We start from the raw sequence: 226,801 nt of genomic DNA, 5'->3' as shown, positions 1-226,801 counted from the left end.
GTTTTTTCTCCCCTAAACCCACTCTCCCTCCTCCCCCAAATGCGACCCCCCCACTCGTCCCTCACCTGTCCCTGCCCCGCTGCTCCGTTCCATTCCCTCTCTCTTCCCTCCTCTGTCCCGTCCCTCTTTCCCCCTGCCGGTCTTTCCCTTCCCCGCCCGCTTTCCTCGCAGCCCGACCTCCCTCCCCACCTTCCCGCATGCTCCGCTCTGCTCCCCTGTTCTCGTTCCCCATTCCCCTTTTCCTTCTTTCCTCGCAGCCGCGGGGCTCGGGGCGCCGCAGAATAAAGCCCAGAGGGCCGGAGCCGGCGCCCCCCGCCCTCGCTGGGGTCCCCACACGGGGCCGGAGCCGCTCTGCGGGTCCCCCCATTGCAGTCTAATACACGGCCCGACACTGCCGGGGTGCGGCTTTCCCGACATCACACTGGGGGTCGGGCTGGGGGTCGGGAGGGGGTCCTGGGGGGAGGAGGGTGGGGGGGTTAGGAAGGGCCCCCTCCGGAGGAGGGGGTCCCGGGGGGGGGGGGGGGGGGCCAGGGTGGGCCCCCTCCGGAGGAGGGGGTCCGGGGGAGGGGGGCGGGGTGGAGGGGGGGCCTTCCCCCCTCCAGCCCCGCCCCCTCTCCGGGACCCCCTTCTCCGGACCGGGACCCGGGGGGAGGAGTGGGGGGGGGGGTGGGGGGGTAGGGGGGGGGGTGGGGGGGTAGGGGGGGGGGGGGGGGGGCGGGCGGGGGGGGGGGGTTGGGGGGGGGGTGGGTGGGGGGGGGGCGCTGGAGGGGACCGCTGGTCGTGTGTTTTTTTATTTCTGTTCACGGCGCAGAGTGACGTGACCCCCTCTGCTACCCCCCCCCCCACCCCCCCCCCCCGCCCACCCCCCCCCCCCGCCCCCCCCAACCCCCCCCCCACCCTCCCACCCCCCCCCCACCCCACCCCCCCCCCACCCCCCCCACCCCACCCCCCCCCACCCCCCCCCCCGGGTCCCGGTCCGGAGAAGGGGGTCCCGGAGAGGGGGCGGGGCTGGAGGGGGGAAGGCCCCCCCTCCACCCCGCCCCCCTCCCCCGGACCCCCTCCTCCGGAGGGGGCCCACCCTGGCCCCCCCCCCCCCCCCCGGGACCCCCTCCTCCGGAGGGGGCCCTTCCTAACCCCCCCACCCTCCTCCCCCCAGGACCCCCTCCCGACCCCCAGCCCGACCCCCAGTGTGATGTCGGGAAAGCCGCACCCCGGCAGTGTCGGGCCGTGTATTAGACTGCAATGGGGGGACCCGCAGAGCGGCTCCGGCCCCGTGTGGGGACCCCAGCGAGGGCGGGGGGCGCCGGCTCCGGCCCTCTGGGCTTTATTCTGCGGCGCCCCGAGCCCCGCGGCTGCGAGGAAAGAAGGAAAAGGGGAATGGGGAACGAGAACAGGGGAGCAGAGCGGCAGTCGAGGGGAAGGGGACGAGGACAGGGGGCCGGTGGGGAGAGGTCGGGGTGTGCAGGGCAGCTGGGGAGGGGCCTGGGGGGAGAGCCGGGTGAAGGAAAAGAAAGATTGAAGGCAGCTTTGGGGAAGGAGGAGGAATGTGTGGAGGGGGAAAGGTATCACGGAAAGGCGGCAGGAGGAACCGGGAGCGCGTGGGGGGGAGCAGGGGGAGGGGGCACGGGGGAGCCCGGCTGGGGAGGGAAGGAACAGGGACACGATGGAGGGACAGGATAGTGTAGGGGTGAGTAGGGGAATAGAGAGGGAGGACAAGGAAAGGGGTGTAGGGGGGCCCGCCCGGGAGGGAAGGAGGGGAGGGCTAGGGGGGAGAGGGAGGGGGGGGGGTTTGGGGGGGGGGAGGGTGTAGGGGGTGGGGGAGGGGAGGAAAGGAGGGTAGATAGGAGAGGTACAGAGAAAAAGAAATACAAAAGAAAAGAAACGCGCAAGAAAAGCAAAAGAAACAGAGATATGGAGCCCGACCGGTCGTAACCTCCCGCTCCGAGCGCCCAGCACCAAATGGCTCCGCCGCGCTCGCCCCGCGGTTTAAATACCCGCGGCCCCGCCCCGCGCAGGCGCGCTGGGGCCCCGCGCACCTGTGCGCGCACCTGTGCTGGCCCCGCCCCCGGCCCCGCCCCCCGCCCGTAAATGGCGGCGGCTCCGCGCCCGCCCCGTGTTCTGTGTGGATGCTCGGACGGACTGCGGCGGGACCGGCGCTCGGAGCTCCGTGCGGGGATCGGATCGGGGCAGCTCCCGGCCTGCGCGGCGTCCGAGGCGCTCAGCTGAGATCGGGATCGGGATTTGGGTCCTGGGCCCGCCGGTGTCTGCTGGGGGAGCCGGGCAGAGCCGCTCCTTCCTCGGCGGGCAGGGAGGGGGTGCCGGGGCCGGCGGATCGAGGCGGGATCGCGGCTGGGATCCGGACCGGCAGCGCCGCGGCCGGGAGGAGCCGCTCCGGGACGGGCGCCGCCGCTCCAGCTGCGGCCGGCCCGGGGCTCGGGTCCCGCCGGGGCTCGGGTCCCGTTCTCGCTGTGGCCGCGGGGAGCTGGGGCTGCGTCGGGGCCGGGACCCCATCGGCACCGCCGCTCCCGCAGCGCCGCCTCCGGCCCCGCGGGCGGACACGGAGCCGCCCCGCAGCCCCCGCGGGATGCCGAGCCCCCCCGCCCCGGTAGCCCCGTGGCCACCGCGCTCCCCTGCGAGCAGCAGCGCCCGCCTCCCCCGCCCCGTGTCCGCATCCCCGGGGGAGCCCCGCCGGACGAGCGGGGCTGCGGCGCCGCGGCCGGGAGCGGCCGCTCCGCCGGGGCCGCTGCTCCCGCTCCGGCTGTGCCCGGTGCGGGGCTGGAGGCGCCGGAGCCCCCGAAGGGCAGAGAGCACCTCCTGTCCTTGGCTCTGCGGGGCGGGAGCTGCCGTGCCCTGCCCGTGGCTCGCAGCGTGCCGAACGCACGTCCCGGCACGGGCACCGGCGCACGGGACAGCGCTGGCACGGACACGGCTGAAGGGCTGCCCGCGGCTCCTCGGCCAGGGGCTGCTCCCCACAGGCACGCAGGGATGCTTCAGCCCGGACAGCCGACAGCGACAGCCGACAGGGACCCCAGGGAACGGCTGGCATTACCTGGGAATGGAGGCACGGGCCGTTTGCAGAGGGGCTCTGACGGCAATCCCTGTTGCCGACCTCCCCGAGCTCCCACACAGCTGCCAGGTATGTTCCAGCCACCCCAAATCTCCTCCCTCTTTTCCAGCCTGAGGCCATCATTCACCAGCAGCATTTCAGCCAAGGCAATCTTCCTTCACGGGTACTAAATGCCAAGCAAGAGCCTCGGAGATGCCTTGAAATCAGAGGTTCGAGTGCGATGATGTTCGGAGATTTCCAGGGAGCCAGCTGGAGGTGCAGAAGGGATGGAAAACTCTCACAGGTGGGTCCCACTGGAGGTGTGCTGCAGGCAGGGATGTGCATCCCTTTCCTGAGGAAAACGGACATGCCGAGGCTCTGAAAGGAGCTGAGCTTCTGCAGGAGAGATGTTCTGCCTCAGCACAGGCCGGGAGCACATCCAGCCACCGCCTTGTCCTTCTTTAAAACATCAACTGGAGCCTGAGCTCCGGGTGGGGAGGGAGCTGAGAGCCGGAGGGGCAGGAGCAGGGATGGGAGATGAGGCTGCTGGAATGTCACCTGGAGCAGCTGAACATGTTCTGTCCCTGCAGGAGCCAAAGCAGATCCCTCCTGGCCGGGCTGGATGGGAGATGAGGCTGCTGGAATGTCATTGGAGCAGCCAGGAGCCAAAGCAGATCCCTCCTGGCCGGGCTGGATGGGAGATGAGGCTGCTGGAATGTCACCTGGAGCAGCCAGGAGCCAAAGCAGATCCCTCCTGGCCGGGCTGGATGGGAGATGAGGCTGCTGGAATGTCATTGGAGCAGCCAGGAGCCAAAGCAGACCCCTCCTGGCCGGGCTGGATGGGAGATGAGGCTGCTGGAATGTCACCTGGAGGAGCTAGGAGCCAAAGCAGACCCCTCCTGGCCGGGCTGGATGGGAGATGAGGCTGCTGGAATGTCACCTGGAGCAGCCAGGAGCCAAATCAGATCCCTCCTGGCCGGGCTGGATGGGAGATGAGGCTGCTGGAATGTCACCTGGAGCAGCCAGGAGCCAAAGCAGATCCCTCCTGGTCGGGCTGGATGGGAGATGAGGCTGCTGGAATGTCATTGGAGCAGCCAGGAGCCAAATCAGATCCCTCCTGGCCGGGCTGGATGGGAGATGAGGCTGCTGGAATGTCACCTGGAGCAGCCAGGAGCCAAAGCAGATCCCTCCTGGCCGGGCTGGAGGGCAGCTGCTGGATCTGCTGTGGGGGAAAACTCCCTGCCCCTGCCAGGAGCGCTGGCTCTGCTCTTCCTCCAGCTCCTGAGCAGTGTCAGGGCCACCGTGAGGGAGTTCAAACCCCAAAAATCCCCACAGCCCACGGAGTGAATGATCCCAGCAGAGAAATGCAGCATTGAAATAAAAATCTTACAGCTCTGTCAAAAAGGCTGTGACATCGCTGCAACGGGATTGCCAGGAACCTTCTGGTTTGCTCTCGGAATGCTCTTGGTTCTCTTTTGTGTATTTTTAGTCCCTCAGTGGACAGCTTGTAGAATTTATTCTGGGACTTAGAGGTTGAGCAGGGTTGGCTCAGGATTGACCTTCACCTCTGGTGCCGCTTTGCGCAAACACAACGTGGCCGGGCTGGGTGAACTCGTGACCTCAGCTTTCCCCTCCAAAATGTCCCTCGCTTATTTCCCTGGGGTGAGCTGGGATTTTGGCCCAGACTGTCACTCCTCACCTCCCCGTGCCCGCGCGGTGTCCGTTGTGTTCCCCACGGTGCCCTGGGGACACCGGCGGGTCCCTTTGCCTTTCTCCTGCCCCTTTCCAGCCCGAGGCTCCTCTGCCCTCGTCCCACACACAGCACAGGGGCACCGAAGGGGAAAGGCTCCAGAAAACATTTCTGCGATTCCTCAGCAATTCTTTCAATTCCCCGGGGAGAGGAGCGTGAACTCACAGCCACCGAGGCCTGACGGGTTCCTGCAGCGAGAGCTCGGCGCGTGTCCGCAGAGGTGAGTGCGGCACCCGAAAGGAAAAAGCGCGGGAGACAAACGTGATTTCTTTTGCTTCAAAGTTATTGCAAGTTCTTAAAGCCCGACCAACTTTTGCTCTTGCTTTTGGTCGGGTGGAGCAGGAGCAGTGGGCAGAGGTGGTGCCATTGATGCGGACGTGCCCGATGCTTTCTGGGGCAGAAAAGGGAGATTAAGCTCGCCTTACGTCAAGCAGCTATTTAAAAAGATTTATAGCTCTTTAAACGTAGCGCCCTTTAATTACCATAATGTTTCTTCCACGATTTTAACTAAGTCTCGGTGTATTTTATAAAACTTAAAATAACACCTCCTCCCCATAAAACAGACTCATCAAGCATTAGACAAAAATTCCTTGTGCCAGTCTCAGGCTTCCACATCTAACAGGAGACCCTCCCCGTAAGCAAACAAAAAAATCAAAATAACGTACCAAAACTAGTCCTTGCTAACATTAAAAATACAGCTCGACCGTATCCAAAAAACCCCCGATTTTATTTCTTCCAAATGCCAAATACTCTTCAAATTCTAAATCAAAAACTCTTAAAAAACAAAAACCATTTGTCCAAGCCCACAAAAAATATAAAACAATCCAATCGATAGCCTACATTTAACAAAACCCACTACACAAATTAGTACCATTTGAAATGTAACATAAATAAAAATCTATGACTAAGAAACATATCTCCCAATAAATAAAACCACTCTGTAAAGATATAAGTAATAATCTCAACTCAACAAGCTAAAATTTCTCCAAAACCAAAAGACTTAAAAAACCTTCAATACTTATAAATAACAACATTCAATATGTTAAGTGTTAGTAAAATCAAACAAACTTAAATGTCAATGCATTTAAATAAATACATTAAGTTTCTTTTTATCTATTAAAATTAAGTTTATTATTCCTTACTATCAAAATTCATTCAGTCTAAATTTAAATGTTATGTAATATAACTTACCCTAAATTTTATTAAAAATCACTTCTCTAAACTATACAGTATATGGTTAATTTTATTTAAAAAAAATGAAACTACTCAAATTACAACAACTAAAAGAAAACACTAACAAACACCTATTCAGAAGTTAAAAAAATATAGTGTATTATGTCATCAATTTCATCAAAAATTCTGTTCTTCATTACAATCTCTACTCTTTTTATCTTTCATAAGTAACACCAAAAAATAGCAATTACTATTCATATCATGCTATTTAAGAATTTTACTCTATTTCCTTAATATATATTTTTAAAGTTATCCTAACTTCTTCAAACACTTACTACTAATATACTAATTATATAATAATTTTTATAATAAGCAATATTTATTAAATATTATTATAATATTTACAACCAACTTTCATGTACTTTGTTATCTCTTTATATAATGATCTAAAAAACACATAAAATTTCTAATTCCTACTTTTTTTATTCTCTACTTATACAGCTCTTAAAACAAGTTAACCCTCTAACTAATCTCTACACTAACTCTATAATTTAACCTAATGTTATCTCACAGTTTTAAATATTTTTCAAGACTAAAAAAAAATATATTTTATTAAAAACCTCCTCCAGACTGTTAATCTTATCACTTTCCTCAGTTATTATTACAAAATCACTTCAATGTAAAACCCGACTACAACATTAATTTCTATTTCTAAGTTTCACACTAAGTAATCGCTCTCTCATACATTTTCTCCACCTTCACACTCTCAATATCCAAATCCAAACTCACAATCCTGTCCATAACCACTTTCAAATCTTTAAACAAAAGTTTACTATACTCAAATCTAGTCTAAAAACACTTCTAAAAAATCCAATTATTAAATAATGTAATTCATCTTTAATCCTAACATTTTTACTCTTAACTACTATTTTTAGAAACATTATATAAGAATACATTAAGTAACATTCACCAATTAAAATTTAAACTAGAACCTAACCCTAACTCTACCTAAATAAAATAATTAACAAGAAACCCAAATATTTTCTACGTCAAAAATAAAATTCAAATAATTTTAACTTAACAATTTAACTTTATCGATATAACAAATAAACTTATTTTTATTTTAAACTTAAAAAATCATTATCCACACATAATTATTTAACTTGCTACTAATTTAACATTTATCAACTGTTAAAAACTCTAAAATAACGTACCATCTTTTAATACTTACTAATGATATAATTTCACCTATGTTACTAATTATAGATGTTATCTAAGTAATTCCTAATTATTGTCAATTTCTTCTTTACTACGTACATTATTTTATTCTTATATTTCTTCATGCTTATAACTGAAAAATTATAACAACTTATACCATTATCTTGCAAGTCTCTATACAATTTTATAAAACAAAACTTAACAAGACTTATTTCTCATGTCAAAACATAAAGTTTACTTATATCTCAACAAGTACAAAAACCCAAGTCAATTTCAATAAGGACCATAAAACCAGATCACACAAAAAACACACTCGCCACTCCACAAATAAAACACCAATGTAAATACAAAGATACACTACACTATGTAAATACAAATGTAGATTACGCGAGAATTGCAACATACGCCTGACGTCTTGTACTGCACCCACCAAAATATAGAAACTTTAGGTTTTTTTATAAATATAAAAATCAATATTATAAACATCTTATTTAATAACTTACAAAGTATAAAATTCTATCAAATATTATACTTCTACTCTCTTTACTTTATTTACTTTTAATTATATCACTTTACCAATTAACCAACCTAAAACAAACATTTCAGTAACTTTAACTAAAGTTTCAAGTTTAAATACTTTGTATTTATCTAGCGCTTCTCAAAAAAAATCCATTCTTTACCTACTTACTTAATATACCAATAAAAAACATTACAAGTAATCCTTATAATTAAAAAGCCCTTACATTATTAGCTCTTAATATAAAAATAGTTACCAATTTAAAACAAAAAAGTCATTTATCCATCAATAGTAATCAAAATATAAAAGTAATTTTAAGCCTTGAAACTTAAAAATGGTAGGATCACATTTTATACCACCTATTACTTCAACAACACTAAAATAATTAAATCAATTGAAATATTATCTAAATAAACGATCTAATTCTACATCCCTTACACTAAATACCTTTCTAACAAATATAAAATATTAAATACGCAGTTTTACAAAAAATCAACAATAAATTTTCTTTTATTAACACACAAACATAAACATAAAAATTGAATAAAAGTTATAAATGCATCTAATCACATAAAATCTACTTATAAAAGTGTACAACTTTAAGAAATATCAAAAATAAGAATAACTAATATAACAATAAATAAAATTTAACACCATAATTTTAAAATCTTATAACAAAATTATACATTTAAATTATATTATTATAATAATAATAACGATAACACCTTCTTTATGTTAATATATGCAACAAATGCTTAACAAAATCCATTAATAATTTTATTTTTTTTAAATACAGAGGGAGAGGGGAGACGTGGGAACGGGAAAACCAGAAACTCCCACGGACACTGAAAGATTTGATCTGCAGCCTCGGGAGAAGCTGGGATTGATGTGCAAGTACAAGAGGCGGGCATTAAGCAGGAAAAGAATGAAATAAAAGGCAATCCCTTCTGTTTCTGTGGCTGTCAGTGAGAGCCTGCCCCGGCTGAGCGAGAGAGAAACCGCGTGGGCACGATGGGGAAGGGCTCGCAGGGCAGGGCTGGGGCTGTGTGGGCTGAACGGAGAGTTTGCACCTTCTGACAGGAGGCGCTGAGCAAAAGTCCCCTCGGTGCAGCGGAGCCGAGCGAAGGCGCTGGGCTGGAAAAGCCAAATAAAGGCCGGGGTCAGAAATTCCGGCTGCCTCGGAACAAAGAGCCGTGAGCGCTCCTGAGCCCCGGCAGCTGCTCGCTCTGTGAACCCCCACGCGCCGGGGCTGGGTTTGCCTGAGCCCCGAGTGCCCCCGGCCCAAGAGCAGCCCCGGCCCTTCCCTGCTGAGCGCGCAGCGATCGCAAAGGAAAAAAGGAAACTCTGGCCGGCAGGGCTCTCTCTGCGTGGGTTAGGGCAGGGCCCTGCGGGGAGCAGGGCGCTCCAGCACGGACAGCCCGGATCCAGAGCAGCTCCAGGGCTGAGCAGCGGGCTGGGGACAGCTGGGGACAGCCGTGAGCAGAGCCCGTCAGCCTCCCTCCGGGGCTGGGACTGCCTCGAGCACACAGCTCCTGCCAGGTGTGGCACCTTCAGACTCCTCGCCACAAACGAGTTCTGATCTCGCTCTCGGGGTGACCTGCACCTCCTCCCCAGAAACCGCAGGAATTAGAATTTCGGGCCGCTTTTACAAACTTTACGTCAGCTTTGCAAATGCAAATCCCAGCGGGTCCCTGCTTCCCAGAGCGCCGGTCCTCAGCCATCTCCACTTCCCTGGAAAACTGCTCCAGCTCCAGGCTGTACCAAGGTGAGCACAAGTCTGGAGAGGTCAGAACCCTCACCTGGACCGCTGCACTCGGAGCGAGATCCAGCTACAAATGGAATTCCAGAAACGGCCTCCAAAATGTTCCATAATCACACCTTTAAAATGGCTCCACAGGGCAACGGCTCCCGTGCCAGAGCGGCACCTGCACGAGTCCTTGTGCCAGCCCTGGCGCCCTGAAAAACACAAGAAACCAACATCACACAGGCCTTGTTTGCAGAATTCCTGATCCAAGCCCTCACCTGTCCTGCCCAGCACCGAGGGAAATCTGACACGGTATTCATAGGTAACCTTTGCTGAGAGCGGCCATCACCCCGGTCCTCCAGCCTGGGCAAGGTTTTGCAGCGAATGGACCCAACTTCTAACCCTGGACCTAAATTTCTGTCAGCTTTTGTTAGAAAGATACTGGAGAGTAAATCCTACAACAGATTTAAAACGTTGCACAAGGAATAACCGGCCCAGACAAAACCAAACCACCCCCATCTCTGCTCCACCCCATTTCTCCCAATTTTGGGAGAAATACTGATAGAGTTTGTAAAGACTCCCCTTCCCTGCTGCACCGTCCTTCACTGCACGTCCCTGTTGAGAGAGAAATGGAACTGGAAACAAGTTTTAAAGGATGAGTTTGTAAATAAGACTAGATACTTTAGAGAAATAGAACTATGAAAGATGCACTCTAATAAGATTCATGAGGGGTAATTTCAGATGATTGGTTTTAAGGCATAGTGTAGCAAAAGCTAATAGGCCAAGAAACGCTTATAATGTATTGTAATTAGGAAATAGTTGGCTTCTGATTGCGGTGGCATGAATTATAACATCTGTATTGTCTCACCCTTCACGTGAGACTGAAAATGAAATAAAAGTTTTTAAAAACACTTCTCAGTTGCCTTATTTCTGGGTCAGAAAAGGGCATAATCTGATAAACTGGTGCGTTGTGTGAGGAAGATTTATCTCTCTCAATGTCCTATTCCATGGCATTTCTAAGTCAGCGTTTCTTATCTCAAATTTTCCATTCAGATACATACTATGTAAACCTCCTGTCAAACTCTGACAATTTTCTGCAAGTCCATTTCCCACAGCAGAACTGCTCCCTGCCCAGCACAGGAGCTGCGAGTGCTGTTGCAGGGCACAATGCCTGAAGGAACACCGGAGCTGTGACATTAAAACCAGCAAAAGCAATTACTAAGTAAAAGAGATCCTCACCTGCTCCAAGAACTGAACCTCTGTGGCTCATCCTCACGGGGTGAACCTGCTCCAGGGAGGACTCTCCACGCAGCTCCCAAGACCTGGGGTCAGACGCTGCCCTACCAGCAGAAGAACAAGGGGTTAGTGAAGCTTTTTGGACACATTCTGGCCTCAGAGTGGTCTGACAAAACATCCGTCAACGTGGATCTTTAATAAAGGCAGCTGGGACCTATGCTTGCAACAGACTTTCGTGTGTTATTTCCTCGGTCTCTGTTCTAATACATTTTGATATTAAAAGTGTTTAAACAAGATTTAACCTGAGCTCTGCACCCTGCCGTGCTCCAAGCCCTGAGGAAGAGCTGGACATCCTCACACTCGCCCAAGCTGAGGCAGCTCTCACGTAGGGACAGAGCTGCTGCAGCATTTAACAACACTTAGAAATCACCCCTGCCTTGAGGGCGTCCAGAGCTGGGAGAAAGCCCTTCCCACCACCCTCTTGGATTTCCCTCCCTGCCCCTGGCTTTGCTTCCAGCTTGGGAAGGTTTGTCCTGGGGCCATTTCAGCAGCACGAAGGGCTTTTCCAACCTCAGGGGTTCCACGGGAGCCCAGTGACTGACCCAGCTGCGCACCCAGGCACACGGATCGATTATCCTGCCGTGAGCCAGAGCACTCCAGGGCATCCTTGGAACAGCTGCGGAGAGCGGGAAAAAGACACAGCTGCAGCACCGATCCCGCTCCCTGCTTTCCCAGAGGGGCAGGAACACCATTTCCTCCCGAGCCTGAGAGCTCCCAGGGAAATCCCTGTTAGGGTGGCACTGAAGGTGCCACATTTCTGGCACCCTTGCCCTAGAACCACGGCCCAGCAGGTTTCTGTGGGAGCGGGGATTGTTGCTGCAGCTCAGAAGCTGCACATCCCTAAAGCATTTCCTTAGGGACACGAAGCTCCCCGCGCGCATGTTGTAGTCCAGTTTGTAATTTCAGCGTCTTTCAAGAGAGTTTAAATCGCAATGAGGCGACTCGGTGCCAGCACAGCATTAGCTACGGGACATCGGGAGACTCACCAGACGACATTCTCGGCAGAGCCTCCATTCTCAGCGCTCCAGCTGCAGCGTTCGCATCTCTCACGGACTCCGAGCTCCGTTTCCAGGGCTCCCATCGGGAAACCGGCGGCCGCTCCCAGATGCAAATGCCCAGGGCACCGCCGATCCCAGCCCCTGCTCCCTCTCCCCCCCGGACCCCCCTTCCTCCAGCCTTTACCCCTTTTAGAGCCACGGCCCCGCCCAGGACACAAACGGAGGCTCCCAGGTGCCTCCTGAGACCCAAATCATTCCAGGGGCATCAGGAAATCAAGAGAAATAAACTTTGTAGCCATGATTTCATGTCTTTTGACTCTTCACATGGATAGTCTTAAGCCGTACTTTGTCATCATTTGGTCAGCTCATGAGGTTTTTTAGTTTTTAAAATTGTGTTTTCTCGAGGCAGAGAAACTGCAACTATCTATCTTTGAGTAGAGGAGCACATACAAAATGTCAGGGTGAAAGATTACTCATACCAGTGTGAAAAAAAACGCTAATCGCTTGGTTTTTAAAATTTTAAAAGTTTAATAATAATAAAATGGCTATAAAAATAATAATATCATTAGAGTACTAAAGCTTAGAGTTAGGACAATTACAAGACAATAAAAAAAGTAAAGAATTACGGACGTCCGGATGTTCTCGGACATTAAGCTACGAAAAGCATGACTTGTGAATAAAGGAATCACCCTTAAACTAATATACTTGTTGCATATTTATATATCCTTTATGGTTATGAATGCATTCTATTTTAAACAAGAAACTCTGTTTGTTGTATGTTAATTGTTTCCTTTAATCCCTTGGTGTCTTCGAGTAAGGCCTGAAGAAATTAGCTTCTTCTGATAAGAAGCCATAAATTCCTCTCCTTTGGAAGATTTAGGTGTTCTTTGAAGTAAGTATCTCATTCCTAAAAAAAAAACTTCCCCACCTACATAGTCTCTATTTTAACATTATGTTAGAACCTAAAACTGTATTTAACACACTACTTAAGCAAATGAACACAGCATAACTTTCTAACATTACACTTATAATATTCATTATAGCCTTTGAGAAAAGCCAATCATAAAATATGCATTTTTCACACCAGCAAGGACAAGGAGGTATTGAAGGAGACTGTTGAAGGAGAGGTAAAGTCTTAAATGCTAAAACTGAAGACAGAGCATCACTAAGTCAAATAAAAGATTTGTCTATTTGCTTTTAAACTGATACAAAGCAAGACAAAGTAAATTATTATAACTACTTCAAATCTAGTTGAAAATGTGCTGAGGTGTGCATTAAGACAAAGGTGGAAGTTTACAAGTTACAAATGCTTAAGACACTTCTTGCTAGGGATAGATAGCATTGCATCCATTCCTGAAAGATTTGCATCTCAAAAAGATATGGCATATGAATTCTTAAATTAGACCAACAATGACATGCACCCAAAAAAGAAAAACATTCTCTCTTCTCCCTTTCTTTTCTGCTTTCTTGTCATAGAGTGTGACTAAGGAGAAACGAAAAGAATCCATGAGTGACAGAGCTGATTCCAATCAATCCTCCCCGATGGAGTGATCAAAGGCCAACTGTAGTGGACCAAACAGGGCTTTCCCCTTGGAAGTGTATTCCATCCCGTCGAGATCAGCACAAACACAAGGGATGAAACCGACTTCCCACGGCTGCCATCCAAGCTATGACACTGTAACTCAGTACCACCTGCACATTTTTTTGCTTGAATCCTTAAAGTAATGATTCTCTCCATCTCCATCCCTTAAAATCCAATTCTGTCAGCTTTTCAGTGTTCAAAAATGAACTAGTTAAGATAGCACTGAGGAAAGAAAGAACACAATAAGCATATTTTATTGTGTAAGTAAGTAGATTTGAGATGGAATTACTAAAAGGTAAGCATACATGGACCCCCCCCCCCCCCCCCACACAGTTGTCTTTTTGCAGTTGCACTTAAGGATTGTACTTCAAATATGGTTACACAGATATCTTCCCCCCCTCCACATTGACTGCCTCTTAATATTAGAACCGAATCTGCCACAAAATTACATGAAATAAAACAGTGAGAAACATACTTGAGAATGACTGTTGTTTACAAAACAGGTAATTTATAGTATACAATTACTGATAAGGTAGAACAAGAGTTCAAAAACTGGACTGCTTTACAAAGCACTTCTTCAAACATCAATTTTGGATTATTGCTGGAAGGTACTAAATGGTCTGTTATAGACTAATTTACAGACATTCATAGAATAGTGAAAAACGCATGCTTTAGAAACCTGGGACATTTCATGCCTTTGTGCTAGCAGAACATGAAGTGATTGGCATTTTTCAATGTAGGTTAGCAGCATTTAGAGTTTTTATTCTGGTGTACTAACTGATTCTACGTATTTTTTCTCTTTTTTTTCAGGTGATTTTTCATCTTCAGGTTTAGTCCATGGAGGGCTGTGAAACTTCTGTAAAGGTAAAAACATGGTGTATAGAATACATATATACATAAACAGAAATAAAAAAGTCTGTTAAAATTCCATGGCAATGGAATTGTCCCTAGAAAAGGGTCCTGATCTCTAAGAAAGCATCATTAACAACCTTCACAGTGCAAAACCATACAAGTCTGATGCTACATACAGCTTCATATCACTGCATATTTTATGTATATATGTATGAAAACAACCACATAGGTATTTAATACTTAATTATTTTGGATAACTCTCCTTACTCCTGCTTCCAGGGCTATACACATCACACTGTCAAATTAAGTAATTTGACTACTAATTCATTTGACTACCAGCTTTCCAAATATTTCATAGTTTGCAAGTTGTTACCAGCCAGAAATCATTTTGAACAGGTCAATTGCAATCAGACACAGACAAAGTCTGAATTAAGTAGTCTTCTCTTTTGAGACAGAACTTGGTGAAGAATGTGTAAGTATACTTTAAGTAACTGAATCTCATGAGACTTTTTAGTAAAACCCCACAAATTACTCTGGAAGAGAATACCTGAAAGCTTGTCTCTGTTTCTGCTGCTTCCAAACGAGATGTTGAATCATTACGATTCCCCAGACATGTCTTGGCAACCTGTCAATAGAAATGTCAGAGATAACTACTTCATATTTTTTCCAAAAATATTCCGTTTAAAAAAAAAAAAACAAAACAAAAAAAAAACCACCAAAAAAAAACCAAAATACCAAAAAAACCCCAACAACAACAGCAAAAAACCAACCCAATTTGGGTCTTCTTTTAAGCCTACTTAATGAAATGGAACTAAGTTTTCATAGCTAAACTTATCCCAGACTCCCATCATCCCTGTAACAGTCTTCAACAATACAGTCTTGTGACAGCGAGTTTAACAACTTCATACTTACCCAGCTTTTTTTCTTCGTGTTTAAATCTCATCACCAATAGTGAAGTTTACTTCTACAGGTGGTCCTAGGGAACAGAAAATTAATTACAAGTGCCTTTTATGGGTGAGGAAATAGTAACAAACAGTAGAAAATCAGCATTAGTTAGAACTTCTCTATTACTATTCTCTTGGCTATACTCTGGATCTCTTAGGTATAATAATCCCTGAATAGGAATATAAAGTCACTGAATGGAGAAGTCAGGTGACTCTCAAGGCAGAAAATCTTGCTGCATTACTTCCTGTCATTTTATTCAAGAAATAATGTCATATTCTTTGCCAATATGTTTTTTAATATCTGGGAAAGCAGAGTTGCACAGCATAAATAAAATTAATTACAAAGTGGATTTTTGAACTAAGGAGATCTTCAGGTATGAAACCAGAGATTTGCTCAACACTGGAAATTCTACTGTATTTAAATCCAAGTCCCTTCAGGAGTAGGATTAAGGATGCAATAAGAAAAGGAGCTGAAAGATTAAATGCAGTCAAATATTCATAATACTTGGTCATTGCTCTAAAATGAGTTCACATTGGAATTTCTCTACTTGTTTTGCTATTAAAAGTGACACATTTAAATGGAGTGAAAACTACAAGGTTTTTTTAAAGTTTTGAGTCAGCAAGACTCTTTCCAGTGTAACAGTGGGAGGGGTTTAGTCATTTTTAAGCTACCGAAGGCAGCCTCTGAGATGATGCAGATGGATTTGATGTGGGGAACTCTTTCTCATATTTTCCCACTCTAGACAGTAGAAATAAAAATTGGATTCATGTAGGGAATAATCAAGGCAGTATTGATTAAAATAAAGTCTATTGATAAAGCACCTACTCCTTTTATGACAAAAAATCAAACATCAAACAAACACGTGGTTTATGTCTTAGATAAAGACTAAAAAGTCAGATGACAGGGTAGCAATTTTTCGTAGTCTTGAAATACTTCAAAACCTTATACGTGTGGTCCTGTCAAAACTTCCATTTAAATTATTTACTCTTAATCTAGATTTAAAAAAAAATATTCCAAGCTGAATTATCCTCAGAAAAAATGAAGATTTAGGTGACTTCTAGGTGTGTGGCTTGAGGACAAAAGATACTCTAGGTCCAACAATCAATAGTATTGCAAAATGTGTAATAAAGAGGATAGAAATAATGCTAATTAAATATGATAATTTACATAGCCAGAATTTTCTCTGACTGTACCTACTAGAACATGAAATCAGGTGACCTATTTCACCAACATCATTTATAGGAGATAGGAAGCAAAAACTATTAATTGCATTAGTAAAGCTAAAGGTCAACTTCTTAAGACATATGCAAAGGAAAAAGAAAAAAACAACCCCGGTCTGCTTTAGAGAAAATAAAAGTGAACAATAAAACAATGCTGTATGAGTGAGTAGTCTTGCAGTGTCTTCATAGGCCAGACAACAAAGGCTATCTTGATAGGAAAAGAGCAATAAAGATTAAGTCTGTACTATTTCACATTTGTTCACTCAGAGATCTTCTCCTTTTAGTAGCACACCATATGGATCACTGTTGGAGAAAGACAGGGACTTTTTCCTAAGGATGTCTTTATGATGTTAAAGCATAACATATTCATTATTGACTCCTTATCACTGTGAAACATTGTATATCATTACCAAATAAATTACAGCTTGAAAACAACAACAGTTCAATAGCCAGGACTGTAACCAGCTCCTGTGGACGAGGTGCAAACACACACACACACAGAGGGCTGGGTTTAACAGAACACAAACTGAATCCCACACACATATGACCTCAGGCATATATATATAAATACATACATATACATACACCCCCACCTGTGTGTATTTATGTGTTTTTATATGTCTATATCTACATGCATATATAAACACATAAATATGCAAACACGCATAACACATATATCTTTGTGTCCCTCAGCTAAAGATCAGTGACAGAATATAAACTCAATGAACTAGAATACCTTCCACACCCTTAGGTGACAAAGGAAGCAAAATATTAAACTTCGGCTATTGTTGTTAGTTCCCTCTATGCCAAATAGTGGATTGTTTTGTATGTTTGTCCGTCAGATTTCCTCCCATGAGAGGTACAATCATTACCAATGGACAGAATGAGAGCTCGACATGGCAGAAACTATCAAAAAGCAAAAACTATTTGCTGTGTTGCTTTCCTCAGCTTAGCATGCAGCCCAATTAACAAATTATCTGTGTGTGAAATTATGGCTATAAAATCTGCATATTGATTGGTCACATACACCAAATTTGGGAAGTTATGGTATTCAATTGTCCTAGTAAACAGCACTGCAAAGCTGGAGAGCTTCACAGCTGGATGTATAAATGACAAAGGTGGATAAACAAAGGGTGCATCTTTATTACTGTGAGAACCCCGGCCTTGCTCTGGGGTCTCATGTGGTGGTGAAATTCCTCCTCCCACCCGTGCTTCCAAAGAAAAACTCCGCAGGCTTTAGCTGTTCGGTCTCAAGGCAGTTTATCGCTAGTTATCTAACAGATTATGTTCTTGGACTGCGGCTGTTTGATCAGCGGCCTGGGTAGAGGCACACACAGCCCCTGACATCCTCTCGATCTGCTGCCTTCTTCGTCTCCCTCTCCGCCCAGGGCTGCTGCTATCTTTTATAAGATATATTACGTATAACACGTTTATAATTATTCCCCAATACCTACTACCTACGTTGCCAAGTGTTTTTCTACTCTAAACCAATCTGTGAGTGCCAACATCACCAAGAACATGGAGGTAAGGAAAAAGAAGGAGGAAGAACAGGATCAGCCCACTTTCCTCCATCTTAGAACTTCTGACCCCCATGTACATGCGTTAAAACCCCCCTGTACAATACTAAAAAAATTTCCCCTCTACTTTGTAACTACTTTTACTATACTATCTAACCTTTTGTGATTGCTTGTTCCACCTCCAAAGTTGGCAATTCATTCCATGGCTCAAACTCAAAATCACAGCTGTTTTTCAGCTATCTGCCAGGGTCTAGAATGCCTCTGACCAAGGCCTGGAACCTCTAAAAATGTCTGAGAGACATTTTGAGTTCCCACATATTAGAAAAATTTTAACACGCCAGTCAGAACTCAGCATGTCCAGTGGCTATTGAATCATGCAACTTTACCTGCGAACAGCTGAACCATGTAAATATAAGTATTTTCTACGGCATCAACTCAGCAAATCAGAACTGGCTTTATGGTCAAAAAAACCATAACAATTTAAGGTCAAATAATCAATTCACAAGTGAACAGGAAATCAAGTTTAAATAAGTGGTATTATAACAGTTTTTGCAGTTAGAAAATCATTCTGCTGCTCCTAAAGAGCATCATCCAGATTTAGTTGACCAGACATTGGAGTTTCAGTGTTCCTGTGCATCACTGCTCCTCTTGGCTTCATAGGGCACAAAAAGCAGATAGGGAGGTTGTTTGTAAAGCACGATGGGGGAGAAAGTACTGGGTTAATTCTGAAGAAAAGAAACCAGATACAGGAGAAAAGAATGGTGCGGTTAGATCAACTGACAAACTAGTTATCTTAGTTGTCAGGTTAGGTTCACAGTTTACTCAAAGACACGTCTTATCAGATTTGCTCATGAATTTGTTACAGATCTGTACTGGGAGCTGCTTTAATCACTGTTTAGAAGAAAGATACAGAACAAGAAGTATGTGAAATGTGCATATACCTTCTCAGAAGACACCTCTGCAGTTTTTCATACGCTTTTCCTGTTTTAGATCAGTGTGCTAAGGGGATGGTTAAACTCAGATGATGTAACTTCTTATGACCTTCCTCTTCCTAGTCCTCATTTACAGAATCAAATTTCCTTTAAGGATTTTATTGGCTTGAAATTTCGTTATAAAAATGGTTATTTTTTTCTCTTATTACACCCTTTGGAAAACAATTGGAGAGTGCAATTTGATCAAAGCTCTGAAACAGATTTAAGAAAATAAAGCAAAATGCTGTAGTTGCTTAGAAACGTATACAATTTTGGCTCCAATACAGAATACCCTTTGTCGTTGAATGATTAATGAACATAGAGTGTTTTTTTATTGCAGGAAATTAAGGCAGTAAATAAAAAGCACTACCACTTCTATTTATCAGAGAAGATTCTGTAAGGACAAAGCAAAAAATCTAATAAGAGAACAAAGAATAATTTTATAAGTTCTTTGATGTTGTAGCAATACCAAGCAGGTAGTTAAAAATGAGATGTTATATGCATAAGAATTCTCTGACACGAAAAGGCAATTAAGTAAATTATGGTGTAAAAGCCATAATCCCAAAAGCTTTTGGGAAGACAGAAAAGGGAAGGAATACAGGGGGAAAAGCTCTGCAGAACTCTGGTTCTGCACAGAGACTTTCAGGAGTCAGACATAAGAAAGCATCTCCGGATAAGGCTAAGAAAAAGTAGTACTGACAAGATGCCTCTAATAAAGTACAAATAATAAAAAGAATGGAAACTTTTACAATACCAAAGGTAATTTGGAGGGGGGGTTTTGATGAATTTCAGATGCTGTATCACAGGATATTCTACCTACTTCTGGCTATTGCTGGTCCTATGCCAAATTTCATTACAGATAAATATCAGCAGCGTCTAATTTCCAGATTTGCTACTCTGTATCCCATTTGCCAATAACTTTTCATTTTTTGTATTTCAGTATTTGTTCTAATGTAAATGACACTAATTACTCTGAACAGGCATAAGCCCCATAAATACAAAATTGCAGAAAGATCACAAATTTAAGATAGAGATGCTTAGCCATACAGACTTAAAAATACCAGTTGGAACCAGCAACTAACCATTTTGCTTTATTTTTTGCCTCAGTATCTATAAGGTTGCATGTTCTTCTCTAGTTAGTCTTCACTACCTTAATTCTTTCTAAATAGAAATCACATTTTATTTATCAGAGACACAATAAGAGGACCTTTGTGAAGTTCTGAGAAAGGATTACTGAAATAATAGGTTTCTAAGCAATGCAGTTTCTAGTACATCTTCACAAATATTACTTTGAAATGCTGCATTACAACCTTAACCATCCAGCCTTAATCTTCCTTCATTTGAATGCAAGAAGCTGTAAAAACTTCAGAAAAAATGACACAGTCAAGTAATGAAAAAAACAATTAAAACTCTTCCTAAGTGTTGCATTTTCTCCAAGTGATAGTGTTCACAGGTACAAATGGCAGCTTTGACTTACCAAAGAATTAGGATCCTTTGGGTATAAATTCCTTCCGGTACTTTCAGAACTTAAAGTGGTATTTCTAATGCCACTATATGTAGGCTAATTGTAGAAAGAAGATTTTTATTTCAGTTCTCAAAGCTAATAATTTGAATTCCTTGTGCCTTTCGTCTCTCTAGGTTAATGTGAGATGATGATGATGAAGAAAAGGTTGCTAACCAATGTCATCACCTGCACTATTTTTATGGCCTGTTAAGATGGACAGGGTGTCTGTCTGCTGATGGACTAAACAGTTAAAAATACAAGCTGTTAGAAGGACAAAAAACAACCACCTAAATAAGTAAACCACCATCTCAATAACTAAAACCTTGATTTTATGGAAAGGTGAATCTTTTAGGTGTCTTTGATTGCAATACTTGATGCAGAAATTAAATACTGGTTTGACTTTTGAAATATATTACCAGTTATTTTCTTTCCCTTTCTCTTTTAATGTATTCACTTCTGTATAAAAGAGCTGTTTAAAATGTTTGATACAAGTATTTAGCCTAAGAGGAAGAAAAAGAGGAGAGAGTGAGGAGGAGAGCGTAAGAGGAAGAAAAAGAGGAGAGAGTGAGGAGGAGAGCGTAAGAGGAAGAGTAAGAGGAGAGAGGGAGGAGGAGAGCGTAAGAGGAAGAAAAAGAGGAGAGAGTGAGAAGAAAGAGGAGAGAGTGAGAAGAAAGAGGAGAGAGTGAGAAGAAAGACTGAGAAGAAAAGGAAGAGGAGAGAGTGAGAAGAAGAAAGACTGAGAAGAAAAGGAAGAGGAGAGAGTGAGAAGAAGAAAGACTGAGAAGAAAAGGAAGAGGAGAGAGTAAGAAGAAAACAAAGCAAGAAAAATAAGAGTCAGAGATAAAAAGAAAAACCAAAAAAGTCAGATTAGAAAGAGAAAGGCAGAGAAAGAGGAAAGAAAGGTGGGGTAAAGAGAAAAAGAGTGAAAGACAATCAGAAAAGGAAGCACTTGAAATGAAAGAGAAAAGCAAATAGAGAGACAAGAAAAAGAAGAAATAGAGCTGAAAACCTACAGGAAAACAAATGGAGAGACTGAACACAAGGTAGGGTTCAAGAGAGAAAGAAATAGAGAGTTAGACAAAAAAGTTAAAGTTGGACAGAAAAGGAAAAAGGGTCAGAGACAAAGACAATGATAGCAAGTGTTAGAAAGACAAAGGCTGACAAAGAGAAAAAAAAGAAGAAAACATAGTGAAACCTAGATTGAAAGAGACAAAGAGACATGGGGAAATACATGTAGAGGAATGGAAGAAAATAGACAGGGTGAGAAGGAAATAGGGTTAGAGAAACATAGAGATGTCTTAGAAATGGAAACAAAGGAAAACACAGCCAGAGACAAAGAGTTACACACGGAAGGATAAAGTGAAGAATAGACTAAAGAGGAAAGTAAGAGGCAAAGGGAGAAAAAGGGTGAGAATGATACGACTCAACCACACCAAAGAAAGACAGGAGATGAATGGTGGGCAGGACAGAGGGTAAGAGGCATCATTATTAGGGCTGATTAATCTTTATTCCCTTAATTTAAACTTCAGCAATACACAGGGAAACAATGCATACAAATGCAAGTACAGAGACAAATACAACAAAGAATACATCATACCTAGGCACACAAGTACAAGTCCAATTTACATATAGCAAAATACATCAAAAGACAGGAACAACTGCAAAGACAGAACAATATAATGTATTACAAGGAAAATACATATTGACACAATATAACCGTGTCTCCATTTCAGAAAAGTCCACAACGCTTTTATTGTTATGACGCACCCGGAACAAAAACGGCGCAAAACGCTCCGCCGACGTGCACGCCCCCTTCGCGTTACGCACAAACTCACATTCACGGCAACTCGCTCCGGAGACTCCCAAAAAATCCTCCTGCCTGATGAAAACTCCCCCTGAAAGGCAAAGGCCATACACACAAGGTTGGAACTGCTCCACACACACACACACACACAGCTGCAGACACAAGCACACACAAACTCTCACAGACAGACACAGACAGTCACACTCTCACACATTCTTCTGCTGACACGCTGGCTGCCACCCTTACGTGAAACGCTGCACTGAAGAATATGCTTAAACGCTTCTTCTGACCGCAGGACCTCCATGTCAAATGGTAGATTCCAGGAAATTCTGTAGGGACCCGGGGACCTACGAGACAAGGGGAGGCGGTCAGTGACTGACTATCTGAGAGCTAGGAGCTATACCAACTCTGGGCCCATCAGTGTTGTACCCCAAAGCCCGTAGAGAACAGATGAACGGCAAAGCTTTATAACTGCTCTACCTGAGCGTGACTACGTGCCCGGGCAAGGCAGCTCCGATCACAATTGCCACAACAGAGGTGCATACAACATAAGCCATCGTAGGTACATACAGTATAAGCACAAACAACATAAGGCAACGTAGGTACATACAGTATAAGCACAAACAATATAAGACAACATAGGTAGGCGCAACATACACACATACAATAGAAGCCGACACAGGTAGGTGCAACATAACTGCATACAATGTAAGCCGACAGAGATACAAGATACAAGAAAACCCGCCCCCAGGACTGGGACTCTCTGCCACTGATTGGAGTTGTCAGCATCTGAAAGGAAGTTAGGACTAGTGTCAAACGGCTGCAAGACAACTTAGCATCACCAAACATGTTATGTCAATCTCCCCATACAATCTAGAGCCCAACTACACCCTGCAAATGACAAATTTCAAGTCCCCAGGACTTGTGCTATTACAGGCTATGCAGCAGGGCAGAGCAGTTGTGGGACAAATACGTGCAGACACCCGTGACACAGGACAGGGAGAGAGAGCTTTTGAGGAGAAGAAAGGACCGAGAGACCCAAAGAACAGAGTGCACCAGAGACAAGTGACAGGACACACACCAGAACTGCTCTGCCCTGAGCACCTCAGCACTGTGATCAAAACAGACACTTTCCCTTTAGCTGGCCTAAGGGGACACTTCTTGCACATCCCTGCCCCCAAACCTGATCCTAAAGGCCCTCCCAGCACCCCGCTTTCACCCCCACTGTGGGCCTTAGCCCTCCACTTATCTCTCTGGCATCTGGGGATGAGAATCCACGTCGCCTGGCAATGGAGGCTGCCTTGCCTGCGGGGAATGTCCTATGGTCACCGGGCTGTGGTCCCGTGCTCAGCTACAATCGAGAACACCAAACATCACTGCATGATCTTAGCTGCACAATGGACAAAACCCAGCAATCCTGCTACTCACCATTCTCCTGAGAACGCTCGGGCCGCACACTTTGGCCAGGCTCAGAGGCTGCCACCGTCATCGCAGGGTCTGCCTGGGTTAAGAAGAGACAAAGAGACTCGGCATTGCTGAAACACGAGTGGACCTTGGCTCCCCCTCCCTACCTCGGCGACTCACCGCAACTCCTCAGCCATTGCCAAAGGCAACTCTGATGCAATCTTGAAATACAAAATTTCAAGGCTTCATCACAGAGTCCTGCAATACTTCCTGAGAGCTCACAAGCACAGGAAATCCAGGCCATCAGCTGTTGGTGACAGGGGGTTGGCATACTCTGAGTGGATTCCCTAAAGCACACAAACAACAATGGATGCTTACAATTGCACCAAAACCTGAAACCTGAGCAAGAACAACTGCTTCTGTCCACTGCTCACCTGGCACACAGGGCCTTGACTGCTGCTATCTGCCTGGACCTCCTAAAAATAAAGGCAAAGAACACTGCTGTAACACAGTCACCCTTTAGGCTTCCCCTGCAAATGCAAACAATGACTGACCTGATCATGGCAACACCCTCACCCCAGGACTGGGGCTCTCTGCCACTGACCTGAACTGTATGTATCTGAAAGGAAGTTAGGACTAGTGTCAAACTGCTGCAGGACAACTTAACAGCACCAAACATGTTATGTCAATCTCCCCATACAATCTAGAGCCCAACTACACCCTGCAAATGACAAATTTCAAGTCCCCAGGACTTGTGCTATTACAGGCTATGCAGCAGGGCAGAGCAGTTGTGGGACAAATACGTGCAGACACCCGTGACACAGGACAGAGAGAGAGAGCTTTTGAGGAGAAGAAAGGACCAAGAGACCCAAAGAACACAGAGTGCACCAGAGACAAGTGACAGGACACACACCAGAACTGCTCTGCCCTGAGCACCTCAGCACTTTGATCAAAACAGACACTTTCCCTTTAGGTGGCCTTAGGAGACACTTCTTGGACATCCCCATCTCCAAAACTGACTCAAAAACCCCTCCTGGGGAGTCCCAACCTGGCACCTCTCTTCCATCCCCTCTGTGGGTTGTAGGTCTCCACTTATCTTGCACATATCTGGGGATGCAAATCCCCATCAGGGGCAGAACGAGGCCTCGTGCCTGTCTGGGAAGTTCCAGTTGTCACCAGGCTGTTATCTCTTGCTCTGCCAAGAGAAAGAAAACCAAACGTCAGTGCACTACCTTAACAGCACATGGGCCAGAACCTGACAATTCTGCTACTCACCGTCTCCCAAGAAGTCTTGGGCCACACACCTCAGGCGCGCTTGGATTCTGACACCGTCATCTCAAGGCACACCTAGGTTAAGGGCAGACAAGGTGACATGGCATTGCTGCAACTTGAGGGTACCCTCGCTCCTCTTCCCTGCCTCACCACAACTCCTTGCCCATTCCTGTGGGTTACCAGGAGGGGACCTTGAAATGCAAAATTGGAAGGCTCTGTCACAGGGTCCTGTAATGCTTCTGGCAAGACCACACGTGCATGAAACCCGGTCCATCAGCCAGTTGGAGACAGAGGTATGAGTACACTGAGTGGATTCCCTAAAGCACACAAACAACAGTGGATGCTTACAGTTCCACCAAAAACTAAAAGCTGAGCAAAAAACTCCTTTGGTCCATTGCTCACCTGGCACACTTGGCCTTGACTGCTGCTATCTGCCTGGACCACCTAAAAATAAAGGCAAAGAACACTGCTGTAACACGGTCACCATTTAGGCTGCTCCTGCAAGTGCAAACAATGACTGACCTGATCATGGGAAAGCCCTCCCCCAGAACTGGGGCTCTCTGCCACAGATTCGAACTGTCTTCATGTGAAAGGAAGTTAGGACTAGTGTCAAATGGCTGCAGGACAACTTAGCATCACCAAACATGTTATGTCAATCTCCCCATACAATCTAGAGCCCAACTACACCCTGCAAATGACAAATTTCAAGTCCCCAGGACTTGTGCTATTACAGGCTATGCAGCAGGGCAGAGCAGCTGTGGGACAAATACGTGCAGACACCTGTGACACAGGACAGGATGTGACAAACCAGGGGACAGGACAGGGAGAGAGAGCTCTTGATGAGAAGAATATCTGCAAGGACCGAGAGACCCAAACAACACAGAGTGCACCAGAGACATGTGACAGGACACTCATCGGAACTGCTCTGCCCTGCATGCCTCAGCACTAAGGTCAAAACAGACACTTTTCGCCTTTAGATGGTCTAAGGAGACACTTCTTGGACGTCCCCAATTCCAAACTGACTGAAAAATCCCTCCTGGGGAGTCCCAACCTGGCACCTCGCTTATCACGCCCCTCTGTGGGTCATAACCCACCACTTATCTTGCACATATCTGGGGATGCAAATCCCTGTTGGGTGCAGAAGAACGCCATCTCCCTGTCTGGTAAGTTCCAGCTGTCACCTCTTGGTCTGCCAAGGGAAAGAAAACTAAACATCAGTGCACAATCTGAACAGCACATCGGCCAAAACCTGGTAAATCTGCTACTCACCATCCTCCTCAGAATGCCCGGGTTCTTGGCCCTCACACTTTGGGCGTGCTTGGATTCTGACACCGTCATCGCAGGGGACACCTAGGTTAAGTGGAGACAAGGCAACATGGCATTGCTGAAACACGAGTGGAATCTCATTCCCCCCCGACTCACCGCAACACTTTGGCCATTCCCTCAGGGCTCCCAGGATGGGACCTTGACATGCAGGATTGGAAGGCTCCATCAGAGGGTCCTGTAATGCTTCCAGCGAGATCACAAGGGCATGAAACCTGGTCCATCAGCCAGTTGGTAACGGAGGTATGCGCACTCAGAGTTGATTCCCTAAAGCACAAAATCAAGAATAAATGCTTAGAATTGCACCAAAAATTGAGACCTGAGCAAAACCAACTGTACCTGTCCACTGCTCACCTTGGACACTCGGCCTTGACTGCTGCTATCTGTCTGGACCTCCTAAAAAATAAAGGCAAAGAACACTGCTGTAACACAGTCACCCTTTAGGCTGCCCCTGCAAATGCAAACAATGACTGACCTGATCATGGCAACACCCTCACCCAGGACTGGGGCTCTCTGCCACTGATTGGAGTTGTCAGCATCTTGAAAGGAAGTTAGGACTAGTGTCAAATGGCTGCAGGACAACTTAGCATCACCAAACATATTAAGGCAATCTCCTAATACAATCTAGAGCCCAACTACACCCTGCAAATGACAAATTTCAAGTCCCCAGGACTTGTGCTATTACAGGCTATGCAGCAGGGCAGAGCAGTTGTGGGACAAATACGTGCAGACACCCGTGACACAGGACAGGCAGAGAGAGCTTTTGAGGAGAAGAAAGGACCGAGAGACCCAAACAACACAGAGTGCACCAGAGACAAGTGACAGGACACACACCAGAACTGCTCTGCCCTGAGCACCTCAGCACTTTGATCAAAACAGACACTTTCCCTTTAGGTGGCCTTAGGAGACACTTCTTGGACATCCCCATCTCCAAAATTGACTCAAAAACCCCTCCTGGGGAGTCCCAACCTGGCACCTCTCTTCCATCCCCTCTGTGGGTTGTAGGTCTCCACTTATCTTGCACATATCTGGGGATGCAAATCCCCATCAGGTGCAGAACGAGGCCTCGTGCCTGTCTGGGAAGTTCCAGTTGTCACCAGGCTGTTATCTCTTGCTCTGCCAAGAGAAAGAAAACCAAACGTCAGTGCACTACCTTAACAGCACATGGGCCAGAACCTGACAATTCTGCTACTCACCGTCTCCCAAGAAGTCTTGGGCCACACACCTCAGGCGCGCTTGGATTCTGACACCGTCATCTCAAGGCACACCTAGGTTAAGGGCAGACAAGGTGACATGGCATTGCTGCAACTTGAGGGTACCCTCGCTCCTCTTCCCTGCCTCACCACAACTCCTTGCCCATTCCTGTGGGTTACCAGGAGGGGACCTTGAAATGCAAAATTGGAAGGCTCTGTCACAGGGTCCTGTAATGCTTCTGGCAAGACCACACGTGCATGAAACCCGGTCCATCAGCCAGTTGGAGACAGAGGTATGAGTACACTGAGTGGATTCCCTAAAGCACACAAACAACAGTGGATGCTTACAGTTCCACCAAAAACTAAAAGCTGAGCAAAAAACTCCTTTGGTCCATTGCTCACCTGGCACACTTGGCCTTGACTGCTGCTATCTGCCTGGACCACCTAAAAATAAAGGCAAAGAACACTGCTGTAACACGGTCACCATTTAGGCTGCTCCTGCAAGTGCAAACAATGACTGACCTGATCATGGGAAAATCCTCACGCAAGAATGGGGCCCTCTGCCACTGACCTGAACTGTCTGCATCTGAAAGGAAGTTAGGACTAGTATCAAATGGCTGCAGGACAACTTAGCATCACCAAACATGTTATGTCAATCTCCCCATACAATCTAGAGCCCAACTACACCCTGCAAATGACAAATTTCAAGTCCCCAGGACTTGTGCTATTACAGGCTATGCAGCAGGGCAGAGCAGTTGTGGGACAAATACGTGCAGACACCCGTGACACAGGACAGGGAGAGAGAGCTTTTGAGGAGAAGAAAGAGCTGAGAGACCCAAAGAACACAGAGTGCACCAGAGACAAGTGACAGGACACACACCAGAACTGCTCTGCCCTGAGCACCTCAGCACTGTGATCAAAACAGACACTTTCCCTTTAGCTGGCCTAAGGGGACACTTCTTGCACATCCCTGCCCCCAAACCTGATCCTAAAGGCCCTCCCAGCACCCCGCTTTCACCCCCTCTGCGGGCCTTAGCCCTCCACTTATCTCTCTGGCATCTGGGGATGAGAATCCAAGTCGCCTGGCAATGGAGGCTGCCTCGCCTGCGGGGAATGTCCTATGGTCACTGGGCTGTGGTCCTGTGCTCAGCTACAATCGAGAACACCAAACATCACTGCACGATCTCAGCCGCACAGCAGCCACAACTCAGCAATTCTGCTGCTCACCATTATTCTCTTGAGAACGCCGGGCTCCTCGGGCCGCACGCTTCGCCCACGCCCTCCTGGCAGGGTCTGCCTGGCTGAAGAGCAGGCGAGGTGAGGTGGCGTTCCCAAAACTCGAGTGGACCCTGGTCCCCCTCACTAGTAGTTCCCCCACTTACAGCAACTCCTCGGCCGCTCCTGAGGCTCCCTGGTGCCACCTCCAAGTGACAAAGATCAAGGCTTCGTCGCAGAGCCGTGTGCCGCTCCCCGAATTCCCAGGAGAGCGAAGGAGCGGCTCTGCGGCCGCTTGCAGGGGGGACTCGCTGGTACACGAGTGGACTGCCTAACGCACACAAACATGAATGGATACTGAGACTTGCAGCAGAGACACTACAGCTGCAGGCACACAAATTCATAAATAATTAAACTAACAAAACCCCAAAATTCTACCAAAATATTAATTTTATTTACCCAGTATCCAAATTGCCAAATAGATTAACAGAGACACCCTGTCCTATCCCCTCAATAACGCCTCTTAAATCTATGCCAAACAAATCCTGAAAACTAAGAAAACCCTGCCTGTATTGAAATAAAAACAAAAAAAAGTCTTGTAAACGTTATAAATTCATTAACCTAACACATCAGAACCATAAAAATATTAAACCTTTATGAACACCAGTACGCACGACCCTCGTTTCAACGTATAAAAGTAAAGCTATCCCTACTACTAACCTAACACAAATATCACAAAATATAGCAGTAAGAAAAGAAAAAAAAATAATCCTCACTATAACTAGAATATAAATTTTTTATTTTAAGCCAAGAAAAATTCATACATTCTAAACAGGAACTTCCTCAAAATCAAGTATTTCAGTAAACCCAAAAAACTCTAACATATTTCAAATAACTACAAAAAGGCTAAAAAACATAAAACAATCAAGCAACCCACCACAACTATCTAAAACTATCTACAATAAACCTTCTTTAAAAAAACCCAACAAATACTTCTTACCACCTCAACAATACATCACCAGCGACACCAAACAACTCAAAATACTGTAACTCCCATCCAAAAAATGCTCTATAAACTGAAACACTAAAACTCATCTAAAACACCCACTTACCCTTCAATAACCTCCTCTAACCTACACACAAATCTAAAACCAGTAAGAATTAACTATAAACTATCATACCCTAAAGAACTCCACCATTATACACTACTGTACCAGACTTACTATAAATCAAAAACCCCAAAACACACCACTGTTAACATCACCAAAACATTTTTCTCCATTCCTCTAACAACCAAATACAAGCCTCGATTTACTTTCACTTGAAAAACATACAATACACCTACAACCAACTGCCCCAAAAATAAAAACACAGTCCTACCATCCAGCATAAATACATCCAAATGAAACTTCAAAAAAATAAAGCTCCAAAACATCTGTAATAATCCAACAACATTAGATGAAAAGTATAACAAAAATATTTTTTAAATCATCCAAATTCTTCTAAAAGACTATTATACCACAAAAAAGAAAAAAAAAAAAAAAGCAAAATCAAAAAGCATCAAAGTCCCACCAATTTCATCAAAAACAGCCAGAATGGCTCCACGAGCCAACAAAAAAAACCCCAACCTATAAGAAAATGCCAAACCACCTCAGAAACAAACAATAAAACACAGCCCCTCTTACCATGGTATTATTTTAGCACTATGATTAAAATACACATTCTATACAAAAATGTCCTCTACCCTTCCATCAATGCCACATAAAGCAAATAAATTAACTGTTATCATACAGGATACTCGCGCTAATAAAAGCCTCCACAACCGAATTGAAAAACAACCCTCTACATCATGCTACGACCCATAAAAACCAGCGTAAACCTTTAGAAACGCATCCTTAAAAAACATAAGAACCGATCAAAAAGAAATCCAACAACAACACTCAATCCAAAAAAAACCTTGTCACGAGCACCCGAAGCAACAACCGTAACAACCAAGAAGCGCCCGGGGCCCTTCTCCTACAGCGACGCCGATCAAAAGCCACCGATCCCAGGAGCTCCTCAGGAGCGCCTCAAAAGCAGCGCAGCGAGGGAGGCTGGAAGATGCGGAGCCGCGCTCCCGGCCCCGGGCGCAGCGCGGCTCCGGCAGGAAAGCGGCTCCTCCGGCAGGCAGAGGCGGCGCCGCGCCGGCAGACCCCCGCCCGCTGCCCCCGGCCCGGCGGGGCCGGCACCGGGCCCGGGGGGCCCCGGCGGCGCCCGAGCCCCGCGCCCGGAGCGGACGGAGCGGCGGCACCGGCCGGCACCGGCGCGGCGCCCGCGCCGCCTCCCCCGCCCGCCGGCCCGGCCAAAGCTCCGCTCGGCTCCGCACGGCTCGCACCGGCGCGGCTCCGGCGGGCCCGCGGCAGCCCAGCCGCGCCCAGCTCCCCTTCCGCCCCGGCCAGCCCCGGCACTGCCGGCAGGGCTCCGCGCCGCACCCTTCGCTGCCGGGCCGGGGGCAGAAGAAGCGCCCCGAATGCAGCGGCACAGCCCGATCCCCGCCCTGCCAGCGCTGCCACGGCTGCAGCTCCCTTCCTCTGGAGCCCCGACACTGACGCCACGCTCCGGCGCTCACCTCACCCCAACGAGGGCACAGAAACGTAGCCTTCCCTTCAATCGCGTCCCCTAGAAGAGAAGAAAAGAAGCGGCTTGCCTCAAACGATGGCAAAAGGGGGCTTTTTACCTCAGTCCAAACCCCTTAAAAGGGGGGACAACAGGACTGCCCCCTCCAATTCAACCTCAGGAGGACGAAGTTTCAAAGGGAAAGGAGAAAAGTCCCGGCTGCAAAGGCGCACCGGCTCACCTGCTGCTTCTCGGCACAAAGGTTTGTCCCTCGGCTCCTCCTCAGAGCAAGGCTCCACGTATCCAGGTGTGTTTCCAGGTGATCCCCCAGACCCTGTCCGAAGCGCCCGCTGTCCTTCCAGGAGACAACCCCGGGAGCCCCCCATCAACTCCTCTCCTCCAGCAGCTCTGTGCAAAAGCATTGCGAGGAAAACCCCCTAAATCAGCCGCCGGAGGAGCCGCCCCCTCCTCATCATCCTCACAGCTCACACCTGGGGCTGCTCTGAGCCCTCCTCATCCTCACAGCTCACACCTGGGGCTGCTCTGAGCCCTCCTCATCCTCACAGCTCACACCTGCCGCTGTTGCCGCACTGCAACAGCGTCTCTCTGTCTCCAGCACACAGCCCACTTCGCACAGACACAGATCCAACAGAAATCTGCTACGGGTGTCGGCTTTTCTTAATCCATCTGGGTACACGACTAAAACATGTACATGCATCGATGGTCATTGAGAGAAAGCTTTCCCCATGGAGAAAACAGTCCTTTTGCCGGCACACTTTGATACACCTTCGCAAAAAGCAGAAGCAGTAGCGAGTCCTAAGACCCCTGCCGAGGAACCCAGCCCTGCTTAGGACACCCAAAGCAGCAGACCTCGAAAAAGGAGGGGGAAAGTCAAGCTTGGAGGGGAAAAAGAGGACAGAAGTACAGCAGCCTTTAAAAATGCCTGCACGGAGCAATAGTGGGAACCAGTCACATTTCTTCTTTCCTTGCTTTCTTTGATGACATAAATAGGAAGTAAGAACACGTTAAACAAAAGGCAAGAGTTAGGATTTGACAGGTATTCATTTTGGCAAGCTGCATAACAAACGCCTCTTCTGAGACTGAGACGCCTTTTGGGGAATGGCAGAGAACGGAGGGAAAAGGTGCCGGGGAGCCCTTTTTGTTCCCTTCAGCCTCTGCAGCTGCTCCGCTGGTTTCAGGGCACTTGCTTGGTTCGTTCCTAGAGAAAAAGGCTAGGGCATGATTTTCAGAACTACTGCCCGTCCCCAGCCAGCTTCCTACGTTCCTGCACACAAATGAACGGATAGAGAGATGGCTCATTTCCAAGTGCATTTAGTTTAAGAATCCTATTCTTTACCAATAGCTGTAAAAACAAAACACTTGCCAGGTTTTAGTGTTATATGCACACCCCTCCCAGGGAATTTTGGGGCAGCTTTGGGTTACTCTGCGGGACGGCACCCAGCGTGGCCCCCTCCCCTCATTCGCCACCCACCCGCTCCCCCACCGCAGTGTGCGTCCCTCTCCTGGGGACCTTGGGGTGCCCCAAATGGCATCAGAGCCCCGAGTCTTCAGCCCCTTTTCCTGACCCCCGAAGAAGGCACAGGGCGAGTCCAACTGCCCTGGAGAGCAGCTAAAAGGACTGTTTTCTCCAGGGGAAAGCTTTCTCTCAATGACCATCAATGCACGTACATGTTTTAACCGTGCACCCAGACGGATTAAGAAAAGCCGACAACCGTAGCAGATTTCTGTTGGATCTGTGTCTGTGCGAAGTGGGCTGTGTGCTGGAGACGGAGAGACGCTGTTGGAGTGCGGCAACAGCGGCAGGTGTGAGCTGTGAGGATGAGGAGGGCTCAGAGCAGCCCCAGGTGTGAGCTGTGAGGATGAAGAGGGCTCAGAGCAGTCCCAGGTGTGAGCTGTGAGGCTGCGGAGGGCTCAGAGCAGCCCCAGGTGTGAGCTGTGAGGATGAGGAGGGCTCAGAGCAGCCCCCGGTGTGAGCTGTGAGGATGAGGAGGGCTCAGAGCAGCCCCCGGTGTGAGCTGTGAGGATGATGAGGAAGGGGCGGCTCCTCCGGCGGCTGATTTAGGGGGTTTTCCTCCCATCGCTTTTGTACGGAGCTGCTGGAGGAGAGGAGTTTATGGGGGCCTCCCGGGGCTCTCTCCTGGAAGGATGGTGGGCGCTTCGGACAGGGTGTGGGGGATCACCTGGAAAGCCACCTGGATACGTGGAGCATTGTTCAAAGGAGGAGCCGAGGGACAAACCTTTGTGCCGCGAAGCAGCAGGTGAGCCAGTGTGCCTTTGCAGCCGGGACTTTTCTCCTTTCCCTTTGAAACTTCGTCCTCTTGAGGTTGAATTGGAGGGGGCAGTCCTGTTGTCCCCCCTTTTAAGGGGTTTGGACTGAGGTAAAAAGCCCCCTTTTGCCATCGTTTGAGGCAAGCCGCTTCTTTTCTTCTCTTCTAGGGGACGCGATTGAAGGGAAGGCTACGTTTCTGTGCCCTCGTTGGGGTGAGGTGAGCGCCGGAGCGTGTCGGGCCTTCAGAGGAAGGGAGCTGCAGCCGTGGCAGCGCTGGCAGGGCGGGGATCGGGCTGTGCCGCTGCATTCGGGGCGCTTCTTCTGCCCCCGGCCCGGCAGCGAAGGGTGCGGCGCGGAGCCCTGCCGGCAGTGCCGGGGCTGGCCGGGGCGGAAGGGGAGCTGGGCGCGGCTGGGCTGCCGCGGGCCCGCCGGAGCCGCGCCGGTGCGAGCCGTGCGGAGCCGAGCGGAGCTTTGGCCGGGCCGGCGGGCGGGGGAGGCGGCGCGGGCGCCGCGCCGGTGCCGGCCGGTGCCGCCGCTCCGTCCGCTCCGGGCGCGGGGCTCGGGCGCCGCCGGGGCCCCCCGGGCCCGGTGCCGGCCCCGCCGGGCCGGGGGCAGCGGGCGGGGGTCTGCCGGCGCGGCGCCGCCTCTGCCTGCCGGAGGAGCCGCTTTCCTGCCGGAGCCGCGCTGCGCCCGGGGCCGGGAGCGCGGCTCCGCATCTTCCAGCCTCCCTCGCTGCGCTGGGTCTTTAGGGTCTTATCGATGTGTTTTAAGGTTTTTGGAGCAATTCGGAGAGCTCTTAGGAATATGTAGGGTTTTTTTTTTTTTAAAAGGTTCTTTCGGGGCTTTTAGGGGTGTTTTAAAGTAGGGTATTTTTATTGTATTTTAAGGGCGTTCAGAGGCTATTTTTATGTTGTTGTGAAAGTTTTAAGGCGTTTTGAAGATGAGGGATTTTTTAGGGCATTTTTATGGGTTTTTAGGGTCTTTTCATGGCATCGCGGCTGAGGGGCAGCTTGAGGGGCACTGTGGGGCCTTGAGGGTGACAGAGGCTGTGCCTCAGGGGGGAACGGGTGGGGGACAGTGGGTGACACAGAGAGATGCTGAGGGGGGCAGGGGCAGCTGGAGGGTGACACAGAGAAGCTGGGGGCTGAGGGGCAGAGGAGAGGGATTAAGGGTGGCACACAGGAGCTGAGGGGCAGCTGAGAGGGGGCTTGAGGGGCAGGGGGGGGCTCGAGGGTGACAGCCAGAGCCTGAGGGCTGGGGGGCAGAGGGAGGGGTCAGGGGTAAAGGGTGAGGCCTTGAGGGCTGGACAGTCCAGTGGAGATCAGGGCTACAGGGTACATCTTAGGAGGCAAGTTAGGGTACAGGTGCGGCACCCCTCATGCCACCCGTACCTCACCCTAAGCAGCCTTTTCCCTTTTCAGCCCCAACAACAGCAGCACAGCACAGCAAGCCTGACAGCGAGACCACACCGGAAGCCTCCCAGTGGGACAGGGCAGCGACCCTCGCACCAGGACAACGCCGGAACCCTCAGAGGACAACAGGACCTGCTGCTAAAAGGTAGGGATGACATCTGTGGGCTAGAGAGCAACAGGAAGGGGTTTGGAGGCTGAGCAGGCTTCCTTGAGTGTTTTTTTTTTTTTTTTTTTTTTGCAGGGCTATTAGGAATATTTAGGGGAATTTTGAAGGCTTTCTCTGGTGACTTTTAGAGAATTGTTATACCTTCCTAATGGCTATTTTAGGATTCCTTGGTGCGTTTTTAGGGTAAGGATGAGGGTCTGACAGGATGCCCACTGAAAATGTGGAGTATTACTGGAGTGCTTGGGGAAGGTGCCAGTGGAGGGCCAGTGGGTAAGGTGCCATGATGCTGGTCTGAAGGTTGTGATTTCTGAGCAAAGCAAGGTGGTTGTGGTTAGGGTTATACGGTGGCAGATTTCTCGAGGAGAATTCCAGCACAGAGAAAATCAAGCCCCAAGCTTTGTATTGTCAGTTTGCAACACGTATTCGGCATGAAAAAAAAAAACAAAAACCCTGAGTACTTGGGGGTGGGAGATTTGGACTGGGAAAAGGAAACCTGGGACCAGGCAGCCCAGGGAGATTGCAGGGCCCTGGGAATAAATGAGGGATATCTACATGGTGAAAGCAAATTCAGCAGCCCGGGTTCCTGGCGTCAGTTTGTAGGGCTCCCTTGGGGCTGTCAGGGAAGCGCAAGTTTGTGGCGGGGACAACTTCGCTCTGGGGTACATGGGCAAAAACGCCTCTCTCCGTCAAGGTCCCCACGGGCCGCCATCGTGTCGCGGACCCTCTGGACAAGTGCTGCCGCCTTGTGGGCACAGGGCGGTACTGCAGCCCCCCAGCCGGAGCCCGGCCGAAGCGGCGGGAGGGGCGAGGGGCGGGAGCGAGCGGCGAGCGGGGCGGTGTCTGTGAGTGAGGGGAGGGCTGGAGGCGGCTCCGCGGGCCGAGGGCGGCCGGGGCCGGTGCCGGCGGGCGGCGGAGGCGCGGTCGCAGCGCTCCCGGGCCGCGGCCGAGCGGCATCGGAGCAGGGCTGCGCCGCCTTTCCCGGCCCCGCGCCCCTCTCCAGACGCCGGGAGCGGCCGCGTGCCGGAAAATGCCGCCGGGGCGGCGGAGCGGGGCCCTGGCTCTGCCCGCCCCTCCTGCCGCCCTCCCTGGAATGGTTCGAGGCGTTATGGGTTTAGTGAGGTAGGAATAATTATTTTGTTCGTGCTAATTTAAGGGTGGGTTTTTTTGTTGTTGTTGTTTGTTTGTTTGTTCGGTTTTATCTTCTGTTTTGTTGTGTTTTGGGTTTTTTTTTGGGGGGGAACTAGAAAGATACCTTGTGTTCCTGGAATGTTGCATTCTACCTCTGTTGTTTTCCCAGTTAGTCTGGATCCTCTGCTTACATTTTTTCCTTCACTTATTAGATGTCGTGGATATGTTGGCTGTTCTGATGGAGGGCAGTGATGGCTTAGATCAAGAAATTGAGTTCTCTTTAAATGAAGACGTGATTATCCAAAGAGTTCTCTGCAGTGCTGTTGTCCCTGCTGCATTAGCAGCCAGGAATATGCTGTTGCTTCAGTCTGAAAATGGAACAGGTACTGGGTTTTTTCTTACGTTTTGTGTCATTTCCAGCAGTGGAGTGAAAGTAGGAGAAGATTTTAACGAATTGCATTCATCCATACAGATCTCTTTTGTGGACCCATTTGGGCCAGTTGACTAAATCTGGCATAAAAGATAGCACAGAGATTTTAACTGTTGAAAAACTCTGAGCAGGAAGTGTTCCCACAGTGCAAGAATCCTTTGAGTCAGGGTGCTTAAATACTGTAATTCATAAGTTGTCTAGAGGAGGAGTAGAAGAAAGTTATACTAAGCTACCTTTTCAGGAAGATGAACTAAACCTCATTAGAAGTCTGTATGGACACTCATTCTGCAAATTAAAGGAGCAGGAAGGAAGGCAATTGATGGTGCTTCAATTCTCCATCAGAGGCCTAAGACGAATGTATCTTAACAGATTTCTCTTCTTAATTCAGTTAGTGTATTTTCATTTCCCTGAATGACTCCAGGTAGACAAAGGCACAAGGGAATAGTGGGTTTTGAATTGCCCAGGATACTACAGGTGGAGGTCCTCAGGAGGTGGCACGTGCTTTTTGGCTGTTGCCACAAACCATGGAGCTTTGAGCCATCCCAGGTGCCAGCAGCACCCTGAGCAGTGCTTACCAGCACCTGGCACTGGTAAACGTTCCTGGCACAAAAGATTTTCTCTCTGTGGCCGAGCTGTGTCCGTGCAGGTAGCAGGGACAGCCATGCCATGGTCAGGGTTGCTGCTGCAGCACGTCCCATTCTGTCCTGGTAGGATTCGCTGAGCGCTAGTCACAAGAAGAGTGTCTAAAGTGATTTCTAAGAGAAAAGCTGCAAGGGGTCAAACATGATCTTTCCTGTGGTTTTTGTAGCCAGATCACCGTCGGTTCCCAGCACTGAACCAGGGCAGGGTGTGCCGTAGCTTGGCTCGTCCCTGAACGGGTGCCACCGTGCCTCTCCCTTCTTTACTGCCCAAAGCTTTGTGTCCAGGCACAAGGGGAGTAGAGAAGCTTCCTGCCAGGAGATTGAGAGGCAGCCCGTGTGCTCATTCTTCTGCTCCATGAGCCTTTCCTGGCAGAGACGGGGCTGCATGGCGCTCCCTGCATTTGCAGCACTGGTACTTGCTGATAGCACAGCTTCTTCTCCCATCCTCTTGCTGGCTGCAAGGTCCTGTTACCTTCCCTCATGTTACTTTCTGGCTCTTTTCATCCCTAACTGAATTTAATTTTCCCTTGGGAGTGATCCCTGGGGTTCCGGTGCTTGCCCGTTTCTCTCTGCATGCTATAGAATTTTATTGTTCTGGGAAGACTTAAGTTTCCGCTTAAGCTAACAGGGTGATCAAAAAAATGTGTATAAAATGTCTTAGCTTTGGCCTTCTCTGCAGCAGGTGCACTGCGAAGGGAAAGAATTGTGAAAGGTATGGAGCTGCCTTCTCTGGCATACCACCAAGCCCCCATCCCCAGGCTTCTACTCTCCTGCTCTCTGGTTTCCAGTGCAGAATCAGCTGCCCATGGGTGCAGCATGGTGACAGTGCACTGGTGGCACAACTGCTCTGTGGTGTATTTCTTCCAGAAATAAAAAGGGCTAATTTCTTGTAATTTGCCAAAGAGAGGGGAATGATGGAATGAGTCTCTTGGAGGCATCTTTTCTCCCGTGGTGAGTAGACACTGTTACTTGCCTTCTGTCAGTAATTTCACAGTCTTACCCTTCATTTTGTTGCAGATGCAGAAGAAACAGCTATGTAACAAGGTGCTATGTGACGCGTGCTGTGAAATTCATTAACTTGCCACTACCTGATTATTGCAAGCAATGAAAAGGTAAAGAGATAATTGTGTTAGTAGAGCAGGGCTCAGATCACGTTATTTGATTTAAACCATTATCTGTTGTGAATCTTCTGTTACCAGTGAGCTACACGGCAGTGGCAGCAAAACTTGTGTAGCACACGGGTACGGTGATGTGCCAGATTGTGCCAGCTGTGTGGGCAGCTCTGCCCAGTGCGCCCAGTTATGGCTTTGGCATGATCCCCAAGTGGCTGGCCATGGCTGTGCTTTGGCTGAGAATGGGCATCCACCAAGAAGAAGGTGGAAGCTGTGGTGGGACAAGGCAGGTACCCAGAGAGGGAACGTGCTCTTGCGAGTGGATCCAGAGGCCTCTGGTTTGAAGTCATTAGGCAGAGCCTTGTGCTTTGATGTTTTTCTGATCCACAGGCAAAGCAAAAAGCAAGGGTACTTCCTCTGACAAGAGGAAGAGCCATAATTTAGCCTGGCTGAAATCTGTCAGAAAAGCGCTTTGCGAAATGCAGTTGTACTTGGAGTGGCTGTTGCATACAACAGATGAAATTTTGTTTGAGGAAGAGCTAAGAACTGTCGGCTGCTTGTGCTACTGGACACCAGATATCCCTAAGCCTCCCTCATTGCTAGACAAGAGTCCTCTTGCTGCATGAGCACTGCATAAACACAGTGAAGGCATGGTCTCTGCACTACGGATTGTGCAGCCTGATACATGAGAGTAGATGTATCTGGATGGACAAATGGGGAATGGCAAGAAACAAGGAGAGAAATATCACAAAAGTGATTTTATGACTGTTAAAATAATAATATATCGATGACCTGAGTGGTCAGAAGTCCCCTAGAGGGGCTTCCTTGTTGTCTTGTTGGTTGATTGTTGGGCTCCAAGAAAAAAATACTTCCCTCATTCCTTCTGTAGCACTCATGAGCCTTGTTCAGTTGAAGAGAAGAAAGCCTTGGAACAAGCAGTGAGATATTTCTCTCGTTTCTCCTCTGAACACATGAGAACAGATGTCCAGGCAGTATGAAGTTGATGCAGGTCTGCTAAAGCCCTTGTGTATAAAGGTGGAATTGGGTAATAGTTGCCTTAAAAGCTGTAGAACGTGGTTGTACATAGAGCCATGGAGATAATGTTTAAAAGAGAAGCAAGGAGAAGACTTGCTCCCTGGACATGGCTATGTGATAATATGTGGGTTAAATTAAAGCACTAGCCTGCACTGAGGGGAAAAAAAGAAATTTGTTTTAGTAGTTCCATTGCATGCAGCTGTCTATGGTTGTTGTAAGAATTCTGAACACTGTGAATTTTGCCGGAGTGTGGAGTTGCCATGTCCTTGTCAGGTGATGGATGAGGCAAAGTCAGCCCTTCAGAGCCACTGCTGATGGCTAATGCTAATCCACAGATTGTTTCTGTTTGGGGAGTGCACTGGCTATAAACTCACATTTTGTATGCTAGTATTTCTTTGCTTTCTCTACACGTTGGGTTGCTGATAAAAAGGGTATTGGCTCTAGATCAAAGCAGTTACTTTCGGAGTATTTTGAATTAGCAAAGACTTTTTTATTGAAATGAAAATGTTATGTAGGAATGCGTTGCTTTCAGCTGTGTAATTTGTAATTAATTTTGGGAAGTACCCAAAGTTTTCTAGGCTTTTGCAACAAGCCAAGTGGGCTGCCTCCAGCCCAGGCTTCCAGGGTCCTGGATTCCTAAACTCACGTGTTCTGGGACTCATGGCAGCTCAGCCTCCTCAAGAGTAGTGTCAAGACAGACAGGTGATCTGCTGCTCTCTGGCTCACAGGGATGGATACTGGTGATGAAAATGGTGTTGCTACCAGAAATAGTAAAACTTTAATGTCTGCTCAGTCTATTCGTGTGTATTTCAAAAAAGGAGAGAAAATTCTTGGAGTAGATTCAGTCACCTTGGAAGGGTGCGGCACCTTGGAGGATGCTCATTAGTGATTTCAAAGGGAAGTGTCCCTGGAAGCCAATGTCAGAAATCCTCACAAGTGGGTAACAGCAGTCAGGTTAATGTTTGTGGCTCTTCAAAAGCTTTACTTGGATGTCTCTTCAAAACAGTCTGGATGCACTGAAGGAGGGCTGTGCCTTCCTTTTTTCTTTTTGAGTAGCTGCCTGAAGATAAATATAAGATGGACTTTCTTAAAACATAAATGAGAAAACACCCAAGGCTGGGTGAAAGTCTTGAACGCTCAGACTTAAAAGTCATCAATTCCCCAGCAATGTTAGATGAGCCTAAAGTGTATAGGTCAGCAGCAACTTCAGCAGGCAGCCTAAAAAACACAAGACTCTTGGGTATTAAACATGGCATCTTATTCTTTGGCAGCTCATAGGTGATCTCTGCATGGGGCTGCACATGCCTTTCTCTGCGTGTGTGTATTTGCCTGCAAGTGTAATGTGACAGTCCTAAAGCATTTGTGGATGCAGATAAACTAAGTCCAGCTCAAATGTATTCCATAAACAGCTCTTGAGGTACACTCATCTTTGTGTTGTTTCATTTGTTCAGTTCTTGGAAAGCCACAGGAGCTTATTAGACTGCTCTGGCCTATGCCCAGGGGAGTCACTTAGGTGGGAATTGGACACCTCTAGCCGTAAACCTATAAAAGGAAGAAATGCATACCGTTATTTTGGTTGGGTCTTATTGAATGAACTGGCTGCTCATCTTCTGCAGAATCCTAAGCACTGTATTTAAAGCCTCCGAGTAAGTTCCTTACTTTGAATAATTTAATATCTTTCACTGGTCCTTCTGCTTTTTCTTTTGCAGTCCCATATAAAATGTTTTATGACAGTTTAAAGAAACATCAGTCATTGGATATCTGTAGGTCAGGCAAAGACTAGCCTGCTTTTAGTGTTTTAGTGTATGGTTCTGTCTGGAAAGAAAATTCCCATTGCTGCCTATCCTTGTGCAGCCAAGGCGTTTGAAAAACTCACCAGCTGAACACAAACTATGGCTGGGTGTTTTGTCTTCCTTATCTTTTGTCTGTGCCTCATTGCCACCAGTGAACGGAAGGAGAAGACAGAGCAGCTTCTCACACTGACATAATTTGGCACTTGCTGGAGATGAAAGTGAGTAGAGCAAGATCTTTCTTTCTGAGGCAGTAACAGGGATCTGAAGTGCTGACTTCTGTCAATATGGCAATGGCAAGCTCCTCTGCCTCTCCCTCCAGTGACTGCTGTTGCTATAAGAAAAGCAAGAGGTACAGGCTTTACCAATATGCCAATGCTTTAGGATAAAATGAGGAGAGGAAAAAATAATGTGAGGCAAGGCTCTCGAGGGCTCATAACAGTACAGCCATGAACGATGGGGGTGCATCTGTCCAGCATGTGCGGAAAGGATACCAATACCTAGGGATGAACATGTAATGCATCAGGCACGGCTTCCCATGGTTGTAAACCGGTATAAAAACATTAACCTAACAGGGGTTTTTCTAACTTGGTGTATATAAGAGTGTGTGATGTACCAGTCCTGCTTTTCCCACCTTGTTCTGCCATGAGGTAATGCCTGTTTGCAAACACACCTAATACAGTCTGAGAGGGTTACTGCAAGTGAGTCCAGTGTGAATTCTCAGCCCCCTCCACTGGGCTCAAAGAGCTCTCTCAGAGGGCAAACTGCATTCTTCAAGCTTGTTCCAGGCTGCAAAGGTGTGGCTTCTGTTTCTTCCCAGCCCAGGCACATTTTCTCATTTTGCCTTTGGACTGTGGTAGAGGAACCCCCATGGGAAGGGGGCATGCAGACTTGCAGCAGATCAGGTTAGCTTAGTAAACACAGGCTTCATCAAAGCAAAATGTAGTCCCTTATTGAAGCAGTTTTGGTTCTGTTTTGAATCTATTTCCTAAAGGGTAAAAAATGGCAGAGTTGTTTGCTTGGGATGAAAGTAGCATGAGTCATCAGGGAAAACCAGGAGGAAGTACCCAAAGTTTTCTAGGCAAACAAAGCCTGGCAAATATGGACAAGTGGGCTAGAAGCAGGAGCAGGTACATTAAATTCTCAGTCTTTCCCTTGTTCCCATTTACTTGGATGCAGGGCATTTCATTAGCCAGTTGTCTCTCCACAATGCATCGGTTGCTCTCGTAATCCCTCGCAGTGAGTTTATTCAGCACTTTTATGGGACTTGAATCTCTCAAGTGGAGTCCTCCAGAAATGCTGAGCCCCGTTGGAGCTACTAGAACTTGTGCAAACAGTGTGCCCTGGCTGCAGGGATGGCCAGTGGTCTCCTGGGCTGCGTTAGACAAAGTATTGTCAGCAGGGCAGGGAGGTGGTCCTGCCCCTCTGCTCTGCGCTGCTGAGGCCACGTCTGGAGTGCTGTGTGCAGCTCTGGGCTCCTCGGGACAGGAGAGACACGGACCTCCTTGAGAGAGTCTGACAGAGCACTGTGAAGGTGGTAAAGGGACAGGAGGAAAGACTGAGAGAGCTGAGGCTGTTCAGCATGGAGAAGAGATGTCTCAGGGGCGTCTAGTTACAAATACTTGAAGAGAGAATGTAAAAAAGATGGAGCCAAACTCTTCTCAGTGGTGCTGAGTGTCAGTGGTCACAAACTGAAGCAAATGGAGGTCCTCTGAACATCAGGAAGCATTGTCTTTGAGGGTGACTGAGCAGAAGGATTGAGAACTGCATTCACCCAACTGCTAAATAGGGAAGCTGCAACCACACAAGAAGAGCTCTTTGCAAAAGTACCACAGAGATCCATCCTCTCCTCTGTTCAGAGGAATCAATAGCTGAGTTGGTTCTTTATTTCTGGAAGTTAGTTATTTTATCAGTTATTGGCAACCTTCACCTCGATTGTTAAACCATTTCTAGCACAGCTTGTTTATGCTTTAGGGCTACTGCAAAGTCCCATGCAGCAAGTTTTTACATCCCTGTTTGCTAGAAGCACCAGCATATCCTCCAAGAAAGCCTGCACTCAGCATGGCCTATTTCCTTTCTTTGCCTGTGCATTTCTCCTGCTATCGCTGTTAGCAAGAAAATGTTGGATTTAGTTAACTTTTAGGTCTGAAGCTGCATGGCTGTTTCTCTGCATTGCGTTGTCCTTGGTGTCAAGTTAGCAAAAGCTGAGAAGAATCCATTGTCACATTAATACTTGGGTGAGTTTACTCATCAGTTTGTACTGTGTGCATGTGTAAATGGAGGCCAGATGTTGCTACCAAATGGAGTCTAATACTGCTGTATAAATGCGTGTAATACTGGGGCATTTGCCCTGCAGGACTGACATGCTGGAACAAGGCGGGCACTGGGGGTGAGAGAGCCCAGTGCTTCCTCCTCCTCGTGTGCGAGTTCCTGCAGTGCTGTAAGAGCCAGAGCTGTGAGCTTTTCCTTTGAGGGCTGGGCACGGCCACGGCAGATGGAGGCACGGGAGCAGGAGGCTTCAGGACAGGGCTCTGTGGTGCAGGGAGAGCAGCAGCTCCCGAGCAGCTCTGCGCTACAGGAAGGCTCCAGCTCCTGGCAGCACTTGCTGCTCCAAGGACCACTGTGGTCTCGTCCAGAGCATGTGCTGGGTGGGCTCAGACAAGCAAACGGTGCTGTAGAGAGCTGGTGACAACTCCTGAGGCCTCTTCTCCACTAAGTAAGCCATAATGTAACTTCACTGCCATAGGTTTGTCTGTGAGCGGTCTGTGATTTTTGTCTTGAAGATCGGTGCAAATTGGATGATTGGCTGTAGAGTGTGTGCATCTGTCTCTTCTAAGGCTGATGGAGGACTGCAGATCTCCATCCAGAATGTGATCCACAGTGTAACCAGGAGCATATGCTGTGCCATTGGTGATGCATGTGGCATGGACTAGTGGCCCATTTGTCTGCAGCTTGTCCCCATATGATTTCTTGCATGCCCCGAGGCAGGGTTGGTCTGTGTTACTCGAGTTCCAGAAGGCTGCGATGCAGTGAGAGTGGCATAACAAGTAGTTCTGACCTGTAAGGGCGCTGGTTCCCAAATGCCTCCCAAGCAAGGCTGCTGCTCTCTCTTTGGCTATGCCAAGCAGCACATCTTGCTGCATATGTGGTCACCACGGTGTCCAGATTGCAGTGCACCAAAAGTCTCCACCACCAGTGCTGGCTGAATAATGTATTTTCACAACAGATATTATTCTGCATCTGCCTTGTGACTTTTAATTTCAATTTTCTCTGGGAGCGTTTGGCCAATGATTGTTATCCGGTATGTGCCAGATTATCACCATTGCCCGAGTGTTTCTTTTTGTCAGATTGAGTTTTCCTTTTCTCCAAGGAATTTGCGGCTTTTAAGCAGAAAATAGTTACATTTCTTAGCTGTTTGCCTGTGTGGTTAAAACAGGGCAATGCATGAGGCCAGGACCTCGCTTTGCTTTCAGAACTGATCCCGTCAATGCTTCCTGGCAGTGTTTCCTTTCGCACAGCACCAGGTCAGGACTGTTTCAGCATTTTGCTGGTAGTCAAGCGTGAGTCCAGCCATCCAGGTTGCCCCTGCTGTCCCCATATGGAGGATGCTCCAGCAGACTGAGGTCAGAGTGTGTTATGTGGCCGTGAGCTGAGCCATACACAGTCACTTCTTGTCTCTGGGCAGAGGACTTTGCTCCTCTGTTCCATTAAGTTACCAAGAGTGATCGTTGCTGAAATTACTCTGTTAAATAATCCAGAAGTTTGCCTTTTCCTCCTTTCTTTCCTGAGTTCAGAAGTTGGTAACCTAAGCACCCAGCCGTGCTGTGCATCCCTTAGTGCTGTGTGTGTTGCTGGCAGGGCCTGGGGCTTGGGTCCGGAAGGTCTGGCTTGTTTGTTCCCCTGGGTCTGGAGGAATACAGATTTTATTTATTTTATTATTTTTGATTTTTTTAATTTAAAAGCTATCCAGCAGTTTGTCAGTTGAAGCAGAAGACAATCCTTTGCACCGATACGTACTCATGTGCACATGCTGATCAGCTGAAGTGTTAGAGCTCAAGGTGAGTGCTCCAGCCTTTAATCAGTGACCAGTCATTGATTTAGCACATCCACAAGTTTCAGGAAGTAGTTCCTCCATTGCATCCAGCTTTTAGAGTACCTTTAGACACTAGAGATACTTTTCAATGTGTAATTGATGAGGTAAATTGATGAGGTCTCTTAATAGCATGTGCTAAAGAGAGATGTGAAAAGCAGCTGAGCAATATTGCCACTTCTGGGGGTTACAGGTGGTGGGTACTATCAGTCAGAACTGGAAAACACAGAACTGTGACCTTTTATAAGTACTGAGCGAAACACTGAGTTACTGCTGGTCAATTAAAAGCAGTTTGGGTGTTTAATAGTTGTTTCTGATGATACTCATACACAGATGAGTGAGGAGCTACTTGAGGCAATGTGTGTGCAGCTGTCCAGCCAGAACTGAAGCAGCCTCTGGTGAAGGTGAATGCAGAGAGGCTTATGTGGCAGAGGAGCTCAGCAGATGACAGGGGGCTTGTCCATAGACTGAAAGAGGAGCCCGGGATGGGTGTGGGGTATTACAAAACAGCAGATGTCACAGGGATTGAGCAAAAGTTTAAAATGGAAGGAATCAGCCATGAGAGAGTGATGGCCAGATGGAAATCCAGCTAAGGCCCTGAAGTGGAATTATGTAAGGCAAACATCAATGAGAATCAGCTGGGGAGCAAGAGCAGCCAGCAGCCAGGCTTGTTTCTGGTCTCTTGCCATAGATGAGACATGCTTTAGGGTGTGCATGATGACTAGAGGCTGTGATAGCTTTAGCTGTAGCTCTTTTGTCTCCAGCCATTGTGAGTGAGTTCTGTGCTTAGTTCTCTGCTCTGGTGCATTGCAGGATTTTTAGGGTAAATATTTTTTCCATCAGTGTAACCCACCAATTGCCAACATCTCGAGGTGGCAGGATGGGGTGGTGAATATGCCATTCTTCTGCTGGTGGCTATCAGAAACTCTTAAGAGGAAAATTTCATCTTTGTTCTACATAGTGCTGTGCTAGCAAGTGCTTTCCAATAGGCTGTAATTCCCAGAGCAGTGGGGCAGGAGCTGCTCCATGATCCAGGAGCAGGCTCCCATGTAGTGGGTTGGATGCAAGGCACCCACCAAAGCCTCTCTTATCACTTGCCGCCACAGCTGGACAGAGGAGAGAAAATACAAAAAAGGGTTGAGATAAGGACCAGGAGAGATCGCTCGTCAAATACTGTCACAGGCGAAAGAGAGTCTTATTAGAGATACTAATTGAATTCATGGCTAAATAGTCAGAGCAGGATAATGAGAAACAACATAAAACCTTAAAAACATCATCTTCCCACACCCTCCTTCCCAGCTCTACCTCCTACCCCATCTGTGCAGGGACACAGGCAATGGAGGTGACAATCAGTTCATCAGGGAAAGCAGTCGCTCCCCTGCTGCTCCTTGGGGTCTCTCCCATGGGAGACAGTTCTCCATGAACTTTTGCAGCATGAGTCCGTCTCGCAGGCAGCAGATCCCTGTGAATTGCTGCAGTGTGAGTCCATCCCACAGGCAACACTCCCCATCACACTGCTGCAGTCTGTGTCCCTCCAGTGGGTGAAAGTCCCTTCAGGCTGCTGCAGCGTGGGCCACCCTACCACGGGTACAGCCTTTCAGGGACAAGCTGCTCCAGCAGGGGCTCCTCCTTCCACAGGCCTCCCACGGGGTCACAGCCTCCTCACAGGCATCCCCCTGCTCTGGCATGGGTCTCCTCCACAGGCTGCAGGTGGATCTTTGCATCCCCATGGATCTCCATGGGCTGCAGGGGCACAGCTGCCTCACCATGGTCGCAGAGCGATCCCAGCTCCTGTGCCTGGAACACCTTCTCCCCCTCCTTCTTCACTGACCTCGGTGTCTGCAGAGTTGTTCCTTTCACGTACTCTCACTCCACTCTCCTCTGGCTGCAATTACAACTGTGCAGAAACTTATTTTTTTCTTTTTTCTGAAACACATGATCACAGAGGCACCACCACCATTTCTCATGGGCTCAGCCTCGTCCTGAAGCACATCCATCTTTGGAGCTGCCAGGGACTGGCTCTGCCAGACATGGAGGAAGCTGCCAGCAGCTTCTTGCAGAAGCCGCCGCTCTGCCCCCCACCCTGCTACCAAAGCTTTGCCTTGCAAACCCAGTACAGTTGTATTTCATTGTTGGTCTGTCTGCACAGGCTATTAATGGTGGGGATCTGCCACCTCTTTGTTCCCCAGTACAAAGGTAAAAAGGATGTCTGCAGCTCCACGTCCAGTTTTTGGGGGTAAGGAGAGGAGTAAGCAGCAAAGGATGCACAAACCCAACTCCCATTCTGCCACGTGCCAGGTTTCCACAAGACAGGAACATAACGCACCCTACCTCTGCTCAGAAGAGTGTGGGGAGCCTAAAATTCTCTATCCTAATTCAGTCAGACTGCCCAATGATACGGGCCGAACTGTCAGCAGCCTAAATAGCTTTTCATGGCTGTCATTGTGGTTGGGGAATTGATTCATGTCTGGGTTTCTTGCCAGAGCCTGAGGAAAGGAAGTAGCCAAGACCAGGTGAGAAGCGGTGTAAGGTAGGCAATTAATTTTTGGATTCCTTTGCCACTCACAGAGCAGCTGCTAATGGGCTGGGCTTGGGGAGTCTGGTTTACAGGCACTTGGAAGTGCTGATACCATCTGGTGAAATGTTAGGTGTCTTTTTAAGAGAAAAAAATGAAAGTGTTTCTGTTACAACCGTGAATAAAGAGCCTGGGCGCAGCAGTGACTGCCTAGTAGCAGAGGGACAGAGGCTGCAGGCAGGTTTGTATCCTCCATAGAGCTGGAGCAATGGCAGGATTACTTTGCCTGCACGTTCACTGCTTTGAGGGAGGAACAGGGTAGGAGAAATTAATGTAATAGGAAACAGAAGCACAGACTTGAGACTGTGCCGTCTGTTTTGTTGCCGTGGTGAAATAAAGCAGGGACATTTGATGATTTTTAAAAATGTATTTATTTAAAGAAAAAAATGTGGCAAATCTTATCAGAAGAGTTTTGGTTTCTGGCAGCTTTACAAGTCAGGTACCCTGTGCCTACATACAGTATTAATAATGGCTTTGCAGTATTTTTGGTTAAAATTTACGTTCATTAAAAAATTCTTCAAAACACTCTGTAATTGGTGAGCAGCATATGAAAGGTTAATGAACATTGAACATGTTTTACAGTTTCCTTTGAGAAGGACCCTTTACATCCGTAAATGCCTGCCTGAGGTGGCCTCTGCTTTAGGACTTTAAAGCTTAAAGAAATCCTACATACAGAAGAAATTCTTCCCTGTTACGGTGACGAGGCCCTAGCAGAGGTTGCCCAGAGAAGCTGAGGCAGCCCCACCCCTGGAATTGTCCAAGGCCAGGTTGGATGGGGTTTGGAACAATCTGCTCTAGTGGAAGGTGTCCCTGCAGGGGATGGGATGAGAAAAGCTTTGGGGTCCCTTCCAACCCAAACCATTCGCTGATTCTACGATTGTACATGTTGAAAAAGGAGGCTGTGGCCTTATGTGCTTAGGTACAAACCTCCCACCTATTCTTCTGAATATACCAGTTTAGTCATTTATTCTTTCCTTTGTGCTTTCACAAGAAGCCCTTGTGCCCTTCAAAATCTCCGTAGGAGTTTGTGGTCAGTTTCCAGAATAAACAGAGATGGAAACCCGAGCAGTTTGGTGCATCCCTACTTGCTGCTGGAATGATTGTGGATTTGACTGACAGGGTTTTGTTCCTAAACACAAGAAAAGTTTTATTCCAGTGCCACACTCAAGCGTAGCAGTGGGGCCGTGTGCGTGGCTGACCCAGCAGATGGGGCAGTGTCTTCATAAAGTAAATATATAGTAGCAGTCCTTAAGGATGTGGCCCTTCTGGGAGTGCTTGCATGTTTATGTATCAAAACCGTTTACAGAGAGGGAGGGCCCTTTTAATGCCGTTGAACTGCTACGGAAAAATTTTGGTTTCAAGACCATTTAATTAAGGTTAATGAAGTCTGGGACTTGGGCACTGTATCTCGTGCAGTAACGCACGTCTCTGTTCTTGATAGATGTCTTCCATTTGCAACAGTAGTTACATACTGGGGACTCAAATCCCCATTGTCCCCATGCCTTCAGAGTAGGGCAGGCTCTTGTCTTAATTTTACATTATAATCCTTTCCAAATGGAGACATAATGACGTAATTCATTGTTGCATTTTGAAACAGTGTGGTCAGCGTGAGGATTTGATCGAGCAGTTCCACTCTTCCAAAAGTACTAAGGTGCTTGCAGATATTTGATATTGAGCTATTTTGGCTCTCAATTGCAAAATGAATAGGTCAGGCAAGGCCTTTGAAAGGAACTTAATAGATACATCTCACAGTCACAGAGAAGCAGGAAACTCTTCTGCTAAAATGAGACTGGGTTTATGAAAGGTCGCAGTTAACCTTTTAAAGTAAGTTTTTGCAGGTCTGCAGAGCAAATACTGCATTTTTAATGGGTATGGGTAGAATCTCTGTTTTACTGATAATGCTCCAAGTTTTATTTTTTCTCCAAATTGGAACAGAGCTTCTTGTAAGCTAAGCAAGCCAGCCTTAAGGCTTTTGCTTTATTGCTTCATAGTGAACTACTGAAATAGCAAGGCATTGAGCAGTAAGTACAAGAAGCAGCATAAGCTGCCAAATACTTTATTACTGTTGTTATTATTACTACTGTTGGTGACTTTTAAGTGCTGTCATCATTTTTTCAGAGACTGTTGTGACACAAATAGCCACCCCAGTTGGCTTAACTTAAAAGTTCATTTTTTTTGCCTCTATAAGCACCAATCACTTACAAATTTGGGGAGGGGTCTAAAAAGGACTTCATATAGATACCGGTGTAGGTGGGTGTACAGATGTCTGTACATATTTAGCTATCTATTTATCTATCTTTACATACAGATATATGAAACACGTATAATAACTATACTTTCCTCCATTCCTAAGCTTCTCCCAGAAGTGCTTTTCTGCTGTATTTGGTGTTGCACATGTGACACGGGGGAAGGGTTAGAAACCTCTGGTGGGGAGACAGGAGTTCAAATGCAGTCTTGGGCCTGGCATCTAAATCAAAACAAGCTTCTTCCAGGCTCCTAAAGCTTGCTCTGAGCCAACAGACACTTCTGTAGGCTACGTGGGCTGGGGTTCTCAGTAAATAAGTGACAGTGTCATTGCATCATATGGAAAGTTTAGATTGGGAAAGCTGAAATTGTCCTCGCTAAACGTTGGCATGTCCTTGTATTTGGTAACATAGAGGCCCAGAGGATGTTTGTCATTGAGTGTCACAGCAGGAAGGAATGCAGGAAAAACCCCTCTTTGGTGGGGTCAGGACAGGATCTGCACCCTGTTATGCTCCTGCCCTGACAGAAGCTCAGCAAGCTCCTGTTGCTCTGTCAGGCCCCTGCAGGAAAGCTTTGAACAATGGTCAACGCAGGAGAGATGTCACAGGTGATGGAGCGTGTTTGTGCCAAGGCACAGTGCAGAAGTGAGCCCTGGCTCCAGTGAATGCCACATATTTTATGAGTTTTCAGTGTGTTTTCAAAAGTATCCCTTGGAATGCAGAACTGAGGACTAAAACTAATAGCAGGCTCTGTCAGTACTGAGTGGTTTTACTCTGTAATGGTAGAATTCAGTGGCCTCTTCACTTCAAAGGTGTCAATTGAAAGATGTTGCGATGAAAAAGAGGTGGAGATGAACAGTGCTTTGAGAGAGCAGAAATGAAGGTTGCGGGCAATACTGAAGAAGAAGCAGATGCAGGTGGTGAGGGAGTTGGGTTTTTGCGAGAAGAGAGTGTTTCTCAGGAGCAGAGAGCCAGCGGGCTCTCCGGGGACAGCAGTGCTGGGGATGAGGGGAGTCTGTGCCCTGCACAGCTCCCTGGCCCCGTGATGGAGAGTTGTCCCGGTGGCTGTAGCTTGGGGGCCGAGTCTCCATCCTCTCAGCTTACCATGGGAGCCTATCCCAGCCCAGCAGAGCTGCTGGAAATCTCCCTGTATTCGTGCAAGAGCAGCTGTCCATGCAGAATATAGCTCTGGCTTTTGGGGCGTTCATTAGAACATACAATTCAAAACCAAAGGAACTCTCCAGACCTGAAGGCCGATAGGAAATCAGACAGAGTCAGGGTGCCACCAGGTGTAAGGACACTTTCCCTCTGTGTCTCCCTTCTCCCTCTTGTTCTCTCCCCCATTCCTTTTCCATTTTCCTTCCTCCTTCTGTGTCGGCGAGCCGAGCTTTGCCGAAGAGGCGAATGGAGGCGAATGCGGCCGGAAATAGCCGAGCGTGGCCGAAAGTAGCCGAAGCTGGCCGAGGAGGCGAGTCCAGCCGAACGGAGCCGAGCTCTGCCGAGCGCAGCAGCCCGGGCGGGGCTGAGCCGGGGCGGAGCCGGGGCGCCGGGAGGATCCCCTCCTGTTCCTCTCTCTCCCGCTCCATGCTCCTGCCCGTGTTCAGTTACCTCTCTTTCCCCCGTTTCCGTGTCCCCCCCAAACCCGGCTCCTTCCTGTCCTGTCCCTGCCCCGCTGCTCCGTTCCATTCCCCCTCTCTCCCTCCTCTGTGCCCCGTCCCTCTTGCTGCCCTGCCGGCCTTTCCCTTCCCCGACCGCTTTCCTCCGCAGCCCGACCTCCCTCCCCGCCCTTTCGCATGTCCCGCTCTCCCTCCTCTCTTGCCGTCGCCCCTTCGTTTCTTTCCCCCGCAGCCGTGGAGCTCGGGGCGCCTGCCAAAATGAAGACCTGTCAAATCCTAGCTCTGCCTTTTGTTTAACGTGTTCTTACTTCCTATTTATGTCATCACAGAAAGCAAGGAAAGAAGAAATGTGACTGGTTCCCACTATTGCTCCGTGCAGGCATTTTTAAAGGCTGCTGTATTTCTATCCTCTTTTTCCCCTCCAAGCTTGACTTTTCGCCTCCTTTTTCGAGGTCTGCTGCTTTGGGTGTCCCAAGCAGGGCTGGGTTCTTCGGCAGGGGTCTTAGGACTCGCTACTGCTTCTGCTTTTTGCGAAGGTGTATCAAAGTGTGCCGGCAAAAGGACTGTTTTCTCCAGGGGAAAGCTTTCTCTCAATGACCATCAATGCACGTATGTGTTTTAGTCGTGTACCCAGATGGATTAAGAAAAGCCGACACCCGTAGCAGATTTCTGTTGGATCTGTGTCTGTGCGAAGTGGGCTGTGTGCTGGAGACGGAGAGACGCTGTTGGAGAGTGGCAACAGCGGCAGGTGTGAGCTGTGAGGATGAGGAGGGCTCAGAGCAGCCCCCGGTGTGAGCTGTGAGGATGAGGAGGGCTCAGAGCAGCCCCAGGTGTGAGCTGTGAGGATGAGGAGGGCTCAGAGCAGCCCCAGGTGTGGGCTGTGAGGATGATGAGGAGGGCGCGGCTCCTCCGGCGGCTGATTTAGGGGGTTTTCCTCGCAATGCTTTTGCACGGAGCTGCTGGAGGAGAGGAGTTTATGGGGGGCTCCCGGGGCTGTCTCCTGGAAGGACAGCGGGCGCTTCGGGCAGGGTCTGGGGGATCACCTGGAAACCCACCTGGATACGTGGAGCCTTGCTCTGAGGAGGAGCCGAGGGACAAACCTTTGTGCCGAGAAGCAGCAGGTGAGCCGGTGCGCCTTTGCAGCCGGGACTTTTCTCCTTTCCCTTTGAAACTTCGTCCTCCTGAGGTTGAATTGGAGGGGGCAGTCCTGTTGTCCCCCCTTTTAAGGGGTTTGGACTGAGGTAAAAAGCCCCCTTTTGCCATCGTTTGAGGCAAGCCGCTTCTTTTCTTCTCTTCTAGGGGACGCGATTGAAGGGAAGCCTACGTTTCTGTGCCCTCGTTGGGGTGAGGTGAGCGCCGGAGCGTGTCGGGCCTTCAGAGGAAGGGAGCTGCAGCCGTGGCAGCGCTGGCAGGGCGGGGATCGGGCTGTGCCGCTGCATTCGGGGCGCTTCTTCTGCCCCCGGCCCGGCAGCGAAGGGTGCGGCGCGGAGCCCTGCCGGCAGTGCCGGGGCTGGCCGGGGCGGAAGGGGAGCTGGGCGCGGCTGGGCTGCCGCGGGCCCGCCGGAGCCGCGCCGGTGCGAGCCGTGCGGAGCCGAGCGGAGCTTTGGCCGGGCCGGCGGGCGGGGGAGGCGGCGCGGGCGCCGCGCCGGTGCCGGCCGGTGCCGCCGCTCCGTCCGCTCCGGGCGCGGGGCTCGGGCGCCGCCGGGGCCCCCCGGGCCCGGTGCCGGCCCCGCCGGGCCGGGGGCAGCGGGCGGGGGTCTGCCGGCGCGGCGCCGCCTCTGCCTGCCGGAGGAGCCGCTTTCCTGCCGGAGCCGCGCTGCGCCCGGGGCCGGGAGCGCGGCTTCGCATCTTCCAGCCTCCCTCGCTGCGCTGGTTTTTAGGGCCTTATCGATGTGTTTTAAGGATTATGGAGCTGTTCTAAGAGTTCTTAGGAATATGTAGGGATTTTTTTTTTTTAAAAGGTTCTTTGGGGGCTTTTAGGGGTGTTTTAAAGTAGGGTATTTTTATTTTGTTTTTATTTTATTTTAAGGGCGTTCAGAGGCTATTTTTATGTTGTTGTGAAAGTTTTAAGGCGTTTTGAAGATGAGGGATTTTTTAGGGCATTTTTATGGGTTTTTAGGGTCTTTTCATGGCATCGCGGCTGAGGGGCAGCTTGAGGGGCACTGTGGGGCCTTGAGGGTGACAGAGGCTGTGCTTCAGGGGGGAACGGGGGGGGGACAGTGGGTGACACAGAGAGATGCTGAGGGGGGCAGGGGCAGCTGGAGGGTGACACAGAGAAGCTGGGGGCTGAGGGGCAGAGGAGAGGGATTAAGGGTGGCACACAGGAGCTGAGGGGCAGCTGAGAGGGGGCTTGAGGGGCAGGGGGGGGCTCGAGGGTGACAGCCAGAGCCTGAGGGCTGGGGGGCAGAGGGAGGGGTCAGGGGTAAAGGGTGAGGCCTTGAGGGCTGGACAGTCCAGTGGAGATCAGGGCTACAGGGTACATCTTAGGAGGCAAGTTAGGGTACAGGTGCGGCACCCCTCACGCCACCCGTACCTCACCCTAAGCAGCCTTTTCCCTTTTCAGCCCCAACAACAGCAGCACAGCACAGCAAGCCTGACAGCGAGACCACACCGGAAGCCTCCCAGTGGGACAGGGCAGCGACCCTCGCACCAGGACAACGCCGGAACCCTCAGAGGACAACAGGACCCGCTGCTAAAAGGTAGGGATGACATCTGTGGGCTAGAGAGCAACAGGAAGGGGTTTGGAGGCTGAGCAGGCTTCCTTGAGTGGTTTTTTTTTTTTTTTTTTTTCAGGGCTATTAGGAATATTTAGGGGAATTTTGAAGGCTTTCTCTGGTGACTTTTAGAGAATTGTTATACCTTCCTAATGGCTATTTTAGGATTCCTTGGTGCGTTTTTAGGGTAAGGATGAGGGTCTGACAGGATGCCCACTGAAAATGTAGAGTACTTCTGGAATGTACTGGAGTGCTTGGGGAAGGTGCCAGTGGAGGGCCAGTGGGTAAGGTGCCATGATGCTGGTCTGAAGGTTGTGATTTCTGAGCAAAGCAAGGTGGTTGTGGTTAGGGTTTTATGGTGGCAGATTTCTGGAGGTGAAATACTGCACAGAAAATATCAAGCCCGAAGCTTTGTACTGTCAGTTTGCAACGGGTATTCGGTAAAGAAATAAAAAACCCTGAGTACTTGGGGATGGGAGACTTCGACTGGGAGAAATCCTGTGCTGTTTTGATATTGAGGAGGCAAAAGGAAACTTGGGACCTGACAACCCAGCGGCATCGCAGGGCCCTGTGAAAATATGAGGGATATCTACTTGGTGAAAGCAAATTCACCAGCCCAGGTCCCTGGCGTCAGTTTGTAGGGCTCCCTTGGCACTGTCAGAAAAGCACAAGTTTGGGGGGGGGGGGGGGCGGGCAGCTGGGGTCTGAATATATCCTTTAATATTCGGATTATTTCTAGTCAGCCTCACCCTAAGACCCAGGGAGCTCTGCGCACAATCACAGGCCATTTTCCCGTGGAAAGAAAATTCACCAGGGCAGGTTCCTGATGTCAGTTCTTAGGGCTCCCTTGGGTCTATCAGGGCAGCACAAGTTTGAGGTGGGGACAACTTCAGTCTGGAGTCCATCCTTCGAAGTATTGAGATTTTACGGTCAGGCCCCAGCCCAGTGCCAGGGGCGCCTGGGCACAGCCTTTGGCCATTTTCCCTGGGAAAGAAAACTCACCAGTCCAGGTTCCTGATGTCAGTTTGTAGGGCTCCCTTGGGTCTATCAGGGCAGCAGAGGTTTGTGGACGGGACTACTTCAGTTTGGGGACCATCCTTTTATATAAGGATTTTTTGCATTCAGGTCCCATCCCAGGACCAGGGGCCCCTGGGCACATCCTTTGGCCATTTTCCCTGGAAAAGAAAATTCACCAGTCCAGGTTGCTGATGTCAGTTTGTAGGACTCCCTTGGGTCTATCAAAGCAGCACAACTTTGAGGTTGGGGACAACTTTGGTCTGGGAACCATCCTTCGATAGAGGGATTCTTTACAGTCAGGTCCCAGCCCAAGGCCTGGGGCCCCTGGGCACATCCTTTGGCCATTTTCCCTGGAAAAGAAAACTCACCAGTCCAGGTTGCTGATGTCAGTTTGTAGGGCTCCCTTGGGTCTCTCAGGGCAGCACAAGTTTGAGGAGGGGACAACTTCGGTCTGGAGTCCAGCCTTCGATATAAGGATTTTGTGCTGTCAGGTCCCAGCCCAGTGCCAGGGGCCCCTGGGCACATCCTTTGGCCATTTTTCCTGGGAAAGAAAACTCACCAGTCCAGGTACCTGATGTCAGTTTGTAGGGCTCCCTTGGGTCTATCAGGGCAGCACAAGTTTGAGGAGGGGAAAACTTCGGTCTGCGATCCATCCTTCGATAAAATGATTTTTTGAAGTCAGGCCCCTGCCCAGTGCCAGGGGCCCCTGGGCACATCCTTTGACCATTTTCTTTGGGAAAGAAAACTCACCAGTCCAGGTACCTGATGTCAGTTTGTAGGGCTCCCTTGTGTCTATCAGGGCAGCAGAGTTTTGAGGAGGGGACTACTTCAGTTTGTGGACCATCCTTTGATATAAGGATTTTTTGCATTCAGGTCCCATCCCAGGACCAGGGGCCCCTGGGCACATCCTTTGGCCATTTTCCCTGGGAAAGAAAACTCACCAGTCCAGGTACCTGATGTCAGTTTGTAGGGCTCCCTTGGGTCTATCAGGGCAGCAGAGGTTTGTGGAGGGGACAACTTCAGTTTGGGGACCATCCTTTGATATAAGTATTGTTTGCATTCAGGTCCCAGCCCAGGACCACGGGCCCCTGGGCACATCCTTTGGCCATTTTCCCTGGGAAAGAAAACTCACCAGTCCAGGTTGCTGATGTCAGTTTGTAGGGCTCCCTTGGGTCTATCAGGGCAGCACAAGTTTGAGGAGGGGACAACTTTGGTCTGCGATCCGTCCTTCGATATAGGGATTCCTTACAGTCAGGTCCCAGCCCAGGGCCAGGGGCCCCTGGGCACATCCTTTGGCCATTTTCCCTGGGAAAGAAAACTCAGCAGTCCAGGTTCCTGATGTCAGTTTGTAGGGCTCCCTTGGGTCTATCCGGGCGGCACAACTTTGGGGAGGGGACAACTTCGGTCTGGGGTCCATCCTTCAATATAAGGATTTTTTGCTTTGAGGTCCTAGCCCAGTGCTAGGGGCCCCTGGGCACATCCTTTGGCCATTTTCCATGGAAAAGAAAATTCACCAGTCCGGGTTCCTGATGTCAGTTTGTAGGGCTCCCTTGGGTCTATCAGGGCAGCACAACTTGAGGTGGGGACAACTTTGGTCTGCGATCCATCCTTCGATATAAGGATTCTTTGCAGTCAGGTCCCAGTGCTGTGCTTGGGGCCCCTGGGTACAACCTTTGGCAATTTTCCCTGGGAAAGAAAACTCACCAGTCCAGGTTGCTGATGTCAGTTTGTCGGGCTCCCTTCGGTATATCAGGGCAGCAGAGTTTTGAGGAGGGGACAATTTTGGTCTGGGGTCCATCCTTCGATATAAGGATTTTGTGCAGTCAGGTCCCAGTCCAAGGCCAGTGGCCCCTGCGCACATCCTTTGGCCATTTTTCCTGGAAAAGAAAATTCACCAGTCCAGGTTACTGATGTCAGTTTGTAGGGCTCCCTTGTCTTTACCAGGGCAGCAGAGGTTTGTGGAGGGGAGAACTTCAGTTTGGGGACCATCCTTTGATATAAGTATTTTTTGCATTCAGGTCCCAGCCCAGGACCACGGGCCCCTGGGCACATCCTTTGGCCATTTTCCCTGGAAAAGAAAACTCACCAGTCTAGGTTGCTGATGTCAGTTTGTAGGGCTCCCTTGGGTCTATCAGGGCAGCACAAGTTTGAGGTGGGGAGAACTTCGGTCTGGAGTCCATCCTTCAATATAAGGATTTTGTGCAGTCAGGTCCCAGCCCAGTGCCAGGGGCCCCTGGGCACATCCTTTTGCCATTTTCCCTGGGAAAGAAAAGTCACCAGTCCAGGTTCCTCATGTCAGTTTGTACGGCTCCCTTGGGTCTATCAGGGCAGCTCAAGTTTGAGGTGGGGACAACTTCGGTCTGGAGTCCAGCCTTCGATATAAGGATTATTTGCATTCAGGCCCCAGCCCAGTGCCAGGGGCCCCTGGGCACATCCTTTGGCCATTTTCCCTGGGAAAGAAAACTCACCAGTCCAGGTTGCTGATGTCAGTTTGTAGGGCTCCCTTGGCTTTATCAGGGCAGCAGAGGTTTGTGGAGGGGATAACTTCATTTTGGGGACCATCCTTTAATATAAGGATTTTTTGCATTCAGGTCCCAGCCCAGGACCAGGGGCCCCTGGGCACATCCTTTGGCCATTTTCCCTGGGAAAGAAAACTCACCAGTCCAGGTTGCTGATGTCAGTTTGTAGGGCTCCCTTGGGTCTATCAGGGCAGCACAAGTTGGAGGTGAGGACAACTTTGGTCTGGAGTCCAGCCTTCGATATAATGATTCTTTGCAGTCAGGCCCCAGCCCAGGGCCAGGGGCCCCTGGGCACATCCTTTGGCCATTTTCCCTGGGAAAGAAAACTCACCAGTCCAGGTTGCTGATGTCAGTTTGTAGGGCTCCCTTGGGTCTATCACGGCAGCAGAGTTTTGAGGTGGGGACAACTTTGGTCTGCAATCCATCCTTCGATATAAGGAGTTTTTGCATTCAGGTCCCAGCCCAGGGCCAGGGGCCCCTTGACACATCCTTTGGCCATTTTTCCTGGAAAAGAAAATTCACCAGTCCAGGTTGCTGATGTCAGTTTGTAGGGCTCCCTTGGGTCTATCAGGGCAGCTCAAGTTTGAGGTGGGGACAATTTCGGTCTGGAGTTCAGCCTTCAATATAAGGATTATTTGCATTCAGGTCGCAGCCCAGGGCCAGGGGCCCCTGGGCACATCCTTTGGCCATTTTCCCTGGGAAAGAAAACTCACCAGTCCAGGTTCCTGATGTCAGTTTGTAGGGCTCCCTTGGGTCTATCAGGGCAGCACAAGTTGGAGGTGGGGACAACTTTGGTCTGGAATCCGTCCTTCGATATAGGGATTCTTTACAGTCAGGTCCCAGCCCAGTTCCAGGGGCCCCTGGGCACAACCTTTGGCCATTTTCCCTGGGAAAGAAAACTCACCAGTCCAGGTTCCTGATGTCCGTTTGTAGGGCTCCCTTGGGTCTATCAGGGCAGCACAACTTGAGGTGGGGACAACTTTGGTCTGCGATCCATCCTTCGATATAAGGATTCTTTGCAGTCAGGTCCCAGTGCTGTGCTTGGGGCCCCTGGGTACAACCTTTGGCAATTTTCCCTGGAAAAGAAAACTCACCAGTCCAGGTTGCTCATGTCAGTTTGTAGGGCTCCCTTGGGTCTATCAGGGCAGCAGTTTTGAGGTGGGGACAACTTTGGTCTGGAGTCCAGCCTTCGATATAATGATTCTTTGCAGTCAGGCTCCAGCCCAGGGCCAGGGGCCCCTGGGCACGTCCTTTGGCCATTTTCCCTGGAAAAGAAAACTCACCAGTCCAGGTTGCTCATGTCAGTTTGTAGGGCTCCCTTGGGTCTATCAGGGCAGCAGAAGTTGGAGGAGGGGACAACTTCGGTCTGCGATCCATCCTTCGATATACGGATTTTGTGCAGTCAGGTCCCAGCCCAAGGCCAGGGGCCCCTGGGCACATCCTTTGGCCATTTTCCCTGGGAAAGAAAACTCACCATTCCAGGTTGCTGATGTCAGTTTGTAGGGCTCCCTTGGGTCTATCAGACAGCAGAGGTTTGTGGAGGGGACAACTTCGGTCTGCGATCCATCCTTCGATATAATGATTCTTTGAAGTCAGGCTCCAGCCCAGTGCCAGGGGCCCCTGGGCACATCCTTTGGCCATTTTCCCTGGGAAAGAAAACTCACCAGTCCAGGTTCCTGATGTCAGTTTGTAGGGCTCCCTTGGGTCTATCAGGGCAGCACAAGTTGGAGGTGACGACAACTTTGGTCTGCGATCCATCCTTCGATGTAAGGATTCCTTGCAGTCTGCACCCAGTCCTGGCCCAGGGGCCCCTGGGCACATCCTTTGGCCATTTTCCCTGGGAAAGAAAACTCAACAGTCCAGGTTGCTGATGTCAGTTTGTAGGGCTCCCTTGGCTTTATCAGGGCAGCAGAGGTTTGTGGAGGGGACAACTTCGGTTTGGGGACCATCCTTTAATATAAGGATTTTTTGCATTCAGGTCCCATCCCAGCACCAGGGGCCCCTGGGCACATCCTTTGGCCATTTTCCATGGAAAAGAAAATTCACCAGTCCAGGTTCCTGATGTCAGTTTGTAGGGCTCCCTTGTGTCTATCAGGGCAGCACAAGTTGGAGGTTGGGTCAACTTTGGTCTGCGATCCATCCTTCGATAGAGGGATTCTTTACAGTCAGGTCCCAGCCCAGTGCTAGGGGCCCCTGGGCACATCATTTGGCCATTTTCCCTGGAAAAGAAAACTCACCAGTCCAGGTTCCTGATGTCAGTTTGTAGGGCTCCCTTGGGTCTATCAGGGCAGCACAACTTGAGGTGGGGACAACTTTGGTCTGCGATCCATCCTTCGATATAAGGATTCTTTGCATTCAGGTCCCAGTGCTGTGCTTGGGGCCCCTGGGTACAACCTTTGGCAATTTTCCCTGGGAAAGAAAACTCACCAGTCCAGGTTGCTGATGTCAGTTTGTAGGGCTCCCTTGGGTCTATCAGGGCAGCACAAGTTGGAGGTGGGGACAACTTTGGTCTGCGATCCATCCTTCGATAGAGGGATTCTTTACAGTCCGGTCCCAGCCCAGGGCCAGGGGCCCCTGGGCACATCCTTTGGCCATTTTCCCTGGAAAAGAAAACTCAACAGTCCAGGTTGCTGCTGTCAGTTTGTAGGGCTCCCTTGGGTCTATCAGGGCAGCAGAGTTTTGAGGAGGGGACAATTTTGTTCTCCGATCCATCCTTTGATATAGGGATTCTTTGCATTCAGGTCCCAGCCCAGGGCCAGGGGCCCCTGGGCACATCCTTTGGCCATTTTCTTTGGGAAAGAAAACTCACCACTCCAGGTTCCTCATGTCAGTTTGTAGGGCTCCCTTGGGTCTATCAGGGCAGCACAAGTTTGAGGAGGGGACAACTTCGGTCTGGAGTCCAGCCTTCGATATATGGATTTTGTGCAGTCAGGTCCCAGCCCAGGACCAGGGGCCCCTGGGCACATCCTTTGGCAATTTTCCCTGGAAAAGAAAACTCACTAGTCCAGGTTCCTGATGTCAGTTTGTAGGGCTCCCTTGGGTCTATCAGGGCAGCAGAGTTTTGAGGTGGGGACAACTTTGGTCTGCGATCCATCCTTCGATATAAGGATTCTTTGCAGTCAAGTCCCAGTGCTGTGCTTGGGGCCCCTGGGCACAACCTTTGGCAATTTTCCCTGTGAAAGAAAACTCACCAGTCCAGGTTGCTGATGTCAGTTTGTAGGGCTCCCTTGGGTCTATCAGGGCAGCACAAGTTTGAGGAGGGGACAACTTTGGTCTGGAGTCCAGCCTTCGATATAATGATTCTTTGCAGTCAGGTTCCAGCCCAGGACCAGGGGCCCCTGGTCACATCCTTTGGCCATTTTCCCTGGGAAAGAAAACTCACCACACCAGATTCCTGATGTCAGTTTGTAGGGCTCCCTTGGGTCTATCAGGGCAGCACAAGTTTGAGGAGGGGACAACTTCGGTCTGGAGTCCAGCCTTCGATATATGGATTTTGTGCAGTCAGGTCCCAGCCCAGGACCAGGGGCCCCTGGGCACATCCTTTGGCCATTTTCCCTGGAAAAGAAAACTCACCAGTCCAGGTTGCTGATGTCAGTTTGTAGGGCTCCCTTGGGTCTATCAGGGCAGCACAAGTTTGAGGAGGGGACAACTTTGGTCTGCGATCCATCCTTTGATATAAGGATTCTTTACAGTCAGGTCCCAGCCCAGGGCCAGGGGCCCCTGGGCACATCCTTTGGCCATTTTCTTTGGGAAAGAAAACTCACCACTCCAGGTTCCTCATGTCAGTTTGTAGGGCTCCCTTGGGTCTATCAGGGCAGCACAACTTGAGGTGGGGACAACTTTGGTCTGCGATCCATCCTTCGATATAGGGATTAATTATAGTCTGGTCTCAGCCCTGTGCCGGGGGCCCCTGGGCACATCCTTTGGCCATTTTCCCTGGGAAAGGAAACTCACCAGTCCAGGTTCCTGATGTCAGTTTGTAGGGCTCCCTTGGGTCTATCAGGGCAGCAGAGTTTTGAGGTGGGGACAACTTTGGTCTGCGATCCATCCTTCGATATAAGGATTCTTTGCAGTCAAGTCCCAGTGCTGTGCTTGGGGCCCCTGGGCACAACCTTTGGCAATTTTCCCTGGGAAAGAAAACTCACCAGTCCAGGTTGCTGCTGTCAGTTTGTCGGGCTCCCTTGGGTCTATCAGGGCAGCACAAGTTTGAGGAGGGGACAACTTCGGTCTGGAGTCCGTCCTTCAATATAAGGATTATTTGCATTCAGGCCCCAGCCCAGTGCCAGGGGCCCCTGGGCACATCCTTTGGCCATTTTCCCTGGAAAAGAAAACTCACCAGTCCATGTTCCTGATGTCAGTTTGTAGGGCTCCCTTGGGTCTATCAGGGCAGCAGAGTTTTGAGGTGGGGACAACTTTGGTCTGCAATCCATCCTTCGATATAAGGAGTTTTTGCATTCAGGTCCCAGCCCAGTTCCAGGGGCCCCTTGACACATCCTTTGGCCATTTTTCCTGGAAAAGAAAATTCACCAGTCCAGGTTGCTGATGTCAGTTTGTAGGGCTCCCTTGGGTCTATCAGGGCAGCTCAAGTTTGAGGTGGGGACAACTTCGGTCTGGAGTCCAGCCTTCAATATAAGGATTATTTGCATTCAGGTCGCAGCCCAGGGCCAGGGGCCCCTGGGCACATCCTTTGGCCATTTTCCCTGGGAAAGAAAACTCACCAGTCCAGGTTGCTGATGTCAGTTTGTAGGGCTCCCTTGGGTCTATCAGGGCAGCTCAAGTTTGAGGAGGGGACAACTTTGGTCTGGAGTCCAGCCTTCGATATAATGATTCTTTGCAGTCAGGCTCCAGCCCAGGGCCAGGGCCCCTGGGCACATCCTTTGGCCATTTTCCCTGGGAAAGAAAACTCACCAGTCCAGGTTCCTGATGTCAGTTTGTAGGGCTCCCTTGGGTCTATCAGGGCAGCACAAGTTGGAGGTGAGGACAACTTTGGTCTGCGATCCATCCTTCGATGTAAGGATTCCTTGCAGTCTGGACCCAGCCCTGGGCCAGGGGCCCCTGGGCACATCCTTTGGCCATTTTCCCTGGGAAAGAAAACTCAACAGTCCAGGTTGCTGATGTCAGTTTGTAGGGCTCCCTTGGCTTTATCAGGGCAGCAGAGGTTTGTGGAGGGGACAACTTCGGTTTGGGGACCATCCTTTAATATAAGGATTTTTTGCATTCAGGTCCCATCCCAGCACCAGGGGCCCCTGGGCACATCCTTTGGCCATTTTCCATGGAAAAGAAAATTCACCAGTCCAGGTTCCTGATGTCAGTTTGTAGGGCTCCCTTGTGTCTATCAGGGCAGCACAAGTTGGAGGTTGGGTCAACTTTGGTCTGCGATCCATCCTTCGATAGAGGGATTCTTTACAGTCAGGTCCCAGCCCAGTGCTAGGGGCCCCTGGGCACATCATTTGGCCATTTTCCCTGGAAAAGAAAACTCACCAGTCCAGGTTCCTGATGTCAGTTTGTAGGGCTCCCTTGGGTCTATCAGGGCAGCACAACTTGAGGTGGGGACAACTTTGGTCTGCGATCCATCCTTCGATATAAGGATTCTTTGCATTCAGGTCCCAGTGCTGTGCTTGGGGCCCCTGGGTACAACCTTTGGCAATTTTCCCTGGGAAAGAAAACTCACCAGTCCAGGTTGCTGATGTCAGTTTGTAGGGCTCCCTTGGGTCTATCAGGGCAGCACAAGTTGGAGGTGGGGACAACTTTGGTCTGCGATCCATCCTTCGATAGAGGGATTCTTTACAGTCCGGTCCCAGCCCAGTGCTAGGGGCCCCTGGGCACATCCTTTGGCCATTTTCCCTGGAAAAGAAAACTCACCAGTCCAGGTTGCTGCTGTCAGTTTGTAGGGCTCCCTTGGGTCTATCAGGGCAGCAGAGTTTTGAGGAGGGGACAATTTTGTTCTCCGATCCATCCTTTGATATAGGGATTCTTTGCATTCAGGTCCCAGCCCAAGGCCAGGGGCCCCTGGGCACATCCTTTGGCCATTTTCTTTGGGAAAGAAAACTCACCACTCCAGGTTCCTCATGTCAGTTTGTAGGGCTCCCTTGGGTCTATCAGGGCAGCACAAGTTTGAGGAGGGGACAACTTCGGTCTGTAGTCCAGCCTTCGATATATGGATTTTGTGCAGTCAGGTCCCAGCCCAGGACCAGGGGCCCCTGGGCACATCCTTTGGCCATTTTCCCTGGGAAAGAAAACTCACCAGTCCAGGTTCCTGATGTCAGTTTGTAGGGCTCCCTTGGGTCTATCAGGGCAGCACAAGTTTGAGGTGGGGACAACTTTGGTCTGCAATCCGTCCTTCGATATAGGGATTCTTTACAGTCAGGTCCCAGCCCAGTTCCAGGGGCCCCTGGGCACAACCTTTGGCCATTTTCCCTGGGAAAGAAAACTCACCAGTCCAGGTTGCTGATGTCAGTTTGTAGGGCTCCCTTGGGTCTATCAGGGCAGCACAAGTTTGAGGAGGGGCAACTTTGGTCTGCGATCCATCCTTCGATGTAAGGATTCCTTGCAGTCTGGACCCAGCCCAGGGCCAGGGGCCCCTGGGCACATCCTTTTGCCATTTTCCCTGGGAAAGAAAACTCAACAGTCCAGGTTGCTGATGTCAGTTTGTAGGGCTCCCTTGGCTTTATCAGGGCAGCAGAGGTTTGTGGAGGGGACAACTTCGGTTTGGGGACCATCCTTTGATATAAGGATTTTTTGCATTCAGGTCCCATCCCAGCACCAGGGGCCCCTGGGCACATCCTTTGGCCATTTTCCATGGAAAATAAAATTCACCAGTCCAGGTTCCTGATGTCAGTTTGTAGGGCTCCCTTGTGTCTATCAGGGCCGCACAAGTTGGAGGTGGGGACAACTTTGGTCTGCGATCCATCCTTCGATAGAGGGATTCTTTACAGTCCGGTCCCAGCCCAGTGCCAGGGGCCCCTGGGCACATCCTTTGGCCATTTTCCCTGGGAAAGAAAACTCACCAGTCCAGATTCCTGATGTCAGTTTGTAGGGCTCCCTTGGCTTTATCAGGGCAGCAGAGGTTTGTGGAGGGGACAACTTTGGTCTGCGATCCATCCTTCGATATAATGATTCTTTGAAGTCAGGCCCCAGCCCAGGGCCAGGGGCCCCTGGGCACATCCTTTGGCCATTTTCCCTGGGAAAGAAAACTCACCAGTCCAGGTTGCTGATGTCAGTTTGTAGGGCTCCCTTGGGTCTATCAGGGCAGCAGAGTTTTGAGGTGGGGACAACTTTGGTCTGCGATCCATCCTTCGATATAGGGATTCTTTGCATTCAGGTCCCAGTGCTGTGCCAGGGGCCCCTGGGCACATCCTTTGGCCATTTTCCCTGTAAAAGAAAACTCACCAGTCCAGGTTCCTGATGTCAGTTTGTAGGGCTCCCTTGGGTCTATCAGGGCAGCAGAGTTTTGAGGTGGCGACAACTTTGGTCTGCGATCCATCCTTCGATATAAGGATTCTTTGCAGTCAAGTCCCAGTGCTGTGCTTGGGGCCTCTGGGCACAACCTTTGGCAATTTTCCCTGGGAAAGAAAACTCACCAGTCCAGGTTGCTGCTGTCAGTTTGTAGGGCTCCCTTGGGTCTATCAGGGCAGCAGAGTTTTGAGGTGGGGACAACTTTGGTCTGGAGTCCAGCCTTCGATATAATGATTCTTTGCAGTCAGGCTCCAGGCCAGGGCCAGGGGCCCCTGGGCACGTCCTTTGGCCATTTTCCCTGGGAAAGAAAACTCACCAGTCCAGGTTCCTGATGTCAGTTTGTAGGGCTCCCTTGGGTCTATCAGGGCAGCACAACTTGAGGTGGGGACAACTTTGGTCTGGAGTCCAGCCTTCGATATAATGATTCTTTGCAGTCAGGCTCCAGCCCAGGGCCAGGGCCCCTGGGCACATCCTTTGGCCATTTTCCCTGGGAAAGAAAACTCACCAGTCCAGATTCCTGATGTCAGTTTGTAGGGCTCCCTTGGCTTTATCAGGGCAGCAGAGGTTTGTGGAGGGGACAACTTTGGTCTGCGATCCATCCTTCGATATAATGATTCTTTGAAGTCAGGCCCCAGCCCAGGGCCAGGGGCCCCTGGGCACATCCTTTGGCCATTTTCCCTGGGAAAGAAAACTCACCAGTCCAGGTTGCTGATGTCAGTTTGTAGGGCTCCCTTGGGTCTATCAGGGCAGCAGAGTTTTGAGGTGGGGACAACTTTGGTCTGCGATCCATCCTTCGATATAGGGATTCATTACAGTCTGGTCCCAGCCCTGTGCCAGGGGCCCCTGGGCACATCCTTTGGCCATTTTCCCTGTAAAAGAAAACTCACCAGTCCAGGTTCCTGATGTCAGTTTGTAGGGCTCCCTTGGGTCTATCAGGGCAGCAGAGTTTTGAGGTGGGGACAACTTTGGTCTGTGATCCATCCTTCGATATAAGGATTCTTTGCAGTCAAGTCCCAGTGCTGTGCTTGGGGCCTCTGGGCACAACCTTTGGCAATTTTCCCTGGGAAAGAAAACTCACCAGTCCAGGTTGCTCATGTCAGTTTGTAGGGCTCCCTTGGGTCTATCAGGGCAGCAGAGTTTTGAGGTGGGGACAACTTCGGTCTGCGATCCATCCTTCGATATAATGATTCTTTGAAGTCAGGCTCCAGCCCAGTGCCAGGGGCCCCTGGGCACATCCTTTGGCCATTTTCCCTGGGAAAGAAAACTCACCAGTCCAGGTTCCTGATGTCAGTTTGTAGGGCTCCCTTGGGTCTATCAGGGCAGCACAAGTTGGAGGTGAGGACAACTTTGGTCTGCGATCCATCCTTCGATGTAAGGATTCCTTGCAGTCAGGTCCCAGCCCAGTTCCAGGGGCCCCTGGGCACATCCTTTGGCCATTTTCCCTGGGAAAGAAAACTCAACAGTCCAGGTTGCTGATGTCAGTTTGTAGGGCTCCCTTGTGTCTATCAGGGCAGCAGAGGTTTGTGGAGGGGACAACTTCGGTTTGGGGACCATCCTTTAATATAAGGATTTTTTGCATTCAGGTCCCATCCCAGCACCAGGGGCCCCTGGGCACATCCGTTGGCCATTTTCCATGGAAAAGAAAATTCACCAGTCCAGGTTCCTGATGTCAGTTTGTAGGGCTCCCTTGTGTCTATCAGGGCAGCACAAGTTGGAGGTTGGGTCAACTTTGGTCTGCGATCCATCCTTCGATAGAGGGATTCTTTACAGTCAGGTCCCAGCCCAGTGCTAGGGGCCCCTGGGCACATCATTTGGCCATTTTCCTTGGAAAAGAAAACTCACCAGTCCAGGTTCCTGATGTCAGTTTGTAGGGCTCCCTTGGGTCTATCAGGGCAGCAGAGTTTTGAGGTGGGGACAACTTTGGTCTGCGATCCATCCTTCGATATAAGGATTCTTTGCATTCAGGTCCCAGTGCTGTGCTTGGGGCCCCTGGGTACAACCTTTGGCAATTTTCCCTGGGAAAGAAAACTCACCAGTCCAGGTTGCTGATGTCAGTTTGTAGGGCTCCCTTGGGTCTATCAGGGCAGCAGAGTTTTGAGGTGGGGACAACTTTGGTCTGCGATCCATCCTTCGATAGAGGGATTCTTTACAGTCCGGTCCCAGCCCAGTGCTAGGGGCCCCTGGGCACATCCTTTGGCCATTTTCCCTGGAAAAGAAAACTCACCAGTCCAGGTTGCTGCTGTCAGTTTGTAGGGCTCCCTTGGGTCTATCAGGGCAGCAGAGTTTTGAGGAGGGGACAATTTTGTTCTCCGATCCATCCTTTGATATAGGGATTCTTTGCATTCAGGTCCCAGCCCAGGGCCAGGGGCCCCTGGGCACATCCTTTGGCCATTTTCTTTGGGAAAGAAAACTCACCACTCCAGGTTCCTCATGTCAGTTTGTAGGGCTCCCTTGGGTCTATCAGGGCAGCACAACTTGAGGTGGGGACAACTTTGGTCTGCGATCCATCCTTCGATATAGGGATTCATTATAGTCCGGTCTCAGCCCTGTGCCAGGGGCCCCTGGGCACATCCTTTGGCCATTTTCTCTGGGAAAGAAAACTCACCATTCCAGGTTCCTGATGTCAGTTTGTAGGGCTCCCTTGGGTCTATCAGGGCAGCACAAGTTTGAGGAGGGGACAACTTCGGTCTGGAGTCCAGCCTTCGATATATGGATTTTGTGCAGTCAGGTCCCAGCCCAGGACCAGGGGCCCCTGGGCACATCCTTTGGCCATTTTCCCTGGGAAAGAAAACTCACCAGTCCAGGTTCCTGATGTCAGTTTGTAGGGCTCCCTTGGGTCTATCAGGGCAGCACAAGTTTGAGGTGGTGACAACTTTGGTCTGCGATCCATCCTTCGATATAGGGATTCATTACAGTCCGGTCCCAGCCCTGTGCCAGGGGCCCCTGGGCACATCCTTTGGCCATTTTCCCTGGGAAAGAAAACTCACCAGTCCAGGTTCCTGATGTCAGTTTGTAGGGCTCCCTTGGGTCTATCAGGGCAGCAGAGTTTTGAGGTGGGGACAACTTTGGTCTGTGATCCATCCTTCGATATAAGGATTCTTTGCAGTCAAGTCCCAGTGCTGTGCTTGGGGCCCCTGGGCACATCCTTTGGCCATTTTCCCTGGGAAAGAAAACTCACCAGTCCAGGTTGCTGATGTCAGTTTGTAGGTCTCCCTTGTGTCTATCAGGGCAGCACAAGTTTGAGGAGGGGACAACTTCGGTCTGGAGTCCAGCCTTCGATATATGGATTTTGTGCAGTCAGGTTCCAGCCCAGGACCATGGGCCCCTGGGCACATCCTTTGGCCATTTTCCCTGGGAAAGAAAACTCACCAGTCCAGATTCCTGATGTCAGTTTGTAGGGCTCCCTTGGGTCTATCAGGGCAGCACAATTTTGAGGTGGGGAGAACTTTGGTCTGCAATCCGTCCTTCGATATAGGGATTCTTTACAGTCAGGTCCCAGCCGAGTTCCAGGGGCCCCTGGGCACAACCTTTGGCCATTTTCCCTGGGAAAGAAAACTCACCAGTCCAGGTTCCTGATGTCAGTTTGTAGGGTTCCCTTGGGTCTATCAGGGCAGCACAACTTGAGGTGGGGACAACTTTGGTCTGCAATCCATCCTTTGATATAAGGATTCTTTGCAGTCAGGTCCCAGTGCTGTGCTTGGGGCCCCTGGGTACAACCTTTGGCAATTTTACCTGGGAAAGAAAACTCACCAGTCCAGGTTGCTGATGTCAGTTTGTAGGGCTCCCTTGGCTTTATCAGGGCAGCAGAGGTTTGTGGAGGGGACAATTTCGGTCGGGGGTCCATCCTTCGATATAAGGATTTTGTGCAGACAGGTCCCGGCCCAGTGCCAGGGGCCCCTGGGCACATCCTTTGGCCATTTTCCCTGGGAAAGAAAACTCAACAGTCCAGGTTGCTGATGTCAGTTTGTAGGGCTCCCTTGGCTTTATCAGGGCAGCAGAGGTTTGTGGAGGGGACAACTTCGGTTTGGGGACCATCCTTTGATATAAGGATTTTTTGCATTCAGATCCCATCCCAGCACCAGGGGCCCCAGGGCACATCCTTTGGCCATTTTCCATGGAAAAGAAAATTCACCAGTCCAGGTTCCTGATGTCAGTTTGTAGGGCTCCCTTGTGTCTATCAGGGCAGCACAAGTTGGAGGTGGGGACAACTTTTGTCTGCGATCCATCCTTCGATAGAGGGATTCTTTACAGTCCGGTCCCAGCCCAGTGCTAGGGGCCCCTGGGCACATCCTTTGGCCATTTTCCCTGGAAAAGAAAACTCACTAGTCCAGGTTCCTGATGTCAGTTTGTAGGGCTCCCTTGGGTCTATCAGGGCAGCAGAGTTTTGAGGTGGGGACAACTTTGGTCTGCGATCCATCCTTCGATATAAGGATTCTTTGCAGTCAAGTCCCAGTGCTGTGCTTGGGGCCCCTGGGCACAACCTTTGGCAATTTTCCCTGTGAAAGAAAACTCACCAGTCCAGGTTGCTGATGTCAGTTTGTAGGGCTCCCTTGGGTCTATCAGGGCAGCACAAGTTTGAGGAGGGGACAACTTTGGTCTGGAGTCCAGCCTTCGATATAATGATTCTTTGCAGTCAGGTCCCAGCCCAGGACCAGGGGCCCCTGGGCACATCCTTTGGCCATTTTCCCTGGGAAAGAAAACTCACCAGTCCAGATTCCTGATGTCAGTTTGTAGGGCTCCCTTGGGTCTATCAGGGCAGCACAAGTTTGAGGAGGGGACAACTTTGGTCTGGAGTCCAGCCTTCGATATATGGATTTTGTGCAGTCAGGTCCCAGCCCAGGACCAGGGGCCCCTGGGCACATCCTTTGGCCATTTTCCCTGGAAAAGAAAACTCACCAGTCCAGGTTGCTGATGTCAGTTTGTAGGGCTCCCTTGGGTCTATCAGGTCAGCGCATGTTTGATTAGGGGACAACTTTGGTCTGCGATCCATCCTTTGATATAAGGATTCTTTACAGTCAGGTCCCAGCCCAGGGCCAGGGGCCCCTGGGCGCATCCTTTGTCCATTTTCCCTGGGAAAGAAAATTCACCAGTCCAGGTTGCTGCTGTCAGTTTGTCGGGCTCCCTTGGGTCTATCAGGGCAGCACAAGTTTGAGGAGGGGACAACTTCGGTCTGGAGTCCATCCTTCAATATAAGGATTATTTGCATTCAGGCCCCAGCCCAGTGCCAGGGGCCCCTGGGCACATCCTTTGGCCATTTTCCCTGGAAAAGAAAACTCACCAGTCCATGTTCCTGATGTCAGTTTGTAGGGCTCCCTTGGGTCTATCAGGGCAGCAGAGTTTTGAGGTGGGGACAACTTTGGTCTGCAATCCATCCTTCGATATAAGGAGTTTTTGCATTCAGGTCCCAGCCCAGTTCCAGGGGCCCCTTGACACATCCTTTGGCCATTTTTCCTGGAAAAGAAAATTCACCAGTCCAGGTTGCTGATGTCAGTTTGTAGGGCTCCCTTGGGTCTATCAGGGCAGCTCAAGTTTGAGGTGGGGACAACTTCGGTCTGGAGTCCAGCCTTCAATATAAGGATTATTTGCATTCAGGTCGCAGCCCAGGGCCAGGGGCCCCTGGGCACATCCTTTGGCCATTTTCCCTGGGAAAGAAAACTCACCAGTCCAGGTTCCTGATGTCAGTTTGTAGGGCTCCCTTGGGTCTATCAGGGCAGCTCAAGTTTGAGGAGGGGACAACTTTGGTCTGGAGTCCAGCCTTCGATATAATGATTCTTTGCAGTCAGGCTCCAGCCCAGGGCCAGGGCCCCTGGGCACATCCTTTGGCCATTTTCCCTGGGAAAGAAAACTCACCAGTCCAGATTCCTGATGTCAGTTTGTAGGGCTCCCTTGGCTTTATCAGGGCAGCAGAGGTTTGTGGAGGGGACAACTTTGGTCTGCGATCCATCCTTCGATATAATGATTCTTTGAAGTCAGGCCCCAGCCCAGGGCCAGGGGCCCCTGGGCACATCCTTTGGCCATTTTCCCTGGGAAAGAAAACTCACCAGTCCAGGTTGCTGATGTCAGTTTGTAGGGCTCCCTTCGGTCTATCAGGGCAGCAGAGTTTTGAGGTGGGGACAACTTTGGTCTGCGATCCATCCTTCGATATAGGGATTCATTACAGTCCGGTCCCAGCCCTGTGCCAGGGGCCCCTGGGCACATCCTTTGGCCATTTTCCCTGTAAAAGAAAACTCACCAGTCCAGGTTCCTGATGTCTGTTTGTAGGGCTCCCTTGGGTCTATCAGGGCAGCAGAGTTTTGAGGTGGGGACAACTTTGGTCTGCGATCCATCCTTCGATATAAGGATTCTTTGCAGTCAAGTCCCAGTGCTGTGCTTGGGGCCTCTGGGCACAACCTTTGGCAATTTTCCCTGGGAAAGAAAACTCACCAGTCCAGGTTGCTCATGTCAGTTTGTAGGGCTCCCTTGGGTCTATCAGGGCAGCAGAGTTTTGAGGTGGGGACAACTTTGGTCTGGAGTCCAGCCTTCCATATAATGATTCTTTGCAGTCAGGCCCCAGCCCAGGGCCAGGGGCCCCTGGGCACATCCTTTGGCCATTTTCCCTGGGAAAGAAAACTCACCAGTCCAGGTTCCTGATGTCAGTTTGTAGGGCTCCCTTGGGTCTATCAGACAGCAGAGGTTTGTGGAGGGGACAACTTCGGTCTGCGATCCATCCTTCGATATAATGATTCTTTGAAGTCAGGCTCCAGCCCAGTGCCAGGGGCCCCTGGGCACATCCTTTGGCCATTTTCCCTGGGAAAGAAAACTCACCAGTCCAGGTTCCTGATGTCAGTTTGTAGGGCTCCCTTGGGTCTATCAGGGCAGCACAAGTTGGAGGTGAGGACAACTTTGGTCTGCGATCCATCCTTCGATGTAAGGATTCCTTGCAGTCTGGACCCAGCCCAGTTCCAGGGGCCCCTGGGCACATCCTTTGGCCATTTTCCCTGGGAAAGAAAACTCAACAGTCCAGGTTGCTGATGTCAGTTTGTAGGGCTCCCTTGGCTTTATCAGGGCAGCAGAGGTTTGTGGAGGGGACAACTTCGGTTTGGGAACCATCCTTTAATATAAGGATTTTTTGCATTCAGGTCCCATCCCAGCACCAGGGGCCCCTGGGCACATCCTTTGGCCATTTTCCCTGGGAAAGAAAATTCACCAGTCCAGGTTCCTGATGTCAGTTTGTAGGGCTCCCTTGTGTCTATCAGGGCAGCACAAGTTGGAGGTTGGGTCAACTTTGGTCTGCGATCCATCCTTCGATAGAGGGATTCTTTACAGTCAGGTCCCAGCCCAGTGCTAGGGGCCCCTGGGCACATCCTTTGGCCATTTTCCCTGGAAAAGAAAACTCACCAGTCCAGGTTCCTGATGTCAGTTTGTAGGGCTCCCTTGGGTCTATCAGGGCAGCACAACTTGAGGTGGAGACAACTTTGGTCTGCGATCCATCCTTCGATATAAGGATTCTTTGCATTCAGGTCCCAGTGCTGTGCTTGGGGCCCCTGGGTACAACCTTTGGCAATTTTCCCTGGGAAAGAAAACTCACCAGTCCAGGTTGCTGATGTCAGTTTGTAGGGCTCCCTTGGGTCTATCAGGGCAGCACAAGTTGGAGGTGGGGACAACTTTGGTCTGCGATCCATCCTTCGATAGAGGGATTCTTTACAGTCCGGTCCCAGCCCAGTGCTAGGGGCCCCTGGGCACATCCTTTGGCCATTTTCCCTGGAAAAGAAAACTCACCAGTCCAGGTTGCTGCTGTCAGTTTGTAGGGCTCCCTTGGGTCTATCAGGGCAGCAGAGTTTTGAGGAGGGGACAATTTTGTTCTCCGATCCATCCTTTGATATAGGGATTCTTTGCATTCAGGTCCCAGCCCAAGGCCAGGGGCCCCTGGGCACATCCTTTGGCCATTTTCTTTGGGAAAGAAAACTCACCACTCCAGGTTCCTCATGTCAGTTTGTAGGGCTCCCTTGGGTCTATCAGGGCAGCACAACTTGAGGTGGGGACAACTTTGGTCTGCGATCCATCCTTCGATATAGGGATTCATTATAGTCCGGTCTCAGCCCTGTGCCAGGGGCCCCTGGGCACATCCTTTGGCCATTTTCCCTGGGAAAGAAAACTCACCAGTCCAGGTTCCTGATGTCAGTTTGTAGGGCTCCCTTGGGTCTATCAGGGCAGCACAAGTTTGAGGAGGGGACAACTTCGGTCTGGAGTCCAGCCTTCGATATATGGATTTTGTGCAGTCAGGTCTCAGCCCAGGACCAGGGGCCCCTGGGCACATCCTTTGGCCATTTTCCCTGGGAAAGAAAACTCACCAGTCCAGGTTCCTGATGTCAGTTTGTAGGGCTCCCTTGGGTCTATCAGGGCAGCACAAGTTTGAGGTGGGGACAACTTTGGTCTGCAATCCGTCCTTCGATATAGGGATTCTTTACAGTCAGGTCCCAGCCCAGTTCCAGGGGCCCCTGGGCACAACCTTTGGCCATTTTCCCTGGGAAAGAAAACTCACCAGTCCAGGTTGCTGATGTCAGTTTGTAGGGCTCCCTTGGGTCTATCAGGGCAGCACAAGTTTGAGGAGGGGCAACTTTGGTCTGCGATCCATCCTTCGATGTAAGGATTCCTTGCAGTCTGGACCAAGCCCAGGGCCAGGGGCCCCTGGGCACATCCTTTGGCCATTTTCCCTGGGAAAGAAAACTCAACAGTCCAGGTTGCTGATGTCAGTTTGTAGGGCTCCCTTGGCTTTATCAGGGCAGCAGAGGTTTGTGGAGGGTTAGGGTTAGGGTTAGGGTTAGGGTTAGGGGGCCCCTGGGCGCATCCTTTGGCCATTTTCCCTGGGAAAGAAAATTCACCAGTCCAGGTTGCTGCTGTCAGTTTGTCGGGCTCCCTTGGGTCTATCAGGGCAGCACAAGTTTGAGGAGGGGACAACTTTGGTCTGGAGTCCAGCCTTCGATATAATGATTCTTTGCAGTCAGGCTCCAGCCCAGGGCCAGGGCCCCTGGGCACATCCTTTGGCCATTTTCCCTGGGAAAGAAAACTCACTAGTCCAGGTTCCTGATGTCAGTTTGTAGGGCTCCCTTGGGTCTATCAGGGCAGCAGAGTTTTGAGGTGGGGACAACTTTGGTCTGCGATCCATCCTTCGATATAAGGATTCTTTGCAGTCAAGTCCCAGTGCTGTGCTTGGGGCCCCTGGGCACAACCTTTGGCAATTTTCCCTGTGAAAGAAAACTCACCAGTCCAGGTTGCTGATGTCAGTTTGTAGGGCTCCCTTGGGTCTATCAGGGCAGCACAAGTTTGAGGAGGGGACAACTTTGGTCTGGAGTCCAGCCTTCGATATAATGATTCTTTGCAGTCAGGTCCCAGCCCAGGACCAGGGGCCCCTGGGCACATCCTTTGGCCATTTTCCCTGGGAAAGAAAACTCACCAGTCCAGATTCCTGATGTCAGTTTGTAGGGCTCCCTTGGGTCTATCAGGGCAGCACAAGTTTGAGGAGGGGACAACTTTGGTCTGGAGTCCAGCCTTCGATATATGGATTTTGTGCAGTCAGGTCCCAGCCCAGGACCAGGGGCCCCTGGGCACATCCTTTGGCCATTTTCCCTGGAAAAGAAAACTCACCAGTCCAGGTTGCTGATGTCAGTTTGTAGGGCTCCCTTGGGTCTATCAGGTCAGCGCATGTTTGATTAGGGGACAACTTTGGTCTGCGATCCATCCTTTGATATAAGGATTCTTTACAGTCAGGTCCCAGCCCAGGGCCAGGGGCCCCTGGGCGCATCCTTTGGCCATTTTCCCTGGGAAAGAAAATTCACCAGTCCAGGTTGCTGATGTCAGTTTGTAGGGCTCCCTTGGGTCTATCAGGGCAGCAGAGTTTTGAGGAGGGGACAATTTTGTTCTCCGATCCATCCTTTGATATAGGGATTCTTTGCATTCAGGTCCCAGCCCAAGGCCAGGGGCCCCTGGGCACATCCTTTGGCCATTTTCTTTGGGAAAGAAAACTCACCACTCCAGGTTCCTCATGTCAGTTTGTAGGGCTCCCTTGGGTCTATCAGGGCAGCACAACTTGAGGTGGGGACAACTTTGGTCTGCGATCCATCCTTCGATATAGGGATTCATTATAGTCCGGTCTCAGCCCTGTGCCAGGGGCCCCTGGGCACATCCTTTGGCCATTTTCCCTGGGAAAGAAAACTCACCAGTCCAGGTTCCTGATGTCAGTTTGTAGGGCTCCCTTGGGTCTATCAGGGCAGCACAAGTTTGAGGAGGGGACAACTTCGGTCTGGAGTCCAGCCTTCGATATATGGATTTTGTGCAGTCAGGTCTCAGCCCAGGACCAGGGGCCCCTGGGCACATCCTTTGGCCATTTTCCCTGGGAAAGAAAACTCACCAGTCCAGGTTGCTGATGTCAGTTTGTAGGGCTCCCTTGGGTCTATCAGGGCAGCTCAAGTTTGAGGTGGGGACAACTTCGGTCTGGAGTCCAGCCTTCAATATAAGGATTATTTGCATTCAGGTCGCAGCCCAGGGCCAGGGGCCCCTGGGCACATCCTTTGGCCATTTTCCCTGGGAAAGAAAACTCACCAGTCCAGGTTGCTGATGTCAGTTTGTAGGACTCCCTTGGGTCTATCAGGGCAGCTCAAGTTTGAGGAGGGGACAACTTTGGTCTGGAGTCCAGCCTTCGATATATGGATTTTGTGCAGTCAGGTCCCAGCCCAGGACCAGGGGCCCCTGGGCACATCCTTTGGCCATTTTCCCTGGGAAAGAAAACTCACCAGTCCAGGTTCCTGATGTCAGTTTGTAGGGCTCCCTTGGGTCTATCAGGGCAGCACAAGTTGGAGGTGAGGACAACTTTGGTCTGCGATCCATCCTTCGATGTAAGGATTCCTTGCAGTCTGGACCCAGCCCAGTTCCAGGGGCCCCTGGGCACATCCTTTGGCCATTTTCCCTGGGAAAGAAAACTCAACAGTCCAGGTTGCTGATGTCAGTTTGTAGGGCTCCCTTGGCTTTATCAGGGCAGCAGAGGTTTGTGGAGGGGACAACTTCGGTTTGGGGACCATCCTTTAATATAAGGATTTTTTGCATTCAGGTCCCATCCCAGCACCAGGGGCCCCTGGGCACATCCTTTGGCCATTTTCCCTGGGAAAGAAAATTCACCAGTCCAGGTTCCTGATGTCAGTTTGTAGGGCTCCCTTGTGTCTATCAGGGCAGCACAAGTTGGAGGTTGGGTCAACTTTGGTCTGCGATCCATCCTTCGATAGAGGGATTCTTTACAGTCAGGTCCCAGCCCAGTGCTAGGGGCCCCTGGGCACATCCTTTGGCCATTTTCCCTGGAAAAGAAAACTCACCAGTCCAGGTTCCTGATGTCAGTTTGTAGGGCTCCCTTGGGTCTATCAGGGCAGCACAACTTGAGGTGGAGACAACTTTGGTCTGCGATCCATCCTTCGATATAAGGATTCTTTGCATTCAGGTCCCAGTGCTGTGCTTGGGGCCCCTGGGTACAACCTTTGGCAATTTTCCCTGGGAAAGAAAACTCACCAGTCCAGGTTCCTGATGTCAGTTTGTAGGGCTCCCTTGGGTCTATCAGGGCAGCACAAGTTGGAGGTGGGGACAACTTTTGTCTGCGATCCATCCTTCGATAGAGGGATTCTTTACAGTCCGGTCCCAGCCCAGTGCTAGGGGCCCCTGGGCACATCCTTTGGCCATTTTCCCTGGAAAAGAAAACTCACTAGTCCAGGTTCCTGATGTCAGTTTGTAGGGCTCCCTTGGGTCTATCAGGGCAGCAGAGTTTTGAGGTGGGGACAACTTTGGTCTGCGATCCATCCTTCGATATAAGGATTCTTTGCAGTCAAGTCCCAGTGCTGTGCTTGGGGCCCCTGGGCACAACCTTTGGCAATTTTCCCTGTGAAAGAAAACTCACCAGTCCAGGTTGCTGATGTCAGTTTGTAGGGCTCCCTTGGGTCTATCAGGGCAGCACAAGTTTGAGGAGGGGACAACTTCGGTCTGGAGTCCAGCCTTCGATATATGGATTTTGTGCAGTCAGGTCTCAGCCCAGGACCAGGGGCCCCTGGGCACATCCTTTGGCCATTTTCCCTGGGAAAGAAAACTCACCAGTCCAGGTTCCTGATGTCAGTTTGTAGGGCTCCCTTGGGTCTATCAGGGCAGCACAAGTTTGAGGTGGGGACAACTTTGGTCTGCAATCCGTCCTTCGATATAGGGATTCTTTACAGTCAGGTCCCAGCCCAGTTCCAGGGGCCCCTGGGCACAACCTTTGGCCATTTTCCCTGGGAAAGAAAACTCACCAGTCCAGGTTGCTGATGTCAGTTTGTAGGGCTCCCTTGGGTCTATCAGGGCAGCACAAGTTTGAGGAGGGGCAACTTTGGTCTGCGATCCATCCTTCGATGTAAGGATTCCTTGCAGTCTGGACCAAGCCCAGGGCCAGGGGCCCCTGGGCACATCCTTTGGCCATTTTCCCTGGGAAAGAAAACTCAACAGTCCAGGTTGCTGATGTCAGTTTGTAGGGCTCCCTTGGCTTTATCAGGGCAGCAGAGGTTTGTGGAGGGTTAGGGTTAGGGTTAGGGTTAGGGTTAGGGTTAGGGTTAGGGGGCCCCTGGGCGCATCCTTTGGCCATTTTCCCTGGGAAAGAAAATTCACCAGTCCAGGTTGCTGCTGTCAGTTTGTCGGGCTCCCTTGGGTCTATCAGGGCAGCACAAGTTTGAGGAGGGGACAACTTTGGTCTGGAGTCCAGCCTTCGATATAATGATTCTTTGCAGTCAGGCTCCAGCCCAGGGCCAGGGCCCCTGGGCACATCCTTTGGCCATTTTCCCTGGGAAAGAAAACTCAACGGTCCAGGTTGCTGATGTCAGTTTGTAGGGCTCCCTTGGCTTTATCAGGGCAGCAGAGGTTTGTGGAGGGGACAACTTCGGTTTGGGGACCATCCTTTGATATAAGGATTTTTTGCATTCAGATCCCATCCCAGCACCAGGGGCCCCAGGGCACATCCTTTGGCCATTTTCCATGGAAAAGAAAATTCACCAGTCCAGGTTCCTGATGTCAGTTTGTAGGGCTCCCTTGTGTCTATCAGGGCAGCACAAGTTGGAGGTGGGGACAACTTTTGTCTGCGATCCATCCTTCGATAGAGGGATTCTTTACAGTCCGGTCCCAGCCCAGTGCTAGGGGCCCCTGGGCACATCCTTTGGCCATTTTCCCTGGAAAAGAAAACTCACTAGTCCAGGTTCCTGATGTCAGTTTGTAGGGCTCCCTTGGGTCTATCAGGGCAGCAGAGTTTTGAGGTGGGGACAACTTTGGTCTGCGATCCATCCTTCGATATAAGGATTCTTTGCAGTCAAGTCCCAGTGCTGTGCTTGGGGCCCCTGGGCACAACCTTTGGCAATTTTCCCTGTGAAAGAAAACTCACCAGTCCAGGTTGCTGATGTCAGTTTGTAGGGCTCCCTTGGGTCTATCAGGGCAGCACAAGTTTGAGGAGGGGACAACTTTGGTCTGGAGTCCAGCCTTCGATATAATGATTCTTTGCAGTCAGGTCCCAGCCCAGGACCAGGGGCCCCTGGGCACATCCTTTGGCCATTTTCCCTGGGAAAGAAAACTCACCAGTCCAGATTCCTGATGTCAGTTTGTAGGGCTCCCTTGGGTCTATCAGGTCAGCGCATGTTTGATTAGGGGACAACTTTGGTCTGCGATCCATCCTTTGATATAAGGATTCTTTACAGTCAGGTCCCAGCCCAGGGCCAGGGGCCCCTGGGCGCATCCTTTGGCCATTTTCCCTGGGAAAGAAAATTCACCAGTCCAGGTTGCTGATGTCAGTTTGTAGGGCTCCCTTGGGTCTATCAGGGCAGCAGAGTTTTGAGGAGGGGACAATTTTGTTCTCCGATCCATCCTTTGATATAGGGATTCTTTGCATTCAGGTCCCAGCCCAAGGCCAGGGGCCCCTGGGCACATCCTTTGGCCATTTTCTTTGGGAAAGAAAACTCACCACTCCAGGTTCCTCATGTCAGTTTGTAGGGCTCCCTTGGGTCTATCAGGGCAGCACAACTTGAGGTGGGGACAACTTTGGTCTGCGATCCATCCTTCGATATAGGGATTCATTATAGTCCGGTCTCAGCCCTGTGCCAGGGGCCCCTGGGCACATCCTTTGGCCATTTTCCCTGGGAAAGAAAACTCACCAGTCCAGGTTCCTGATGTCAGTTTGTAGGGCTCCCTTGGGTCTATCAGGGCAGCACAAGTTTGAGGAGGGGACAACTTCGGTCTGGAGTCCAGCCTTCGATATATGGATTTTGTGCAGTCAGGTCTCAGCCCAGGACCAGGGGCCCCTGGGCACATCCTTTGGCCATTTTCCCTGGGAAAGAAAACTCACCAGTCCAGGTTGCTGATGTCAGTTTGTAGGGCTCCCTTGGGTCTATCAGGGCAGCTCAAGTTTGAGGTGGGGACAACTTCGGTCTGGAGTCCAGCCTTCAATATAAGGATTATTTGCATTCAGGTCGCAGCCCAGGGCCAGGGGCCCCTGGGCACATCCTTTGGCCATTTTCCCTGGGAAAGAAAACTCACCAGTCCAGGTTGCTGATGTCAGTTTGTAGGACTCCCTTGGGTCTATCAGGGCAGCTCAAGTTTGAGGAGGGGACAACTTTGGTCTGGAGTCCAGCCTTCGATATAATGATTCTTTGCAGTCAGGCTCCAGCCCAGGGCCAGGGCCCCTGGGCACATCCTTTGGCCATTTTCCCTGGGAAAGAAAACTCACCAGTCCAGATTCCTGATGTCAGTTTGTAGGGCTCCCTTGGCTTTATCTGGGCAGCAGAGGTTTGTGGAGGGGACAACTTTGGTCTGCGATCCATCCTTCGATATAATGATTCTTTGAAGTCAGGCCCCAGCCCAGGGCCAGGGGCCCCTGGGCACATCCTTTGGCCATTTTCCCTGGGAAAGAAAACTCACCAGTCCAGGTTGCTGATGTCAGTTTGTAGGGCTCCCTTGGGTCTATCAGGGCAGCAGAGTTTTGAGGTGGGGACAACTTTGGTCTGCGATCCATCCTTCGATATAGGGATTCATTACAGTCCGGTCCCAGCCCTGTGCCAGGGGCCCCTGGGCACATCCTTTGGCCTTTTTCCCTGTAAAAGAAAACTCACCAGTCCAGGTTGCTGATGTCTGTTTGTAGGGCTCCCTTGGGTCTATCAGGGAAGCAGAGTTTTGAGGTGGGGACAACTTTGGTCTGCGATCCATCCTTCGATATAAGGATTCTTTGCAGTCAAGTCCCAGTGCTGTGCTTGGGGCCTCTGGGCACAACCTTTGGCAATTTTCCCTGGGAAAGAAAACTCACCAGTCCAGGTTGCTCATGTCAGTTTGTAGGGCTCCCTTGGGTCTATCAGGGCAGCAGAGTTTTGAGGTGGGGACAACTTTGGTCTGGAGTCCAGCCTTCCATATAATGATTCTTTGCAGTCAGGCCCCAGCCCAGGGCCAGGGGCCCCTGGGCACATCCTTTGGCCATTTTCCCTGGGAAAGAAAACTCACCAGTCCAGGTTCCTGATGTCAGTTTGTAGGGCTCCCTTGGGTCTATCAGACAGCAGAGGTTTGTGGAGGGGACAACTTCGGTCTGCGATCCATCCTTCGATATAATGATTCTTTGAAGTCAGGCTCCAGCCCAGTGCCAGGGGCCCCTGGGCACATCCTTTGGCCATTTTCCCTGGAAAAGAAAACTCACCAGTCCAGGTTCCTGATGTCAGTTTGTAGGGCTCCCTTGGGTCTATCAGGGCAGCACAAGTTGGAGGTGAGGACAACTTTGGTCTGCGATCCATCCTTCGATGTAAGGATTCCTTGCAGTCTGGACCCAGCCCTGGGCCAGGGGCCCCTGGGCACATCCTTTGGCCATTTTCCCTGGGAAAGAAAACTCAACAGTCCAGGTTGCTGATGTCAGTTTGTAGGGCTCCCTTGGCTTTATCAGGGCAGCAGAGGTTTGTGCAGGGGACAACTTCGGTTTGGGGACCATCCTTTAATATAAGGATTTTTTGCATTCAGGTCCCATCCCAGCACCAGGGGCCCCTGGGCACATCCTTTGGCCATTTTCCATGGAAAAGAAAATTCACCAGTCCAGGTTCCTGATGTCAGTTTGTAGGGCTCCCTTGTGTCTATCAGGGCAGCACAAGTTGGAGGTTGGGTCAACTTTGGTCTGCGATCCATCCTTCGATAGAGGGATTCTTTACAGTCAGGTCCCAGCCCAGTGCTAGGGGCCCCTGGGCACATCATTTGGCCATTTTCCCTGGAAAAGAAAACTCACCAGTCCAGGTTCCTGATGTCAGTTTGTAGGGCTCCCTTGGGTCTATCAGGGCAGCAGAGTTTTGAGGTGGGGACAACTTTGGTCTGCGATCCATCCTTCGATATAAGGATTCTTTGCATTCAGGTCCCAGTGCTGTGCTTGGGGCCCCTGGGTACAACCTTTGGCAATTTTACCTGGGAAAGAAAACTCACCAGTCCAGGTTGCTGATGTCAGTTTGTAGGGCTCCCTTGGGTCTATCAGGGCAGCACAAGTTGGAGGTGGGGACAACTTTGGTCTGCGATCCATCCTTCGATAGAGGGATTCTTTACAGTCCGGTCCCAGCCCAGTGCTAGGGGCCCCTGGGCACATCCTTTGGCCATTTTCCCTAGAAAAGAAAACTCACCAGTCCAGGTTGCTGCTGTCAGTTTGTAGGGCTCCCTTGGGTCTATCAGGGCAGCAGAGTTTTGAGGAGGGGACAATTTTGTTCTCCGATCCATCCTTTGATATAGGGATTCTTTGCATTCAGGTCCCAGCCCAGGGCCAGGGGCCCCTGGGCACATCCTTTGGCCATTTTCTTTGGGAAAGAAAACTCACCACTCCAGGTTCCTCATGTCAGTTTGTAGGGCTCCCTTGGGTCTATCAGGGCAGCACAACTTGAGGTGGGGACAACTTTGTTCTGCGATCCATCCTTCGATATAGGGATTCATTATAGTCCGGTCTCAGCCCTGTGCCAGGGGCCCCTGGGCACATCCTTTGGCCATTTTCCCTGGGAAAGAAAACTCACCAGTCCAGGTTCCTGATGTCAGTTTGTAGGGCTCCCTTGGGTCTATCAGGGCAGCACAAGTTTGAGGAGGGGACAACTTCGGTCTGGAGTCCAGCCTTCGATATATGGATTTTTTGCATTCAGGTCCCAGCCCAGGACCAGGGGCCCCTGGGCACATCCTTTGGCCATTTTCCCTGGGAAAGAAAACTCACCAGTCCAGGTTCCTGATGTCAGTTTGTAGGGCTCCCTTGGGTCTATCAGGGCAGCACAAGTTTGAGGTGGGGACAACTTTGGTCTGCAATCCGTCCTTCGATATAGGGATTCTTTACAGTCAGGTCCCAGCCCAGTTCCAGGGGCCCCTGGGCACAACCTTTGGCCATTTTCCCTGGGAAAGAAAACTCACCAGTCCAGGTTCCTGATGTCAGTTTGTAGGGCTCCCTTGGGTCTATCAGGGCAGCACAAGTTTGAGGAGGGGACAACTTTGGTCTGGAGTCCAGCCTTCGATATAATGATTCTTTGCAGTCAGGCTCCAGCCCAGGGCCAGGGCCCCTGGGCACATCCTTTGGCCATTTTCCCTGGGAAAGAAAACTCAACAGTCCAGGTTGCTGATGTCAGTTTGTAGGGCTCCCTTGGCTTTATCAGGGCAGCAGAGGTTTGTGGAGGGGACAACTTCGGTTTGGGGACCATCCTTTGATATAAGGATTTTTTGCATTCAGGTCCCATCCCAGCACCAGGGGCCGCTGGGCACATCCTTTGGCCATTTTCCATGGAAAATAAAATTCACCAGTCCAGGTTCCTGATGTCAGTTTGTAGGGCTCCCTTGTGTCTATCAGGGCCGCACAAGTTGGAGGTGGGGACAACTTTGGTCTGCGATCCATCCTTCAATAGAGGGATTCTTTACAGTCCGGTCCCAGCCCAGTGCTAGGGGCCCCTGGGCACATCCTTTGGCCATTTTCCCTGGAAAAGAAAACTCACCAGTCCAGGTTCCTGATGTCAGTTTGTAGGGCTCCCTTGGGTCTATCAGGGCAGCAGAGTTTTGAGGTGGGGACAACTTTGGTCTGGGGTCCATCCTTCGATATAAGGATTCTTTGCAGTCAAGTCCCAGTGCTGTGCTTGGGGCCTCTGGGCACAACCTTTGGCAATTTTCCCTGGGAAAGAAAACTCACCAGTCCAGGTTGCTGATGTCAGTTTGTAGGGCTCCCTTGGGTCTATCAGGGCAGCAGAGTTTTGAGGTGGGGACAACTTTGGTCTGGAGTCCAGCCTTTGATATAATGATTCTTTGCAGTCAGGCTCCAGCCCAGGGCCAGGGGCCTCTGGGCACGTCCTTTGGCCATTTTCCCTGGGAAAGAAAACTCACCAGTCCAGGTTCCTGATGTCAGTTTGTAGGGCTCCCTTGGGTCTATCAGACAGCAGAGGTTTGTGGAGGGGACAACTTCGGTCTGCGATCCATCCTTCGATATAATGATTCTTTGAAGTCAGGCTCCAGCCCAGTGCCAGGGGCCCCTGGGCACATCCTTTGGCCATTTTCCCTGGGAAAGAAAACTCACCAGTCCAGGTTCCTGATGTCAGTTTGTAGGGCTCCCTTGGGTCTATCAGGGCAGCACAAGTTGGAGGTGAGGACAACTTTGGTCTGCGATCCATCCTTCGATGTAAGGATTCCTTGCAGTCTGGACCCAGCCCAGTTCCAGGGGCCCCTGGGCACATCCTTTGGCCATTTTCCCTGGGAAAGAAAACTCAACAGTCCAGGTTGCTGATGTCAGTTTGTAGGGCTCCCTTGTGTCTATCAGGGCAGCAGAGGTTTGTGGAGGGGACAACTTCGGTTTGGGGACCATCCTTTAATATAAGGATTTTTTGCATTCAGGTCCCATCCCAGCACCAGGGGCCCCTGGGCACATCCTTTGGCCATTTTCCCTGGGAAAGAAAATTCACCAGTCCAGGTTCCTGATGTCAGTTTGTAGGGCTCCCTTGGGTCTATCAGGGCAGCACAAGTTGGAGGTGGGGACAATTTTGGTCTGCGATCCATCCTTCGATAGAGGGATTCTTTACAGTCCGGTCCCAGCCCAGTGCTAGGGGCCCCTGGGCACATCCTTTGGCCATTTTCCCTGGAAAAGAAAACTCACCAGTCCAGGTTGCTGCTGTCAGTTTGTAGGGCTCCCTTGGGTCTATCAGGGCAGCAGAGTTTTGAGGAGGGGACAATTTTGTTCTCCGATCCATCCTTTGATATAGGGATTCTTTGCATTCAGGTCCCAGCCCAAGGCCAGGGGCCCCTGGGCACATCCTTTGGCCATTTTCTTTGGGAAAGAAAACTCACCACTCCAGGTTCCTCATGTCAGTTTGTAGGGCTCCCTTGGGTCTATCAGGGCAGCACAACTTGAGGTGGGGACAACTTTGGTCTGCGATCCATCCTTCGATATAGGGATTCATTATAGTCCGGTCTCAGCCCTGTGCCAGGGGCCCCTGGGCACATCCTTTGGCCATTTTCCCTGGGAAAGAAAACTCACCAGTCCAGGTTCCTGATGTCAGTTTGTAGGGCTCCCTTGGGTCTATCAGGGCAGCACAAGTTTGAGGAGGGGACAACTTCGGTCTGGAGTCCAGCCTTCGATATATGGATTTTGTGCAGTCAGGTCTCAGCCCAGGACCAGGGGCCCCTGGGCACATCCTTTGGCCATTTTCCCTGGGAAAGAAAACTCACCAGTCCAGGTTCCTGATGTCAGTTTGTAGGGCTCCCTTGGGTCTATCAGGGCAGCACAAGTTTGAGGTGGGGACAACTTTGGTCTGCAATCCGTCCTTCGATATAGGGATTCTTTACAGTCAGGTCCCAGCCCAGTTCCAGGGGCCCCTGGGCACAACCTTTGGCCATTTTCCCTGGGAAAGAAAACTCACCAGTCCAGGTTGCTGATGTCAGTTTGTAGGGCTCCCTTGGGTCTATCAGGGCAGCACAAGTTTGAGGAGGGGAAACTTTGGTCTGCGATCCATCCTTCGATGTAAGGATTCCTTGCAGTCTGGACCCAGCCCAGGGCCAGGGGCCCCTGGGCACATCCTTTGGCCATTTTCCCTGGGAAAGAAAACTCAACAGTCCAGGTTGCTGATGTCAGTTTGTAGGGCTCCCTTGGCTTTATCAGGGCAGCAGAGGTTTGTGGAGGGGACAACTTCCGTTTGGGGACCATCCTTTGATATAAGGATTTTTTGCATTCAGGTCCCATCCCAGCACCAGGGGCCCCTGGGAACATCCTTTGGCCATTTTCCATGGAAAATAAAATTCACCAGTCCAGGTTCCTGATGTCAGTTTGTAGGGCTCCCTTGTGTCTATCAGGGCCGCACAAGTTGGAGGTGGGGACAACTTTGGTCTGCGATCCATCCTTCGATAGAGGGATTCTTTACAGTCCGGTCCCAGCCCAGTGCTAGGGGCCCCTGGGCACATCCTTTGGCCATTTTCCCTGGGAAAGAAAACTCACCAGTCCAGGTTCCTGATGTCAGTTTGTAGGGCTCCCTTGGGTCTATCAGGGCAGCAGAGTTTTGAGGAGGGGACAATTTTGGTCTGGGGTCCATCCTTCGATATAAGGATTTTGTGAAGTCAGGTCCCAGCCCAAGGCCAGGGGCCCCTGGGCACATCCTTTGGCCATTTTCCCTGGGAAGGAAAACTCACCAGTCCAGGTTGCTGATGTCAGTTTGTAGGGCTCCCTTGGGTCTATCAGGGCAGCACAAGTTTGAGGAGGGGACAACTTTGGTCTGGAGTCCAGCCTTCGATATAATGATTCTTTGCAGTCAGGCTCCAGCCCAGGGCCAGGGCCCCTGGGCACATCCTTTGGCCATTTTCCCTGGGAAAGAAAACTCACCAGTCCAGATTCCTGATGTCAGTTTGTAGGGCTCCCTTGGCTTTATCAGGGCAGCAGAGGTTTGTGGAGGGGACAACTTTGGTCTGCGATCCATCCTTCGATATAATGATTCTTTGAAGTCAGGCCCCAGCCCAAGGCCAGGGGCCCCTGGGCACATCCTTTGGCCATTTTCCCTGGGAAGGAAAACTCACCAGTCCAGGTTGCTGATGTCAGTTTGTAGGGCTCCCTTGGGTCTATCAGGGCAGCACAAGTTTGAGGAGGGGACAACTTTGGTCTGGAGTCCAGCCTTCGATATAATGATTCTTTTCAGTCAGGCTCCAGCCCAGGGCCAGGGCCCCTGGGCACATCCTTTGGCCATTTTCCCTGGGAAAGAAAACTCACCAGTCCAGATTCCTGATGTCAGTTTGTAGGGCTCCCTTGGGTCTATCAGGGCAGCAGAGTTTTGAGGTGGGGACAACTTTGGTCTGCGATCCATCCTTCGATATAGGGATTCATTACAGTCCGATCCCAGCCCTGTGCCAGGGGCCCCTGGGCACATCCTTTGGCCATTTTCCCTGGGAAAGAAAACTCACCAGTCCAGGTTCCTGATGTCAGTTTGTAGGGCTCCCTTGGGTCTATCAGGGCAGCAGAGTTTTGAGGTGGGGACAACTTTGGTCTGGAGTCCAGCCTTCGATATAATGATTCTTTGCAGTCAGGCTCCAGCCCAAGGCCAGGGGCCCCTGGGCACGTCCTTTGGCCATTTTCCCTGGAAAAGAAAACTCGCCAGTCCAGGTTGCTCATGTCAGTTTGTAGGGCTCCCTTGGGTCTATCAGGGCAGCACAAGTTTGAGGAGGGGACAACTTTGGTCTGGAGTCCAGCCTTCGATATAATGATTCTTTGCAGTCAGGCTCCAGCCCAGGGCCAGGGCCCCTGGGCACATCCTTTGGCCATTTTCCCTGGGAAAGAAAACTCACCAGTCCAGGTTGCTGATGTCAGTTTGTAGGGCTCCCTTGGGTCTATCAGGGCAGCAGAGTTTTGAGGTGGGGACAACTTTGGTCTGCGATCCATCCTTCGATATAGGGATTCTTTACAGTCAGGTCCCAGCCCTGTGCCAGGGGCCCCTGGGCACATCCTTTGGCCATTTTCCCTGTAAAAGAAAACTCACCAGTCCAGGTTCCTGATGTCAGTTTGTAGGGCTCCCTTGGGTCTATCAGGGCAGCAGAGCTTTGAGGTGGGGACAACTTTGGTCTGCGATCCATCCTTCGATATAAGGATTCTTTGCAGTCAAGTCCCAGTGCTGTGCTTGGGGCCTCTGGGCACAACCTTTGGCAATTTTCCCTGGGAAAGAAAACTCACCAGTCCAGGTTGCTCATGTCAGTTTGTAGGGCTCCCTTGGGTCTATCAGGGCAGCCGAGTTTTGAGGTGGGGACAACTTTGGTCTGGAGTCCAGCCTTCGATATAATGATTCTTTGCAGTCAGGCTCCAGCCCAGGGCCAGGGGCCTCTGGGCACGTCCTTTGGCCATTTTCCCTGGGAAAGAAAACTCACCAGTCCAGGTTCCTGATGTCAGTTTGTAGGGCTCCCTTGGGTCTATCAGACAGCAGAGGTTTGTGGAGGGGACAACTTCGGTCTGCGATCCATCCTTCGATATAATGATTCTTTGAAGTCAGGCTCCAGCCCAGTGCCAGGGGCCCCTGGGCACATCCTTTGGCCATTTTCCCTGGGAAAGAAAACTCACCAGTCCAGGTTCCTGATGTCAGTTTGTAGGGCTCCCTTGGGTCTATCAGGGCAGCACAAGTTGGAGGTGAGGACAACTTTGGTCTGCGATCCATCCTTCGATGTAAGGATTCCTTGCAGTCTGGACCCAGCCCAGTTCCAGGGGCCCCTGGGCACATCCTTTGGCCATTTTCCCTGGGAAAGAAAACTCAACAGTCCAGGTTGCTGATGTCAGTTTGTAGGGCTCCCTTGTGTCTATCAGGGCAGCAGAGGTTTGTGGAGGGGACAACTTCGGTTTGGGGACCATCCTTTAATATAAGGATTTTTTGCATTCAGGTCCCATCCCAGCACCAGGGGCCCCTGGGCACATCCTTTGGCCATTTTCCCTGGGAAAGAAAATTCACCAGTCCAGGTTCCTGATGTCAGTTTGTAGGGCTCCCTTGTGTCTATCAGGGCAGCACAAGTTGGAGGTTGGGTCAACTTTGGTCTGCGATCCATCCTTCGATAGAGGGATTCTTTACAGTCAGGTCCCAGCCCAGTGCTAGGGGCCCCTGGGCACATCCTTTGGCCATTTTCCCTGGAAAAGAAAACTCACCAGTCCAGGTTCCTGATGTCAGTTTGTAGGGCTCCCTTGGGTCTATCAGGGCAGCACAACTTGAGGTGGGGACAACTTTGGTCTGCGATCCATCCTTCGATATAAGGATTCTTTGCATTCAGGTCCCAGTGCTGTGCTTGGGGCCCCTGGGTACAACCTTTGGCCATTTTCCCTGGGAAAGAAAACTCACCAGTCCAGGTTGCTGATGTCAGTTTGTAGGGCTCCCTTGGGTCTATCAGGGCAGCACAAGTTGGAGGTGGGGACAACTTTGGTCTGCGATCCATCCTTCGATAGAGGGATTCTTTACAGTCCGGTCCCAGCCCAGTGCTAGGGGCCCCTGGGCACATCCTTTGGCCATTTTCCCTGGAAAAGAAAACTCACCAGTCCAGGTTGCTGCTGTCAGTTTGTAGGGCTCCCTTGGGTCTATCAGGGCAGCAGAGTTTTGAGGAGGGGACAATTTTGTTCTCCGATCCATCCTTTGATATAGGGATTCTTTGCATTCAGGTCCCAGCCCAAGGCCAGGGGCCCCTGGGCACATCCTTTGGCCATTTTCTTTGGGAAAGAAAACTCACCACTCCAGGTTCCTCATGTCAGTTTGTAGGGCTCCCTTGGGTCTATCAGGGCAGCACAACTTGAGGTGGGGACAACTTTGGTCTGCGATCCATCCTTCGATATAGGGATTCATTATAGTCCGGTCTCAGCCCTGTGCCAGGGGCCCCTGGGCACATCCTTTGGCCATTTTCCCTGGGAAAGAAAACTCACCAGTCCAGGTTCCTGATGTCAGTTTGTAGGGCTCCCTTGGGTCTATCAGGGCAGCACAAGTTTGAGGAGGGGACAACTTCGGTCTGGAGTCCAGCCTTCGATATAATGATTCTTTGCAGTCAGGCTCCAGCGCAGGGCCAGGGCCCCTGGGCACATCCTTTGGCCATTTTCCCTGGAAAAGAAAACTCACCAGTCCAGATTCCTGATGTCAGTTTGTAGGGCTCCCTTGGCTTTATCAGGGCAGCAGAGGTTTGTGGAGGGGACAACTTTGGTCTGCGATCCATCCTTCGATATAATGATTCTTTGAAGTCAGGCCCCAGCCCAGGGCCAGGGGCCCCTGGGCACATCCTTTGGCCATTTTCCCTGGGAAAGAAAACTCACCAGTCCAGGTTGCTGATGTCAGTTTGTAGGGCTCCCTTGGGTCTATCAGGGCAGCAGAGTTTTGAGGTGGGGACAACTTTGGTCTGCGATCCATCCTTCGATATAAAGATTCATTACAGTCCGGTCCCAGCCCTGTGCCAGGGGCCCCTGGGCACATCCTTTGGCCATTTTCCCTGGGAAAGAAAACTCACCAGTCCAGGTTCCTGATGTCAGTTTGTAGGGCTCCCTTGGGTCTATCAGGGCAGCAGAGTTTTGAGGTGGGGACAACTTTGGTCTGCGATCCATCCTTCGATATAAGGATTCTTTGCAGTCAAGTCCCAGTGCTGTGCTTGGGGCCCCTGGGCACATCCTTTGGCCATTTTCCCTGGGAAAGAAAACTCACCAGTCCAGGTTGCTGATGTCCGTTTGTAGGTCTCCCTTGGGTCTATCAGGGCAGCACAAGTTTGAGGAGGGGACAACTTCGGTCTGGAGTCCAGCCTTCGATATATGGATTTTGTGCAGTCAGGTTCCAGCCCAGGACCATGGGCCCCTGGGCACATCCTTTGGCCATTTTCCCTGGGAAAGAAAACTCACCAGTCCAGATTCCTGATGTCAGTTTGTAGGGCTCCCTTGGGTCTATCAGGGCAGCACAATTTTGAGGTGGGGAGAACTTTGGTCTGCAATCCGTCCTTCGATATAGGGATTCTTTACAGTCAGGTCCCAGCCCAGTTCCAGGGGCCCCTGGGCACAACCTTTGGCCATTTTCCCTGGGAAAGAAAACTCACCAGTCCAGGTTCCTGATGTCAGTTTGTAGGGTTCCCTTGGGTCTATCAGGGCAGCACAACTTGAGGTGGGGACAACTTTGGTCTGCGATCCATCCTTTGATATAAGGATTCTTTGCAGTCAGGTCCCAGTGCTGCGCTTGGGGCCCCTGGGTACAACCTTTGGCAATTTTACCTGGGAAAGAAAACTCACCAGTCCAGGTTGCTGATGTCAGTTTGTAGGGCTCCCTTGGGTCTATCAGGGCAGCAAAAGTTTGAGGAGGGGACAACTTTGGTCTGGAGTCCATCCTTCGATATAAGGATTTTGTGCAGACAGGTCCCGGCCCAGTGCCAGGGGCCCCTGGGCACATCCTTTGGCCATTTTCCCTGGGAAAGAAAACTCACCAGTCCAGGTTGCTGATGTCAGTTTGTAGGGCTCCCTTGGGTCTATCAGGGCAGCACAAGTTTGAGGAGGGGCAACTTTGGTCTGCGATCCATCCTTCGATGTATGGATTCCTTGCAGTCTGGACCCAGCCCAGGGCCAGAGGCCCCTGGGCACATCCTTTGGCCATTTTCCCTGGGAAAGAAAACTCAACAGTCCAGGTTGCTGATGTCAGTTTGTAGGGCTCCCTTGGCTTTATCAGGGCAGCAGAGGTTTGTGGAGGGGACAACTTCGGTTTGGGGACCATCCTTTGATATAAGGATTTTTTGCATTCAGATCCCATTCCAGCACCAGGGGCCCCAGGGCACATCCTTTGGCCATTTTCCATGGAAAAGAAAATTCACCAGTCCAGGTTCCTGATGTCAGTTTGTAGGGTTCCCTTGTGTCTATCAGGGCAGCACAAGTTGGAGGTGGGGACAACTTTTGTCTGCGATCCATCCTTCGATAGAGGGATTCTTTACAGTCCGGTCCCAGCCCAGTGCTAGGGGCCCCTGGGCACATCCTTTGGCCATTTTCCCTGGAAAAGAAAACTCACCAGTCCAGGTTGCTGATGTCAGTTTGTAGGGCTCCCTTGGGTCTATCAGGGCAGCAGAGTTTTGAGGAGGGGACAATTTTGGTCTGGGGTCCATCCTTCGATATAAGGATTTTGTGAAGTCAGGTCCCACCCAAGGCCAGGGGCCCCTGGGCACATCTTTTGGCGATTTTCCCTGGAAAAGAAAACTCACCAGTCCAGGTACCTGATGTCAGTTTGTAGGGCTCCCTTGGGTCTATCAGGGCAGCACAAGTTTGAGGTTGGGGACAACTTTGGTCTGCGATCCGTCCTTCGATATAGGGATTCTTTACAGTCAGGTCCCAGCCCAGTTCCAGGGGCCCCTGGGCACAACCTTTGGCCATTTTCCCTGGAAAAGAAAACTCACCAGTCCAGGTTGCTGATGTCAGTTTGTAGGGCTCCCTTGGGTCTATCAGGGCAGCACAAGTTGGAGGTGGGGACAACTTTGACCTGCGATCCATCCTTCGATATAAGGATTCTTTGCAGTCAGGCCCCAGCCCAGGGCCAGGGGCCCCTGGGCACATCCTTTGGCCATTTTCCCTGGAAAAGAAAACTCACCAGTCCAGGTTCCTGATGTCAGTTTGTAGGGCTCCCTTGGGTCTATCAGGGCAGCAGAGTTTTGAGGTGGGGACAACTTTGGTCTGCGATCCATCCTTCGATATAAGGATTCTTTGCAGTCAAGTCCCAGTGCTGTGCTTGGGGCCCCTGGGCACAACCTTTGGCAATTTTCCCTGGGAAAGAAAACTCACCAGTCCAGGTTGCTGATGTCAGTTTGTAGGGCTCCCTTGGGTCTATCAGGGCAGCACAAATTTGAGGAGGGGACAACTTTGGTCTGGAGTCCAGCCTTCGATATAATGATTCTTTCCAGTCAGGTCTCAGCCCAGGGCCAGGGGCCCCTGGGCACATCCTTTGGCCATTTTCCCTGGGAAAGAAAACTCACCACTCCAGGTTCCTCATGTCAGTTTGTAGGGCTCCCTTGGGTCTATCAGGGCAGCACAACTTGAGGTGGGGACAACTTTGGTCTGCGATCCATCCTTCGATATAGGGATTCATTATAGTCTGGTCTCAGCCCTGTGCCAGGGGCCCCTGGGCACATCCTTTGGCCATTTTCCCTGGGAAAGGAAACTCACCAGTCCAGGTTCCTGATGTCAGTTTGTAGGGCTCCCTTGGGTCTATCAGGGCAGCACAAGTTTGAGGAGGGGCAACTTTGGTCTGCGATCCATCCTTTGATGTATGGATTCCTTGCAGTCTGGACCCAGCCCAGGGCCAGAGGCCCCTGGGCACATCCTTTGGCCATTTTCCCTGGGAAAGAAAACTCAACAGTCCAGGTTCCTGATGTCAGTTTGTAGGGCTCCCTTGGCTTTATCAGGGCAGCAGAGGTTTGTGGAGGGGACAACTTCGGTTTGGGGACCATCCTTTGATATAAGGATTTTTTGCATTCAGATCCCATCCCAGCACCAGGGGCCCCAGGGCACATCCTTTGGCCATTTTCCATGGAAAAGAAAATTCACCAGTCCAGGTTCCTGATGTCAGTTTGTAGGGCTCCCTTGGGTCTATCAGGGCAGCAGAGTTTTGAGGAGGGGACAATTTTGGTCTGGGGTCCATCCTTCGATATAAGGATTTTGTGCAGTCAGGTTCCAGCCCAGGACCATGGGCCCCTGGGCACATCTTTTGGCGATTTTCCCTGGAAAAGAAAACTCACCAGTCCAGGTTGCTGATGTCAGTTTGTAGGGCTCCCTTGGGTCTATCAGGGCAGCACAAGTTTGAGGTTGGGGACAACTTTGGTCTGCGATCCGTCCTTCGATATAGGGATTCTTTACAGTCAGGTCCCAGCCCAGTTCCAGGGGCCCCTGGGCACAACCTTTGGCCATTTTCCCTGGAAAAGAAAACTCACCAGTCCAGGTTGCTGATGTCAGTTTGTAGGGCTCCCTTGGGTCTATCAGGGCAGCAGAGTTTTGAGGTGGGGACAACTTTGGTCTGCGATCCATCCTTCGATATAAGGAGTTTTTGCATTCAGGTCCCAGCCCAGGGCCAGGGGCCCCTGAGCACATCCTTTGGCCATTTTCCCTGGGAAAGAAAACTCACCAGTCCAGGTTGCTGATGTCAGTTTGTAGGGCTCCCTTGGGTCTATCAGTGCAGCACTACTTGAGGTGGGGACAACTTTGGTCTGCGATCTATCCTTCGATATAATGATTCTTTGCAGTCAGGTCCCAGTGCTCTGCTTGGGGCCCCTGGGTACAACCTTTGGCAATTTTCCCTGGGAAAGAAAACTCACCAGTCCAGGTTCCTGATGTCAGTTTGTAGGGCTCCCTTGGCTCTATCAGGGCAGCACAAGTTTCAGGAGGGGACAACTTCGGTCTGGAGTCCAGCCTTCGATATAAGGATTTTGTGCAGTCAGGTCCCAGCCCAAGGCCAGGGGCCCCTGGGCACATCCTTTGGCCATTTTCCCTGGAAAAGAAAACTCACCAGTCCAGGTTGCTGCTGTCAGTTTGTAGGGCTCCCTTGGGTCTATCAGGGCAGCAGAGTTTTGAGGTGGGGACAACTTTGGTCTGCGATCCATCCTTCGATATAAGGATTTTTTGCAGTCAGGCCCCAGCCCAGTGCCAGGGGCCCCTGGGCACAACCTTTGGCCATTTTCCCTGGAAAAGAAAACTCACCAGTCCAGGTTGCTGATGTCAGTTTGTAGGGCTCCCTTGGGTCTATCAGGGCAGCACAAGTTGGAGGTGGGGACAACTTTGGTCTGCGATCCGTCCTTCGATATAAGGATTCTTTGCATTCAGGTCCCAGCCCAGGGCCAGGGGCCCCTGGGCACATCCTTTGGCCATTTTCCCTGGGAAAGAAAACTCACCAGTCCAGGTTGCTGATGTCAGTTTGTAGGGCTCCCTTGGGTCTATCAGGGCAGCACAACATGAGGTGGGGACAACTTTGGTCTGCGATCCATCCTTCGATATAAGGATTCTTTGCATTCAGGTCCCAGTGCTGTGCTTGGGGCCCCTGGGTACAACCTTTGGCAATTTTCCCTGGGAAAGAAAACTCACCAGTCCAGGTTGCTGATGTCAGTTTGTAGGGCTCCCTTGGGTCTATCAGGGCAGCACAAGTTGGAGGTGGGGACAACTTTGGTCTGCGATCCATCCTTCGATAGAGGGATTCTTTGCATTCAGGTCCCAGCCCAGGGCCAGGGGCCCCTGGGCACATCCTTTGGCCATTTTCCCTGGGAAAGAAAATTCACCAGTCCAGGTTGCTGCTGTGAGTTTGTCGGGCTCCCTTGGGTCTATCAGGGCAGCACAAGTTTGTGGAGGGGACAACTTTGTTCTGCGATCCATCCTTCGATATAATGATTCTTTGCAGTCAGGCTCCAGCCCAGGGCCAGGGGCCCCTGGGCACATCCTTTGGCCATTTTCCCTGGGAAAGAAAACTCACCAGTCCAGGTTGCTGATGTCAGTTTTTAGGGCTCCCTTGGGTCTATCAGGGCAGCACAACTTGAGGTGGGGACAACTTTAGTCTGCGATCTATCCTTCGATATAATGATTCTTTGCAGTCAGGTCCCAGTGCTCTGCTTTGGGCCCCTGGGTACAACCTTTGGCAATTTTCCCTGGGAAAGAAAACTCACCAGTCCAGGTTCCTGATGTCAGTTTGTAGGGCTCCCTTGGCTCTATCAGGGCAGCACAAGTTTCAGGAGGGGACAACTTCGGTCTGGAGTCCAGCCTTTGATATAAGGATTTTGTGCAGTCAGGTCCCAGCCCAAGGCCAGGGGCCTCTCGGCACATCCTTTGGCCATTTTCCCTGGGAAAGAAAACTCACCAGTCCAGGTTCCTGATGTCAGTTTGTAGGGCTCCCTTGGGTCTATCAGGGCAGCACAAGTTTGTGGAGGGGACAACTTTGGTCTGCGATCCATCCTTTGATATAATGATTCTTTGCAGTCAGGTCCCAGCCCAGGGCCAGGGGCCCCTGGGCACATCCTTTGGCCATTTTCCCTGGAAAAGAAAACTCACCAGTCCAGGTTCCTGATGTCAGTTTGTAGGGCTCCCTTGTGTCTATCAGGGCAGGAGAGTTTTGAGGTGGGGACAACTTTGGTCTGTGATCCATCCTTCGATATAATGATTCTTTACAGTCAGGTCCCAGCCCAAGGCCAGGGGCGTCTGGGCACATCCTTTGGCCATTTTCCCTGGGAAAGAAAACTTACCAGTCCAGGTTGCTCATGTCAGTTTGTAGGGCTCCCTTGGGTCTATCAGGGCAGCACAAGTTTGAGGAGGGGACAACTTCGGTCTGGAGTCCATCCTTCGATATATGGATTTTGTGCAGTCAGGTCCCAGCCCAGGACCAGGGGCCCCTGGGCACATCCTTTGGCCATTTTCCCTGGGAAAGAAAACTCACCAGTCCAGGTTCCTGATGTCAGTTTGTAGGGCTCCCTTGGGTCTATCAGGGCAGCACAAGTTTGAGGTGGGGACAACTTTGGTCTTCAATCCGTCCTTCGATATAGGGATTCTTTACAGTCAGGTCCCAGCCCAGTTCCAGGGGCCCCTGGGCACAACCTTTGGCCATTTTCCCTGGGAAAGAAAACTCACCATTCCAGGTTCCTGATGTCCGTTTGTAGGGCTCCCTTGGGTCTATCAGGGCAGCAGAGTTTTGAGGTGGGGACAACTTTGGTCTGCGATCCATCCTTCGATATAAGGATTTTTTGCATTCAGGCCCCAGCCCAGGGCCAGGGGCCCCTGGGCACATCCTTTTGCCATTTTCTCTGGGAAAGAAAATTCACCAGTCCTGGTTGCTGATGTCAGTTTGTAGGGCTCCCTTGGGTCTATCAGGGCAGCAGAGTTTTGAGGAGGGGACAACTTTGGTCTGCGATCCATCCTTCGATATAAGGATTCTTTGCAGTCAGGTCCTAGCTCAGTGCCAGGGGCCCCTGGGCACATCCTTTGGCCATTTTCCCTGGAAAAGAAAACTCACCAGTCCAGGTTGCTGATGTCAGTTTGTAGGGCTCCCTTGGGTCTATCAGGGCAGCACAACTTGAGGTGGGGACAACTTTGGTCTGCGATCCATCCTTCGATATAAGGATTCTTTGCAGTCAGGTCCCAGTGCTGTGCTTGGGGCCCCTGGGTACAACCTTTGCCAATTTTCCCTGGAAAAGAAAACTCACCAGTCCAGGTTCCTGATGTCAGTTTGTAGGGCTCCCTTGGGTCTATCAGGGCAGCAGAGTTTTGAGGTGGGGACAACTTTGGTCTGCGATCCATCCTTCGATATAAGGATTCTTTCCAGTCAAGTCCCAGTGCTGTGCTTGGGGCCCCTGGGCACAACCTTTGGCAATTTTCCCTGGGAAAGAAAACTCACCAGTCCAGGTTGCTGATGTCAGTTTGTAGGGCTCCCTTGGGTCTATCAGGGCAGCACAAGTTGGAGGTGAGGACAACTTTGGTCTGCGATCCGTCCTTTGATATAGGGATTCTTTACAGTCAGGTCCCAGCCCAGTTCCAGGGGCCCCTGGGCACAACCTTTGGCCATTTTCCCTGGAAAAGAAAACTCACCAGTCCAGGTTGCTGATGTCAGTTTGTAGGGCTCCCTTGGGTCTATCAGGGCAGCACAAGTTGGAGGTGGGGACAACTTTGGTCTGCGATCCATCCTTCGATATAAGGATTTTTTGCATTCAGGTCCCAGCCCAGGGCCAGGAGCCCCTGGGCACATCCTTTGGCCATTTTCCCTGGGAAAGAAAACTCACCAGTCCAGGTTGCTGATGTCAGTTTGTAGGGCTCCCTTGGGTCTATCAGGGCAGCACAACTTGAGGTGGGGACAACTTTGGTCTGCGATCTATCCTTCGATATAATGATTCTTTGCAGTCAGGTCCCAGTGCTGTGCTTGTGGCCCCTGGGTACAACCTTTGGCAATTTTCCCTGGAAAAGAAAACTCACCAGTCCAGGTTGCTGATGTCAGTTTGTAGAGCTCCCTTGGCTTTATCAGGGCAGCAGAGGTTTGTGGAGGGGACAATTTCGGTCGGGGGTCCAACCTTCGATATAAGGATTTTGTGCAGTCAGGTCCCAGCCCAGTGCCAGGGGCCCCTGGGCACATCCTTTGGCCATTTTCCCTGGGAAAGAAAACTCACCAGTCCAGGTTCCTGATGTCAGTTTGTAGGGCTCCCTTGGGTCTATCAGGGCAGGAGAGTTTTGAGGTGGGGACAACTTTGGTCTGTGATCCATCCTTCGATATAATGATTCTTTACAGTCAGGTCCCAGCCCAAGGCCAGGGGCGTCTGGGCACATCCTTTGGCCATTTTCCCTGGGAAAGAAAACTCACCAGTCCAGGTTGCTCATGTCAGTTTGTAGGGCTCCGTTGGGTCTATCAGGGCAGCACAAGTTTGAGGAGGGGACAACTTCGGTCTGGAGTCCAGCCTTCGATATATGGATTTTGTGCAGTCAGGTCCCAGCCCAGGACCAGGGGCCCCTGGGCACATCCTTTGGCCATTTTCCCTGGAAAAGAAAACTCACCAGTCCAGATTCCTGATGTCAGTTTGTAGGGCTCCCTTGGGTCTATCAGGGCAGCACTAGTTTGAGGTGGGGACAACTTTGGTCTGCAATCCGTCCTTCGATATAGGGATTCTTTACAGTCAGGTCCCAGCCCAGTTCCAGGGGCCCCTGGGCACAACCTTTGGCCATTTTCCCTGGGAAAGAAAACTCACCAGTCCAGGTTCCTGATGTCCGTTTGTAGGGCTCCCTTGGGTCTATCAGGGCAGCACAACTTGAGGTGGGGACAACTTTGGTCTGGAGTCCAGCCTTCGATATAATGATTCTTTGCAGTCAGGCTCCAGCCCAGGGCCAGGGGCCCCTGGGCACGTCCTTTCGCAATTTTCCCTGGAAAAGAAAACTCACCAGTCCAGGTTGCTCATGTCAGTTTGTAGGGCTCCCTTGGGTCTATCAGGGCAGTAGAGTTTTGAGGAGGGGACAATTTTGGTCTGGGGTCCATCCTTCGATATAAGGATTTTGTGAAGTCAGGTCCCAGCCCAAGGCCGGGGGCCCCTGGGAACATCCTTTGGCGATTTTCCCTGGGAAAAGAAAACTCACCAGTCCAGGTTGCTGATGTCAGTTTGTAGGGCTCCCTTGGGTCTATCAGGGCAGCACAAGTTTGAGGAGGGGACAACTTTGGTCTGGAGTCCAGCCTTTGATATAAGGATTTTTTGCATTCAGGTCCCAGCCCAGGACCAGGGGCCCCTGGGCACATCCTTTGGCCATTTTCCCTGGGAAAGAAAACTCACCAGTCCAGGTTCCTGATGTCATTTTGTAGGGCTCCCTTGGGTCTATCAGGGCAGCACAAGTTTGAGGTGGGGACAACTTTGGTCTGGAGTCCAGCCTTCGATATAATGATTCTTTGCAGTCAGGCTCCAGCCCAGGGCCAGGGGCCCCTGGGCACATCCTTTGGCCATTTTCCCTGGAAAAGAAAACTCACCAGTCCAGGTTGCTCATGTCAGTTTGTAGTGCTCCCTTGGGTCTATCAGAGCAGCAGAAGTTTGAGGAGGGGACAACTTCGGTCTGCGATCCATCCTTCGATATACGGATTTGGAGCAGTCAGGTCCCAGCCCAAGGCCAGGGGCCCCTGGGCACATCCTTTGGCCATTTTCCCTGGGAAAGAAAACTCACCAGTCCAGGTTGCTGATGTCAGTTTGTAGGGCTCCCTTGGGTCTATCAGGGCAGCACAAGTTGGAGGTGGGGACAACTTTGGTCTGCGATCCATCCTTCGATATAAGGATTTTTTGCATTCAGGTCCCAGCCCAGGGCCAGGAGCCCCTGGGCACATCCTTTGGCCATTTTCCCTGGGAAAGGAAACTCACCAGTCCAGGTTCCTAATGTCAGTTTGTAGGGCTCCCTTGGGTCTATCAGGGCAGCACAAGTTTGAGGTGGGGACAACTTTGGTCTGGAGTCCAGCCTTCGATAAAATGATTCTTTGCAGTCAGGCTCCAGCCCAGGGCCAGGGGCCCCCGGGCACGTCCTTTGGCCATTTTCCCTGGAAAAGAAAACTCACCAGTCCAGGTTGCTCATGTCAGTTTGTAGGGCTCCCTTGGGTCTATCAGAGCAGCAGAAGTTTGAGGAGGGGACAACTTCGGTCTGCGATCCATCCCTCGATAAACGGATTTTGTGCAGTCAGGTCCCAGCCCAAGGCCAGGGGCCCCTGGGCACATCCTTTGGCCATTTTCCCTGGCAAAGAATACTCACCACTCCAGGTTACTGATGTCAGTTTGTAGGGCTCCCTTGGGTCTATCAGGCAGCAGAGGTTTGTGGAGGGGACAACTTCGGTCTGCGATCCATCCTTCGATATAATGATTCTTTGAAGTCAGGCCCCAGCCCAGTGCCAGGGGCCCCTGAGCACATCCTTTGGCCATTTTCCCTGGGAAAGAAAACTCACCAGTCCAGGTTCCTGATGTCAGTTTGTAGGGCTCCCTTGGCTTTATCAGGGCAGCACAAGTTGGAGGTGAGGACAACTTTGGTCTGCGATCCGTCCTTCGATATAGGGATTCTTTACAGTCAGGTCCCAGCCCAGTTCCAGGGGCCCCTGGGCACAACCTTTGGCCATTTTCCCTGGAAAAGAAAACTCACCAGTCCAGGTTGCTGATGTCAGTTTGTAGGGCTCCCTTGGGTCTATCAGGGCAGCACAAGTTGGAGGTGGGGACAACTTTGGTCTGCGATCCATCCTTTGATATAAGGATTTTTTGCATTCAGGTCCCAGCCCAAGGCCAGGAGCCCCTGGGCACATCCTTTGGCCATTTTCCCTGGGAAAGAAAACTCACCAGTCCAGGTTGCTGATGTCAGTTTGTAGGGCTCCCTTGGGTCTATCAGGGCAGCACAACTTGAGGTGGGGACAACTTTGGTCTGCGATCCATCCTTCGATATAAGGATTCTTTGCATTCAGGTCCCAGTGCTGTGATTGGGGCCCCTGGGTACAACCTTTGGCAATTTTCCCTGGGAAAGAAAACTCACCAGTCCAGGTTGCTGATGTCAGTTTGTAGGGCTCCCTTGTGTCTATCAGGGCAGCACAAGTTGGAGTTGGGGACAACTTTGGTCTGCGATCCATCCTTCGATAGAGGGATTCTTTACAGTCAGGTCCCAGCCCAGGGCCAGGGGCCCCTGGGCACATCCTTTGGCCATTTTCCCTGGAAAAGAAAACTCACCAGTCCAGGTTGCTGCTGTCAGTTTGTAGGGCTCCCTTGGGTCTATCAGGGCAGCAGAGTTTTGAGGAGGGGACAATTTTGGTCTGCGATCCATCCTTTGATATAGGGATTCTTTGCATTCAGGTCCCAGCCCAGGGCCAGGGGCCGCTGGGCACATCCTTTGGCCATTTTCCCTGGAAAAGAAAACTCACCAGTCCAGGTTCCTGATGTCAGTTTGTAGGGCTCCCTTGGGTCTATCAGGGCAGCACAAGTTTGAGGTGGGGACAACTTTGGTCTGGAGTCCAGCCTTCGATAAAATGATTCTTTGCAGTCAGGCTCCAGCCCAGGGCCAGGGGCCCCCGAACACGTCCTTTGGCCATTTTCCCTGGAAAAGAAAACTCACCAGTCCAGGTTGCTGATGTCAGTTTGTAGGGCTCCCTTGGGTCTATCAGAGCAGCAGAAGTTTGAGGAGGGGACAACTTCGGTCTGCGATCCATCCCTCGATATACGGATTTTGTGCAGTCAGGTCCCAGCCCAAGGCCAGGGCCCCCTGGGCACATCCTTTGGCCATTTTCCCTGGCAAAGAATACTCACCAGTCCAGGTTCCTGATGTCTGTTTGTAGGGCTCCATTGGGTCTATCAGGCAGCAGAGGTTTGTGGAGGGGACAACTTCGGTCTGCGATCCATCCTTCGATATAATGATTCTTTGAAGTCAGGTCCCAGCCCAGGGCCAGGGGCCCCTGGGCACATCCTTTGGCCATTTTCCCTGTAAAAGAAAACTCACCAGTCCAGGTTGCTGATGTCAGTTTGTAGGGCTCCCTTGGGTCTATCAGGGCAGCACAAGTTTCAGGAGGGGACAACTTTGGTCTGCGATCCATCCTTCAATATAAGGATTTTTTGCAGTCAGGTCCCAGTACTGTGCTTGGGGCCCCTGGGTACAACCTTTGGCAATTTTCCCTGGGAAAGAAAACTCACCAGTTCAGGTTGCTGCTGTCAGTTTGTAGGGCTCCCTTGGGTCTATCAGGGCAGCAGAGTTTTGAGGAGGGGACAACTTTGGTCTGCGATCCATCCTTGGATAGAGGGGTTCTTTACAGTCAGGTCCCAGCCCAGGGCCAGGGGCCCCTGGGCACATCCTTTGGCCATTTTCCCTGGAAAAGAAAACTCACCAGTCCAGGTTGCTGCTGTCAGTTTGTAGGGCTCCCTTGGGTCTATCAGGGCAGCAGAGTTTTGAGGAGGGGACAATTTTGGTCTGCGATCCATCCTTTGATATAGGGATTCTTTGCATTCAGGTCCCAGCCCAGGGCCAGGGGCCCCTGGGCACATCCTTTGGCCATTTTCTTTGGGAAAGAAAACTCACCAGTCCAGGTTCCTAATGTCAGTTTGTAGGGCTCCCTTGGGTCTATCAGGGCAGCAGAGTTTTGAGGAGGGGACAACTTTGGTCTGCGATCCATCTATCGATATAAGGATTCTTTGCAGTCAGGTCCCAGCTCAGTGCCAGGGGACCCTGGGCACATCCTTTGGCAATTTTCCCTGGGAAAGAAAACTCACCAGTCCAGGTTCCTGATGTCAGTTTGTAGGGCTCCCTTGGCTTTATCAGGGCAGCAGAGGTTTGTGGAGGGGACAATTTCGGTCGGGGGTCCATCCTTCGATATAAGGATTTTGTGCAGACAGGTCCCAGCCCAGTGCCAGGGGCCCCTGGGCACATCCTTTGGCCATTTTCCCTGGGAAAGAAAACTCACCACTCCAGGTTCCTGATGTCAGTTTGTAGGGCTCCCTTGGGTCTATCAGGGCAGGAGAGTTTTGAGGTGGGGACAACTTTGGTCTGTGATCCATCCTTCGATGTAATGATTCTTTACAGTCAGGTCCCAGCCCAAGGCCAGGGGCGTCTGGGCACATCCTTTGGCCATTTTCCCTGGGAAAGAAAACTCACCAGTCCAGATTCCTGATGTCAGTTTGTAGGGCTCCCTTGGGTCTATCAGGGCAGCACAAGTTTGAGGTGGGGAGAACTTTGGTCTGCAATCCGTCCTTCGATATAGGGATTCTTTACAGTCAGGTCCCAGCCCAGGGCCAGGGGCCCCTGGGCACATCCTTTGGCCATTTTCCCTGGGAAAGAAAACTCACCAGTCCAGGTTGCTCATGTCAGTTTGTAGGGCTCCCTTGGGTCTATCAGGCAGCAGAGGTTTGTGGAGGGGACAACTTCAGTCTGCGATCCATCCTTCGATATTATGATTCTTTGAAGTCAGGCCCCAGCCCAGTGCCAGGGGCCCCTGGGCACATCCTTTGGCCATTTTCCCTGGGAAAGAAAACTCACCAGTCCAGGTTCCTGATGTCAGTTTGTAGGGCTCCCTTGGGTCTATCAGGGCAGCACAAGTTGGAGGTGGGGACAACTTTGGTCTGCGATCCATCCTTCGATATAAGGATTTTTTGCATTCAGGTTCCAGCCCAGGGCCAGGAGCCCCTGGGCACATCCTTTGGCCATTTTCCCTGGGAAAGAAAACTCACCAGTCCAGGTTGCTGATGTCAGTTTGTAGGGCTCCCTTGGGTCTATCAGGGCAGCACAACTTGAGGTGGGGACAACTTTGGTCTGCGATCCATCCTTCGATATAGGGATTCATTACAGTCCGGTCCCAGCCCAGTGCCAGGGGCCCCTGGGCACATCCTTTGGCCATTTTCCCTGGAAAAGAAAACTCACCAGTCCATGTTCCTGTTGTCAGTTTGTAGGGCTCCCTTGGGTCTATCAGGGCAGCACAAGTTGGAGGTGGGGACAACTTTGGTCTGCGATCCATCCTTCGATAGAGGGATTCTTTGCATTCAGGTCCAAGCCCAGTGCCAGGGGCCCCTGGGCACATCCTTTGGCCATTTTCCCTGTAAAAGAAAACTCACCAGTCCAGGTTGCTGATGTCAGTTTGTAGGGCTCCCTTGGGTCTATCAGGGCAGCACAAGTTTGAGGTGGGGACAACTTTGATCTGGAGTCCAGCCTTCGATAAAATGATTCTTTGCAGTCAGGCTCCAGCCCAGGGCCAGGGGCCCCTGGGCACATCCTTTGGCCATTTTCCCTGGCAAAGAAAACTCACCAGTCCAGGTTCCTGATGTCAGTTTGTAGGGCTCCCTTGGGTCTATCAGGCAGCAGAGGTTTGTGGAGGGGACAACTTCGGTCTGCGATCCATCCTTCGATATAATGATTCTTTGAAGTCAGGCCCCAGCCCAGTGCCAGGGGCCCCTGGGCACATCCTTTGGCCATTTTCCCTGGAAAAGAAAACTCACCAGTCCAGGTTGCTCATGTCAGTTTGTAGGGCTCCCTTGGGTCTATCAGAGCAGCAGAAGTTTGAGGAGGGGACAACTTCGGTCTGCGATCCATCCCTCGATATACGGATTTTGTGCAGTCAGGTCCCAGCCCAAGGCCAGGGGCCCCTGGGTACAACCTTTGGCAATTTTCCCTGGGAAAGAAAACTCACCAGTCCAGGTTGCTGATGTCAGTTTGTAGGGCTCCCTTGGGTCTATCAGGGCAGCACAAGTTGGAGGTGGGGACAACTTTGGTCTGCGATCCATCCTTCGATAGAGGGATTCTTTACAGTCCGGTCCCAGCCCAGTGCCAGGGGCCCCTGGGCACATCCTTTGGCCATTTTCCCTGGAAAAGAAAACTCACCTGTCCAGGTTGCTGATGTCAGTTTGTAGGGCTCCCTTGGGTCTATCAGGTCAGCGCATGTTTGATTAGGGGACAACTTTGTTCTGCGATCCATCCTTTGATATAGGGATTCTTTGCATTCAGGTCCCAGCCCGGGGCCAGGGGCCCCTGGGCACATCCTTTGGCCATTTTCCCTGGGAAAGAAAATTCACCAGTCCAGGTTGCTGCTGTGAGTTTGTCGGGCTCCCTTGGGTCTATCAGGGCAGCAGAGTTTTGAGGAGGGGACAATTTTGGTCTGCGATCCATCCTTCGATATAGGGATTCTTTGCATTCAGGTCCCAGTGCTGTGCTTGGGGCCCCTGGGTACAACCTTTGGCAATTTTCCCTGGGAAAGAAAACTCACCAGTCCAGGTTGCTGATGTCAGTTTGTAGGGCTCCCTTGGGTCTATCAGGGCAGCACAAGTTTGAGGTGGGGAGAACTTTGGTCTGCAATCCGTCCTTCGATATAGGGATTCTTTACAGTCAGGTCCCAGTGCTGTGCTTGGGGCCCCTGGGTACAACCTTTGGCAATTTTCCCTGGGAAAGAAAACTCACCAGTCCAGGTTGCTGATGTCAGTTTGTAGGGCTCCCTTGGGTCTATCAGGGCAGCACAAGTTTGAGGTGGGGAGAACTTTGGTCTGCAATCCGTCCTTCGATATAGGGATTCTTTACAGTCAGGTCCCAGCCCAGGGCCAGGGGCCCCTGGGCACATCCTTTGGCCATTTTCCCTGGAAAAGAAAACTCACCAGTCCAGGTTGCTGCTGTCAGTTTGTAGGGCTCCCTTGGGTATATCAGGGCAGCAGAGTTTTGAGGAGGGGACAATTTTGTTCTGCGATCCATCCTTTGATATAGGGATTCTTTGCATTCAGGTCCCAGCCCAGGGCCAGGGGCCCCTGGGCACGTCCTTTGGCCATTTTCCCTGGAAAAGAAAACTCACCAGTCCAGGTTGCTCATGTCAGTTTGTAGGGCTCCCTTGGGTCTATCAGAGCAGCAGAAGTTTGAGGAGGGGACAACTTCGGTCTGCGATCCATCCCTCGATATACGGATTTTGTGCAGTCAGGTCCCAGCCCAAGGCCAGGGCCCCCTGGACACATCCTTTGGCCATTTTCCCTGGCAAAGAATACTCACCAGTCCAGGTTCCTGATGTCTGTTTGTAGGGCTCCCTTGGGTCTATCAGGCAGCAGCGGTTTGTGGAGGGGACAACTTCGGTCTGCGATCCATCCTTCGATATAATGATTCTTTGAAGTCAGGCCCCAGCCCAGTGCCAGGGGCCCCTGGGCACATCCTTCGGCCATTTTCCCTGGAAAAGAAAACTCACCAGTCCAGGTTGCTGCTGTCAGTTTGTAGGGCTCCCTTGGCTTTATCAGGGCAGCACAAGTTGGAGGTGAGGACAACTTTGGTCTGCGATCCATCCTTTGATATAGGGATTCTTTACAGTCAGGTCCCAGCCCAGTTCCAGGGGCCCCTGGGCACAACCTTTGGCCATTTTCCCTGGAAAAGAAAACTCACCAGTCCAGGTTGCTGATGTCAGTTTGTAGGGCTCCCTTGGGTCTATCAGGGCAGCACAAGTTGGAGGTGGGGACAACTTTGGTCTGCGATCCATCCTTCGATAGAGGGATTCTTTACAGTCCGGTCCCAGCCCAGTGCCAGGGGCCCCTGGGCACATCCTTTGGCCATTTTCCCTGGAAAAGAAAACTCACCAGTCCAGGTTGCTGCTGTCAGTTTGTAGGGCTCCCTTGGGTCTATCAGGGCAGCAGAGTTTTGAGGAGGGGACAACTTTGGTCTGCGATCCATCCTTCGATATAAGGATTTTGTGAAGTCAGGTCCCAGCCCAAGGCCAGGGGCCCCTGGGCACATCCTTTGGCGATTTTCCCTGGAAAAGAAAACTCACCAGTCCAGGTTGCTGATGTCAGTTTGTAGGGCTCCCTTGGGTCTATCAGGGCAGGAGAGTTTTGAGGTGGGGACAACTTTGGTCTGTGATCCATCCTTCGATATAATGATTCTTTACAGTCAGGTCCCAGCCCAAGGCCAGGGGCGTCTGGGCACATCCTTTGGCCATTTTCCCTGGGAAAGAAAACTCACCAGTCCAGGTTGCTCATGTCAGTTTGTAGGGCTCCCTTGGGTCTATCAGGCAGCAGAGGTTTGTGGAGGGGACAACTTCAGTCTGCGATCCATCCTTCGATATAATGATTCTTTGAAGTCAGGCCCCAGCCCAGTGCCAGGGGCCCCTGGGCACATCCTTTGGCCATTTTCCCTGGAAAAGAAAACTCACCAGTCCAGGTTGCTCATGTCAGTTTGTAGGGCTCCCTTGGGTCTATCAGAGCAGCAGAAGTTTGAGGAGGGGACAACTTCGGTCTGCGATCCATCCCTCGATATACGGATTTTGTGCAGTCAGGTCCCAGCCCAAGGCCAGGGCCCCCTGGACACATCCTTTGGCCATTTTCCCTGGCAAAGAATACTCACCAGTCCAGGTTCCTGATGTCTGTTTGTAGGGCTCCCTTGGGTCTATCAGGCAGCAGCGGTTTGTGGAGGGGACAACTTCGGTCTGCGATCCATCCTTCGATATAATGATTCTTTGAAGTCAGGCCCCAGCCCAGTGCCAGGGGCCCCTGGGCACATCCTTCGGCCATTTTCCCTGGAAAAGAAAACTCACCAGTCCAGGTTGCTGCTGTCAGTTTGTAGGGCTCCCTTGGCTTTATCAGGGCAGCACAAGTTGGAGGTGAGGACAACTTTGGTCTGCGATCCATCCTTTGATATAGGGATTCTTTACAGTCAGGTCCCAGCCCAGTTCCAGGGGCCCCTGGGCACAACCTTTGGCCATTTTCCCTGGAAAAGAAAACTCACCAGTCCAGGTTGCTGATGTCAGTTTGTAGGGCTCCCTTGGGTCTATCAGGGCAGCACAAGTTGGAGGTGGGGACAACTTTGGTCTGCGATCCATCCTTCGATATAAGGATTTTTTGCATTCAGGTCCCAGCCCAGGGCCAGGAGCCCCTGGGCACATCCTTTGGCCATTTTCCCTGGGAAAGAAAACTCACCAGTCCAGGTTGCTGATGTCAGTTTGTAGGGCTCCCTTGTGTCTATCAGGGCAGCACAAGTTGGAGTTGGGGACAATTTTGGTCTGCGATCCATCCTTCGATAGAGGGATTCTTTGCATTCAGGTCCCAGTGCTGTGCTTGGGGCCCCTGGGTACAACCTTTGGCAATTTTCCCTGGGAAAGAAAACTCACCAGTCCAGGTTGCTGATGTCAGTTTGTAGGGCTCCCTTGGGTCTATCAGGGCAGCACAAGTTGGAGGTGGGGACAACTTTGGTCTGCGATCCATCCTTCGATAGAGGGATTCTTTACAGTCCGGTCCCAGCCCAGTGCCAGGGGCCCCTGGGCACATCCTTTGGCCATTTTCCCTGGAAAAGAAAACTCACCTGTCCAGGTTGCTGATGTCAGTTTGTAGGGCTCCCTTGGGTCTATCAGGTCAGCGCATGTTTGATTAGGGGACAACTTTGTTCTGCGATCCATCCTTTGATATAGGGATTCTTTGCATTCAGGTCCCAGCCCGGGGCTAGGGGCCCCTGGGCACATCCTTTGGCCATTTTCCCTGGGAAAGAAAATTCACCAGTCCAGGTTGCTGCTGTGAGTTTGTCGGGCTCCCTTGGGTCTATCAGGGCAGCAGAGTTTTGAGGAGGGGACAATTTTGGTCTGCGATCCATCCTTCGATATAGGGATTCTTTGCATTCAGGTCCCAGTGCTGTGCTTGGGGCCCCTGGGTACAACCTTTGGCAATTTTCCCTGGGAAAGAAAACTCACCAGTCCAGGTTGCTGATGTCAGTTTGTAGGGCTCCCTTGGGTCTATCAGGGCAGCACAAGTTTGAGGTGGGGAGAACTTTGGTCTGCAATCCGTCCTTCGATATAGGGATTCTTTACAGTCAGGTCCCAGCCCAGGGCCAGGGGCCCCTGGGCACATCCTTTGGCCATTTTCCCTGGAAAAGAAAACTCACCAGTCCAGGTTGCTGCTGTCAGTTTGTAGGGCTCCCTTGGGTCTATCAGGGCAGCAGAGTTTTGAGGAGGGGACAATTTTGTTCTGCGATCCATCCTTTGATATAGGGATTCTTTGCATTCAGGTCCCAGCCCAGGGCCAGGGGCCCCTGGGCACGTCCTTTGGCCATTTTCCCTGGAAAAGAAAACTCACCAGTCCAGGTTGCTCATGTCAGTTTGTAGGGCTCCCTTGGGTCTATCAGAGCAGCAGAAGTTTGAGGAGGGGACAACTTCGGTCTGCGATCCATCCCTCGATATACGGATTTTGTGCAGTCAGGTCCCAGCCCAAGGCCAGGGCCCCCTGGACACATCCTTTGGCCATTTTCCCTGGCAAAGAATACTCACCAGTCCAGGTTCCTGATGTCTGTTTGTAGGGCTCCCTTGGGTCTATCAGGCAGCAGCGGTTTGTGGAGGGGACAACTTCGGTCTGCGATCCATCCTTCGATATAATGATTCTTTGAAGTCAGGCCCCAGCCCAGTGCCAGGGGCCCCTGGGCACATCCTTCGGCCATTTTCCCTGGAAAAGAAAACTCACCAGTCCAGGTTGCTGCTGTCAGTTTGTAGGGCTCCCTTGGCTTTATCAGGGCAGCACAAGTTGGAGGTGAGGACAACTTTGGTCTGCGATCCATCCTTTGATATAGGGATTCTTTACAGTCAGGTCCCAGCCCAGTTCCAGGGGCCCCTGGGCACAACCTTTGGCCATTTTCCCTGGAAAAGAAAACTCACCAGTCCAGGTTGCTGATGTCAGTTTGTAGGGCTCCCTTGGGTCTATCAGGGCAGCACAAGTTGGAGGTGGGGACAACTTTGGTCTGCGATCCATCCTTCGATAGAGGGATTCTTTACAGTCCGGTCCCAGCCCAGTGCCAGGGGCCCCTGGGCACATCCTTTGGCCATTTTCCCTGGAAAAGAAAACTCACCAGTCCAGGTTGCTGCTGTCAGTTTGTAGGGCTCCCTTGGGTCTATCAGGGCAGCAGAGTTTTGAGGAGGGGACAACTTTGGTCTGCGATCCATCCTTCGATATAAGGATTTTGTGAAGTCAGGTCCCAGCCCAAGGCCAGGGGCCCCTGGGCACATCCTTTGGCGATTTTCCCTGGAAAAGAAAACTCACCAGTCCAGGTTGCTGATGTCAGTTTGTAGGGCTCCCTTGGGTCTATCAGGGCAGCACAAGTTTGAGGTGGGGACAACTTTGGTCTGGAGTCCAGCCTTCGATATAATGATTCTTTGCAGTCAGGCTCCAGCCCAGGGCCAGGGGCCCCTGGGCACGTCCTTTGGCCATTTTCCCTGGGAAAGAAAACTCACCAGTCCAGGTTGCTCATGTCAGTTTGTAGGGCTCCCTTGGGTCTATCAGGCAGCAGAGGTTTGTGGAGGGGACAACTTCAGTCTGCGATCCATCCTTCGATATAATGATTCTTTGAAGTCAGGCCCCAGCCCAGTGCCAGGGGCCCCTGGGCACATCCTTTGGCCATTTTCCCTGGGAAAGAAAACTCACCAGTCCAGGTTCCTGATGTCAGTTTGTAGGGCTCCCTTGGGTCTATCAGGGCAGCACAAGTTGGAGGTGGGGACAACTTTGGTCTGCGATCCATCCTTCGATATAAGGATTTTTTGCATTCAGGTTCCAGCCCAGGGCCAGGAGCCCCTGGGCACATCCTTTGGCCATTTTCCCTGGGAAAGAAAACTCACCAGTCCAGGTTGCTGATGTCAGTTTGTAGGGCTCCCTTGGGTCTATCAGGGCAGCACAACTTGAGGTGGGGACAACTTTGGTCTGCGATCCATCCTTCGATATAGGGATTCATTACAGTCCGGTCCCAGCCCAGTGCCAGGGGCCCCTGGGCACATCCTTTGGCCATTTTCCCTGGAAAAGAAAACTCACCAGTCCATGTTCCTGTTGTCAGTTTGTAGGGCTCCCTTGGGTCTATCAGGGCAGCACAAGTTGGAGGTGGGGACAACTTTGGTCTGCGATCCATCCTTCGATAGAGGGATTCTTTATATTCAGGTCCAAGCCCAGTGCCAGGGGCCCCTGGGCACATCCTTTGGCCATTTTCCCTGTAAAAGAAAACTCACCAGTCCAGGTTGCTGATGTCAGTTTGTAGGGCTCCCTTGGGTCTATCAGGGCAGCACAAGTTTGAGGTGGGGACAACTTTGGTCTGGAGTCCAGCCTTCGATAAAATGATTCTTTGCAGTCAGGCTCCAGCCCAGGGCCAGGGGCCCCCGGGCACGTCCTTTGGCCATTTTCCCTGGAAAAGAAAACTCACCAGTCCAGGTTGCTCATGTCAGTTTGTAGGGCTCCCTTGGGTCTATCAGAGCAGCAGAAGTTTGAGGAGGGGACAACTTCGGTCTGCGATCCATCCCTCGATATACAGATTTTGTGCAGTCAGGTCCCAGCCCAAGGCCAGGGGCCCCTGGGCACATCCTTTGGCCATTTTCCCTGGCAAAGAAAACTCACCAGTCCAGGTTCCTGATGTCAGTTTGTAGGGCTCCCTTGGGTCTATCAGGCAGCAGAGGTTTGTGGAGGGGACAACTTCGGTCTGCGATCCATCCTTCGATATAATGATTCTTTGAAGTCAGGCCCCAGCCCAGTGCCAGGGGCCCCTGGGCACATCCTTTGGCCATTTTCCCTGGAAAAGAAAACTCACCAGTCCAGGTTGCTCATGTCAGTTTGTAGGGCTCCCTTGGGTCTATCAGAGCAGCAGAAGTTTGAGGAGGGGACAACTTCGGTCTGCGATCCATCCCTCGATATACGGATTTTGTGCAGTCAGGTCCCAGCCCAAGGCCAGGGGCCCCTGGGCACATCCTTTGGCCATTTTCCCTGGCAAAGAAAACTCACCAGTCCAGGTTCCTGATGTCAGTTTGTAGGGCTCCCTTGGCTTTATCAGGGCAGCACAAGTTGGAGGTGAGGATAACTTTGGTCTGCGATCCGTCCTTCGATATAGGGATCCTTTACAGTCAGGTCCCAGCCCAGTTCCAGGGGCCCCTGGGCACAACCTTTGGCCATTTTCCCTGGAAAAGAAAACTCACCAGTCCAGGTTGCTGATGTCAGTTTGTAGGGCTCCCTTGGGTCTATCAGGGCAGCACAAGTTGGAGGTGGGGACAACTTTGGTCTGCGATCCATCCTTTGATATAAGGATTTTTTCCATTCAGGTCCCAGCCCAGGGCCAGGAGCCCCTGGGCACATCCTTTGGCCATTTTCCCTGGGAAAGAAAACTCACCAGTCCAGGTTGCTGATGTCAGTTTGTAGGGCTCCCTTGGGTCTATCAGGGCAGCACAACTTGAGGTGGGGACAACTTTGGTCTGCGATCCATCCTTCGATAGAGGGATTCTTTGCATTCAGGTCCCAGTGCTGTGCTTGGGGCCCCTGGGTACAACCTTTGGCAATTTTCCCTGGGAAAGAAAACTCACCAGTCCAGGTTGCTGATGTCAGTTTGTAGGGCTCCCTTGGGTCTATCAGGGCAGCACAAGTTTGAGGTGGGGAGAACTTTGGTCTGCAATCCGTCCTTCGATATAGGGATTCTTTACAGTCAGGTCCCAGCCCAGGGCCAGGGGCCCCTGGGCACATCCTTTGGCCATTTTCCCTGGAAAAGAAAACTCACCAGTCCAGGTTGCTGCTGTCAGTTTGTAGGGCTCCCTTGGGTCTATCAGGGCAGCAGAGTTTTGAGGAGGGGACAATTTTGTTCTGCGATCCATCCTTTGATATAGGGATTCTTTGCATTCAGGTCCCAGCCCAGGGCCAGGGGCCCCTGGGCACGTCCTTTGGCCATTTTCCCTGGAAAAGAAAACTCACCAGTCCAGGTTGCTCATGTCAGTTTGTAGGGCTCCCTTGGGTCTATCAGAGCAGCAGAAGTTTGAGGAGGGGACAACTTCGGTCTGCGATCCATCCCTCGATATACGGATTTTGTGCAGTCAGGTCCCAGCCCAAGGCCAGGGCCCCCTGGACACATCCTTTGGCCATTTTCCCTGGGAAAGAATACTCACCAGTCCAGGTTCCTGATGTCTGTTTGTAGGGCTCCCTTGGGTCTATCAGGCAGCAGCGGTTTGTGGAGGGGACAACTTCGGTCTGCGATCCATCCTTCGATATAATGATTCTTTGAAGTCAGGCCCCAGCCCAGTGCCAGGGGCCCCTGGGCACATCCTTCGGCCATTTTCCCTGGAAAAGAAAACTCACCAGTCCAGGTTGCTGCTGTCAGTTTGTAGGGCTCCCTTGGCTTTATCAGGGCAGCACAAGTTGGAGGTGAGGACAACTTTGGTCTGCGATCCATCCTTTGATATAGGGATTCTTTACAGTCAGGTCCCAGCCCAGTTCCAGGGGCCCCTGGGCACAACCTTTGGCCATTTTCCCTGGAAAAGAAAACTCACCAGTCCAGGTTGCTGATGTCAGTTTGTAGGGCTCCCTTGGGTCTATCAGGGCAGCACAAGTTGGAGGTGGGGACAACTTTGGTCTGCGATCCATCCTTCGATATAAGGATTTTTTGCATTCAGGTCCCAGCCCAGGGCCAGGAGCCCCTGGGCACATCCTTTGGCCATTTTCCCTGGGAAAGAAAACTCACCAGTCCAGGTTGCTGATGTCAGTTTGTAGGGCTCCCTTGTGTCTATCAGGGCAGCACAAGTTGGAGTTGGGGACAATTTTGGTCTGCGATCCATCCTTCGATAGAGGGATTCTTTGCATTCAGGTCCCAGTGCTGTGCTTGGGGCCCCTGGGTACAACCTTTGGCAATTTTCCCTGGGAAAGAAAACTCACCAGTCCAGGTTGCTGATGTCAGTTTGTAGGGCTCCCTTGGGTCTATCAGGGCAGCACAAGTTGGAGGTGGGGACAACTTTGGTCTGCGATCCATCCTTCGATAGAGGGATTCTTTACAGTCCGGTCCCAGCCCAGTGCCAGGGGCCCCTGGGCACATCCTTTGGCCATTTTCCCTGGAAAAGAAAACTCACCAGTCCAGGTTGCTGCTGTCAGTTTGTAGGGCTCCCTTGGGTCTATCAGGTCAGCGCATGTTTGATTAGGGGACAACTTTGTTCTGCGATCCATCCTTTGATATAGGGATTCTTTGCATTCAGGTCCCAGCCCAGGGCCAGGGGCCCCTGGGCACATCCTTTGGCCATTTTCCCTGGGAAAGAAAATTCACCAGTCCAGGTTGCTGCTGTGAGTTTGTCGGGCTCCCTTGGGTCTATCAGGGCAGCACAAGTTTGTGGAGGGGACAACTTTGTTCTGCGATCCATCCTTCGATATAAGGATTATTTGCAGTCAGGTCCCAGCCCAGGGCCAGGGGCCCCTGGGCACATCCTTTGGCCATTTTCCCTGGGAAAGAAAACTCACCAGTCCAGGTTGCTGATGTCAGTTTTTAGGGCTCCCTTGGGTCTATCAGGGCAGCACAACTTGAGGTGGGGACAACTTTGGTCGGCGATCTATCCTTCGATATAATGATTCTTTGCAGTCAGGTCCCAGTGCTCTGCTTGGGGCCCCTGGGTACAACCTTTGGCAATTTTCCCTGGGAAAGAAAACTCACCAGTCCAGGTTCCTGATTCAGTTTGTAGGGCTCCCTTGGCTCTATCAGGGCAGCACAAGTTTGTGGAGGGGACAACTTTGGTCTGCGATCCATCCTTTGATATAATGATTCTTTGCATTCAGGTCCCAGCCCAGGGCCAGGGGCCCCTGGGCACATCCTTTGGCCATTTTCCCTGGAAAAGAAAACTCACCAGTCCAGGTTCCTGATGTCAGTTTGTAGGGCTCCCTTGTGTCTATCAGGGCAGGAGAGTTTTGAGGTGGGGACAACTTTGGTCTGTGATCCATCCTTCGATATAATGATTCTTTACAGTCAGGTCCCAGCCCAAGGCCAGGGGCGTCTGGGCACATCCTTTGGCCATTTTCCCTGGGAAAGAAAACTTACCAGTCCAGGTTGCTCATGTCAGTTTGTAGGGCTCCCTTGGGTCTATCAGGGCAGCACAAGTTTGAGGAGGGGACAACTTCGGTCTGCGATCCATCCTTCGATATATGGATTTTGTGCAGTCAGGTCCCAGCCCAGGACCAGGGGCCCCTGGGCACATCCTTTGGCCATTTTCCCTGGGAAAGAAAACTCACCAGTCCAGATTCCTGATGTCAGTTTGTAGGGCTCCCTTGGGTCTATCAGGGCAGCACAAGTTTGAGGTGGGGACAACTTTGGTCTTCAATCCGTCCTTCGATATAGGGATTCTTTACAGTCAGGTCCCAGCCCAGTTCCAGGGGCCCCTGGGCACAACCTTTGGCCATTTTCCCTGGGAAAGAAAACTCACCATTCCAGGTTCCTGATGTCCGTTTGTAGGGCTCCCTTGGGTCTATCAGGGCAGCAGAGTTTTGAGGTGGGGACAACTTTGGTCTGCGATCCATCCTTCGATATAAGGATTCTTTGCAGTCAGGTCCCAGCTCAGTGCCAGGGGCCCCTGGGCACATCCTTTGGCCATTTTCCCTGGAAAAGAAAACTCACCAGTCCAGGTTGCTGATGTCAGTTTGTAGGGCTCCCTTGGGTCTATCAGGGCAGCACAACTTGAGGTGGGGACAACTTTGGTCTGCGATCCATCCTTCGATATAAGGATTCTTTGCAGTCAGGTCCCAGTGCTGTGCTTGGGGCCCCTGGGTACAACCTTTGCCAATTTTCCCTGGGAAAGAAAACTCACCAGTCCAGGTTGCTGATGTCAGTTTGTAGGGCTCCCTTGGGTCTATCAGGGCAGCACAAGTTGGAGGTGAGGACAACTTTGGTCTGCGATCCGTCCTTCGATATAGGGATTCTTTACAGTCAGGTCCCAGCCCAGTTCCAGGGGTCCCTGGGCACAACCTTTGGCCATTTTCCCTGGAAAAGAAAACTCACCAGTCCAGGTTGCTGATGTCAGTTTGTAGGGCTCCCTTGGGTCTATCAGGGCAGCACAAGTTGGAGGTGGGGACAACTTTGGTCTGCGATCCATCCTTCGATATAAGGATTTTTTGCATTCAGGTCCCAGCCCAGGGCCAGGAGCCCCTGGGCACATCCTTTGGCCATTTTCCCTGGGAAAGAAAACTCACCAGTCCAGGTTGCTGATGTCAGTTTGTAGGGCTCCCTTGGGTCTATCAGGGCAGCACAACTTGAGGTGGGGACAACTTTGGTCTGTGATCTATCCTTCGATATAATGATTCTTTGCAGTCAGGTCCCAGTGCTGTGCTTGCGGCCCCTGGGTACAACCTTTGGCAATTTTCCCTGGGAAAGAAAACTCACCAGTCCAGGTTGCTGATGTCAGTTTGTAGGGCTCCCTTGGCTTTATCAGGGCAGCAGAGGTTTGTGGAGGGGACAATTTCGGTCGGGGGTCCAACCTTCGATATAAGGATTTTGTGCAGTCAGGTCCCAGCCCAGTGCCAGGGGCCCCTGGGCACATCCTTTGGCCATTTTCCCTGGGAAAGAAAACTCACCAGTCCAGGTTCCTGATGTGAGTTTGTAGGGCTCCCTTGGGTCTATCAGGGCAGGAGAGTTTTGAGGTGGGGACAACTTTGGTCTGTGATCCATCCTTCGATATAATGATTCTTTACAGTCAGGTCCCAGCCCAAGGCCAGGGGCGTCTGGGCACATCCTTTGGCCATTTTCCCTGGGAAAGAAAACTCACCAGTCCAGGTTGCTGCTGTCAGTTTGTAGGGCTCCCTTGGGTCTATCAGGCAGCAGAGGTTTGTGGAGGGGACAACTTCAGTCTGCGATCCATCCTTCAATATAATGATTCTTTGAAGTCAGGCCCCAGCCCAGTGCCAGGGGCCCCTGGGCACATCCTTTGGCCATTTTCCCTGGAAAAGAAAACTCACCAGTCCAGGTTGCTCATGTCAGTTTGTAGGGCTCCCTTGGGTCTATCAGAGCAGCAGAAGTTTGAGGAGGGGACAACTTCGGTCTGCGATCCATCCCTCGATATACGGATTTTGTGCAGTCAGGTCCCAGCCCAAGGCCAGGGCCCCCTGGACACATCCTTTGGCCATTTTCCCTGGCAAAGAATACTCACCAGTCCAGGTTCCTGATGTCTGTTTGTAGGGCTCCCTTGGGTCTATCAGGCAGCAGCGGTTTGTGGAGGGGACAACTTCGGTCTGCGATCCATCCTTCGATATAATGATTCTTTGAAGTCAGGCCCCAGCCCAGTGCCAGGGGCCCCTGGGCACATCCTTCGGCCATTTTCCCTGGAAAAGAAAACTCACCAGTCCAGGTTGCTGCTGTCAGTTTGTAGGGCTCCCTTGGCTTTATCAGGGCAGCACAAGTTGGAGGTGAGGACAACTTTGGTCTGCGATCCATCCTTTGATATAGGGATTCTTTACAGTCAGGTCCCAGCCCAGTTCCAGGGGCCCCTGGGCACAACCTTTGGCCATTTTCCCTGGAAAAGAAAACTCACCAGTCCAGGTTGCTGATGTCAGTTTGTAGGGCTCCCTTGGGTCTATCAGGGCAGCACAAGTTGGAGGTGGGGACAACTTTGGTCTGCGATCCATCCTTCGATATAAGGATTTTTTGCATTCAGGTCCCAGCCCAGGGCCAGGAGCCCCTGGGCACATCCTTTGGCCATTTTCCCTGGGAAAGAAAACTCACCAGTCCAGGTTGCTGATGTCAGTTTGTAGGGCTCCCTTGTGTCTATCAGGGCAGCACAAGTTGGAGTTGGGGACAATTTTGGTCTGCGATCCATCCTTCGATAGAGGGATTCTTTGCATTCAGGTCCCAGTGCTGTGCTTGGGGCCCCTGGGTACAACCTTTGGCAATTTTCCCTGGGAAAGAAAACTCACCAGTCCAGGTTGCTGATGTCAGTTTGTAGGGCTCCCTTGGGTCTATCAGGGCAGCACAAGTTGGAGGTGGGGACAACTTTGGTCTGCGATCCATCCTTCGATAGAGGGATTCTTTACAGTCCGGTCCCAGCCCAGTGCCAGGGGCCCCTGGGCACATCCTTTGGCCATTTTCCCTGGAAAAGAAAACTCACCAGTCCAGGTTGCTGCTGTCAGTTTGTAGGGCTCCCTTGGGTCTATCAGGTCAGCGCATGTTTGATTAGGGGACAACTTTGTTCTGCGATCCATCCTTTGATATAGGGATTCTTTGCATTCAGGTCCCAGCCCAGGGCCAGGGGCCCCTGGGCACATCCTTTGGCCATTTTCCCTGGGAAAGAAAATTCACCAGTCCAGGTTGCTGCTGTGAGTTTGTCGGGCTCCCTTGGGTCTATCAGGGCAGCACAAGTTTGTGGAGGGGACAACTTTGTTCTGCGATCCATCCTTCGATATAAGGATTATTTGCAGTCAGGTCCCAGCCCAGGGCCAGGGGCCCCTGGGCACATCCTTTGGCCATTTTCCCTGGGAAAGAAAACTCACCAGTCCAGGTTGCTGATGTCAGTTTTTAGGGCTCCCTTGGGTCTATCAGGGCAGCACAACTTGAGGTGGGGACAACTTTGGTCGGCGATCTATCCTTCGATATAATGATTCTTTGCAGTCAGGTCCCAGTGCTCTGCTTGGGGCCCCTGGGTACAACCTTTGGCAATTTTCCCTGGGAAAGAAAACTCACCAGTCCAGGTTCCTGATTCAGTTTGTAGGGCTCCCTTGGCTCTATCAGGGCAGCACAAGTTTGTGGAGGGGACAACTTTGGTCTGCGATCCATCCTTTGATATAATGATTCTTTGCATTCAGGTCCCAGCCCAGGGCCAGGGGCCCCTGGGCACATCCTTTGGCCATTTTCCCTGGAAAAGAAAACTCACCAGTCCAGGTTCCTGATGTCAGTTTGTAGGGCTCCCTTGTGTCTATCAGGGCAGGAGAGTTTTGAGGTGGGGACAACTTTGGTCTGTGATCCATCCTTCGATATAATGATTCTTTACAGTCAGGTCCCAGCCCAAGGCCAGGGGCGTCTGGGCACATCCTTTGGCCATTTTCCCTGGGAAAGAAAACTTACCAGTCCAGGTTGCTCATGTCAGTTTGTAGGGCTCCCTTGGGTCTATCAGGGCAGCACAAGTTTGAGGAGGGGACAACTTCGGTCTGCGATCCATCCTTCGATATATGGATTTTGTGCAGTCAGGTCCCAGCCCAGGACCAGGGGCCCCTGGGCACATCCTTTGGCCATTTTCCCTGGGAAAGAAAACTCACCAGTCCAGATTCCTGATGTCAGTTTGTAGGGCTCCCTTGGGTCTATCAGGGCAGCAGAGTTTTGAGGTGGGGACAACTTTGGTCTGCGATCCATCCTTCGATATAAGGATTTTTTGCATTCAGGCCCCAGCCCAGGGCCAGGGGCCCCTGGGCACATCCTTTTGCCATTTTCTCTGGGAAAGAAAATTCACCAGTCCTGGTTGCTGATGTCAGTTTGTAGGGCTCCCTTGGGTCTATCAGGGCAGCAGAGTTTTGAGGAGGGGACAACTTTGGTCTGCGATCCATCCTTCGATATAAGGATTCTTTGCAGTCAGGTCCCAGTGCTGTGCTTGGGGCCCCTGGGTACAACCTTTGCCAATTTTCCCTGGGAAAGAAAACTCACCAGTCCAGGTTGCTGATGTCAGTTTGTAGGGCTCCCTTGGGTCTATCAGGGCAGCACAAGTTGGAGGTGAGGACAACTTTGGTCTGCGATCCGTCCTTCGATATAGGGATTCTTTACAGTCAGGTCCCAGCCCAGTTCCAGGGGTCCCTGGGCACAACCTTTGGCCATTTTCCCTGGAAAAGAAAACTCACCAGTCCAGGTTGCTGATGTCAGTTTGTAGGGCTCCCTTGGGTCTATCAGGGCAGCACAAGTTGGAGGTGGGGACAACTTTGGTCTGCGATCCATCCTTCGATATAAGGATTTTTTGCATTCAGGTCCCAGCCCAGGGCCAGGAGCCCCTGGGCACATCCTTTGGCCATTTTCCCTGGGAAAGAAAACTCACCAGTCCAGGTTGCTGATGTCAGTTTGTAGGGCTCCCTTGGGTCTATCAGGGCAGCACAACTTGAGGTGGGGACAACTTTGGTCTGTGATCTATCCTTCGATATAATGATTCTTTGCAGTCAGGTCCCAGTGCTGTGCTTGCGGCCCCTGGGTACAACCTTTGGCAATTTTCCCTGGGAAAGAAAACTCACCAGTCCAGGTTGCTGATGTCAGTTTGTAGGGCTCCCTTGGCTTTATCAGGGCAGCAGAGGTTTGTGGAGGGGACAATTTCGGTCGGGGGTCCAACCTTCGATATAAGGATTTTGTGCAGTCAGGTCCCAGCCCAGTGCCAGGGGCCCCTGGGCACATCCTTTGGCCATTTTCCCTGGGAAAGAAAACTCACCAGTCCAGGTTCCTGATGTGAGTTTGTAGGGCTCCCTTGGGTCTATCAGGGCAGGAGAGTTTTGAGGTGGGGACAACTTTGGTCTGTGATCCATCCTTCGATATAATGATTCTTTACAGTCAGGTCCCAGCCCAAGGCCAGGGGCGTCTGGGCACATCCTTTGGCCATTTTCCCTGGGAAAGAAAACTCACCAGTCCAGGTTGCTCATGTCAGTTTGTAGGGCTCCCTTGGGTCTATCAGGGCAGCACAAGTTTGAGGAGGGGACAACTTCGGTCTGGAGTCCAGCCTTCGATATATGGATTTTGTGCAGTCAGGTCCCAGCCCAGGACCAGGGGCCCCTGGGCACATCCTTTGGCCATTTTCCCTGGAAAAGAAAACTCACCAGTCCAGATTCCTGATGTCAGTTTGTAGGGCTCCCTTGGGTCTATCAGGGCAGCACAAGTTTGAGGTGGGGACAACTTTGGTCTGCAATCCGTCCTTCGATATAGGGATTCTTTACAGTCAGGTCCCAGCCCAGTTCCAGGGGCCCCTGGGCACAACCTTTGGCCATTTTCCCTGGGAAAGAAAACTCACCAGTCCAGGTTCCTGATGTCCGTTTGTAGGGCTCCCTTGGGTCTATCAGGGCAGCACAACTTGAGGTGGGGACAACTTTGGTCTGGAGTCCAGCCTTCGATATAATGATTCTTTGCAGTCAGGCTCCAGCCCAGGGCCAGGGGCCCCTGGGCACGTCCTTTCGCAATTTTCCCTGGAAAAGAAAACTCACCAGTCCAGGTTGCTCATGTCAGTTTGTAGGGCTCCCTTGGGTCTATCAGAGCAGCAGAAGTTTGAGGAGGGGACAACTTCGGTCTGCGATCCATCCTTCGATATACGGATTTGGTGCAGTCAGGTCCCAGCCCAAGGCCAGGGGCCCCTGGGCACATCCTTTGGCCATTTTCCCTGGGAAAGAAAACTCACCAGTCCAGGTTGCTGATGTCAGTTTGTAGGGCTCCCTTGGGTCTATCAGGGCAGCACAAGTTGGAGGTGAGGACAACTTTGGTCTGCGATCCGTCCTTCGATATAGGGATTCTTTACAGTCAGGTCCCAGCCCAGTTCCAGGGGCCCCTGGGCACAACCTTTGGCCATTTTCCCTGGAAAAGAAAACTCACCAGTCCAGGTTCCTGATGTCAGTTTGTAGGGCTCCCTTGGGTCTATCAGGGCAGCACAAGTTGGAGGTGGGGACAACTTTGGTCTGCGATCCATCCTTCGATAGAGGGATTCTTTACAGTCCGGTCCCAGCCCAGTGCCAGGGGCCCCTGGGCACATCCTTTGGCCATTTTCCCTGGAAACGAAAACTCACCAGTCCAGGTTGCTGATGTCAGTTTGTAGGGCTCCCTTGGGTCTATCAGGGCAGCGCATGTTTGATTAGGGGACAACTTTGGTCTGCGATCCATCCTTTGATATAGGCATTCTTTACAGTCAGGCCCCAGCCCAGGGCCAGGGGCCCCTGGGCACATCCTTTGGCCATTTTCCCTGGGAAAGAAAATTCACCAGTCCAGGTTGCTGCTGTCAGTTTGTCGGGCTCCCTTGGGTCTATCAGGGCAGCAGAGTTTTGAGGTGGGGACAACTTTGGTCTGCGATCCATCCTTCGATATAAGGATTCTTTGCAGTCAGGTCCCAGTGCTGTGCTTGGGGCCCCTGGGTACAACCTTTGGCAATTTTCCCTGGAAAAGAAAACTCACCAGTCCAGGTTGCTCATGTCAGTTTGTAGGGCTCCCTTGGGTCTATCAGGGCAGTAGAGTTTTGAGGAGGGGACAATTTTGGTCTGGGGTCCATCCTTCGATATAAGGATTTTGTGAAGTCAGGTCCCAGCCCAAGGCCGGGGGCCCCTGGGCACATCCTTTGGCGATTTTCCCTGGGAAAAGAAAACTCACCAGTCCAGGTTGCTGATGTCAGTTTGTAGGGCTCCCTTGGGTCTATCAGGGCAGCACAAGTTTGAGGAGGGGACAACTTTGGTCTGGAGTCCAGCCTTCGATATATGGATTTTGTGCAGTCAGGTCCCAGCCCAGGACCAGGGGCCCCTGGGCACATCCTTTGGCCATTTTCCCTGGGAAAGAAAACTCACCAGTCCAGGTTCCTGATGTCATTTTGTAGGGCTCCCTTGGGTCTATCAGGGAAGCACAAGTTTGAGGTGGGGACAACTTTGGTCTGGAGTCCAGCCTTCGATATAATGATTCTTTGCAGTCAGGCTCCAGCCCAGGGCCAGGGGCCCCTGGGCACATCCTTTGGCCATTTTCCCTGGAAAAGAAAACTCACCAGTCCAGGTTGCTCATGTCAGTTTGTAGTGCTCCCTTGGGTCTGTCAGAGCAGCAGAAGTTTGAGGAGGGGACAACTTCGGTCTGCGATCCATCCTTCGATATACGGATTTGGAGCAGTCAGGTCCCAGCCCAAGGCCAGGGGCCCCTGGGCACATCCTTTGGCCATTTTCCCTGGGAAAGAAAACTCACCAGTCCAGGTCGCTGATGTCAGTTTGTAGGGCTCCCTTGGGTCTATCAGGGCAGCACAAGTTTGAGGTGGGGACAACTTTGGTCTTCAATCCGTCCTTCGATATAGGGATTCTTTACAGTCAGGTCCCAGCCCAGTTCCAGGGGCCCCTGGGCACAACCTTTGGCCATTTTCCCTGGGAAAGAAAACTCACCATTCCAGGTTCCTGATGTCCGTTTGTAGGGCTCCCTTGGGTCTATCAGGGCAGCAGAGTTTTGAGGTGGGGACAACTTTGGTCTGCGATCCATCCTTCGATATAAGGATTTTTTGCATTCAGGCCCCAGCCCAGGGCCAGGGGCCCCTGGGCACATCCTTTTGCCATTTTCTCTGGGAAAGAAAATTCACCAGTCCTGGTTGCTGATGTCAGTTTGTAGGGCTCCCTTGGGTCTATCAGGGCAGCAGAGTTTTGAGGAGGGGACAACTTTGGTCTGCGATCCATCCTTCGATATAAGGATTCTTTGCAGTCAGGTCCCAGCTCAGTGCCAGGGGCCACTGGGCACATCCTTTGGCCATTTTCCCTGGAAAAGAAAACTCACCAGTCCAGGTTGCTGATGTCAGTTTGTAGGGCTCCCTTGGGTCTATCAGGGCAGCACAAATTGAGGTGGGGACAACTTTGGTCTGCGATCAATCCTTCGATATAAGGATTCTTTGCAGTCAGGTCCCAGTGCTGTGCTTGGGGCCCCTGGGTACAACCTTTGGCAATTTTCCCTGGGAAAGAAAACTCACCAGTCCAGGTTGCTGATGTCAGTTTGTAGGGCTCCCTTGGCTTTATCAGGGCAGCAGAGGTTTGTGGAGGGGACAATTTCGGTCGGGGGTCCAACCTTCGATATAAGGATTTTGTGCAGTCAGGTCCCAGCCCAGTGCCAGGGGCCCCTGGGCACATCCTTTGGCCATTTTCCCTGGGAAAGAAAACTCACCAGTCCAGGTTCCTGATGTCAGTTTGTAGGGCTCCCTTGGGTCTATCAGGGCAGGAGAGTTTTGAGGTGGGGACAACTTTGGTCTGTGATCCATCCTTCGATATAATGATTCTTTACAGTCAGGTCCCAGCCCAAGGACAGGGGCGTCTGGGCACATCCTTTGGCCATTTTCCCTGGGAAAGAAAACTCACCAGTCCAGGTTGCTCATGTTAGTTTGTAGGGCTCCCTTGGGTCTATCAGGGCAGCACAAGTTTGAGGAGGGGACAACTTCGGTCTGGAGTCCAGCCTTCGATATATGGATTTTGTGCAGTCAGGTCCCAGCCCAGGACCAGGGGCCCCTGGGCACATCCTTTGGCCATTTTCCCTGGAAAAGAAAACTCACCAGTCCAGATTCCTGATGTCAGTTTGTAGGGCTCCCTTGGGTCTATCAGGGCAGCACAAGTTTGAGGTGGGGACAACTTTGGTCTGCAATCCGTCCTTCGATATAGGGATTCTTTACAGTCAGGTCCCAGCCCAGTTCCAGGGGCCCCTGGGCACAACCTTTGGCCATTTTCCCTGGGAAAGAAAACTCACCAGTCCAGGTTCCTGATGTCCGTTTGTAGGGCTCCCTTGGGTCTATCAGGGCAGCACAAGTTTGTGGAGGGGACAACTTTGGTCTGCGATCCATCCTTCGATATAAGGATTTTGTGAAGTCAGGTCCCAGCCCAAGGCCAGGGGCCCCTGGGCACATCCTTTGGCGATTTTCCCTGGAAAAGAAAACTCACCAGTCCAGGTTCCTGATGTCAATTTGTCGGGCTCCCTTGGGTCTATCAGGGCAGCACAAGTTGGAGGTGAGGACAACTTTGGTCTGCGATCCGTCCTTCGATATAGGGATTCTTTACAGTCAGGTCCCAGCCCAGTTCCAGGGGCCCCTGGGCACAACCTTTGGCCATTTTCCCTGGAAAAGAAAACTCACCAGTCCAGGTTGCTGATGTCAGTTTGTAGGGCTCCCTTGGGTCTATCAGGGCAGCACAAGTTGGAGGTGGGGACAACTTTGGTCTGCGATCCATCCTTTGATATAAGGATTTTTTGCATTCAGGTTCCAGCCCAGGGCCAGGAGCCCCTGGGCACATCCTTTGGCCATTTTCCCTGGGAAAGAAAACTCACCAGTCCAGGTTGCTGATGTCAGTTTGTAGGGCTCCCTTGGGTCTATCAGGGCAGCACAAGTTGGAGGTGGGGACAACTTTGGTCTGCGATCCATCCTTCGATATAAGGATTCTTTGCATTCAGGTCCCAGTGCTGTGCTTGGGGCCCCTGGGTACAACCTTTGGCAATTTTCCCTGGGAAAGAAAACTCACCAGTCCAGGTTGCTGATGTCAGTTTGTAGGGCTCCCTTGTGTCTATCAGGGCAGCACAAGTTGGAGTTGGGGACAACTTTGGTCCGCGATCCATCCTTTGATATAGGCATTCTTTACAGTCAGGTCCCAGCCCAGTGCCAGGGGCCCCTGGGCACATCCTTTGGCCATTTTCCCTGGAAAAGAAAACTCACCAGTCCAGGTTGCTGCTGTCAGTTTGTAGGGCTCCCTTGGGTCTATCAGGGCAGCAGAGTTTTGAGGAGGGGACAATTTTGGTCTGCGATCCATCCTTTGATATAGGGATTCTTTGCATTCAGGTCCCAGCTCAGTGCCAGGGGCCCCTGGGCACATCCTTTGGCCATTTTCCCTGTAAAAGAAAACTCACCAGTCCAGGTTGCTGATGTCAGTTTGTAGGGCTCCCTTGGGTCTATCAGGGCAGCACAAGTTGGAGTTGGGGACAACTTTGGTCTGCGATCCATCCTTCGATAGAGGGATTCTTTACAGTCAGGTCCCAGCCCAGGGCCAGGGGCCCCTGGGCACATCCTTTGGCCATTTTCCCTGGAAAAGAAAACTCACCAGTCCAGGTTGCTGATGTCAGTTTGTAGGGCTCCCTTGGGTCTATCAGGGCAGCACAAGTTGGAGGTGGGGACAACTTTGGTCTGCGATCCATCCTTCGATATAAGGATTTTTTGCATTCAGGTCCCAGCCCAGGGCCAGGAGCCCCTGGGCACATCCTTTGGCCATTTTCCCTGGGAAAGAAAACTCACCAGTCCAGGTTCCTAATGTCAGTTTGTAGGGCTCCCTTGGGTCTATCAGGGCAGCACAAGTTTGAGGTGGGGACAACTTTGGTCTGGAGTCCAGCCTTCGATAAAATGATTCTTTGCAGTCAGGCTCCAGCCCAGGGCCAGGGGCCCCCGGGCACGTCCTTTGGCCATTTTCCCTGGAAAAGAAAACTCACCAGTCCAGGTTGCTCATGTCAGTTTGTAGGGCTCCCTTGGGTCTATCAGAGCAGCAGAAGTTTGAGGAGGGGACAACTTCGGTCTGCGATCCATCCCTCGATAAACGGATTTTGTGCAGTCAGGTCCCAGCCCAAGGCCAGGGGCCCCTGGGTACAACCTTTGGCAATTTTCCCTGCGAAAGAATACTCACCAGTCCAGGTTGCTGATGTCAGTTTGTAGGGCTCCCTTGGGTCTATCAGGCAGCAGAGGTTTGTGGAGGGGACAACTTCGGTCTGTGATCCATCCTTCGATATAATGATTCTTTGCATTCAGGCCCCAGCCCAGGACCACGGGCCCCTGGGCACATCCTTTGGCCATTTTCCCTGGGAAAGAAAACTCACCAGTCCAGGTTCCTGATGTCAGTTTGTAGGGCTCCCTTGGCTTTATCAGGGCAGCACAAGTTGGAGGTGAGGACAACTTTGGTCTGCGATCCGTCCTTCGATATAGGGATTCTTTACAGTCAGGTCCCAGCCCAGTTCCAGGGGCCCCTGGGCACAACCTTTGGCCATTTTCCCTGGAAAAGAAAACTCACCAGTCCAGGTTGCTGATGTCAGTTTGTAGGGCTCCCTTGGGTCTATCAGGGCAGCACAAGTTGGAGGTGGGGACAACTTTGGTCTGCGATCCATCCTTCGATATAAGGATTTTTTGCATTCAGGTCCCAGCCCAGGGCCAGGAGCCCCTGGGCACATCCTTTGGCCATTTTCCCTGGGAAAGAAAACTCACCAGTCCAGGTTGCTGATGTCAGTTTGTAGGGCTCCCTTGGGTCTATCAGGGCAGCACAACTTGAGGTGGGGACAACTTTGGTCTGCGATCCATCCTTCGATATAAGGATTTTTTGCATTCAGGTCCCAGTGCTGTGCTTGGGGCCCCTGGGTACAACCTTTGGCAATTTTCCCTGGGAAAGAAAACTCACCAGTCCAGGTTGCTGATGTCAGTTTGTAGGGCTCCCTTGTGTCTATCAGGGCAGCACAAGTTGGAGTTGGGGACAACTTTGGTCTGCGATCCATCCTTCGATAGAGGGATTCTTTACAGTCAGGTCCCAGCTCAGGGCCTGGGGCCCCTGGGCACATCCTTTGGCCATTTTCCCTGGAAAAGAAAACTCACCAGTCCAGGTTGCTGCTGTCAGTTTGTAGGGCTCCCTTGGGTCTATCAGGGCAGCAGAGTTTTGAGGAGGGGACAATTTTGGTCTGCGATCAGTCCTTTGATATAGGGATTCTTTGCATTCAGGTCCCAGCTCAGTGCCAGGGGCCCCTGGGCACATCCTTTGGCCATTTTCCCTGGAAAAGAAAACTCACCAGTCCAGGTTCCTGATGTCAGTTTGTAGGGCTCCCTTGGGTCTATCAGGGCAGCACAAGTTTGAGGTGGGGACAACTTTGGTCTGGAGTCCAGCCTTCGATAAAATGATTCTTTGCAGTCAGGCTCCAGCCCAGGGCCAGGGACCCCCGGGCACGTCCTTTGGCCATTTTCCCTGGAAAAGAAAACTCACCAGTCCAGGTTGCTGATGTCAGTTTGTAGGGCTCCCTTGGGTCTATCAGGCAGCAGAGGTTTGTGGAGGGGACAACTTCGGTCTGTGATCCATCCTTCGATATAATGATTCTTTGAAGTCAGGCCCCAGCCCAGTCCCAGGGGCCCCTGAGCACATCCTTTGGTCATTTTCCCTGGGAAAGAAAACTCACCAGTCCAGGTTCCTGATGTCAGTTTGTAGGGCTCCCTTGGGTCTATCAGGGCAGCACAAGTTGGAGGTGAGGACAACTTTGGTCTGCGATCCGTCCTTCGATATAGGGATTCTTTACAGTCAGGTCCCAGCCCAGTTCCAGGGGCCCCTGGGCACAACCTTTGGCCATTTTCCCTGGAAAAGAAAACTCACCAGTCCAGGTTGCTGATGTCAGTTTGTAGGGCTCCCTTGGGTCTATCAGGGCAGCACAAGTTGGAGGTGGGGACAACTTTGGTCTGCGATCCATCCTTTGATATAAGGATTTTTTGCATTCAGGTTCCAGCCCAGGGCCAGGAGCCCCTGGGCACATCCTTTGGCCATTTTCCCTGGGAAAGAAAACTCACCAGTCCAGGTTGCTGATGTCAGTTTGTAGGGCTCCCTTGGGTCTATCAGGGCAGCACAAGTTGGAGGTGGGGACAACTTTGGTCTGCGATCCATCCTTCGATATAAGGATTCTTTGCATTCAGGTCCCAGTGCTGTGCTTGGGGCCCCTGGGTACAACCTTTGGCAATTTTCCCTGGGAAAGAAAACTCACCAGTCCAGGTTGCTGATGTCAGTTTGTAGGGCTCCCTTGTGTCTATCAGGGCAGCACAAGTTGGAGTTGGGGACAACTTTGGTCTGCGATCCATCCTTTGATATAGGCATTCTTTACAGTCAAGTCCCAGCCCAGTGCCAGGGGCCCCTGGGCACATCCTTTGGCCATTTTCCCTGGAAAAGAAAACTCACCAGTCCAGGTTGCTGCTGTCAGTTTGTAGGGCTCCCTTGGGTCTATCAGGGCAGCAGAGTTTTGAGGAGGGGACAATTTTGGTCTGCGATCCATCCTTTGATATAGGGATTCTTTGCATTCAGGTCCCAGCTCAGTGCCAGGGGCCCCTGGGCACATCCTTTGGCCATTTTCCCTGTAAAAGAAAACTCACCAGTCCAGGTTGCTGATGTCAGTTTGTAGGGCTCCCTTGGGTCTATCAGGGCAGCACAAGTTGGAGTTGGGGACAACTTTGGTCTGCGATCCATCCTTCGATAGAGGGATTCTTTACAGTCAGGTCCCAGCCCAGGGCCAGGGGCCCCTGGGCACATCCTTTGGCCATTTTCCCTGGAAAAGAAAACTCACCAGTCCAGGTTGCTGATGTCAGTTTGTAGGGCTCCCTTGGGTCTATCAGGGCAGCACAAGTTGGAGGTGGGGACAACTTTGGTCTGCGATCCATCCTTCGATATAAGGATTTTTTGCATTCAGGTCCCAGCCCAGGGCCAGGAGCCCCTGGGCACATCCTTTGGCCATTTTCCCTGGGAAAGGAAACTCACCAGTCCAGGTTGCTGATGTCAGTTTGTAGGGCTCCCTTGGGTCTATCAGGGCAGCACAAGTTTGAGGTGGGGACAACTTTGGTCTGGAGTCCAGCCTTCGATAAAATGATTCTTTGCAGTCAGGCTCCAGCCCAGGGCCAGGGGCCCCCGGGCACGTCCTTTGGCCATTTTCCCTGGAAAAGAAAACTCACCAGTCCAGGTTGCTCATGTCAGTTTGTAGGGCTCCCTTGGGTCTATCAGAGCAGCAGAAGTTTGAGGAGGGGACAACTTCGGTCTGCGATCCATCCCTCGATAAACGGATTTTGTGCAGTCAGGTCCCAGCCCAAGGCCAGGGGCCCCTGGGTACAACCTTTGGCAATTTTCCCTGCGAAAGAATACTCACCAGTCCAGGTTGCTGATGTCAGTTTGTAGGGCTCCCTTGGGTCTATCAGGCAGCAGAGGTTTGTGGAGGGGACAACTTCGGTCTGTGATCCATCCTTCGATATAATGATTCTTTGAAGTCAGGCCCCAGCCCAGTGCCAGGGGCCCCTGAGCACATCCTTTGGCCATTTTCCCTGGGAAAGAAAACTCACCAGTCCAGGTTCCTGATGTCAGTTTGTAGGGCTCCCTTGGCTTTATCAGGGCAGCACAAGTTGGAGGTGAGGACAACTTTGGTCTGCGATCCGTCCTTCGATATAGGGATTCTTTACAGTCAGGTCCCAGCCCAGTTCCAGGGGCCCCTGGGCACAACCTTTGGCCATTTTCCCTGGAAAAGAAAACTCACCAGTCCAGGTTGCTGATGTCAGTTTGTAGGGCTCCCTTGGGTCTATCAGGGCAGCACAAGTTGGAGGTGGGGACAACTTTGGTCTGCGATCCATCCTTTGATATAAGGATTTTTTGCATTCAGGTCCCAGCCCAGGGCCAGGAGCCCCTGGGCACATCCTTTGGCCATTTTCCCTGGGAAAGAAAACTCACCAGTCCAGGTTGCTGATGTCAGTTTGTAGGGCTCCCTTGGGTCTATCAGGGCAGCACAACTTGAGGTGGGGACAACTTTGGTCTGCGATCCATCCTTCGATATAAGGATTTTTTGCATTCAGGTCCCAGTGCTGTGCTTGGGGCCCCTGGGTACAACCTTTGGCAATTTTCCCTGGGAAAGAAAACTCACCAGTCCAGGTTGCTGATGTCAGTTTGTAGGGCTCCCTTGTGTCTATCAGGGCAGCACAAGTTGGAGTTGGGGACAACTTTGGTCTGCGATCCATCCTTCGATAGAGGGATTCTTTACAGTCAGGTCCCAGCCCAGGGCCAGGGGCCCCTGGGCACATCCTTTGGCCATTTTCCCTGGGAAAGAAAACTCACCAGTCCAGGTTCCTGATGTCAGTTTGTAGGGTTCCCTTGGGTCTATCAGGGCAGCACAACTTGAGGTGGGGACAACTTTGGTCTGCGATCCATCCTTCGATATAAGGATTCTTTGCAGTCATGTCCCAGTGCTGTGCTTGGGGCCCCTGGGTACAACCTTTGGCAATTTTCCCTGGGAAAGAAAACTCACCAGTCCAGGTTGCTGATGTCAGTTTGTAGGGCTCCCTTGGCTTTATCAGGGCAGCAGAGGTTTGTGGAGGGGACAATTTCGGTCGGGGGTCCATCCTTCGATATAAGGATTTTGTGCAGACAGGTCCCAGCCCAGGGCCAGGGGCCCCTGGGCACATCCTTTGGCCATTTTCCCTGGGAAAGAAAACTCACCAGTCCAGATTCCTGATGTCAGTTTGTAGGGCTCCCTTGGGTCTATCAGGGCAGCACAAGTTTGAGGTGGGGACAACTTTGGTCTGGAGTCCAGCCTTCGATAAAATGATTCTTTGTAGTCAGGCTCCAGCCCAGGGCCAGGAGCCCCTGGGCACATCCTTTGGCCATTTTCCCTGGGAAAGAAAACTCACCAGTCCAGGTTGCTGATGTCAGTTTGTAGGGCTCCCTTGGGTCTATCAGGGCAGCACAACTTGAGGTGGGGACAACTTTGGTCTGCGATCCATCCTTCGATATAAGGATTCTTTGCATTCAGGTCCCAGTGCTGTGCTTGGGGCCCCTGGGTACAACCTTTGGCAATTTTCCCTGGGAAAGAAAACTCACCAGTCCAGGTTGCTGATGTCAGTTTGTAGGGCTCCCTTGTGTCTATCAGGGCAGCACAAGTTGGAGTTGGGGACAACTTTGGTCTGCGATCCATCCTTCGATAGAGGGATTCTTTACAGTCAGGTCCCAGCTCAGGGCCTGGGGCCCCTGGGCACATCCTTTGGCCATTTTCCCTGGAAAAGAAAACTCACCAGTCCAGGTTGCTGCTGTCAGTTTGTAGGGCTCCCTTGGGTCTATCAGGGCAGCAGAGTTTTGAGGAGGGGACAATTTTGGTCTGCGATCCATCCTTTGATATAGGGATTCTTTGCATTCAGGTCCCAGCTCAGTGCCAGGGGCCCCTGGGCACATCCTTTGGCCATTTTCCCTGTAAAAGAAAACTCACCAGTCCAGGTTCCTGATGTCAGTTTGTAGGGCTCCCTTGGGTCTATCAGGGCAGCACAAGTTTGAGGAGGGGACAACTTTGGTCTGCGATCCATCCTTCGATATAAGGATTTTTTGCATTCAGGTCCCAGCCCAGGGCCAGGAGCCCCTGGGCACATCCTTTGGCCATTTTCCCTGGGAAAGAAAACTCACCAGTCCAGGTTGCTGATGTCAGTTTGTAGGGCTCCCTTGGGTCTATCAGGGCAGCAGAGTTTTGAGGAGGGGACAATTTTGTTCTGCGATCCATCCTTTGATATAGGGATTCTTTGCATTCAGGTCCCAGCTCAGTGCCAGGGGCCCCTGGGCACATCCTTTGGCCATTTTCCCTGTAAAAGAAAACTCACCAGTCCAGGTTGCTGATGTCAGTTTGTAGGGCTCCCTTGTGTCTATCAGGGCAGCACAAGTTGGAGTTGGGGACAACTTTGGTCTGCGATCCATCCTTCGATAGAGGGATTCTTTACAGTCAGGTCCCAGCCCAGGTCCAGGAGCCCCTGGGCACATCCTTTGGCCATTTTCCCTGGGAAAGGAAACTCACCAGTCCAGGTTCCTGATGTCAGTTTGTAGGGCTCCCTTGGGTCTATCAGGGCAGCACAAGTTTGAGGTGGGGACAACTTTGGTTTGGAGTCCAGCCTTCGATAAAATGATTCTTTGCAGTCAGGCTCCAGCCCAGGGCCAGGGGCCCCCGGGCACGTCCTTTGGCCATTTTCCCTGGAAAAGAAAACTCACCAGTCCAGGTTGCTCATGTCAGTTTGTAGGGCTCCCTTGGGTCTATCAGAGCAGCAGAAGTTTGAGGAGGGGACAACTTCGGTCTGCGATCCATCCCTCGATAAACGGATTTTGTGCAGTCAGGTCCCAGCCCAAGGCCAGGGGCCCCTGGGCACATCCTTTGGCCATTTTCCCTGGCAAAGAATACTCACCAGTCCAGGTTACTGATGTCAGTTTGTAGGGCTCCCTTGGGTCTATCAGGCAGCAGAGGTTTGTGGAGGGGACAACTTCGGTCTGTGATCCATCCTTCGATATAATGATTCTTTGAAGTCAGGTCCCAGCCCAGTGCCAGGGCCCCCTGAGCACATCCTTTGGCCATTTTCCCTGGGAAAGAAAACTCACCAGTCCAGGTTCCTGATGTCAGTTTGTAGGGCTCCCTTGGCTTTATCAGGGCAGCACAAGTTGGAGGTGAGGACAACTTTGGTCTGCGATCCGTCCTTCGATATAGGGATTCTTTACAGTCAGGTCCCAGCCCAGTTCCAGGGGCCCCTGGGCACAACCTTTGGCCATTTTCCCTGGAAAAGAAAACTCACCAGTCCAGGTTGCTGATGTCAGTTTGTAGGGCTCCCTTGGGTCTATCAGGGCAGCACAAGTTGGTGGTGGGGACAACTTTGGTCTGCGATCCATCCTTTGATATAAGGATTTTTTGCATTCAGGTCCCAGCCCAAGGCCAGGAGCCCCTGGGCACATCCTTTGGCCATTTTCCCTGGAAAAGAAAACTCACCAGTCCAGGTTCCTGCTGTCAGTTTGTAGGGCTCCCTTGGGTCTATCAGGGCAGCACAACTTGAGGTGGGGACAACTTTGGTCTGCGATCCATCCTTCGATATAAGGATTCTTTGCATTCAGGTCCCAGTGCTGTGCTTGGGGCCCCTGGGTACAACCTTTGGCAATTTTCCCTGGGAAAGAAAACTCACCAGTCCAGGTTGCTGATGTCAGTTTGTAGGGCTCCCTTGTGTCTATCAGGGCAGCACAAGTTGGAGTTGGGGACAACTTTGGTCTGCGATCCATCCTTCGATAGAGGGATTCTTTACAGTCAGGTCCCAGCCCAGGGCCAGGGGCCCCTGGGCACATCCTTTGGCCATTTTCCCTGGAAAAGAAAACTCACCAGTCCAGGTTGCTGCTGTCAGTTTGTAGGGCTCCCTTGAGTCTATCAGGGCAGCAGAGTTTTGAGGAGGGGACAATTTTGGTCTGCGATCCATCCTTTGATATAGGGATTCTTTGCATTCAGGTCCCAGCTCAGTGCCAGGGGCCCCTGGGCACATCCTTTGGCCATTTTCCCTGGGAAAGAAAACTCACCAGTCCAGGTTGCTGATGTCAGTTTGTAGGGCTCCCTTGGGTCTATCAGGGCAGCACAACTTGAGGTGGGGACAACTTTGGTCTGCGATCCATCCTTCGATATAAGGATTCTTTGCAGTCAGGTCCCAGTGCTGTGCTTGGGGCCCCTGGGTACAACCTTTGGCAATTTTCCCTGGGAAAGAAAACTCACCAGTCCAGGTTGCTGATGTCAGTTTGTAGGGCTCCCTTGGCTTTATCAGGGCAGCAGAGGTTTGTGGAGGGGACAATTTCGGTCGGGGGTCCATCCTTCGATATAAGGATTTTGTGCAGACAGGTCCCAGCCCAGTGCCAGGGGCCCCTGGGCACATCCTTTGGCCATTTTCCCTGGGAAAGAAAACTCACCAGTCCAGATTGCTGATGTCAGTTTGTAGGGCTCCCTTGGGTCTATCAGGGCAGCACAAGTTTGAGGTGGGGAGAACTTTGGTCTGCAATCCGTCCTTCGATATAGGGATTCTTTACAGTCAGGTCCCAGCCCAGGGCCAGGGGCCCCTGGGCACATCCTTTGGCCATTTTCCCTGGAAAAGAAAACTCACCAGTCCAGGTTGCTGCTGTCAGTTTGTAGGGCTCCCTTGGGTCTATCAGGGCAGCAGAGTTTTGAGGAGGGGACAATTTTGTTCTGCGATCCATCCTTTGATATAGGGATTCTTTGCATTCAGGTCCCAGCCCAGGGCCAGGGGCCCCTGGGCACATCCTTTGGCCATTTTCCCTGGCAAAGAATACTCACCAGTCCAGGTTCCTGATGTCTGTTTGTAGGGCTCCCTTGGGTCTATCAGGCAGCAGAGGTTTGTGGACGGGACAACTTCGGTCTGCGATCCATCCTTCGATATAATGATTCTTTGAAGTCAGGCCCCAGCCCAGTGCCAGGGGCCCCTGGGCACATCCTTCGGCCATTTTCCCTGGAAAAGAAAACTCACCAGTCCAGGTTGCTGCTGTCAGTTTGTAGGGCTCCCTTGGCTTTATCAGGGCAGCACAAGTTGGAGGTGAGGACAACTTTGGTCTGCGATCCATCCTTTGATATAGGGATTCTTTACAGTCAGGTCCCAGCCCAGTTCCAGGGGCCCCTGGGCACAACCTTTGGCCATTTTCCCTGGAAAAGAAAACTCACCAGTCCAGGTTGCTGATGTCAGTTTGTAGGGCTCCCTTGGGTCTATCAGGGCAGCACAAGTTGGAGGTGGGGACAACTTTGGTCTGCGATCCATCCTTCGATATAAGGATTTTTTGCATTCAGGTCCCAGCCCAGGGCCAGGAGCCCCTGGGCACATCCTTTGGCCATTTTCCCTGGGAAAGAAAACTCACCAGTCCAGGTTGCTGATGTCAGTTTGTAGGGCTCCCTTGGGTCTATCAGGGCAGCACAACTTGAGGTGGGGGCAACTTTGGTCTGCGATCCATCCTTCGATATAAGGATTCTTTGCATTCAGGTCCCAGTGCTGTGCTTGGGGCCCCTGGGTACAACCTTTGGCAATTTTCCCTGGGAAAGAAAACTCACCAGTCCAGGTTGCTTATGTCAGTTTGTAGGGCTCCCTTGTGTCTATCAGGGCAGCACAAGTTGGAGTTGGGGACAACTTTGGTCTGCGATCCATCCTTCGATAGAGGGATTCTTTACAGTCAGGTCCCAGCCCAGGGCCAGGGGCCCCTGGGCACATCCTTTGGCCATTTTCCCTGGAAAAGAAAACTCACCAGTCCAGGTTGCTGCTGTCAGTTTGTAGGGCTCCCTTGGGTCTATCAGGGCAGCAGAGTTTTGAGGAGGGGACAATTTTGTTCTGCGATCCATCCTTTGATATAGGGATTCTTTGCATTCAGGTCCCAGCCCAGGGCCAGGGGCCCCTGGGCACATCCTTTGGCCATTTTCCCTGGGAAAGAAAACTCACCAGTCCAGGTTGCTGATGTCAGTTTGTAGGGCTCCCTTGGGTCTATCAGGGCAGCACAAGTTTCAGGAGGGGACAACTTTGGTCTGCGATCCATCCTTCAATATAAGGATTTTTTGCAGTCAGGTCCCAGTACTGTGCTTGGGGCCCCTGGGTACGACCTTTGGCAATTTTCCCTGGGAAAGAAAACTCACCAGTTCAGGTTGCTGCTGTCAGTTTGTAGGGCTCCCTTGGGTCTATCAGGGCAGCAGAGTTTTGAGGAGGGGACAACTTTGGTCTGCGATCCATCCTTCGATATAGGGATTCTTTACAGTCAGGTCCCAGCCCAGGGCCAGGGGCCCCTGGGCACATCCTTTGGCCATTTTCCCTGGAAAAGAAAACTCACCAGTCCAGGTTGCTGCTGTCAGTTTGTAGGGCTCCCTTGGGTCTATCAGGGCAGCAGAGTTTTGAGGAGGGGACAATTTTGGTCTGCGATCCATCCTTTGATATAGGGATTCTTTGCATTCAGGTCCCAGCCCAGGGCCAGGGGCCCCTGGGCACATCCTTTGGCCATTTTCCCTGTAAAAGAAAACTCACCAGTCCAGGTTGCTGATGTCAGTTTGTAGGGCTCCCTTGGCTTTATCAGGGCAGCAGAGGTTTGTGGAGGGGACAATTTCGGTCGGGGGTCCATCCTTCGATATAAGGATTTTGTGCATTCAGGTCCCAGCCCAGTGCCAGGGGCCCCTGGGCACATCCTTTGGTCATTTTCCCTGGGAAAGAAAACTCACCAGTCCAGGTTCCTGATGTCAGTTTGTAGGGCTCCCTTGGGTCTATCAGGGCAGGAGAGTTTTGAGGTGGGGACAACTTTGGTCTGTGATCCATCCTTCGATGTAATGATTCTTTACAGTCAGGTCCCAGCCCAAGGCCAGGGGCGTCTGGGCACATCCTTTGGCCATTTTCCCTGGGAAAGAAAACTCACCAGTCCAGGTTGCTTATGTCAGTTTGTAGGGCTCCCTTGGGTCTATCAGGGCAGCACAAGTTTGAGGAGGGGACAACTTCGGTCTGGAGTCCAGCCTTCGATATATGGATTTTGTGCAGTCAGGCTCCAGCCCAGGACCAGGGGCCCCTGGGCACATCCTTTGGCCATTTTCCCTGGGAAAGAAAACTCACCAGTCCAGATTCCTGATGTCAGTTTGTAGGGCTCCCTTGGGTCTATCAGGGCAGCACAAGTTTGAGGTGGGGAGAACTTTGGTCTGCAATCCGTCCTTCGATATAGGGATTCTTTACAGTCAGGTCCCAGCCCAGGGCCAGGGGCCCCTGGGCACATCCTTTGGCCATTTTCCCTGGAAAAGAAAACTCACCAGTCCAGGTTGCTGCTGTCAGTTTGTAGGGCTCCCTTGGGTCTATCAGGGCAGCAGAGGTTTGTGGAGGGGACAACTTCAGTCTGCGATCCATCCTTCGATATAATGATTCTTTGAAGTCAGGCCCCAGCCCAGTGCCAGGGGCCCCTGGGCACATCCTTTGGCCATTTTCCCTGGGAAAGAAAACTCACCAGTCCAGGTTGCTGATGTCAGTTTGTAGGGCTCCCTTGGCTTTATCAGGGCAGCACAAGTTGGAGGTGAGGACAACTTTGTTCTGCGATCCGTCCTTCGATATAGGGATTCTTTACAGTCAGGTCCCAGCCCTGTTCCAGGGGCCCCTGGGCACAACCTTTGGCCATTTTCCCTGGAAAAGAAAACTCACCAGTCCAGGTTGCTGATGTCAGTTTGTAGGGCTCCCTTGGGTCTATCAGGGCAGCACAAGTTGGAGGTGGGGACAACTTTGGTCTGCGATCCATCCTTCGATATAAGGATTTTTTGCATTCAGGTTCCAGCCCAGGGCCAGGAGCCCCTGGGCACATCCTTTGGCCATTTTCCCTGGGAAAGAAAACTCACCAGTCCAGGTTGCTGATGTCAGTTTGTAGGGCTCCCTTGGGTCTATCAGGGCAGCACAACTTGAGGTGGGGACAACTTTGGTCTGCGATCCATCCTTCGATAGAGGGATTCATTACAGTCAGGTCCCAGCCCAGGGCCAGGGGCCCCTGGGCACATCCTTTGGCCATTTTCCCTGGAAAAGAAAACTCACCAGTCCAGGTTGCTGCTGTCAGTTTGTAGGGCTCCCTTGGGTCTATCAGGGCAGCACAAGTTTGAGGTGGGGACAACTTTGGTCTGGAGTCCAGCCTTCGATAAAATGATTCTTTGCAGTCAGGCTCCAGCCCAGGGCCAGGGGCCCCCGGGCACGTCCTTTGGCCATTTTCCCTGGAAAAGAAAACTCACCAGTCCAGGTTGCTCATGTCAGTTTGTAGGGCTCCCTTGGGTCTATCAGAGCAGCAGAAGTTTGAGGAGGGGACAACTTCGGTCTGCGATCCATCCCTCGATAAACGGATTTTGTGCAGTCAGGTCCCAGCCCAAGGCCAGGGGCCCCTGGGCACATCCTTTGGCCATTTTCCCTGGCAAAGAATACTCACCAGTCCAGGTTACTGATGTCAGTTTGTAGGGCTCCCTTGGGTCTATCAGGCAGCAGAGGTTTGTGGAGGGGACAACTTCGGTCTGTGATCCATCCTTCGATATAATGATTCTTTGAAGTCAGGCCCCAGCCCAGTGCCAGGGCCCCCTGAGCACATCCTTTGGCCATTTTCCCTGGGAAAGAAAACTCACCAGTCCAGGTTCCTGATGTCAGTTTGTAGGGCTCCCTTGGCTTTATCAGGGCAGCACAAGTTGGAGGTGAGGACAACTTTGGTCTGCGATCCGTCCTTCGATATAGGGATTCTTTACAGTCAGGTCCCAGCCCAGTTCCAGGGGCCCCTGGGCACAACCTTTGGCCATTTTCCCTGGAAAAGAAAACTCACCAGTCCAGGTTGCTGATGTCAGTTTGTAGGGCTCCCTTGGGTCTATCAGGGCAGCACAAGTTGGTGGTGGGGACAACTTTGGTCTGCGATCCATCCTTTGATATAAGGATTTTTTGCATTCAGGTCCCAGCCCAAGGCCAGGAGCCCCTGGGCACATCCTTTGGCCATTTTCCCTGGAAAAGAAAACTCACCAGTCCAGGTTCCTGCTGTCAGTTTGTAGGGCTCCCTTGGGTCTATCAGGGCAGCACAACTTGAGGTGGGGACAACTTTGGTCTGCGATCCATCCTTCGATATAAGGATTCTTTGCATTCAGGTCCCAGTGCTGTGCTTGGGGCCCCTGGGTACAACCTTTGGCAATTTTCCCTGGGAAAGAAAACTCACCAGTCCAGGTTGCTGATGTCAGTTTGTAGGGCTCCCTTGTGTCTATCAGGGCAGCACAAGTTGGAGTTGGGGACAACTTTGGTCTGCGATCCATCCTTCGATAGAGGGATTCTTTACAGTCAGGTCCCAGCCCAGGGCCAGGGGCCCCTGGGCACATCCTTTGGCCATTTTCCCTGGAAAAGAAAACTCACCAGTCCAGGTTGCTGCTGTCAGTTTGTAGGGCTCCCTTGAGTCTATCAGGGCAGCAGAGTTTTGAGGAGGGGACAATTTTGGTCTGCGATCCATCCTTTGATATAGGGATTCTTTGCATTCAGGTCCCAGCTCAGTGCCAGGGGCCCCTGGGCACATCCTTTGGCCATTTTCCCTGGGAAAGAAAACTCACCAGTCCAGGTTGCTGATGTCAGTTTGTAGGGCTCCCTTGGGTCTATCAGGGCAGCACAACTTGAGGTGGGGACAACTTTGGTCTGCGATCCATCCTTCGATATAAGGATTCTTTGCAGTCAGGTCCCAGTGCTGTGCTTGGGGCCCCTGGGTACAACCTTTGGCAATTTTCCCTGGGAAAGAAAACTCACCAGTCCAGGTTGCTGATGTCAGTTTGTAGGGCTCCCTTGGCTTTATCAGGGCAGCAGAGGTTTGTGGAGGGGACAATTTCGGTCGGGGGTCCATCCTTCGATATAAGGATTTTGTGCAGACAGGTCCCAGCCCAGTGCCAGGGGCCCCTGGGCACATCCTTTGGCCATTTTCCCTGGGAAAGAAAACTCACCAGTCCAGATTCCTGATGTCAGTTTGTAGGGCTCCCTTGGGTCTATCAGGCAGCAGAGGTTTGTGGAGGGGACAACTTTGGTCTGCAATCCGTCCTTCGATATAGGGATTCTTTACAGTCAGGTCCCAGCCCAGGGCCAGGGGCCCCTGGGCACATCCTTTGGCCATTTTCCCTGGCAAAGAATACTCACCAGTCCAGGTTCCTGATGTCTGTTTGTAGGGCTCCCTTGGGTCTATCAGGCAGCAGAGGTTTGTGGAGGGGACAACTTCGGTCTGCGATCCATCCTTCGATATAATGATTCTTTGAAGTCAGGCCCCAGCCCAGTGCCAGGGGCCCCTGGGCACATCCTTCGGCCATTTTCCCTGGAAAAGAAAACTCACCAGTCCAGGTTGCTGCTGTCAGTTTGTAGGGCTCCCTTGGCTTTATCAGGGCAGCACAAGTTGGAGGTGAGGACAACTTTGGTCTGCGATCCATCCTTTGATATAGGGATTCTTTACAGTCAGGTCCCAGCCCAGTTCCAGGGGCCCCTGGGCACAACCTTTGGCCATTTTCCCTGGAAAAGAAAACTCACCAGTCCAGGTTGCTGATGTCAGTTTGTAGGGCTCCCTTGGGTCTATCAGGGCAGCACAACTTGAGGTGGGGACAACTTTGGTCTGCAATCCATCCTTCGATATAAGGATTCTTTGCATTCAGGTCCCAGTGCTGTGCTTGGGGCCCCTGGGTACAACCTTTGGCAATTTTCCCTGGGAAAGAAAACTGACCAGTCCAGGTTGCTGATGTCAGTTTGTAGGGCTCCCTTGGCTTTATCAGGGCAGCAGAGGTTTTTGGAGGGGACAATTTCGGTCGGGGGTCCATCCTTCGATATAAGGATTTTGTGCAGACAGGTCCCAGCCCAGTGCCAGGGGCCCCTGGGCACATCCTTTGGCCATTTTCCCTGGGAAAGAAAACTCACCAGTCCAGGTTCCTGATGTCAGTTTGTAGGGCTCCCTTGGGTCTATCAGGGCCGGAGAGTTTTGAGGTGGGGACAACTTTGGTCTGTGATCCATCCTTCGATGTAATGATTCTTTACAGTCAGGTCCCAGCCCAGGGCCAGGGGCCCCTGGGCACATCCTTTGGCCATTTTCCCTGGGAAAGAAAACTCACCAGTCCAGGTTGCTCATGTCAGTTTGTAGGGCTCCCTTGGGTCTATCAGGCAGCAGAGGTTTGTGGAGGGGACAACTTCAGTCTGCGATCCATCCTTCGATATAATGATTCTTTGAAGTCAGGCCCCAGCCCAGTGCCAGGGGCCCCTGGGCACATCCTTTGGCCATTTTCCCTGGGAAAGAAAACTCACCAGTCCAGGTTCCTGATGTCAGTTTGTAGGGCTCCCTTGGCTTTATCAGGGCAGCACAAGTTGGAGGTGAGGACAACTTTGGTCTGCGATCCGTCCTTCGATATAGGGATTCTTTACAGTCAGGTCCCAGCCCAGTTCCAGGGGCCCCTGGGCACAACCTTTGGCCATTTTCCCTGGAAAAGAAAACTCACCAGTCCAGGTTGCTGATGTCAGTTTGTAGGGCTCCCTTGGGTCTATCAGGGCAGCACAAGTTGGAGGTGGGGACAACTTTGGTCTGCGATCCATCCTTTGATATAAGGATTTTTTGCATTCAGGTCCCAGCCCAGGGCCAGGAGCCCCTGGGTACAACCTTTGGCAATTTTCCCTGGGAAAGAAAACTCACCAGTCCAGGTTGCTGATGTCAGTTTGTAGGGCTCCCTTGGGTCTATCAGGGCAGCACAACTTGAGGTGGGGACAACTTTGGTCTGCGATCCATCCTTCGATATAAGGATTCTTTGCATTCAGGTCCCAGTGCTGTGCTTGGGGCCCCTGGGTACAACCTTTGGCAATTTTCCCTGGGAAAGAAAACTCACCAGTCCAGGTTGCTGATGTCAGTTTGTAGGGCTCCCTTGGGTCTATCAGGGCAGCACAAGTTTGAGGTGGGGAGAACTTTGGTCTGCAATCCGTCCTTCGATATAGGGATTCTTTACAGTCAGGTCCCAGCCCAGGGCCAGGGGCCCCTGGGTACATCCTTTGGCCATTTTCCCTGGAAAAGAAAACTCACCAGTCCAGGTTGCTGCTGTCAGTTTGTAGGGCTCCCTTGGGTCTATCAGGGCAGCAGAGTTTTGAGGAGGGGACAATTTTGTTCTGCGATCCATCCTTTGATATAGGGATTCTTTGCATTCAGGTCCCAGCCCAGGGCCAGGGGCCCCTGGGCACGTCCTTTGGCCATTTTCCCTGGAAAAGAAAACTCACCAGTCCATGTTCCTGTTGTCAGTTTGTAGGGCTCCCTTGGGTCTATCAGAGCAGCAGAAGTTTGAGGAGGGGACAACTTCGGTCTGCGATCCATCCCTCGATATACGGATTTTGTGCAGTCAGGTCCCAGCCCAAGGCCAGGGCCCCCTGGGCACATCCTTTGGCCATTTTCCCTGGCAAAGAATACTCACCAGTCCAGGTTCCTGATGTCTGTTTGTAGGGCTCCCTTGGGTCTATCAGGCAGCAGCGGTTTGTGGAGGGGACAACTTCGGTCTGCGATCCATCCTTCGATATAATGATTCTTTGAAGTCAGGCCCCAGCCCAGTGCCAGGGGCCCCTGGGCACATCCTTCGGCCATTTTCCCTGGAAAAGAAAACTCACCAGTCCAGGTTGCTGCTGTCAGTTTGTAGGGCTCCCTTGGCTTTATCAGGGCAGCACAAGTTGGAGGTGAGGACAACTTTGGTCTGCGATCCATCCTTTGATATAGGGATTCTTTACAGTCAGGTCCCAGCCCAGTTCCAGGGGCCCCTGGGCACAACCTTTGGCCATTTTCCCTGGAAAAGAAAACTCACCAGTCCAGGTTGCTGATGTCAGTTTGTAGGGCTCCCTTGGGTCTATCAGGGCAGCACAAGTTGGAGGTGGGGACAACTTTGGTCTGCGATCCATCCTTCGATATAAGGATTTTTTGCATTCAGGTCCCAGCCCAGGGCCAGGAGCCCCTGGGCACATCCTTTGGCCATTTTCCCTGGGAAAGAAAACTCACCAGTCCAGGTTGCTGATGTCAGTTTGTAGGGCTCCCTTGTGTCTATCAGGGCAGCACAAGTTGGAGTTGGGGACAACTTTGGTCTGCGATCCATCCTTCGATAGAGGGATTCTTTACAGTCTGGTCCCAGTCCAGGGCCAGGGGCCCCTGGGCACATCCTTTGGCCATTTTCCCTGGAAAAGAAAACTCACCAGTCCAGGTTGCTGATGTCAGTTTGTAGGGCTCCCTTGGGTCTATCAGGGCAGCACAAGTTGGAGGTGGGGACAACTTTGGTCTGCGATCCATCCTTCGATATAAGGATTTTTTGCATTCAGGTCCCAGCCCAGGGCCAGGAGCCCCTGGGCACATCCTTTGGCCATTTTCCCTGGGAAAGAAAACTCACCAGTCCAGGTTGCTGATGTCAGTTTGTAGGGCTCCCTTGGGTCTATCAGGGCAGCACAACTTGAGGTGGGGGCAACTTTGGTCTGCGATCCATCCTTCGATATAAGGATTCTTTGCATTCAGGTCCCAGTGCTGTGCTTGGGGCCCCTGGGTACAACCTTTGGCAATTTTCCCTGGGAAAGAAAACTCACCAGTCCAGGTTGCTGATGTCAGTTTGTAGGGCTCCCTTGTGTCTATCAGGGCAGCACAAGTTGGAGTTGGGGACAACTTTGGTCTGCGATCCATCCTTCGATAGAGGGATTCTTTACAGTCAGGTCCCAGCCCAGGGCCAGGGGCCCCTGGGCACATCCTTTGGCCATTTTCCCTGGAAAAGAAAACTCACCAGTCCAGGTTGCTGCTGTCAGTTTGTAGGGCTCCCTTGGGTCTATCAGGGCAGCAGAGTTTTGAGGAGGGGACAATTTTGTTCTGCGATCCATCCTTTGATATAGGGATTCTTTGCATTCAGGTCCCAGCCCAGGGCCAGGGGCCCCTGGGCACATCCTTTGGCCATTTTCCCTGGGAAAGAAAACTCACCAGTCCAGGTTGCTGATGTCAGTTTGTAGGGCTCCCTTGGGTCTATCAGGGCAGCACAAGTTTCAGGAGGGGACAACTTTGGTCTGCGATCCATCCTTCAATATAAGGATTTTTTGCAGTCAGGTCCCAGTACTGTGCTTGGGGCCCCTGGGTACAACCTTTGGCAATTTTCCCTGGGAAAGAAAACTCACCAGTTCAGGTTGCTGCTGTCAGTTTGTAGGGCTCCCTTGGGTCTATCAGGGCAGCAGAGTTTTGAGGAGGGGACAACTTTGGTCTGCGATCCATCCTTCGATATAGGGATTCTTTACAGTCAGGTCCCAGCCCAGGGCCAGGGGCCCCTGGGCACATCCTTTGGCCATTTTCCCTGGAAAAGAAAACTCACCAGTCCAGGTTGCTGCTGTCAGTTTGTAGGGCTCCCTTGGGTCTATCAGGGCAGCAGAGTTTTGAGGAGGGGACAATTTTGGTCTGCGATCCATCCTTTGATATAGGGATTCTTTGCATTCAGGTCCCAGCCCAGGGCCAGGGGCCCCTGGGCACATCCTTTGGCCATTTTCCCTGTAAAAGAAAACTCACCAGTCCAGGTTGCTGATGTCAGTTTGTAGGGCTCCCTTGGCTTTATCAGGGCAGCAGAGGTTTGTGGAGGGGACAATTTCGGTCGGGGGTCCATCCTTCGATATAAGGATTTTGTGCATTCAGGTCCCAGCCCAGTGCCAGGGGCCCCTGGGCACATCCTTTGGTCATTTTCCCTGGGAAAGAAAACTCACCAGTCCAGGTTCCTGATGTCAGTTTGTAGGGCTCCCTTGGGTCTATCAGGGCAGGAGAGTTTTGAGGTGGGGACAACTTTGGTCTGTGATCCATCCTTCGATGTAATGATTCTTTACAGTCAGGTCCCAGCCCAAGGCCAGGGGCGTCTGGGCACATCCTTTGGCCATTTTCCCTGGGAAAGAAAACTCACCAGTCCAGGTTGCTTATGTCAGTTTGTAGGGCTCCCTTGGGTCTATCAGGGCAGCACAAGTTTGAGGAGGGGACAACTTCGGTCTGGAGTCCAGCCTTCGATATATGGATTTTGTGCAGTCAGGCTCCAGCCCAGGACCAGGGGCCCCTGGGCACATCCTTTGGCCATTTTCCCTGGGAAAGAAAACTCACCAGTCCAGATTCCTGATGTCAGTTTGTAGGGCTCCCTTGGGTCTATCAGGGCAGCACAAGTTTGAGGTGGGGAGAACTTTGGTCTGCAATCCGTCCTTCGATATAGGGATTCTTTACAGTCAGGTCCCAGCCCAGGGCCAGGGGCCCCTGGGCACATCCTTTGGCCATTTTCCCTGGGAAAGAAAACTCACCAGTCCAGGTTGCTGCTGTCAGTTTGTAGGGCTCCCTTGGGTCTATCAGGGCAGCAGAGTTTTGAGGAGGGGACAACTTTGGTCTGCGATCCATCCTTCGATATAAGGATTTTGTGAAGTCAGGTCCCAGCCCAAGGCCAGGGGCCCCTGGGCACATCCTTTGGCGATTTTCCCTGGAAAAGAAAACTCACCAGTCCAGGTTGCTGATGTCAGTTTGTAGGGCTCCCTTGGGTCTATCAGGGCAGCACAAGTTTGAGGTGGGGACAACTTTGGTCTGGAGTCCAGCCTTCGATATAATGATTCTTTGCAGTCAGGCTCCAGCCCAGGGCCAGGGGCCCCTGGGCACGTCCTTTGGCCATTTTCCCTGGGAAAGAAAACTCACCAGTCCAGGTTGCTCATGTCAGTTTGTAGGGCTCCCTTGGGTCTATCAGGCAGCAGAGGTTTGTGGAGGGGACAACTTCAGTCTGCGATCCATCCTTCGATATAATGATTCTTTGAAGTCAGGCCCCAGCCCAGTGCCAGGGGCCCCTGGGCACATCCTTTGGCCATTTTCCCTGGGAAAGAAAACTCACCAGTCCAGGTTGCTGATGTCAGTTTGTAGGGCTCCCTTGGCTTTATCAGGGCAGCACAAGTTGGAGGTGAGGACAACTTTGTTCTGCGATCCGTCCTTCGATATAGGGATTCTTTACAGTCAGGTCCCAGCCCTGTTCCAGGGGCCCATGGGCACAACCTTTGGCCATTTTCCCTGGAAAAGAAAACTCACCAGTCCAGGTTGCTGATGTCAGTTTGTAGGGCTCCCTTGGGTCTATCAGGGCAGCACAAGTTGGAGGTGGGGACAACTTTGGTCTGCGATCCATCCTTCGATATAAGGATTTTTTGCATTCAGGTTCCAGCCCAGGGCCAGGAGCCCCTGGGCACATCCTTTGGCCATTTTCCCTGGGAAAGAAAACTCACCAGTCCAGGTTGCTGATGTCAGTTTGTAGGGCTCCCTTGGGTCTATCACGGCAGCACAAGTTGGAGTTGGGGACAACTTTGGTCTGCGATCCATCCTTCGATATAGGGATTCATTACAGTCCGGTCCCAGCCCAGTGCCAGGGGCCCCTGGGCACATCCTTTGGCCATTTTCCCTGTAAAAGAAAACTCACCAGTCCAGGTTGCTGATGTCAGTTTGTAGGGCTCCCTTGGGTCTATCAGGGCAGCACAAGTTTGAGGTGGGGACAACTTTGGTCTGGAGTCCAGCCTTCGATAAAATGATTCTTTGCAGTCAGGCTCCAGCCCAGGGCCAGGGGCCCCCGGGCACGTCCTTTGGCCATTTTCCCTGGAAAAGAAAACTCACCAGTCCAGGTTGCTCATGTCAGTTTGTAGGGCTCCCTTGGGTCTATCAGAGCAGCACAAGTTTCAGGAGGGGACAACTTTGGTCTGCGATCCATCCTTCAATATAAGGATTTTTTGCAGTCAGGTCCCAGTACTGTGCTTGGGGCCCCTGGGTACAACCTTTGGCAATTTTGCCTGGGAAAGAAAACTCACCAGTTCAGGTTGCTGCTGTCAGTTTGTAGGGCTCCCTTGGGTCTATCAGGGCAGCAGAGTTTTGAGGAGGGGACAACTTTGGTCTGTGATCCATCCTTCGATAGAGGGATTCTTTGCATTCAGGTCCAGGCCCATTGCCAGGGGCCCCTGGGCACATCCTTTGGCCATTTTCCCTGGAAAAGAAAACTCACCAGTCCAGGTTGCTGATGTCAGTTTGTAGGGCTCCCTTGGGTCTATCAGGGCAGCAGAGTTTTGAGGAGGGGACAATTTTGGTCTGCGATCCATCCTTCGATATAGGGATTCTTTGCATTCAGGTCCCAGCCCAAGGCCAGGGGCCCCTGGGCACATCCTTTGGCCATTTTCCCTGGGAAAGAAAACTCACCAGTCCAGGTTGCTGCTGTGAGTTTGTAGGGCTCCCTTGGGTCTATCAGGGCAGCAGAGTTTTGAGGTGGGGACAACTTTGGTCTGCGATCCATCCTTCGATATAAGGATTCTTTGCAGTCAAGTCCCAGTGCTGTGCTTGGGGCCCCTGGGCACAACCTTTGGCCATTTTCCCTGGGAAAGAAAACTCACCAGTCCAGGTTGCTGATGTCAGTTTGTAGGGCTCCCTTGGGTCTATCAGGGCAGCACAAGTTTGAGGTGGGGACAACTTTGGTCTGGAGTCCAGCCTTCGATAAAATGATTCTTTGCAGTCAGGCTCCAGCCCAGGGCCAGGGGCCCCCGGGCACGTCCTTTGGCCATTTTCCCTGGAAAAGAAAACTCACCAGTCCAGGTTGCTCATGTCAGTTTGTAGGGCTCCCTTGGGTCTATCAGAGCAGCAGAAGTTTGAGGAGGGGACAACTTCGGTCTGCGATCCATCCCTCGATATACGGATTTTGTGCAGTCAGGTCCCAGCCCAAGGCCAGGGCCCCCTGGGCACATCCTTTGGCCATTTTCCCTGGCAAAGAATACTCACCAGTCCAGGTTCCTGATGTCTGTTTGTAGGGCTCCCTTGGGTCTATCAGGCAGCAGAGGTTTGTGGAGGGGACAACTTCGGTCTGCAATCCATCCTTCGATATAGGGATTCATTACAGTCCGGTCCCAGCCCAGTGCCAGGGGCCCCTGGGCACATCCTTCGGCCATTTTCCCTGGAAAAGAAAACTCACCAGTCCAGGTTGCTGCTGTCAGTTTGTAGGGCTCCCTTGGCTTTATCAGGGCAGCACAAGTTGGAGGTGAGGACAACTTTGGTCTGCGATCCATCCTTCGATATAAGGATTTTTTGCATTCAGGTCCCAGCCCAGGGCCAGGAGCCCCTGGGCACATCCTTTGGCCATTTTCCCTGGGAAAGAAAACTCACCAGTCCAGGTTGCTGATGTCAGTTTGTAGGGCTCCCTTGGGTCTATCAGGGCAGCACAACTTGAGGTGGGGACAACTTTGGTCTGCAATCCATCCTTCGATATAAGGATTCTTTGCATTCAGGTCCCAGTGCTGTGCTTGGGGCCCCTGGGTACAACCTTAGGCAATTTTCCCTGGGAAAGAAAACTCACCAGTCCAGGTTGCTGATGTCAGTTTGTAGGGCTCCCTTGTGTCTATCAGGGCAGCACAAGTTGGAGTTGGGGACAACTTTGGTCTGCGATCCATCCTTCGATAGAGGGATTCTTTACAGTCAGGTCCCAGCCCAGGGCCAGGGGCCCCTGGGCACATCCTTTGGCCATTTTCCCTGGAAAAGAAAACTCACCAGTCCAGGTTGCTGCTGTCAGTTTGTAGGGCTCCCTTGGGTCTATCAGGGCAGCAGAGTTTTGAGGAGGGGACAATTTTGTTCTGCGATCCATCCTTTGATATAGGGATTCTTTGCATTCAGGTCCCAGCCCAGGGCCAGGGGCCCCTGGGCACATCCTTTGGCCATTTTCCCTGGAAAAGAAAACTCACCAGTCCAGGTTGCTGCTGTCAGTTTGTAGGGCTCCCTTGGGTCTATCAGGGCAGCAGAGTTTTGAGGAGGGGACAATTTTGTTCTGCGATCCATCCTTTGATATAGGGATTCTTTGCATTCAGGTCCCAGGCCAGGGCCAGGGGCCCCTGGGCACATCCTTTGGCCATTTTCCCTGTAAAAGAAAACTCACCAGTCCAGGTTGCTGATGTCAGTTTGTAGGGCTCCCTTGGGTCTATCAGGGCAGCACAAGTTTCAGGAGGGGACAACTTTGGTCTGCGATCCATCCTTCAATATAAGGATTTTTTGCAGTCAGGTCCCAGTACTGTGCTTGGGGCCCCTGGGTACAACCTTTGGCAATTTTCCCTGGGAAAGAAAACTCACCAGTTCAGGTTGCTGCTGTCAGTTTGTAGGGCTCCCTTGGGTCTATCAGGGCAGCAGAGTTTTGAGGAGGGGACAACTTTGGTCTGCGATCCATCCTTCGATATAGGGATTCTTTACAGTCAGGTCCCAGCCCAGGGCCAGGGGCCCCTGGGCACATCCTTTGGCCATTTTCCCTGGAAAAGAAAACTCACCAGTCCAGGTTGCTGCTGTCAGTTTGTAGGGCTCCCTTGGGTCTATCAGGGCAGCAGAGTTTTGAGGAGGGGACAATTTTGGTCTGCGATCCATCCTTTGATATAGGGATTCTTTGCATTCAGGTCCCAGCCCAGGGCCAGGGGCCGCTGGGCACATCCTTTGGCCATTTTCTTTGGGAAAGAAAACTCACCACTCCAGGTTCCTCATGTCAGTTTTTAGGGCTCCCTTGGGTCTATCAGGGCAGCACAACTTGAGGTGGAGACAACTTTGGTCTGCGATCCATCCTTCGATATAGGGATTCATTACAGTCCGGTCCCAGCCCTGTGCCAGGGGCCCCTGGGCACATCCTTTGGCCATTTTCCCTGGGAAAGGAAACTCACCAGTCCAGGTTCCTAATGTCAGTTTGTAGGGCTCCCTTGGGTCTATCAGGGCAGCAGAGTTTTGAGGAGGGGACAACTTTGGTCTGCGATCCATCCTTCGATATAAGGATTCTTTGCAGTCAGGTCCCAGCTCAGTGCCAGGGGCCCCTGGGCACATCCTTTGGCAATTTTCCCTGGGAAAGAAAACTCACCAGTCCAGGTTGCTGATGTCAGTTTGTAGGGCTCCCTTGGGTCTATCAGGGCAGGAGAGTTTTGAGGTGGGGACAACTTTGGTCTGTGATCCATCCTTCGATGTAATGATTCTTTACAGTCAGGTCCCAGCCCAAGGCCAGGGGCGTCTGGGCACATCCTTTGGCCATTTTCCCTGGGAAAGAAAACTCACCAGTCCAGGTTGCTGCTGTCAGTTTGTAGGGCTCCCTTGGGTCTATCAGGGCAGCAGAGTTTTGAGGAGGGGACAACTTTGGTCTGCGATCCATCCTTCGATATAAGGATTTTGTGAAGTCAGGTCCCAGCCCAAGGCCAGGGGCCCCTGGGCACATCCTTTGGCGATTTTCCCTGGAAAAGAAAACTCACCAGTCCAGGTTGCTGATGTCAGTTTGTAGGGCTCCCTTGGCTTTATCAGGGCAGCACAAGTTGGAGGTGAGGACAACTTTGTTCTGCGATCCGTCCTTCGATATAGGGATTCTTTACAGTCAGGTCCCAGCCCTGTTCCAGGGGCCCCTGGGCACAACCTTTGGCCATTTTCCCTGGAAAAGAAAACTCACCAGTCCAGGTTGCTGATGTCAGTTTGTAGGGCTCCCTTGGGTCTATCAGGGCAGCACAAGTTGGAGGTGGGGACAACTTTGGTCTGCGATCCATCCTTCGATATAAGGATTTTTTGCATTCAGGTTCCAGCCCAGGGCCAGGAGCCCCTGGGCACATCCTTTGGCCATTTTCCCTGGGAAAGAAAACACACCAGTCCAGGTTGCTGATGTCAGTTTGTAGGGCTCCCTTGGGTCTATCAGGGCAGCACAAGTTTGAGGTGGGGAGAACTTTGGTCTGCAATCCGTCCTTCGATATAGGGATTCTTTACAGTCAGGTCCCAGCCCAGGGCCAGGGGCCCCTGGGCACATCCTTTGGCCATTTTCCCTGGAAAAGAAAACTCACCAGTCCAGGTTGCTGCTGTCAGTTTGTAGGGCTCCCTTGGGTCTATCAGGGCAGCAGAGTTTTGAGGAGGGGACAATTTTGTTCTGCGATCCATCCTTTGATATAGGGATTCTTTGCATTCAGGTCCCAGCCCAGGGCCAGGGGCCCCTGGGCACGTCCTTTGGCCATTTTCCCTGGAAAAGAAAACTCACCAGTCCAGGTTGCTCATGTCAGTTTGTAGGGCTCCCTTGGGTCTATCAGAGCAGCAGAAGTTTGAGGAGGGGACAACTTCGGTCTGCGATCCATCCCTCGATATACGGATTTTGTGCAGTCAGGTCCCAGCCCAAGGCCAGGGCCCCCTGGACACATCCTTTGGCCATTTTCCCTGGCAAAGAATACTCACCAGTCCAGGTTCCTGATGTCTGTTTGTAGGGCTCCCTTGGGTCTATCAGGCAGCAGCGGTTTGTGGAGGGGACAACTTCGGTCTGCGATCCATCCTTCGATATAATGATTCTTTGAAGTCAGGCCCCAGCCCAGTGCCAGGGGCCCCTGGGCACATCCTTTGGCCATTTTCCCTGGAAAAGAAAACTCACCAGTCCAGGTTGCTGCTGTCAGTTTGTAGGGCTCCCTTGGCTTTATCAGGGCAGCACAAATTGGAGGTGAGGACAACTTTGGTCTGCGATCCATCCTTTGATATAGGGATTCTTTACAGTCAGGTCCCAGCCCAGTTCCAGGGGCCCCTGGGCACAACCTTTGGCCATTTTCCCTGGAAAAGAAAACTCACCAGTCCAGGTTGCTGATGTCAGTTTGTAGGGCTCCCTTGGGTCTATCAGGGCAGCACAAGTTGGAGGTGGGGACAACTTTGGTCTGCGATCCATCCTTCGATATAAGGATTTTTTGCATTCAGGTCCCAGCCCAGGGCCAGGAGCCCCTGGGCACATCCTTTGGCCATTTTCCCTGGGAAAGAAAACTCACCAGTCCAGGTTGCTGATGTCAGTTTGTAGGGCTCCCTTGGGTCTATCAGGGCAGCACAACTTGAGGTGGGGGCAACTTTGGTCTGCGATCCATCCTTCGATATAAGGATTCTTTGCATTCAGGTCCCAGTGCTGTGCTTGGGGCCCCTGGGTACAACCTTTGGCAATTTTCCCTGGGAAAGAAAACTCACCAGTCCAGGTTGCTGATGTCAGTTTGTAGGGCTCCCTTGTGTCTATCAGGGCAGCACAAGTTGGAGTTGGGGACAACTTTGGTCTGCGATCCATCCTTCGATAGAGGGATTCTTTGCATTCAGGTCCCAGCCCAGGGCCAGGGGCCCCTGGGCACATCCTTTGGCCATTTTCCCTGGAAAAGAAAACTCACCAGTCCAGGTTGCTGCTGTCAGTTTGTAGGGCTCCCTTGGGTCTATCAGGGCAGCAGAGTTTTGAGGAGGGGACAATTTTGTTCTGCGATCCATCCTTTGATATAGGGATTCTTTGCATTCAGGTCCCAGCCCAGGGCCAGGGGCCCCTGGGCACATCCTTTGGCCATTTTCCCTGTAAAAGAAAACTCACCAGTCCAGGTTGCTGATGTCAGTTTGTAGGGCTCCCTTGGGTCTATCAGGGCAGCACAAGTTTCAGGAGGGGACAACTTTGGTCTGCGATCCATCCTTCAATATAAGGATTTTTTGCAGTCAGGTCCCAGTACTGTGCTTGGGGCCCCTGGGTACAACCTTTGGCAATTTTGCCTGGGAAAGAAAACTCACCAGTTCAGGTTGCTGCTGTCAGTTTGTAGGGCTCCCTTGGGTCTATCAGGGCAGCAGAGTTTTGAGGAGGGGACAACTTTGGTCTGCGATCCATCCTTCGATATAGGGATTCATTACAGTCCGGTCCCAGCCCAGGGCCAGGGGCCCCTGGGCACATCCTTTGGCCATTTTCCCTGGAAAAGAAAACTCACCAGTCCAGGTTGCTGCTGTCAGTTTTTAGGGCTCCCTTGGGTCTATCAGGGCAGCAGAGTTTTGAGGAGGGGACAATTTTGGTCTGCGATCCATCCTTTGATATAGGGATTCTTTGCATTCAGGTCCCAGCCCAGGGCCAGGGGCCCCTGGGCACATCCTTTGGCCATTTTCCCTGTAAAAGAAAACTCACCAGTCCAGGTTGCTGATGTCAGTTTGTAGGGCTCCCTTGGCTTTATCAGGGCAGCAGAGGTTTGTGGAGGGGACAATTTCGGTCGGGGGTCCATCCTTCGATATAAGGATTTTGTGCAGACAGGTCCCAGCCCAGTGCCAGGGGCCCCTGGGCACATCCTTTGGCCATTTTCCCTGGGAAAGAAAACTCACCAGTCCAGGTTCCTGATGTCAGTTTGTAGGGCTCCCTTGGGTCTATCAGGGCAGCACAAGTTTGAGGTGGGGACAACTTTGGTCTGGAGTCCAGCCTTCGATATAATGATTCTTTGCAGTCAGGCTCCAGCCCAGGGCCAGGGGCCCCTGGGCACATCCTTTGGCCATTTTCCCTGGGAAAGAAAACTCACCAGTCCAGGTTGCTCATGTCAGTTTGTAGGGCTCCCTTGGGTCTATCAGGCAGCAGAGGTTTGTGGAGGGGACAACTTCAGTCTGCGATCCATCCTTCGATATAATGATTCTTTGAAGTCAGGCCCCAGCCCAGTGCCAGGGGCCCCTGGGCACATCCTTTGGCCATTTTCCCTGGCAAAGAAAACTCACCAGTCCAGGTTCCTGATGTCAGTTTGTAGGGCTCCCTTGGCTTTATCAGGGCAGCACAAGTTGGAGGTGAGGACAACTTTGGTCTGGGATCCGTCCTTCGATATAGGGATTCTTTACAGTCAGGTCCCAGCCCAGTTCCAGGGGCCCCTGGGCACAACCTTTGGCCATTTTCCCTGGGAAAGAAAACTCACCAGTCCAGGTTGCTGATGTCAGTTTGTAGGGCTCCCTTGGCTTTATCAGGGCAGCACAAGTTGGAGGTGGGGACAACTTTGGTCTGCGATCCATCCTTCGATATAAGGATTTTTTGCATTCAGGTCCCAGCCCAGGGCCAGGAGCCCCTGGGCACATCCTTTGGCCATTTTCCCTGGGAAAGAAAACTCACCAGTCCAGGTTGCTGATGTCAGTTTGTAGGGCTCCCTTGGGTCTATCAGGGCAGCACAACTTGAGGTGGGGACAACTTTGGTCTGCGATCCATCCTTCGATAGAGGGATTCTTTGCATTCAGGTCCCAGTGCTGTGCTTGGGGCCCCTGGGTACAACCTTTGGCAATTTTCCCTGGGAAAGAAAACTCACCAGTCCAGGTTGCTGCTGTCAGTTTGTAGGGCTCCCTTGGGTCTATCAGGGCAGCAGAGTTTTGAGGAGGGGACAATTTTGTTCTGCGATCCATCCTTTGATATAGGGATTCTTTGCATTCAGGTCCCAGCCCAGGGCCAGGGGCCCCTGGGCACATCCTTTGGCCATTTTCCCTGTAAAAGAAAACTCACCAGTCCAGGTTGCTGATGTCAGTTTGTAGGGCTCCCTTGGCTTTATCAGGGCAGCACAAGTTGGAGGTGAGGACAACTTTGGTCTGCGATCCATCCTTCAATATAAGGATTTTTTGCAGTCAGGTCCCAGTACTGTGCTTGGGGCCCCTGGGTACAACCTTTGGCAATTTTCCCTGGGAAAGAAAACTCACCAGTTCAGGTTGCTGCTGTCAGTTTGTAGGGCTCCCTTGGGTCTATCAGGGCAGCAGAGTTTTGAGGAGGGGACAACTTTGGTCTGCGATCCATCCTTCGATAGAGGGATTCTTTGCATTCAGGTCCAGGCCCATTGCCAGGGGCCCCTGGGCACATCCTTTGGCCATTTTCCCTGTAAAAGAAAACTCACCAGTCCAGGTTGCTGATGTCAGTTTGTAGGGCTCCCTTGGGTCTATCAGGGCAGCACAAGTTTGAGGTGGGGAGAACTTTGGTCTGCAATCCGTCCTTCGATATAGGGATTCTTTACAGTCAGGTCCCAGCCCAGTTCCATGGGCCCCTGGGCATAACCTTTGGCCATTTTCCCTGGGAAAGAAAACTCACCAGTCCAGGTTGCTGATGTCAGTTTTTAGGGCTCCCTTGGGTCTATCAGGGCAGCACAACTTGAGGTGGGGACAACTTTGGTCTGCGATCCATCCTTCAATATAATGATTCTTTGCAGTCAGGTCCCAGTGATGTGCTTGGGGCCCCTGGGTACAACCTTTGGCAATTTTCCCTGGGAAAGAAAATTCACCAGTCCAGGTTCCTGATGTCAGTTTGTAGGGCTCCCTTGGCTCTATCAGGGCAGCACAAGTTTCAGGAGGGGACAACTTCGGTCTGGAGTTCAGCCTTCGATATAAGGATTTTGTGCAGTCAGGTCCCAGCCCAAGGCCAGGGGCCTCTGGGCATATCCTTTGGCCATTTTCCCTGGGAAAGAAAACTCACCAGTCCAGGTTGCTGATGTCAGTTTGTAGGGCTCCCTTGGGTCTATCAGGGCAGCAGAGTTTTGAGGTGGGGACAACTTCGGTCTGCGATCCATCCTTCGATATAAGGATTCTTTGCAGTCAAGTCCCAGTGCTGTGCTTGGGGCCCCTGGGCACAACCTTTGGCAATTTTCCCTTGGAAAGAAAATTCACCAGTCCAGGTTGCTGATGTCAGTTTGTAGGGCTCCCTTGGGTCTATCTGGGCAGCACAAGTATGAGATGGAGACAACTTCGGTCTGGGGTCCAGCCTTCGATATAATGATTCTTTGCAGTCTGGTCCCAGCCCAGTGCCAGGGGCCCCTGGGTACAACCTTTGGCCATTTTCCCTGGGAAAGAAAACTCACCAGTCCAGGTTCCTGATGTCAGTTTGTAGGGCTCCCTTGGGTCTATCAGGGCAGCACAAGTTGGAGGTGAGGACAACTTTGGTCTGCGATCCGTCCTTCGATATAGGGATTCTTTACAGTCAGGTCCCAGCCCAGTGCCAGGGGCCCCTGGGCACAACCTTTGGCCATTTTCCCTGGAAAAGAAAACTCACCAGTCCAGGTTGCTGATGTCAGTTTGTAGGGCTCCCTTGGGTCTATCAGGGCAGCAGAGTTTTGAGGAGGGGACAACTTTGGTCTGCGATCCATCCTTCGATATAAGGATTTTTTTGCATTCAGGTTCCAGCCCAGTGCCAGGGGCCCCTGGGCACATCCTTTGGCCATTTTCCCTGGAAAAGAAAACTCACCAGTCCAGGTTGCTGATGTCAGTTTGTAGGGCTCCCTTGGGTCTATCAGGGCAGCACAACTTGTGGTGGGGACAACTTTGGTCTGCGATCCATTCTTCGATATAAGGATTCTTTGCATTCAGGTCCCAGTGCTGTGCTTGGGGCCCCTGGGTACAACCTTTGGCAATTTTCCCTGGGAAAGAAAACTCACCAGTCCAGGTTCCTGATGTCAGTTTGTAGGGCTCCCTTGGGTCTATCAGGGCAGCTCAAGTTTGAGGTTGGGGACAACTTTGGTCTGCAATCCATCCTTCGATAGAGGGATTCTTTGCATTCAGGTCCCAGCCCAGGGCCAGGAGCCCCTGGGCACATCCTTTTGCCATTTTCCCTGGAAAAGAAAACTCACCAGTCCAGGTTCCTGATGTCAGTTTGTAGGGCTCCCTTGGGTCTATCAGGGCAGCACAACTTTGTGGAGGGGACAACTTTGGTCTGCGATCCATCCTTCGATATAAGGATTTTGTGCATTCAGGTTCCAGCCCAGTTCCAGGGGCCCCTGGGCACATCCTTTGGCCATTTTCCCTGGGAAAGAAAACTCACCAGTCCAGGTTCCTGATGTCAGTTTGTAGGGCTCCCTTGGGACTGTCATGGCAGCACCTGCTGGAGATGGTGACAACTATGGTCTGCGATATATCCTTTGTTGTATGAATTTTTTGCTGTCAGGTCCCTGCTCAGGAGCAGGGTCCCCTGGGCATGTGCCTCAATTTTGAGGAAGTTTCTGTTTAGAATGTATGATTTTTTTTTGGCTTAAAGTAAAATATTTATTTTTCATTTTTATTGAGGTTTATTTTTTTTTATTGCTTATTGCTATATTTTTTTGATATTTGTGTTAGGTTAGTAGTAGGGATAGCTTTACTTTTATACGTTGAAACGAGGGTCGTGCGTACTGGTGTTCATAAAGGTTTAATATTTTTATGGTTCTGATGTGTTAGGTTAATGAATTTATAACGTTTACAAGACTTTTTTTTGTTTTTATTTCAATACAGGCAGGGTTTTCTTAGTTTTCAGGATTTGTTTGGCATAGATTTTAGAGGCGTTATTGAGGGGATAGGACAGGGTGTCTCTGTTAATCTATTTGGCAATTTGGATACTGGGTAAATAAAATTAATATTTTGGTAGAATTTTGGGGTTTTGTTAGTTTAATTATTTATGAATTTGTGTGCCTGCAGCTGTAGTGTCTCTGCTGCAAGTCTCAGTATCCATTCATGTTTGTGTGTGTTAGGCAGTCCACTCGTGTACCAGCGAGTCCCCCCTGCAAGCGGCCGCAGAGCCGCTCCTTCGCTCTCCTGGGAATTCGGGGAGCGGCACACGGCTCTGCGACGAAGCCTTGATCTTTGTCACTTGGAGGTGGCACCAGGGAGCCTCAGGAGCGGCCGAGGAGTTGCTGTAAGTGGGGGAACTACTAGTGAGGGGGACCAGGGTCCACTCGAGTTTTGGGAACGCCACTTCACCTCGCCTGCTCTTCAGCCAGGCAGACCCTGCCAGGAGGGCGTGGGTGAAGCGTGCGGCCCGAGGAGCCCGGCGTTCTCAAGAGAATAATGGTGAGCAGCAGAATTGCTGAGTTGTGGCTGCTGTGCGGCTGAGATCGTGCAGTGATGTTTGGTGTTCTCGATTGTAGCTGAGCACGGGACCACAGCCCAGTGACCATAGGACATTCCCCGCAGGCGAGGCAGCCTCCATTGCCAGGCGACGTGGATTCTCATCCCCAGATGCCAGAGAGATAAGTGGAGGGCTAAGGCCCGCAGAGGGGGTGAAAGTGGGGTGCTGGGAGGGCCTTTAGGATCAGGTTTGGGGGCAGGGATGTGCAAGAAGTGTCCCCTTAGGCCAGCTAAAGGGAAAGTGTCTGTTTTGATCACAGTGCTGAGGTGCTCAGGGCAGAGCAGTTCTGGTGTGTGTCCTGTCACTTGTCTCTGGTGCACTCTGTGTTCTTTGGGTCTCTCGGTCCTTTCTTCTCCTCAAAAGCTCTCTCTGCCTGTCCTGTGTCACGGGTGTCTGCACGTATTTGTCCCACAACTGCTCTGCCCTGCTGCATAGCCTGTAATAGCACAAGTCCTGGGGACTTGAAATTTGTCATTTGCAGGGTGTAGTTGGGCTCTAGATTGTATGGGGAGATTGACATAACATGTTTGGTGATGCTAAGTTGTCCTGCAGCCATTTGATACTAGTCCTAACTTCCTTTCAGATGCTGACAACTCCAATCAGTGGCAGAGAGCCCCCAGTCCTGAGTGAGGGTGTTGCCATGATCAGGTCAGTCATTGTTTGCATTTGCAGGGGCAGCCTAAAGGGTGACCGTGTTACAGCAGTGTTCTTTGCCTTTATTTTTAGGTGGTCCAGGCAGATAGCAGCAGTCAAGGCCAAGTGTGCCAGGTGAGCAGTGGACCAAAGCAGTTGTTTTTGCTCAGGTTTTAGTTTTTGGTGGAACTGTAAGCATCCACTGTTGTTTGTGTGCTTTAGGGAATCCACTCAGTGTACTCATACCTCTGTCTCCAACTGGCTGATGGACCGGGTTTCATGCACGTGTGGTCTTGCCAGAAGCATTACAGGACCCTGTGACAGAGCCTTCCAATTTTGCATTTCAAGGTCCCCTCCTGGTAACCCACAGGAATGGGCAAGGAGTTGTGGTGAGGCAGGGAAGAGGAGCGAGGGTACCCTCAAGTTGCAGCAATGCCATGTCACCTTGTCTGCCCTTAACCTAGGTGTGCCTTGAGATGACGGTGTCAGAATCCAAGCGCGCCTGAGGTGTGTGGCCCAAGACTTCTTGGGAGACGGTGAGTAGCAGAATTGTCAGGTTCTGGCCCATGTGCTGTTAAGGTAGTGCACTGACGTTTGGTTTTCTTTCTCTTGGCAGAGCAAGAGATAACAGCCTGGTGACAACTGGAACTTCCCAGACAGGCACGAGGCCTCGTTCTGCACCTGATGGGGATTTGCATCCCCAGATATGTGCAAGATAAGTGGAGAGCTACAACCCACAGAGGGGATGGAAGAGGGGTGCCAGGTTGGGACTCCCCAGGAGGGGTTTTTGAGTCAATTTTGGAGATGGGGATGTCCAAGAAGTGTCTCCTAAGGCCAGCTAAAGGGAAAGTGTCTGTTTTGATCACAGTGCTGAGGTGCTCAGGGCAGAGCAGTTCTGGTGTGTGTCCTGTCACTTGTCTCTGGTGCACTCTGTGTTCTTTGGGTCTCTCAGCTCTTTCTTCTCCTCAAAAGCTCTCTCTCCCTGTCCTGTGTCACGGGTGTCTGCACGTATTTGTCCCACAACTGCTCTGCCCTGCTGCATAGCCTGTAATAGCACAAGTCCTGGGGACTTGAAATTTGTCATTTGCAGGGTGTAGTTGGGCTCTAGATTGTATTAGGGGATTGCCTTAATATGTTTGGTGATGCTAAGTTGTCCTGCAGCCATTTGACACTAGTCCTAACTTCCTTTCAAGATGCTGACAACTCCAATCAGTGGCAGAGAGCCCCAGTCCTGGGTGAGGGTGTTGCCATGATCAGGTCAGTCATTGTTTGCATTTGCAGGGGCAGCCTAAAGGGTGACCGTGTTACAGCAGTGTTCTTTGCCTTTATTTTTAGGAGGTCCAGACAGATAGCAGCAGTCAAGGCCGAGTGTCCAAGGTGAGCAGTGGACAGGAACAGTTGGTTTTGCTCAGGTCTCAATTTTTGGTGCAATTCTAAGCATTTATTCTTGATTTTGTGCTTTAGGGAATCAACTCTGAGTGCGCATACCTCCGTTACCAACTGGCTGATGGACCAGGTTTCATGCCCTTGTGATCTCGCTGGAAGCATTACAGGACCCTCTGATGGAGCCTTCCAATCCTGCATGTCAAGGTCCCATCCTGGTAGCCCTGAGGGAATGGCCAAAGTGTTGCGGTGAGTCGGGGGGGAATGAGATTCCACTCGTGTTTCAGCAATGCCATGTTGCCTTGTCTCCACTTAACCTAGGTGTCCCCTGCGATGACGGTGTCAGAATCCAAGCACGCCCAAAGTGTGAGGGCCAAGAACCTGGGCATTCTGAGGAGGATGGTGAGTAGCAGATTTACCAGGTTTTGGCCGATGTGCTGTTCAGATTGTGCACTGATGTTTAGTTTTCTTTCCCTTGGCAGACCAAGAGGTGACAGCTGGAACTTACCAGACAGGGAGATGGCGTTCTTCTGCACCCAACAGGGATTTGCATCCCCAGATATGTGCAAGATAAGTGGAGGGTTATGACCCACAGAGGGGCGTGATAAGCGAGGTGCCAGGTTGGGACTCCCCAGGAGGGGTTTTTCAGTCAGTTTGGAATTGGGGACGTCCAAGAAGTGTCTCCTTAGACCATCTAAAGGCGAAAAGTGTCTGTTTTGACCTTAGTGCTGAGGCATGCAGGGCAGAGCAGTTCCGATGAGTGTCCTGTCACATGTCTCTGGTGCACTCTGTGTTGTTTGGGTCTCTCGGTCCTTGCAGATATTCTTCTCATCAAGAGCTCTCTCTCCCTGTCCTGTCCCCTGGTTTGTCACATCCTATCCTGTGTCACAGGTGTCTGCACGTATTTGTCCCACAGCTGCTCTGCCCTGCTGCATAGCCTGTAATAACACAAGTCCTGGGGACTTGAAATTTGTCATTTGCAGGGTGTAGTTGGGCTCTAGATTGTATGGGGAGATTGACATAACATGTTTGGTGATGCTAAGTTGTCCTGCAGCCATTTGACACTAGTCCTAACTTCCTTTCACATGAAGACAGTTCGAATCTGTGGCAGAGAGCCCCAGTTCTGGAGGAGGGTTTTCCCATGATCAGGTCAGTCATTGTTTGCACTTGCAGGAGCAGCCTAAATGGTAACCGTGTTACAGCAGTGTTCTTTGCCTTTATTTTTAGGTGGTCCAGGCAGATAGCAGCAGTCAAGGCCAAGAGTGCCAGGTGAGCAGTGGACCAAAGCAGTTGTTTTTGCTCAGCTTTTGGTGGAACTGTAAGCATCCACTGTTGTTTGTGTGCTTTAGGGAATCCACTCAGTGTACTCATACCTCTGTCTCCAACTGGCTGATGGACCGGGTTTCATGCACGTGTGGTCTTGCCAGAAGCATTACAGGACCCTGTGACAGAGCCTTCCAATTTTGCATTTCAAGGTCCCCTCCTGGTAACCCACAGGAATGGGCAAGGAGTTGTGGTGAGGCAGGGAAGAGGAGCGAGGGTACCCTCAAGTTGCAGCAATGCCATGTCACCTTGTCTGCCCTTAACCTAGGTGTGCCTTGAGATGACGGTGTCAGAATCCAAGCGCGCCTGAGGTGTGTGGCCCAAGACTTCTTGGGAGACGGTGAGTAGCAGAATTGTCAGGTTCTGGCCCATGTGCTGTTAAGGTAGTGCACTGACGTTTGGTTTTCTTTCTCTTGGCAGAGCAAGAAATAACAGCCTGGTGACAACTGGAACTTCCCAGACAGGCACGAGGCCTCGATCTGCACCTGATGGGGATTTGCATCCCCAGATATGTGCAAGATAAGTGGAGAGCTACAACCCACAGAGGGGATGGAAGAGAGGTGCCAGGTTGGGACTCCCCAGGAGGGGTTTTTGAGTCAGTTTTGGAGATGGGGATGTCCAAGAAGTGTCTCCTAAGGCCAGCTAAAGGGAAAGTGTCTGTTTTGATCACAGTGCTGAGGTGCTCAGGGCAGAGCAGTTCTGGTGTGTGTCCTGTCACTTGTCTCTGGTGCACTCTGTGTTCTTTGGGTCTCTCGGTCCTTTCTTCTCCTCAAAAGCTCTCTCTGCCTGTCCTGTGTCACGGGTGTCTGCACGTATTTGTCCCACAACTGCTCTGCCCTGCTGCATAGCTTGTAATAGCACAAGTCCTGGGGACTTGAAATTTGTCATTTCCAGGGTGTAGTTGGGCTCTAGATTGTATGGGGAGATTGACATAACATGTTTGGTGCTGTTAAGTTGTCCTGCAGCAGTTTGACACTAGTCCTAACTTCCTTTCAGATACAGACAGTTCAGGTCAGTGGCAGAGAGCCCCAGTCCTGGGGTGAGGGTGTTGCCATGATCAGGTCAGTCATTGTTTGCATTTGCAGGGGAAGCCTAAAGGGTGACTGTGTTACAGCAGTGTTCTTTGCCTTTATTTTTAGGAGGTCCAGGCAGGTAGCAGCAGTCAAGGCCCTGTGTGCCAGGTGAGCAGTGGACAGAAGCAGTTGTTCTTGCTCAGGTTTCAGGTTTTGGTGCAATTGTAAGCATCCATTGTTGTTTGTGTGCTTTAGGGAATCCACTCAGAGTATGCCAAGCCCCTGTCACCAACAGCTGATGGCCTGGATTTCCTGTGCTTGTGAGCTCTCAGGAAGTATTGCAGGACTCTGTGATGAAGCCTTGAAATTTTGTATTTCAAGATTGCATCAGAGTTGCCTTTGGCAATGGCTGAGGAGTTGCGGTGAGTCGCCGAGGTAGGGAGGGGGAGCCAAGGTCCACTCGTGTTTCAGCAATGCCGAGTCTCTTTGTCTCTTCTTAACCCAGGCAGACCCTGCGATGACGGTGGCAGCCTCTGAGCCTGGCCAAAGTGTGCGGCCCGAGCGTTCTCAGGAGAACGGTGAGTAGCAGGATTGCTGGGTTTTGTCCATTGTGCAGCTAAGATCATGCAGTGATGTTTGGTGTTCTCGATTGTAGCTGAGCACGGGACCACAGCCCGGTGACCATAGGACATTCCCCGCAGGCGAGGCAGCCTCCATTGCCAGGCGACGTGGATTCTCATCCCCAGATGCCAGAGAGATAAGTGGAGGGCTAAGGCCCGCAAGGGGGTGAAAGCGGGGTGCTGGGAGGGCCTTTAGGATCAGGTTTGGGGGCAGGGATGTGCAAGAAGTGTCCCCTTAGGCCAGCTAAAGGGAAAGTGTCTGTTTTGATCACAGTGCTGAGGTGTTCAGGGCAGAGCAGTTCTGGTGTGTGTCCTGTCACTTGTCTCTGGTGCACTCTGTTCTTTGGGTCTCTCGGTCCTTTCTTCTCCTCAAAAGCTCTCTCTCCCTGTCCTGTGTCACGGGTGTCTGCACATATTTGTCCCACAACTGCTCTGCCCTGCTGCATAGCCTGTAATAGCACAAGTCCTGGGGACTTGAAATTTGTCATTTGCAGGGTGTAGTTGGGCTCTAGATTGTATGGGGAGATTGACATAACATGTTTGGTGATGCTAAGTTGTCTTGCAGCCGTTTGACACTAGTCCTAACTTCCTTTCAGATGCTGACAACTCCAATCAGTGGCAGAGAGTCCCAGTCCTGGGGGCGGGTTTTCTTGTATCTTGTATCTCTGTCGGCTTACATTGTATGCACTTATGTTGCACCTACCTGTGTCGGCTTCTATTGTATGTGTGTATGTTGCGCCTACCTATGTTGTCTTATATTGTTTGTGCTTATACTGTATGTACCTACGTTGCCTTATGTTGTTTGTGCTTATACTGTATGTACCTACGATGGCTTATGTTGTATGCACCTCTGTTGTGGCAATTGTGATTGGAGCTGCCTTGCCCGGGCACGTAGTCACGCTCAGGTAGAGCAGTTATAAAGCTTTGCCGTTCATCTGTTCTCTACGGGGTTTGGGGTACAACACTGATGGGCCCAGAGTTGGTATAGCTCCTAGCTCTCAGATAGTCAGTCACTGACCGCCTCCCCTTGTCTCGTAGGTCCCCGGGTCCCTACAGAATTTCCTGGAATCTACCATTTGACATGGAGGTCCTGCGGTCAGAAGAAGCGTTTAAGCATATTCTTCAGTGCAGCGTTTCACGTAAGGGTGGCAGCCAGCGTGTCAGCAGAAGAATGTGTGAGAGTGTGACTGTCTGTGTCTGTCTGTGAGAGTTTGTGTGTGCTTGTGTCTGCAGCTGTGTGTGTGTGTGTGTGTGTGGAGCAGTTCCAACCTTGTGTGTATGGCCTTTGCCTTTCAGGGGGGGTTTTCATCAGGCAGGAGAATTTTTTGGGAGTCTCTGGAGCGAGTTGCCGTGAATGTGAGTTTGTGCGTAACGCGAAGGGGGCGTGCACGTCGGCGGAGCGTTTTGCGCCGTTTTTGTTCCGGGTGCGTCATAACAATAAAAGCGTTGTGGACTTTTCTGAAATGGAGACACGGTTATATTGTGTCAATATGTATTTTCCTTGTAATACATTATATTGTTCTGTCTTTGCAGTTGTTCCTGTATTTTGATGTATTTTGCTATATGTAAATTGGACTTGTACTTGTGTGCCTAGGTATGATGTATTCTTTGTTGTATTTGTCTCTGTACTTGCATTTGTATGCATTGTTTCCCTGTGTATTGCTGAAGTTTAAATTAAGGGAATAAAGATTAATCAGCCCTAATAATGATGCCTCTTACCCTCTGTCCTGCCCACCATTCATCTCCTGTCTTTCTTTGGTGTGGTTGAGTCATATCATTCTCACCCTTTTTCTCCCTTTGCCTCTTACTTTCCTCTTTAGTCTATTCCTCACTTTATCCTTCCATGTGTAACTCTTTGTCTCTGGCTGTGTTTTCCTTTGTTTCCATTTCTAAGACATCTCTATGTTTCTCTAACCCTATTTCCTTCTCACCCTGTCTATTTTCTTCCATTCCTCTACATGTATTTCCCCATGTCTCTTTGTCTCTTTCAATCTAGGTTTCACTATGTTTTCTTCTTTTTTTTCTCTTTGTCAGCCTTTGTCTTTCTAACACTTGCTATCATTGTCTTTGTCTCTGACCCTTTTTCCTTTTCTGTCCAACTTTAACTTTTTTGTCTAACTCTCTATTTCTTTCTCTCTTGAACCCTACCTTGTGTTCAGTCTCTCCATTTGTTTTCCTGTAGGTTTTCAGCTCTATTTCTTCTTTTTCTTGTCTCTCTATTTGCTTTTCTCTTTCATTTCAAGTGCTTCCTTTTCTGATTGTCTTTCACTCTTTTTCTCTTTACCCCACCTTTCTTTCCTCTTTCTCTGCCTTTCTCTTTCTAATCTGACTTTTTTGGTTTTTCTTTTTATCTCTGACTCTTATTTTTCTTGCTTTGTTTTCTTCTTACTCTCTCCTCTTCCTTTTCTTCTCAGTCTTTCTTCTTCTCACTCTCTCCTCTTCCTTTTCTTCTCAGTCTTTCTTCTTCTCACTCTCTCCTCTTCCTTTTCTTCTCAGTTTTTCTTCTCACTCTCTCCTCTTTCTTCTCACTCTCTCCTCTTTCTTCTCACTCTCTCCTCTTTCTTCTCACTCTCTCCTCTTTTTCTTCCTCTTACGCTCTCCTCCTCCCTCTCTCCTCTTACTCTTCCTCTTACGCTCTCCTCCTCCCTCTCTCCTCTTACTCTTCCTCTTACGCTCTCCTCCTCACTCTCTCCTCTTTTTCTTCCTCTTACGCTCTCCTCCTCACTCTCTCCTCTTTTTCTTCCTCTTAGGCTAAATACTTGTATCAAACATTTTAAACAGCTCTTTTATACAGAAGTGAATACATTAAAAGAGAAAGGGAAAGAAAATAACTGGTAATATATTTCAAAAGTCAAACCAGTATTTAATTTCTGCATCAAGTATTGCAATCAAAGACACCTAAAAGATTCACCTTTCCATAAAATCAAGGTTTTAGTTATTGAGATGGTGGTTTACTTATTTAGGTGGTTGTTTTTTGTCCTTCTAACAGCTTGTATTTTTAACTGTTTAGTCCATCAGCAGACAGACACCCTGTCCATCTTAACAGGCCATAAAAATAGTGCAGGTGATGACATTGGTTAGCAACCTTTTCTTCATCATCATCATCATCATCTCACATTAACCTAGAGAGACGAAAGGCACAAGGAATTCAAATTATTAGCTTTGAGAACTGAAATAAAAATCTTCTTTCTACAATTAGCCTACATATAGTGGCATTAGAAATACCACTTTAAGTTCTGAAAGTACCGGAAGGAATTTATACCCAAAGGATCCTAATTCTTTGGTAAGTCAAAGCTGCCATTTGTACCTGTGAACACTATCACTTGGAGAAAATGCAACACTTAGGAAGAGTTTTAATTGTTTTTTTCATTACTTGACTGTGTCATTTTTTCTGAAGTTTTTACAGCTTCTTGCATTCAAATGAAGGAAGATTAAGGCTGGATGGTTAAGGTTGTAATGCAGCATTTCAAAGTAATATTTGTGAAGATGTACTAGAAACTGCATTGCTTAGAAACCTATTATTTCAGTAATCCTTTCTCAGAACTTCACAAAGGTCCTCTTATTGTGTCTCTGATAAATAAAATGTGATTTCTATTTAGAAAGAATTAAGGTAGTGAAGACTAACTAGAGAAGAACATGCAACCTTATAGATACTGAGGCAAAAAATAAAGCAAAATGGTTAGTTGCTGGTTCCAACTGGTATTTTTAAGTCTGTATGGCTAAGCATCTCTATCTTAAATTTGTGATCTTTCTGCAATTTTGTATTTATGGGGCTTATGCCTGTTCAGAGTAATTAGTGTCATTTACATTAGAACAAATACTGAAATACAAAAAATGAAAAGTTATTGGCAAATGGGATACAGAGTAGCAAATCTGGAAATTAGACGCTGCTGATATTTATCTGTAATGAAATTTGGCATAGGACCAGCAATAGCCAGAAGTAGGTAGAATATCCTGTGATACAGCATCTGAAATTCATCAAAACCCCCCCTCCAAATTACCTTTGGTATTGTAAAAGTTTCCATTCTTTTTATTATTTGTACTTTATTAGAGGCATCTTGTCAGTACTACTTTTTCTTAGCCTTATCCGGAGATGCTTTCTTATGTCTGACTCCTGAAAGTCTCTGTGCAGAACCAGAGTTCTGCAGAGCTTTTCCCCCTGTATTCCTTCCCTTTTCTGTCTTCCCAAAAGCTTTTGGGATTATGGCTTTTACACCATAATTTACTTAATTGCCTTTTCGTGTCAGAGAATTCTTATGCATATAACATCTCATTTTTAACTACCTGCTTGGTATTGCTACAACATCAAAGAACTTATAAAATTATTCTTTGTTCTCTTATTAGATTTTTTGCTTTGTCCTTACAGAATCTTCTCTGATAAATAGAAGTGGTAGTGCTTTTTATTTACTGCCTTAATTTCCTGCAATAAAAAAACACTCTATGTTCATTAATCATTCAACGACAAAGGGTATTCTGTATTGGAGCCAAAATTGTATACGTTTCTAAGCAACTACAGCATTTTGCTTTATTTTCTTAAATCTGTTTCAGAGCTTTGATCAAATTGCACTCTCCAATTGTTTTCCAAAGGGTGTAATAAGAGAAAAAAATAACCATTTTTATAACGAAATTTCAAGCCAATAAAATCCTTAAAGGAAATTTGATTCTGTAAATGAGGACTAGGAAGAGGAAGGTCATAAGAAGTTACATCATCTGAGTTTAACCATCCCCTTAGCACACTGATCTAAAACAGGAAAAGCGTATGAAAAACTGCAGAGGTGTCTTCTGAGAAGGTATATGCACATTTCACATACTTCTTGTTCTGTATCTTTCTTCTAAACAGTGATTAAAGCAGCTCCCAGTACAGATCTGTAACAAATTCATGAGCAAATCTGATAAGACGTGTCTTTGAGTAAACTGTGAACCTAACCTGACAACTAAGATAACTAGTTTGTCAGTTGATCTAACCGCACCATTCTTTTCTCCTGTATCTGGTTTCTTTTCTTCAGAATTAACCCAGTACTTTCTCCCCCATCGTGCTTTACAAACAACCTCCCTATCTGCTTTTTGTGCCCTATGAAGCCAAGAGGAGCAGTGATGCACAGGAACACTGAAACTCCAATGTCTGGTCAACTAAATCTGGATGATGCTCTTTAGGAGCAGCAGAATGATTTTCTAACTGCAAAAACTGTTATAATACCACTTATTTAAACTTGATTTCCTGTTCACTTGTGAATTGATTATTTGACCTTAAATTGTTATGGTTTTTTTGACCATAAAGCCAGTTCTGATTTGCTGAGTTGATGCCGTAGAAAATACTTATATTTACATGGTTCAGCTGTTCGCAGGTAAAGTTGCATGATTCAATAGCCACTGGACATGCTGAGTTCTGACTGGCGTGTTAAAATTTTTCTAATATGTGGGAACTCAAAATGTCTCTCAGACATTTTTAGAGGTTCCAGGCCTTGGTCAGAGGCATTCTAGACCCTGGCAGACAGCTGAAAAACAGCTGTGATTTTGAGTTTGAGCCATGGAATGAATTGCCAACTTTGGAGGTGGAACAAGCAATCACAAAAGGTTAGATAGTATAGTAAAAGTAGTTACAAAGTAGAGGGGAAATTTTTTTAGTATTGTACAGGGGGGTTTTAACGCATGTACATGGGGGTCAGAAGTTCTAAGATGGAGGAAAGTGGGCTGATCCTGTTCTTCCTCCTTCTTTTTCCTTACCTCCATGTTCTTGGTGATGTTGGCACTCACAGATTGGTTTAGAGTAGAAAAACACTTGGCAACGTAGGTAGTAGGTATTGGGGAATAATTATAAACGTGTTATACGTAATATATCTTATAAAAGATAGCAGCAGCCCTGGGCGGAGAGGGAGACGAAGAAGGCAGCAGATCGAGAGGATGTCAGGGGGTGTGTGTGCCTCTACCCAGGCCGCTGATCAAACAGCCGCAGTCCAAGAACATAATCTGTTAGATAACTAGCGATAAACTGCCTTGAGACCGAACAGCTAAAGCCTGCGGAGTTTTTCTTTGGAAGCACGGGTGGGAGGAGGAATTTCACCACCACATGAGACCCCAGAGCAAGGCCGGGGTTCTCACAGTAATAAAGATGCACCCTTTGTTTATCCACCTTTGTCATTTATACATCCAGCTGTGAAGCTCTCCAGCTTTGCAGTGCTGTTTACTAGGACAATTGAATACCATAACTTCCCAAATTTGGTGTACGTGACCAATCAATATGCAGATTTTATAGCCATAATTTCACACACAGATAATTTGTTAATTGGGCTGCATGCTAAGCTGAGGAAAGCAACACAGCAAATAGTTTTTGCTTTTTGATAGTTTCTGCCATGTCGAGCTCTCATTCTGTCCATTGGTAATGATTGTACCTCTCATGGGAGGAAATCTGACGGACAAACATACAAAACAATCCACTATTTGGCATAGAGGGAACTAACAACAATAGCCGAAGTTTAATATTTTGCTTCCTTTGTCACCTAAGGGTGTGGAAGGTATTCTAGTTCATTGAGTTTATATTCTGTCACTGATCTTTAGCTGAGGGACACAAAGATATATGTGTTATGCGTGTTTGCATATTTATGTGTTTATATATGCATGTAGATATAGACATATAAAAACACATAAATACACACAGGTGGGGGTGTATGTATATGTATGTATTTATATATATATGCCTGAGGTCATATGTGTGTGGGATTCAGTTTGTGTTCTGTTAAACCCAGCCCTCTGTGTGTGTGTGTGTTTGCACCTCGTCCACAGGAGCTGGTTACAGTCCTGGCTATTGAACTGTTGTTGTTTTCAAGCTGTAATTTATTTGGTAATGATATACAATGTTTCACAGTGATAAGGAGTCAATAATGAATATGTTATGCTTTAACATCATAAAGACATCCTTAGGAAAAAGTCCCTGTCTTTCTCCAACAGTGATCCATATGGTGTGCTACTAAAAGGAGAAGATCTCTGAGTGAACAAATGTGAAATAGTACAGACTTAATCTTTATTGCTCTTTTCCTATCAAGATAGCCTTTGTTGTCTGGCCTATGAAGACACTGCAAGACTACTCACTCATACAGCATTGTTTTATTGTTCACTTTTATTTTCTCTAAAGCAGACCGGGGTTGTTTTTTTCTTTTTCCTTTGCATATGTCTTAAGAAGTTGACCTTTAGCTTTACTAATGCAATTAATAGTTTTTGCTTCCTATCTCCTATAAATGATGTTGGTGAAATAGGTCACCTGATTTCATGTTCTAGTAGGTACAGTCAGAGAAAATTCTGGCTATGTAAATTATCATATTTAATTAGCATTATTTCTATCCTCTTTATTACACATTTTGCAATACTATTGATTGTTGGACCTAGAGTATCTTTTGTCCTCAAGCCACACACCTAGAAGTCACCTAAATCTTCATTTTTTCTGAGGATAATTCAGCTTGGAATATTTTTTTTTAAATCTAGATTAAGAGTAAATAATTTAAATGGAAGTTTTGACAGGACCACACGTATAAGGTTTTGAAGTATTTCAAGACTACGAAAAATTGCTACCCTGTCATCTGACTTTTTAGTCTTTATCTAAGACATAAACCACGTGTTTGTTTGATGTTTGATTTTTTGTCATAAAAGGAGTAGGTGCTTTATCAATAGACTTTATTTTAATCAATACTGCCTTGATTATTCCCTACATGAATCCAATTTTTATTTCTACTGTCTAGAGTGGGAAAATATGAGAAAGAGTTCCCCACATCAAATCCATCTGCATCATCTCAGAGGCTGCCTTCAGTAGCTTAAACATGACTAAACCCCTCCCACTGTTACACTGGAAAGAGTCTTGCTGACTCAAAACTTTAAAAAAACCTTGTAGTTTTCACTCCATTTAAATGTGTCACTTTTAATAGCAAAACAAGTAGAGAAATTCCAATGTGAACTCATTTTAGAGCAATGACCAAGTATTATGAATATTTGACTGCATTTAATCTTTCAGTTCCTTTTCTTATTGCATCCTTAATCCTACTCCTGAAGGGACTTGGATTTAAATACAGTAGAATTTCCAGTGTTGAGCAAATCTCTGGTTTCATACCTGAAGATCTCCTTAGTTCAAAAATCCACTTTGTAATTAATTTTATTTATGCTGTGCAACTCTGCTTTCCCAGATATTAAAAAACATATTGGCAAAGAATATGACATTATTTCTTGAATAAAATGACAGGAAGTAATGCAGCAAGATTTTCTGCCTTGAGAGTCACCTGACTTCTCCATTCAGTGACTTTATATTCCTATTCAGGGATTATTATACCTAAGAGATCCAGAGTATAGCCAAGAGAATAGTAATAGAGAAGTTCTAACTAATGCTGATTTTCTACTGTTTGTTACTATTTCCTCACCCATAAAAGGCACTTGTAATTAATTTTCTGTTCCCTAGGACCACCTGTAGAAGTAAACTTCACTATTGGTGATGAGATTTAAACACGAAGAAAAAAAGCTGGGTAAGTATGAAGTTGTTAAACTCGCTGTCACAAGACTGTATTGTTGAAGACTGTTACAGGGATGATGGGAGTCTGGGATAAGTTTAGCTATGAAAACTTAGTTCCATTTCATTAAGTAGGCTTAAAAGAAGACCCAAATTGGGTTGGTTTTTTGCTGTTGTTGTTGGGGTTTTTTTGGTATTTTGGTTTTTTTTTGGTGGTTTTTTTTTGGTTTTTTTTTTTTTTTTTTTTTTTTTTTAAACGGAATATTTTTGGAAAAAATATGAAGTAGTTATCTCTGACATTTCTATTGACAGGTTGCCAAGACATGTCTGGGGAATCGTAATGATTCAACATCTCGTTTGGAAGCAGCAGAAACAGAGACAAGCTTTCAGGTATTCTCTTCCAGAGTAATTTGTGGGGTTTTACTAAAAAGTCTCATGAGATTCAGTTACTTAAAGTATACTTACACATTCTTCACCAAGTTCTGTCTCAAAAGAGAAGACTACTTAATTCAGACTTTGTCTGTGTCTGATTGCAATTGACCTGTTCAAAATGATTTCTGGCTGGTAACAACTTGCAAACTATGAAATATTTGGAAAGCTGGTAGTCAAATGAATTAGTAGTCAAATTACTTAATTTGACAGTGTGATGTGTATAGCCCTGGAAGCAGGAGTAAGGAGAGTTATCCAAAATAATTAAATATTAAATACCTATGTGGTTGTTTTCATACATATATACATAAAATATGCAGTGATATGAAGCTGTATGTAGCATCAGACTTGTATGGTTTTGCACTGTGAAGGTTGTTAATGATGCTTTCTTAGAGATCAGGACCCTTTTCTAGGGACAATTCCATTGCCATGGAATTTTAACAGACTTTTTTATTTCTGTTTATGTATATATGTATTCTATACACCATGTTTTTACCTTTACAGAAGTTTCACAGCCCTCCATGGACTAAACCTGAAGATGAAAAATCACCTGAAAAAAAAGAGAAAAAATACGTAGAATCAGTTAGTACACCAGAATAAAAACTCTAAATGCTGCTAACCTACATTGAAAAATGCCAATCACTTCATGTTCTGCTAGCACAAAGGCATGAAATGTCCCAGGTTTCTAAAGCATGCGTTTTTCACTATTCTATGAATGTCTGTAAATTAGTCTATAACAGACCATTTAGTACCTTCCAGCAATAATCCAAAATTGATGTTTGAAGAAGTGCTTTGTAAAGCAGTCCAGTTTTTGAACTCTTGTTCTACCTTATCAGTAATTGTATACTATAAATTACCTGTTTTGTAAACAACAGTCATTCTCAAGTATGTTTCTCACTGTTTTATTTCATGTAATTTTGTGGCAGATTCGGTTCTAATATTAAGAGGCAGTCAATGTGGAGGGGGGGAAGATATCTGTGTAACCATATTTGAAGTACAATCCTTAAGTGCAACTGCAAAAAGACAACTGTGTGTGTGTGGGGGGGGTCCATGTATGCTTACCTTTTAGTAATTCCATCTCAAATCTACTTACTTACACAATAAAATATGCTTATTGTGTTCTTTCTTTCCTCAGTGCTATCTTAACTAGTTCATTTTTGAACACTGAAAAGCTGACAGAATTGGATTTTAAGGGATGGAGATGGAGAGAATCATTACTTTAAGGATTCAAGCAAAAAAATGTGCAGGTGGTACTGAGTTACAGTGTCATAGCTTGGATGGCAGCCGTGGGAAGTCGGTTTCATCCCTTGTGTTTGTGCTGATCTCGACGGGATGGAATACACTTCCAAGGGGAAAGCCCTGTTTGGTCCACTACAGTTGGCCTTTGATCACTCCATCGGGGAGGATTGATTGGAATCAGCTCTGTCACTCATGGATTCTTTTCGTTTCTCCTTAGTCACACTCTATGACAAGAAAGCAGAAAAGAAAGGGAGAAGAGAGAATGTTTTTCTTTTTTGGGTGCATGTCATTGTTGGTCTAATTTAAGAATTCATATGCCATATCTTTTTGAGATGCAAATCTTTCAGGAATGGATGCAATGCTATCTATCCCTAGCAAGAAGTGTCTTAAGCATTTGTAACTTGTAAACTTCCACCTTTGTCTTAATGCACACCTCAGCACATTTTCAACTAGATTTGAAGTAGTTATAATAATTTACTTTGTCTTGCTTTGTATCAGTTTAAAAGCAAATAGACAAATCTTTTATTTGACTTAGTGATGCTCTGTCTTCAGTTTTAGCATTTAAGACTTTACCTCTCCTTCAACAGTCTCCTTCAATACCTCCTTGTCCTTGCTGGTGTGAAAAATGCATATTTTATGATTGGCTTTTCTCAAAGGCTATAATGAATATTATAAGTGTAATGTTAGAAAGTTATGCTGTGTTCATTTGCTTAAGTAGTGTGTTAAATACAGTTTTAGGTTCTAACATAATGTTAAAATAGAGACTATGTAGGTGGGGAAGTTTTTTTTTTAGGAATGAGATACTTACTTCAAAGAACACCTAAATCTTCCAAAGGAGAGGAATTTATGGCTTCTTATCAGAAGAAGCTAATTTCTTCAGGCCTTACTCGAAGACACCAAGGGATTAAAGGAAACAATTAACATACAACAAACAGAGTTTCTTGTTTAAAATAGAATGCATTCATAACCATAAAGGATATATAAATATGCAACAAGTATATTAGTTTAAGGGTGATTCCTTTATTCACAAGTCATGCTTTTCGTAGCTTAATGTCCGAGAACATCCGGACGTCCGTAATTCTTTACTTTTTTTATTGTCTTGTAATTGTCCTAACTCTAAGCTTTAGTACTCTAATGATATTATTATTTTTATAGCCATTTTATTATTATTAAACTTTTAAAATTTTAAAAACCAAGCGATTAGCGTTTTTTTTCACACTGGTATGAGTAATCTTTCACCCTGACATTTTGTATGTGCTCCTCTACTCAAAGATAGATAGTTGCAGTTTCTCTGCCTCGAGAAAACACAATTTTAAAAACTAAAAAACCTCATGAGCTGACCAAATGATGACAAAGTACGGCTTAAGACTATCCATGTGAAGAGTCAAAACACATGAAATCATGGCTACAAAGTTTATTTCTCTTGATTTCCTGATGCCCCTGGAATGATTTGGGTCTCAGGAGGCACCTGGGAGCCTCCGTTTGTGTCCTGGGCGGGGCCGTGGCTCTAAAAGGGGTAAAGGCTGGAGGAAGGGGGGTCCGGGGGGGAGAGGGAGCAGGGGCTGGGATCGGCGGTGCCCTGGGCATTTGCATCTGGGAGCGGCCGCCGGTTTCCCGATGGGAGCCCTGGAAACGGAGCTCGGAGTCCGTGAGAGATGCGAACGCTGCAGCTGGAGCGCTGAGAATGGAGGCTCTGCCGAGAATGTCGTCTGGTGAGTCTCCCGATGTCCCGTAGCTAATGCTGTGCTGGCACCGAGTCGCCTCATTGCGATTTAAACTCTCTTGAAAGACGCTGAAATTACAAACTGGACTACAACATGCGCGCGGGGAGCTTCGTGTCCCTAAGGAAATGCTTTAGGGATGTGCAGCTTCTGAGCTGCAGCAACAATCCCCGCTCCCACAGAAACCTGCTGGGCCGTGGTTCTAGGGCAAGGGTGCCAGAAATGTGGCACCTTCAGTGCCACCCTAACAGGGATTTCCCTGGGAGCTCTCAGGCTCGGGAGGAAATGGTGTTCCTGCCCCTCTGGGAAAGCAGGGAGCGGGATCGGTGCTGCAGCTGTGTCTTTTTCCCGCTCTCCGCAGCTGTTCCAAGGATGCCCTGGAGTGCTCTGGCTCACGGCAGGATAATCGATCCGTGTGCCTGGGTGCGCAGCTGGGTCAGTCACTGGGCTCCCGTGGAACCCCTGAGGTTGGAAAAGCCCTTCGTGCTGCTGAAATGGCCCCAGGACAAACCTTCCCAAGCTGGAAGCAAAGCCAGGGGCAGGGAGGGAAATCCAAGAGGGTGGTGGGAAGGGCTTTCTCCCAGCTCTGGACGCCCTCAAGGCAGGGGTGATTTCTAAGTGTTGTTAAATGCTGCAGCAGCTCTGTCCCTACGTGAGAGCTGCCTCAGCTTGGGCGAGTGTGAGGATGTCCAGCTCTTCCTCAGGGCTTGGAGCACGGCAGGGTGCAGAGCTCAGGTTAAATCTTGTTTAAACACTTTTAATATCAAAATGTATTAGAACAGAGACCGAGGAAATAACACACGAAAGTCTGTTGCAAGCATAGGTACCAGCTGCCTTTATTAAAGATCCACGTTGACGGATGTTTTGTCAGACCACTCTGAGGCCAGAATGTGTCCAAAAAGCTTCACTAACCCCTTGTTCTTCTGCTGGTAGGGCAGCGTCTGACCCCAGGTCTCGGGGGCTGCGTGGAGAGTCCTCCCTGGAGCAGGTTCACCCCGTGAGGATGAGCCACAGAGGTTCAGTTCTTGGAGCAGGTGAGGATCTCTTTTACTTAGTAATTGCTTTTGCTGGTTTTAATGTCACAGCTCCGGTGTTCCTTCAGGCATTGTGCCCTGCAACAGCACTCGCAGCTCCTGTGCTGGGCAGGGAGCAGTTCTGCTGTGGGAAATGGACTTGCAGAAAATTGTCAGAGTTTGACAGGAGGTTTACATAGTATGTATCTGAATGGAAAATTTGAGATAAGAAACGCTGACTTAGAAATGCCATGGAATAGGACATTGAGAGAGATAAATCTTCCTCACACAACGCACCAGTTTATCAGATTATGCCCTTTTCTGACCCAGAAATAAGGCAACTGAGAAGTGTTTTTAAAAACTTTTATTTCATTTTCAGTCTCACGTGAAGGGTGAGACAATACAGATGTTATAATTCATGCCACCGCAATCAGAAGCCAACTATTTCCTAATTACAATACATTATAAGCGTTTCTTGGCCTATTAGCTTTTGCTACACTATGCCTTAAAACCAATCATCTGAAATTACCCCTCATGAATCTTATTAGAGTGCATCTTTCATAGTTCTATTTCTCTAAAGTATCTAGTCTTATTTACAAACTCATCCTTTAAAACTTGTTTCCAGTTCCATTTCTCTCTCAACAGGGACGTGCAGTGAAGGACGGTGCAGCAGGGAAGGGGAGTCTTTACAAACTCTATCAGTATTTCTCCCAAAATTGGGAGAAATGGGGTGGAGCAGAGATGGGGGTGGTTTGGTTTTGTCTGGGCCGGTTATTCCTTGCGCAACGTTTTAAATCTGTTGTAGGATTTACTCTCCAGTATCTTTCTAACAAAAGCTGACAGAAATTTAGGTCCAGGGTTAGAAGTTGGGTCCATTCGCTGCAAAACCTTGCCCAGGCTGGAGGACCGGGGTGATGGCCGCTCTCAGCAAAGGTTACCTATGAATACCGTGTCAGATTTCCCTCGGTGCTGGGCAGGACAGGTGAGGGCTTGGATCAGGAATTCTGCAAACAAGGCCTGTGTGATGTTGGTTTCTTGTGTTTTTCAGGGCGCCAGGGCTGGCACAAGGCCTCGTGCAGGTGCCGCTCTGGCACGGGAGCTGTTGCCCTGTGGAGCCATTTTAAAGGTGTGATTATGGAACATTTTGGAGGCCGTTTCTGGAATTCCATTTGTAGCTGGATCTCGCTCCGAGTGCAGCGGTCCAGGTGAGGGTTCTGACCTCTCCAGACTTGTGCTCACCTTGGTACAGCCTGGAGCTGGAGCAGTTTTCCAGGGAAGTGGAGATGGCTGAGGACCGGCGCTCTGGGAAGCAGGGACCCGCTGGGATTTGCATTTGCAAAGCTGACGTAAAGTTTGTAAAAGCGGCCCGAAATTCTAATTCCTGCGGTTTCTGGGGAGGAGGTGCAGGTCACCCCGAGAGCGAGATCAGAACTCGTTTGTGGCGAGGAGTCTGAAGGTGCCACACCTGGCAGGAGCTGTGTGCTCGAGGCAGTCCCAGCCCCGGAGGGAGGCTGACGGGCTCTGCTCACGGCTGTCCCCAGCTGTCCCCAGCCCGCTGCTCAGCCCTGGAGCTGCTCTGGATCCGGGCTGTCCGTGCTGGAGCGCCCTGCTCCCCGCAGGGCCCTGCCCTAACCCACGCAGAGAGAGCCCTGCCGGCCAGAGTTTCCTTTTTTCCTTTGCGATCGCTGCGCGCTCAGCAGGGAAGGGCCGGGGCTGCTCTTGGGCCGGGGGCACTCGGGGCTCAGGCAAACCCAGCCCTGGCGCGTGGGGGTTCACAGAGCGAGCAGCTGCCGGGGCTCAGGAGCGCTCACGGCTCTTTGTTCCGAGGCAGCCGGAATTTCTGACCCCGGCCTTTATTTGGCTTTTCCAGCCCAGCGCCTTCGCTCGGCTCCGCTGCACCGAGGGGACTTTTGCTCAGCGCCTCCTGTCAGAAGGTGCAAACTCTCCGTTCAGCCCACACAGCCCCAGCCCTGCCCTGCGAGCCCTTCCCCATCGTGCCCACGCGGTTTCTCTCTCGCTCAGCCGGGGCAGGCTCTCACTGACAGCCACAGAAACAGAAGGGATTGCCTTTTATTTCATTCTTTTCCTGCTTAATGCCCGCGTCTTGTACTTGCACATCAATCCCAGCTTCTCCCGAGGCTGCAGATCAAATCTTTCAGTGTCCGTGGGAGTTTCTGGTTTTCCCGTTCCCACGTCTCCCCTCTCCCTCTGTATTTAAAAAAAATAAAATTATTAATGGATTTTGTTAAGCATTTGTTGCATATATTAACATAAAGAAGGTGTTATCGTTATTATTATTATAATAATATAATTTAAATGTATAATTTTGTTATAAGATTTTAAAATTATGGTGTTAAATTTTATTTATTGTTATATTAGTTATTCTTATTTTTGATATTTCTTAAAGTTGTACACTTTTATAAGTAGATTTTATGTGATTAGATGCATTTATAACTTTTATTCAATTTTTATATTTATGTTTGTGTGTTAATAAAAGAAAATTTATTGTTGATTTTTTGTAAAACTGCGTATTTAATATTTTATATTTGTTAGAAAGGTATTTAGTGTAAGGGATGTAGAATTAGATCGTTTATTTAGATAATATTTCAATTGATTTAATTATTTTAGTGTTGTTGAAGTAATAGGTGGTATAAAATGTGATCCTACCATTTTTAAGTTTCAAGGCTTAAAATTACTTTTATATTTTGATTACTATTGATGGATAAATGACTTTTTTGTTTTAAATTGGTAACTATTTTTATATTAAGAGCTAATAATGTAAGGGCTTTTTAATTATATGGATTACTTGTAATGTTTTTTATTGGTATATTAAGTAAGTAGGTAAAGAATGGATTTTTTTTGAGAAGCGCTAGATAAATACAAAGTATTTAAACTTGAAACTTTAGTTAAAGTTACTGAAATGTTTGTTTTAGGTTGGTTAATTGGTAAAGTGATATAATTAAAAGTAAATAAAGTAAAGAGAGTAGAAGTATAATATTTGATAGAATTTTATACTTTGTAAGTTATTAAATAAGATGTTTATAATATTGATTTTTATATTTATAAAAAAACCTAAAGTTTCTATATTTTGGTGGGTGCAGTACAAGACGTCAGGCGTATGTTGCAATTCTCGCGTAATCTACCATTTGTATTTACATAGTGTAGTGTATCTTTGTATTTACATTGGTGTTTTATTTGTGGAGTGGCGAGTGTGTTTTTTGTGTGATCTGGTTTTATGGTCCTTATTGAAATTGACTTGGGTTTTTGTACTTGTTGAGATATAAGTAAACTTTATGTTTTGACATGAGAAATAAGTCTTGTTAAGTTTTGTTTTATAAAATTGTATAGAGACTTGCAAGATAATGGTATAAGTTGTTATAATTTTTCAGTTATAAGCATGAAGAAATATAAGAATAAAATAATGTACGTAGTAAAGAAGAAATTGACAATAATTAGGAATTACTTAGATAACATCTATAATTAGTAACATAGGTGAAATTATATCATTAGTAAGTATTAAAAGATGGTATGTTATTTTAGAGTTTTTAACAGTTGATAAATGTTAAATTAGTAGCAAGTTAAATAATTATGTGTGGATAATGATTTTTTAAGTTTAAAATAAAAATAAGTTTATTTGTTATATCGATAAAGTTAAATTGTTAAGTTAAAATTATTTGAATTTTATTTTTGACGTAGAAAATATTTGGGTTTCTTGTTAATTATTTTATTTAGGTAGAGTTAGGGTTAGGTTCTAGTTTAAATTTTAATTGGTGAATGTTACTTAATGTATTCTTATATAATGTTTCTAAAAATAGTAGTTAAGAGTAAAAATGTTAGGATTAAAGATGAATTACATTATTTAATAATTGGATTTTTTAGAAGTGTTTTTAGAATAGATTTGAGTATAGTAAACTTTTGTTTAAAGATTTGAAAGTGGTTATGGACAGGATTGTGAGTTTGGATTTGGATATTGAGAGTGTGAAGGTGGAGAAAATGTATGAGAGAGCGATTACTTAGTGTGAAACTTAGAAATAGAAATTAATGTTGTAGTCGGGTTTTACATTGAAGTGATTTTGTAATAATAACTGAGGAAAGTGATAAGATTAACAGTCTGGAGGAGGTTTTTAATAAAATATTTTTTTTTTTAGTCTTGAAAAATATTTAAAACTGTGAGATAACATTAGGTTAAATTATAGAGTTAGTGTAGAGATTAGTTAGAGGGTTAACTTGTTTTAAGAGCTGTATAAGTAGAGAATAAAAAAAGTAGGAATTAGAAATTTTATGTGTTTTTTAGATCATTATATAAAGAGATAACAAAGTACATGAAAGTTGGTTGTAAATATTATAATAATATTTAATAAATATTGCTTATTATAAAAATTATTATATAATTAGTATATTAGTAGTAAGTGTTTGAAGGAGTTAGGATAACTTTAAAAATATATATTAAGGAAATAGAGTAAAATTCTTAAATAGCATGATATGAATAGTAATTGCTATTTTTTGGTGTTACTTATGAAAGATAAAAAGAGTAGAGATTGTAATGAAGAACAGAATTTTTGATGAAATTGATGACATAATACACTATATTTTTTTAACTTCTGAATAGGTGTTTGTTAGTGTTTTCTTTTAGTTGTTGTAATTTGAGTAGTTTCATTTTTTTAAAATAAAATTAACCATATACTGTATAGTTTAGAGAAGTGATTTTTAATAAAATTTAGGGTAAGTTATATTACATAACATTTAAATTTAGACTGAATGAATTTTGATAGTAAGGAATAATAAACTTAATTTTAATAGATAAAAAGAAACTTAATGTATTTATTTAAATGCATTGACATTTAAGTTTGTTTGATTTTACTAACACTTAACATATTGAATGTTGTTATTTATAAGTATTGAAGGTTTTTTAAGTCTTTTGGTTTTGGAGAAATTTTAGCTTGTTGAGTTGAGATTATTACTTATATCTTTACCGAGTGGTTTTATTTATTGGGAGATATGTTTCTTAGTCATAGATTTTTATTTATGTTACATTTCAAATGGTACTAATTTGTGTAGTGGGTTTTGTTAAATGTAGGATATCGATTGGATTGTTTTATATTTTTTGTGGGCTTGGACAAATGGTTTTTGTTTTTTAAGAGTTTTTGATTTAGAATTTGAAGAGTATTTGGCATTTGGAAGAAATAAAATCGGGGGTTTTTTGGATACGGTCGAGCTGTATTTTTAATGTTAGCAAGGACTAGTTTTGGTACGTTATTTTGATTTTTTTGTTTGCTTACGGGGAGGGTCTCCTGTTAGATGTGGAAGCCTGAGACTGGCACAAGGAATTTTTGTCTAATGCTTGATGAGTCTGTTTTATGGGGAGGAGGTGTTATTTTAAGTTTTATAAAATACACCGAGAATTAGTTAAAATCGTGGAAGAAACATTATGGTAATTAAAGGGCGCTACGTTTAAAGAGCTATAAATCTTTTTAAATAGCTGCTTGACGTAAGGCGAGCTTAATCTCCCTTTTCTGCCCCAGAAAGCATCGGGCACGTCCGCATCAATGGCACCACCTCTGCCCACTGCTCCTGCTCCACCCGACCAAAAGCAAGAGCAAAAGTTGGTCGGGCTTTAAGAACTTGCAATAACTTTGAAGCAAAAGAAATCACGTTTGTCTCCCGCGCTTTTTCCTTTCGGGTGCCGCACTCACCTCTGCGGACACGCGCCGAGCTCTCGCTGCAGGAACCCGTCAGGCCTCGGTGGCTGTGAGTTCACGCTCCTCTCCCCGGGGAATTGAAAGAATTGCTGAGGAATCGCAGAAATGTTTTCTGGAGCCTTTCCCCTTCGGTGCCCCTGTGCTGTGTGTGGGACGAGGGCAGAGGAGCCTCGGGCTGGAAAGGGGCAGGAGAAAGGCAAAGGGACCCGCCGGTGTCCCCAGGGCACCGTGGGGAACACAACGGACACCGCGCGGGCACGGGGAGGTGAGGAGTGACAGTCTGGGCCAAAATCCCAGCTCACCCCAGGGAAATAAGCGAGGGACATTTTGGAGGGGAAAGCTGAGGTCACGAGTTCACCCAGCCCGGCCACGTTGTGTTTGCGCAAAGCGGCACCAGAGGTGAAGGTCAATCCTGAGCCAACCCTGCTCAACCTCTAAGTCCCAGAATAAATTCTACAAGCTGTCCACTGAGGGACTAAAAATACACAAAAGAGAACCAAGAGCATTCCGAGAGCAAACCAGAAGGTTCCTGGCAATCCCGTTGCAGCGATGTCACAGCCTTTTTGACAGAGCTGTAAGATTTTTATTTCAATGCTGCGTTTCTCTGCTGGGATCATTCACTCCGTGGGCTGTGGGGATTTTTTGGGTTTGAACTCCCTCACGGTGGCCCTGACACTGCTCAGGAGCTGGAGGAAGAGCAGAGCCAGCGCTCCTGGCAGGGGCAGGGAGTTTTCCCCCACAGCAGATCCAGCAGCTGCCCTCCAGCCCGGCCAGGAGGGATCTGCTTTGGCTCCTGGCTGCTCCAGGTGACATTCCAGCAGCCTCATCTCCCATCCAGCCCGGCCAGGAGGGATCTGCTTTGGCTCCTGGCTGCTCCAGGTGACATTCCAGCAGCCTCATCTCCCATCCAGCCCGGCCAGGAGGGATCTGCTTTGGCTCCTGGCTGCTCCAATGACACTCCAGCAGCCTCATCTCCCATCCAGCCCGGCCAGGAGGGATCTGCTTTGGCTCCTGGCTGCTCCAATGACATTCCAGCAGCCTCATCTCCCATCCAGCCTGGCCAGGAGGGATCTGCTTTGGCTCCTGCAGGGACAGAACATGTTCAGCTGCTCCAGGTGACATTCCAGCAGCCTCATCTCCCATCCCTGCTCCTGCCCCTCCGGCTCTCAGCTCCCTCCCCACCCGGAGCTCAGGCTCCAGTTAATGTTTTAAAGCAGGACAAGGCGGTGGCTGGATGTGCTCCCGGCCTGTGCTGAGGCAGAACATCTCTCCTGCAGAAGCTCAGCTCCTTTCAGAGCCTCGGCATGTCCGTTTTCCTCAGGAAAGGGATGCACATCCCTGCCTGCAGCACACCTCCAGTGGGACCCACCTGTGAGAGTTTTCCATCCCTTCTGCACCTCCAGCTGGCTCCCTGGAAATCTCCGAACATCATCGCACTCGAACCTCTGATTTCAAGGCATCTCCGAGGCTCTTGCTTGGCATTTAGTACCCGTGAAGGAAGATTGCCTTGGCTGAAATGCTGCTGGTGAATGATGGCCTCAGGCTGGAAAAGAGGGAGGAGATTTGGGGTGGCTGGAACATACCTGGCAGCTGTGTGGGAGCTCGGGGAGGTCGGCAACAGGGATTGCCGTCAGAGCCCCTCTGCAAACGGCCCGTGCCTCCATTCCCAGGTAATGCCAGCCGTTCCCTGGGGTCCCTGTCGGCTGTCGCTGTCGGCTGTCCGGGCTGAAGCATCCCTGCGTGCCTGTGGGGAGCAGCCCCTGGCCGAGGAGCCGCGGGCAGCCCTTCAGCCGTGTCCGTGCCAGCGCTGTCCCGTGCGCCGGTGCCCGTGCCGGGACATGCGTTCGGCACGCTGCGAGCCACGGGCAGGGCACGGCAGCTCCCGCCCCGCAGAGCCAAGGACAGGAGGTGCTCTCTGCCCTTCGGGGGCTCCGGCGCCTCCAGCCCCGCACCGGGCACAGCCGGAGCGGGAGCAGCGGCCCCGGCGGAGCGGCCGCTCCCGGCCGCGGCGCCGCAGCCCCGCTCGTCCGGCGGGGCTCCCCCGGGGATGCGGACACGGGGCGGGGGAGGCGGGCGCTGCTGCTCGCAGGGGAGCGCGGTGGCCACGGGGCTACCGGGGCGGGGGGGCTCGGCATCCCGCGGGGGCTGCGGGGCGGCTCCGTGTCCGCCCGCGGGGCCGGAGGCGGCGCTGCGGGAGCGGCGGTGCCGATGGGGTCCCGGCCCCGACGCAGCCCCAGCTCCCCGCGGCCACAGCGAGAACGGGACCCGAGCCCCGGCGGGACCCGAGCCCCGGGCCGGCCGCAGCTGGAGCGGCGGCGCCCGTCCCGGAGCGGCTCCTCCCGGCCGCGGCGCTGCCGGTCCGGATCCCAGCCGCGATCCCGCCTCGATCCGCCGGCCCCGGCACCCCCTCCCTGCCCGCCGAGGAAGGAGCGGCTCTGCCCGGCTCCCCCAGCAGACACCGGCGGGCCCAGGACCCAAATCCCGATCCCGATCTCAGCTGAGCGCCTCGGACGCCGCGCAGGCCGGGAGCTGCCCCGATCCGATCCCCGCACGGAGCTCCGAGCGCCGGTCCCGCCGCAGTCCGTCCGAGCATCCACACAGAACACGGGGCGGGCGCGGAGCCGCCGCCATTTACGGGCGGGGGGCGGGGCCGGGGGCGGGGCCAGCACAGGTGCGCGCACAGGTGCAGGGGGCCCCAGCGCGCCTGCGCGGGGCGGGGCCGCGGGTATTTAAACCGCGGGGCGAGCGCGGCGGAGCCATTTGGTGCTGGGCGCTCGGAGCGGGAGGTTACGACCGGTCGGGCTCCATATCTCTGTTTCTTTTGCTTTTCTTGCGCGTTTCTTTTCTTTTGTATTTCTTTTTCTCTGTACCTCTCCTATCTACCCTCCTTTCCTCCCCTCCCCCACCCCCTACACCCTCCCCCCCCCCAAACCCCCCCCCCTCCCTCTCCCCCCTAGCCCTCCCCTCCCTCCCTCCCGGGCGGGCCCCCCTACACCCCTTTCCTTGTCCTCCCTCTCTATTCCCCTACTCACCCCTACACTATCCTGTCCCTCCATCGTGTCCCTGTTCCTTCCCTCCCCAGCCGGGCTCCCCCGTGCCCCCTCCCCCTGCTCCCCCCCACGCGCTCCCGGTTCCTCCTGCCGCCTTTCCGTGATGCCTTTCCCCCTCCACACATTCCGCCTCCTTCCCCAAAGCTGCCTTCAATCTTTCTTTTCCTTCACCCGGCTCTCCCCCCAGGCCCCTCCCCAGCTGCCCTGCACACCCCGACCTCTCCCCACCGGCCCCCTGTCCTCGTCCCCTTCCCCTCGACTGCCGCTCTGCTCCCCTGTTCTCGTTCCCCATTCCCCTTTTCCTTCTTTCCTCGCAGCCGCGGGGCTCGGGGCGCCGCAGAATAAAGCCCAGAGGGCCGGAGCCGGCGCCCCCCGCCCTCGCTGGGGTCCCCACACGGGGCCGGAGCCGCTCTGCGGGTCCCCCCATTGCAGTCTAATACACGGCCCGACACTGCCGGGGTGCGGCTTTCCCGACATCACACTGGGGGTCGGGCTGGGGGTCGGGAGGGGGTCCTGGGGGGAGGAGGGTGGGGGGGTTAGGAAGGGCCCCCTCCGGAGGAGGGGGTCCCGGGGGGGGGGGGGGCCAGGGTGGGCCCCCTCCGGAGGAGGGGGTCCGGGGGAGGGGGGCGGGGTGGAGGGGGGGTCTTCCCCCCTCCAGCCCCGCCCCCTCTCCGGGACCCCCTTCTCCGGACCGGGACCCGGGGGGAGGAGTGGGGGGGGGGTGGGGGGGGTGGGGGGGGGTGGGGGGGGGGGGTGGGGTGGGGGGGGTGTGGGGTGGGGTGGGGGGGGGGGCGCTGGAGGGGACCGCCGGTCGTGTGTTTTTTTATTTCTGTTCACGGCGCAGAGTGACGTGACCCCCTCTGCTACCCCCCCCCCCCGCCCCTCCACCCCCCCCACCCACCCACCCACCCCCCCCACCCCCCCCAACCCACCCCCCCCCCCACCCCCCACCCCCCCCCCCACCCCCCCCCACTCCTCCCCCCGGGTCCCGGTCCGGAGAAGGGGGTCCCGGAGAGGGGGCGGGGCTGGAGGGGGGAAGACCCCCCTCCACCCCGCCCCCCTCCCCCGGACCCCCTCCTCCGGAGGGGGCCCACCCTGGCCCCCCCCCCCCCCGGGACCCCCTCCTCCGGAGGGGGCCCTTCCTAACCCCCCCACCCTCCTCCCCCCAGGACCCCCTCCCGACCCCCAGCCCGACCCCCAGTGTGATGTCGGGAAAGCCGCACCCCGGCAGTGTCGGGCCGTGTATTAGACTGCAATGGGGGGACCCGCAGAGCGGCTCCGGCCCCGTGTGGGGACCCCAGCGAGGGCGGGGGGCGCCGGCTCCGGCCCTCTGGGCTTTATTCTGCGGCGCCCCGAGCCCCGCGGCTGCGAGGAAAGAAGGAAAAGGGGAATGGGGAACGAGAACAGGGGAGCAGAGCGGAGCATGCGGGAAGGTGGGGAGGGAGGTCGGGCTGCGAGGAAAGCGGGCGGGGAAGGGAAAGACCGGCAGGGGGAAAGAGGGACGGGACAGAGGAGGGAAGAGAGAGGGAATGGAACGGAGCAGCGGGGCAGGGACAGGTGAGGGACGAGTGGGGGGGTCGCATTTGGGGGAGGAGGGAGAGTGGGTTTAGGGGAGAAAAAACAGAAATATGGAGAGAAGGAAGGAAGGGTAGATGGTGGGACGGGAGGGGAGGCCGAAATGGGACGAGAAGGAAAAGGAGGAAGACAAAGAAGGGGAATAGGAGCAGAAGGAAGGAAGAGTAGAAGGGGGCACAAAAGGGGAGCGAAAGCAGTCGGCTTTGGGGAGGAGAGGAAAACGGGGGAAAGGCAGGGAAAGAAGGGGAATGGGAGCAGGAGGAAGGAAGAGTAAAGGGGGGGAAGGAGAGAAGGGCGAAGCTGCGGAGCCCGCACAGAACCCACCACCCTCACTGCGCTCCGAGTGAGCAAATGGCGGCTGCAGCGATTCCCGGCACTTAAATAAGCTCGGCCCCACCCCACGCAGGTGCCCCGCGGTCCCGCGCACCTGAGCCAGCGCCGGCCCCGCCCCTGAGGCTCCGGCCCGGCCCCGCCCCTGAGGCTCCGGCCCGCCCGGGATGGAGGCGGGGCCATCGCTCCCGGCCCGCCGGGATGGGCCCGGGGCTGCCGCTTCGGCTCCCGGCGGTGCCGCCTCTGCCCCGGCGGGCGGGTCGGGGTCTCTCTCGGGCCGGAGCACCGGGGCGGCGCCGGGGCCGAGCCGGCGGCGGCGGCGATTTCCCGGGGCTGACCGAGACCGGCCGGGGCGCGGGGACCCCCGTGCCGCCCCAGCACCCCCAAACCCCGCCGCTCCCCGCCGTGCCAGGGAATTTTCTTTTTCCCGGTGCAGGCCGAGACATTTCTGTGAGAAAACTCAAAAGTCAGGGGTACGGGGTCTGAGGGGAGAGAAGAGATTCTGGTATAAATCCAAAACGCGTTGTGAAAAACAACATGGAAGAGCTCATTTGCTCTCCCAGCCCGGTTTCTGTGTGACCGTCTGTGATTCCAGCTGCTCCGCTGGCACTGGCAGCCTGCGGGGCTCGAAGGACTTGCCAGGTGCCCAGCACGACAGAAAAGAACGGGAGAACTCCCCGGCTCTGGCAGCGGAGCCTCTCGGCAGTGTCCCGAAAGCCCCGCAGTGCCAGCATCTCTGCATGGAAGCTGAGGGGCTCCAGCGCAGCCCCTCTGCAGCGTTCCTCTGCAGCTGGCACTGCCCAGCGCCCCTGACCAGGGTTTGGGGTCCCTGCACAGCCCCCGGCGCAGCCCCCTGGCTTCTTCCAGCTCCCTTCAGCCAGGATGATTTTCTCGGGGGTAGGAGCACCCAAAGCCAGCGGAACTGGCCTCAGCCACTTTCCGTGGGATCTCTCCTCTTCCTTCCTCACCAAATTCCCACTGTCAAAACCCAGCTTGAGGCACAGATCCCCATCCCCTCAATCTCTCCAAGGAATTGGGCTCGGATTTCCCAATCCAGCAGGGCAGAAATGCTCTTGTCCTTACCGTGCATCCTAATTGCAGTAATGGCTTAAGAAATAATTGAAAGAAATTAAAGGAATGAAGAGAAATTAAATAAGAGCTGCCAGCTCCAACTAAGGGATGCTCAAACCCCTTACCAACAATTCGCTTTAATTAACCGACTCAAACAAAGTAATCAACACCACATTGATACAGTAGGATTCTTTTTAATCGAGTTATAGATAAATATTGCAGAATGTAAAAACCTTTGTAAATCCAGAAACTCTTTCAAGAGATAGACAGGGCACAGCTGCAGAGAGTCTTGGGGAGTTCAGGGGAAAAACCCCAAAGTTTTCAGTGTTTAGCATCTCCCACCCTGTCGTCACTGACAGCAAACACGGCTTCAGCCTCGGGAAAACACGGAGAGTCAGGGATTTTACAGATCCTGGTCTCACCTCAGCCTCTCAGCAGGTACAGTCTGCAGGGAGAGGGAAGAAAAAGGGTCAGAATGGACAGCCTACTTCCAGAAAATCATCACCATTCATAAAGCACTAAGCAGAGCTGTAAGAACTTCCCCAAAGGTTCATTTCCCTGCGGACTGAGGGCTCTCAGTTGAAGCACGGGCTGGACCTGCCACGGACAGACTCCAGGAACCCCAGAAGTAAAAGCCACTGGGCCAATTCCAGAAAACATTCCAAAATCAGGCTCCTAGGATGTGACCATCTCCTCTCTCACCTGGAGGCGGAAGCACAAGGAATGATCTTCCCTCCTGTGGGTTTTCTGGGATCTGCAGTGAACCGCAGGGGGAAGAAAACAAAGCCTGAATATTTCGCACGACTGGAACAGAAAAGTGGGGAAAAGGGAGGCAGGGGCACTGCTGGGGTGATAACTGGGATCCAGCCTCTCCACACCAATGGAAGCAGAGACTGAGTGACAGAGCCTTTGGGACCACTTTGCTGGGATTCATAGGAAAACGGGTGAGTTTTATTTTGGCAATAAAGCCAAGCTGCTTCTCACCTCATCAGCCGGGTACAGCAGCAGCACCCGCAGGAACCTGGCCAGGTGGCTCTGCCTGGCAGAGGGCTCCCCACTTCCTGGGAATTGTGTGCTACAGGGCTGTGCCACTGGCCATTAAAACAGTTCCCACCTGGCCCTTCACAAAGGCAAGGTGCTTTTTCCATACAGCAAATGGTTTTTGAATTAAGAAGGTAACACTATACTCAACTGGAGAAGAAAAAAGTGAGAGCTGTAAAATTTTCCCACGCCAGGCAAAAAAGAAAGCCAAATCAAACCAAAACGAAAAGTAGCATAACAATGAAAAAAACCCCAAAACATATCAAGCATATTTCAAGAGAGTTTAAATCTGAATGAAGTGATTTACTTAGAGGCTTGAAAATCTGCCATGCTGCAAAAATCTAACTGCTGCAATAAAAGCCTTTTCTTACATCACATTTTAGCCCTGAATTTGCAAAAACCCCTGCCAAACTAACAATTCACCACATACAGTTCTTGAGTCATTCCTGTCCTTGAGCACGAGTCAAGCTAAAGTTATGGAGACAAGAAAAACATAAGTGACTCAATGCTGCTCCTTTGGAAATTACAGAATCAGAGGGAGGGTTTTCCTTAGCTTAGGAAAAATGCACAGCCAGTTCAGCAGATACTGAATAGCAGGGAAGTCAGGAGATACGTGCTTTGCTGTCAGAGACAAACATATAAATAAATATTTACATTAAGCCAGAGGTCTACAGATGGTCTGATCAGAAGTCTTGATGCAGAAAACCAGCCCTGGGGTATCCTCTTAAGGGACACAGGAGGAACTCCTTGGCTGGGACACAGCCTCGCTCAGCGCTGCTCCCATGGCTCTCGGCTCTTTGCCAGTGCTTGCAGTGTCCCCGCAGATCCCAGAGGATGGCAGGGCCAAGGCTCCCGTTCGCTCCTCCGGCACTCAGCGAGTGTTTCCTGCCACGCCCCCTGTGCAGAGCAGCCACGCGCGGCTCGCCGGTGCTCAGCCCTGCCTCCAGGGCTTTGAATGGCACATCCACCTGCAAAATAGGCAGGGAGAGCTTCTGGCTCACACGCGGGATTTGACAACACAAAGAGCACGCGTGGGTGTCAGAAAGGGCTCAAATCTCATCTCACACCACCGAGAGGGGGAATGGAACGGAGCAGCGGGGCAGGGACAGGACAGGACAGGAAGGAGCCGGGTTTGGGGGGGACACGGAAACGGGGGAAAGAGAGGTAACTGAACACGGGCAGGGGCATGGAGCGGGAGAGAGAGGGACAGGAGGGGATCCTCCCGGCGCCCCGGCTCCGCCCCGGCTCAGCCCCGCCCGGGCTGCTGCGCTCGGCAGAGCTCGGCTCCGTTCGGCTGGACTCGCCTCCTCGGCCAGCTTCGGCTACTTTCGGCCACGCTCGGCTATTTCCGGCCGCATTCGCCTCCATTCGCCTCTTCGGCAAAGCTCGGCTCGCCTCGGCTGAACTCGGCAAAGCTCGGCTCCGCTCGCCTCCTCGGCCCCTTTCGGCCGCTTTCGCCCACGCTCGCCTAGTCCCGCCCGCTCCCGCCTCCATTCGCCCACTCCCACAGCTCGGCTCCCTCCGCCCGGCCCCGGCTCCCTCCGGCTCACACATTTCCTCAGGGCACCTCAGCACAGGTTGCACACAGAAGCTGTGGCTGCCCCCGGATCCCTGGAAGTGTCCAAGGCCAGGCTGGACAGGGCTTAGAGCACCCTGGCATGGTGGAAGGTGTCCCTGCCCATGGCAGGGGCTGGAACGGGACGAGCTTTAAAAAAAGGTGCCTTCCCATCCAAACCCTTCTGGGATTCCACGAATCTGTGAACCGCTCCCGGCAGAAGGGCTAGATTTCCATTGTGCTTCGAAAATGCTGCTGCAAGAACACGAAGAGAGATTTCAAATACTGTTAAAGTGGCACAACCACATCAAAAATTACGTCTGGGGGTAAAGTGGCAACTCTGCAATTCCAACCTCTGATACCAAGGACACATGGAGGGCTGAATCCTGGAGGTCCTTACATGACAGGATTTCTAGAGTTATCCGTCCCCAGTTTGCTGCTTAGGGTTAGAAAAGGTGGAATTCTGTTCTTAAGGGGTTACCACGTACCATCAACGTGAGAGACGGGGATGCTGATGTTTGATCAGAGTCCTGGAGCAGCCTGGAGCACGCTGGCTTCCCGAACCAGGTCTGCTGCCTTGTCCGTGTAGGGGTAGGGCTTTGTCCTCAGCCTCAGCAGGATCTGTCAGCAAAGGAGGAGAGAAAAGTAGAGTGCACCGGCTCCCAAGTGTGGGGGAACCATGTGCTGCTAAGGAAGACCACGTGCTGAAAGTGGTTGGAAGCCGGGCGGGTTTTGGGAGGACAAATTCCATATTACTTCTGCAGGATTCTGTCTACAGTTCCTGCTCTACAAACCAAATACATCAAACGACAACAACAAACAAACAAACAAAAAAACCCCACATTAAATCAACAACAACAAAATAATTACTCCTACCTCAATAACCCCATACTGCCCCAAACCATTCCAAGGAGGGCGGCAGGAGGGGCTGGCAAAGGCAGGGCCCCGCCGGGCCCCCCTCGCCGCTGCCATCCTTCTCCAGCGCCGCCGCTGAGCCGCCTTCAGCCCAAAACCCACCCAAAAATACCCCAAAATCGTCCTAAATGCCCCCAAAAACCCACCCAAAACTACCCAAACCCTCCTAAAAATATCCAAAAAACTCACCATAAAATGCCCCAAAACCAGCCCAAAACCCTCCCAAAAATACCCCAAAAAATCCACCCAAAAATATCCTAAAACCCACCAAAGAATACCCCAAAGCCCTCCCGAGAATACCCGAAAACCCTGCCCATAAACACCCTGAAACCCCAAATTAACCACTCTGAACCCCAAAATATCCCTGAGCTCCTCATACCCCAAATTTTCCTCCCCAACCCCCAAATTCCCCCCCGACCCCCAAAATTCACTTCTGGGTCTCGTCCTCGGGGGCCGGCGGCTGCCGGGGCCCCCCCAGGCCCGCGGGCGGCGCCCCCAAACCCGGGGGGAGTTCGGGGTCCGAGTCGGGGTCGTCCTCATGAGCCACCAGCCTGGGGACCCAAAAACCGGGGGGAACCCCGAATCGGGGGGGGACCCAAAATTGGAGGGGGTTCTGGGGGGTTCTGGAAGGTCTTTGGGGCATCCCAGGAGGACTTTTGGGGTCTCAGGGGGTTTTGGGGGTCCCAGGAGGAATTTCAGGGGTCCTAAAGGGAAATTTGGAGGTCCCAGGGGGAGTTTTGGGGTCCCAAAGAGAATTTTGGGCGTCCCAGGGAGGGCTTTGGAGTCCTGGGGAGAAGTTTGGAGGTTTCAAGGGGTTTTTGGGAGGAATTTTGGGGGTCCTGGGGGGGGGTTGGGGTCCTGAAGGGAATTTTTGGGTTCCCGAGGCTGTTTTTGGCGGTCCCGGGGCTGTTTTTGGGGGATCCCGCCGGGTATTTTTGGGGGTGCCGGGAGTGTTCTTGGGGTCCCCCCTCACCAGTCCACGGCCGGCTCCACTCCCCGGTTCCCGGTCAGCGCCAGCGCCTTCGCCCTGCGGGACCGGGGGGCTCCCGGTTATTTTTGGGGGGTCCCAGAGGGTTCTGAGGGGTCCCGGGGGGTTTTTTGGGGGTCTCGGTGGCGTTTTGGGGGTCCCGGGGGCTCCGGGGCCTGTCCGTGTGTCCCGCCCCCCCCCAATCCCATTCCCGGTGCCGGGTCCCCTCCGGCTGCTCCCGCCCGCCCTCCCCCGCTGTCCCCCCGGTGCCGCCGCCCTCAGCGCGCCGGGCCCCGAATCCCACCTCCAGCAGCGCCTCCAGAGCCGCCCGAGCCCGGTCCCACCGCCCGCCGCCATCACGGCGGCGCCGGGCTCCCGACACGTGGGGGACGGCGGCCGGCGAGGGACAGAAAGGCACAAAGCGTTCCGGTACGGACGGCGGCCGGAACGGGACAGAAAGCCTCCCTCGCCGCTGCCATCCTAATCCGGCGCCGCCGCGGAGCCGCCTCCAGCCCTCCCCTCACTCACAGACATCGCCCCGCTCGCCGCTCGCTGCCGCCCCTCGCCCCGTCTCGGTGATTTTGCCGGGCGCTGGCTGGGGGGCTGCAGTACCGCCCTGTGCCCACAAGGCGGCAGCACTTTTCAAGCGAGTCCGCGCCAAGCCACTCCCAAGAGGGCGGCCGGGTTGCAGTACCGCCCTTTGTCCACAGGGCGGCAGCACTTTCCAAGCGAGTCTGCACCAAGCCACTCCCAAGAGGGCGGCCGTGGGCGGCGGGGTTGCAGTACCGCCCTGTGCCCACAAGGCGGCAGCACTTTTCAAGGGAGTCCGCGCCAAGCCACTTCCAAGAGTGCGGCTGCGGGTAGAGCGGCTGCACTACTGCCTTGTGTCCACAAGGCGGCAGCACTTTTCAAGCGAGTCCGCGCCAAGGCACTCCCAAGAGGGCGGTCGGGCTGCAGTACCGGCCTTTGTCCACAAGGCGGCAGCACTTTTCAAGCGAGTCCACGCAAAGCCACTCCCAAGAGGGCGGCTGCGAGAGGCGGGGCCGCAGTACCGCCCTTTGTCCACAAGGCGGCAGCACTTTTCAAGGGAGTCCGCGCCAAGCCACTTCCAAGAGGGCGGCCGGGCTGAAGTACCACCCTGTGCCCACAAGTCGGCAGCACTTTTCAAGCGAGTCCGCGCCAAGCCACTCCCAAGAGGGCGGCGGGGTTGCAGTACCGCCCTTTTTCCACAAGGCGGCAGCACTTTTCAAGCGAGTCCGCGCCAAGCCACTTCCAAGAGTGCGGCCACGGGCAGAGCGGCTGCACTACTGCCTTGTGTCCACAAGGCGGCAGCACTTTTCAAGCGAGTCCACGCCAAGCCACTCCCAAGAGGGCGGCTGCGAGCGGCAGGGCCGCAGTACCGGCCTTTGTCCACAAGGCAGCAGCACTTTTCAAGCGAGTCCGCGCCAATCCACTCCTAAGAGGGCAGCTGCGGGCGGCGGGGCCGCAGTACCGCCCTGTGTCCACAAGGCGGCAGCACTTTTCAAGCGAGTCCACGCCAAGGCACTCCCAAGAGGGCGGCTGCGAGAGGCGGGGCCGCAGTACCGCCCTTTTTCCACAAGGCGGCAGCACTTTTCAAGCGAGTCCGCGCCAAGGCACTCCCAAGAGGGCGGCGGGGTTGCAGTACCGCCCTGTGTCCACAAGGCGGCAGCACTTTTCAAGCGAGTCCGCGCCAAGGCACTCCCAAGAGGGCGGCCGGGTTGCAGTACCGCTCTCTGCCCACAAGGCGGCAGTACCGCGCCGTCCCCGCCGGCACGGCCTCGGCAGCGAACGCCCCAAAGCGTCCGCGCGGGAAAGAACGGAACAAAAAGCCTGCCTGAGACCCGATAGGAACCGAAAGAAAAAAGCTTTACTCTTAAGCTGCAGTTCAACACGCTTTATTTTTATGTTTTTCATATTTATATTCACATTCGGATTTGTAATGGATATTGATGGAAAATTATATTTTCATAATTTCTTACATTTATTCCTATTATATTTTATTTCAGATTTTTATACGTATCCTAATGGATATCTTAATAGAGGTCAGGGGAGGGTGTGTGGCTGGGGGCGGGGCCAGGGGAGGGGGTAAGGACAGGGGTGGGGGTTAGAGGGTGGGGTCAGCATTGGGGGAGGGGGGTCAGCATTGGGGGCGTGGTTAGGGGTGGGGTCAGGGTGTGGGGGAGGGGGTGGAGGGTGGGTCAGGGAAGGGGTTAGGGTAGAGGGAGGATTCAGGGTGGGGGTGTGGCTACCAGACAGATCCCTCCCCTACCCCCCCTATACATATATATATAAATATAAAAATATTGTCAGGCGCAGCAGTGGAAAATTTGATGCTACCAAGGAGTAAAAATTTTTATTTTTACTTTGATGCTCCCAGGGAGTAGAAATTTTTATTTTTAAAGTTGTTTTTCTTTTTTTTTACTTCCTCGGAGCACGGTATTTTCTACTCCTGCTTTTTTATTCTAAGTACAGAAAGGGGAAAAAAGAGAGAAAGAGGAGGAGAGAGTGAGAAGAAGAAGAAGAGGAGAGAGTGATAAGAAGAGGAGAGACAAGAAGAAAAGGAGAGAGGAGGAAGACGAGAGAGCGAGAAAAGGAAAAAGAGAGAGGAGGAAGATGAGAGAGTGAGAAGAAAAAGAGGAGAGAGGAGGAAGAGGAGTGAGAAGAAAGGGAGAGAGATGAAGAAGAGTGTGAGAAGGAGAGAAGAGAGCAAGAAGAAGAGGAAAGCGTGAGAGGAAGAAGAGAGTGTGAGAAGGAAAGGAGAGAGTGACAAGAGGAAGAGAGAGGAGGAAGAGGAGTAAGTGAGAGGAAGAAGAGGAGAGAGAGAGGAGGAAGATGAGAGAGAGGAGAGAGTGAGAAGAAGAGGAGAGAGGAGGAAAAGGAGAGAGTGAGAAGAAAAGGAAAGAGTGAGATGAAGAGGAGAGAGTGAGAGGAAGAGAAGAGAGTGAGAGGAAGAAGAGAGAGGAAGAAGAGGAGAGAGAGGAGGAAGAGGAGAGAGGAGGAAGAGCAGTGAGTGAGAAGAATAGGAGAGAGGAGGAAGAGCAGCGAGTGTGAAGAAGAGGAGAGAAGAGGAAAAGAGCGAGAAGGAGAGAGTGAGATGAAGAAGAGTGTGAGAAGAAGAGAACAGTGAGAAGAAGAGGTGAGAGTGAGAAGGAGAGAGGAGAAAGAGGAGAGAGGAGAAAGAGGAGAGAGTGAAAAGAAAAGGAGAGAGAGATGAAGCGAGTGTGAGAAGAAGAGAGGAGAGAGTGACAAGAGGAAGAGAGGAGGAAGAGGAGTAAGTGAGAGGAAGAAAAGGAGAGAGAGAGGAGGAAGATGAGAGAGAGAAGAAGAGGAGAGTGAGAAGGAGAGAGGAGGAAGAGGAGAGAGTGAGGAGAAAAGGAGAGAGATGAAGACGAGAGTGTGAGAAGAGGAGAGAGTGAGAAGACAGGAGAGTGAGAAGACGAGGAGAGAGGAAGAAGAAGTGAGAGGAGGAAGAGGAGAAAGTGAGGAGAGGAGGAAGAGAGTGAGAAGAAAAGGAGAAAGATGAAGAAGAGAGTGGGAGAAGAAGAGGTGAGAATGAGAACAAGAAGAGGAGAGAGGAGGAAGAAGAAGAGAGGAGGAAGAGGAGAAAGTGAGAAAAGGAGAGAGGAGGAAGAGGAGCGAGTGAGAAGAAACGGAGAGAATGAGATGAAAAGGAGAGTGTGAGAAGAAGAGAGAGATGAAGAAGAGGAGAGTGAGATGAGAGTGTGAGAAGAAGAGGAGAGAGTCAGAGGAAGAAGAAAGAGGAGGAAGAGGAGAAAGTGAGAAGAAGAGGAGAGAGGAGGAAGAGGAGAGAGTGAGACGAAAAGGAGAGAGTGAGAAGAAAAAGAGAGTGTGAGAAGTGGAGAGAGTGAGGAAGAAGAGAGAGGAAGAAGAGAGGAAGAAGAAGAGAGGAAGAAGAGGAGAAAGTGAGAAGAAGAGGAGAAAGGAGGAAGAGGACAGAGTGAGAAGAAAAGGAGAGAGTGAGATGAAGAAGAGGAGAAGGTGAGAAGAATAAGAGGAGAGAGTGAGAGGAATAAGAGGAGAGAGGAGGAAGAGGAGAGAGTGAGGAGAAAAGGAGAGAGAGAGATGAAGAAGAGAGTGTGAGGAGAGAGTGTGAGGAGAGGAGAGAGTGTGAAGAAGAGGAGTGAGAAGAAGAAGAGGAGAGAGGAAGAAGAAGAAGAGGAGAGAGGAAGAAGAAGAAGAGGAGAGAGTGAGAAGAAGAGGAGAGAGTGAGAAGAAGAGGAGAGAGGAAGAAGAAGAGGAGAGAGGAGGAAGAGGAGCGAGTGAGAAGGAGAGAGTGAGATGAAGAAAAGGAGAGTGTGAGAAGAAGAGGAGAGAGTGAGATGAAGAAGAGGAGAGTGAGAGGAGAGAGTAAGAAGAAGAGGAGAGAGTCAGAGGAAGAAGAAAGAGGAGGAAGAGGAGAAAGTGAGAAGGAGAGAGAGAGATGAAGACAGTGTGAGAAGAAGAGGAGAGAGCGAGAAGAAGGAGAGAGGAGGAAGAGGAGAGATGAGAGGAAGAGGAGAGAGGAGGAAGAGGAGTGAGAAGAAGAGGAGAGAGCGAGGAGAAGAAGAGGAGAGTGTGAGAAGAAGAGGAGAGAGAGTGAGAAGAAGAAGAAGAGGAGAGAGTGAGAAGAAGAGAGCGAGAAGAAAGAGTGAGAAAAAGAAAAGGAAGAGAAAAGAGTATGAAGAAAACAGAGCAAGAAAAATAAAAGAGATAAAAAGAGAAACCAAAAAATTCAGATTAGAAAGAGAAAGGCAAAAGAAAGGAGGGGTAAAGAGAAAAAGAGTGAAAGACAAAGAGAAAAGGAAGCACTTGAAATGAAAGAGAAAAGCAAATAGAGAGACAAGAAAAAGAAGAAATAGAGCTGAAAACCTACAGGAAAACAAATTGAGAGACTGAACACAAGGTAGGGTTCAAGAGAGAAAGAAATAGAGAGTTAGAAACACAAAAAATTAAAGTTGGACAGAAAAGTAAAAAGGGTTAGAGACAAAGAAAATGATAGCAAGTGTTAGAAAGACAAAGGCTGACAAAGAGAAAAAAAAGAAGAAAACATAGTGAAACCTAGATTGAAAGAGACAAAGAGACATGGGGAAATACATGTAGAGGAAGGGAAGAAAATAGACAGGGTGAGAAGGAAATAGGGTTAGAGAAACATAGAGATGTGTTAGAAATGGAAACAAAGGAAAACACAGCCAGAGACAAAGAGTTACACATGGAAGGATAAAGTGAGGAATAGACTAAAGAGGAAAGTAAGAGGCAAAGGGAGAAAAAGGGTGAAAATGATACGACTCAACCACACCAAAGAAAGACAGGAGATGGATGGTGGGCGGGGCAGAGGGTAAGAGGTATCATTATTAGGGCTGATTAATCTTTATTCCTTTAATTTAAACTTCAGCAATACACAGGGAAACAATGTATACAAACGCAAGTACAGAGACAAATACAACAAAGAATACATCATACCTAGGCACACAAGTACAAGTCCAATTTACATACAGCAAAATACATCAAAAGACAGGAACACCTGCAAAGACAGAACAATATAATGTATTACAAGGAAAATACATATTGACACAATATAACCGTGTCTCCATTTCAGAAAAGTCCACAACGCTTTTATTGTTATGACGCACCCGGAACAAAAACGGCGCAAAACGCTCCGCCGACGTGCACGCCCCCTTCGCGTTACGCACAAACTCACATTCACGGCAACTCGCTCCGGAGACTCCCAAAAAATCCTCCTGCCTGATGAAAACCCCCCCTGAAAGGCAAAGGCCATACACACAAGGTTGGAACTGCTCCACACACACACACACACACAGCTGCAGACACAAGCACACACAAACTCTCACAGACAGACACAGACAGTCACACTCTCACACATTCTTCTGCTGACACGCTGGCTGCCACCCTTACGTGAAACGCTGCACTGAAGAATATGCTTAAACGCTTCTTCTGACCGCAGGACCTCCATGTCAAATGGTAGATTCCAGGAAATTCTGTAGGGACCCGGGGACCTACGAGACAAGGGGAGGCGGTCAGTGACTGACTATCTGAGAGCTAGGAGCTATACCAACTCTGGGCCCATCAGTGTTGTACCCCAAACCCCGTAGAGAACAGATGAACGGCAAAGCTTTATAACTGCTCTACCTGAGCGTGACTACGTGCCCGGGCAAGGCAGCTCCGATCACAATTGCCACAACAGAGGTGCATACAACATAAGCCATCGTAGGTACATACAGTATAAGCACAAACAACATAAGCCATCGTAGGTACATACAGTATAAGCACAAACAACATAAGGCAACGTAGGTACATACAGTATAAGCACAAACAACATAAGGCAACGTAGGTGCATACAGTATAAGCACAAACAACATAAGGCAACGTAGGTGCATACAGTATAAGCACAAACAACATAAGGCAACGTAGGTACATACAGTATAAGCACAAACAACATAAGGCAACGTAGGTGCATACAGTATAAGCACAAACAACATAAGCCATCGTAGGTACATACAGTATAAGCACAAACAACATAAGCCAACGTAGGTACATACAGTATAAGCACAAACAATATAAGACAACATAGGTACATACAGTATAAGCACAAACAACATAAGCCAACATAGGTAGGCGCAACATACGCACATACAATAGAAGCCGACACAGGTAGGTGCAACATAAGTGCATACAATGTAAGCCGACAGAGATACAAGATAAGTGAGGACTTGATATAATTCTCCAGAAGACTAATTTTTGAGCCCTATATCCTTTGAGAAGGCAGATGCTACGGAACTACTGTGGTCAGGTGATGAAGGGCTAATAAGATCCGTACGGAAGTCCAAGAGAAGGGCTACCAAAACTGAGAATGAAGATGGATGAGAACATCTCATGTACATCGTCCGGTCCCAAAAAGTAAATATGTAAAGATGCCAGAATAACTGATATCCAGGAAGGTACGTGAGCAAAATATGGCCGATACGGCACAAAATGATGTTGCTAAAGCATGGAGATGTAACAAAGGCCTAAGACACAGACAACGTGACACGGACACAGACAACGTGACACAGACACACATGGAAACTGCCTGGCAATTTCACCTTATGGACCCAAGATTCCTGGCCCAAGATGAGCCATGGGCTGATGATGCCAAAGAAAAGAAAGCCCTAGGGCAGTAGCACTTGATGATGACATGCAACGCCTTTCAAGATGTTAGTGCCAAAGCACTTAAGAGAAAGCCTAAGAAGCTCAGTAGGCCTAGAGAAGGAAGAAATGACTACAGGGTGACTGTAGCTATAGCTCCAGACATGAAGGCGGGCTCCTATGGTGAAAAGATCCACGACAACGTCAAGAGTCAAAGAAGGCCGCCGATGCGAACGTCACGAGAACGCGGAGAGGGATCGGAACTGCCCTGCCCAGCGAAGACTCTGGGGGGGCTGAGGAGAAACCCTCTCCCTTTGCTCCCGAGGGGCCCATCCCACTATGGGCCTCTTCTCCAAGCTAACATCAAATAGCCTCCTGTGATAGTGAAGGTTTTTCCCCCATCTCCCACCTACTGGCCCCAGCACTTAGCTTTTGCAAGACAACCGGATGGAATCCCATGTCAGTTGGATGTGAACGGCGAGATGTTCTGTACATCCGCTTCGGTGCTGCCGTTTCCAAACTTCAGCTACGCTCCTCCTCAGGGTACCTAAGACAAAACAGAAAATGCAACTAGTGCCCACGAAAAGAGGAATCCCTGAAACTCCGACACACCGCTGCCCCAGCTCACCTGAAGTCTCAATTTGACTCCACAGGCTGCCTGGAGGATACCTGAAAAACAAAAAGGTACACACTTAGCATGCTGCTGCATAAGAGTCACCTGTGAGTCACCGTGCCAAAATGCCAACTCACCCGCTCGCCTCTGTTCCTTCACACAGCTAGGGCAGCGACAGCACCTGCAAAAAAACAAAGCAAAAAAACCCACACCGAGATTCTGTGAAAACAACATCCCCCTGCCCTGAAAAGCACACCCACCCAGACCTTACGCTTGCACCCACCTGGCCTTGGACATCCGGACCAGAGATATCTTGCAAGACGACTGCCTAAAATAAAACAAAGTAACTAAGAGTGGATGCTTAGAATTGCACCAGAAATGGAGACCTGAGCCAGAACAACTCCTTCTGTCCACTGCTCACCTGGCACACAGGGCCTTGACTGCTGCAAACTGCCGGGACCTCCTAAAATTAAAGGCAAAGAACACTGCTGTAACATGGTCACCATTCAGGCTGCCGCTGCAAATGCAAACAATGACTGACCTGATCATGGGAAAATCCTCACGCAAGAATGGGGCCCTCTGCCACTGACCTGAACTGTCTGCATCTGAAAGGAAGTTAGGACTAGTGTCAAATGGCTGCAGGACAACTTAGCATCACCAAACATGTTATGTCAATCTCCCCATACAATCTAGAGCCCAACTACACCCTGCAAATGACAAATTTCAAGTCCCCAGGACTTGTGCTATTACAGGCTATGCAGCAGGGCAGAGCAGCTGTGGGACAAATACGTGCAGACACCCGTGACACAGGACAGGCAGAGAGAGCTTTTGAGGAGAAGAAAGGACCGAGAGACCCAAAGAACACAGAGTGCACCAGAGACAAGTGACAGGACACACACCAGAACTGCTCTGCCCTGAGCACCTCAGCACTGTGATCAAAACAGACACTTTCCCTTTAGCTGGCCTAAGGGGACACTTCTTGCACATCCCTGCCCCCAAACCTGATCCTAAAGGCCCTCCCAGCACCCCGCTTTCACCCCCACTGTGGGCCTGAGCCCTCCACTAATCTCTCAGCCATCTGGGCATGAGAATCCACGTCGCGTGCCAATGGAGGCTGCCTCGCCTGCGGGGAATGTCCAATGGTCACCGGGCTGTGGTCCCGTGCTCAGCTACAATCGAGAACACCAAACATCACTGCATGATCTTAGCTGCACAATGGACAAAACCCAGCAATCCTGCTACTCACCGTTCTCCTGAGAACGCTCGGGCCGCACACTTTGGCCAGGCTCAGAGGCTGCCACCGTCATCGCAGGGTCTGCCTGGGTTAAGAAGAGACAAAGAGACTCGGCATTGCTGAAACACGAGTGGACCTTGGCTCCCCCTCCCTACCTCGGCGACTCACCACAACTCCTCAGCCATTGCCAAAGGCAACTCTGATGCAATCTTGAAATACAAAATTTCAAGGCTTCATCTCAGAGTCCTGCAACACCTTCCAGAGGGCTCACAAGCACGGAAATCCAGGCCATCAGCTGTTGGTGACAGGGGCTTGGCATACTCTGAGTGGATTCCCTAAAGCACACAAACAACAATGGATGCTTACAATTGCACCAAATCTTGAAACCTGAGCAACAACAGCTGCTTCTGTCCACTGCTCACCTGGCACACTCGGCCTTGACTGCTGCTATCTGCCTGGACCTCCTAAAAATAAAGGCAAAGAACACTGCTGTAACACAGTCACCCTTTAGGCTTCCCCTGCAAATGCAAACAATGACTGACCTGATCATGGCAACACCCTCACCCCAGGACTGGGGCTCTCTGCCACTGACCGGAACTGTCTGCATCTGAAAGGAAGTTAGGACTAGTGTCAAACAGCTGCAGGACAACTTAACAGCACCAAACATGTTATGTCAATCTCCCCATACAATCTAGAGCCCAACTACACCCTGCAAATGACAAATTTCAAGTCCCCAGGACTTGTGCTATTACAGGCTATGCAGCAGGGCAGAGCAGCGGTGGGAAAAATACGTGCAGACACCCGTGACACAGGACAGGGAGAGAGAGCTTTTGAGGAGAAGAAAGAGCTGAGAGACCCAAAGAACACAGAGTGCACCAGAGACAAGTGACAGGACACACACCAGAACTGCTCTGCCCTGAGCACCTCAGCACTGTGATCAAAACAGACACTTTCCCTTTAGCTGGCCTAAGGGGACACTTCTTGCACATCCCCATCTCCAAAACTGACTCAAAAACCCCTCCTGGGGAGTCCCAACCCAGCACCTCTCTTCCATCCCCTCTGTGCATTGTAGCCCTGCACTTATCTTGCACATATCTGGGGATGCAAATCCCCATCAGGTGCAGATCGAGGCCTCGTGCCTGTCTGGGAAGTTCCAGTTGTCACCAGGCTGTTATCTCTTGCTCTGCCAAGAGAAAGAAAACCAAACGTCAATGCACTACCTTAACAGCACATGGGCCAGAACCTGACAATTCTGCTACTCACCGTCTCCCAAGAAGTCTTGGGCCACACACCTCAGGCGCGCTTGGATTCTGACACCGTCATCTCAAGGCACACCTAGGTTAAGGGCAGACAAGGTGACATGGCATTGCTGCAACTTGAGGGTACCCTCACTCCTCTTCCCTGCCTCACCACAACTCCTTGCCCATTCCTGTGGGTTACCAGGAGGGGACCTTGAAATGCAAAATTGGAAGGATCTGTCACAGGGTCCTGTATTGCTTCCCACAAGATCACATCTGCATGAAAACTGGTCCATCAGCCAGTTGGAGACAGAGGTATGAGTACACTGAGTGGATTCCCTAAAGCACACAAACAACAATGGATGCTTACAATTGCACCAAATCTTGAAACCTGAGCAACAACAGCTGCTTCTGTCCACTGCTCACCTGGCACACTCGGCCTTGACTGCTGCTATCTGCCTGGACCTCCTAAAAATAAAGGCAAAGAACACTGCTGTAACACGGTCACCATTTAGGCAGCCCCTGCAAATGCAAACCATGACTGACCTGATCATGGCAACACCCTCACCCAGGACTGGGGCTCTCTGCCACATATTTGAATTGTCAGCACCTGAAAGGAAGTTAGGACTAGTGTCAAATGGCTGCAGGACAACTTAGCATCACCAAACATGTTATGTCAATCTCCCCATACAATCTAGAGCCCAACTACACCCTGCAAATGACAAATTTCAAGTCCCCAGGACTTGTGCTATTACAGGCTATGCAGCAGGGCAGAGCAGTTGTGGGACAAATACGTGCAGACACCCGTGACACAGGACAGGGAGAGAGAGCTTTTGAGGAGAAGAAAGAGCTGAGAGACCCAAAGAACACAGAGTGCACCAGAGACAAGTGACAGGACACACACCAGAACTGCTCTGCCCTGAGCACCTCAGCACTGTGATCAAAACAGACACTTTCCCTTTAGCTGGCCTAAGGGGACACTTCTTGCACATCCCTGCCCCCAAACCTGATCCTAAAGGCCCTCCCAGCACCCCGCTTTCACCCCCTCTGCGGGCCTTAGCCCTCCACTTATCTCTCTGGCATCTGGGGATGAGAATCCACGTCGCCTGGCAATGGAGGCTGCCTCGCCTGCGGGGAATGTCCAATGGTCACCGGGCTGTGGTCCCGTGCTCAGCTACAATCGAGAACACCAAACATCACTGCACGATCTCAGCCGCACAGCAGCCACAACTCAGCAATTCTGCTGCTCACCATTATTCTCTTGAGAACGCCGGGCTCCTCGGGCCGCACGCTTCGCCCACGCCCTCCTGGCAGGGTCTGCCTGGCTGAAGAGCAGGCGAGGTGAGGCGGCGTTCCCAAAACTCGAGTGGACCCTGGTCCCCCTCACTAGTAGTTCCCCCACTTACAGCAACTCCTCGGCCGCTCCTGAGGCTCCCTGGTGCCACCTCCAAGTGACAAAGATCAAGGCTTCGTCGCAGAGCCGTGTGCCGCTCCCCGAATTCCCAGGAGAGCGAAGGAGCGGCTCTGCGGCCGCTTGCAGGGGGGACTCGCTGGTACACGAGTGGACTGCCTAACGCACACAAACATGAATGGATACTGAGACTTGCAGCAGAGACACTACAGCTGCAGGCACACAAATTCATAAATAATTAAACTAACAAAACCCCAAAATTCTACCAAAATATTAATTTTATTTACCCAGTATCCAAATTGCCAAATAGATTAACAGAGACACCCTGTCCTATCCCCTCAATAACGCCTCTAAAATCTATGCCAAACAAATCCTTAAAACTAAGAAAACCCTGCCTGTATTGAAATAAAAACAAAAAAAATTCTTGTAAACGTTATAAATTCATTAACCTAACACATCAGAACCATAAAAATATTAAACCTTTATGAACACCAGTACGCACGACCCTCGTTTCAACGTATAAAAGTAAAGCTATCCCTACTACTAACCTAACACAAATATCAAAAAAATATAGCAATAAGCAATAAAAAAAAATAAACCTCACTAAAAATAAAAAATAAATTTTTTACTTTAAGCCAAAAAAAAATCATACATTCTAAACAGAAACTTCCTCAAAATTGAGGCACATGCCCAGGGGACCCTGCTCCTGAGCAGGGACCTGACAGCAAAAAATTCATACAACGAAGGATATATCCCAGACCATAGTTGCCACCATCTCCAGCAGGTGCTGCCCTGACAGTCCGCAGGAAGCCCTACAAACGGACATCAGGAACCTGGACTGGTGAATTTTCTTTTCCATGGAAAATGGCCAAAGGAAGTGCCCAGGGGCCCCTAGCACTGGGCTATGACCTCAAAGCAAAAAATCCTTATATTGAAGGATGGACCCCAGACCGAAGTTGTCCCCTCCCCAAAGTTGTGCCGCCCTGATAGACCCAAGGGAGCCCTACAAACTGACATCAGGAACCTGGACTGCTGAGTTTTCTTTCCCAGGGAAAATGGCCAAAGGACGTGCCCAGGTGCCCCTGGCCCTGGGCTAGGGCCTGACTGCAAAGAATCATTAAATCAAAGGCTGGACCCCAGACAAAATGGTCCCCATCTCATACTTGTGCTGCCCAGATAGACCCAAGGGAGCCCTACAAACTGACATCAGCAACCTGGACTGGTGAGTTTTCTTTCCCAGGGAAAATGGCCAAAGGAAGTGCCCAGGGGCCCCTAGCACTGGGCTATGACCTCAAAGCAAAAAATCCTTATATTGAAGGATGGACCCCAGACCGAAGTTGTCCCCTCCCCAAAGTTGTGCCGCCCTGATAGACCCAAGGGAGCCCTACAAACTGACATCAGGAACCTGGACTGCTGAGTTTTCTTTCCCAGGGAAAATGGCCAAAGGATGTGCCCAGGGGCCCCTGGCCCTGGGCTGGGACCTGAATGCAAAAAATCCCTATATCAAAGGATGGATCGCAGACCAAAGTTGTCCCCTAATCAAACATGTGCTGACCTGATAGACCCAAGGGAGCCCTACAAACTGACATCAGCAACCTGGACTGGTGAGTTTTCTTTCCCAGGGAAAATGGCCAAAGGATGTGCCCAGGGGCCCCTGGCCCTGGGCTGGGACCTGACTTCACAAAATCCTTATATCGAAGGATGGACCCCAGACCAAAATTGTCCCCTCCACAAAACTCTGCTGCCCTGATAGACCCAAGGGAGCCCTACAAACTGACATCAGGAACTTGGACTGGTGAGTTTTCTTTTCCAGGGAAAATGGCCAAAGGATGTGCCCAGGGGCCCCTGGCCCTGGGCTGGGACCTGACTTCACAAAATCCTTATATCGAAGGCTGGACTCCAGACCGAAGTTCTCCCCACCTCAAACTTGTGGTGCCCTGATAGACCCAAGGGAGCCCTACAAACTGACATCAGGAACCTGGACTGGTGAGTTTTCTTTCCCAGGGAAAATGGCCAAAGGATGTGCCCAGGGGCCCCAGGCCTTGGGCTGGGACCTGACTGCACAAAATCCTTATATCGAAGGATGGACCCCAGACCAAAATTGTCCCCTCCCCAAAGTTGTGCCGCCCTGATAGACCCAAGGGAGCCCTACAAACTGACATCAGGAACCTGGACTGGTGAGTTTTCTTTCCCAGGGAAAATGGCCAAAGGATGTGCCCAGGGGCCCCTAGCACTGGGCTAGGACCTCAAAGCAAAAAATCCTTATATTGAAGGATGGACCCCAGACCGAAGTTGTCCCCTCCCCAAAGTTGTGCTGCCCTGATAGACACAAGGGAGCCCTACAAACTGACATCATGAACTTGGACTGGTGAGTTTTCTTTTCCAGGGAAAATGGCCAAAGGATGTGCCCAGGGGCCCCTGGCACTGGGCTGGGACCTGACTGTAATGAATCCCTATATCAAAGGATGGATCGCAGACCAAAGTTGTCCCCACCTCAAACCTGCGCTGCCCTGATAGACCCAAGGGAGCCCTACAAACTGACATGAGGAACCTGGAGTGGTGAGTTTTCTTTCCCAAAGAAAATGGCCAAAGGATGTGCCCAGGGGCCCCTGGCACTGGGCTGGGACCTGACTGCACAAAATCCTTATATCGAAGGCTGGACTCCAGACCGAAGTTCTCCCCACCTCAAACTTGTGCTGCCCTGATAGACCCAAGGGAGCCCTACAAACTGACATCAGCAACCTGGACTGGTGAGTTTTCTTTCCCAGGGAAAATGGCCAAAGGATGTGCCCAGCGGCCTCTGGCACTGGGCTGGGACCTGACTGTAAAGAGTCCCTCTATCGAAGGATGGATCGCAGACCAAAGTTGTCCCCACCTCCAACTTGTGCTGCCCTGATAGACACAAGGGAGCCCTACAAACTGACATCAGCAACCTGGACTGGTGAGTTTTCTTTCCCAGGGAAAATGGCCAAAGGATGTCCCCAGGGGCCCCTGGTCCTGGGATGGGACCTGAATGCAAAAAATCCTTATATCAAAGGATGGTCCCCAAACTGAAGTTATCCCCTCCACAAACCTCTGCTGCCCAGATAAAGCCAAGGGAGCCCTACAAACTGACATCAGGTACCTGGACTGGTGAGTTTTCTTTTCCAGGGAAAATGGCCAAAGGATGTGCCCAGGGGCCCCTGGCACTGGGCTGGGAACTGACTGTAAAGAGTCCCTCTATCGAAGGATGGATCGCAGACCAAAGTTGTCCCCACCTCCAACTTGTGCTGCCCTGATAGACACAAGGGAGCCCTACAAACTGACATCAGGAACCTGGACTGGTGAGTTTTCTTTCCCAGGGAAAATTGCCAAAGGTTGTACCCAGGGGCCCCAAGCACAGCACTGGGACCTGAATGCAAAGAATCCTTATATCGAAGAATGGATCGCAGACCAAAGTTGTCCCCACCTCAAGTTGTGCTGCCCTGATAGACCCAAGGGAGCCCTACAAACTGACATCAGGAACCTGGACTGGTGAGTTTTCTTTTCCAGGGAAAATGGCCAAAGGATGTGCCCAGGGGCCCCAGGCCTTGGGCTGGGACCTGACTGCACAAAATCCTTATATCGAAGGCTGGACTCCAGACCGAAGTTGTCCCCTCCTCAAATTTGTGCTGCTCTGATAGACCCAAGGGAGACCTACAAACTGACATCAGCAACCTGGACTGGTGAGTTTTCTTTCCCAAAGAAAATGGTCAAAGGATGTGCCCAGGGGCCCCTGGCACTGGGCAGGGGCCTGACTTCAAAAAATCATTTTATCGAAGGATGGATCGCAGACCGAAGTTGTCCCCTCCTCAAACTTCTGCTGCCCTGATTGACCCAAGGGAGCCCTACAAACTGACATCAGGTACCTGGACTGGTGAGTTTTCTTTCCCAGGAAAAATGGCCAAAGGATGTGCCCAGGGGCCCCTGGCCCCTGGTTGGGACTTGATGGCACAAAATCCTTATATCGAAGGATGGACCCCAGACCGAAGTTTTCCCCTCCTCAAAACTCTGCTGCCCTGATAGACCCAAGGGAGCCCGACAAACTGACATCAGCAACCTGGACTGGTGAGTTTTCTTTCCCAGGGAAAATTGCCAAAGGTTGTACCCAGGGGCCCCAAGCACAGCACTGGGACCTGACTGCAAAGAATCCTTATATCGAAGGATGGATCGCAGACCAAAGTTGTCCCCACCTCAAGTTTTGCTGCCCTGATAGACCCAAGGGAGCCCTACAAACTGACATCAGGAACCTGGACTGGTGAGTTTTCTTTCCCAGGGAAAATGGCCAAAGGAAGTGCCCAGGGGCCCCTAGCACTGGGCTATGACCTCAAAGCAAAAAATCCTTATATTGAAGGATGGACCCCAGACCGAAGTTGTCCCCTCCCCAAAGTTGTGCCGCCCTGATAGACCCAAGGGAGCCCTACAAACTGACATCAGGAACCTGGACTGCTGAGTTTTCTTTCCCAGGGAAAATGGCCAAAGGATGTGCCCAGGGGCCCCTGGCCCTGGGCTGGGACCTGAATGCAAAAAATCCCTATATCAAAGGATGGATCGCAGACCAAAGTTGTCCCCTAATCAAACATGTGCTGACCTGATAGACCCAAGGGAGCCCTACAAACTGACATCAGCAACCTGGACTGGTGAGTTTTCTTTCCCAGGGAAAATGGCCAAAGGATGTGCCCAGGGGCCCCTGGAACTGGGCTGGGACCTGACTGTAAAGAATCCCTATATCGAAGGACGGATCGCAGACCAAAGTTGTCCCCACCTCAAACTTGTGCTGCCCTGATAGACCCAAGGGAGCCCTACAAACTGACATCAGGAACCTGGACTGGTGAGTTTTCTTTCCCAGGGAAAATGGCCAAAGGATGTGCCCAGGGGCCCCTGGTCCTGGGATGGGACCTGAATGCAAAAAATCCTTATATCAAAGGATGGTCCCCAAACTGAAGTTGTCCCCTCCACAAACCTCTGCTGCCCAGATAAAGCCAAGGGAGCCCTACAAACTGACATCAGCAACCTGGACTGGTGAGTTTTCTTTTCCAGGGAAAATGGCCAAAGGATGTGCCCAGGGGCCACTGGCTCTGGGCTGGGACCTGACTTCACAAAATCCTTATATCGAAGGATGGACCCCAGACCAAAATTGTCCCCTCCTCAAAACTCTGCTGCCCTGATAGACCCAAGGGAGCCCTACAAACTGACATCAGGTACCTGGAGTGGTGAATTTTCTTCCCCAGGAGAAATGGCCAAAGGATGTGCCCAGGGGCCCGTGGTCCTGGGCTGGGACCTGAATGCAAAAAATACTTATATCAAAGGATGGTCCCCAAACTGAAGTTGTCCCCTCCACAAACCTCTGCTGCCCTGATAAAGCCAAGGGAGCCCTACAAACTGACATCAGCAACCTGGACTGGTGAGTTTTCTTTCCCAGGGAAAATGGCCAAAGGATGTGCCCAGGGGCCCCAGGCCTTGGGCTGGGACCTGACTGCACAAAATCCTTATATCAAAGGCTGGACTCCAGACCGAAGTTGTCCCCTCCTCAAATTTGTGCTGCCCTGATAGACCCAAGGGAGACCTACAAACTGACATCAGCAACCTGGACTGGTGAGTTTTCTTTCCCAAAGAAAATGGTCAAAGGATGTGCCCAGGGGCCCCTGGCACTGGGCAGGGGCCTGACTTCAAAAAATCATTTTATCGAAGGATGGATCGCAGACCGAAGTTGTCCCCTCCTCAAACTTCTGCTGCCCTGATTGACCCAAGGGAGCCCTACAAACTGACATCAGCAACCTGGACTGGTGAGTTTTCCTTTCCAGGAAAAATGGCCAAAGGATGTGCCCAGGGGCCACTGGCCTTGGACTGGGACCTGACTGCACAAAATCCTTATATCGAAGGATGGACCCCAGACCAAAATTGTCCCCTCCCCAAAGTTGTGCCGCCCTGATAGACCCAAGGGAGCCCTACAAACTGACATCAGGAACCTGGACTGGTGAGTTTTCTTTCCCAGGGAAAATTGCCAAAGGTTGTACCCAGGGGCCCCAAGCACAGCACTGGGACCTGACTGCAAAGAATCCTTATATCGAAGGATGGATCGCAGACCAAAGTTGTCCCCACCTCAAAACTCTGCTGCCCTGATAGACCCAAGGGAGCCCTACAAACTGACATCAGGAACCTGGACTGGTGAGTTTTCTTTCCCAGGGAAAATGGCCAAAGGATGTGCCCAGGGGCCCCTGGCACTGGGCTGGGAACTGACTGTAAAGAGTCCCTCTATCGAAGGATGGATCGCAGACCAAAGTTGTCCCCACCTCCAACTTGTGCTGCCCTGATAGACACAAGGGAGCCCTACAAACTGACATCAGGAACCTGGACTGGTGAGTTTTCTTTCCCAGGGAAAATTGCCAAAGGTTGTACCCAGGGGCCCCAAGCACAGCACTGGGACCTGAATGCAAAGAATCCTTATATCGAAGAATGGATCGCAGACCAAAGTTGTCCCCACCTCAAGTTGTGCTGCCCTGATAGACCCAAGGGAGCCCTACAAACTGACATCAGGAACCTGGACTGGTGAGTTTTCTTTTCCAGGGAAAATGGCCAAAGGATGTCCCCAGGGGCCCCTGGTCCTGGGATGGGACCTGAATGCAAAAAATCCTTATATCAAAGGATGGTCCCCAAACTGAAGTTGTCCCCTCCACAAACCTCTGCTGCCCTGATAAAGCCAAGGGAGCCCTACAAACTGACATCAGCAACCTGGACTGGTGAGTTTTCTTTTCCAGGGAAAATGGCCAAAGGATGTGCCCAGGGGCCCCTGGCTCTGGGCTGGGACCTGACTTCACAAAATCCTTATATCGAAGGATGGACCCCAGACCAAAATTGTCCCCTCCTCAAAACTCTGCTGCCCTGATAGATCCAAGGGAGCCCTACAAACTGACATCAGGTACCTGGACTGGTGAATTTTCTTTTCCAGGGAAAATGGCCAAAGGATGTGCCCAGGCTCCCCTGGTCCTGGGCTGGGACCTGACTTCAAAGAATCATTATATCGAAGGATGGATCGCAGACCGAAGTTGTCCCCACCTCAAACCTGCGCTGCCCTGATAGACCCAAGGGAGCCCTACAAACTGACATCAGGAACCTGGACTGGTGAGTTTTCTTTTCCAGGGAAAATGGCCAAAGGATGTGCCCAGAGGCCCCTGGCCCTGGGCTGGGGCCTGACTGCAAAGAATCCCTATATCGAAGGATGGATCGCAGACCAAAGTTGTCCCCACCTCAAACTTGTGCTGCCCTGATAGACCCAAGGGAGCCCTACAAACTGACATCAGGAACCTGGACTGGTGAGTTTTCTTTTCCAGGGAAAATGGCCAAAGGATGTGCCCAGGGGCCCCTGGTCCTGGGATGGGACCTGAATGCAAAAAAACCTTATATCAAAGGATGGTCCCCAAACTGAAGTTGTCCCCTCCACAAACCTCTGCTGCCCTGATAGACCCAAGGGAGCCCTACAAACTGACATCAGCAACCTGGACTGGTGAGTTTTCTTTTCCAGGGAAAATGGCCAAAGGATGTGCCCAGGGGCCCCTGGCACTGGGCTGGGACCTGACTGTAAAGAATCCCTATATCGAAGGCTGGACTCCAGACCGAAGTTGTCCCCTCCTCAAATTTGTGCTGCCCTGTTAGACCCAAGGGAGACCTACAAACTGACATCAGCAACCTGGACTGGTGAGTTTTCTTTCCCAAAGAAAATGGTCAAAGGTTGTGCCCAGGGGCCCCTGGCACTGGGCAGGGGCCTGACTTCAAAAAATCATTTTATCGAAGGATGGATCGCAGACCGAAGTTGTCCCCTCCTCAAACTTCTGCTGCCCTGATTGACCCAAGGGAGCCCTACAAACTGACATCAGGTACCTGGACTGGTGAGTTTTCTTTCCCAGGAAAAATGGCCAAAGGATGTGCCCAGGGGCCCCTGGCCCCTGGTTGGGACTTGATGGCACAAAATCCTTATATCGAAGGATGGACCCCAGACCGAAGTTTTCCCCTCCTCAAAACTCTGCTGCCCTGATAGACCCAAGGGAGCCCTACAAACTGACATCAGCAACCTGGACTGGTGAATTTTCCTTTCCAGGAAAAATGGCCAAAGGATGTGCCCAGGGGCCACTGGCCTTGGACTGGGACCTGACTGCACAAAATCCTTATATCGAAGGATGGACCCCAGACCAAAATTGTCCCCTCCTCAAAACTCTGCTGCCCTGATATACCCAAGGGAGCCCGACAAACTGACATCAGCAACCTGGACTGGTGAGTTTTCTTTCCCAGGGAAAATTGCCAAAGGTTGTACCCAGGGGCCCCAAGCACAGCACTGGGACCTGACTGCAAAGAATCCTTATATCGAAGGATGGATCGCAGACCAAAGTTGTCCCCACCTCAAAACTCTGCTGCCCTGATAGACCCAAGGGAGCCCTACAAACTGACATCAGGAACCTGGACTGGTGAGTTTTCTTTCCCAGGGAAAATGGCCAAAGGATGTGCCCAGGGGCCCCTAGCACTGGGCTAGGACCTCAAAGCAAAAAATCCTTATATTGAAGGATGGACCCCAGACCGAAGTTGTCCCCTCCCCAAAGTTGTGCTGCCCTGATAGACACAAGGGAGCCCTACAAACTGACATCAGGAACTTGGACTGGTGAGTTTTCTTTTCCAGGGAAAATGGCCAAAGGATGTGCCCAGGGGCCCCTGGCACTGGGCTGGGACCTGACTGTAATGAATCCCTATATCGAAGGATGGATCGCAGACCAAAGTTGTCCCCACCTCAAACCTGCGCTGCCCTGATAGACCCAAGGGAGCCCTACAAACTGACATGAGGAACCTGGAGTGGTGAGTTTTCTTTCCCAAAGAAAATGGCCAAAGGATGTGCCCAGGGGCCCCTGGCACTGGGCTGGGACCTGACTGCACAAAATCCTTATATCGAAGGCTGGACTCCAGACCGTAGTTCTCCCCACCTCAAACTTGTGCTGCCCTGATAGACCCAAGGGAGCCCTACAAACTGACATCAGCAACCTGGACTGGTGAGTTTTCTTTCCCAGGGAAAATGGCCAAAGGATGTCCCCAGGGGCCCCTGGTCCTGGGATGGGACCTGAATGCAAAAAATCCTTATATCAAAGGATGGTCCCCAAACTGAAGTTATCCCCTCCACAAACCTCTGCTGCCCAGATAAAGCCAAGGGAGCCCTACAAACTGACATCAGGTACCTGGACTGGTGAGTTTTTTTTCCAGGGAAAATGGCCAAAGGATGTGCCCAGGGGCCCGTGGCACTGGGCTGGGAACTGACTGTAAAGAGTCCCTCTATCGAAGGATGGATCGCAGACCAAAGTTGTCCCCACCTCCAACTTGTGCTGCCCTGATAGACACAAGGGAGCCCTACAAACTGACATCAGGAACCTGGACTGGTGAGTTTTCTTTCCCAGGGAAAATTGCCAAAGGTTGTACCCAGGGGCCCCAAGCACAGCACTGGGACCTGAATGCAAAGAATCCTTATATCGAAGAATGGATCGCAGACCAAAGTTGTCCCCACCTCAAGTTGTGCTGCCCTGATAGACCCAAGGGAGCCCTACAAACTGACATCAGGAACCTGGACTGGTGAGTTTTCTTTTCCAGGGGAAATGGCCAAAGGATGTGCCCAGAGGCCCCTGGCCCTGGGCTGGGGCCTGACTGCAAAGAATCATTATATCGAAGGATGGATCGCAGACCAAAGTTGTCCCCACCTCAAACTTGTGCTGCCCTGATAGACCCAAGGGAGCCCTACAAACTGACATCAGGAACCTGGACTGGTGAGTTTTCTTTTCCAGGGAAAATGGCCAAAGGATGTCCCCAGGGGCCCCTGGTCCTGGGATGGGACCTGAATGCAAAAAATCCTTATATCAAAGGATGGTCCCCAAACTGAAGTTGTCCCCTCCACAAACCTCTGCTGCCCTGATAAAGCCAAGGGAGCCCTACAAACTGACATCAGCAACCTGGACTGGTGAGTTTTCTTTTCCAGGGAAAATGGCCAAAGGATGTGCCCAGGGGCCCCTGGCTCTGGGCTGGGACCTGACTTCACAAAATCCTTATATCGAAGGATGGACCCCAGACCAAAATTGTCCCCTCCTCAAAACTCTGCTGCCCTGATAGATCCAAGGGAGCCCTACAAACTGACATCAGGTACCTGGACTGGTGAATTTTCTTTTCCAGGGAAAATGGCCAAAGGATGTGCCCAGGCTCCCCTGGTCCTGGGCTGGGACCTGACTTCAAAGAATCATTATATCGAAGGATGGATCGCAGACCGAAGTTGTCCCCACCTCAAACCTGCGCTGCCCTGATAGACCCAAGGGAGCCCTACAAACTGACATCAGGAACCTGGACTGGTGAGTTTTCTTTTCCAGGGAAAATGGCCAAAGGATGTGCCCAGAGGCCCCTGGCCCTGGGCTGGGGCCTGACTGCAAAGAATCCCTATATCGAAGGATGGATCGCAGACCAAAGTTGTCCCCACCTCAAACTTGTGCTGCCCTGATAGACCCAAGGGAGCCCTACAAACTGACATCAGGAACCTGGACTGGTGAGTTTTCTTTTCCAGGGAAAATGGCCAAAGGATGTCCCCAGGGACCCCTGGTCCTGGGATGGGACCTGAATGCAAAAAAACCTTATATCAAAGGATGGTCCCCAAACTGAAGTTGTCCCCTCCACAAACCTCTGCTGCCCTGATAGACCCAAGGGAGCCCTACAAACTGACATCAGCAACCTGGACTGGTGAGTTTTCTTTTCCAGGGAAAATGGCCAAAGGATGTGCCCAGGGGCCCCTGGCACTGGGCTGGGACCTGACTGTAAAGAATCCCTATATCGAAGGCTGGACTCCAGACCGAAGTTGTCCCCTCCTCAAATTTGTGCTGCCCTGTTAGACCCAAGGGAGACCTACAAACTGACATCAGCAACCTGGACTGGTGAGTTTTCTTTCCCAAAGAAAATGGTCAAAGGTTGTGCCCAGGGGCCCCTGGCACTGGGCAGGGGCCTGACTTCAAAAAATCATTTTATCGAAGGATGGATCGCAGACCGAAGTTGTCCCCTCCTCAAACTTCTGCTGCCCTGATTGACCCAAGGGAGCCCTACAAACTGACATCAGGTACCTGGACTGGTGAGTTTTCTTTCCCAGGAAAAGTGGCCAAAGGATGTGCCCAGGGGCCCCTGGCCCCTGGTTGGGACTTGATGGCACAAAATCCTTATATCGAAGGATGGACCCCAGACCGAAGTTTTCCCCTCCTCAAAACTCTGCTGCCCTGATAGACCCAAGGGAGCCCTACAAACTGACATCAGCAACCTGGACTGGTGAATTTTCCTTTCCAGGAAAAATGGCCAAAGGATGTGCCCAGGGGCCACTGGCCTTGGACTGGGACCTGACTGCACAAAATCCTTATATCGAAGGATGGACCCCAGACCAAAATTGTCCCCTCCTCAAAACTCTGCTGCCCTGATATACCCAAGGGAGCCCGACAAACTGACATCAGCAACCTGGACTGGTGAGTTTTCTTTCCCAGGGAAAATTGCCAAAGGTTGTACCCAGGGGCCCCAAGCACAGCACTGGGACCTGACTGCAAAGAATCCTTATATCGAAGGATGGATCGCAGACCAAAGTTGTCCCCACCTCAAGTTTTGCTGCCCTGATAGACCCAAGGGAGCCCTACAAACTGACATCAGGAACCTGGACTGGTGAGTTTTCTTTCCCAGGGAAAATGGCCAAAGGAAGTGCCCAGGGGCCCCTAGCACTGGGCTATGACCTCAAAGCAAAAAATCCTTATATTGAAGGATGGACCCCAGACCGAAGTTGTCCCCTCCCCAAAGTTGTGCCGCCCTGATAGACCCAAGGGAGCCCTACAAACTGACATCAGGAACCTGGACTGCTGAGTTTTCTTTCCCAGGGAAAATGGCCAAAGGATGTGCCCAGGGGCCCCTGGCCCTGGGCTGGGACCTGAATGCAAAAAATCCCTATATCAAAGGATGGATCGCAGACCAAAGTTGTCCCCTAATCAAACATGTGCTGACCTGATAGACCCAAGGGAGCCCTACAAACTGACATCAGCAACCTGGACTGGTGAGTTTTCTTTCCCAGGGAAAATGGCCAAAGGATGTGCCCAGGGGCCCCTGGTCCTGGGCTGGGACCTGACTTCACAAAATCCTTATATCGAAGGATGGACCCCAGACCAAAATTGTCCCCTCCTCAAAACTCTGCTGCCCTGACAGACCCAAGGGAGCCCTACAAACTGACATCAGCAACCTGGACTGGTGAATTTTCTTCCCCAGGAGAAATGGCCAAAGGATGTCCCCAGGGGCCCCTGGTCCTGGGATGGGACCTGAATGCAAAAAATCCTTATATCAAAGGATGGTCCCCAAACTGAAGTTGTCCCCTCCACAAACCTCTGCTGCCCAGATAAAGCCAAGGGAGCCCTACAAACTGACATCAGCAACCTGGACTGGTGAGTTTTCTTTTCCAGGGAAAATGGCCAAAGGATGTGCCCAGGGGCCACTGGCTCTGGGCTGGGACCTGACTTCACAAAATCCTTATATCGAAGGATGGACCCCAGACCAAAATTGTCCCCTCCTCAAAACTCTGCTGCCCTGATAGACCCAAGGGAGCCCTACAAACTGACATCAGGTACCTGGACTGGTGAATTTTCTTCCCCAGGAGAAATGGCCAAAGGATGTGCCCAGGGGCCCGTGGTCCTGGGCTGGGACCTGAATGCAAAAAATACTTATATCAAAGGATGGTCCCCAAACTGAAGTTGTCCCCTCCACAAACCTCTGCTGCCCTGATAAAGCCAAGGGAGCCCTACAAACTGACATCAGCAACCTGGACTGGTGAGTTTTCTTTCCCAGGGAAAATGGCCAAAGGATGTGCCCAGGGGCCCCAGGCCTTGGGCTGGGACCTGACTGCACAAAATCCTTATATCAAAGGCTGGACTCCAGACCGAAGTTGTCCCCTCCTCAAATTTGTGCTGCCCTGATAGACCCAAGGGAGACCTACAAACTGACATCAGCAACCTGGACTGGTGAGTTTTCTTTCCCAAAGAAAATGGTCAAAGGATGTGCCCAGGGGCCCCTGGCACTGGGCAGGGGCCTGACTTCAAAAAATCATTTTATCGAAGGATGGATCGCAGACCGAAGTTGTCCCCTCCTCAAACTTCTGCTGCCCTGATTGACCCAAGGGAGCCCTACAAACTGACATCAGCAACCTGGACTGGTGAGTTTTCCTTTCCAGGAAAAATGGCCAAAGGATGTGCCCAGGGGCCACTGGCCTTGGACTGGGACCTGACTGCACAAAATCCTTATATCGAAGGATGGACCCCAGACCAAAATTGTCCCCTCCCCAAAGTTGTGCCGCCCTGATAGACCCAAGGGAGCCCTACAAACTGACATCAGGAACCTGGACTGGTGAGTTTTCTTTCCCAGGGAAAATTGCCAAAGGTTGTACCCAGGGGCCCCAAGCACAGCACTGGGACCTGACTGCAAAGAATCCTTATATCGAAGGATGGATCGCAGACCAAAGTTGTCCCCACCTCAAAACTCTGCTGCCCTGATAGACCCAAGGGAGCCCTACAAACTGACATCAGGAACCTGGACTGGTGAGTTTTCTTTCCCAGGGAAAATGGCCAAAGGATGTGCCCAGGGGCCCCTGGCACTGGGCTGGGACCTGACTGCACAAAATCCTTATATCGAAGGCTGGACTCCAGACCGAAGTTCTCCCCACCTCAAACTTGTGCTGCCCTGATAGACCCAAGGGAGCCCTACAAACTGACATCAGCAACCTGGACTGGTGAGTTTTCTTTCCCAGGGAAAATGGCCAAAGGATGTCCCCAGGGGCCCCTGGTCCTGGGATGGGACCTGAATGCAAAAAATCCTTATATCAAAGGATGGTCCCCAAACTGAAGTTATCCCCTCCACAAACCTCTGCTGCCCTGATAGACCCAAGGGAGCCCTACAAACTGACATCAGGTACCTGGACTGGTGAGTTTTCTTTTCCAGGGAAAATGGCCAAAGGATGTGCCCAGGGGCCCCTGGCACTGGGCTGGGAACTGACTGTAAAGAGTCCCTCTATCGAAGGATGGATCGCAGACCAAAGTTGTCCCCACCTCCAACTTGTGCTGCCCTGATAGACACAAGGGAGCCCTACAAACTGACATCAGGAACCTGGACTGGTGAGTTTTCTTTCCCAGGGAAAATGGCCAAAGGTTGTACCCAGGGGCCCCAAGCACAGCACTGGGACCTGAATGCAAAGAATCCTTATATCGAAGAATGGATCGCAGACCAAAGTTGTCCCCACCTCAAGTTGTGCTGCCCTGATAGACCCAAGGGAGCCCTACAAACTGACATCAGGAACCTGGACTGCTGAGTTTTCTTTTCCAGGGAAAATGGCCAAAGGATGTGCCCAGAGGCCCCTGGCCCTGGGCTGGGGCCTGACTGCAAAGAATCATTATATCGAAGGATGGATCGCAGACCAAAGTTGTCCCCACCTCAAACTTGTGCTGCCCTGATAGACCCAAGGGAGCCCTACAAACTGACATCAGGAACCTGGACTGGTGAGTTTTCTTTTCCAGGGAAAATGGCCAAAGGATGTCCCCAGGGGCCCCTGGTCCTGGGATGGGACCTGAATGCAAAAAATCCTTATATCAAAGGATGGTCCCCAAACTGAAGTTGTCCCCTCCACAAACCTCTGCTGCCCTGATAAAGCCAAGGGAGCCCTACAAACTGACATCAGCAACCTGGACTGGTGAGTTTTCTTTTCCAGGGAAAATGGCCAAAGGATGTGCCCAGGGGCCCCTGGCTCTGGGCTGGGACCTGACTTCACAAAATCCTTATATCGAAGGATGGACCCCAGACCAAAATTGTCCCCTCCTCAAAACTCTGCTGCCCTGATAGATCCAAGGGAGCCCTACAAACTGACATCAGGTACCTGGACTGGTGAATTTTCTTTTCCAGGGAAAATGGCCAAAGGATGTGCCCAGGCTCCCCTGGTCCTGGGCTGGGACCTGACTTCAAAGAATCATTATATCGAAGGATGGATCGCAGACCGAAGTTGTCCCCACCTCAAACTTGTGCTGCCCTGATAGACCCAAGGGAGCCCTACAAACTAACATCAGGAACCAGGACTGGTGAGTTTTCTTTCCCAGGGAAAATGGCCAAAGGATGTGCCCAGGGGCCCCTGGTCCTGGGCTGGGACCTGACTTCACAAAATCCTTATATCGAAGGATGGACCCCAGACCAAAATTGTCCCCTCCTCAAAACTCTGCTGCCCTGACAGACCCAAGGGAGCCCTACAAACTGACATCAGGTACCTGGACTGGTGAATTTTCTTCCCCAGGAGAAATGGCCAAAGGATGTGCCCAGGGGCCCGTGGTCCTGGGCTGGGACCTGAATGCAAAAAATACTTATATCAAAGGATGGTCCCCAAACAGAAGTTGTCCCCTCCACAAACCTCTGCTGCCCTGATAAAGCCAAGGGAGCCCTACAAACTGACATCAGCAACCTGGACTGGTGAGTTTTCTTTCCCAGGGAAAATGGCCAAAGGATGTGCCCAGGGGCCCCAGGCCTTGGGCTGGGACCTGACTGCACAAAATCCTTATATCAAAGGCTGGACTCCAGACCGAAGTTGTCCCCTCCTCAAATTTGTGCTGCCCTGATAGACCCAAGGGAGACCTACAAACTGACATCAGCAACCTGGACTGGTGAGTTTTCTTTCCCAAAGAAAATGGTCAAAGGATGTGCCCAGGGGCCCCTGGCACTGGGCAGGGGCCAGACTTCAAAAAATCATTTAATCGAAGGATGGATCGCAGACCGAAGTTGTCCCCTCCTCAAACTTCTGCTGCCCTGATTGACCCAAGGGAGCCCTACAAACTGACATCAGGTACCTGGACTGGTGAGTTTTCTTTCCCAGGAAAAATGGCCAAAGGATGTGCCCAGGGGCCCCTGGCACTGGGCTGGGGCCTGAATGCAAAAAATCCTTATATCGAAGGCTGGACTCCAGACCGAAGTTGTCCCCTCCTCAAACTTGTGCTGCCCTGAGAGACCCAAGGGAGCCCTACAAACTGACATCAGGAACCTGGACTGGTGAGTTTTCTTTCCCAGGGAAAATGGCCAAAGGATGTGCCCAGGGGCCCCTGGCACTGGGCTGGGACCTGACTGCACAAAATCCTTATATCGAAGGATGGACCCCCGACCGAAATTGTCCCCTCCTCAAAACTCTGCTGCTCTGACAGACCCAAGGGAGCCCTACAAACTGATATCAGCAACCTGGACTGGTGAGTTTTCTTTCCCAGGGAAAATGGCCAAAGGATGTGCCCAGGGGCCCCTGGCCCTGGGCTGGGACCTGACTTCACAAAATCCTTATATCGAAGGATGGACCCCAGACCAAAATTGTCCCCTCCACAAAACTCTGCTGCCCTGATAGACCCAAGGGAGCCCTACAAACTGACATCAGGAACCTGGACTGCTGAGTTTTCTTTTCCAGGGAAAATGGCCAAAGGATGTGCCCAGGGGCCCCTGGCACTGGGCTGGGACCTGACTGTAAAGAATCCCTATATCGAAGGATGGATCGCAGACCAAACTTGTCCCCACCTCCAACTTGTGCTGACCTGATAGACCCAAGGGAGCCCTACAAACTGACATCAGCAACCTGGACTGGTGAATTTTCTTCCCCAGGAGAAATGGCCAAAGGATGTCCCCAGGGGCCCCTGGTCCTGGGATGGGACCTGAATGCAAAAAATCCTTATATCAAAGGATGGTCCCCAAACTGAAGTTGTCCCCTCCACAAACCTCTGCTGCCCAGATAAAGCCAAGGGAGCCCTACAAACTGACATCAGCAACCTGGACTGGTGAGTTTTCTTTTCCAGGGAAAATGGCCAAAGGATGTGCCCAGGGGCCACTGGCTCTGGGCTGGGACCTGACTTCACAAAATCCTTATATCGAAGGATGGACCCCAGACCAAAATTGTCCCCTCCTCAAAACTCTGCTGCCCTGATAGACCCAAGGGAGCCCTACAAACTGACATCAGGTACCTGGAGTGGTGAATTTTCTTCCCCAGGAGAAATGGCCAAAGGATGTGCCCAGGGGCCCGTGGTCCTGGGCTGGGACCTGAATGCAAAAAATACTTATATCAAAGGATGGTCCCCAAACTGAAGTTGTCCCCTCCACAAACCTCTGCTGCCCTGATAAAGCCAAGGGAGCCCTACAAACTGACATCAGCAACCTGGACTGGTGAGTTTTCTTTCCCAGGGAAAATGGCCAAAGGATGTGCCCAGGGGCCCCAGGCCTTGGGCTGGGACCTGACTGCACAAAATCCTTATATCAAAGGCTGGACTCCAGACCGAAGTTGTCCCCTCCTCAAATTTGTGCTGCCCTGATAGACCCAAGGGAGACCTACAAACTGACATCAGCAACCTGGACTGGTGAGTTTTCTTTCCCAAAGAAAATGGTCAAAGGATGTGCCCAGGGGCCCCTGGCACTGGGCAGGGGCCTGACTTCAAAAAATCATTTTATCGAAGGATGGATCGCAGACCGAAGTTGTCCCCTCCTCAAACTTCTGCTGCCCTGATTGACCCAAGGGAGCCCTACAAACTGACATCAGCAACCTGGACTGGTGAGTTTTCCTTTCCAGGAAAAATGGCCAAAGGATGTGCCCAGGGGCCACTGGCCTTGGACTGGGACCTGACTGCACAAAATCCTTATATCGAAGGATGGACCCCAGACCAAAATTGTCCCCTCCCCAAAGTTGTGCCGCCCTGATAGACCCAAGGGAGCCCTACAAACTGACATCAGGAACCTGGACTGGTGAGTTTTCTTTCCCAGGGAAAATTGCCAAAGGTTGTACCCAGGGGCCCCAAGCACAGCACTGGGACCTGACTGCAAAGAATCCTTATATCGAAGGATGGATCGCAGACCAAAGTTGTCCCCACCTCAAAACTCTGCTGCCCTGATAGACCCAAGGGAGCCCTACAAACTGACATCAGGAACCTGGACTGGTGAGTTTTCTTTCCCAGGGAAAATGGCCAAAGGATGTGCCCAGGGGCCCCTGGCACTGGGCTGGGACCTGACTGCACAAAATCCTTATATCGAAGGCTGGACTCCAGACCGAAGTTCTCCCCACCTCAAACTTGTGCTGCCCTGATAGACCCAAGGGAGCCCTACAAACTGACATCAGCAACCTGGACTGGTGAGTTTTCTTTCCCAGGGAAAATGGCCAAAGGATGTCCCCAGGGGCCCCTGGTCCTGGGATGGGACCTGAATGCAAAAAATCCTTATATCAAAGGATGGTCCCCAAACTGAAGTTATCCCCTCCACAAACCTCTGCTGCCCTGATAGACCCAAGGGAGCCCTACAAACTGACATCAGGTACCTGGACTGGTGAGTTTTCTTTTCCAGGGAAAATGGCCAAAGGATGTGCCCAGGGGCCCCTGGCACTGGGCTGGGAACTGACTGTAAAGAGTCCCTCTATCGAAGGATGGATCGCAGACCAAAGTTGTCCCCACCTCCAACTTGTGCTGCCCTGATAGACACAAGGGAGCCCTACAAACTGACATCAGGAACCTGGACTGGTGAGTTTTCTTTCCCAGGGAAAATGGCCAAAGGTTGTACCCAGGGGCCCCAAGCACAGCACTGGGACCTGAATGCAAAGAATCCTTATATCGAAGAATGGATCGCAGACCAAAGTTGTCCCCACCTCAAGTTGTGCTGCCCTGATAGACCCAAGGGAGCCCTACAAACTGACATCAGGAACCTGGACTGCTGAGTTTTCTTTTCCAGGGAAAATGGCCAAAGGATGTCCCCAGGGGCCCCTGGTCCTGGGATGGGACCTGAATGCAAAAAATCCTTATATCAAAGGATGGTCCCCAAACTGAAGTTGTCCCCTCCACAAACCTCTGCTGCCCTGATAAAGCCAAGGGAGCCCTACAAACTGACATCAGCAACCTGGACTGGTGAGTTTTCTTTTCCAGGGAAAATGGCCAAAGGATGTGCCCAGGGGCCCCTGGCTCTGGGCTGGGACCTGACTTCACAAAATCCTTATAACGAAGGATGGACCCCAGACCAAAATTGTCCCCTCCTCAAAACTCTGCTGCCCTGATAGATCCAAGGGAGCCCTACAAACTGACATCAGGTACCTGGACTGGTGAATTTTCTTTTCCAGGGAAAATGGCCAAAGGATGTGCCCAGGCTCCCCTGGTCCTGGGCTGGGACCTGACTTCAAAGAATCATTATATCGAAGGATGGATCGCAGACCGAAGTTGTCCCCACCTCAAACTTGTGCTGCCCTGATAGACCCAAGGGAGCCCTACAAACTAACATCAGGAACCAGGACTGGTGAGTTTTCTTTCCCAGGGAAAATGGCCAAAGGATGTGCCCAGGGGCCCCTGGCTCTGGGCTGGGACCTGACTTCACAAAATCCTTATATCGAAGGATGGACCCCAGACCAAAATTGTCCCCTCCTCAAAACTCTGCTGCTCTGACAGACCCAAGGGAGCCCTACAAACTGACATCAGCAACCTGGACTGGTGAATTTTCTTTCCCAGGGAAAATGGCCAAAGGATGTGCCCAGGGGCCCCTGGTCCTGGGATGGGACCTGAATGCAAAAAATCCTTATATCAAAGGATGGTCCCCAAACTGAAGTAGTCCCCTCCACAAACCTCTGCTGCCCTGATAGACCCAAGGGAGCCCTACAAACTGACATCAGGAACTTGGACTGGTGAGTTTTCTTTCCCAGGGAAAATGGCCAAAGGATGTGCCCAGGGGCCCCTGGTCCTGGGCTGGGACCTGACTTCACAAAATCCTTATATCGAAGGATGGACCCCAGACCAAAATTGTCCCCTCCTCAAAACTCTGCTGCCCTGACAGACCCAAGGGAGCCCTACAAACTGACATCAGGTACCTGGACTGGTGAATTTTCTTCCCCAGGAGAAATGGCCAAAGGATGTGCCCAGGGGCCCGTGGTCCTGGGCTGGGACCTGAATGCAAAAAATACTTATATCAAAGGATGGTCCCCAAACTGAAGTTGTCCCCTCCACAAACCTCTGCTGCCCTGATAAAGCCAAGGGAGCCCTACAAACTGACATCAGCAACCTGGACTGGTGAGTTTTCTTTCCCAGGGAAAATGGCCAAAGGATGTGACCAGGGGCCCCAGGCCTTGGGCTGGGACCTGACTGCACAAAATCCTTATATCGAAGGCTGGACTCCAGACCGAAGTTGTCCCCTCCTCAAATTTGTGCTGCCCTGTTAGACCCAAGGGAGACCTACAAACTGACATCAGCAACCTGGACTGGTGAGTTTTCTTTCCCAAAGAAAATGGTCAAAGGATGTGCCCAGGGGCCCCTGGCACTGGGCAGGGGCCTGACTTCAAAAAATCATTTTATCGAAGGATGGATCGCAGACCGAAGTTGTCCCCTCCTCAAACTTCTGCTGCCCTGATTGACCCAAGGGAGCCCTACAAACTGACATCAGGAACCTGGACTGGTGAGTTTTCTTTTCCAGGGAAAATGGCCAAAGGATGTGCCCAGAGGCCCCTGGCCCTGGGCTGGGACCTGACTGCAAAGAATCCCTATATCGAAGGATGGATCGCAGACCAAACTTGTCCCCACCTCCAACTTGTGCTGACCTGATAGACCCAAGGGAGCCCTACAAACTGACATCAGGAACCTGGACTGGTGAGTTTTCTTTCCCAGGGAAAATGGCCAAAGGATGTGCCCAGGGGCCCCTGGCACTGGGCTGGGACCTGACTGCACAAAATCCTTATATCGAAGGATGGACCCCCGACCGAAATTGTCCCCTCCTCAAAACTCTGCTGCTCTGACAGACCCAAGGGAGCCCTACAAACTGACATCAGCAACCTGGACTGGTGAGTTTTCTTTCCCAGGGAAAATGGCCAAAGGATGTGCCCAGGGGCCCCAGGCCTTGGGCTGGGACCTGACTGCACAAAATCCTTATATCGAAGGCTGGACTCCAGACCGAAGTTGTCCCCTCCTCAAATTTGTGCTGCCCTGATAGACCCAAGGGAGACCTACAAACTGACATCAGCAACCTGGACTGGTGAGTTTTCTTTCCCAAAGAAAATGGTCAAAGGATGTGCCCAGGGGCCCCTGGCACTGGGCAGGGGCCTGACTTCAAAAAATCATTTTATCGAAGGATGGATCGCAGACCGAAGTTGTCCCCTCCTCAAACTTCTGCTGCCCTGATTGACCCAAGGGAGCCCTACAAACTGACATCAGCAACCTGGACTGGTGAGTTTTCCTTTCCAGGAAAAATGGCCAAAGGATGTGCCCAGGGGCCACTGGCCTTGGACTGGGACCTGACTGCACAAAATCCTTATATCGAAGGATGGACCCCAGACCAAAATTGTCCCCTCCCCAAAGTTGTGCCGCCCTGATAGACCCAAGGGAGCCCTACAAACTGACATCAGGAACCTGGACTGGTGAGTTTTCTTTCCCAGGGAAAATTGCCAAAGGTTGTACCCAGGGGCCCCAAGCACAGCACTGGGACCTGACTGCAAAGAATCCTTATATCGAAGGATGGATCGCAGACCAAAGTTGTCCCCACCTCAAAACTCTGCTGCCCTGATAGACCCAAGGGAGCCCTACAAACTGACATCAGGAACCTGGACTGGTGAGTTTTCTTTCCCAAAGAAAATGGCCAAAGGATGTGCCCAGGGGCCCCTAGCACTGGGCTAGGACCTCAAAGCAAAAAATCCTTATATTGAAGGATGGACCCCAGACCGAAGTTGTCCCCTCCCCAAAGTTGTGCTGCCCTGATAGACACAAGGGAGCCCTACAAACTGACATCAGGAACTTGGACTGGTGAGTTTTCTTTTCCAGGGAAAATGGCCAAAGGATGTGCCCAGGGGCCCCTGGCACTGGGCTGGGACCTGACTGTAATGAATCCCTATATCGAAGGATGGATCGCAGACCAAAGTTGTCCCCACCTCAAACCTGCGCTGCCCTGATAGACCCAAGGGAGCCCTACAAACTGACATGAGGAACCTGGAGTGGTGAGTTTTCTTTCCCAAAGAAAATGGCCAAAGGATGTGCCCAGGGGCCCCTGGCACTGGGCTGGGACCTGACTGCACAAAATCCTTATATCGAAGGCTGGACTCCAGACCGAAGTTCTCCCCACCTCAAACTTGTGCTGCCCTGATAGACCCAAGGGAGCCCTACAAACTGACATCAGCAACCTGGACTGGTGAGTTTTCTTTCCCAGGGAAAATGGCCAAAGGATGTCCCCAGGGGCCCCTGGTCCTGGGATGGGACCTGAATGCAAAAAATCCTTATATCAAAGGATGGTCCCCAAACTGAAGTTATCCCCTCCACAAACCTCTGCTGCCCAGATAAAGCCAAGGGAGCCCTACAAACTGACATCAGGTACCTGGACTGGTGAGTTTTCTTTTCCAGGGAAAATGGCCAAAGGATGTGCCCAGGGGCCCGTGGCACTGGGCTGGGAACTGACTGTAAAGAGTCCCTCTATCGAAGGCTGGACTCCAGACCGAAGTTGTCCCCACCTCCAACTTGTGCTGCCCTGATAGACACAAGGGAGCCCTACAAACTGACATCAGGAACCTGGACTGGTGAGTTTTCTTTCCCAGGGAAAATTGCCAAAGGTTGTACCCAGGGGCCCCTGGCACTGGGCTGGGACCTGAATGCAAAGAATCCTTATATCGAAGAATGGATCGCAGACCAAAGTTGTCCCCACCTCAAGTTGTGCTGCCCTGATAGACCCAAGGGAGCCCTACAAACTGACATCAGGAACCTGGACTGGTGAGTTTTCTTTTCCAGGGAAAATGGCCAAAGGATGTCCCCAGGGACCCCTGGTCCTGGGATGGGACCTGAATGCAAAAAAACCTTATATCAAAGGATGGTCCCCAAACTGAAGTTGTCCCCTCCACAAACCTCTGCTGCCCTGATAGACCCAAGGGAGCCCTACAAACTGACATCAGGAACCTGGACTGGTGAGTTTTCTTTCCCAGGGAAAATGGCCAAAGGAAGTGCCCAGGGGCCCCTAGCACTGGGCTATGACCTCAAAGCAAAAAATCCTTATATTGAAGGATGGACCCCAGACCGAAGTTGTCCCCTCCCCAAAGATGTGCCGCCCTGATAGACCCAAGGGAGCCCTACAAACTGACATCATGAACCTGGACTGCTGAGTTTTCTTTCCCAGGGAAAATGGCCAAAGGATGTGCCCAGAGGCCCCTGGCCCTGGGCTGGGACCTGACTGCAAAGAATCCCTATATCGAAGGATGGATCGCAGACCAAAGTTGTCCCCTAATCAAACATGTGCTGACCTGATAGACCCAAGGGAGCCCTACAAACTGACATCAGGTACCTGGACTGGTGAGTTTTCTTTCCCAGGGAAAATGGCCAAAGGATGTGCCCAGGGGCCCCTGGCACTGGGCTGGGACCTGACTACACAAAATCCTTATATCGAAGGATGGACCCCCGACCGAAATTGTCCCCTCCTCAAAACTCTGCTGCTCTGACAGACCCAAGGGAGCCCTACAAACTGACATCAGCAACCTGGACTGGTGAATTTTCTTTCCCAGGGAAAATGGCCAAAGGATGTGCCCAGGGGCCCCTGGTCCTGGGATGGGACCTGAATGCAAAAAATCCTTATATCAAAGGATGGTCCCCAAACTGAAGTAGTCCCCTCCACAAACCTCTGCTGCCCTGATAGACCCAAGGGAGCCCTACAAACTGACATCAGGAACTTGGACTGGTGAGTTTTCTTTCCCAGGGAAAATGGCCAAAGGATGTGCCCAGGGGCCCCTGGTCCTGGGCTGGGACCTGACTTCACAAAATCCTTATATCGAAGGATGGACCCCAGACCAAAATTGTCCCCTCCTCAAAACTCTGCTGCCCTGACAGACCCAAGGGAGCCCTACAAACTGACATCAGGTACCTGGACTGGTGAATTTTCTTCCCCAGGAGAAATGGCCAAAGGATGTGCCCAGGGGCCCGTGGTCCTGGGCTGGGACCTGAATGCAAAAAATACTTATATCAAAGGATGGTCCCCAAACTGAAGTTGTCCCCTCCACAAACCTCTGCTGCCCTGATAAAGCCAAGGGAGCCCTACAAACTGACATCAGCAACCTGGACTGGTGAGTTTTCTTTCCCAGGGAAAATGGCCAAAGGATGTGCCCAGGGGCCCCAGGCCTTGGGCTGGGACCTGACTGCACAAAATCCTTATATCGAAGGCTGGACTCCAGACCGAAGTTGTCCCCTCCTCAAATTTGTGCTGCCCTGTTAGACCCAAGGGAGACCTACAAACTGACATCAGCAACCTGGACTGGTGAGTTTTCTTTCCCAAAGAAAATGGTCAAAGGATGTGCCCAGGGGCCCCTGGCACTGGGCAGGGGCCTGACTTCAAAAAATCATTTTATCGAAGGATGGATCGCAGACCGAAGTTGTCCCCTCCTCAAACTTCTGCTGCCCTGATTGACCCAAGGGAGCCCTACAAACTGACATCAGGTACCTGGACTGGTGAGTTTTCTTTCCCAGGAAAAATGGCCAAAGGATGTGCCCAGGGGCCCCTGGCACTGGGCTGGGGCCTGAATGCAAAAAATCCTTATATCGAAGGCTGGACTCCAGACCGAAGTTGTCCCCTCCTCAAACTTGTCCTGCCCTGAGAGACCCAAGGGAGCCCTACAAACTGACATCAGCAACCTGGACTGGTGAGTTTTCTTTCCCAGG

General features: G+C 50.9%; 1 protein-coding gene and 3 long non-coding RNA genes across 25 annotated transcripts; 2 read left to right on the top strand and 2 right to left on the bottom strand.

Annotated features, from left to right (window-relative positions):
• The first annotated feature begins 2,088 nt into the window (after nucleotides 1-2,088).
• Nucleotides 2,089-6,582, top strand: LOC146763346 (uncharacterized). Its single transcript, XM_085569099.1, has 3 exons — nucleotides 2,089-2,167; nucleotides 2,228-3,350; nucleotides 3,637-6,582. Exons 1-2 carry the CDS (start codon nucleotides 2,089-2,091, stop codon nucleotides 3,235-3,237), a joined length of 1,089 nt encoding a protein of 362 aa, XP_085425225.1. The 3' UTR covers nucleotides 3,238-3,350; nucleotides 3,637-6,582.
• A 5,664-nt stretch (nucleotides 6,583-12,246) lies between these two features.
• On the bottom strand, nucleotides 12,247-201,823 carry LOC144248627 (uncharacterized). Of its 22 annotated transcripts, none has more exons than XR_013341937.2 (12): nucleotides 27,732-27,866; nucleotides 27,333-27,646; nucleotides 26,083-27,252; nucleotides 25,336-26,002; nucleotides 25,216-25,257; nucleotides 23,566-25,130; nucleotides 22,384-23,488; nucleotides 22,101-22,228; nucleotides 15,089-15,152; nucleotides 14,724-14,801; nucleotides 14,103-14,180; nucleotides 12,247-13,546 (listed from the first exon to the last, which is right to left on the bottom strand). It is a non-coding gene; the product is annotated as an uncharacterized LOC144248627 (long non-coding RNA). The 22 variants fall into 22 exon arrangements; XR_014952339.1 differs by lacking the exon at nucleotides 12,247-13,546 and having other exon boundaries at nucleotides 13,563-14,801; nucleotides 23,566-24,736; nucleotides 24,817-24,888; nucleotides 24,994-25,130; XR_014952347.1 differs by having other exon boundaries at nucleotides 14,004-14,801.
• On the top strand, nucleotides 34,118-41,211 carry LOC146763345 (uncharacterized). Its single transcript, XR_014952355.1, has 2 exons — nucleotides 34,118-34,986; nucleotides 36,348-41,211. It is a non-coding gene; the product is annotated as an uncharacterized LOC146763345 (long non-coding RNA).
• On the bottom strand, nucleotides 186,116-188,227 carry LOC146763344 (uncharacterized). Its single transcript, XR_014951986.1, has 2 exons — nucleotides 187,634-188,227; nucleotides 186,116-186,383 (listed from the first exon to the last, which is right to left on the bottom strand). It is a non-coding gene; the product is annotated as an uncharacterized LOC146763344 (long non-coding RNA).
• Nucleotides 201,824-226,801: the final 24,978 nt, after the last annotated feature.

Source organism: Lonchura striata, chromosome 1A, assembly GCF_050655825.1.
Source record: "Lonchura striata isolate lonStrDom1 chromosome 1A, ASM5065582v1, whole genome shotgun sequence".
Taxonomy (NCBI): domain Eukaryota; kingdom Metazoa; phylum Chordata; class Aves; order Passeriformes; family Estrildidae; genus Lonchura; species Lonchura striata.
This window is presented reverse-complemented; position numbering and strand designations above follow the sequence as displayed.

Coding starts and splice junctions, on each gene's coding strand:
- LOC146763346 (XM_085569099.1), top strand. CDS start 2,089: ATGGCGGCGGCTCCGCGCCCGCCCCGTGTTCTGTGTGGATGCTCGGAC. Junction 2,168..2,227: donor GGACCGGCGCTCGGAGCTCC/GTGCGGGGATCG, acceptor CGCTCAGCTGAG/ATCGGGATCGGGATTTGGGT.